We start from the raw sequence: 288358 nt of genomic DNA, 5'->3' as shown, positions 1-288358 counted from the left end.
CCAGTAGAGGCCACGCCCCTCACCCCCTCTGTGATGAGAATAATCTCCAGCTGGGATCTGGGGCAAGTTGGAGGAAGGTCAATCCTGTGAATGGTTTGTCAGCGAAGCTGCTGCTGCCAAGTCGCTTCAGCCGTGTCCGACTCTGTGTGACCCCATAGACGGCAGCCCACCAGGCTCCTCCGTCCCTGGGATTTTCCAGGCAGGAACACTGGAGTGGGTTGCCATCGCCTGCTCGGTGTCAGCGAAGCAGGCTCTGGCTACAGAGAGTAAGAGAATAGCTCTCTTGAATGGCCAGGTCTTACAGCCCCAGGGTTCAGAGCAGCACTGTTTATAATAGCCTAGAAATGGAAGCAACCTAAATGTCCATCTACAGATGAATGGATAAAGAAAATGTGGTACATACACAATAGAATATTACTCAACCATAAAAAAGAGTAAAATATTTTCATCTGCAGCAGCATGGATGGACCTAGAGATTATCACACTAAGTGAAGTAAGTCAGGCAGGGAAAGACAAATATTATATAATATCACTTATATGTGGAATCTAAAAAATAATAAATATCAGTTTATTTACAAAACAGAAACATACTCACACACATAGAAAAATGTGATTGCCACAGGGGAAACCAGAAGGAGAGAAGAGATAGATTAGAAATATGGGACTAAGAAATACATACTTCATATAAAATAGGTAGACACAAGGATTTACAGTATAAAGCATGGAAATATATTCACTATCTTGTAATAGCCTATAATGGAAAAGAATCTGAAGCTATATGCCTAAAACTAATACTACACTGTAAATCAACTATAGTTAAATAAGAAATTTTTAATAATACTCATGTTCAAGAAAATACAAGGGAGGGAAGTAAATAAAAGTGATGCTTTTTACCTTAACTTTTCTTCTTTTTAAATTTCACAACCCTAGGATTTTAGCTTTTATTAACAGCAAATTTGTTATGATCTACCTCATGTCTGTAGAAGAACTAAAAGACACGAAGAAGAACTAAAGAGACTCTTGATGAAAGTGAAAGAGGAAAGTGAAAAAGTTGGCTTAAAACTCAACATTCAGAAAACTAAGATCATGGCATCCTATCTCATCTCTTCATGGCAAATAGATGGGGAAACAATAGGAACAGTGACAGACTTTATTTTGGGGGGCTCCAAAATCACTCAAATGGTGACTATAGCCATGAAATTAAAAGATGCTTGCTCCTTGGAAGAAAAGCTATGACCAACCTAGACAGCATATTAAAAAGCAGACATTACTTTACTGACAAAGGTCCGTCTAGTCAAAGCTATGATTTTTCCAGTAGTCATGTATGGATGTGAGAGTTGGGCTATAAAGAAAGCTGAACGCCAAAGAATTGATGCATTTGAACTGTGGTGCTGGAGAAGACTCTTGAGAGTCCCTTGGACAGCAAGGAAACCAAACCAGTCTATCCTAAAGGAAATCAATCCTGAATATCCATTGGAAGGACTGAGGCTGAAGCTGAAACTCCAATACTTTAGCCACCTGGTGCGAAGAACAGACTCATTGGAAAAGACCCTGATGCTGGGAAAGATTGAGGGTGGGAGGAGAAGAGGATGACAGAGGATGAGATGGTTGGATGGCATCATTGACTCAATGGACATGGGTTTGAGCAAGCTCCAGGAGTTGGTGATGGACAGTGAGGCCTGGCATGCTGCAGTCCATGTGGTCACAAAGAGTTGGACACGACTGAGCAACTGAACTGAACTGACTCTCTTGTCTGATATTTTACTGTAGTTGTTAACTCTCCCCTCTTTATCTTTCACTAGTTCATTCATTTCAAACACTGTTTTTTGACCACACATTTATTGAATGCCTGCTGGGCATCAGGCTTTGTGATGGGCACTGGAGATGAGTAGGAGATAGATGGGCTCCAGGTTAGACATTTGTATCTGGCCTCCTATTTGCATTTCATAGGGCACAAAGAAGGGGACTTCAGGCTGGATACTTACAACTACTAGCATTTCCTGAGACAAGAGATAGATGGGCTCCAGTTAAGGCATTTACAGCCAGCTTCCTGTTTGCCCTCCGAAATGGAAGTAACAACAGAAACAGGCTAAACAGCCAGTGTTTGTCTCTTGTAAACACCTTAAGGTAATAGTCATGAAAAGGACAAAGAGAGCCAAAAACCTGTTTGAAAGGATTAAAGGATCGCCACTCCCCTCTTTCTTGGGACAAAGGAGACACTGCACTTGCACAGAAAGGCTCCTTGTGAGTCAAAAGTCAGGGGATAATGCCAGGCCATAATGAGTCTTGCTCCTTCCAGAAGACTTCACTTTGAGACCTATCTTGGCTGAGGGGTGAGTGTGCACCCCAGGGGAGGGTCCCAGGGTAGGTCAGGTATGGAAAAAGAAACCAGATGATTGGCCTGAAGGAAGACAAGGACTCGAAAGAACTGACCTATATGAATGACTTAACTGCCTCTTTACCGTGCTCCTCCTCCTAGGGGGACACCTAACACCCTGTCTTTCCGGGTGTGCATCCCTGCCCTGCTTCTGTCTCCTAAACTGTTTCTCTATGTGCTCTCCCTCTTGTTGTTGTGCTTTGTCTCTGATAATAAACTTTGTACCTGAATTTTCATTTCTGCTTCCGTGATAAATAAACTTTTCGTTGGGGGTGAAGATCCAGGCCTCTAGCCCTTGCTGCTCTGGTGGCTAGGATTCCTGGTTTTCATCCAGGCTACCCAGGTTCAATTCCTGGGCAGGGAGTTAAGATCTTGCTTCATGCCACTGCTCACTGCAGCCTCACCGAGATCAGAGAGACAAATGAGGAGTCCCTGAAGTCAGTTTTGTCTTTTAATGATCAATATATTGAATGCGTGTGAATGTTGGATTGCTGTTTTATGTTGGACTCCTATAACTGAGAAATTATCAAATGTTCCTTAGCTCAAAATTCACTGCAATTTTAGAATGACTGGACACCTTCCCTAGTTTTCCTCATTTGCATTGACTGATGACTATCTATTTGACAGAGAGAGTGAATGAGACACTTTAGGTTTTAAGAGGACCAATCATGGATGGAGACACGCATTTTGGTAAAAATGGGTGGTTTGCATGCATGGGATGCTCCTCCCCTCCTTGAAACCTACTGAAACTAAGGGAAGTCAGGATATGTTCTATGTACAACTAAAACATTCCAACTTAGCATCCCAACCAAGAAAAATTAAAAATGAACCCTGAAGCTCCTCAGTGAGATGAATTAGGACAAACACTGAACCATCAAGGAAAATAAATAAAAGCTTTGCTTAATTTCCTGGAATATGGAAATCAGAGAGCTCCAAATCATTTTGCCTCAAACCCTCTTAAAATCTTTTGAAAGGGAAAATATTTTTAAATATGCTTCAAAATTAATGAAAAATGTTACACAAAATTAAGACAAATCATGTGAAAGTGGGAACTCCAGTCTAGGATGTAAACTTGGAGCCTGCTGGCCTGGAGCAGTGTCGTCATTCTCAAAGTGTTGTCCCTGGACACCAGCATCACCTAGCAAGGTGTTGAAATGCAAATTCCTAAACCCATTAAATCATTAATTCTGGGAGTTGTGCCCAGCAATCAGTGATTTAACAGAGCAATAGTAATTCTGAAATTGTAGCAAATATCAGAATCCTATAGAAGGCTTGTTCATTTCCTCAGCATACTGTCTGGGAATCAGCAGCATGGTTAGAAATGTAGACACTCAAGTCCCATGCCAGAGACTGAATCAGAATCTGCAGTTTAGCAAGGTACACAGGTGACTCATGCACATTTAAGTTTGGGAACCACTGTTCTACAGTAATGCCTTGCAAACTTTTGTGACCCACAGGAATTTTTTTTGTGACACAGTGTACACACATTGCAGTAAGGTCAGGACTAGATGAGATGAGATACCCAGGATGCAAAATTTAAGGAGATACTAATTCTCAAGTTCATGCAAGTGTACTTCAAATATATGTGTGGTTAGGACTATGTAATATGTATGTATATTTGCTTGTCTGTATTATTAATGACTCTGCAGTGAACCTGAATTAATACTATAATTTAAAAAGAAAACTCTTATTCTTCAAAAATAAGACAAGTAAGAAGTGAAACAGATACTAAGACTCTTCTTAAGATTTGTGTTAACAGGAACCTGAATCACAGTGAGGTGGATATAATGTTCTAAACCAATAGTGGAGAATATTTCCCAGGTTCAATTCTTCTCATGCTTCAAATTCCCTCAAACTTATCCTTCTCTCCAGAAAGAGCCTCATTCCTTTTGTATTCATTCCTTTTAATGGCTCATCTGAATGGGTCAGGTCCAAAATAATCTTCAGCTGTGCCATGTGGTGGAAACCAATCAAGAGCATAATAACCTACCATGTTTCCAGGTCGTTCCCACACCAAGGGTTGGAGATCATCTTGCACTGAATCCACAGCTGGGCAGTCTGCATAACCCTGGCCCAGCTGTGAGCTCCCCTGAGCTGAACAGAAGGTGCACCAGGATTCAGCACATTTCTTAGGGCAATGCTACTGAGACTGGGCATAGAGATTAACAAGCTAAAATTCTTGCTCACTCGCCAGATTTTAAAAAACAATTTTCGAGGCTTACAGCCTTATGTAAAGAGAGGAACTTGATGTAAATAATGTAAGATTATTGAGGGAAACAGGAACACTTTAAGTGTCTTGTTTGAGATTATATATATATATATATCAGCTACTCAAAATTATGCTCTTTCTGAAAAAGAGCCATGTTCTGATTCTCCCCTTCATTGTGAAAATAAAAGTACTGACAAGTGATGGCTTGGCATATTGTAAGACAATGCTCCATCTACAATGATCTTCAGACTCTTGAATTAACTCAGTAAAAAGATGCATTCATTACACAGACCAAAATATATTGCACACTGCTGGCAGCTATCCCATCTGTCCATTGCCATGGCTACTGCTCTATTTCAGATCTTCTCTGTCTCTCTCCTGGACCCTGCATGAGCCCATCACCCATGCTCCAAGGCCCACTTGGTATGCCTTGTAATTTTTTTCATGATAACCAGACATGATATACTAGGGAAAAGGAAACTCTGGAAATAGGTTGTTAGTAAGGTGAGGGTAAGGTATGGGGACAGGATAGTTTTTCTATAGTCTTATGATTAGGTCTCAGCCTTGAGTGACCCTGGCCCCTGGACTGTGAACTTCTCGAGAGTTTCTCAGTGGTTGTCTCCTTACTTAGGACAGAATGTCTATAGTAGGCTGGAGCTGGGTACTTACCTCCCGCCAGGTCAGTTAGGTTCTGATAATACTGCAGTAAATCAGGCTGTGGATCTGGTGGTTCGGACGGTAAAGAATCTGCCAGCAGTGCAGGAGACCTGGGTTTGATCCCTGAGTCAGGAAGGTCCCCTGGAGAAGGGACTGGCAACCCACTCCAGTATTCTTGCCTGGGAAATCCCAAGGACAGAGGAGCCTGGCAGGCTACAGTTCATGGGGTCACAAAGAGTCGGACATGACTGAAGTGACTAACACTTCACTTCACTTCATGGAGATTCCCAGGTGGCATTAGTGGTAAAGAACCTGCCTGCCAATGCAGGAGACGTAAAAGATGCGAGTTCAATCCCTGGGTCCATGGACAGGGGAGCCTGACGGGATACAGTCCATAGGGTTGCCAAGAGTCAGACATGACTGAAGTGACATAGCATGCATATAACTAATTTCACCTGAAAGAAAGTACTGTTCAAAAATGGTTCCTTTCCCCCTCCTTCTTCTGGAAGCAGGATTTTTTTTTTTTCCAATATTTACTGCGAGACCTTGACTGAGCTCCTAGAGGTAATTCTAACAATATTTTTGAGCCCCTGCCCCCATCTCCTGCCTGCCTTCTCAAGACTGGGTGCCCCTGGAGATTTTAACTCTGAATTGTCTACACTAAACCTCTGGCAATTCGTCAATTACAATTCTGGTTTTCCTTTTCCAACCCTGGTTCCCACTGCAGTTTCCGCTCCTGGGTCTCTGCCCAGGTTAAGTTGTGACCCCCCAGTATTTGCCTCTCTCTCCTTGGAGGTGGAAATCTGCTCTCTGTCCTCCCTTCTCTTACAGATCCAAGAAGAGTGGTTGATTTTTTAGCCTGTTCAGCTTTTATCTGTTAGGAGAGACTTGCAACACCCAAGCTCCTTATATGTGAACCTGAGAGGATGCTTTTAACTCCTATACTTCTCCAAATCTTAACACATAGGATGTCATTAATGTCCAAGTTTAACTTCCCTCTGCAGAAAATGTAGTATTATTTCCTTTTATCCCTGTGGCCAAATCATTGCTACCATTGATACTGAGAGTTTTCTCTCAAATAACCTCAAAAAATATCTGTTCACAACACGCAGGTAAATTGCACTTGATCCAACAAGTGGATTTTGTCTGAAACATGTATTCTAGGACTGGCTTTCCGTAAGTTTTCAAAGAGTAGCTCTTTTGTTTTTTGTCTACCACAGAAGGTTCATTTTATTTTAAAATTTCTCAGTATTTAGCCAGTGTTAAAGGAACATTCGGTACTAACTCTGCCTTTAATATAACTGACACCAAACCATTTGCCAGTTATCATGTACTAACTATGGAAAGGGACAGTGTTAGTCCCTCAGTCATGCTGGCTCTTTGTGACCCCATGGACGGTAGCCCGCCAGGCTCCTCTGTCCATGGAATTCTCCAGGCAAGAATACTAGAGTGGGTAGCCATTCCCTTCTCCAGGGGATCTTCTGGACCCAGGGGTTGAACCTGGGCCTCCCTCAAAGGAAGCAGGTTCTTTACTGCCTGAGCCATCAGAGAAGCCTTCTACTAACAACGTGCACATGTACTAAGTCACTTCAGTCGTGTCTGACTCTTTGCAGCCCCATGGACAGCAGCCCACCAGGCTCCTCTGTCCATGGCATTCTCCAGGCAAGACTACTGGAGTGCGTAGCCAGTCCCTTCTTCAGAAGATGGTCAGGAACATGGTCAGGAACATCCCTGACCCAGGGATCAAACCCCAGTCTCCTGCATTGCAGGCAGATTCTTTACATTCTGAGTCACCAAGGAAGCCCATGGTTATAGCAATATTGGGATAGCCAACACTGAGCTTCTGAGGAAGTAACAGTAGTTGTCTGTTGATTTCTACCTCTACCTCATGGCACAGGAATGCAGGAGGGGATTTGTGTTCTGTGTCTTTCAAAGGGCATCTACTAAACGCCTTTTTGTTGCTCAGTCACCAAGTCATGTCCAACTCTTTGTGACCCCATGGACTACAGCACTCCAGGCTTCCCTGTCCCTCACCATCTCCAAGAGTTTCCCCAAGTTCATGTCTGTTGCATTGGTGCACCTTTTTATAAATGTTTAAACGTGGTATCCAGCATGATTCTCAAGATTACAGTGTTACAAAGAACTCACTAGCAAAAGGCAAATAGGCACAGAGTCCATGTCTTTTCTAAATATGTTAGGTATGATACATTTCACATAAATGCACAAGTATACTAAAATTCTACTTATGATATTGACACATTAGAAGTAACTGTCATTTGAGTTTTACTAAGAAATCATGATATATATATACTGTTTAGTTTGGATTTTTAGTGCTTACTATGATCCATCCTACCTTCTCTTCTCTTGTCCATCTACCAAAACCTGCTCTAACCAAGGATCTGGTATCAGTAACAGAGGCTTTAGTTTGAATTTAAATCAGTGTGTTATATTCTCCCAGAGCAACTTCACTTTAAATCTGAAATTCAGTGGATTGTCCACTGTCATAGACATTTACAGTCTCAACCAATGGATGGGAAAAGGTTTTGGGAAGCATGAGAATAATCCTGAAACCACAAAACGCAGGCAATGTATGAGACCAGTCCTTCAAAAACTTGTCATCTTGAACCCAAACTTGTTCATAAAAACTCATGTTTTATTTAGGTTAAGATTATCAGTGGCTCAAGTTTCCAAGCATGTTGTTTTACCTACAGCTTGTCACTTCTTTGAGTCTAAAATGCATGACTTTGCCAACATCTTTATTTTCCCTCAAAAATCAGAAACATTGCATGATATAATTAAATTACATTATGCTCAAATTCTTTCTCTAAGGCTGACTCCTATTCCCTGTTTACACATTTCTGTCCAAAGGGGCAGGTAGGCAGGTTATTGAAACAGAGAAGGGATGTAGTACACAAACACTTAACAACTTCTAGCAACAAAGTAAAGGGTATCTATTTAAGATGACACCTTGTATTTGAAATACACTCTAAAGCTGTTCTCTTGAATTATATGATACAGGTGCTGCTGTGTGCTATACTGTGCTCAACCTTGTCCTACACTCTGGACCCCATAGACTGTAGCCTGCCAGGCTCCTCCGCCCACGGAATTTCCTAGGCAAGCATGCTGGAGTGGGCTGCCATTCCCTACTCCACAGTATGTAGGTGGGATGCTATAAAAAGAATGTTTTCGTTTTGTAAGTACATTGTACAGTGTAAAGTATTACATTATTCTGAATTTTTTAGAAGGAGTTTTAAGGAAGAAACAAGTCAACTATTAAGGATTTGTCATTTTTCCTACATGCTATTAAATTTATCTTTAGTTTACAAATTCGAAACTCAGAGTCGAACACAAACGTAAAGAATGGACTTGTGAACACAACAGGGGAAGGAAAGGGTGGCCAAATTGAGAGAGTATATATTGAGAAGTATATACATTACCATGTGCAAAATAATTAGCTAGTGGGAAGCTACTGAGGACAGGAAGCTCAGCGCAATGTTCTGTGATAACCTAGAGGTGTGGATGGGGGGGCGGGCGGTGGTAGGGAGGCTCAAGAGGAAGAGGATACACACATACTTCTAGCTAGTTCACGTTGTACAGCGGAAATCAAGACAACATCATAAAGCAATTATCCTCCAATTAAAAATAAATCTAAAAAATAAAAAGAATCTGAGACTGCTTCATTTATAAGAATTACAAGCTACTCCTCTTAGAAATATAAACCATCAAGGTCAATTTGGTTCACTGTGAGTAGTTATACCTAAATAGTACTAAATATTAGGTTCAATCCAGTTGTTGAAACCATGTTAGATAAATCAGTTAATAAATGCTTATATGGGTTATGTGCTACATCACTCCAGCTGCTGGACTCTTCATGACCCCATGGACTGCAGTTTGCCAGGCTTCTCTGACCATAGGATTTTCCAGGCATGAATACTTGAGTGGGTTGCAATTTCTTCTTCAGGGGATCTTCCTGAACCAAGGATCGAACCAGTTATCTCTTACATTTCCTGCGTTGGCAGGTGGGTTCTTTACCACCTGGGAAGCCCTAAATGTTTATTTAGCCATACCATATGCAAAATTACCTGTTAACGTCCATGTGGGATAGAAATGCAAGTTCTCTCTCTTTTAGAGTCTTAATACCCAATCTGAAAAGACCAAGTAAAAACATATTGAAGAGGACAAAGTTGGGGGATGGGGAGAGTGACAGTTCATGGCTAATGCAAAATAAATAGGGAATAAAACACCACCACGGAAGCCTGTAAGAGAAAAATCTCATTGCATGGGTTTATTAAGCACTAGTCTTTCCCATTCTATTTATTAACAGTTCCTCTATGCAGTGTTAAAGTATCTGCTTTATTTTTAACGTTTCTTTCATGCCGTCATTGTTCAGTTACTCAGCCATGTCTAACTCTTTGCGACCCCATGGACTGCAGCACACCAGGATTCCCTGTCCTTCACTATCTCCCAGAATTTGCTCAAACTCATCCTTTAAGTCAATGATACCATCCAACCATCTCATTCTCTGTCACCCTCTTCTCCGTCTGCCCTCAACCTTTCCCAGCACCAGGGTCTTTTCCAGTAAGTTTGCTAAGTATCAAGTGGCCAAAATATTAGAGCTTCAACTTCAGCATCAGTCCTTCCGGTGAATATTCAGGGTTGCCTTCATTTAGGAGTCACTGGTTTTATCTCATGTATGGACTTTAAGTCCAAAGAGAGCAAATCTAGTAGACAGCTGCCACCTCTTCCCCTGCAGCAGACATAGATATCCTCCCCCAAATAGCCCTGCCACAGCAACCATCACCAGGTGACCAGTCCTGGCAACCCAGAGGACACCTGCCTGCCAGGCTGAAATAGGCTGCGGGTCCCCTGCTGGGATAAGGGCTTTATCCCCAAAACTTAGCAGCCAGCTTGGCACACAGTCTCCAGTTAACATAAGCTTAGGTAATTCATTAATGTATTAAGTTCCATAATTTGGTTCTTGCCTAGGTGTGAACCATTTCTCTTCTGTATTTTACTGCTCTCCAGACCCAGGAGGGACAATGCTGAGATAGGCTTACAGGTCAGTGGCCTGTAATCAGACTACTAAAGAGTAAGGGAGACAGAAGAATATTGAAGGTGACAGAAGGAAATTGAAAAGGCATAAATAAGCAGCTGCCCACTGAGTGGAAGAGAAAGGTCCAAATTAAAAGAACAAAATTAATAGTATCAAGGTCAAGTTAAGCTGACCATGGGTCTGAGGGAAGTTACTGCCCCACATCTATGTGCCTTTTGTTAAAATGATAAAATATAAATTTTGTTATAATGAGAAAATATACCTTATATGCAAGTTTATATAGAAATCTTCTGTACATTTTAAATAAACTAAACACTCATATACCTACTACCCATATCGAGGAATAGAATAACCCTGCCCCCACAAGCCACCCCATGCTCTCAGTGACTGAACCCCTTCTTGCTCTTCTCCGTCAGTGGTAACCACTCTCCTGAAATTGCGATCAATCACCAGTCCATCTCCGAATCTTTACAACCTGTGTGTCCCCATGTTTGAACATCTGTAGTGAGATCATACTGTGTCTCTTCTTCTCTAACTTTATTCCTTTGTTCAAGTTTATACCTTTAAGATCATTCATGTCATGTATGTACTGAAGTGCATTCGTTTTCACTGCAGTGTAGTAATTTGCTGTATAATTATTCCATATTTATTTATCCATTTTGATGAAGACTTCACCCTTCATCACAGGGAAGTGATGATCTTCAAGGATCCCATCATGATCTTCGAGGATCATCAAGGATCACACCCTTGTTGTGGTGAAGGGACTTTTGTAACTCAATAAAGTTACAGCAGTGCTGTGCAGGGCCACCCAGGGGAGAGGGTTCTGAAAGAACATGATCCGCTGGAGGAGGAAATGGCAACCCACGCTAGTATTCTTGCCTGGAGAACCCCATGAACAGTATGAAAATGGAAAAATAAATAATACTGGAAGTTGAGCCCCCCAGGTCGAAAGGTCCAATATGTTGTCCAATATGCTATTGGGGAAGAGCAGAGGGCAATTACTCTCATAGCTCCAGAAAGGATTAAGTGGCTGGGTCAAAGCAGAAATGATGCTCAGTTTTGGATGTATTTGGCGGTAAAAGTAAAGCCTGATGCTGTAAAGACAATATTGCATAGGAACCTGGAATGTTAGGTCCATGAATCAAGGTAAATTGGATGTGGTGAAACAGGAGATGGCAAGATTGAACATCATCAGTGAACTAAAATGGACAGGAATGGAAGAATTTAATTCAGGTGACTATTATATCTACTACTGTGGACAAGAATCCCTTAGAAGAAATGGAGCAGTCATCAGAGTCAACAAAAGAGTCTGAAATGCAGTACTTGGGTGCAGTCTTGAAAACAGCAGAATGATCTCAGTTCATTTCCAAGGCAAACCATTCAATATCACAGTAATCCCAGTCTATGCCCCAAACACTAATGCCAAAGAGGTTGAAGTTGCATGGTTCTATGAAGACCTGCAAGACCTTCTAGAACTAACAGAAAAAAAAATGTCCTTTTCATCATAGGGAACTGGAATTCAGAAGTAGGAAGTCAAGAGAGATATCTGGAGTAATAGGCAAGTTCTACCTTGGAGTACAAAACGAAGTGGGGCTAAAGCTAACAGAGTTTTGTCAAGAGAACATGCTGGTCATAGCAGACGTCCTTTTCCAGCAACTCAAAAGACAACCCTACACATGGACATCACTATATAGTCACTGCTGAAATCAGATTGATTATGTTCTTTGCAGCCAAAGATGGAGAAGCCCTATACAGTCAGCAAAAACAAGACCAGGAGCTGACTGTGGCTCAGATCAAGAGTTCCTTATTGTGAAGTCAAGGCTTAAATTGAAGAAAGTAGGGAAAACCCTAGGCCATTCAGGTATGACCTAAATCAAATCCTTTATGATTGTACAGTGGAGGCGGCAGACAGATTCAAGGGATTAGATCTGCTGGACAGACTGACTGAAGATTATGGACAGAGGTTCATGGCATTGTACAGGAGGCAGTGACTAAAACCATCCCAAAGGAAAAGAAATGCAAAAAGGCAAAGTGATTGTCTGAAGAGGCTTTTCAAAGAGCTGCAGAAAGAAGAGAAGCAAAAAGTAAGGGACAAAGGGAGAAATATACACAACTGAATGCAGAGTTCCAGAGAATAACAAGGAGAGATAAGAAAGTCTTCTTAAATGAACAGTGCAAAGCAATAGAAGAAAACAACAGAATGGGAAAGACTAGAGATATCATCAAGAAAATTGGAGATATCAAGGGAATATCTCATGCAAGGATGGGTACAATAAAGGACAGAAACAACAAGGACCTAACAGAAGCAGAAGAGATTAATAAGAGGTGGCAAGAATACATAGAAGAACTATACAAGGAAGCTTTTAATGATCCAGATAACCACAATGATATGGTCACTCCCCTAATGAGCCAGACATCCTGGAGTATGAAGTCAAGTGGGCCTTAGGAAGTATTACTGCAAACAAAGCTAGTGGAGGAGATGAAATTCCAGCTGAGCTATTTCAAATCCTAAAAGATGATGCTGTTAAAGTGCTCCACTCCATATGTCAGCAAATTTGGAAAACTCAGCAGTGGCCACAGGACTGGAAAAGATGAGTTCTCATTCCAGTACCAAAGAAGGGCAGTGCCAAAGAATGTCCAAACTGCCATAAAATTGCCCTCATTTCACATGCCAGCAAAGTTATGCTCAAAATAATTCAAATTAGGCTTCAGAAGCACATGAATTGAGAACTTCCAAATGTACAAGCTGAGTTTACAAAAGGTGCAGGAACCAGAGATTGCCAACATTCATTGGATCATAGAGAAAGCAAGGGAATTCCAGAAAAACATCTTCATTGACTACACTAAAGCCTTTGACTGTATGGATCACCACAAGCTGTGGAAAATTCTCAGAGATGGGAATACCAGACCACCTTACCTGTCTCCTAAGAAACCTGTACGCAGGTCAAAAAGTAACAGAACTGGACATGGAACAAAACTGGGAAAGGAGTTCATCAAGGATGTATATCGTCACCCTGCTTCTTTAACTTTTATGCGCAGAGTAATACATCATTCAAAATGCCTGGCTGGATGAAGCACAAGCTGGAATCAAGATTACCAGTGGAAATATCAACAACCTCCAATATGGAAATGATACCACCCAAATGACAGAAAGTGAAGAGGAACTAAAGAGACTCTTGATGAGGATGAAAGAGGAGAGTGAAAAAGCTGGCTTGAAAGCTTGAAACTCAAAATTCAAAAAACTAAGATTATGGCATCCTGTCCAATCACTTCATGGCAAATAGATGGGGAAAAAGTGGAAACAGTGACAGATTTTATTTTCTTGGGCTCCAAAATCACTGAAGACAGTGACTGCAGCCATGAAAACAAAAGACATTTGCTCCTTGGAAGTGAAGCTATGACAAACCTAGACAACATATTCAAAAGCAGAGATATCACTTTGCCAACAAAGGTCCATATAGTCAAAGCTATCGTATTTTTCAGTAGCCATGTATGGATATGAGAGTGGGACCATGAAGAAGGATGAGCACCAAAGAATTGATGGTGCTGGAGAAGACTCCTGAGAGTCCCTTGGACAGCAAGGAGATCAAACCAGTCAATCCTAAAGGAAATCAACCCTGAATATTCACTGGAAGGACTGATGCTGAAGTTGAAGCTCCAATACTTTGGCCACCTAAGGCAAAGAACTGACTCATTAGAAATGACCCTGGTGCTGGGAAAGATTGAAGGCGGGAGGAGAAGGGGACGACAGAGGATGAGATGGTTGGATGGCATCACTGACTCAATGGACATGAGTTTGAGTAAACTCTGGGAGATAGAGAAAGACTGGAAAGCCTGGAGGGCTGCAATCCACGGGGTAGCTAAGATTCAGAAACAACTTAGCTGACTGAAAAAAAAAGAACATTTTGGTATTTCCAGTGTTTTTCCTGTTACAAATATTACTGCTGTAAACATTCAGGTATCTGCCTTCTAATACACAGGTATCAAAGCTTCCCAAGAGCATGTGCTTGATAGGAGAGTGGCTGGGTCATATGGTATAGTCATGTTCCACTTTTCTAGGTAATACAAGTTGTTATTCAAAGGAGTTCAGAAGGGATTGTGCCAAAACACATTCTCTGCAGCAACAGATGGGCGTTCCCACAGCTTAAGATCTCGGTGTTATCAGTTTTACGAGGTTCTGCCAATTTGATGGAAAGTCTCTGCAGTGTTAAATAGCATTTCCATTCTTTTTTTCCCACTTTTTTTATACTGGATTATCTACCTTTTTCTTAGTTATTCACAGAAGGCCTTTCTATACCTTAATAGTAAACCCTTGTTAGTTATCTGGGCTCTGACGCTATTTTTTCCCATTAGTGGTTTATCTTGTCCCTCTCTTGTGGCATCCTCTGATATCTTTAAGTGAGAGATAATCCTGGTTAGTTAGTGGCAGGGGGTAGGGGAGGAAGGGGGTTCACTGGAGAATACCAAAGGGAAAAATTAAAAAAGAAATCAAGAGAGGCTAGAACAGGAAGCCACTGTGGAAAATAGTGAATTTCTAAGGGCAGAGAAAACTGGCTGGGCAGCATTTAAATACAGTATAAATGGAGAAGGAAGAAAAGTATACCTAAGTGTTTTCCTCTAAAGCCTAATCACCATTATTTTCCTTTAAATGCAATGCTTACTAACATTTCTCAAGTTAGCTATTTTAGGGGTATTTTTTAAGGAAGAATAGCTTTTTTGCCTCTACCTAAGATACTTTCTAGAAGGCAATTTGCAGTACATTCAAATTGCAAATTTATTTTTCTGTAAGTGAACACTATGAAAGTAAAATCCTTATGTCTAAACATAAAATGTGATCATAGCAGATATACTATGGTTTAAAATTTGGGTTTTATTGTTTCATTTTTATTTCATTTCTTCATGGAAATGAGCATTGGGAGTTTTTTTCTTTAAACTTCTCCCATCTTCTCTTTAGATTCTTATTACATTGTATCATTAGCACAACACATTCTCAAATGTTTTGAACACCACAAAAGAGTCAAGTTTTCTGCTACCACTTACAATAAAACAAAAAATAAAACTGAGCACTCCCGTTAAGAAGCTTACACCCAAACAGAAGGCAGCAAGTATTGCAATACAATAACATAAATCTCACTTCCTGGGTGAGAATAAGATGTTATGAAAGCAAATGACAGGGACACCCATCTCAATCTAGTTCAATCTCATTGTCTCATTCTGGAAACTCTTCAATAACACTTTTAAAAAATTCATTTCTCCCACAGAACCTCTTGCAACCACTGTTCTTTTTACTGTCCCCACAGTTTTACCTTTTCTAGAAGGTCATATACTTAGAGCCACATGTTATACAGCCTTTGCAGATTGGCTTCTTTTGCTTAACAATATGCATTTAAAGTTCCTCCAAATACCTTTTGTGGCTTGATAGCCTCTTTCTTTTATTGCTAAATAATATTCCATTGTCAGGATGTACCCAGCTTTTCTCCATTCACCCACCAAAGGACACTTAAGTTTTCTTCTAAGATTTGGCAATTATGAATAAAGCCACAATAAGTACTTGTGTGCAGGCTTTTGTATGGAATAAATTTTTAACTCATTTGAGTAAATTCCAAGGAGCACTGTTGCTGGACTGAGTGGTAGGAATATACTTAATTTTGTAAGAAACTGCTGTCTTCCAAAGTAGCTATGCTATTTTGTATGACCATCAAAAATGAATGAAAGTTTCTATTGCTCCACATCCCCATTTGGTGTTGTCAGTGTTCTGAATTTTCACCATTCCAATAGGCATGTAGTAGGATGGTGCTAGTGGTAAAGAACCCGCCTGCTAGTGCAGGAGACATGAGAGATGTGGGTTCGATCTCTGGGTCGGGAAGGAAGGTCCTCTGGAGGAGGGCATAGGAACCCACTCCAGTGCTCTTGCCTGAAGAATCCCATGGATAGAGGAGCCTGGAGGGCTACAGTCCATAGGGTTTCAAAGAGTCAGACACAACTGAAGAGACTTAACACGCACACACTGTATCTCATTTCTGTCTTAAGCCCCAAGACATTTTTCTTCAGAAAAGGTAATTTCATTCTCTGACTCCAAGTTTCGCCAAACTGTTCATCCTACAGTTCTTGAAACAATTTCTAAAATTCCAATGGAAAAACAAAGGCAAATAATAAGAATAATTTAGTAAAGAAAGAATAAACTTTGGGAGGAAAGTGCCTTTGTATAATGAGGTGTGTTCTTTACTTACATTTAAATGCTGTCCTATTCAGCTTAGTCTAAACTTTTGTTAAAAAAAAATTCCCCCAGTATCAAGATTTATTATAAAATGGTAGTATATGACTATTATAATACTGGCATTGGGATAGACAAGAAAACAAATAGCACAGAATCTGGATGCTGGAAGCATATCTACTCTTGTAGAAATAAGCCATCACAATGTTGACCCCTGTGGCATAGAGCCATGCTTCCTCACCCTCCAAGTGCCCTATGCCGCTATTCAGCCATCCTCAGCCCCCAGCATCTTCTCATCTGGCCTGGCCTCTGCCTGAAGAGGCTCCAGACAACACTCTTTGGTTAGTCCCACTTTCCCCTTGTACATCTTGGTTTCAGGGATGCTTCAAGAGCCATTTTTAAAAGCATTTCTAAAACAACCAGTAACATGGCATTAATAAAACATTTCTCCCAGCACAGGCATTTACTGAAGGTTCTCATTATTGAAACTCAGATGGTGTCTGCAGAATGGTTTTCTTGAATACTCCTTGTTCATGGACACAGCTGGTTTTCCCCCTTAATACTCTGCTTAAATATCTACAACTCTTTAGTTAATAGTTAAGTGCAAAAATGCACCAAGCTTTATTAACCACCACGGGAACTCTTTTCCCATAGTCTGTGTGTACAATGCCTGAAGCTGAAATACCATTTGGTAAAGTGATGCCACACTATATCATCTTTAAATGTTTTTTGCTGCAAAACACTCCACTATTACTGCCAAAGGACATTTTGGCTTTTGAAAAAAGTATAAGTTTTCCTGAATATTGGCAAGGACATTTTATAGAGAAATTTTGGATCTTAGTCCAAACTAGGTGATGCTGATACAACCCAATGAGCCCGGAGAAAGACAAGGTAATGCAAAACTACACACACATACACAAAAATTAAATATTAAGAAAAAAAATGAGTGGAGAAAAATAATTCAAAATGAAGTTTAATAACTGAGAGTAAGCGCCCAAAGTGTTGGGGCCCTGGGGAGTTGAGTTAATGAACAAACCAAGCTTTAATGTCAGCAGCCCTCCACTCTGACCTCACACTCACTTCCATTTTCTCATCCCCACTAACTCCCCATCTCTCTGCATCCCTGTGTCCTCCTTCTGCCTGCTACTGAAATCAGTAAGCACAGTTGTACCCTCCTGGGCTATCACTTACTGAATAGACCTTAATACCCAGGATCGGTCCTTCCTTCTGCACAACCACCAAAACCCAGCGAGTTCTGTATCTCAGCCACAAGGGCTCATTCCGCTTTCATGATGAAAACTTACTCATCACTAATGGAAAGTGATGGCTCCCTATTGTCCCTCCTATGGACACATACATAGTTCTAATCCAAATAAATGAATCTTTGCTGGTGAAACTTTACATGCCATAGATGGCAACTAGGAGAGACAGCTGTGGGGCTAAAGGTGATTTTTCAGTTTCCCTAAATCACAGCCCCAGAGTAACTCCATTTGCCCAAAGCTATGCAGTGGCTTGCCCTTCCAGGAGCAGACAAAGCCTCGCTTCTATGTCTCTTTCTGTGGTTGTCACCCCAAGAAAACCCAGATTATGCCATGGTTCCACAGGACAACATGGGACCTGCAGATGGAGTTTCATATGGAGATGCGGATGGAGATCCATCTCCATAGATGGAGTGATCTTAAGATTATTAATTAGCCCCTTCCCCACTCTTGCCCTTGGGAATTCACAGAAAACTGAAGTTCTACACTCATTTCACCTATGTCTTGAGTTGCAGGGAATCCCCTAGCTCAGATTTGAGTTATATCTCTGTCTATTTTAAAAGTAAATTTTACTTCAGAAAAATATATCCACAGATAGCACCTTATCAGTTAGAAAAAGCAAAAAGTAACATTCCTTTTTCCTAAAGCCTATGTAGACATAATCTTGGAATGTGTCTGCTTTCAGTCTCTGTCTCCTAACTTCCCTGAAACTTGCCATTAGTCAAGACATTATCCTTCCACCCTTCCGAGCACTGGACTAGACCCCCAGCCCCTTCAGGGAGAGCCTCATCTTTCCTACCTTTTTATTCTCTGTACCTAAACACTGGTACAAAATGAGCATGCAGTCAATTCAGTCATGTATAATGACTGAATGTGTGAACATACTAATGAATATAATCTGGAATTTTGTTCCCAATTTACTTTGCTGCTTTTCTCTTAAGAATTACTAAGCATCTTCACCATTTTTTATCCATCCCTTAGTATGAAACGTGACTCTAAACTATCCATTTCATTTTGTTTCACCTATCTCCTCATGTTTCTATCTTACATCATAATCTTCTCAGCCTCATGAAATTCACAAACGCCCCTGCCAGTGTTTCCTTCATCTTTGTCCCAAAGCCTTAGTCTCCACCCCAGCCAGAGCCTGGGCTGCTCCACACCATCCCAGGAAGAAGAGCTTCTCCCAGAGCTGGCCCCTGCCCCACGCAGAGCCTTTGCCTCTGACGACTCCAGACATGCCTTCCTGTCCCTGCTGGGCTGCACACTGACTTCCCATCCACAGTCATCACTGGGCTTGATCCCCCCCCCCCCACCCAATTCCAGCAATACTTCTCTCTCTAGTTTTCTTCTTGGATGATTTCCTCCATCTTGCCTAGAAACCCTCCACCCTCTCTAGCAGAAGGAGGAAAAAAAGATGTTCTCTGCCCATGCTATTTTCCCTTTTGTGGGTTGTCTTGCAAACTTGCAGAAGATAATGGTGCCCTGTGTCCTCTCTGCTTTCTGCCTGTTAATGTCACCTTCTATCTTCTCAGATATTCCAAGTATTGATTGGGACCAGATTCACTGCTTGACCTAAATCTGACAGCTCATTTTAAAACTGTTTAATCAGATTTGGGCTAATAAACACGTATTTTAACTGTACTTGAACATACTCAGTGCTTAAAAAAAAAAAAAAATTAAGCATCAAAAAACATGTAAGTAGGGACTTCCCTGACAGTCCAGTGGTTAAGACTCTGCACTCCCAATGCATGAGGGTGGGTTCAATCCCTGGACAGAGAACTAAGATCCCATATGCTGCATAGCATGCCAAAATAATAATAAAAAGAAATAAAATTTAAAAAGCAATACATTGAAAGATATGTAAGTTAAGTGCTAAATTTAGAGAAAGTTTAGTACAATGCCTGATGTTGGACTGTCCCTGGTGGCTCCATGGTGAAGAATCTGCTTGCCAAGGCAGGAGACATGGATCCAATCCTACCCCTGATCCCAGAAAATCCTACATGCCATGGAGCAACTAAGCCCACGCGCCGCAGCTACTGAAGCCCATGCACCCTAGAACCTGTGCCCCCCAAGAGGAGCCACCGCAACAAGAAGCCCGCACACTGCAACTAGAGAGTAGCCCGCACTTGCCACAACTAGGATAAAAGCCTGAGCAGCAGTGAAGACCCAGCACAGCCGAAAAAAAAAAAAAAAAAAAAAACCTGATGTTACAAATAAATAGAGAAGATGAGTCCAAGGTAAAGAATTCATAATTTGATGCACTTTGTATATCAGGTGGGGATGGATTTTTAAGTGTAGGTGTCTTTGTAAAAACAGAGATTTGTTCCTTATTCTGTCTTGTAAAGGAGGGTGGGGGTCATTGCTCTGATAGAAGCAGAGGATACACACAGTATAAGAGAATTGATTTCATTTTTTTTAATGTTTGCTGACAAATTTTCGGGCTTCCCAGATGGCACTAGTGGTAAAGAACCCCCCTGCTGATGCAGGAGAAGCAGGGGACCTGGACTGGATCCCTGGGTTGTGAAAATCCCCTGGAGTAGGGCTCGGCAACCCATCCGGTATTCTTGCCTGGAGAACCCCATGGAGAGGGGAGCCTGAAAGGCTACAGTCCATGGGGTCACGCAGAGTCATGTGCCCCACACCCGGTCCAGCTGGTAAGAAACTGGGTGCTTTTTCCTTTGGCTCTACTGAAAAATTAAACTACATAAGCTCATTGCTGCATGTGGGACCCTCACCCCAGCCCCAGCCCCTAACTTGAATAAACACCCCAAGTCAGTCTCCTTCCTTTGCTTCTCAAGCCCTGCTCTGCCCAGAAAGCTGCATCACATAAGCAATAAACCTTCCACATCTGTGTGTGTACAGCATCACAAATCTTGATGCCAATACTAAATTTTCTATGTGACTTCACTCTGCTTCTGTAGAGTAGTAACAACACAAAGTGTATTGGAATAAAATAGCTGTAGTCTCAAGGGATGGATCCCTTCTGCAGCAACAGGGCAAACAAGAAGTAACTGTGGACAGCAGAGATTCTCCAAAAGTATTCCAGTAAGACTGCTGCTGCTGCTGCTAAGTCACTTCAGTCGTGTCCGACTCTGTGCGACCCCGTAGACGGCAGCCCACCAGGCTCCCCCATCCCTTGGATTCTCCAGGCAAGTACACTGGAGTGGGTTGCCATTTCCTTCTCCAGTGCGTGAAAGTGAAAAGTGAAAGTGAAGTCGCTCAGTCATGTCCGACTATTAGCGACCCATGGACAGCAGCCTACCAGGCTCCTCCATCCATGGGATTTTCCGGGCAAGAGTACTGGAGTGGGGTGCCATTGCCTTCTCCCTAGTAAGACTAGAGGTGAAAAAAAAGTCTCTTTCCTTCTCATTGCTGCTGCACAAAGCCAGAGACATCCATCCAGAGGTGCACAGTTGGAACACATATACTACAAGCAATAATCATTTTATCGAAGCAGAAACATATTTCATGTTGCCAATAGTCTGAGGTTATTTTCACCCAAAATTCACACAAAAGTATTCATCTCTAAATAGAAGTAGGACATAGATTGCCTGCAATATTTCCATCCAATAAACAGGTTCAATGAGATCAATACTGCAAGTCCTGAAATCAAGATTATGAGATTAAAATCCAATTTACCAACCAAGAAAGAAGTATTCACAACTTTGGTGAATATCTTGAATAGAAAAATCAGTTTGTCATCTTGAAATATATATAGGACACTGCATTTGATAAATGGGACACAGATGTTGTCAACATCCTTCTCTGATTTAAAAAAAAATCTTTAAAAAACACATCATTTTCTTCTGAAAAGATTTAGGAGCAATGCATTAGATACTATACTAAAAGTACTGAAGAAATGTTTTTCCCTTCTTTCTTTATCAGGTTTTATTCTTATTTCCTCTGCATCTTAGAAGCCAAGAATGGAACTGCTCTGAAAGATGGAACTTCAGGAAATTATTTCTGTCTGTGCTTTGTAATTCCGCAAGCCATTTTGGATCTGATATTCATTTCCTACTAGTGACTAAATGGATGTCTTTAATGTCTTTTAACAGATGAAAGCCCAGGATATAGGTAAGCAAAAACTTTGTCACTGATCCCCATCAGCCAGTGATTACTGAGTATTATCCATCTATGATCACAAGAGAAAGACAACAGGAAACAGAGGTGGATTCATTTAGAAAGTGTTACATTCCCTGCAGAGTCACAACTTGCCTCTGGACAGTAACATTTATAAGAGCAGGGATAAGAGTATTTGAGTAATTTTTCAACTTACATTAATAACTAGTAGCTACAGTGTCTCATTCATCTCATTTACCACAGCATTAATATACCATGTAGCACGTGGTAGGCACATGATAAATGCAAAGGAAGTGAATGAGTGCATTAGAACCACTGGGTATTTTTGCCAAGCATCTGTCTATTTTATATTAATATAAATTATATTAATTAAGTAATCCATATAGCTAAATCATTTGGATTTAAAGTTTTGTAATGACATGCATGATCTATATTACAATAACTGAACAATGCTCAGTGAAAAAGACCATTAGTAACACTGACATACATCTCCCTGGATACATGGATAAGAGAATCTTCAGGATACACTGTCAGCATTGGAGGTTCTTGGTCAGGGGATTTTCTTTTAACTTTACTAGATGTTGCCAGTTTGCTCTCCAAAATGGCATACCAATTCAAACTTCCTTAAGCTGCAAACAAAAAGTTTTCATCAATCCACATCTCTGCTAGCACTTGGACTCTTCATCATCATATTTTTTTCATGATGGAGTAGTGATTGTGATTTTTATGTTTTCTGATTTGTAATGAAATGAAACATCTTTTAACATTTTATTGATTACTCAGGTTTACTTTTCTGATCTTCTGTAAATTATCCCATACCTTTTTTTCCCCCATCTTTCAACTGACTTTACCTTCTTCCTATTGATGTGAAGGAGTTCTTATGCATGCTAGTACTAACCCTCTGTTGGGAATATGCACTGAAAATATACTCAGTGATTGCCCTTTCCATTTCTTCAAGATGTTTTTGATGCAGGGTTTATTTTGATAAGATGGAGTCCATTGAGTTTCTCTTTTTTAATTGTATTCATTTATTTTTAGCTGTGCTAGGTCTTGGTGGCTGCGGGGGCTTTTCTCTGGTTGCGGTGCACGGACTTCTCACTGCAGTGGCTTCTGTTGCAGAGCATGGGCTGCAGCGCGTGTGGGCTTCCGCAGTTGTGGCCCGTGGTTTCAGGAGTTGCGGGTCCCAGGCTTTAGGGCACAGGCTCAGTAGTTGTGGCACGTGGGCTTACTTACTCCATGGCGTGTGTGATCTTCCCAGAACAGGGATCAAACCTGCATCTCCTACACTGGCGGGCAGATTCTTTACCAATGAGCCTCCAGGGAAGCCCAGCTTTTATATTTTTATACTTTGAAATAATAAGATTATTGAATGTGGTGGCTCTTGTGTCTGTCTTCCTCTAATGAGCCAGATCAATCTTCCCCAGAAACCATGTTGAAGAGACATGAAATTAAATTGGCCCTTATCCCATGTCACAGATTCCAAAGATTCAGGAGGGTCTCTCCCAGGATAAGAAGGCTGAGATCATTGCCAATGCTCAGGGAAAGAGGATCATCCAAGATATTTCACTTTTACAGACACATGATTGACCACAGATAATAATCAAGTTACCCCATGATTTTTGGTTTCAAATGTACAACTGAGCTAAATTTGATTTCAATTCTCCAGTAAGACAAGCAGACCAAAAATCTAGGTGAAGTATAAGGAGATCATCTGTTAAAAATTTGGTTTGAAGAAGATGAACAAAATTGCAGGGGATTACTTTGGCCAGTTGGCAGATCACCACAGGAGAGCTTTCATGATTCCCAATGCTGGGGCACAAACACTTCTGGAAATATCACTGGCCTCAGTATTGTCAATGAGTCAAGTGCCATTGCCACAGCTTAGAGCTTTAACAGGAGTAGTTGTTGTCAAATGAAATTTACTGGTCTTATTTGACACAAGAAGCAGTGTTGTATTATGTATTAATCCTCCCTTTTGAAGAAGAAATACTTGTTTCAATGCTATTCTCTCAGAAACATTGAAACAAGTATGCTATCAAGGGAACTTGATGTCTAGGGACTAGAGACATCTTTTTATGTGCAGAAAGCTTCATTAACCAAGGGTCAATCATTTCAATGTTAAGTTCAAGGGAAACATAAGATTAGTGAGAAGAAGAAGGGTAACTGATGCTTCTCACATTTGTGAACAATTGAAACACATAAGTTTTCAGCATCTTGGACAAGATTTAGATTAATTCCATCTACATCTTCTTCACCCATATTCATTGTGATAACTGAATGATGGCATGTTTTGTGGCATGCTGGACCACGTGGTGAAAGCCCTTCATGAAGTCAGTGAAGACACATCACAGGTCCACGACCATGATGGTGGTGGCATCCCACATCCTCAAGATTCAGAAGTTCAGTGCTCAGAATTTCAACTGGGCCATAAATGCTGATGACACCATTGCTTATGGTGCTGTGCTGTGCTGTGCTAAGTCGCTTCAATCATGTCCCACTCTCTGCGACCTTATGGACTGTAGCCCGCCAGGCTCCTCTGTTCCTGGAGTTCTCCAGGCAAATATACTAGAGTGGGCTACCATCCCCTCCTCCAGGGGATCTTTCCCACTCAGGGATCAAACCCGCAGCTCTTACCTCTCTTGCACTGGCAGGTGCATTCTTTACCACTATCACCACCTGGGAAGCCCTTGCTTATAACACAACTGTTCAGAAAACCATCTTGGTTAGAGAAACATCTGACCATGTCTAGAATGTGCTGTTCATTGGGGCTCTTGCTGTTTCTTGCTATTATAAATACTGATACCAGCATTCTGCCAAGTAGACATGAACTGTAATTACCTACTTAAACGATCAGACTTTTGCTCTCATTCAGCTCTATGAAGTTGAATGTGTAGTAACCAAGAATATTAATATGTCAAGCAAGTTTGAGCTCACAGATGTTTTGCAAATTAAAGAAACATTTAATAGATATAAAATAAAAGTGGAGTCACAGATACAGAAAACAAATTTATGGCTACCAGGGGACAAGGGATAAATTGAGAGATTGGGATTGACATATATACCCTAATATATGTAAAATAGATAATTAATAAGAACCTACTTATAGCACAGAGAACTCTATTCAATACTCTGTATTGAAAAAAATTCAGAAAAAAATGGGAAAAAAATCTTTTAAAAAAGAGTGAATATATGTATATGTTTAACTGGTTCACTTTGCTGTACACCTATAACTAACGTAACACTGTAAATCAACTATACTCCAATAAAAACTCTTTAAAAAGAAATATTTAATAGAGATGTCTCCAGCATCTTCAATGTGTCTGCTGTACACAGAATGTATAGAAACAGGACAAAATTATGACAAAGGCCATTTGCACAAGTAATATGTTGAGCAGACAGTCTAGGGAGTGGGAAAACAAAGAAGATAAGCAAAAAGATCAGTCATTCTCAAAAGAACTTCTTCAAACCCTTGGATTCACCATGAAAACCAAACTGGAAGTTGAAGAACATCAAGGAAAGATCAATAATCATAGCAAATAGGTAGTTCTTAACTAGTACAATAAAAACATCAATTAGTTAGACAAGAATCAGACTGCTGAGAAGAAAGAATATATGCAACAAACAAAAAAAAAAGGCAGAGAAGGTCTAAAACCCCGTCATCCTCAACTGTACCAGGATGTAGGCAGCCTACCAGGAGGAATGTCTGGAAGAATCCTCAGGATGGAGCTCATCTATAACATGATCATAGATTCGAGTTTTTCCTGGAGTCTCTTGGTTTATGCCTCATATCCTGAGATAAATATTAATAGGGCCACCTTCATTTCAAAAGAATCCCAGTTTGGAGGACAGTTGTCACCACTCATCTTGACCCACTATTGAAGAGGCTAGCCAAACCAGAGAGCAGACAGCACAGTCCACATAATCACAGAATTTGTAGGACTTAAGTTTGTAATAAGAAACCCTACGTCAGTTTCCAAAAAATAATGTATGTACTTCAGTATAAATGCATGCGTGGGCATTCTGAATACTTGTATGTGGGCGCACAAGAAACATAAATGTACTGCCATTGATGGCTCTGAAAACAAGTGGAAGATGCAATTCATGTCCTGAATAATAATGTTTTTTTTTAAATAGGCTACATATAAAATAGACATATTGTACCAGAAATGTTTTACAAAGAAGAGAAAAACAGGTAAATGAAGTACAAAGCAGCTGTACAATTGAAGTACAATTGAAGTACAATAGCAGTTGTCCTTGGAGTGGAGGGTTAGAAGTGTTTTTTTTTTTCTTCTTTATACTTTCTATAGTTACCATTTGTTTCACAGAAAGCACATTTACTTTTATAATCAGAAAAGGTGTTTTTAATTGTTCAGAGTGACTCCAAAAAAAGTCAATATAACTGCAGAATACAAGATATAAAGTAACTCCAAAAGGCTGAAAATAAAAGGATGAACAAGAGTATACTATGAATACAAATCAAAACCTGGGATCTAGATGTGTGGCAATACTTCAACCCAAAAGGCATTGAGGAAGACAAAGAAAGACAAGTTTTAATGCTAAAGGTCGCAATTTACAAAAAGCCATAATAAATCTATGTACCCAAATAACATAACAACAACCTTCAAAATTCAGAAACTACAAGAAGGAGAAGCAAGAATTAACAAAAACTTAGATAACATCATGTTATTTTCCAAGTGAATATGGAACACTCTTTAAAACTGTTCATATAAAATGTCTCATTAAATAAAGATAATCAAAAATATCTATTAACAATGCAATAAACCATAAATTCATAATAAAAACTTGAAAAATTCTTCTACTTGGAAATTTTAAAACTCACTATTATACAAATGTTGGGTCAAAATAGAAGTACAAACTGCAGAATTTCTTCAAAAATATTGATGAAAATACATATTGGAATCTATGGGGTACAAGTAAAACAATGATCACAGGGAAATTGATAACATTAAATATCGATAAAATGAAAATAATAAAAATTAGTCATCCAACTCAAAAATTAGAAAAAGAACAAGAAAGTACCTACCACAAAAAATCAGAAGAAATAAATTATTAAAAGCATAAATTAATGTTAGTAAAAAGAACAATTTAAAATGAAAAAATAAGGTTACTTCAAAAGATTTAAAAAATAGGCAAACAATTAGCTAAACTTAACAAGAATTTTAAGAACATACAACCAAAATAAGAAACCACAAGTCAGAAGTAACAACCAAAACAGAGGAAATTTAAAATCTTAGAGATTACCTCACAGTTGTATGCCAGATAGAGAACAAATATATTGAAAACCTCAATGGAATGTGTAATTTTCCAGGAAAATATAATTTACAAAAAGTGACACCAGCAAAGGTTTTTTTGAAAGTATATTTAACCATGTCACTTTTCTAGAAGAAATAGTGAAATAATAGAAGAATTACCCTGCTCCCATGTAAGCACTAGATCTATAAGCCATCACATGTGATAATCTTCCAACTATTAAAGAATGGATAATGTCAATCTATTCAAAGTGCTCTAAATTACAGACTAAAAAAAAACAAACAAACTGCAAAACCCCTAGATTCCTTTATTGAAGTGAGCACAACATTGAAACCAAAGCCTGATGAAGATTACATACACAGAAAATCATGGACCACTCCAAATCTTAAATAGGATACGAGCAAACAACATTCCACAACAAGCTTTTAAAAATACATATGACTAAGATAAGTTTATTCAAGAGTTAGAGAAAAGATTAATATAGAAAAGTCCATTAATATAAAATATAATATACCTAAATGGGTTTGTATGCCAGAGAACAAATAGAGAACAAATTTTAATATAAAACATAATATATATAAAAATCCATTAATATATGAAAGTGAAAGTCACTCAATCGTGTCCAACTCGTTGCTACCCCATGGACTGTCCATGGAATTCTCTAGGCCATAATGCTGGAGTGGGTAGCCTTTCCCTTCTCCAGGGAATCTTCTCAACCCAGGGATCAAACCCAGGTCTCCTGAATTGCAGGCAGATTCTTTATCAGTTGAGCCACAAGGGAAGCCCATATTTATATATAATATATAATAGAATATATAATTATTATAATATAGAGTAATATTAATTTATAATATGATATTAATGCATATTAGTGTTTATGTTATATTTATATTGTTTTATTATAATCATGTTAATATATTAATTATATGTAATAATATAAATAGAATTATATGATGATATAATATTATTATTAAAATTATATTAATATTATAAACACATTAGACAATGATATATTAATATTTATTGCAAGTGATTAATTTTATATTATATATATATAGCTTATTACATTAAGAAATTAAGGGGGAAATTATAATTCTTAAGGCTCCAAATAAACTCTACTCTTATATGCAGTTCTTGCATTTTTCTTTTTTTGGTTAACAGTATACATAAGGGGTACATGCTTATAATTTGTTTTCCTTTTATTACAAAGGACCTCAACCAAGAACTTAGAAATATAGAGGAAAAATTATTTTTCCTCCCTTCAGTTCAGTTCAGTTCAGTTCAGTCGCTCAGTCGTGTCCAACGCTTTGCGTTTCCTCCCTTACATTATATTAATTCAGTTAAAATGTAAACAAAACTTCATATGTTAAAGATGCATCAGTTCAGTTCAGTCACTCAGTCCTGTCCAACTCTTTGCGACCCCATGGGCTGCACACCAGTCTTCCCTGTCCATCCCCAACTCCCTGAGCTTGCTCAAACTCATGCCCATCAAGTTGGAGATGCCATAATGATGATGCATAATGAAGTATTTAAAGATTGTTAAATGGAAGCATATTATATTTTGAGATTGTATTTGAGCAAAAATTGATGGGCATCAGTTAAAGCCAAACCAAAAGTTGTTAGGGGCACTCAACAAACAGGCCATCAGGGGGACTTCTATAGAGAAAAGGTGGAAGCAAAGTAAGAAAATTATTGATTGGCTACAGCCTAAAGCCTCATTGGGTGCCTGTGATCGGTTGCCCTTCAGTTTCAATATTGTAACTTGAGGCACTGACAGACTTAGACTTTGGTTTGCTTATGTAGACCTCCACAGCTTTAGAGTCACCTCAGTCTACTGGTCTCATTTAATTAATTTAACACGGTGAAACAATATGATGTCACGGACTTGTTTTAAAAGCATAAAAGAGGGAAGGGGAGATTAATGGAATAAAATGAGCAAAATGTTGATGAAAGTGCACTTCAATTTTTCCAGGGTTTTTTTATTTTGTTTCATTTTTATTTGATTTTTTGCATTCTTCAGTTACCATTAACTGGCCTGGCCAGTCCCCTGGGTGTTACTGGGTATTACTGAAGAGTAAGCATAACTGACTCAGCCAAGCTGTAGGCCACTGACTTAGGTACAAAGTTTAGCTCTCCTTGGGTTTACTCTCCACTTGCCTTGAATGCAAGGGGCTGGGAGGAGTGATTTATAAGGCAGACAACCTGAACACTGGGGCCTGCCCCTTGGGGATGGGGGCAGGTTTTGAAGACTAAGGCACTTTCAGAGAGGAGATGCAGCTGAGGGGAAGCTAACACACTGATGGGCAACTTTGGTGCCACCTGCATAAGTGTGGGAGGAGACAATCTTTGAAGGATCAGCTTTGCAAGCACTATTCCAATTTCAAACATAACATCTTTTTGACACATAAACCTGTACTACATTCCACATCTATTTGGCTACCATCTCCTTTGCCAGCTCATTGTGACAAGGAGTGAATGGGGATCAGGAGTTACTATCATTTCTTTATAGCTGAGGCAAGTGGCAGTGATATGCACAAGGCACAGAGCAGTTGGTTCTGGAAGAAATAAGTAAATTGCTGCTGATTTCTGTAAATGAACTAGACTGCATCTTTGGGGAATTGTGTTACATTCAAGGCAATTTTCAAGATAACTAATAATGATCTCTTAAGACAATCACCCCATTTAAGAAAATTTCTTTTACTACTCTCCTATGGAAAATCTGGGCTTCTCTGGTGACTCAGCAGTAAAGAATCTGCCTGCCAATGCAGGAGACACAGATCTGATCTCTGGGATGGGCACATCCCATGGAGAAGGAAATGGTAACCTATTCTAGTATTCTTGCATGGGAAATACCATGGACAGAGGAGCCTGGCAGGCGATAATCTATAGGGTAGGACATGACTTAGCAACTGAACAACAACATGGAAAATCTACACCATCAGCATCTGCGGGCATTGGAATAGTACGAAATAGGTTGGAAAGTCAGAGACTATCTTCCTTACATAGGCCCTAAGAGGCAGGCTGAGGAGTTGGTGACTTTGCTGAAATGGTGGACCAAGAAGGCAAAGTTCATAAAAGAGCGAGGTGAATTGAGAAAGATTGATGAAAGTCGGGACATCACCCAGAAGGTTCAGCAATAAAGACCTGATCTTCAAAAGCAGCAGTGAAAACATGGAGGAGGCAAAATATCTGCCAGATATGCCAAAGTGAGAAATTATTATTTTTGATGACCCTGGAGTTAAGCAGTGAAGGAGAATAAAAAAATCAAAGATGGCTTGGCAGTTTCTGATTTGGAAAAACTAAAATGTAAGGATACTCCATACAGAAGGGGAACCACCGTAGAGGAAAGGCAATCACTCATTCTCTGATCAGCAAGAGTTGAAAGTAGAGTAAGAAAGACACCCTGAAGGAAAAACGCTGAACATGTCATATCTATGTGCACAGTTCTCTAATTCCTTTATACACATGTACTGAATTTTGGAAAAAGTAGAATTCTAGAAGTTCAGACAATTTTCACTCTTTTAAGAGGATGATTCTCAGCCCAGAAAACGAATATTGAAGCGAATTTATTAATAGAGGGTTAGACACTGGGTGGGCTGAGAGCTTAAAATCTCTTGAAAGAGTGAAAATGTTACTTGTTTAGTTGTGCTGCAACCCCATGGGCTGTAGCCTGCCAGCTTCCTTTGTCCATGAAATTCTCCAGGAGAGAACACCGGAGTGGGTTGCCATGCCCTTCTCCAGGAGATCTTCCAGACCCAGGGATCAAACCCAGGCCTGCATTGCTGGCAGATTCTTTACCATCTCAGCCACTAGAAAAGTCCTTAAGATCTCTTTAAGGCTATTGAATCATTCTTGCATTTATTTCACATCACTGACTATGAAAGCTTTACCAGCAGTCTAATAGTCTGAGCCATAGGAAATTTAATAAAGTTTATTTTGCTTTAAATTATAGTCATTGTGAAGTGTTTTAATTACCCGTGGATAAAATTCAGCCAGTAATGAGAGGTTTGGAATATACAAATTTGACAGTCAAGTGATTACCATAGTTGGTGCTATTGCCTTCCGAGAAAATAGCAATCTCATTTCATTTGGAAGCCAGTGCATCATATTCCATTGTGTCAGTATCTTCAATCAGTGGCCATCCAAGACAATTGTAGGCTATTTCCCAAGAGAAATAGCTCTAAATGTATACCTAGCTCTCTAATTTTGTAAACACGTATATCTTGTTGCAATTTGACCATCATGTAAAAGTTAACTCCTTAAAATTGAGGCTGGAGCTCTCCTTAACCTAGTAGTTTTTAATCTTGCTGTACAGTGGAATGACTTGAAGAACATTTTTAAAAATCCTATTGATTTATAGCTCCTACCGCCTCCTTTCATGCTAACTGGTCCGGAGTGTGGTCTGAAGAACAAGTTTTAGATTCTCTCCAGGTAATTCTAATGTGCAGTTACATTTGAAAACATCTGCCATTTTCCTAAATATCCTTGAAAGTTAAGTTTTCTTTATACTTTTTAAACAATTTCTAAGAATTATGAAAGCATCATTAAAATATATACTGATGGGAGGAGGAAAAATGCCAGAGATAATAAAAAACCATTGCAAAGACCCAAAAAGGTAGTTTTCTAGGAAGCAGGAGGGCACTTTAGGGAGAAAATTATTATTTGGGGAAATTGCTTAAAGACTTTTAGATGGACAAGGTGAGAACCAATGACTTTCTGTAGGAAATGAGACATTCCAAAAAATGGAATCTTTTGGTTTATAATATGGTGGATAAAAAAAAAAAAAGATGTTTCCCTTTGACAGATTGTCCATTTCCTATTGTTCTGTCATTTGATTGACCAGCAAATAGGTTTGATTTTCTTAAAATTATCATTTTGTTGATTCTTCTGGCAACTGAAAAATAGTTGGCTGGTTGGTTGGTTTGGGGAGGAGAAAAGAAGAAACTGGGAGACAGTTTTAGAATGCCCTTCATGTGATGCCATCAGGCTAGCTCCTAGGATCCGGAGAGAAATAACCAAGGAGCAGCCTCTTCGGTGGGGTTTGCTTACTAGAGCTTTCAAACAGCAACGTCAAGTAACTTTCTTTTCCATGTTGGGATTTCCCTCTTGATTCTCCACCTAAGTCTTCTGTAATGCTTTGCTAATAATCACAACTAGTAGCTCTCTATTTTGTGTTGGTATGGTCTTAAAGAATGAAGAAAGAAAGCTGTGTTAATATTTATCATGAACTGGAACAACCTGTACTAGCAGAAATGTCAGGAAAAAAGCTGTTGGATATTAGGTGACAAGCAGGAATCCTATAGGGACTTCATTGTAATTTTCTGCAATTACACAGGAAGAAATACTGAGATGTTTTATTTAGAGATGAAAGGAGTAAACAACTTCAGAGAGCTTAAGAAACTGAGAGATGCATGCCTTTATCTAAGGTGACCTAGTTCCAGATAATTCTAAATGTATTGCAGTAGAGAATTCTGGCACTGTTCAATATCCATGTTTTTTCTCCTCTTCTTGAGAACATCTCTAACCAATATTTCTTGCCCTCCTTACTATTAGGTTGGGTCATGTGATAGAGTTCCAGCTGATGGAAAGTGAGTAGAAATAATTTAAAGCACTTACAGGCTTGACTTCTTGAACTTCTCATAGGATCTTCCATTTTCTTTCTCTTTACTTACTAAGTAGCTGAAAGCAAAACTTTTGGTATAGAAATTTGAGAATACCCTGGAGGATGACAGAACCACCAAATAAAAGAGTCTAGGTACCTGAATCATCACAGGAAAAGCTGCCCATCAAACACTCTATGGTCTGTGAAAAAGATCAAAACCTTTATTTTGTTAACCCACAGAAATCTGAGTGCTTGTTAAAACAGCTAGCAACTAGCTTCACTTAACTTGACAACATACTGAGTGACTATCCAAGGCCAAAGAACAACATTCTGGGACTTCTCTAGTGGTTCAGTGGTTGGGAGCCTGCCTTCCAAGGCAGAGGACAGATCTAATCCTGTATTAGTTCCTGGACACTTATTGGTCCCTGGTCAGGAAACTAAGATTCCACATGCCACGGAGCAAGTGTGCCCACGCTGCAACTAAAGTCTGTGCCTGCGCACTCTACAGCCCATGCACCGCAGAAAGAAACCCTTGCACCTCAACTAGAGAAAGCCCATGTGCTCCAATGAAGACCTAGCACAGTTAAAATTTTAAAATAATAATAATAAAACCTACATTAAAAAGGGAAAAAGAATTCCATTCTGTATAGTCATCCACCAAAACAACACACTCTTAATATGTTTAAACGAATTCAAATCATAAGAAGTATTATTTTTGAAAGTTGGAAAAACAAAAGTATGTTTTCTGACCACAATGGAATTAAATTAGGAAGTCAACAACAGAAAGAAATCTGGAAAATTACTAAATATTTGAAAGCTAAATAACACCCATCTAAGAAACCCATGGGTCAAAGAAGAAATCAAAAGGAAAATTCAAAAGTATTTTGAACAGACTGAAAATGAAGACACAAGATTTCCAAATTTATGTGTTAGTATTAAAGCAAAACTTTGGGAAATTTGTGGTCTGTTATGATTACTTCTTTAGTAGATCTATATCCCATCCCTTCAGTTCTGTTCCTTTTTTCCTCATTTTCTTTCTGTCCATATGAAGGTGGAAACTATGATTTCATCTTGATATGCATACTCCTTGACTATACATAACTGAAACAAGCCCTTCTCTTTAAATTCCCTATATTACCCTTTCAAAAGTCAAGTGATACCCCCTGGCCATGAAAAAATAATTCTGATCATGTTCCCACCCCTCCTTTATCGTTATGATGAAGACCTGCCTTTTGAGTCGGCCTGCATATGACTCCTACTCATTTTCCTTGACCATTTTAGTCGACTTTTTCAGACTTCTGCAGCTCCACTGTATCTTCCTTATGACCTTAGAATTGCATATATTATCCAAAAGATTATGTAAGAGGAAGATTATGTTTTCAGGTTTTTTTCCATTGCCTTTCAGTAATTCCTTCCATTTGGACAGTATTGCTGTCTGCATTCCAGAATGTAACTTGCCAATATCGTCAAGGTACCATCAACTGTTACTGCTATATCTTCTTGTTCTGGAGATAAAACTTAGAGTGCAAAGTTTATCAAGTTTTACATATTTTTGGAATCAAATTTTCCAAGATACATTACTGGAGTTTGGCCACAATAATCAAATCCTGCTCTTACACTCTTTTGTCACTATTCAATGTTTTGCATAATCCAGTGAAGTATGTTAATTTAATGTCTTTTGTGTTCCATGTCTAGTCACCTAATATTTTAAATGACATCATGTTAAATATATAAATCAACTCTCTTCTTCAAAAGCAGTAAGAAAATCTTACTAATTTTTATTAGAACACAATAAACTGCTATTAATATAGCATTTTAGAACTGCTAAGTAAAACCAACACCTTTTATTTAGAATGACAAGTTAATAATCACTGCCATCTGCAGGCAACCAAAAAAATCTGGTTTATACCAACCTGTTTGATCAAAGGCAATTTTAAATGAACAAAATAATTATATTTTCAGGGAGTAATATGCTTACAGATAAAAACAGACTTGGTTATTTTCTGCCCTCCACATTTGCATTGGAACAAACAGCACCCAGAGCAAACAGAAGACTAACCTTGAGCAAAATGCAATTGCATTGGCCACTCTGAGGTCACAATCCTTGCTGGTAAACATAAGGATGAAAGGCAAGATGAGATATGAAGGGGAATAGATGTGTTCCCTAATAGAATTCTTTTGGAGCATCACTACTCTCAGTTGACAAATTCAGTTCATTTGTCTCAGCTTTCTCTGCAACTCTTTCTGAGCAAATCAGTAGTATAACCTTCTTGATAAGCCCAAATGATAAGCAGTCTTATGCAGAATAGCTGCATGTTACCCATATTTAACACAAACCTATGTTACCTTTTATTAGAGCATGAAATTGATGTGCTCCAATTCATTAAGCTTGCACATATAAACACAGTGTGGAGAAAATACATCAACTGAAAACATGTTTTTGTATAGTGTTTTCTTCAAGTATTTTTATGAAGTATGTTAATTAGTATTTTTGTTTAAGACAGTTGGATGATAGGTAGTCTAACTCTGTGTTTCTCAATGGCAGCTGCTATTGGCATTCAGGAAGAACAAGTCTTCATTATGCTGTGCATTGCAGGATGTTTAGTACTTCTGGGCCCAATCTACTAAGTGTCAGTAGAATCTTCCCATCATACAAGAATCAAAAATGCTCCCACATATTTCAAAACGGGCCCTAGGGCAGCAACAACTTTGCCTTCTTTCCCAATAAAGAACATTTTGGTAATGTTTCTCACGAGAGCTGATGGATTTAGTAAGTACTTTCCCTATTGTATTGTCAATGATTCTTTAGAGAAATTTTAAACTATAAATAAAAAGGAAAGTTAAATCTGGAGGCTAATTTGTTCAGGACCCTAAAAATACTCATCTCTGCTTCTACCTTTTGCTAAATAATGCCTAATAGAGGGTCTAAAATTAGAAATCTTAAAATGTTAAATTCTATATGACCTAAAAAGAAGAAGAAGAAAACAAATGACAATCCAGAAACATATATTGAGGACATAATAACTGTAATATATAAAGATCTCCCTTCATGGATGAAAGCCTTGTCATGGAGAAGGGGCTTGCATAACTCAATGAAGCTATGAGCCATGCCGTGCAGGGCCACCCAAGATGGATGGGTCACTGTGAAGAGTTCTCACAAAACGTGGTCTACTGGAAAAGGAAAATGGCAATTCACTCCAGTATTCTTGCCTGCAGAACTTCATTAATAGTATAAAAAGGCAAAAATATATGAAACTGGAAGATGAACCCCATGCTGGAATGTATGCTACTGGGGAAGTGCAGAGGGCAATTACTAGTAGCTCCAGAAAGAATGAAGGAGCAGGGCAAAATGGAAACAACAATCAGTTTTGGATGTGTCTGGTGGTGAAAATGAAGTCCGATGCTGTAAAGAATATTACATAGGAACTTGGAATGTCAGGTCCATGAATCAAGGTAAATTGGATGTGAACAAGCAGGAGATGGCAAGAGTAAACTTCAACATCTTAGGAATCAGTGAACTAAAATGGACAGGGATGGGCAAATTTAATTCCGGTAACCATTATATCTACTACTGTGAGCCAGGAACCCTTAGAAGAAATGGCATAGCCCTCATAGTCAACAAAAGAGTCCAAAATGCAGTCCGTGGATGCAACCTCAAAAACAACAGAACAATCTCAGTTTGTTTCCAAGGCAAACCATTCAACATCACAGTAATCCTAGTCTCTACCTCAACCACTGATGCTAAAGAAGCTGAAGTTGACTGGTTCTATGAAGACCTACAACACCTTCTAGAACTAACACCAAAAAAAAAAAAAAAATGATGTCCTTTTCATCATAGGGAATTGGAATGCAAAAATAGACAGTCAAGAGATAACCAGAATAACTGGAAAGTTTGACCCTGGAGTACAATATGAAGCAGGACAAAGGCTAAGAGAGTTTTGTCAAAATAACATACTGATCATGGTAAATACCCTTTCCAACAACCCAAGAGATGACCCTAAACATGGACATTACTGGATGGTCAACACTGAAATCAAATTGAAGTTCTTTGCAGCTGAAAATGGAACATCTCTATACTGTCAGCAAAAACAAGATCTGGAACTGACTGTGGCTCAGATCATGAGCCCCTTATTGCAAAATTAAGGCTTGAATTGAAGAAAGCAGAGAAAACCACTAGGTCATTCAGGTATGATCTGAATCATAAGAGACCTTTATGATTAGACAGTGGAAGTGACAAATACAGTCAAGGGATTAGATCTGGTAGGCAGAGTACCTGAAGAACTATGAACAGAGGTTCATAACATTGTACAGAAGGCAGTGACAAAAATCATCCCAAAGCAAAAGAAATGCAAGAAGGCAAAGTGGTTGTCTGAGGGAGGCTTTACAAATAGCTGAGAAAAGAAGAGAAGAGAAAGGCAAGGAAGAAAAGGAAAGATATACCCAACAGAATGCAGAGTTCCAGAGAATAGTAAGGAGTGATGAGAAGGCTTTTTTAAATGAAAAATGCAAAGAAATAGAGGAAGACAATAGAATGTGAAAGACTACAGATCTATTCAATAAAATTAGAGGTATCAAGGGAACATTTCATGTGAGGAAGGGCATAATAAAGGACAGAAACTGTAAGAAGCAGTTTCTAACAGAAGCAGAAAAGATTAAGAAGGCTTGACATGAATACACAGAAGAACTATACAAGAAAGGTCTTAGTGCCCTGGATAACCACGATAGTGTGGTCACCTGGAGTGTGAAGTCAAGCAGGCCTTAGGAAGCATTACCATGAACAAAGCTAGTGGGTTGCCATGCCCTCCTCCAGTATGTGCAGAGTGCATCATGCGAAATGCCAGGCTGGATGAATCATAAGCTGGAATAAAGACTGCTGGGGGAAATATCAACAACCCCAGATATGCAGATGACATCACTCTAATGACAGAAAGTGAAGAACTAAAGAGCCTCTTGATGAGGGTGAAAGAGGAGAGTGACAAAGCTGGCTTGAAACTCATCCTTCAAAAAAATTATGATCATGGCATCTAGTTGCATCACTTCATGGCAAATAGAAGGGGGAAATGTGGAAGCAGTGGCAGACTTTATTTTCTTGGGCTCCAAAACCACTGCAGACAGTGACTGCAGCCATAAAATTAAAATGCCCTTGCTCTTTGGAAGGAAAGCTATGACAAACTTAGTGTATTAAAAAGTAGAGACATCACTTTGCCAACAAAGGTCCGTATAAGTCAAAGCTATGGTTTTTCCAGTAGTCATCTAGGGATGTGAGAGTTGGACCATAAAGAAGGCTGAGTGCCAAAGAATTGATGCTTTCAAATTGTGGTGCTGAGAAAGATTCTTGAGAGTCCCTTGGACTGCATGGAGATCAAACCAGTCAATCCTAAAAGAAATTAACCCTGAATATTCATTGGAAGGACTGATGCTGAAGCTGAAGGTCCAATACTTTGGCTACCTGATGTGAAGAGCTGACTCATTGAAAAAGACTCTGATGTTGTGAAAGATTGAAGGCAAAAAGAGAAGGAGGCGGCACAGGATAAGATGGTTAGATAGAATCATGGACTCAATGGACATGAATCTGAGCAAACTCCAGGGGACAGTGGAGGACAGAGGAGCCGCAAAGAGTCCGACATGACTTAATGACTGAAAAACAACATAAAGAATCCCTACTTATCAATAAGAAAAAACTAATGCCCAATGGAAAACTGAACAGGAAAAATCAGCAAGCAATTCAAACATTAAAAATGGTTAATAATATAAAAAAAAATTCAGTTTGTTAATAATCCAGTTGGCATACACCATATAGATTAAAACAAAAAGAAGTGTCATTTTAAAGTATTATTATTATAATGTTGAAAACTTTATTTAAATGAAATACTCAGTATTGGAGGATTCAAAGGCATGAGCAAATAGAGACCAAAATTGATGTAGTTCTTATGGAAGAAATTTGTGATAGCTATGAAAACTTGAAAAATTTGCATTTCATTTAATCTATCAATCCAACCTTTGGTGATTTAAATGAGGAATGCAACTGTGGTTATGAGTAAAGATTTGGCTACAGAGTTGCTTCTTGAATCATTATTTTTATAGTAACAAAGTAAATACAATTTACATTCTCAAAAGGAGGAAAATTTGATTAAAAGCTATTGAATAGTTAAAAATATGAATTAAAACTAACGCCTTTGAAAAATATTTAAAGTATGGAAAATAATCTTGGTATATTGTTAAGTAGAAAAATTAGGATACAAAAAACATGTATAATATAATATCTTTTGGAAACATATAAGTGTGTGCATATACAAAATATAGAGACATATATATTTATAAGGAAACATACTTAAAAAGGCAGAGAAAGAGAGAGAGGTGCTACATCTCCTTTGTAGAGAGAGATTTTCTTTTTATATGGTTTTCTTTTGCAAACTCAAAACCTAGCATGGTGCTTGGAACATAGAGTATTTATTAAGTGTAGACGAAGTCAATCATATACATAAATGCATGATTAATAAGATTATGAAAACATTCACTAAAATGTTTATTAGTTGTTGGGGCTGAGTGTAATAATTTTTTTTCTTGTTTCTCTTTGCCTCTCCTTTTGTTCTTGGTTTTAGTCAATGAATACATGTTTCTTTTAAGCTTAAAAAAAAGTTTAAAAAGTCACAGGGAAAGCCTTTCTCAGGAATAAATTTTTAGATTTGAAAAGGAAAGATGTCCACATATACTGTAGCAACTTAGCTCCTATTTATCATGATCAGCTGTTTCTTAGCCATAATTTGAATTAATTCAGTAGGGATCCCCTGATAGCTCAGTTGGTAAAGAATCAGCCTGCAATTCAGGAGACCTCAGTTCAATTCCTGGCAGAGAAGGGATAGGCTACCCACTCCAGTATTCTTGGGCTTGCCTTGTGACTCAGCTGGTATAGAATCCACCTGCAATGTGGGAGACCTGGGTTCAATCTCTGGGTTGGGAAGATGCCCTGGAGAAGGGAAAGGCTACCCACTCCAGTACTCTGGCCTGGAGAATTCCAAGGACTGTATAGTCCTTGGGGTCGAAAAGAGTTAATTCAAGTGTATACACACTTGCTGGCGGGGGGCGGGGGGATTGTTTCCCCACCCTTTCCACCCCTGCTGTTCCTCAGACTTTGAAAGTAAGATAGTAAACCTGAATCATCCCACCCAGCATGGGAAGCAGGGACAGGGTAACTAGGGGCACTTAAGGAACAAGATTCTACTGCCAGCTGCATCCTAATTCTGAAGTGGTGAAAACGTTACAGATAAGGATGTTAGTTAGGCTCTTTGATTTTTATGAAAGTTGGATGAGTTGCAAGCTGGAATCAAGATAGGTGGGAGAAACATCAACAACCTCAGATATGTGGATGATACCACTCTAATGGCAGAAAGCAAAGAGGAGCTAAAGAGCCTCTTGATGAGAGTGAAGGAAGAGAGTGAAAGAGCCGGCTTAAAACTAAATAACTAAAAAAAAAACTAAGCTCATGGCATCCGGGCCATCACTTCATGGGAAAATGTGGAAGTAGAGACAGATTTCCTCTTCTTAGGCTCTAAAATCACTGCGGATGGTGACTGCAGCCATGAAATCAGAAGATGTCTGCATCTGGGCAGGAAAGCTATGACAAACCTAGACAGCATGCTGAAAAGCAAAGACATTACTCTGCCGACAAAGGTCCCTGTAGTCAAGGCTACCATCTTCCCAGTGGTCACCTACGGTTGTGAGAGCAGAACTATAAAGAAGGTGGAGCACCGAAGAACTGATGCCTTCGAACTATGGTACTGGAGAAGGCTCCACAAGATCAAACCAGTCAATCTTAAGGGAAATCAGCCAGTCGTAGGAAGGACTGGTGCTGAAGTTGAAACTCCAGTATATTGGTCATCTGATGCAAACAGCTGACTCACTGGACAAGTCCCTGATGCTGGGAAAGACTGAGGGCAGAAGCAGAAGAAGACGTCAAAGGATGAGATGGTTGGATGGCATCACCGATGCGATGGACATGAACCTGTCAAACTTTGGCAGACGACAAGAGGGACAGAGAGGCCTTGCCTGTTGCAGTCCATGGGGTCGCAAAGAATCGGGCACGGCTGGGCGGCTGAACAACAACGTCAATTTTGTAGTTATAATGTGAGGGACAGTTTCATTGCTTTTTAAAAGTTGAAACACTCAATTCCGGTGTAATTTCTCTGTTACACTCAATTCCCTTGCCTAGAAAAGGCAATGACCTACTACCACAAAGAGGCAAGAGTGCCACCTAGTGGCACTTTATTAAACAAGCGCATGGCTTTCAGGTACTGGAAGGAACTTGAGAAAAGCCGAGAGGTAATAAGGTGGAGGATGGCTCTGTGACCTAACATCCCTTACCAGCTTCAGTGCACTGGACTGCAAAGCCTCCTTCCTACTGAGAAATGGAATATTTCCTGCCATATCAGTAAACAAGGGTGTCACAGTCATCAGCGATTGCAGCCCTCCTATTTGAGCTGGTGACCCCTAAGGAACTCAGGCAGGAAAAGAATACCTGCTGTCTAGCACCATCAATAAAGACTGCAGCCACTTCCTACAGTGAGCCCTGCAGAACGGAAGCTCAGGATGTGCAAACACAGGATACTGACCCCAGAAAACACAGGATACTGACTCCATGAAAAGAATGATTTCAGTGACCCCAGACTCTTGTATCTTCTTATACATAGGAAAGGCTATATTCCTTAACTTGGGATATCTAACTTTCTTTAATTAACAATAATCTATTGATGTTCATACCACCAGCCCTTTGTTACAAAACTTGTATATAACTTGCCTCCTCAGAGCAGTTCTTTCACAGTTACTTGAGATGCTGTATCCAGGGTTTAGAGTCTTAAATTTTTCCAGCAAATAATACATAGATCTGAACTTTTAGGTTGCATGTATTTTTTCTGTTGACATTACCTAAGATTTTAGATTTCATAAATTTGACAATTCTGGTCAGCATGGGAAAGATGTCATTCTGAATTGCCAATTATCACTGCCATGTAGTGATATAAGGTTCAAATATAACGTTCTTCTGGAGAGTGACCATTGATCTCTCACCAGTCAAGCCTAAAGGAAATCAACCCTGAATCTTCATTGGAAGGACTGATGCTGAAGCTGAAGCTCCAATACTTTGGCCACCTGATGCAAAGAGACAACCCACTGGAAAAGACCCAGATGCTGGGGAAGATTGAAAGCAAAAGGAGAAGAGGGTGGAAGAGGATGAGATGGTTAGATAGCATCATGACTCAATGGACATGAGTTTGAGCAAACTCTGGGAGATAGTGAAGGACAGGGAAGCTTGGTGTGCTGCAGTCCATGGGGTCACAGAGTCACACACAATTTAGTGACTGAACAACAACAAAGCATGTTTTAGAAGACAGCCAAAATCATCTGGTTTCAGGGAACTATTCTCCTCTCTGCATTCACTTATTCAATCATGTAATGAACATTTATTGGGTACCTCTAATTTCCAGGAACTTCCAGCCACTAAGAAGATAAAGATGAATAAGGTACATTTTCCAGCTGGCGAGAAGCTCAAAATCTATCATGGGTTCCTATGCTGGATGATGTTGCTAACTCAGGAGTACCACACCCTCCCCTTCAAGGTCTACTCTCAGAATCCCCTACCCTGGGATGAGGAGCTGCCTATAAGAGGAGAGTTGCAGGAGATTCGGAAGGTGAAAAAGGGCAAGAAGCTGTGTTCTGTACTGGCAGCTGCAGCAGGACTCATAGGTCCGCAGTAGCTCCCTGGGGTACTCTTGGGGACCGCCTTGTGGCTGCTGCACCCTGAGTTTGTGCGAGTGCCTCTGTAGCAGCTCCCTGGTGAGGTTCTGAGAACCATCTACACGGATGCTTCATGTGCAGCCCAATCATGCCGGGACTTCTAAGTGCCATGGGGAGGGAATTTGGACTTTACCTACTAGGACAATGGTTTTCAAATTTTTGAATGTCCATACCATCCACACACAAAAATTTAGAACATGCTACCTGGATATATTTAATGTACTGACATGTTGCACATTTTGTAACGGTGTACAAAAACAGAAATTTTAGAGGGAAAATTTTGACTCGAAATCCTATTTTTCTTGTATCCCAATAGGTCACCTTGGGCTCCCATGGTGGCTCAGATGGTAAAGAATCAGCCTGCAATGCTGGAGACCTGACTTCAATCCCTGAGTCGGAAAGATCCCCTTGCAGAAGGTAATGGCAACCCACTCCAGTATTCTTGCCTGGAAAATTCCATGGACAGAGGAGCCTGGCAGGCTCACAAAGGGGTCACAAAGACTGGGATACAACTGAGTGACTAACATTAACTATAGGTCACCTTGCATCCTCCCTTAGGTGACATGTGCCACTTTGGGGCCATGGAGGCAGACAGGAAGGTTGGTCAGCTGTGCACATCAGATTGCGATCCCCTTAGACTTCTCCTCTCTTGGCCAATGATGTGCAGCAGTCTCTCTTTGCTAGTGTGGCTCTTCAATGCCTGCCCTTGAAAAAGGAGGGAGCAGAGACTGCAGATCCATTCTGTTCCCTCTTTTGAGGGGCATCTCACCTATGAGGATGCACATGCATGCGCGCGCACACACACACACACACACACACACACACACGAGTCACGCAGCTCTTTTCCAGGATTTCTAGTGATAAAGCCTAAACAGTACAGTTGTACGAGATAGGGATGGAAAAATTGATCTTTCAACCCACGCCCCCACCAAAAACACACGTAACACTCTGACACCTTAAGAAAGCACTGACATCACCACCTAAAACCTTCCAGATTGACTGCTCGGACATCCCCTAGGCCACTGAAAACACCCTGTAACCATTTGATTTCTGTGCTTCACTCTTCTCCCTGCCCACTATCCCCAGGTCTCACCTCCCAGTGCCTCCGTTTTGCTAGACTGGTACTCTTTTCTCAAAAGTAAGCAAGTCCCAAATCTTGCTCATCTAGTTTCACAGTCTCCACTCCATGTGTGAGTGGAGACTCCACATGAGACTCCTACCTCACTCTTCTGCTCAATTTTGCCAGTAAGCAGAGGGATGTAGGAAGCCCTTGAACCTAAGAAAGAGTAAAAGATAATTGGGTGATTTAACTCCCATCTGTTTTTTGTTTTCTCTGGTTATCCCCTCAAGGCCGAAAAAGAAAGTCTCAGACATCTCTCACGATAAGCATGAATCTCTTGTCCATAGAGCCACAGGTTTCAAGTTGGAAATTGTCAGCTCCACAGCTAACATCACCTTGGCCTTACTAAAATGTGTGGGGACTGGGCAAGCATACAAATACCATACAGAGATGCAGGGACTAAACACAGAACATGTGGTTGCGGAGATGCCCAATAGTTAGATAGGGCTTTGAGATGTAACCTAGTATCATCACTTTAAGAGTCACACCATCCAATGAGGCGTCAATTCCAGTAGCAAACAGGGAGGGCTGGAAAAGGACCTCCCTGGAGGTCCAGTGGTTAAGACTCCATGCTCCCAGCGCAGCTGTCCAGGTTCGATCCCTGGCAGAGAACTAGATCCTGTAACTCTAAGAACCAGAGCAGCCAAAGAAAACAAACAAACAGACAAAACAAATGGGAGAATGAGACTGACCCTACCTCTTTTGCTCTGGTCCTTTATCCCACAGAATAAAGTTTTCACGTTTCTGCAAAAGAGAGACACAGCAACTGTCTTTCAAATGAACACACAATGATAGGTAAATCAACCAATATCTGTACTGTTACCGAGTCCAAACTCACTCTGCTCACTGCAAGATAACAATGAATCTGAGACGAAGTGTCGGGATCAGGAAGGAACTTTATTCAGGAGTTGGCTGACTGTGAAGATGGCAGGCTAGCGCCTCAAAATAACCATCTTGTTGGGGCCTGGTTGCTAGGTTCTTTTATGGATCAGAGATGGTGGGGGAGGTGAGGAAACAAAGTAAAAAGACTATTCAATCCTCACAAATGTCCCCTAGAATGGCAAGTCTCAGGAAGGGGAATGTGTTGGCTTCACTTCCTTACAGTCCTTCATAGTTGGTAGGCTCAGGCCATCTCCCTGAGGCAGACCATCCTGTATGCTTATAATAATGAAAAGCAGCAGCAAAAAGGTTAAAGTCACAGAGGCTAGTCCAGTGTAAGTTCAAAATTAACCCTTCCTGGTTACACTAAGAGCCTACCATTTCCACGATCCAAAATTCGGCTCCATACTGTGTTTAAAGCTAAATAGCTATGGTGGCTGTCCACTGGGAATTTAAAATATCCAGATAGAGACAACAGAAGCAAGACACCTTATGTTGCAGGGTCATATGATCATACAACTTTTATTCTCTACTGAGTAGAGTGGGGGAGGGAAAACTTCCTTCTACCTAGAACTTCTAGGTTCTGTGGCTGGTCTAGGAACTAAACTGTTGTAAGGCATGCATGCGTGCTAAGTTGCTTCAGTCATGTCTGACTCTGTGAAACACTATGGACTGTAGCCTGCCAGGTGCCTCTGTCCATGGGATTCTCCAGGCAAGAATACTGGAGTGGGTTGCCATGCCCTTCTCCAGGGGATCTTCCTGACATAGGGATCGAACCCACATCTCTTATGATGTAAGGCAGATTAACAGAAAAAAACATACAAATTTTATTTTACATGTATAGGAGAGTCTCCACAAGAAAACGAAGACCCAAAAAGCAAATAGGTTCAAGTACCTTTTTAAAAATTTTTACTGAAATATAGTTGACTTACAATGATGCATTAGTTTCTCTGTACAGCAAAATGACTCAGTTATACATATATGAACACTTTTTTTTTTTCAAATTTTTTTCCATTCTGGTTTATCATAGGCTATTAATATAGTTCCCTGTGCTATACATTAGGACCTTGCTTATCTATCCTGTGTATGCTAGTTTGCATCTGCTAATCCCAAGCTCCCAAGTGTTTATATATTAGGTTGAGGAGAGTAGTAATTGTGATTAAAAAAAAAGAAGAAGTAATATGTATGGGGAGAGTAAAGAAGATGAGTTATTTTAACAGAGTGTGGTTCTACAGTCAACCCCCACCTCCCATATTTCTGGGGTCTGCCCACAGATTCAGCCAACCATGGATCAAAATTCAGAACCCACAGATATGGAGGGATAACTGTACCACACCATTGTATATAAGGGACTTGAGCATCTGCAGATTTTGTTATCAGTGGGCTTTCTGGAACCAGTCTGCCAGGTGAGGGCAGATACCAAGGTTTGACTGACAGACTTCTCTTGGCCTCACTCTGTCTCTGGTGATAGGACTGTTTCCTTCCTCTTGCTATGGGGAGGCCATCATCACAGGGGAGTTTTAGCTCCTGTTTTCAGGAAGAAAAGGGGAGGTCAGAATGTCCTTGCTCTCGCTGTTTCTCAAGTGTACTGAATGCAAAATCATCCTCATACCAAAGTGACACATTTGGGGATGGCGTGTTCTGCCACCCATCACTCCCTCCCATTGAAATTTCCCCAACAAGTCTCATAGTCCAGAAGCTGAGTGGGTGCCGGGGCCCAGCCCCAGCAGGAACCAGGGGTACCCTCAGGATGAACGGCATCGGCGAGGGAGACAGAGAGAGAGAGAGAGAGAGAGAGAGAGAGAGAGGACCAGAAGAGAGAGAGAGAGAGAGAGAGAGAGAGAGAGAGACCAGACTGGGGGTGTGCAGCAGAGTCTGGCAATGCTTTATTTTTTACCTAGCTTTTATACCCTAAGCTAGTACATTTCTGAGGGGAAGATAGTTTAACATTACATCAGCTTGTCCTTTAGGAAGAACAGGATGTTTTCTGCATTCTATTTCTATAATAAATCTTTGCACATTATCTTCTGGCCTTGGGGCCTAGTAACATTTTATGCAAGTCAGGTGAATGTAAACCTATTTTCCGTTTTTGTGGTGATCTTAACAGAAAAGTTACAGTCTCATAGGGCAACAGCACAGCATGTCACAACATAGTAGAAATATAACCTTGTTAACTTAAAAGTCAATTCTTCTGCAGAAGTTGTCAGTTGAATTTATCTAAGAGGTTTACCCCACACAGACTCTGCGGCTTCAGTGAGGCAGCCTCTGCCTAGCACTCCTGGCTAATAATTAACAACCATCTCATTATTACTACACTAGGGCTAAGCTCTTATTTTTCTAGATCTTTAACTATATTAACAATGGTTTCCATAACACAACCTTAGCACATTAAAAGCAAAAACACAGCAAGCAAACATTAATCCAATAACCACTTTTAGAATAATTTTTCTTGTTTTCTAATAAGGCTTCCTCATCCCCCGAAGGGATCTGTGTCTATTAGGGTCTTTATATAATCAGGTTCTTTATGCTGTTTTATGCTTAGGGTATTAAAAGCAGTCATGCATATTAGTATTAAGGGCATAGACGCATTTGCCAAACAAACTAAAATACCAGCAAAGGAGTTTAAATTAAAACACTCCTTTCACCCTGGGTAATCTCATAAAATACCACCACCTGGGAAACTTATTGATTAAAGTTCTAAATTGATTCTTGTTTGGGAAGAGATCGGGGAAGGCCTTCTGCCTGTGTCACAGAAATTAGGGAGTAGTCTATTGAAGCAGGCTTCAGAAAGACAGATATCATCTTTAAGGTGAGCGCCGGGGGCAGCTTTTCAGAATCCCTGAAAACCTGACCCGCCTTGCCTGTCAAGTTTTCTTCTCATGACCTTGTCATGGGTAGGATCTCCTGTGTTGGCTCCTGGCAAGTGGGTAGGTTGTTTCGCATCTCACTGAACTAGTCTCTTAGGCCTGCAGACAAGTCAGTTCGGTTAAGCAGTTATGTGTCACTTCAGGAGGTGGTGGTTTGAGTGGAAGTAGGGGAGGTCCATCTAAATTAGGCCTTTCTCTAAACATAGAGTTCCAACAAGGGGGACAGACTTCTCACCTGCTCCCTGTTGCTCAGGTCACTTCCGGTGCTGCCTTCAGGGCTTCAGCCCCCAGATTGAGGGGATGGGAACGGCAACCCACTCCAGTATTCCTGCCTGGAGAATTCCATGGACAGAGGCGCCTGGCGGGCTACAGTCCGTGGAGTTGCAAGGAGTCGGACACGACTGAGCGATTTTCACATTGAGTTCAGAGGAGAGAGAGCTGGTGCTCTGGAGCTGGCCAAGCACAGGGAATGATGCTTTAGTCCCAGGAGAGGGTGGCCAGGCTGCATTAATGGGCACTACCCCAGAGATCTGAAGAGCTCAAGTGGAAGAACACTCTGACCAGCTGCACGCTGTTTCAGGAAGACAGGGTTACACTCAGAATGCCCTGGGGTGGGGAGGCGGTGTCCCCCAACTTGATACCTCATGGAGCAATAGTTGCTGGAGGGAGTGTGTCTTTTCCACTGGGGATGCAATGGGTTAAAAAGAAAATAAAAATTCTAAGAAGAAAACAGAAATAAATCAGGGCTTTCTCTGGTGTGGGTAATCAGGTGTTTAATGAGGGACAATTCTATGGGGGAAAAAAAGTCGCTTTGTCCTGTATGATTCTTGGTCTCCACAAGGACTAGCCTGCCATGAACAGGCTCCTCTGTCCATGAAATTTCCCAGGCAAGAAGATGGGAGTGAGTTGCCATTTCCTTCTCCAGGGGATCTTCCTGACCCAGGGATCAAACCTGGACCTCCTACATTGCAGGCAGATTCTTTACCATGCGAGCCACCAGGGAAGCCCATTTCAATGGAAACAAAAAAAAAGCAAAGTTTTCATGATTAGAAGAAATTATAAACTCTGTTTTGAGTTCAGAGCATAGCCGGTTGAGAAGATTCTTAGGTATGGGGCTTGAAGCTTCTTCAGATGTAGAGTAAGGACAGAGGACAGGCAGCGTCAACCTGAAGAATTTTCTTGTTTCAGTTTGAATGTTCCCAGTGATAGGATCAGGTGTTCTGGTGAACTTTCTGAGAGGCCTACACAGCAGGAAGCATGAAGGTTGTCCATGCATCATCAGCTTTAGTGATTTCTTTAAAGTTTATATCAAGCCATCCAGCATCACCTTGCTGGACTTCAGGAAAAAGGAAGTTTGTTTTTTTTTTTTTTTTTGGTCTTCAGTGATATCAAGTCTAGAAAGTACGAGGAAAATTGGGAACATTAACCACTGGCAAAACGGCAAAAGCCAGTTTACCAAAAGGAAGAAAAGTTCTGCAAGGATATGCTATAGTTTCCATTGAAACATGGAATTTTGCCCTATAATTACTCCCATTTTTTTCAAAGATCTTCAATGAGATTAATTTGTTTGCAAAGTAAGTCTAGTCTCATTAAAGCTGGCCTGATTATTTACAAAGTGCAGCAAGAATAGTGATTTATCACATAAGCTTTTTAAAAGTCTGCTTTGTGAAAACTTTAATAAGGAACCTCAGATTCACCTTTTACAAGGTTCTTAAGACTAAGAAGCTACATCAGCACCAAGCCACCAGACTTTCCCTTCAGCACCTACAGATTCATATGAATTTCTCTCTCTTCAAAGCTCACATGATATCCTAAACTTGCTGGGTCTGCCAGGAAGAGACGTTCTTTACAAACCCATTAGGTTGGCACCCTGTAAGCCAAGTACCAGGCCAATATTCCAAGAGGGTTTTGTTAGCATTGGCTCCATGAAATCAATCTTAGTTTCTTATATCTGTCTGGTCATATCTGATTCTGTGCACATCATTCTTAAATATGGCATTCCAGTCAAAGCCTTTGTAATATAACTGATGTTTCCAATTGTAACTTGTGATAAGGAAAACATTCTTATTGAACTTATGCAAATCACTATATTTCCATGAAAATGAGAATATTCAATAAGATTTTCTGAATTCCAAAGAAATCCCTAGGGAGAAAAATACTTTATTTTGTTTACAAAGATATAACCCACCAAATTGTTGTGAGTTATAGATTGCTTAAGAGAAAAGAGAGAAAAGATTTCTGTAAACAAAAAATTAAAGAAATGACAATGTTCAAATAAAATACCATTAAAAATTATAATCATCCTTATCAGTTCACTTTGTCCCATGTAATTAACTTGTTCTGCTTTACCTTAGATTAGATCCATTAGTTCATCAGTGTTCTGAAAAACTTAATTCAGTCTCAGTGGTATGATTTTAGGGTTATCAGAAACCTATACTTTAAAGGGCTTGTTAGAGTCCTTTCCATTCATCTCTCTGAAGATGGAACACTTTTGCCTATAGTTGATTGCAAAAGCTTTTGGATAAACCTTAGAGTAACCCGGTAGCTCAGCGGTAAAGAATCCACCTGCAATGCAGAAGACGCAGTTTCGATCCCTGGGTGGGGAAGATTCCCTGGAGGAGAAAGTGGCAACCCACTCCAATATTCTTGCCTGGAGAATCCCATGGACAGAGGCACCTAGCAGGCTATAGTCCATAGGGTCACAAAGAGTCAGACACAACTGAGCAACTGAACACACACAGCACACAGAGTAACACAATAGCTGTGAATGACAAAAGACACAAAAATAGGGAGAGTTAAAGATCTATTGTGGAAAATTCTAAAAGAGATGGGCATACCAGACCACCTGACCCCCCTCTTGAGAAACCTGTATGCAGGTCAGGAAGCAACAGTTAGAACTGGACATGGAACAACTGACTGGTTCCAAATAGGAAAAGGAGTACATCAAGGCTGTATATTGTCACCCTGCTTATTTAACTTATATGCAGAATACATCATGAGAAACACTGGGCTGGAAGAAGCATAAGCTGGAATCAAGATTGCCGGGAGAAATATCAATAACCTCAGATATACAGATGACACCAACCTTATGGCAGAAAGCGAAGAAGAACTAAAAAGCCTCTTGATGCAAGTGAAAGAGGAGAGTGAAAAAGTTGGCTTAAAGCTCAACATTCAGAAAACTAAGATCATGGTATCTGGTCCCATCTCTTCATGGCAAATAGATGGGGAAACAGTGGAAACAGTGGCAGACTTTATTTTGGGGGGCTCCAAAATCACTGCAGATGGTGATTGCAGCCATTAAATTAAAAGATGCTTACTCCTTGGAAGGAAAGTTATGACCAACCTAGATAGCCTATTAAAAAGCAGAGACATTACTTTGCCAACAAAGGTCCATCTAGTCAAGGCTATGGTTTTTCCAGTGGTCATGTATGGATGTGAGAGCTGGACTGTGAAGAAAGCTGAGAGCCGAAGAATTGATGCTTTTGAACTGTGGTGTTGGAGAAGACTCTTGAGAGTCCCTTGGACTGCAAGGAGATCCAACCAGTCCATCCTAAAGGAGATCAGTCCTGGGTGTTCATTGGAAGGACTGATGCTGAAGCTGAAACTCCAGTACTTTGACGAAGAGTTGACTCTTCATGCGAAGAGTTGACTCATTGGAAAAGACCTTGATGCTGGGAGGGACTCTGGGCAGGAGGAGAAGGGGATGACAGAGGATGAGATGGCTGGATGGCATCACCGACTTGATGGACATGAGTTTGAGTAAACTCCAGGAGTTGGTGATGGACAGGGAGGCCTGGTGTGCTGTGATTCATGGGGTCGCAAAGAGTCGGACATGATTGAGTGACTGAACTGAACTGAAACTGAAAGATCTAGTGAGAGTTTGATATAATGCAATTGACAAAGCAGTTTGATTATTTCTTTGGCATACAACATAATAAGTGGAATTATGACTGATTAAAAAGAGAGTAAGGACATTGACAAAATTCTAGGAATTTACATATAGTTCAATTTGTATAATTTATGAAACATATTAGTAACATATACCCATTCAAATAGAAATATGTAATATTACTTCTTATTTGACAATATTTCTCACATATACCACTTCTTTAGCCAGTCATTTGCTAATGGACACTTGGGTTGCTCTCATACCATGGCAATTACAAAAAATGCTGCTATGAACATTGGGGTGCATGAATCTTTTTGGATTTTTACTTTGGTTTTTTAACACATACCCAGAAGTGAAATTTCTCGGTCCTATGGTAGTTCTATTTTGGAAACCGCCATACTGCTTTCTACAGTGGCTACTCCAATTTACATGCATCCCCACCAATGATGTGTGAGGGTACCCTTTTCTCCAAACCCTCTCCAGCATATTATTGCTTACAGCCTTTTTATGATGGCTATTCTGGTTTGTCTGAGGTGATACTCTATTGTAGTTTTGATTAGCATTTCTCTAATAATTAGCGATGTGGAGCATCTTGTGCTTTTCTGCCATCTGTATGTCTTCTTTGGAGAAGTGGCTATTTAGCTCTTCTACTTTACTTTTTTTTTTTATATATTGAGCTGCATGAGCTGTTTATATATTTTGGAGATTAATCCTTGCTTGGTTGCTTCATTTACTCAGCTCCCTCACTCCCCAGGAAGGATCTCTGCCCATGTCTGCCTGTGTAATCACCCTCACCTTCTGAGTCCCCTCCCAGGGGAACAAGTCCTGACCTAATCACTTCTGTTCCATTCCTACCCAGTTCCATCTGCATCTTTCTTACACAGCCTTGGTTTTATAGAAATCTTTCTGCCTGTCTCCAGTTAGTTTTCAGTGATCATTACTCCACATATAGATTTTTTTTTTAATTTTTCTTAAAATTTATTTGGCTGTCCCTGGTCTTAGTTGCAGCATTCCAACTCTTAGTTGCAGCATGCGGAATCCAGGTCCCCTGCATTGGGAGGACAGAGTCTTAGTCACTGGACCACAGAGGGAAGTCCCACCACATGTAGACATATTTTTAATGTGTTCATGGGGAAAGTGAGCTCCATGTCCTCCTACTCCACCCTCTTGATCTCCCCTCAAGAAAACTTAATTAATATAAGCATTTATTATTTTTAAACCAATTAACACAGAGCTGTTTTATGAACTAATGTTAGCAAAACATCCAGAGGTAATATACATACATACATACCTACACATACATGTGTTAGTAAATTCTGTTTCTGTATTTTTACCTAACTAGTATAGTTCAGTTCAGTTCAGTCGCTCAGTCATTCCGACTCTTTGAGATCTGATGAATCGCAGCACGCCAGGCCTCCCTGTCCATCACCATCTCCCGGAGTTTACTCAAACTCATGTCCATCAAGTCAGTGATGCCATCTAGCCATCTTATCCTCTGTCATCCCCTTCTCGTCCTTCCCCCAATCCCTCCCAGCACCAGGGTCTTTTCCAATGAGTCAACTGTTCGCATGAGGTGGCCAAAGTATTGGAGTTTCAGCTTCAGCATCAGTCCTTCCAATGAACACCCAGGACTGATCTCCATTAGGATGGACTGGTTGGATCTCCTTGCAGTCCAAGGGACTTTCAAGAGTCTTCTCCAACACCACAGTTCAAAAGCATCAATTCTTCGGTGCTCAGCTTTCTTCACAGTCCAACTCTCACACTCATACATGACCCCTGGAAAAACCATAGCCTTGACTAGACGGACCTTTGTTGGCAAAGTAATGACTCTGCTTTTTAATATGACCTCATGTTTGCATTATTATCATATAATCTGAATTTCAGTTTTTGGCAGATGTAACAAAGTAAAGTCTACCTACTCAATGATAAGAAGTTAAAACTTCTTACCAGTGTTCATGGAGAAGACTTTTAGAATATTTATTTGCCTTTGACAGGTAATTTTATGGAGGCTGTGGACTAAGATTTCAGCAGGGGATCCTGTGAAATACTATGTACTAGTTTGTTGTTGTTTTTTTTTTAATAACTTTTCGCTCTCTTTCTTCTTTTTTTTAAGTATTGAATGTTTACATTCAAAGATGAGGTAATATTTATATCTCCAAAGGACTAAGGAGATACACAGTTTTTCTCTAAGAAGGAATTCAAAGGCATACCTGCCTATAATGAGAATTTTAGGGTAATTACTATTTAATTTTTTCTTTTTTTTAAGTTTTAGTCCTGTGAATTTTTTGTGTGGTAGGTGCCCAGAATATGGAAAGGCCTAGAGTTGGTGGAGATGTTTAGAGAAAGGGCATATTAATTAATGTTGTAGTTTTTGATTCTTGTTCTAAAGTCTGTTCTCTGCCTCCCAGTCTTATCAAGGGAGTCTTAAATCAGTCAAGGCATTCTCTTGTACCTTTTTCTCTTTTCAGTCCTTTTTTTGTTTATCTTTTTCCTCTTCCCATAGGTACCAATAGTTATTTGTCTAGGATGAAAAGTCTCTAAGAATCCTTTTAGATACAAAGTCCAAATCTTCAAAGGCATATCTTTATCAGTGTGACTCCAAACCAATAAGCCTTTTTTTATGGCTTAAATATGGATTCACAAGACATCCCCAAAGTTGCAAAAGATGCAGCCCTACCCAAGATCCAGAGTTACTCCCAAAGATAGTCTCAGGAAGCGAATGTCTTCATTGTTTCAGGCAGTAAGAATAGTAGCTGTGAAAACGTCTCTCTGGTTCTCCCATGATCATGAAACGCCTCCATTTACAGACCTGTTAGTCTCTGATATCAGGTAGGCAATACCAAGATGAGGCTTTCTAAGAACTAACAAGGCAACTCAGATGGTAAAGAATCTGCCTGCAATGCAGGGGACCCAGGTTCAATCTCTGGTCAGGAAGATCCTGTGGAGAAGGGAATGGCAACCACTCCAATGTTCTTGCCTGGTGAATCATGTGGACAGAGGAGCTTAGCAGGTTACAGTCAAAGAGTCAAAGAATCAGACATTACCGAACAACTTTCACTTCACCTTTTTCAAACAACTAACAAGGCAGCTAAGGTAGTGCAGGGAGCCGGCCTGCTCAAGGCCCAAAAAGGCCCTGGGAAAGCCTTGAAAGAGGCTGTTCCCTGTCCCGCCACCCCATGATAAAGTAGTAAAACATTTGCTGGGCCTCCTTTGTTCTTCCTTGAGAAAAACGTAGTAGTGACCTTCACTTAGTAGTTTATCTTGGAATGCCAAAAACAAGATGTAAGCTTCTGCAATCACTTAAGAGAAAAAATTGTATTGATGTAACAAACACCAGATCGCATTTTTTATGAACTATGTTTTCTGCTTGTACTAGTATAAAGGTAGCTGCTTTACTCAATAAAATTGCTGGCTTGCCTAAAAGAGCATTTCAGTCCTCTCGACCCCATTCTTTACTTTCAGCTCCTTTTTCTCAGGCTTCCGTGTTGCTGCGGTCTAGACCTGTTCATATTGCCCGCTGGTACCGGCAAGGTAGAGATGACAAAGGCCCTTTATGCACTAGGACTCCTTATTAAGACAAACTACCCTAAGAGCCGACATGGCGAGACAAAGAATTTTTTTGGTTATTTCGTGTCCAGGGCTCCTAGCCAGCTGTCTAATGACCTGACACAAGAATGACACAAGAATGCCACCAGAAATCAGAAAGAAAGAATATTCTCACTGGTCACAAAACCAACCAACTTTTAGTTCATTCCAATCTTGACACCAATTTCCAGTGTTGGGGTTTTATCCCCACACCTCCAACAAATTTTCCAGTTCTCTTCAGACATCAACTGGGTGGACCACAAATTTAACTCAATTCTGACACTAGCTACGTGTAGTCAGTACATCAGATCCTACAGATCAAGAACTCAGTCCCACAAGACTGCACTCCTAATCCAGTTGCCAATTGTAAATCCAGGTTGTTATCTGTGCTTCTGACTGATCTCCTATAATTCAGAAGTTCCAATAACTGGTCTCCTACTTCACAGAACTAAGGAAATCAGTTTACTTAATAGATTACCAGTTTATTACTAAGGATATTAAAGAGTATGAATCAACAGTAAGATGAAGAGATACTCAAAGTGAGGTCTTCAATGCAAGAGCTCTCTCCCTGTGGAGTTTGGGGCCTGACATGTGGATGCATTCTGGCTCACCAATGCAAAAGCTCTCTGAACCTCATCATCTGTGGGGGTTTTATGAAGGCTTCATTTCATAGGCATGACTGATTAATCATTGGCCATTGATAGCTGATTCAACCACTGGCCCCTCGGGTGGGACTGAAACTTCCAACCCTCAAATCACATGGTTGGTTCCCCCTGGAAGCCAGATCCCTCCCTTATGTGTTTTTTTAAAGTCACCTCATTAATGCAAACTCAGACATAGTTGAAAGGGGTTTGTTATAAACATTGACACATTTATTACCCTTATTCATTGGGAAATTCCAAGGGTTTTAGTAGATCTGTACCAGAAACAGGGAAAAGACCAGATACATATATTTGATTTATATATCATAAATCACATTATCACGGGCATTTAAACAAGAGAAAGGGAGACTGTCATGATTTTTCCGTTTATGACAAAGATACAAAAGACAAAGACAAAGGAAAACAATGACTATTTCTGGGAGTCTAAGAATCAATAATCAATGGGTAGGTGCCTAAAACCAAATTCAAATGAGTCACAGTCCAAAGAACCAACTATCAGAAATATTTTCTCCTGCCAATATGAATTTGGGAAGGATGAAACAAAGAGAAATTTTTTACCACCAAAGTGGAAAGGTTCAGTGCTTATATACTTGGATTGAGCAAAGTATGAAAGTGAAAGTGTTAGTCACTTGGTCATGTCTGACTCTTTGAGACCCCATGGACTGTAGCCTGCCAGGCTCCTGTGTCCATGGAATTCTCCAGGCAAGAAAACTGGAGTGGGGAGCCTATCCCTTCTCATCTTCCCAATCCAGGAATCGAACTGGGGTCTCCTGTATTGTACGTGGATTCTTTACCAGATGAGCTACCAGAGGAGCCCAAAAAGGGGATGCTATGTCTGCATGGACTGGGAAATGAACCTGGGCCTTCCACGTGGCAGGCAAGAATTCTACCACTGAACCACCCATGCACCAAAAGGTAGTAATTATGAAAAAAATAACAAAGATACAATGAGACTAAAAGAAGATGAATCATTTTAACAAAATCTGTACAGATTTCTCTTGACCTGGACTCTCTGTCACTGGTGATAAGACTTTTTTCTCTCTCTCTTTTTTTTCCTCTTGATGTGTTACTGAGAGGATTCCCTGGTGGCTCAATGATAAAGAATCCACCTACTATTGCAGCAGACACAGGTTTGATCCCTGGGTCAGGAAGATTACCTGGAGGTGGAAATGGCTACCCACTCCAGTATTCTTGCCCGGTGAATCCCATAGACAGGGAGCCTGGTAGGCTGCAACCCATGGGGTTACAACCAGTCAGACACATCAGACATGACTTAGTGACTAAACAACAAAGTGTTACCAAAATGCAAATCCATGTGCCCGACACACAGTGAGGCCAAACAATACCAGAGCAATACCATTAATACTATTGTTGGACTTGCGGTAAGCATTGCCTGGTTAAAAGCATAGGGAATAATGGCCTGCAGCAGTGGCCACGTGAAACAGAGAAATGTGTACTGAGGGCCCTGCAAGCAGATGGGTTGCCTCATGCCTTAGAAACCCCAAATTCCCAGAAAGCTCTCAGCGAAGCCCTTTTCTAGGAAAGGTGAGGGTGGGCATGGTGAGTTGCTGGAAATGTCTGGTCAGATCCTGTGTTCCTCAGGTCAGGTCATGGTCAGCTAACATGTTCCTGTCAATCTCCACCAAACAAATGTTATTCTCTGTTCTGACAAGAAAGGGCCAGGTCCTCAGTCACAGCTGTCACCCTCCACGGTCCAGTCCTGGCTGAGAGGAGACAGACCTCTGCTCCATCAGGGCCAAGTGCCTGGACCCCGCCCAGCCATCATAACTGAGGGAGCCAGGCACCCAGGACCCAGCTGCCCCTTGGCCTCCTCAGGCCACCGGAGTGCCAGGGCTGGGCCCGCAGACTGTGTGCTGGCAGGTGGCCACTGCCATCAGATCACAGGTGGAGCCGGGGGAGAGGTTCACCACCACCTCAAGGCCTGGGCCCGCCCAGTGGGCAGCTTTGGTGAGGGTTCTTGAGCCCAGCAGGACACAGCCCCAGCCTGTTCCCCTGGGCCCCCCAGGTCAGCTGCCAGCCCGAGGCCATGTGAGCAGGAGGGTCCCGGGGAAAAGGAGGAGATCCGCCTCTTAACCTCACTCTCTGTCTGCCACCCACTACTCCGCCGACTGTTGGCTGAAATAGACCACTAACAGCAGCTAACTGAGAGTTGCTCGCCTGGGGGAGGGGCCCATTGCAGTGCAGACCAATCGCTGAGCGACCATTAGTGGTTTCTAGGTAACTGTTGCCTGGTAACCAGGGCACAGTGGTAAGGGCACTGGCCAAGGGCTGTGTGCTAACGGATGCGCAGGCTGTGCTCTATTACAACCAACATAAGAAAGCAGCTTTTAATGCGAAATATTATCTCATAGGGGCTTCCCTGGTGGTTCAGGCAGTAAAGAATCTGCCTGCAATGCTGCAGACCTGGGTTCAATCCCTGGGTGGGGAAGATCCCCTAGAGAAGGAAATGGCAACCCACTCCAGTATTCTTGCCTGGAGAATTCCATGGACAGAGGAGCCTGGTGGGCTCAGTCCAGGGGGTCACAAAAAGTCGGACACAACTTAATGACTAAAACAAGAACAGTTATCTCTCATTGGAAAAGACCTTCATGCGGGGAAAGATTGAAGGCAAAAGGAGAAGGGGCGGCAGAGGAGGAGATGGTTAGATAGCACCACCAACTCAACGGACATAAATTCGAGCGAACTCCTGCAGATAGTGGAGGACTGAGGAGCCTGACGGGCTATTGTCCATGGGGTCACGAAGAGTCAGACACAACTTAGTGACTGAACAACAACAACTCGGGAAGAATAAAGGAGTGTCAGAGTGTTCTTGTTCCTGATGTTTTTTCAAGTACCTTTAGCTCAAAATAATCCTTATGTCTAAGTGACATGTTTTAAAGTTGCATGCTCTTCCGTCCTTAAGTAGCATGATGCTTAGCACAAGGACGCCCTTAATACAGATTGTTGAAGAATGACTGAATGAATGAGTAAAATAAAGCTGAAAAAAATTCCTTCTTGTAATCAACAATGTGCTGCCCTTTATATTAAGGAAAGAAGTTGGGGGGCCACTGATTTGTTTTGTGTTATTTTATATACACTAATGTACAGATTAATTTTTACAGATTCATATAATGTATCCCATAGGATATGCTTTGTTTGGGATGAAATTATTAAACATTTTTATCAGCACTTAAAGATGAAATTTCCTCCAGTTTATTGAGATACAATTTATATTGTCTTAGTTCATAGTATACAACATAATGACTTGATATGCAGATATTCCTTGACTTACAATGGGGTTACATCCTGATAAATCTATTGTAAATTGAAAATATTCAAAGTGAAAAATACATTTAATACACCTAACCTACCAAACATCACAGCTTATCCTGCATGTGTGCATGCTAAGTTGCTTCAACTCTTTTTGACCCTACAGACTGAGGCCCACTGAGGTTCCTCTGTCCATGGGGATTCTACAGTCAAGACTACTGGAGTGGGTTGCCATGCCCTCCTCCAAAGGATCTTCCCGATTCAGGAATTGAACTCAGGTTTCTTACATCTCTTGCACTGGCAGGCGGATTCTTTACCAGTAATGCCACCTGGGAAGCCCCACAGGTTAGCCTAGCCTACATTAAACACTTACAGGGCATTTACATTAGCCTCAGTTGGGCAAAATCATCTAATACAAAGCCTATGTTATGAATGTTGAATATCTCATGCAATTAACTGAATACTGTGCTGAAAGTGAAAAGCAGTTGTCTGGGTTCAGAATCATTGCACCCTCATGGTTGTGTAGCTAACTGCCAGCTACTCACTGTATGACAGAGTACCACACTGCATGTTGTTAGCTTATGAAAAGAGCAAACTCCAAAGTTTAAAGTGTGGTTTCTACTGGACGATATGGCTTTTACATCTTCATAAAGTTGAAAAATCATAAGTTGGGGCCATCTGTGTATATATTGCAAAATAATTACCACAATAAATTTGGGCAACATCAATAACTTCACATAGTAACAAAAGTTTTTCTTATTGCTGTGTTGAGGATTTTTAAGATCTACTCTTAGCAACTTTCAAATAAATGGTACACTATTGTTAATTATAGTCATCATGCTGTGCATTACACCCCTGGAATTTATTCCTCTTATAACTGGAAATTTGTAGCTTTTGACTACCTTCACTCATTGTCCCCACTCCCAAACCCTGCCTCTGGCAACCACCAACCTGTTTTCTATGAGTTCAGTTTATATTAAATTCCACATATAAGTGACAACATAGTATTTGATTTCCCTGACTTGTTCCAGTTTACAAAATGCTCTCAAGTTCCATCTATTTTGTCACAAATGACAGGATTTCCCTTCCTTGTTATGAATGAATAACAGTCCATTGTATGTGTGTGTGTCCATGTACGAATATGAATGAATGTATTAAAAAATGTGAAATATACAGCTGTTTCTGTGCTTGACTATTATAAATAATGCTACAATGAACAGAGGTGTGGCTGCTTCTTCCAGACAGTGATTTTATTTCCACTGGATGTCCAATTAGAAGTGGAATTGCTGGATCATATGGTAGTTCTTTTTAAAATTTTTTAAATGATTTTATTTATTTTTGGCTGTGTTGGGTCTTCATTGCTACACTGGCTTTGCTCTAGTAGCAGTGCATGGGTTTCTCATTGCAGTGGCTTCTCTTGTTGCAGAGCACAGGCTCTAGGGTGCTTGGACTTCAGTAGTTGTGGCACATGGGCCCCATAGTTGCAACTCGCCAGCTCTAGAGCACAGGCTTAACAGTTGTGGCACACAGGCTTAGCTGCTCCGTGCATGTGGGATCTTCCTGGACCAGGGATCAAACCCATGTCTCCTGCACTGGCAGGCAGGTTCTTTACCACTGAGCCATCAGGGAAGCCCTTCTTAAATAAACTTTTACAGTTTTCTATAATTGCACCAATTACAGTCTGCCAACAGTACAGAAGCATTTCCTTTTCTCCACATCTTTTCCAACACTTATCTTTTGTCTTTTGATGACAGTCATTCTAACAGGTGTGGGGTTAGAGTCCATTGTGATTCTGACTTGCACTTTGCTGGCGATTAGTGACATTAAACGCCTTCTTGTGTGCCTGTTGGCCATCTGTATATCTTCTTCGGAAAAATATCTATTCAGATTCTCACCCATTTTTAATTGGATTGCTTATTTGTTAATAAGTTGTATGAGTTCCTTACATATTTTGGATATTAACTTCTTATCAGATATATGATTTATATATCTGATATCTCCCATTACATAGATAATACTTTGTTGATTTTTTTTTAACCCAGTAGAAGATTTTTAGTTTAATGTAATCCTATGTATCTATTTATTCAAGAAATCACTGCCAAGATCAATGTCAAAGATCTTTTTCCCTATGCTTTTTTCTAGTTTTACTGTTTCAACAGGTCTAACATTTAAGGCTTCAATTCATTTTAAGATCTTCATTCTCAAAGCTTTGTGATTATCTAAGCAGACTCCTTTGTTCTTAGGCTCCCAATAGTTGATAGTGAGCCAAGACCTGTCAGTGTCCCAAAGGGGGAGGAGCTCAGTCAGCACCTCAATTCAGGCAGATTGGAAGTCAGACTTTCCTGCAGCATATTTTAAAGTATGCAAATATATCTCTTTCAGCGGGGAAGACTGGGTCTGTCTGGTGCCTTTGTGTTGAGCCGTGGGGGTATAGCTGGGTTAAGAACTATTTCTGTATTTGCTACAGTCCCACTAAACCCACAAATGCAGGACCCACTGGCCAGCAGAGCCAGGCAATCAAGGAGAGCTCCCTGGATCGCAGGTGCAGAAGCCTGGACAGCAGACACGTGCACAAGTTCTTTTCAAGGAAACACCAGCTGCCTCGAGTGGGCAGAGGTGGCCTTCCACATTGTAGGATCCTAAATATGTGCTAAGTTAGGAGCCTGACCTACAGGCTGCAGCTTTAAAAAAAAACAAACACAAATATAGCGCTTTTCAGGGAAAGACTGGAAGATGAGTGCTGTGTGTACTCTGTGCTGGGCCCTGGTAGGGGTACCCTTGATGAGTCCTGGTGTTGTTTAGTCATCAAGTCACTCTGACTGTTTGCAACCCCGTGGACTGTAGCCTCTGTCCATGGGATTTTTCAGGCACGAATACTGGAGTGGGTTGCCATTTCCTTCTCCAGGGGATCTTCCTGACCCAGGGATTGAATCCGGGGATCACATCTCTCCTGCATTGGCAGGCAGTTTCTTTACCACTAGCACCACCTAGAAGCCTACCATCTTGGACTGGGACTGTCCAAAACAAGAGATATTTAAACTGATCATTAAAAATAAAAAATTTCTGGATTCTCTTACAATGTGAATGCCAATGTTGCCCATGGTGTTAGCGGGGGGTGAGCGGATCTGAGGAGACAAGCCTGGGCTTTCTTTGCCATCAATCACAGCAACCCACCCCTTGCCCAGGCTGGCTCCACCATTTACACCTGCCTGGTTTCTATTTTTTCCAGTTGTACTGTGATATAATTGACAAACAACATTGTGTATGTTTAATGTTTATAGCACAATGACTTGACATACATAATATTGTGAAATGACTACCATAAAAAGTGTAGTTAACATCCATCACCTTACATAGTTAGAAAGAAAAAAATCTGTTTTCCTTATGATGAAAATTTCCAGGTTTTACTCTCTTAGCAACTTTTCCTCTCAGCTATTGATGCGCAATTTCTGGTTGGGTGATGGTATATGACATATATCACGTGTACAATATAACAAAGATGTTTACAAGGTTATCACCTGAGGGTTGTGGCCACGGAAGGTGCCTGCTGCATGTGTGAACATGCGCGCACACATACATACAATTCAGCAGTTAAAACTGAAGGAAAATCCACCCCATCCCCCAAATCTTGTGGAACATTTTAGCTGAATATCATCTTGCCCCATCTTGTGGCCATTTGAGAACCAAACAACCCAGACCACTCCTGTACCTAATACAGTAGAATGTAGCTCTATCTGGGGATAACAATTAGCACTCCTGTACCAAATACAGTAGAACATGACTTTGTCTGGGGATAACAATTGGACTGATATAATGTGTGTTCAATGTGTTTCAGCAAAAATCCCAAATCAGTAGCCCATAAAATTTTATCTGATCAACTGACACATAGCTTCAAAAAGCCTGCCACTTTACCCAGTAATGAGTCATTCTTTTAAACTGTGTTTTCTTCTCACTTCTAGAAACAGACCAATCTCCGGCTCCAGAACTTCTAACATCCTCACTAAAACCTCTGCTGATGAGCTTAACCCCATAAATTATAAAGGATGATGATCATTGTATTGGGGGGCTCATCAAGTTTCTATGGGTCATGTATCCCCAAATAAAAATCACCTTGTTAGTATACAAGTCTGTTCTTTGGCATTGATTATAATTGACAGACAACTTCACTGGCCACGTGTTAACCACCTTCCCTTTCAATGTCTGGGCTGTTCGTACATTCCATTTCTTCATCCATAAAATCCAGCAACAATAGTGGGTACCTCTCAGTCAGGGTTGTTATAGAGACCTACCACGGTTTTAGATCAGGGCTAGGTTCACAGTGAGTCACCAGTACAAGTTAGGTGGTGTTATGGGTAAAGAGTGTTCAGTACAAGGTTTTGTCCTTTAGCTGAATTAGAATAAACTGAGATGAGGCAGAGCCTGCTAGTGTGGATGATCACACAAATGATGGTTTGTGTACGTCTGACTGCTCAAAAGGCAGATAAAAGCAGAGAGGGGTTGTCCACATTCTTTCTTACCTTTGGATATGAGAGATCTTACCTTTTAAGAACCACTTTGTACAGGGGTGTTTAGGATGGTGGATCAAAGAGGAGGGAGATAGAAGTTTTAGGGGAAAAAATACATATATAGCTTATAATGGCCTGAAACTGCTCACTTAATACCTATAACAAACTATGGAGCTTCTGTGCTGCGGTTTATCTCATGAAAAGTATATGTCATTTGTCAAATTTGGTATAAAAGTTTGTCCACATTACGTTTGAGAAATTCATGAAACTGTGTGGAGAGAAAACTATGTGTCTTGGCTGCCACCTTGTGGTTTCTGTGCTATACTGGCCTTCAGAATGGAGCAGGAAACAGCAACCCACGCCAGTGTTCTTGCCTGGAGAATCCCAGGGACGGGGGAGCCTGGTGGGCTGCCATCTATGGGGTCGCACAGAGTCGGACATGACTGATGTGACTTAGCAGCAGCAGCGGCAGCCTTCAAAAATGAAATATTTCATATGACAACAACCAATTTCTAAGATTAACAATTGGAGTATAAATTTTTCCTTAGCATTGCTAAAAATTCTCCAAGTTGCAAAGAGGACTATAAATTAATTTCTGACCTCCGTTTACTGGCTAGCTAGGGCCTGAGATTAGGTAAGAGTTCACATAAGATCTAAATCACATAAAATCTACATTGAACTAAGCAGTGTGTGTTTGTGTTCATTACAGTTTCTTCACAATTTTTAAAAAGAAATTCTCTCATGCTTAAATTAGTAGATATGTTAAATAACTTACAAGCTATCCATTAAATGGAATATATAATCCCATTTAAAATACAGAATTAGAGAAAAATTATGGAAGTTTTCCATGCACATAATTATATTCTATACCCTAAGTTTTTAAAGGATAACACAGAGAAGGGGTTAAGCTCAAAGGCCCTAAAATTCTGGAACCCAGGATCAAATACCTCACTCTGACTAGCAGTCAGCTACACTAACTGGGGCATATGACATAACACCTTGGCAGCACTCTCATCTAGAGAATGTGGACGCGCTGCATAGCATATACGTCACAGGGCCTTAGTCAAGATTTATATAGCTTTAAAAGCAGCCTCTGGCATCTAGAAAAGGTGACCTTTGGTCCTGGGTAAGCAAACTTAGGACAGCATGAGTTAATTTTATTGCCAGAAGTCAGCTTCCCCTCCTAAAAGCACTCCCCACTTCCACCTACGCTCAGGCAGCAATTCCTCAGCTCTCTCACCGCTGCCTCCCTCTGCCAGCACACTGTTGTCTTGGCTGATGATGATACTCGAGGGGCAATTTTCTGCTGGAGTCTCTGGCTGAGAGCACTCAAACTGACGAGCAGAGGGTCAGAACTGCCGCCCACTGGGCTTTGCGGTATGGCTCCCATTCTACCCTTTCCAAAGAGTATATATGTTTTGTTATTGTTACTGACCTTCTGTTATATATTAAACAGGTGGGGAATAGGTAACTTCTTGTAAGTTCATGAGGCGCCGCCACCTGGCACTTCAGTCTGTCACCCAGTAATCCTCAATTCTGGGCATGTGGCCAGGATAAGATGGAATTGTCACTCTTGAAAATGAGTATATTTTGTGTGTGGGAATGAGAGTGACCTGAGAGTATTTGGTGACTGAAGGGTGGGTTTGGGGAGTTGTTAGTACTGTTCAAAGATATCTGACTTCCCTTTCTGGCAGGTGCAACCTTGAAGTTAGGAGTAGTCGCATGACTTGCTTTGACCTGTGAAAAGTGATGTGTCCCTGCGGGCTGGAAGATCTAAGTTGCGGCACATGATTCACCAGTCTTTATTCCCTGCTTTGCTGGTCATACAAGTGTTAGCCAAACTGTGTTTCCATCAACTGGATCCCAGGGTGAAATGACCCTTCAACACTGAGCAGAACCCACCAGAGGCCCAGTTTGAGCAAGAAATAACATTTGCTATTGAAATGCACTGAAATTTTGGATTGTTTTCTCATCATCTAACCCTTTATAGAAAATGATTGTCATCACTGTGCTGCCCTGGGAAGTAACCCAGCTCTCCCTGCTCTTGCTCCCAACTCAAGCCCAAGGAGGCCCTTCCCCCTAGTTCCTAATTCACAACTGAGACCCAGGCTGTAGTTTCATGCTGGCAATGGGAGGATCGTCAGGAAAGAACACTACAAAGCCTCTGGAGCCAATCTGTCTGGCTAACTTGGGACTTCACCACTTAGTAATTATCTGAATGATTTTGGCAAGTGATATGTGTGTGTGTGTGTGTGTGTGTGTGTGCGCGCGCGCGCGCGCACACGCACATACTCAGCCGGTTAGTTATGCAAGACTCTTTGTGGTCCCATGGATTGTAGTTCACCAGGCTCCTCTGTCCATGGGATTTTCCAGGCAAGAAAACTGGAGTGGGTTTCCATTTCCTGCTCCAGGGGATATTCCCTACCCAGGGATCGAACCCTCCTCTCATGTCTCCTGCATTGACAGGTGGATTCTTTACCACTAGTGCCACCTGGGAAGCCCCGGGGAAGTGACTTAAACTTTGTCAAATAGAGATAACAGGGCTTACCTGTTCAGCTACTGTCTGTGTAAGGAAACCTTATCAAAATGTAATGGTGTCCAATCACCATTTACTAGGTTCACGGACTGATCAGTCAGGAATTTGGACAGAGCACAGCATGGATGGCTTATTTCTGCTCCCACAGCTGAGGTCTCAGCTGGCAGACTCAGACTAGGAGCTGAAATCATCTGGAGGTTCACTGACCCCACACCTAGTGATGGACTCTGAGACGGTGTCTGGGACTGACAGCCCTAACTCTTACACACGGCCTCTCCATGTGGCTGGGATTGCTTACAACACATATCTAGAGAAAAAGCAGAGGCAAAATGCCTTGTGTGACCTAGCCTCAGAAGTCACTTACTAATTGATTCTACTAGTCAAGGTACTCATAAAATTCCGCCCAGGCTCAGGACGGTGGGAAAAAGACTGCCTCTTGAGAGGCACAGCAAGGCTCTGGCAGTCTGTGGGACTAGAGAATACCGATGTGGCCACTTTTAGAAAATAAAATCTTCCCCACTTCCTCAGAGTGAGGGTTAACTCACTGAATGAGTTAATGCAATAAAGTATTAATACTAGACCAGTTGGTAGGTATGTGCTTGATGTTGTGGTTTAGAGCGATATGGAACTGCCTCCCTGTGGCTGCCTTTTTCTCCTGTGAGGACCCCCCTCCAAGGACCTATCAGACTTCAGACCAAACTAAGGCAACCTCTCACATATGTATGTATGAGAATGTATATATGTATATTCTCATATATGCATACATATATACATGTATGTATATATGTGTGTATGTGTTATACACACACACACACACACACACACACACACACACAAATCTGTGTGCAAGTCAGGAAGCAACAGTTAGAAATGGACATGGAACAAGACTGGTTCCAAATCGGGAAAGGAGTATGTCAAGGCTTAAATTGTCACCCTGCTTATTTAACTTATACGCAGAGTACATCATGAGAAATGCTGTACTGGATGAAGCACAAGTTGGAATCAAGATTGCCAGGAGAAAAATCAATAACTTCAGATACGCAGATGACACCACCCTTATGGCAGAAAGTGAAGAATAACTAAGAAGCCTCTTGATGAAAGTGAAAGAGGAGAGTGAAAAATCTTGCTTAAAACTCAACATCCAGAAAACTAAGATCATGGCATCTGGTCCCATCACTTCATGACAAAAAGATGGGGAAACAATGGAAACAGTGACTGACTTTATTTTGGGGGGCTCCAAAACCACTGCAGATGGTGACTGCAGCCATGAAATTAAAAGAGGCTTGCTCCTTGGAAGAAAAGTTATGACCAACCTAGACAGCATATTAAAAAGCAGAGACATTACCTTGCTAACAAAGGTCCATCTAGTCAAAGCTTTGGTTTTTCCAATAGTCATGTATGGATGTGAAAGTTGTACTATAAAGAAAGCTGAGCACTGAAGAATCGATGCTTTTGAATTGTGGTGCTAGAGAACACTCGAGTCCCTTGGACTCCAAGGAAATCCAACCAGTCCATACTAGAGGAAAGCAGCCCTGAATATTCATTGGAAGGACTGATGCTAAAGCTGAAACTCCAATACTTTGGCCACCTGATGCAAATAACTGACTCTTTTGAAAATACCCTGATGCTGGGAATGATTGAAGGCAGAAGGGGATGACAGAGGACGAGATGGTTGGATGGCATCACTGACTGGATGAACATGAGTTTGAGTAAGCTCTGGGAGTTGGTGATGGACAAGGAAGCATGGTGTACTGCAGTCCATGGGGTCACAAAGAGTTTGACACAACTGAGCGACTGAACTGAATATTCCAGTGTGTGTGTGGGTGTTTAGGTTGTTCTCACATTTTGGCTATTGTAAATAGTGCTGATTTGAACATCAGGATGCATGTATACTTTTGAGTTAAGAGTTTTCTTCAAATATATGCCCAGGAGTGGGATCGCTGGATCATATGGCAACTATTTTTCATTGAAGAACCTTCATACTGTTCTCCATAGTGGCTATAACAACTGACATTCCCACCAACCCACCAAGAGGGTTTCCTTTCTTTCACACTCTCTCTAGCACCTGTTATTTATAGACTTTTTAATACTGGCCATTCTGACCAGTGTGAGGTGATATCTCATTGCAGTTTTTATTTGCATTTCTCTAATAATTAACGGTGTTGCCCATTAGCCATCTGAATGTCCTCTTTGGAGAAATATCTATTTAGATCTTCTGCCCATTTTTCAATTGGGTTGTTATTTTGGAAATTAGGCCCTTGTCCATTGCAACATTTGCAAACATTTTCTCCCATTCCATAGGTCATATTTTCACTTTATGGTTTTCTTTGCTGTACAAAAAGCTTGTGTGTTTGATTAGGTCCCACTTGTTTCTTTTTGCTTTTACTTCTATTACTTTGGGAGACTGATCTAAGATGACATGGGTACGATTTATGTCAAAATATATTTAGAGACTCTGTAAAAATAAGCAAAGGCCTATAGCTCACCTTAATCAGTGTCTAGTTTCCAACTTACTGGCTAAATTCCTGGCCTACTCACTCTCCCCATCAATCATTCTTGTATATACCTGTGCACCAGGAGCTTCCCCTTCAAAAATTTCTGATAAATAAACTCACCTTTAAAATAGACTTCACAATCCAGTCCCTAAACAACCAATGAGCATTCAAATGAAAACTGACTTGTTCATTGTTACATTTTCTCTTCCTCCAACTGGGTTCAGAATGCTTTTCCCTTTTATGAGAAATACGTGGCTCTAGAACACGGCTTGAGAAACTGGCCTATGGGCTGAATCCAGCCCACTGCTTGTTTTTCTAAGTTTTAATAGAACACAGCCATGCCCATGTGTGTGCCTATCATGGCCTTGCCCACGAGTTTCCATACCACCTGTGGCTGCTTTTACACCAAAATGGCAGAGCCGAACAGCTCCAACAGAGGTCTGTAAGCCCTAAAACATTTACTGTCTAGCCCTGAAAAATCCTGCTGACTCCCAATTTACAACAACAGTTCCAGAAGAGATGTCAGATCAACAGAATAAGATGTAGATTACTGTCCATAGATGAAAACTGTTGCCTGATGTGTCAGTAAACGAAGGGCATCGCAGCCACTAAGCTATCAGCCACCCGCCACCCAACTGTACAGCTCAGGATTAGAGAAAAGCAGGGTGCTGGCCCTTGATAGCTGAGGTGCATATCAAGGGAATCATTTCAGTGAGGCCAGACTCTTGCATCTCCCCACACCTAGAAAAGTGCTAAATTCATTAACTTGAGATACCTGGATCTCTCTGCTAGTCATCTGCTGACATGTCAGGCTGCTTGGCTTTGTGGCAAAAACTCCTGTATATCCTACCTCTCCCCTTACCTCTTTGGAGTGGTCCCTCAGAGCCATCTGAGAGGCTGTCTTCAGGGCTTAAGTCAGAGACTCCACCTAATAAAACACAATTCTCAACTTTTAGGCTGTGCAGTTTCCAGTCAACCTATTTTACAAAACAGAGCTGTCCAAGTCTTACAAGTTACTCACCTCTCCAGAGTGTAACTAGCCAGCCATTGGGAATGCAGAGAGAACTAAGGGAGGAAGCCAGAGGAGGACCGCACTCAGATGAGGGGAGGACCATAAGGATGCCCTACTGGCATGAGACCCAGAAGTCTTCTACAGGAGAGGGTGTGTGAGGTCTCCCAGCCGTCAGATGGTTTCCCCTCCCTATCTCACTCTCTACCTTCCTGTGATACAGTAAAAGCTGTTCAGTTTCTAGCTACCTCTGGTCACGGGGCTGTATGAATATAAATGACTACAGCAATGTCTCGGATTTAAGACTTTTATTTTTTCACACCCAAGCAAGCCTGGGCAGTTGGCACTTCCTGCCCTCAAGACTCCTACCCTTCACAAGGAGAAGAAATTATTACTTTGACTCCAAGCCTGAGCAAGTGCCTAAGCTTTGGCAGAGGCCTTGTAATGGGTCAGAGTGCGGGCAGAAGGGTCTGTGGCGCTGGTCCACCTGGGCATCCAGTAATGGGGCAGCCAGTCGGCACGGCCCGGGTAGTGGTGTTCAAAGATCTGACGGTAGTAATAGCCTTCTTTTGTTTTGGGGGTATTGATGGGAAATTTCTGGGCTGCGCTTGCCATCGCTGCATCATCAACCTGTAAGAGTAACAGGATAGAAGTGAAATGGCCTTTTAAATGGCACAGAAATATATGTATTTAATCTGGTTTCACAAAAACTAAAATCAAACAAACAAAAAAAAAGAAAAGACTTCTCTGAACACTGAGAGACTCTTTTAATCCCTTAGCAAATGCTAAAATAACCTAACGTACATAGCTGCAGCGATCTTTAAGGAACATTCACATGCATAGTTCTCCAAAGTGGTGGCTCTAAGTGTTTGATTCTTTTGGGCGTAAAGCCTAGCATCCAATAGGTGCCCCAAAATGTGTAAGATAAAAGTCAGAGAGGACCAGTAAGTCTCCTCTCTATTCTAGATGCTACTTATAATCCTTCATGCTACTTAATTTTCACAGAATTCTTGAAATTTAAAAGAAGTAATATTTATAGGGAATCCCTCCTACAGTCACAAAACATTTAAATTAAATACAAAATGAACAGTGATTACAACTTTGCATCCAATTGTCTTATTCCAGAAAATATACTTTTAAAAGATATGATACCTGATGTTCAATATAGTCTTGTAAAATCTGAAACCAGGAATTTTTAACTGAAGTTATTCCATCACTGAAGGCTTCTTTTGGTCGCCAGAGAATCTCTTTAGGTATCAGGTTGGAGTCCTCAAACGTCTCTCTCAGGAGATGTTTCTCTATCCCATTCTGACATGAAAATGAAAGCAGTGTCAGGAAAAGCTCTAACGATCAGCAGCATCAGTGGGCAGTCCACCCCCAGCGATTCACCCACCTTGGGAACTCTCATATCTGGCGGCAGAGACAAGTAGTAGGAAGAGAAGCGATGGTCCAGGAAAGGGACTCTCAGTTCAAGGCTTAAAAAGGAAGAGGAAACCTAAATCCAAACGGGTCCGTAGTGCCCATCGTTTAGATCCTGATTTAGTTTCCTAGGAGTTCACCCAGCCTCTAAATGATGTTAAGATCGTAAAGTCCTTTTTACAGTCCTACATAACTGCCCTACACTACATGCATGAGTACAAAAACCTTCATTCAAAATATGTACTATGTCATCTAGGGAGTGAAACAAACTACTGGAGAATAATTGCTTTTACTTTCCCTTCTGTAATCCATTAAATATCTCAAAAAGCAGAAGAAGAATTATGAGTGATCTGAACATTAAGAATGGACTTTGCCTAGACTTTTCTAAGTCATAGTTTTTTCTAGGTGAGACTATTACCCTATTAAAACCTGTAATGCCAATCTCTGACTATTATCCTATCTACCTGTCCTAACCAGGGTTCAAAAAACAGATGATGTGACCTCTGATGAAACACCATGGAACACTGATTTATACTGAATATAAGTTATTAATCAATTAGTAATAAAAATGTCTGAATTCAGTTCATTCTCCAACCCATTATTGTCTAACCTAAGTGTGATTTAGTAGAAGCAACCGAAAAAGATTGTTTATCACATACAGTTGTTATTGTTTAGTCACTAAGTTGTGCCTGACTCTCTTGCGACCTCATGGACTGTACCCAGCCAAGCTCCTCTGTTCATGGGATTTCCCAGGCAAGAATGCTTGAGTAGTGGGTTGCCATTTCCTTCTCCAGGGGATCTTTCTGACCCAGGGATTGAACCTGCCATTCCAGCACTGGCAGGGGGATTCTTTACCACCGAGTCATCAGGGAATCACATACGGTTAAGTCTTTAAATGACCAGCTTTAAAAAGTGACAACTTTCAATAATCAGAAATGATACCAAAGAAACCTACTCTAAAAGCTAATCACATCTCTTGCATCTTCACTTCCCTCTCCCCTACATGGTCCCCACAGCATCAAACAGACATGGCAAGCCCTCAAGGCTCACTAAACTACATGAAGCTGTATAAGCTTCATTTCTCTTAAAAGGACCCAAAAGAGCTGCAAGTGCCTTCCCTCTCAGCTGCCCAGAAGTATGGACAATGTTATGTTTTCAAGACAGAAACTCTACCTGAAGCCACCTACCCACGTACTCTCACCCTGACAACAGCACTCTGATTTCACTTACTCCCTCTGCACTATGTGACAAGCTTCTTCTTTTCTATAAAAGGCATACTTCACAGCATATACTAAATGAAAAGAAAGCCTTTTGTTTTCTGAGGTTATTTTTATAATCACTTTCTGAAATATCAAGATACCCATGGGCTGCAGTAGTTCGATCTGCTCGGAGAACATCAAACAAGTAGAGTTCCCTCAGAAGCCGCTCACTCTCCTCCTCGGCCTTCTCCGGGGAAGGAGCCTGTGTACAAACAGAGCTGAAGTTAAAAATACACCCTTCAAGCTTTGCTTTTGGTACATGAAATTTCTTATTTCTTATTCTTGCACACAACTCCAACTCTAAAGGTGGGTAAGACAAGAGACCACCCAAGCTTAGAGAAGAAAGTAAATGCTTTATAAAGCATGCCTTCCCTCGTTCCAAGACTGCTAGAACCGACAGATAAAATGACGGGTTCACGTTGTCCAAAGCCCGTAAGACAGCAGGGGACCAAGAAATACCAGAAATGTGATTCTTATGTTAACTAGTTTTTAAAAAGCGGGTATTATCTGACACAATTGAGACTTCTTTCTCACCCAAACAAATACAGACACTATTAGATTTTCTCAAATACCTCACAAAATATTCCAAGTGTCACTGTTATATCAAAAAAGACAATAGAAAATGGTCAAATAATTCATACTTTTCTTCCCCAGGACCAATATCCTTCCATTTGAGAATGCGTACCTTGTGAAAATATATATAACCCTGCGTAAGTTCATCTGAACCTTCTCCAGAGAAGATCACCACGCTATCTGTGTTCTTTCGAATGTACTTAGAAACTAAGTACATACCTTAAACGAGACAGAAATTATTGTTAATGTCCACATAACCCTCTACCAAAAATGCCTCTTATTTTGTTTCAAATGGTGGCAAGCTTTGCTATTAGACTCTGTTATTGTGAAGTAGTTTGCAAAATAATGACCTTTTATCTATAGTGCAAACCACTTATATGTACTTAATCTAAAAGTTGTACTGCTGTGAAGACATAGCTCTTTCATAATTTTATATGTAGGTTTTTACATATTCCTGCTTTCAGACCAAGAATGTCTATCTGAAAATTTTGCTAAACAATGTTAAAAATGCTAGAAAAATTCTGCTGAACAATGACTCAAATGTCTTAAATTTGATAACTCTCACACTAGTATCACTACATGAAAATAATAAATTGGGGTTTTGGTAGCTTAATTTTAATTTGGGGCTTCTTCCCTCATACGTACTCCCCATTCAGCGTATTTCAAATACAGCAAAGCATGTTATATCATTAAAAGATGTTGGTTGGTTCCTGCTCCACAGCCCTGTAAACTAGTATTTGTTCTTAAAAGGTTTTTTCATTATTATCTCCCTAGTGATACTTTTTAGATCTTTTCCCCTAATCTCCTTCACCAATGAAATATTAGTACCAGAAATACTGTATATCTAAGTACTTTGGAAAGCCAGAAACCACTGTAATACCTAAGATTTTTGCCCTTCAAGAACTCATTTTTGCCCCTTTTGGGAGAGAGAGCACCCCAGTGATGTTACTGCAAAGTTTAAAGCATGAGAATGCAGACTCTAAACTTTGCAATGGAATCCTACTGGATTCTGAGTTCCTTAAAAGAGAGGTGTGTCTAAGCCAGTAGTGTTCAGAAGCTCAGCAATATTTGACCAGTCTGATTTGGAGTACAGTTATGATCTCAGTATGTATCCACAGGGTAAATCAAGTGTTTATTCCTAGACAGTAATAGTTACTGATGGACTATTTACCAAAATATATCTAAAACAAGGATTCCTTACAGAAACTAGTTAGAACATATAGTCCAACAAACTTTTATACAGAGAAACAGGGGGAAAGAGGCTATAGAAACTATGTATCTACTCTTTAAAATATAGTGATACCAAAACGTGGAAGTTTAACTATGTATTCTTAATTCTTAAGGAATTAAGGAATTCTTAAATCGTTTAGTCTTCAACAACGGCTGACACAGGAATTTTACCTGAGTTCATTCGTAAGTACTGTTCTTTAAAACAACTGCTTGAAATAGTAGTTTTTAAACCTTACACTCTTTTCAGTATTAAAATCTTTGGGGGATCATAAAATACCTTACCTACTGAAGCACGGACCGTTGTAATATCATAAGTTTCCAAGGAAAATATGACTTCATCCAGGACCTGAATGCCTTCCTCAGAGTTAAAGAGGACTTCATGGTGTTCGCTCCCAATATGATTTGCCACCTGATTACATGAGGAAATATGCATATGCTTGTTCTTTAAAGAAAAGGACTACTCTTTCAAGAAAAAGCTGTGGCTTTTTCGGCCCTTTCATAGAGTATGTGGGATCTTAGGGCCCTGACTAGGGGCCAAGCTCATACCCCTTGCGTTGGAAGCTCAGTCTTAACTGCTAGACCACAGTAGTTCATAACACATCATGAATTAACAACGGTGGGAAACAAGTAAGACAAACTAAGAGGAAATGATTTCACAGGCCGCCACAGTAAGGGGAAATGATTCTCCAGGACACTGCATACAAGCCCCATTAGTCTGGCTCCCCGGTGTCCCCCAGTGTCTGCCCTCCACTGACCACAAGAGGCAGGCCTCCTGTTTGCCCTTCTCACTCCAAGCCTTCACCCTAACAAGCATGCCCTCCACTCCCCTTGTGCTGATTTTATCTCCCTTTGGCCCTCCTGCAATGCCTCATTGTACATCTAGAATGCCATTCCTAAATTAAATGGCCCCTCCCCTCATTCAGTTTTTTCTGGCTCTTTCAGATTCATTCAGTATCAGTGATTCAGTGGCTTTTGGACCACTCTTGATTTTTCTCGTCCACTCTATGGAAGCTCTATCAGAGTGGGAACAAGGTCTGCCACACACTGAATGTGTACAACGTTCTCTCTGCCCACAGTCCTAAATACAGTATCTCATAAAGGAAATGAAAAGCAACAAGAACAGCTAACATTCCAAGTACTTACTGCATACTAGGTTCTATCCCACACTTTATATGAACTATGTAATTTTCACCTCAAACCTGTGCCACAGTGGATACGAGCACTCCCACTACAGGAGTGGGGGACTGTGTGCTAAAGTGAAGATTTGAAACCAACAATCAGGCTCCAAAGCCTTCAGCCTTACCACTCTACCATGCCCTTATTCTTCAATCTTACCCAGGATTACCATCATTGGGTTTTATGAGGATTGCATGGCCCATAAAAGATAAAAGTACCCAAAATACAGTGTACAGCACAAGTGATTTTCAATAGGCGTTTCATTCCATTTTAATATATTTAATTCAAAACAATTACCTAAGTCAATACAGCAGCAAAGTATAGAACCATCAATTATTAACAAGTCTGTCTCAACTACCTAATAGGAAAAGGCAGTGTCTTACCTTTCTAGCAGCTAGTAAATCAGGACTGTCTTCCATGCCAATCGCAAATGTCTGGAGAGGGTACTGTACTTGGGCCTCTTTTAGCTGCTTCAACAGAGTGGCAGCAACCAAACTGGAATCCAAGCCACCTATGAGCAAGACAGAAAGTGTGGTGGTTATGGGCCTTACCTAAGAGAGGAGCAGATACGATTTACATTCCTCCTAAGCACCAAGATTAGAGTTTTGCCTTTAAACTCCTCAAGTCTTATAAACTGAAAATCAACTTGAGTAAGAAAAATCTAACAGTTAACCTGTCATAATGGTAACAGTACTTGAATTGGTTAAAAGCCACTATGACAAAGAATTGATGCTTTTGAACTGTGGTGTTGGAGAAGACTCTTGAGAGTCCCTTGCACATCAAGGAAATCAAACTAGTCAATCCTAAAGGAAATCAACCCTGAATATTCATTGGACGGACTGATGCTGAAGCTGAAGCTCTACTACTTCGGCCACCTGATGTGAAGAGCTGACTCATTTGAAAAGACCCTGATGCTGGGAAAGATTGAAGGTGGGAGGAGAAGGGGATGACAGAGGATGAGATGGCTGGATGGCATCACCGACTCAATGAACATGGGTTTGAGCAAACTCCAGGAGATAGTGAAGGACAGGGAAGCCTGGCATGCTGCAGTCCATGGGGTTGCAAAGAGTTGGACACTACTTAGTGAGTAACTGAATGACAAAAAACACTACACATTCTAGGGCTTACATCAAGACTGTGGAGTAGGAGGACATGAACATTCTAAAACATGTTTACTAGCTCATTCATGCCAATATAATTATAGTATAACTTTAAGTTGCTGTATTATTTTGAATATTGAAAACAACTTACAGAAAACTTTTTCATCCTATAATGGAGGAAAGACTGAATCAATAGTAAGTATTTTATAGTCTAAGCCTCCAGGATAGTTATAAATCATTTAAACTACATATGCATGAAATGTAATTAGATTTTTTAAGCTGACTTCACCTGATAAAAGGCAGCCAATCCTTCTGTCCGTCATCAAACGTTTCTTAACAGCATTGTCAAAAAGAATCCGGAGGTTGCTCTTCACAGTTTCTATCTCAAAACCTATTAACACATAAAGCAAATGAAACAGCTGCAGAAAGGTCTGGGTGAATCGTTTATTGAAACAGGTATGCAGTCATCCACCTCTATCATGGTGGCATTTGCTCAACAGTGAAGCAGGCCAAATTTCAGCGTGCCATCGCCTCCAAGTTAAAAAGGAAACAGATTTGCAAACTGATGTCATTTCAATGATGGGAGAGTACAGTTTTCCTCTGGGGGCAAGAGGTGGGAACAGGTGGATGGGCATCTGCTCTCACCTGGGAAGAGTTTCTCCACGCTGTCATACAGGGCATGCAGGGGCTCATCTCTACAGTGATGGTATTTCACCATTTCCACCGATGCTACTTTGCCATTTGGCTTTAAGTCCAAAACTTCATAATGTCCTGGGAAAAAAGGCTCCACTTTTAAAAACGGAGTCATGGAGTGCTTCAGGTTAACCAGTCCTACAAAATCAAAAAGATAAATTTATTCAAACGAGGATAACACTTCAGAGTAACTTTGGAGTGCTTCAGGTTAACCAGTCCTACAAAATCAAAAAGATAAATTTATTCAAACGAGGATAACACTTCATAGTAACTTTCATGTCTAAATTCCTCTTTATCTTCTCTTTTTAATACAAATACAACATCCACTGCATAAGCAAAATAGGAAAAATATAATTACCTCAGACCCTACTAGAAAGGTAATAGTGTACAGAGATATACAGAAAAATTACACTGATTTCTAATAATTTAAGGCAATAGGAAAACCTCCAATATTCGATTTCTTCTCCCTAGCTGGAATTTCTAATTTTAAAAAATCTATTTTCTTTACTAAGCAAACATATGATATATTTATTAAACAAAAAGATGGACTTGAAATTTAATTTTATGATATCCTGGCAGTCATTTGTCATCACTGGGGTATTTTTAAAAAAAAACAGCTATGGTTCTCAGTCCTTTAATAAGCAAAATGATCCACTGATACTTTAAACTCAGATATCCCTTATGTAGTTATTATATACTGTGTGTGAGTTAAACGTTATAATTTAAATTTTCTAAGTTCTCACAGGAAGTAACCAACTTGACATCACCATGATTTTGATTAAAAAAAAAAGTTTTATTGTAAATAGTAACAGCCTATCTACACAGAATACTTACGATGTACAATTTGAGTTTGTTAACCCAGGAATCTACTGTGTAGTATGGAATTCAAACAGCAAATGAGACCCAGATCCTACTACCCACTAGCAGACCTCAAGTGGGCACACAGCCCCCGAGGAAGTTGAGGAGCAATTATAATTTAAAGCACCACGACCAAATGAGTTTTAGATAGTCTACTCTGGAAGCACTGAGAAAGGAACACTGCTATAGTACCCTAGATGAGATCCTGTTGTTTAGAAAAGGGCAGTTAAAGATGTAAAAAAATTACAAGTCAAGAAATTTCAGAGGGCAAACTGGATGTGAGATTATAAGTCCGTATCAAGGTTATCAGAGACAGAGTGGAAGGAAGGAGTCTACTTTCCCCTTGTGTTTTCTTTGTTGGGCTTCCCTAATAGCACTTTGGGTAAATAATGTATATACTCGCTTTTCCTCGTATAATCACATCAAGTGAGAAAGGATTTAAACAATGAAGCAAAAAGGCAGACAAGGAGGTAGATCACATTTTAGCATGTCATTGCTGTCTAGCTAAGACATAAATGATGTCTTCCTCAATTTTATTGTCAAAAAATGATAAATATGATGCTCAAGCATTTTCTTCCACTCTGTGGGTTGAGTTTTCATGTTCCTGATGGTGTCCTTTGAAGTACAAGAATGTTTAATTTTGATAAAATCCAATATATCTATTTTCCCTCATTGTTTGTGCTTTTGGTGTCATATCAAAGAAATCTTTGCAAAATCAAAGGTCATGAAGATTTACCACTATGCTTTCTTCTATGAGTTTTATAGTTTTAGTGCTTACTAAAGTTTTAGTTTTACTGAAGTTTTAGTGCTTAGAGATCAAATTTTAGAATTTGATCCACTTTGATTTTTATAAATGGTGTGAGGTAATGAGGTAATGGTTTAACTTTTTTTTTCCATATGTCAAGTTGTCCCAGCATCATTTGTTGGACTATTATTTGTCCATTGAATGGTCCTGATACCCTAACTGACAATCAGTTGACTACAGGTATATGAATTCACTTCTGGACTCTTAGTTCTAAGGTCGGTATGTCTATCTTTCTGCCAGTACCATACTGTCCTGATTACCCCTGCTTTGTAGTACATTTTGAAGTCAAGAAGGGAGAGTCCTCCTACTTTATTCTTTTTCAAGATTGCTTTGGCTATTCTGAATCCTTTGCAATTCCCTATGGATTTCAAAGTGAGCTTGTCAATTTCTACAAAATCACCTAGGATACTGGCAGAGATCATGCTGAATCTGTAGATCCATTAGGGGAATCTGTGCCAACTTAACAATGGTTAAGTTTTCAATCCATGATCATGGGATGCTTTCCAATTTCTTTAGATCTTCTTTCAACAATGTTTTATAGTTTTCAGCACACCATTTTGTACTTTTGTTACATTTATTCCAAATATTTTATTCTTTTTAATGCTATTTATAAACACAGAGTAAATCATGCAGTCACTCCTAGGTATATACCCAAGAAAAATGAAACCACACAAAAACTTGTACCCATATATGTAGAGAAGCATTATTCATAAAAGCCAATTGTCCATCAACTGACAAAAGGATAAACAGTGGATGAACAGAATGTGGTATATCCAGGTAACGAAATATCTTCAGGTCATAAAAAGTAAATTAAAAAAGTAAATACTGATAACATGTTACAACATAGATACACCTTGGAAACGTTATGCCAAGTGAAAGAAGCCAGTAATCAAAAACCAGACCACATAGGATATGACTCCACTGGTATGTAATGGCCAGAATAGGGAAATCCACATAGACTGAAAATAGACTGGTGTTTGGCTGGGACTAGGGGTGGGGAAGGAGGAAGAAGGTAGACGGGACAGGAAGTTTAATGCTTAATGAATATAAAGGGGTGGGGAGTGACAGCTTAAGAGTACAAGGTTTAGTTTTGAGATGACAAAAAAATAATTCTAAATTGACTAGTGTTGGATGCAGATATCTATGAATATACTAAAAACCACTGAATTGTACCTTCAAATGGATGAACCATATGGCATGAAAATTATACCCCAATAAAGCTGTTTAAAAAGTGCTAAATAAAAATGACTTTGTGGGACAGCCTGGCACAGTACCACAGTGCGGTAACTGCAGGGCTGGCCAACCTTACCGTCACCATGTGACACAGGAAAACTTGAAAACACACATGGGATCAAACCAGATGCAGAACCTATTGGCACAACAATAATTATATGACTTTACCACAGATCTATCCTTTAAGGATTACAGAATTTTAAGTGCTAAAAAGGAGACTCCAACTCCGTGGTTTAAAAAAAAAAAAGGAGGCCTAGAAACTCCATGACTAACATAGTCACTTGTAAAAAATTGGGTTGCCCCATTTGTATATATGGATTGCATTAGATTTGTAAATATGGTCAAGAAGAAAACACACAATCGGGACAATAATGAAAAACCACAGAAAAATTCTATCATTACCTTTAGCTTCTGAACACACAGCCAAAAATCCATCTTCTGTCATGGCTTTAAACAAAGGTCTCACTCCATAGGTATCTCTGCCCAAGAACACTTTCTTATTGGCAGTATCCAGTAAAATAAATGCAAATACCCCATCCAACATACAAACTGTTTGTTCAATTCCTCCTTTGTCATAAAGATGAAGGATTATTTCACCATCCACTTTGGTCTGGTATTCAAATTCAAAATGGTGTTGCAGCTTAAGGAAACAATAGCAAAATGAAAATGTTAGAATCCTGTGCTTTCATTAATTTTTTTTTATTGCAAAGTTGCTTCAGCATTTTTGTGCTCTATAATTTTGTGTACCTTAGTGATGTGATTTAAAAGAATCATGGCATTATCAAAATATAACTTGTTTGAACTCAGAAACAAATTGTAACATAAAGTTAAGCCCATGAAAACTTTAGGTGCATTCTGAAAAATAGAAGAGAAAGGTAATGTACCTCTGTACTATATGGAGGATGGGAATGGATATTATATACATACTACATGTGTGATATACATGTAGTACATGTGTAGTTGTTGCTGCTTAGTCTCTAAGTCCCGTCCAACTCTTCCGTGACCCCATGGACTATAGCCCGCTAGACTCATCTGTCCATGGGATTTCCAAGGCAAGAATACTGGAGTGGGTTGCCATTCCCTTCTCCAGGGGATCTTCCTGACCCAGGGATTGAACCTACGTCACCTGCATTAGCAGGCAGATTCTATACCACCTAGGTACACTCTAAAGTGATTAAGCCCAGAGTTGATTGTGTAGTACAGACAGAGAGGTAAAGCCAAAAGGGCAAAACATTAGCAGTTATTCAATCCAGGTGCTCTATATTCTGTTATTTTCTATAAAAGTGAAATTTTCAAAATTAAGAGTTGGGGAGGCAAGCGACAAAAAATAACTTGCCAATTTTAGATTCAAAATTTTCTTATGAAACACTAGCCCCAAAGAATTCCACACTGCAAAGCTCTTAGCAAATGTGGCTTCCTCGGGTCATAATTTTCACACCCTCACCACTCTAATTCTAAGAGTACGCTTTCACCAGACTAAAAGTTGTTCCAATTTTAGTGCTTCCCTCTTGCACTCCACTGCATCTGGCTACCTGTCTGTCCCTTGGCTCTGATTAAAACAATTACCAGCAGCATTTTAAGGGCGGACTGAAATGAAATGTTTTGTTTTATGCTCTACAGTAAACAAGCCTTTTCCACATGCAAATTTCCGAGCCCAGGTGAAACAAAGCCAGCTATTTGGGAGCCATCATCTACTTCCTCTCCAGGAAGCCCAGAGGAGCTGGGAGGATGTGTGAGTGGGCCATTGGCCACTTCTGCCATCTCTGATGGTAAACAAGGATTGGCCCCAGATAGCTAGATGCATGCTGAAGAAATGATTTCCGCAAGCCTGGATGCTTCCATCTTCCCATACATAGGAGATCCCTAAAACGCTTCATGTGAGAGATTTTGTTTTCTCTTAACAGTAATCTTTTAATATTCAGATTATATAGCCTGGCTCCTCCCCACCTCCTCAGGATTGGCCCTCTAGGAGTCACCAGAGATACTGTCCTAACATTCCCACAGAATAAAACCTAACTCTCAACTTTTAGGTTCCGCGTCATTTTTTTAGTCAACAGCAGGATCATCCACAAGCTATTACATTCTATCCCTGCCTTAAAATCTTCAAATCTCATTGCTATTAGAATTACATTCTACTGTCTTACCAAGTCCTGCTTGCTCTGGTCCTGCCCGACCTCCCCAAGTCCACCTGGCCCAGCTGCCCCTTGCTCACTTATGAACATCCCAGGGCTCTACACATGCTGTTCCCTCTGCACAAAATGCTCTCCCCAGCCCTGCTAGTTCATCCTTGTCCATTAGGTCTGAGTTTAAACGACAGTTCCTCAAGAGGCCTTCTCTGACAAACCTGTACTGAAACTGGATCTCCCATACCCATTAACTCCAAATTCATTTTTTCATAAAGCTTAGTATATGTATGGGGCTTTTCTGGTGGCTCAGCTGGTAAAGAACCCGCCAACCAATGCAGGAGATGTGAGATTTGGGTTTAATCCCTGGGTCAGGACAATCCTCTGGAGAAGGAAATGGCAACCTGCTCCAGTATTCCTGCCTGGAAAACTCCATGGATAGAGGAACCTGGTGGGCTACAGTCCATGGGGTCGCGAAGAGTCGGACCTGACTGAGTGCACAAAAACACAAGTATATGCACAATGATTTTTTTTGTCTGCTCCTTAATAGAATAAACTCCAGTAGTATGCAGATCTACCTCTCATATTTATACTGCACCCGGGTGCCTAACACAGGTTATAATTAATATTCAAATTAATAATAGGGAAAAAAAGATTCTTAAAGTTAAAAACCTGAAATGGAATCCTCATTTTATTTATTTTTTGGTGACCAAGTCATTCTACCTCTTTGTGCATCTGTGCCCTGTCTATCTATATATGATTGGAGCAAGTGAGAATGAACATGGGAAGTGGTTGAAAAGTAAAAAACATTAAACAATAATAAAATTATTATAACCAACTAGCTCTGAGGCTTAATCACATCCAGATAGCTTCTGGTTTTATTCTGTTTACCTTCTTGTGGTTGTAGATTTCACCGTTGTAACAGAGCCACAAGTACGGATATTTCTTCACTCGAATTGGCTGCATTCCAAACAGCTGGTCAACGACCGCCAACCGGTGAAATCCAAAGCAGCAATTGGTGTATCCATTAACATTTTCAAAACGGAATGCATCCGGACCCCTGTGTGCAATCTTCATAGCACTCAGACACTGAACAGAAAGGCAGTCATCGCTGCCAAAGAGCGCCCAAATGCCACACATGGTGCGATGAAGCTCCGGGCTCTCTATGGAGACAAAAGCAGGCCAGTTAAATAGTCAATATACAACCCAAGTCTTCATTCAATCTCAATGCCCAAAACTTGCATAAGCCACTTCAAAGAGTGAAATATGTTATCTTATCCACAGCAATTTACCAGTAGGTTGGCAGGCACAGAGGGTAAGAGAATGATTTAATTTACTTACAAGTATTCAGGAAAGATGAAATGACCTTTACATCCAGCCGGCTATTAATAATATACAGCAGTTTAGCCCCTAGTCAAAGCCTGCTTCCCTCTGACATTATGATTTGGTCAGCTAAAGCTAGCAGTGTTCAGGCAATATTCTGTTTTCTATCCTAGGTTTACACCCAAGACACAGATACACATGCAGACTGGCTCCAGCCCACCCAGAGATCCTAGTCTACTCTCTTCATCCCAGAATCCCAAAAGCTCTGAAAAATCCAAGAGATGCTCCAGCATACTACAATCACCTCTTAGGTCTTGAGAATAAATGTATCTCTCTTTCTTTTACTTTTTTATTCAGAATTTTTGGCTGTGCCATGGGCATGCAGGATCTTGGTTCCCCCACTGCAGACTGCAGCCATGAAATTAAGAGACACTTGTTCCTTCAAAGAATATCTCACAAACCTAGAAAGCATATTAAAAAGCAGAAACATCAGTTTGCTGACAAAGGTCGGTATAATCAAAGCTATGGTTTTTCCAGTAGTCATGTATAGAAGTGAGAGCTGGACCATAAAGAAGGCTGAATGTCCAAGAATTGATGCTTTTGAATTGTGGTGCTGGAGAGGACTCCTGAGAGTCCCTTGGACTGCAAGGAGATCCAACCAGTCAATCCTAAAGGAAATCAGTGCTGAATATTCATTGGAAGGACTGATGCTGAAGCTGAAGCTCTAATACTTTGACCATCTGATGCAAAGAGCCAACTCACTGGAAAAGACCCTGATGCTGGGAAAGTTTGAGGGCAGGAGAAGAGGGCAACAGAGGATGAGATGGCTGGATGGCATCATCAACTCAATGGACATGAGTTTGTGCAAACTCTAGGAGATAGTGAAGGACCAGGAAGCCTGGTGTGCTGTAGTCCAAGGGGTCACCAAGAGTCGACAGGACTGAACAACTGAACAACAACTAAAACCAGAGATCAAACTCACACCCTGTGCAGTCGATCTGGGAGTCTTAACTGCCAGGGACTGCCAGGCAAGTCCCCTAAATGCATCTCTTTACCTGTTCAGCTCAGTTCAGTTGCTGACCTGTTCAGTTTCTGGAACTCTTGGAAACTATTTTCGTATTTTTTAAATGCAAATTTGTAGCAAATGCCTAGATAAATGGCATCAAAAAGTATATAAATATTCAAGTTACATTAATCACTTGGAACAATCCTCTGAAGACATTTCATTCACATTTAAATGAACCAAAGTAGGTGGGACAGACAGAGCAGTATCTCGGAAGAACAATGTGGTTCATCCTCACAGGCCAAAGAACCACAGCCTTGTTAGGCCTTTCCAGGAGACCGGACCAAATTAATGGAAAACTGTATTAAAACAACTTGGAAATGAAGTATCACATGTTCTATGTGGACCCTTCCAGGCATTTGACCAAATACCTATAACCAGATACAGGAACACCTTTGAGACACTGTCAGTTTGGTTCTAGTAATAAAGCAAGTCACATAAACTTTTTGGTTTCCCAGTGCATATAAAAGTTTTATTTACACTATACTGTAGTCTATTTATTAAATGTGCAACAGCATGATGTCTAGCAATGTACATACTATAATTTAAAAATATTGCTTAAAAAAATGCTAACCATAATCTGAATCTTCAGCAAGTAGCAAGCTTTGTGTAATAGAAACTTCAAAGATCATTTATCACAGATTTGGGTAATAAATTTGAAGTTACCAAAATGTGACAGACAAGAAGAGCAAATGCTGTTGGGAAACATGGTGCCCATGCAGACTTGGCATGCACCTTCAATTTGAAGAAAAAAAAAGCAGTACCTGCAAAGCACAACTAAATAGGTTTGCTTAGATTTACTTTGAGATTTACTAGGAAAATTCAGTGCGATTTAAGTGAGTTGACTGTCAATAAGCCATCTACCTCTGACTCTATACAATGAAAAATAGGCTCTGAAAGGGCTTTGAAAATCACATGAGGTCATTAGTGACTCATTTCCCTAGGTCTTCCTAATGCTAGTGAATCCCATTAATCGTGCTATAGCAATACACTTAAGCACTCAATTGGAGGGAAAGAGGGAAGACAGATGATTGCAAAGCACACATTTCTGCAGTAGGAAAAGCAAATTAAAACTATCACCAATTATTTTCATTGGAATCAGTCTTACTTGCAAACATTCTACTTGGCAAGGCTTTTTCCCACTGCTGTTACCTGTTCCCAGTAATTTTCCATATTTTCTCATAAAAGTCTAAAGCAGTGCTATCCAATGGAAATGTGAGCCACATATGTAATACTGAATAAACTAGTAGCCCCGTTAAAAGAGAAAAAAATGAAATTTTAAATAGATTTTAACACAATGTACTGAAAATAGTATTACTATTACTGCAACATGTAAAATCAGTACAAAAATATCGATAAGATATTTTACATTGCTTCTCTCTATTAAATCGTCAACACTTAAAGCAAATTTCAATCCGGATTAACCAGCATTTCCCGTTTTCAACAGTCACCTGTGGCTAACTGTTACCGAATTGGACTGCTGTTTCAGCGCATTTAATTACTTAAAAACTTAAACATTTAATTACATCAAGTGTTATGGTGAAGTTCAAGATCTCAGCAACTAACACCTGCACAGCTTCAAGACCTAAGTTACCTCTAGTGAATCTTACAAGAATGCGATCAATCAATGAAAAAGCTGAGTTTATTTGTCAAGCACCACGGGCTACAGATGGTGAAGAAATAATGTAGGCCACAGGCTGGGGGCGGAAAGTGTTCCTTCACTCAAAATAGCAACATTAATTTGAAGCCATTCCCCTGCCAGTTTTTCGGGTTTTTTTTTTTTTTTTTTTTCCCTGTTCCCAGACCGCGCCGCCTGTCATCCTAAAGTGATCTCTTCTGGGCAGGATTTGCTCAGCAAGTCACTTGTTGAGTCTTGCAACAAGAGATGGGGGGAGGGGTAGCTCGGAAAAACCGGGTGGGAAGCCGGAGGTAAGGAGTATCCGAGGCCGTGACAGCCAGCCCAGGAGACACTCTCCCCAGGATCGGAGCCTAGGGAACGCGTGGCCCCGCGACTTCCAGCTGCACCCGGACCACGTGCGCCCTCCAGCCCATCCAGGGCAGGACCCTCGAAATGCAAAAATTTCCGCAGTCTTCGACGCAATATAATAATAACAACAATAACAAAATAATGAAATTTACAGGCGCCAACTTAAACCGCCGCCACCGTCTCTCCGGAGCGGCAGGGCCGCCTCTCTGGGGGCCACGCGATCCCTCTCTCCCGGACCACAGCGGAGGTCTTCCCGCCCCAGCTGGCTCCCAGGTGCGCAACAATCGGCCCCGCCTCCCCGGCCTGGCTAAAGCTGCAGCATCCCGGGGTGCAGGGATCCGCGTCTGCCCACCCTTCGGGCGGGCCAGGCTGCCGCGCATCTTCCTACCTCTCTGGGGTCAGCCCTGCGGCACGCTCGCTGCAAGGGCGCCGCGACCCGCGGCTGCCGGGCCTACCTGGGCTCCTGTGGGGCGGGTGGGCCGGAAGGGCCCAGCGGCAGCTTGCAGGGTGGGGGCTTTCTCTCACCCCTCACTTTATACCCTCCCGGCTCCTGTAATGCTTGCGGGAAGTTTCATCACTTCTGGAAAGACCAACCAACGCGCAGGGGCGTGGCCCGCGGGGCGTGAAGGCGCTGTAGCCTGGCCAGGACAGGATGCGGAGCGAGGGAGGCGGAGGAACGGCTGTTTCCAGCGTCTTAAAGTGTTAGTGTCTCTGCGGAAGGATAACCTCCGATGTCTGGCCAGGTACCCCACTGACACGTAGGATGGCCTTACCTGCTGTTCTGAAAATTCATTAAACTTTCGTACCTGGTTTGTTCTTAGAGAAATTATCAGTAATTGATTGCAGTATGCCTTCTGCAGCTTATCTTCCTCATGTCCTTAACTGCCAAATCTTTAGCACTTTATTTCTTCCTTACTATAAGAGAGCATCTGATACATAGCTGTGGATACGCATATATTTGCTAAATTAATAAATACTGAGGCAGATGGCTGGAAGGGTCTCCACCTTTTATTAAATGCAGGTTAGATTTCATTAGGTTCTTCTACCTCAGAGTTACATTTCCCCTTCCTCTGAGCATATGGCTCAGTGTATTTGTCCTGTGACGGATCGTCAGACGTATTCTGTGGTTGTATTGGGGCACAACCACATCGTCACCTTGTGTAGACTTCTTCACCTTTTGAGTCCCAGGACCGGCTCAGTGGATACATGGACTCAATTCGATTCAATTACTCATTACATTTGGTCGTTGACAAGTTACGCTTTCTGGAAAAGGACTGAGTTCCATTCCAGCCTGAATTTTATGACTTATATAGTAATATGATCATTAGATACATCCTATAACGTCTTTACATGTCCATCTTTAAAATAAGCAAGTGAGAGACTACTAGGGGTCCTTCCAAATCCTGAAATTTTTAAGTACTAAAGTGATGAGAGTTCTGAAGAGTTATAGCACCCAAGGAGGGAACTCAATTCTTTCATCCCCACATTATCAACTATCTCATCAAAAAACCCCACAGCACTGCAATCTGGTTATTTTTACTTTAGACCCAGCTAGAAGAATATTATCCGAATTTACGCACCTAATAGTTGTGGATCCAGGATGTGAAGCCATGTTTGTCTGGATCCCCAGGCCTTTTTCTTTTCATCACATCTGCCTGTGGAACAGAATGACAAGAAGACCTGGGTTATACTGGAAATGCTGACAGAGGAGAAAAGGGCTAATATAGCCTCTCTTATTTTTGCTAAACATGAATGGTTTCTGTTCAGGACAAAATATATTTTCTAGATTTCATCCCCATTCTTATATTGGAGAATTACCCTAAAATTAGACTTTTTCCTATTTATTATCTGCATGGAGACTCACCATTTTAAAGGCATTGTTGAACTTCTACCAGTACTGCCCTCAAATTTATTATGCAGAACCAGGAAAGACCTGCCCTCAGAAAAATACATTTAAGGCCTAATATTTCTTTGTAAGATTCAAGTCATGTTGATACGTAAATCCAAAATAGATGAGTGGCCCCTAAACCTTTTAAGTACAAAGATTCCTTATAGAATTTTGCTTAAAAACGTCTTCTTGACCTGCCCCCACAAGAAGGTATTGTACTTTTAGAGTCTCTTTGATAGAGAAAACATGCTATGATAAAAATAAACAAGGCCCCATGACTTAATTACACTCCATGATAAATTTCTATTTTACTGGTCACATCAGCACCAAAATAAATTAAGAAATAGTAAAATTACATGTGCAGAGACATACTGAGATCAGACTACAGTCAATGCTTGTCAAGGATACAGGTTTGATATCCTCATGTAATACATTCCCAACTAGTTCAGTAATTGCCAAGGATATAAATTCCCTAAGAACAGTGGACACTAGTTGATGACAAAGATGATAGAGGACTGAGTTCTAAGGTTCTTTATTTCCCTAAATTTTCAGCATCAAATAGACTTTGCTACATCCTATTCTGTATACTACAGGCTTCCCAGATGGCTCAGTGGTAAAGAATCCTCCTGCCAATGCAGGAGACTTAGGAGACTTAGGGTCAATACCTGGGTCAGGAAGATCCCTTGGAGTAGGAAAAGGCAACCCACTCCAGTATTCTTGTCTAAAAAATCCCATGGACAGAGGAGCCTGGCGGGTTACAGTCCATGTGGTTGCAAAGAGTCAGACACGACTGAGCACACACACATATTCTATATATTAGTACTATCTCAAGAATAAGGACAATTTGGAAAGTAGATTTTCTACCCACATTTTATAATGTAAAAATAAGAGAAACTGAGAGATTTAGCCAAACACACACTGTTTGCATTAAATCATAAAGAATTGAATCATAATAGTATAAATCCCATTTCCCTTTCCACCTCATCTAGGTAGCAGAAGACAGATATCATTTGATATATTACCTGGTGTGGTTGTTGGTACTGTACTGGATGTCTTTTGCTTGTCCCTTCAGAGCCACTTTCAATCTTATGCCCTGGCTTCCCTGCCCTCCTCTTTCACTGGGAGTGGCTAAATGGCTCCACTTCAAGGAGCTGCAGAGGGTGGGAGGGAGAAGGACATCTCTTTTCCTGGCTCACCCACCCCAAAGCTCCTCTCCTGCAGCTCCTGTCTACTGACCCCCTTTTCCTCCTTATCTGCAGATTCCAGGCACTGCTTCCTCCTCACCTCCTCAGGCCTAGCGCTGAGGTGCCGAGCCATCCTGCTCTCCTAAGCCCTGTCCACACTTCTCTGATCAGTTCTAACTGGAGTGTGACATCTGCTTCCTATCACAACCTGACCCCATGCATCTGTCTTAAGTTATAACACTGAGTTTGTGGTGGATTAAGCTACAGTAGAAGCTTCCCAGGTGGCTCAGCTGTAAGAAAACTGCCTGCCAATGCAAGGGATGTGGGTTCTATCCCTGGGTGGGGAAGATCCTCTGGAGAAGGAAATGGCAATCCACTCCAATATTCTGAGAAATCCCACGGACAGGGATCCTGGTGGGTTACAGTCCATAGGGTCACAAAGAATTGGACGTGACTTAGCAACTAAACATCAACAACAAACTAGCATGGAAAATGATTCATGTTCTCTCAATTATCCAACAGAGAAGGCAATGGCACCCCACTCTAGTACTCTTGCCTGGAAAATCCCATGGATGGAGGTGCCTGATAGGCTGCAGTCCATGGGGTCTCGAAAAGTTGGACACGACTGAGCGACTTCACTTTCACTTTTCACTTTCATGCATTGGAGAAGGAAATGGCAACCCACTCCAGTGTTTTTGCCTGGACAATCCCAGGGACAGCAGAGCCTGGTGGGCTGCTGTCTATGGGGTCGCACAGAGTCGGACACGACTGAAGTGACTTAGCAGCAGCAGCAATTATCCAATGCAAATGAAAACTAAATTATGTTAGCCTATTTTCCCATGTCTTATCTCATTCTGAGATAATGATCTTATTTCATTATTGAATACTGAAATCTCATGCTAAAAGCTGCCAGGGAGCATTTAAAATTATTTGACCTTCAGTCCCTGGTTCTTTAGAACCAGAATAAAAGCCTCCTCTGTCAAGTAAAACCTGTAGGCCTGTTCCCCATCCCCCAAATGTAATTGATAACACAAGACTGTATTTGTTAAGCCTTGAGAGCATTAATTAAAATAAAGTCTTTAAATTTCTTCGAAATATCTACTGAATTGTTTTTTTCTCAATTGTTTTTTGTAGGTAGATCCATTTTCTAGAATTTAAAAACTATATAGTTGTTAGACAGTTACATGATAGTAGCTGTCCTTGGATATTTATTGACTAAGAAAAAGTGCATGATAATTAAAAAGTTTCATTGATGTTAATAACACCTTAAATACCTGTTGAATTTAGTAATGGTGAGTTGCAGTGTAATAAGTGAGAAGAACAGAATGTTGTCCACTCTCTATAATTCACTGGATGAAACTTTCCTTGTGGTCCTCAGAAAAATGAATCCTTCCTTCCTATGGCTCACACGTGACTTACAGCTGATGTTCCAGCCTTATAATGTTGGTAGCTGGGTCTGAGTCTGAGTCTCCTAGCTAGCTGTGAGCTCCGAACAGTTCCATCAAAGCGTGTTAATGATGCTAGGTTAGAAAACTAGAATACTGAAGTCTATTCACAAGTATACAAATAGTTTATGTCTCTTGATCTTCTTGGGTTTCCACATCTGTAAAATAATGAGGCAGAAATGAACAAACTTTGGTGTTTCTTCTAGTCTTACAATTCTGTTAAAACTAAACAGACATGAGCTATTTACAGCATTCCAGTGTAGGAGTTCAGATCAGTAAGTGTTAATTTCTCATCTAAGAAACCCTTACATTTACCTTTCAATAAGATTTCCCCTTATTTAAAGATAATTGAGAATCAGAGATAGGACAGGACTTGGGATCACATAGTTATCAGGATTTGAACTCAAAGCTATCTGAACCCAGAATCCCTTGTCCACAACCCCACATGGCCTCTTGTCTGGGAGACTGATCTATACAAGAAGATTATCCTTTTTATTTCAGGGTACAAGTGAGATCCAGGTTGTGCTGTGTTAAAATACAGCATATTATCAAGTAAAATCTCTTTTCTGGTCTTGCATTTTTTATTGGAAGCTAACAAAGATGCAGAGGCACTTTTAAAATTGTTTTAGTTCAGTTATTAAGGATGTAGATATAGTTCCTTCTATTCCTGTTTTGAAAAGACTCTGGTATAGGTGTCCTCATCCTTCTCCATTCCCACTTACCCATCCCCACTCTGTCACTCCCATTTTACCCAATTCTATTATGTAAAATTAATATGCCCTATATGCAGGATCCACAGCCAGAGAACAGCTCTAGCTGAGAATATTAATTAAAACAAGAGTTTCACATGAGAATAATCTTGTTGGTATGTAGTTCTAAACAAGAATGTCTTTTTTAATGTCAAAATATTGAGCGGTTTATACATATAACAGTAGTTGTATATCAGCCTCCCGTTGATTGAGAAATATGTGATAAGCCACTTAAAATTCAGTGAAGACTCTGAAACTCATTTTGTGTTCTTCAGCATGTAAGAGTGTCCACGTATATCATATGTTAATAATTCATCACGTGCATTCTTGATGCCTCCGATAGGCAAGAGTGGCAAGGGCAAGTAGAGGGTGATGCTGTAAATAGAACGGAAATGACAATGGAGGTGACAAGGGTCAGGAGAGGTTCGTAAGTGCAATGAAATGATCAGATTGACTTTTTCAAGAGCTAACCTCAACAACTGTGGGGAGAACCAACTGCAATGGGGAGTAGCTTCCTACCAGCAGGAAGTCAATGAGAAAGCAGAGGAGAATGTCAGTGACGCTGGGATGCAGAACCTGATGGATGTGGAGACAGTGGGTATTAGGGAGAGGGAGAGGGAAAATCCAGAACAGTCTAAACTTGGGGACTGGATTGAAGGAGAAACCATAATAGGAAATGAGGAATGTCAGAGGAGGAAATATTACAACAGGGGCATCTGCAGGGTAGGGAAGGGGTTGGGTAATGTTTAGGTTAGTGCCTACTAAGACAGAAATGCCTGCATGCGTGCTAAGTTACTTCAGTCGTGTCCAGCTCTTTGTGACCCCATGGACTGGAGCCCGCCAGGCTCCTCTGCCCATGGGATTCTTCAGGCAAGAACACTGGAGTGCTGGCCTGAGCTATGTCCATTAAGCAGTTGGATGGATACGCCAGCCTAAAACTAGGGCGATCTGAGTTAGACTTTTAGATGACAATACAGCATAGTAACTGTAACAGCTTTAGAGTCAAGACAGACAGACAGTTCAATCCAAGTTCTGCCATTTGCTAACTCCCTGGGATTGGGGCAAGATTCAGAGCCTTACTGAGCAAAAACGTCCCCATTTGAAAATGAGGATAGTAATACTCAGAGGAGGTTTTAGTGTGGGTAGAAGGCAGACAAGGCAGATAAAGAAATTAGCAAAGTGCCTGACACATAATAGTAAACTCTCAGTAAATGTTAGATGCCATTATTATTACACAGGTTATTGAACCACGAATAGAGGTAAAAACTGAAACCAAAGGATTGGAAGTGATAATTGTGGGAGGGAGTACGTGAGAGAGAACGATCAAAGGCAAAGCCTTGGAGATGCCTGAAGAGGCAGGCAGGGCATGAGCAGGCGAAACGGACTGAGAAGGTGTAGAGGTAAGGGAAAGAAGAGTCAGGAGAGAGTACTGGCCTGAAAGCTGATGGAAGAGTTGGAACAAGTAGGAGGATGGATCAAAATCACCGCATTAAGGAGTTATGGAGCAGAAAATTAACCATTAGCTCTCTTAATGAGGACGTTGCTGTTGACCTGAACAAGCAGTGCTTTGAAGAAAGGGTAGAGGCAGTTCACTGAAATAGCATTCAGCATTCCTAGGAGTCTAAAGCTTAATTACTAAAAATAGACATATAATTATAAGAATATGTAATCCAGCATAAAACCAGGAAGGGGCTAATTAGTAGTATTAACACAGCTGAAATGGTTCTCTCCAGGAACTTTTCCTTCAGTGTGTGATCATGGTATTATTTCTCTCATCTTAAAAACAACAACAAATTCTTGACTCTGTAATTCTATTTCTTCCTCTGTCTACTGCTCCATCTCTCTTTTTAACCTCACAGCAAAATTCTTCCAATGGCTGAAATCCCCCATCTCCAAGTTTCTTCTACACTCACTCCAAAAGGACTTCTCTCCCACAATCCACAAAAATTACTATTGTCAGAGTCACCGGGACCCTCACATTTCAAAGTCCAATGGTCATTTCTTAGTCCTCACCTTGGCTGACCTTTTAGCAACATTTGATAGTCAGTCATTGTCCTTTAAATGCTCAGCTTTCAGGATTCATGTTCTCTTCATTTTCCTCTCTTTTTCCTAGGCACTCTGTCTCCTTTGCTGGTTCTTTATCATCATCTTGATGCCTTAATACCAGAGAGCCCTACAGTTTAGTCCTTGGACACCCTTATTATTATTTTCTTAATCCATGGTCATTATTCACTCAGCAATCTAATCTAAAATCATGACCTTAAAAATATTTGCATGCTGATTCCCAAATTTATATTGCAAACTTAGATCTTTCCAGAAATTCCAGAATACTATATCCATCTTCATTTCAGCATTTTCACTTGAAATATTTTTAAAACTGTAAATTTTTGAGCTGTGTATCAACTAAATCAATGCTTGTTAACCCTTTCAAGCATGTGAAACACTTTCTAACTTAAATTTTAAACAATTCACATGAGAGTAGTTGTAATTGGCTATCCATTGACAGCAAAATGTATAATGAAACAACCTACTATGACTTTAGTCACACATTAAGTTTCTATTTCATTCACCATTATAGTCACTTGAAAAACATTTTATAGATGTATCAATTACATTACTTGTAGACAATGAAACAGCGGCATCCATATTCACTAATTCCTTGCTATAAAATTGCCAAACTCCCCAGATCTATGCCCCACAAGTTGAAAAACACAACTGGATTACCAACTAATTCATAAACATATCCAAACATTGATACCTTCAAGGCAGAGCTTACTATTTAAATCGTATCAATAAAAAGGTTGACACTTGGTCCCAGGTGGTACAGTGGTAAAGAATCTGCCTGCTAAGGCATGAGGTGCAGATGTGCATTAGATCCCTTGGTTGGGAAGAGCCCCTGGTGAAGGAAATGACAACCCATTCCAGTATTCTTGCCTTGGAAATTCCAGGGAATAAAGGAGTCTGGCGGGCTATAGTTCATGGGTTCCAAAGAGTCAGACACAATTGAGCGACTGAGCACGTAGCCTAGATGTCTGATTCCTTGTTGCTCTTCATTTCAATGAAACTACTTTTAGAGATTTTCTTTACAAGCACTGGGGCTTCCCTGGTAGCTCAGTTGGTAAAGAATCTGCCTGCAACATAGGTGATCCCAGTTTGATTCCTGGGTCAGGAATATCTGCTGGAGAAGAGATAGGCTACTCACTCCAGTATTCCTGGCCTTCCCTTGTGGCTCAGCTGGTAAAGAATCCACCCACAGTGCGGGATACCTGGGTTAGATCTCTGGGTTGGGAAGATCCCCTAGAGAAGGAGAAGGCTACCCACTCCAGTATTCTGGCCTGGAGAATTCCATGGACTGTATAGTCCATGGAGTCACAAAGAGTTGGACACAACTGAGCAACTTTCACTTAAAAGCATTACAATTCAGAATGGGAAAAACAGAAATCCTTGTGTTTAACCCTCTCATCTTCAATCTTCTCTCATGATTTCCTAAAAGTACCACCAGCATCTGCTCACATCCTAAATACAGTTCAAAGGTCAAATAGCAGAAGATAAAATTTGAAAATAGCCAACACACCATTAAATTGCCATGGTTTTGCTTTGTGATATTTTGACTGGAATTTAAAGCTCACTTCCCTTTTTGTAAGACAATAAAAGAATGATTGAAATGATTAACATTTTTCTAACATTCTTAGAAAAATTAAGAAGGCAGTAAGATGTAGGATGGAACTGTAGTGTGGAGAGACTAAAAGCAAGGAGGCTAGTTTGGAGGTGACAGGACATGTAAGTAGCAGCACAGATATCTCCCAGCTAAATTCCATAGGATTTGGAGCTAAGAGGATAAGGAAAATGAAGGAGCAGAAGGATTCCAGGATGACTCCCAACTGTCTATCTTTGTGTGAATGGTGACATAGTAACAATATCTGAAATACAAGAAGGGGAGATTTGAGAGAATGTAGGTTCAGTTTTGTTCATGTCAAAGTCAAAGTTTCTGGTAGGCATCTAGGTGATGACCCAATAGAAAGTTGAACGTTAAGTATCAAGTTCATCATTGTATTAACGGCATGCAATCAAAACCATCTACCAAGATTTTTTATTCAGTGACAGTGAAAATGGACAAAGAGCATCTCTATTTAAAACAATTTTTACTGATGTCTCTGTAGTGCCCCAAAGGTGAAAAGTCCTGGTCTCAGGTTTAAGACCAAAATCGGGGTTGCTATTATATTGGGTGGCGTATGGTAAGTTTAAAACAATGGTTTGTAGTCGTATCTAAGACCAAATCCCAGATCTTTTAAGCTGTGATTTGAACAAAGAATGTAACATTTTTGAGTAAAACAGGAATACTATTAAGAGTCTTTCAAGGTTGTTATAAGATTTAAGTGATATTAAAAAATATGAAGAAATAAAAACAGTTCTCAACACATAATTGCTCAAAAAATGGTACATTTTATAAGTCGTAAGAGTGCTTTAAGAACAGAATTAAGCATCCTGGAAGGACAAAAGGTGGGAATTAAAGGGCAGGCCTTAGAAATGCCAACATTTTAGGAGTAAGAAGAATGATCAAGCAAGAGGCTGGAGGAAATCCATGGAGAGTAGTGAACTAGAAGCAATGGGGTAAACTGTTTCAATAGTCATGGGACAGGCCAATAGCATCAATTTCAGGAATAAGGAAGACTAAAATAAAAAGTATATCGTTGGACTAGAAGATGAGGAATTCACTGGGGACTGAACAACAATTTTGGTAGAACTGTGAATCTAGGGAGTCCTCTCGACTGTACCCTTAGGGGTGGCACCTGAGGTTGATCCCTAAACAGGCTTGTGATCAGACATTAGTTTTAGTTTCTGGTTGATGAATGTCTTCCCCAAGGGCCACCATGTCCTATCTCTAAAATACATTGCTGCTTTTGAGTGGATTTTTCATGCAAGGTGGTTGTCAGAGCACCTAAGGGACAGAGAGCTTGAACTTTATCAAGCTAATAGAAAAGAGTGAATACATGATTTTATGTCTCCTGGTACACATGGTAGAATGTGACCTAAGGACAACTTTCATTAAAACCCAGCTCAAGGTTTATCAGAAACTATAATTTTCTACCAAAACCATTCATTAGGGTAACCTTTGGGGCTTCCCTGGTGGCTCAGATGGTAAAGAATCTGCCTGCAATGCAGGGTACCTGGGTTTGATCCCTAGGTTGAGCAGATCCCCTGGAGAAGGGGATCACTACCCACTCCACTGTTCTTGCCTGGAGAATCCCAAGGACAGAGGAGCCTCGCAGGCTACAGTCCATGGGGTTAGAAAGAGTTGGAGACAGCTGAACAACTAACACTTTCAGACTCTCAGGGTAATCTTCAGCTTTTGCCTGCTGTGTATTCCCTCCTTTTCTGTGGTGCAGTTTTGAGATGCAGCAAAAAGAAGAGAAGCAAAACGCAAAGGAGAAAAGGAAAGATATACCCATCTGAATGCAGAGTTCCAAAGAATAGCAAGGAGACATAAGAAAGCCTTCCTTAGTGATCAATGCAAAGAAATAGAGGAAAACAATAGAATAGGAAAGACTAGATATCTCTTCAAGAAAATTAGAGACACCAAGGGAACATTTCATGCAAAGATGGACACAATAAAGGACAGAAATGGTATGGACCTAAGAGAAGCAGAAGATATTAAAAAGAGGTGGCAAGAATACACAGAAGAACTGTACAAAAAAGATCTTCATGACCCTGATAACCACGATGGTGTGAGCACTCACCTAGAGCCAGACATCCTGGAATGTGAAGTCAAGTGGGCCTTAGGAAGCATCACTATGAACAAAGCTAGTGGAGGTGATGGAATTCCAGTTGAGCTATTTCAAATCCTCAAAGATGATGCTGTGAAAGTGCTGCATTCAATATGCCAGCACATCTGGAAAACTCAACAGTGGCCACAGGACTGGAAAAGGTCAGTTTTTATTCCAATCCCAAACAAAGGCAATGCCAAGAATGTTCGAACTACCACACAATTGCACTCATCTCACATGCTACCAAAGTGAAAGTGAAAGTGACTCAGCTATGTCTGACTCTTTGTGACCCCAGTCCATGGAATTCTCCAGGCCAGAATATTGGAGTGGCTAGCCTTTCCCTTCTCCAGCAGATCTTCCTCACCCAGGGATGAAACCCAGGTCTCGCACATTGCAGGCACATTCTTTACAAGCTGAGCCACAAAGGAAGGCCAGGAATACTGGAGTGGGTAGCTTATCCTTTCTTCAGCAGATTTTCCTGACCCAGGAATTGAACTGGGGTCTCCTGCATTGCAGACAGTTTCTTTACCAACTGAGCTATCAGGGAAGCACCATGCTAGCAAAGTAATGCTCAAAGTTCTCCAAGCCAGGCTTCAACAGTATGTGAACTGAGAACTTAAAGATGTTCAAGCTGGATTTACAAAAGGCAGAGGAACCAGAGATCAAATTGCCAACATCCGCTGGATCATCAAAAAAGCAAAAGAATTCCAGAAAAACATCTACTTCTGCTTTACTGACTATACCAAAGCCTTTGACTGTGTGGATCAAAAAAAAACTATGGAAATTCTTAAAGAGATGGAAATACCAGACTACCTTACCTGCCTCTTGAGATATCTATATGCAGGTTAAGAAGCAACAGTTAGAACCAGACATGGAACAATGGACTGGTTGAAAATTGGGAAAGGAGTACATCAAGGCTGTATATTGTCACCCTGCTTATTTAACTTATATGCAGAGTACATCATGAGAAATACCAGGCTGGATGAAGCACAAGCTGGAATCAAGATTGCTGGGAGAAATATCAATAACCTCAGATATGCAGATGACACCACCTTTATAGCAGAAAGCGAAGAAGAGCTAAAGAGCCTCTTGATGAAAGTTAAAGAAGAGAATGAAAAAGTTGGCTTAAAACTCAACATTCAGAAAACTAAGATCATGGCATCTGGTCCCATCACTTCATGGCAAATAGATGGGGAAACAATGGAAACCATGACAGACTTTATTTTTTGGGCTCCAAAATCACTGCAGAAGGTGACTGCAGCCATGAAATTAAAAGATGCTTGCTCCTTGGAAGAAAAGTTATCACCAACCTAGACAGCACATTAAAAAGCAGAGACATTATTTTGCCAACAAAGTAATGTCCATCTAGTCAAAGCTATGGTTTTTCCAGTAGTCATGTATGGATGTGAGAGTTTGACCATAAAGAAAGCTGGGTGCCGAAGAATTAATGCTTTTGAACTGTGGTGTTGGAGAAGACTCTTGAGAGTCCCTTGGACTGCAAGGAGATCCAACCAGCCCATCCTAGAGGAAATCAGTCCTGAATATTTATTGGGAGGACTGATGTTGAAGCTGAAACTCCAATACTTTGGCCAACTGATGCAAAGAACTGACCCATTGGAAAAGACCCTGATGCTGGGGAAGACTGAGGGCAGGAGGAGAAGGGGACAATAGAGCAAAAGATGGTTGGATTGCATCACCAACTGGATGGACATGAGTTTGAGCAAGCTCTGTGAGTTGGTGATGAACAGGAAGCCTGGTGTGCTGCAGTTTGTGGAGTCTCAAAGAGTCGGACACGACTGAGCAACTGAACTAGACTAAAAGTCTGATTATAAATTCTGAGTATGTGTTTTATTTTGCATAATGTGTTAGGTCGCTTTAGTCATGCCTGACTTTTTGCAACCCCATGGGACTGTAGCCCGCCAAGCTCCTCTGTCTATGGGATTCTCCACTGTAGTGGGTTGCCATTTCCTTCTCCAGGGTATCTTCCCAACTTAAGTATTGAACTCGCATCTCTTACATCTCCTGCATTGGCAAGTGGGTTCTTTTCCACTAGGGCCACCTGGAAAGCCACAACAGTTTGGTGTAATTTGGGAGGTGATGTGAAACAAAGACCTTGAAAATGGCAAAGGTGAAGTGCAGGGCACAGACGTGTGAGTTCAGACTTTTGGGTGCTTTACTTTAGGTTCTTCCCTAAGTCCCCTCTGCATGCCCCCTTGGCAATACTCTGAGTAAACTCTATCCTTGAAGAGTTTTCTGTTCAAAAAGACTTTGTTTATAAAGCTGGGGTGGGGGGGGGGGGCGAGCGGCGGGGGGGGGGGTTTGTGTGTGGGAGGATTATAAACTGAATCTATTTATTCTTCCTGCTTCTTAGCATTGGAATATGATCCCTTCAGAATGGGTGTCTTGTTTCTTGATGTTTATCTAGCTCAATTTTCTTCAGTTTTCCTCAATCCAAGGTTTAAGAAGTGTGTCTCACCCCTCCCAGGTGCATGTAAAATCATCATTGTCTTTGGGTTATAGCAGCAACTCTCAAAATACAGTCTTCAATGAGATAAAAACTATTTTCTTAGTAATACTAAGACACAATCTGACTCATTCTCTCATGAATATACACAGTATGAACTATTTATTGATATGGTTTCAGATTCCACACTATAACCAACCTTTAGAAACTATATTTGTCAAGTCTAGTGTATTATCAAAGAATAATATCCACAATTATCTCAAAAGGCTGCTAAAATACTCCTCCCTTTCCAACTACATATTTGCATGATTCTCTTCATATACTTATGCCAAACAACATATCACAATAGACTGAAAAAAGAAGCAGATATGAGAATTCAACTGTCTTCTAAGCCAGATACAAAAGAGATTTGTAAAAATATATAAACAATGCTGCTTTTATCACTATTTTTTTGGAGGTGAAATTAAAATTATCTCTCACAAAATTATTATTTATGTTAATATATAAAGTTTTATTATTCTAAAATGAATCAAGAATACATTTTAAAAAAATTCTCAGTTCTAATTTTGTATACCATAAATATTGATAAATATATTCCACCTAAAAAAATCACCTAAATAGATACACCTATATCTGTATCCTTGAGCCAAACTGTTAGAACACAGTTGCAAGTCAGAATTAATAAAAATACAGGGCTAGTCTGGATTTTTTTTCCCAGAGATCTGCCACACTTGTTACTTGGAGTTTGCCTGGCTTGTTGCTCTTATAAAACAGGGAGCGTCTACCTTGTTTGCACCTCTTTTAGGAGGAGTTATAAATGCTTGTTGTTGTTTGATTTCCAACCTTCTGCCTCCCATGCCTCACCTGTATACTGTTTTTCTCTTACTTCTCCCAGACGATGTCAAATACAATACCTGAAAAAGACATTTTACTCCAGATAGATCTGTTAAATTAATGATGGGTAGGATAACTTTTAATCACTCTTCAGCAGGTTCCCTAAAGCCTTCTTTTTGATTCTCAGGCAAATCCCTGCTCCCTCTCTGTACCCTAGACCAAAAGAATGTTTAAATCCTGAATTAAGAAACTCTGGGTAAAGTCCAGGTATGGATAAGCTTGAAGCCTTCCTCTAGATGACTGGTATGCAGCCTGTGCTATGAATTTCTGGGAGCCACTTCAGATAAAGAAAATATTTTTATTCATCATGGTACCCAGCAGTACCAGCCCAAAGACCAGAATTAAGAAGATTCTCACTTGTATGTTCCATTCAATCCCTTCAACATTTTATTACCATGTGATTGAAGATCAATTTTCCATTACTAGGGATAGACAATACTAGGCTAGGAGAAGACTCCTCAGGGTCATCCCAATTATATAACAATTGTATGATGTGGCCAGTAGACCTAGCATGGCCTCTTGGTATTTTCATGTTTGTGAAATAATGGGCTAGGCTAAATAAGAGTTGGGGCTCTTCCTGGTGGCTCAGCGGTAAAGAATCTGCCTGCCAATGCCTGCCAATGCAAGGAAGATCACCTGGAGAAGGAAATGGCAACTCACTCCAGTATTCTGGCCTGGAAATCCCATGGAGAGAGGAGCCTGGCGGGCTATAGTCTATGGCATCACAAGAAGTCAGACACAACTCAGTGACTAAACAACAACAACAACAAATACGGGTTAAGTTTCCTCCAGCTTTAGCATTTTGAGCACTAAATGGAAGTGCACTATTTGGGACATGGTACCATAGAAAAAGAAATAACTGTTTGTTAATTTTTTCAAGTTCAATGCTATCTTATTTAAGCTCCCAATAACCTTACAAAATAGGCTTTGTTCCTTTACTGAAGGTAAGGAAACTGAGGTGCACTATTCGGTGATTTTGTATACAATTTTTAATCCAAGTAAGTCCAAGTCCAGAGCCCAGTCTCCTCTCTCACCACCCTTTACCAACATAGGTGATTAATACTTGTTAATTTTAGGTAATGGACCTGAGAATTGAAGGTCAAAGAAAAAAGTTTTATGTTCTTTTTGTGGTTCACAGTCTTGGCTATGGATGAATATTATAAGGAAACCATAAAAGAGTAGATGCTGGGATCTTAACCCCAAAACAATGAATCCACAGTTCTAGAGAGGAGCCCAGACATGGGTAATTTCAAATTTTCTCTCCTGATACATATGGGTATTGAAGTGAGAATAACCAATCTGTGTTCAGAACATTTAGGAATAAGAACTTGCAAAGCACTACAAAAATGACGGCAGTTGCTCAATATGGTGGAATTCTGCACATTTTTTCCCTTTCTGTTTTCATATGTTTTATTACAACATTCTTTGTATATTAAACTTGGAAAATATTAGCTATGCATGCATGGGTGCTCAGTCACTTCAGTCATGTCTGACTCTTTGAGAACCCATGGACTGCAGCCCGCCAGATTCCTCTGTCCATGTGATTATCCTGGCAAGAATACTGGAGTGAGTTGCCATTTCCCCCTCCAGAAATATTATCTATAATTGCTTATAAGAAAAACAAATGCCTTCTGAATGGAGATCAAGTAGCAAGAGAGAGTGTGCCTGGACAGGCAGATGGAGAGGGAGCTGTGATGAATGTGGACAGAGAAATGTCATCACAGGGAAGCCCTTTGTCCTGCCCCCCTCCTCCCAATTCTGTCCAATTCCAGCCCACAACCAAGCATTCAGCTTGGTACCTATGTGAGGAAGAGCGGTGGGCTATGAACTCTGCAAGGCCAAGTGTGCCCTTGACAGACAGAGGCACTCTGTGTGGTGAGAGGGAGAGAGAGGGATGGCTGCTCCCTGCTTTCCCTTTTGAAACTTCCATCTCCTTTAAGACACTCAACAACCTTACAAAGTCAATATTTATATTAAGGCAAGGATCCAGAAAAATTGGAACCCTCAGACATTTGGTGGAAATGTAAAATGGCTCAGCCACAATGGAAAATATTTTGGTAGTTCGTCAAAAAGTTAATTATAGAGTTACCGTCTGACCCGGCTATGTACTCCCCCAAACTGATAACAGGTACTCAAAGAAGTACATATACAAGAATGTTCATAGCAACATTATTCACGAAAGCCAAAATGTGAAAACAGATCAAATGTCCTTCAATGGGTGAATGAATAAACAAACTGTGGTATATACATACAACAGAATATAGGTGCAAATTTAGGTATAAAGTGGAATGAAATACTGATACATATTACAACATGAATGAACCTCAGAAGCACTATCATAAGTGAAAGAAGCCAAAAGTCACATACTATATCATTCCTATTATATAAAATATTCTAGATAGACAAATTCACTTAGACAGAATGCAGATCAGTGATGGCCAGATATTCAGGAGAGGAGTGGGAAGAAACTGCTTAAAGGGTAAGGGGTCTAACTTCGGAGTGATGGGAATATTTTAGAATCAGATATGTGTGGTGGTTGCAAAACACTATAAAGAAAAATAATAAAAATAATTTAAATAAAAAAATAATGACTGTTGGAAAGAAAATACAAAATATTATAGCAGTATGAAGTATAGGATATTTGATCGACTAATTTGGCTATTATGAATGTAATATAATGATTTTTTTAAAGAATCAATATTTATTTTACAAATAAAATGAGTACATTTTTATAGAGTTGAAACTGAAAATGTCATGCTCAGAGCTTCCCTGGTGGCTCAGTGGTAAAGACGCCACCAGGCACTGCAGAGGACACGGGTTCAATCTCTGACTCAGGAGGATCCTGCATCCTGAGGAGCAACTGCGCCCAAGCACCACAACTACTGAGCTTATGCTCTAAGACTGGGAATCGCAACTGCTGAGCCCATGTGCCACAGCTACTGAATCTCAAGCACCCTAGAGCCTGTCCTCTGCAACAAGAGAAGCCACCGCAATGAGAAGCCCATGCACCACAAGGAGAGTAGCCTTCACTCGCCGCAACTAGAGAAAAGCCCCTGAAGCAATAAAGACCCAGCACGGCCAAAAATAAATCAATGAATAAAATCAATGTCAAAAAAATGTTATGCTCTACAGATTAAAGGAACAGAATAGAGAGCCCAGAAGCAAACAGACACATATAGACAATTAATCTTTGATAAAAGAGGGAAGAATATACAATGGGAAAAAGACAGTCTGTTCAGTACGTGGTGCTGGGAAAGTAGACAGCAGCATGTAAATCAGTGAAGTTAGAACACTCCCTCAGACCATACAAAAAATAAACTCAAAATGGCCTAAAGCCTTAAATATAAACATGACACCATAAAACTCCTAGAAGAAAATATAGGCAAAACATTCTCTGACATAAATTGTACCAATGTTTTCTTAGATCAGTCGCCCAAGGCAATAGAAATAAAAATAAACAAATGAAACCTAAGCAAACTTACAAGTCTTTGTACAGCAAATGAAATCATAAAACAAAAAGCAGCCTACAGACTGAGATAATTTATTTGCAAATGATGTGATTGACAAGGGCTTAATTTCCAAAATATACAAACAGCTCCTACAATTCAAAAACAATAAGAAAAAACAACCCAATATAAAAATTGGCAGAAGACCTAAATATACATTTCTCCAAAGAAGACATACAGATGACCAACAGGCCTGAAAAAATGCTCAGCATTGCTAATTATTCAGTTCAGTTCAGTTGCTCAGTCGTGTCCGACTCTTTGCCACCCCGTGAATCACAGCACGCCCGGCCTCCCTGTCCATCACCAACTCCCAGAGTTTACTCAAACTCATGTCCATAGAGTCGGTGATGCCATCCAACCATCTCATCTTCCATTGTCCCCTTCTCCTCCTGCCCCCAACCCCTCCCAGCATCATGGTCTTTTCCAATGATTCAACTCTTTGCATGAGGTGGCCAAAGTACTGGAGTTTCAGCTTGAGCATCAGTCCTTCCAATGAACACCCAGGACTGATCTCCTTTAGGATGGACTGGTTGGATCTCCTTGCAGTCCAAGGGACTCTCAAGAGTCTTCTTCAATGCCACAGTTCAAAAGCATCAATTTTTTGGTGCTCAGCTTTCTTCATAGTCCAACTCTCACATCCATACATGATCACTGGAAAAACCATAGCCTTGACTAGATGGGCCTTTGTTGGCAAAGTAATGTCTCTGCTTTTAAATATGCTATCCAGGTTGGTCATAACTTTCCTTCCAAGGAGTAAGCGTCTTTTAATTTCATGGCTGCAATCACCATCTGCAGTGATTTTGGATCCCAAAAAAATAAAGTCTGACACTGTTTCCACTGTTTCCCCATCTATTTGCCATGAAGTGATAGGACCAGATGCCATGATCTTAGTTTTCTGAATGTTAAGCTTTAAGCCAACTTTTTCACTCTCCTCTTTCACTTTCATTAAGAGGTTTTTTAGTTCCTCTTCACTTTCTGCCATAAGGGTGGTGTCATCTGCATATCTGAGGTTATTGATATTTCTCCTGGCAATCTTGATTCCAGTTTGTGCTTCTTCCAGCCCAGTGTTTCTCACCATGTACTCTGCATATAAGTTAAATAAACAGGGTGACAATATACAGCCTTGACATGCTCCTTTTCCTAGTTGGAACCAGACTGCTGTTCCATGTCCAGTTCTAACTGTTGCTTCCTGACCTGCATACAGGTTTCTCAAGAGGCAGGTCAGGTGGTCTGGTATTCCCATCTCTTTCAGAATTTTCCACAGTTTATTGTGATCCACACAGTCAAAGGCTTTGGCATAGTCAATAAAGCAGAAATAGATGTTTTTCTGGAACTCTCTTGGTTTTTTGGTGATCCAGCAGATATTGGCAATTTGATCTCTGGCTCCTCTGTCTTTTCTAAAACCAGCTTGAACATCTGGAAGTTCACGGTTCACATATTACTGAAGCCTGGCTTGGAGAATTTTGAGCATTACTTTACTAGCATGTGAGATAAGTGCAATTGTGCAGTAGTTTGAGCATTCTTTGGGATTGCCTTTCTTTGGGATTGGAGTGAAAACTGACCTTTTCCAGTCCTGTGGCCACTGCTGAGCTTTCCAAATTTGCTGGCATATTGAGTGCAGCACTTTCACAGCATCATCTTTCAGGATTTGAAATAGCTCAACTGGAATTCCATCACCTCCACTGGCTTTGTTCATACTGATGCTTTCTAAGGCCCACTTGACTTCACATTCCAGGATGTCTGGCTGGTGATGGATTGATCACACCATCATGATTATCTGGGTCATGAAGATCTTTTTTGTACAGCTCTTCTGTGTGTTCTTGCCACCTCTTCTTAATATCTTCTGCTTCTGTTAGGTCCATACCATTTCTGTCCTTTATTGAACCCATCTTTGTGAAATGTTCCCTTGGTATCTCTAATTTTCTTGAAGAGATCTCTAGTCTTTCCCATTCTGTTCTTTTCCTCTATTTCTTTGCATTGATCTCTGAGGATGACTTTCTTATCTCTCCTTGCTATTCTTTGGAACTCTGCATTCAAATGGGAATATGTTTCCTTTTCTCCTTTGCTTTTCGCTTCTCTTCTTTTCACAGCTATTTGTAAGGCCTCCTCAGACAACCATTTTGCCTTTTTGCATTTCTTTTCCATGGGGATGGTCTTGATCCCTGTCTCCTGTACAATGTCATGAACCTCCATCCATAATTCATCAGGCACTCTATCAGATCTAGTCCCTTAAATCTATTTCTCACTTCCACCGTATAGTCATAAGGGATTTGATTTAGGTCATACCTGAATGGTCTAGTGTTTTTCCCTACTTTCTTCAATTTAAGTCTGAATTTGGCAATAAGGAGTTCATGATCTGAACCACAGTCAGCTCCCAGTCTTGTTTTTGCTGACTGTGTAGAGCTTCTCCATCTTTGACTGCAAAGAATATAATCAATCTGATTTCTCTAATTATTAGAGAAATGCAAATCAAAATGAGATACCACTTTACATCAGTTATAATGGGCATCTTAAAAAGTCTAAAAATAATAAATGCTGGAGAGGGTCTGGACAAAAGGGAACCCTCCTATAGTATTGGTGGGAGTGCAAATTGGTGCAACCACTATGAACACAGTATGTAGGTTCCTCAAAAAATTAAAAGTAGAGCTGTCATATGATCTAACAATCTACTCCTGGGTATATATCCAGACAAAACTATAATTTAAAAAGATCTATGTACCCCTATGCTCATAGCAGCACTATTTACAATAGCCAAGACTTTAAGCAACCTAAAATGTCCCATTCTTCCAGCTGGGTCACCAAATTGTAAATGGAGTTGAGTTTGGAAAAGATAGGCATGTATATACATACAGTGGAATACCACTCAGCCTTAAAAAAAGAATGAAATAATGCCATTTGAAGAAACATGGATAGACTTCAGGATCATACTAAGTAAAGTAAGTCAGAGAAATATAAACATCATGATATCACTTATATGTAGAATCTAAAATATTATACAAATGAACATGTAAATCCATGGCTGATTCATGTCAATGTATGGCAAAAACTACTACAATATTGTAAAGTATTTAGCCTCCAACTAATAAAAATAATTGGGAAAAAAATAATAAAATAAAATAAATTCAGGGGAATTAAGAAAACTATTGGGTTCATGTTGAGGTTTGACAGAAAACAACAAAATTCTGTAATTTTCCTTCAATTAAAAATAAATAAATTTTTAAAAAAGAAAAAATAAAATAAAATATTATACAAATGAACTTATTTACAAAACAGAAACAGACTGACAGACATAAGACAACCTCCAATACTTTGTTTGGTCACCTGATGTGAAGAACTGACTCATTTGAAAAGACCCTGACGCTGGGAAAGACTGAAGGCAGGAGCACTATTTTCAACAGCCAAGATATAGAAACAACTTCAATATCCATCAATAGATGAATGGGACAAAGTTACGGTTACCAAAGGGGAAGGGTGCGGGAGGTATAAATTAGGAGCTTGGGATTAGCAGACACAAACTGAACTGAAGCACTTTTGCCTTCATGGATCCTTACCTTTATAAAAATATTGACATTTATATTTTCCAAATGTGTTGGTATACAGACAAGTCTATTAATACTACATGTTAAAATATTTTCTTTGGTACACCTGAACCTAACACAACATTGTAAATCAATTACCAAAAAGAAAAGAACATCTCTCCAGAAGACCTAGGATGCCTCAGTTAAGAAGTTGAACTGAAAATCAGAAAAGAATTTTTAAAAAAATATTTTCTTTGAACTCAGTGTTCACTTTTTCCTGACTTTAAAAGAAATGAACACATTTCAATTATGGGTTCTTAGCACAGTGCCTCAAGGAGAAGGCAGACCTGCCCAGGTATGAGCACATTCATGGCAAGAACTCACAGATGATAATCATTTTTTTTTTCTCACCTTTTCAATCTAAGGTCTAACAGAATTTCTTTTTTTAGTATGTGAAATGCAGGTTTGAGAATGTAAACTTCTGATCCTTAATTCTCCATTCTGTCAGTTGCCTCTCAATTCCTCAATGTACTCATTGCTTTCAACCCATTTGACAGGTTTAAAAAAAAAAAAAACAACAGGATGCAATATTCAAGAAGATACTTTCTAATTTTCAGAAACAGTAGTATATTGTCATATTTATTTTCTGTCATTTTAGACAAGTTAGGGCCAGGCCTCTTGGTCTCATGTGCATCCTATACAGGTTCATAGCAGAATTATTAACACAGTCCTTCATAGATGCATTGCGTTTTACTTTAAGACAAATATCTCCGGAAGCAGTAGGAAGGAGAGCTAGAGTATGAACTGTTGGGAAGCAGGGAAGAGTGAGAAGGTGGAGATGATGCTGCATCTGAGGGGATGCCCAGATGTTTGCAGGGTCAGCTCTGCAGGAAGTGGTACCAACTACATGAGAAGATGAGGGAGGGGGAGCAGGTGGGATGGTTCCCCTCGTGTGGAACAAGCCTCACTCATGGACTCACCCTCTAACACAGCTTCCAACTTTAGAAATACTCTCAGCCATGCCCTCTGGGCTTCCCAGATGGTGCTAGTGGTAAAGAAAGAATCTGCCTGCCAATGCGGGAGACATAAGAGACACAGGTTCGATCCCTGGGTGGGGAAGATCCCCTGGAGGAGGGCACAGTGACCCACTTCAGTATCTTTGCCTGAAAAATCCCATGGACAGAGTAGCCTGGTGAGCTACAGTCCATGAGGTCGCAGAGTCAGACACAACTGAGCAATTTAGCATGCACGCAGGCACATGCCCTCTTTGGCATAAGCCACACAAACCTGGTCCCGAAGTCCTCTGGTGCCCAGGCCACCGTACCTGTGCATCACTGTGGCTCCTGCTGTATTCTGTCTCCTAACCAACCTTCTGCTACTAGTTTTCCCATATGCCACTTGGCTCTCTGCACTGCTTCCAAAATTATCTTCCAGAAAAAAACAACCAATTGAACTCTGCCACTTTGTTTTGAAACCTCTTTGACTCCATTTTGCCTGGAGAACAAATTCTAAATCTTCTTGTTATATCTCCAAGACCCTTAACAATTGGTCCTACCTCTCTGGAAGTTAGCTATTTCTCACACATATATGAGTGATTATTTTTCAGATGGATATAGATACTGTTGAGGTGAAGAAAATAAAATCTCATTTCAAAGCTTTACTGAACTCATATTGGTTTTATTCATTATTTTTCAATCAATGGAATACAAAATCATGCAACTGTTATCATGTGGAGTTGCAATTTTCTGATGTTAAAAAATATTATACTTGAAAAGTTGACAGTCAACATTATCTTATGTTTTTTTAAGTCATTTTCCAACTTTCATCATTTATTCAACTTTTAAAGGCAGGGGCATTCCAAGGATGTAAGTCTTTGAGAACAATGATATATACGGGCTAAAAAATAAATTCGGTTTTTTATTAGTGTGAGCATATGTATACATAGTGTAGGTGACAATGGCTGGTGGAAAGGAGATTAGTCTACAGCTTATATAAATATATCAGATATTATACTTTATTTTCAATAATTCAATTAAAACAAGCCTGGCTTCCTTGGTAGGCTTCGATAAGGGAACTGGAGCAAAGGCATTTCAATCATAGTATAGTACAATTTAAGCTTCCATAATGTCCTGTCATCAAAAGTAAACATGAAAACTGTTATCCTCCCCACAAAGTCACTAGCTCTTCAGCATCATCAGGATGCCATCTTGTATTGGAGGATCTCTCATTGAGCTCAGTCACTCAGTCGTGAACGACTCTTTGTGACCCCATGGACTGCAGCACACCAGGCCTCCCTGTCCATCACCAACTCCCAGAGTTTACTCAAACTCATGTACATTGAGTCAGTGATACCATCCAACCATCTCATCCTCTGTTGTCCCCTTCTCCCTCCCTCAATCTTTCCCAGCATCAGGGTCTTTTCCAATGAGTCAGTTCTTTGCATCAGGTGGCCAAAGTATTGGAGTTTCAGCTTCAACATCAGTCCTTCCAGTGAATATTCAGGACTGATCTCCTTTAGGATGGACTGGTTGGATCTTCTTGTAGCCCAGGGGACTCTCAAGAGTCTTCTCCAACACCACAGTTCAAAAGCATCAATTCTTCGGTGCTCAGCTTTCTTTATGGCCCAGCTCTCACATCCATACATGACTACTGGTAAAACCATAGCTTTGACTAGATGGACCTTTGTTGGCAAGGTAATGTCTCTGCTTTTTAATATGCTGTCTAGGTTGGTCATAGCTTTTCTTCCAAGGAGCAAGCATCTTTTAATTTCATGGCTGCAGTCACCTTCTGCAGTGATTTTGGAGCCCAAAAAATAAAGTCTGTCATGGTTTCCATTGTTTCCTCATCTATTTGCCATGAAGTGATGGGGCTGGATGCCATGATCTTAGTTTTCTGAATGTTGAGTTTTAAGCTTTTTCACTCTCCTCTTTCATGTTAATCAAGAGGCTCTTTAGTTCCTCTCCACTTTCTGCCATAAGGGTGGTATTATCTGCATGTCTGAGGTTATTGATATTTCTCCCAGCAATCTTGAATCCAGTTTGTGCTTCATCCAGCCCGGCATTTCACATGATGTACTCTGCATATAAGTTAAATAAACAGGGGAACGTACTACTTGACGTACTCCTTTTCCTATTTGGAACAAGACTGCTGTTCCATGTCCAGTTCTAACTGTTGCTTCCTGACCTGCATACAGATTTCTCAGGAGGCAGGTCAGGTGGTCTGGTATTCCCATCTCTTTCAGAATTTTCCATAGTTTGCTGTGATCCACACAGTCAAAGACTTTGGTATAGTCAGTAAAGCAGAAGTAGATGTATTCCTGGACCTCTCTTGCTTTTTTGATGATCCAATGGATGTTGGCAATTTGATCTCTGGTTCCTCTGCCTTTTCTAAAACCAGCTTGAACATCTGAAAGTTCATGGTTCACATACTGTTGAAGCCTGGCTTGGAGAATTTTGAGCATTACTTTGCTAGCATGTGAGATGAGTGCAATTGTGCGGTAGTTTGACCATTCTTTGGCATTGTCTTTCTTTGGGATTGGAATGAAAACTGACCTTTTCCAGTCCTGTGGCCACTGCTGAGCTTTCCAAATTTGCTGGCATATTGAGTGCAGCACTTTCACAGCATCATCTTTTGGATTTGAAATAGCTCAAATGGAATTCCATTACCTCCACTAGCTTTGTTCGTAGTGATGCTTCCTAAGGCCCACTTGACTTTGCATTCCAATGTCTGGCTCTAGAATCAGAAAAGTGGTGACTAGTAGACTCTGGATTTAAATGGATTTAGCTTCAAATCCTGACAATGCTGTTGGTAGCTCCATGACCCTGAACAAGTGACTTAGAGCTCTAAGTCTAATTTCTTCCTCTATGACACAAATAATAAATCCATTGTACAACATTATGACTTTAAATGAAATTAAGTTGTTCTTGTAGATATTAATGTCTTCTTTTCTTTCCCTGCTGCTAAAATTACCATACTTCCAAATATCTCATATATGTTTGAGTCATCACCCTGTGTCTGGAAAGATCCTTAGAGCCTATTTAGACAACCTTACTTAGTTCTCAGATATGGAACCCAGGTCAAGAGGTCAAGTAAGTTTGCTGTCATAGTATCGTAAAGTGATAATATTTGGAATAATCACAAAGGTAAATAAGGATAAAGTAAATAAAAAGCTTTTGAGAAATGCTAAAGTTATCAAGGCCATCAGAAGTAAAATAAACAAAAACCCCACACATGTGTATCAGGGAAAGGATTTCCTCCCAAAATACATGTCAGAACCAGGAAGGAAGAAAGCAGACACCAAACATCCCCCTACCCTTGTGCCTGCTGTTGTTGGAAACGGTTATCTCAGTGTCTCTCTCTTTCTGCAAGTCTTGCAAACAGAGTCACTGACTGCCTTTGCATTAGCTATCTTTTCAAAAATGCTTGTGTAGTGAACAGTCTTGGGAAAGAAAGATCGTTCCTCCCTCTAGAGCAAAGGGAGATTTTGCTTGCTAACTTCCTTCCCACTATAAAAGACTAAGGTTCTCTAAGCTTGTGGCTCCTCTCTGTAACACAACTTACTCTATGCATGCATAGCTGTCACGTGGCCCTCTTCACTACTCAGTGGGAATTGGGTTTAGGGCACTGCTGCAAGAAAATGCTGATAGTTGGCTACAGCTAGTACCATAATTAAATCCTTTGTCTCTTATCCAGAGGCATTATATCTTCTGCCAGCATCCATGAAATTATCTGGCAAACTTGTTAGTTTGCAAGTAGGGGGCAAATCACAGACCTTTCATGGGTCTGGACATTTGCTAAGTATAAACAACAATCAATGCTGTCTTTGAGTCCTTGAAGCAGAAACTTTATAATAGGCATCCCTGACTGCCTCATGCAGACCCCTAGCAACAAAGGCAGACCCAGAAATAGTAATAATAACCACTCTTCTGATTCCTGCTTGTGCTTCTTCCAGCCCAGCGTTTCTCATGATGTACTCTGCATATAAGTTAAATAAGCAGGGTGACAATAGACAGCCTTGACATACTCCTTTTCCTATTTGGAACCAGTCTGTTGTTCCATGTCCGCTTCTAACTGTTGCTTCCTGACCTGCATGCAGGTTTCTCAAGAGGCAGGTCAGGTGGTCTGGCATTCCCATCTCTTTCAGAATTTTCCAGAGTTTATTGTGATCCACACAGTCAAAGGCTTTGGCGTAGTCAATAAAGCAGAAATAGATGTTTTTCTGGAATTCTCTTGCTTTTTCTGTGATCCAGCGGATGTTGGCAATTTGATCTCTGGTTCCTCTGCCTTTTCTAAAACCAGCTTGAACATCTGGAAGCTCACAGTTCACGTATTGTTGAAACCTGGCTTGGAGACAAGACTGCCAGGAGAAATATCAATAACCTCAGATATGCAGACGACACCACCCTTATGGCAGAAAGTGAAGAGGAACTAAAAAACCTCTTGATCAAAGTGAAGGAGGAGAGTGAAAAAGTTGGCTTAAAGCTCAACATTCAGAAAACTAAGATCATGGCATCTGGTCCCATCACTTCATGGCAAATAGATGGGGAAACAGTGGAAACAGTGGCAGACTTTATTTTCTGGACTCCAAAATCACTGCAGATGGTGATTGCAGCCATGAAATTAAAAGATGCTTACTCCTTGGAAGGAAAGTTATGACCAACCTAGATAGCATATTTAAAAGCAGAGACATTACTTTGCCAACAAAGGTCCATCTAGTCAAGGCTATGGTTTTTCCAATAGTCATGTATGATGTGAGAGTTTGACTGTGAAGAAAGCTGAGCCCCGAAGAATTGATGATTTTGAACTGTGGTGTTGGAGAAGACTCTTGAGAGTCCCTTGGACTGTAAGGAGATCCAACCAGTCCATCCTAAAGGAGATCAGTCCTGGGTGTTCATTGGAAGGACTGATGCTCAAGCTGAAACTCCAATACTTTGGCCACCTCATGTGAAGAGTTGACTCACTGGAAAAGACCCTGATGTTGGGAGGGATTGGGCGCAGAAGGAGGAGGGGACGACAGAGGATGAGATGGTTGGATGGCATTACTGACTCTATGGACATGAGTTTGAGTAAACTCTGGGAGTTGGTGATGGACAGGGAGGCCTAGCGTGCTGTGATTCAAGGGGCTGCAAAGATTCGGACACAACTGAGTGACTGAACTGAACTGAACTGAACTGAACCACTCTTTTAGTGTCTGAAAACTCCTAGTGCTCGCATTAAAATCCCCTTGGGATCTCTTCTAGCAGCTCTGTATTCTAATCCCCCAATTTCTGAGGGTCTTGCTGCTAACAGCAGGTACCTATGACCTTCTCCAGAGGCTTGATTTGGGCACCAGAGCCACCTCGCCTGTGTAGAGCATAGTAAGTAGCTGGGCAGCATGGGGGGATTATATTTCTTCCTGGAAAACCTGAAGATAACAATTGACTGAAGAAGAAGTATGGAAATCCTGATCATTTTCCTCACTGGTGGACAAACTCTGTGGGTATAATTTATGTCCCAAAACTTTCTGTGGGATCAGGAGGAGACTGATACTTGTCCTGAAATAGCATCTTTGCCTGGCTCCTTTTCCCTCCCTGTCCTGCCTCCCCACTGCGTTCCTGGTTTCTCTTTCAAACACATCCTTTATAAATAAATGGCAAATGCTTGGTCTGAGGTCTGCTTCTAGGATAACCATTCTAAGATAGCCAGGATTCTCAATTCTGGCTGTATATTAGAATCAATGGGGGTAATTTTTAAACCATCAATACCCTGCCCTAGACAAAGCTCCCCAAATGATTCTAAAGTTCAGCACTGATTTAGGCCAGTTGATGGCCTTTGGGTAGTTTGATTTCACCCTTTGTTATATTCTCAGCATTCAAATAGGCCTAGCAGAAATCCCATCTAGGAAACTGCCCAGCCCAGGAAATCCTCCAATCTGAAAACTTGGCAGCAATAGGCCTAGTTTAGGCAGAAGAATGATGTTGCTCCTTGGCAGCCCCACTGGCATCTGGGGGAGTTCTGAGATGGGAAGGGCCTAGAGGGCTTCTTGAGGAAAAGTTTATACAGCTGGCAAGCAAAAGCAGGCCACTAGTTCCTGCTACCTTGAAAAGCCCACTGCTGCCCATGTATGGCTGCAAATCCATTTTATAGGGCTACCATGACACCACAGCCATAAAGAGTCTCTTCTCAACAATACCCCTTGACTCCTACCAGCAGGCAGCCTAAGGGTGCTGTGGTGGTTAAATTTTATTTCTCAACTTGGCTAAACCATAACACCAAGTCATTTGATCAAACAGTCCAGAGATTGATGTGAAGCAATTTTGTAGATGTAATTAATTTCTACAATCAGTTGACTAAGTAAAGCACATTACTTTTGACAATGTATTAATAGGTGGGCCTTGTCCAATTAGTTGAAGGCCTTAGAAGCAAAAACAGATATCTGGAGACTTCTGCCTCAAGATTCAAGATAGAAATCTTGCCTGAGTTTCTAGCATATTAGCCTGCCCCATCAATTTTAGACTTCTCATTCTCCCACATAATTGCATGAGCCAATACTTTAAGATAAATCTCTTTACAATAAATACACAAATCTCCTATTGGTTCTGTTTCTGTAGAGAACCCCGACTGATACAAGTATGTTCCACCATGCGCAGTATCAAAGGCCCCAGGAAAACATGACTGTGGCCTTGATTGTAGCCAATTCTTCAGTCACATTCAACCAAGTTGAACCTGACGTAACCAAATCAAGGATTCTACTTCCAGCTGCCAAGGATACCCCTACCATCATCTATCTCCCCAGTGCCAAGGACATCCCTACCATCATCTATCTCCCCAGTGCCAAGGATATCCCTACCATCATCTATCTCCCCAGTGCCCAACTGCAGCCAGGCGCCCTTCTACATTCTCTTTACATAGGTAGCTGATTACACAGCTTGGCTACCTATCCAGCCCCCTGGAACATGCCTAGAGCCAATCTCCGCCTTCCCTCACACAGAACAGCCTCTAACCCCAAACTATATTTTCCCTCTGCCATCTCCTATCACCCCTTTCCTACTGGAACCACTGACACAATCCAGTGCTTAGCAAACTTCCAGCCACACGGAGGTGCTAAAAAAAAAAAAAAAAAAAAAATCTAATTCAGGAAAGGTGGTCATTTAGCAAGCTCAGGAGCTCCAAGAGGACTTTTGAGAACTCTACTGGTGGACCAAAGAAAGTCAGAAAGTCCATCTGCTTCCTCCCACAAGTGGTGGCTCACTGGCATCTCAGTGCAATGCTGTCCTGTTGGGTTCAACTCCTCCACACCTGGGTGTGCTCACTGGAGCACAGGTCAAGATTCACCTCCAGGCAAACTGTTTCTGCCAAGGGGAGAGGTGTCTAGGGCTTCCCTGACGGCTCAGTGGTAAAGAGCCAATGTAGGAGACACAGGTTCGATCCCTGGTCCAGGAAGATTCCACATGCTGAAGAGCAAATAAGCCTGGGTGCCACAACTACTGAGCCTGTGCTCTAGAGCTCAGGAGCCTCCACTACTGAAGCCAGAGTATCCTAGAATCCGTGTTCTGCAATGAGAGAAGCCACTGCAATGAGAAGCCCATGCACCACAATGACAGAGTAGCCCCCTCTCACCACAACTAGAAAAAAGCCCATGCAACATTGAAGACCCAGGGAAGCCAAAGACAAATAAATAAATAATTAATTTTTTTTTTTTTAAAGAGGGGGAGAGGAGTCTTAATCTAGAACAGGTAAGTGGGCAAGAACAATCATATCTTATCTTGGCCATCATCCCATCCACCTCCTGTCCTTGTTCTGGTCTCCTTAGTACCAGACATCTTTGGTCTACATACATTAGGATTCTCATTTTTGTCTCCTGTTTGGACAGCCTTCTCTACCCAGCTTTGTTCTCTTACAAGCTTTCGCTTTGAGATTCCTGACTCTGGAATCAGAGACACATATTTTGGAATCCTGACTTTATCACTTACAAACTAGGTGACAGTAAGCCTTGGTTCCTTCACCTGTCAGGTGGAAGCCACCTAACAACCTTCCAGGACTCCTGTAGGTTTAGAGGTGATCAAAGAACTAGTGAGATTGAGCAGAACATCTGACACGGTAAGAGCTTTTAAAATGTCAGCCATTATTATTACCACTGGGGCTTCCCATGTGGCACTAGTGGTAAAGAACTCGCCTGCCAATGCAGAAGACATCAGATATGGGTTCAATCCCTGGGTCTGGAAGATCTCCTAGAGGAGGGCATGGCAACCCACTTCAGTAATCTTGCCTGGAGAATCCCACGGAGAGAGGAACCTGGCAAGCTGCAGTCCATAGGGTCACAAAGAGTGGGATACGACTGAAGTGACTTAGCATGCATTATTATCATTATTGGGCAAAAGTTAATATTCAACATCCAGGCACCACCACAATTATTTTCACAACTATTTTTTTTAAAGATATTTTACTCCAGGCTAGAGAACATAAGCAAAAGACTTTCCAACTATTCCTATAAGTTTGCACAAACTTAAGAGGGGAAATATTAAAAAAAACAAAAAAACAAAAAAATCACCACTTAAGTTCACTATATTTTGAAATTTCAATTTTCTTAGCCATTTACAATCTGTAAGCTTCACTCCATATGCGAAAGGAGCTGGTTTTTCAGCTTCCCCTTTCGGTAGCTCACAAAAATAACATTTCATGAGAACTCTTTTTTCATAGAAAACTAAATTAATTTCTGTGACCTCAGCTCTAAATCCACATTATAAGTAATTTGTGTACAGCTTTATAAAATGTTCTCCCACTTGATCTCCAACCAAAGAGTTCCACTTTTATGGATCTCTGTGTGGCCCAGATAATTACATCTTTTAAAAGCCCTGATGAAGATTCTTGATGACTGACTGACCTTGAGCACCACTGACCTACTCTCTGATTACTGTACAGATCACTGGCTACTGTACAGAGGATGTGATGCATAAAGAGATGCGGGCTTGTACCAAGGGGGCTGAGGGCAGCCCTCAGCTGTTCTCAGACTGCTCTCTGCCCGCCCCTCCTGCTCCAGGTTCTGCTTGTCTGGATACCTTAGTGCTGACTGCAAGCTACCCCATTGCTGCAGGATCCTGGCAGACCTTAAAGAGGCAGAGCACCTGCCGCTAGGTAGATGCTGCCTCAGAGCAGCAGTCCAGAGAAAAACGGGGCTGGGGAGGAGGGAGCTGTGCAGAAAAGAAGAAAGGAGCAGAAGAAAAGGGGGAGGGTGAGGGGTAAAGCTGCATCTATGCAACTGGCTGGAGGAAAAGAAACGTGACCAAACAAGACCCGTTTCCACAGACAACAAGCAGCCCCTCCCAGCCATTCAGAGGCTGCCTGGTTCTCTGCACCGTACAAAATGCTGCTTTTGCTTTTGTTACATCTATTTTAGAGGAAATACTGCCTAGCATTGTCATTTCCCCTGCATCTTATACATGTCCTCACTCCGTGACTGGACATTATTAGTAGGTTCTCTCTCCTCCTGTTCTCAGATGTGGCAGCAGGACGCAGTAGCTCGCTGGAGCAGATGTGTGGCTCTGCAGATCTGTGTCGCCCCAATGATTGGTGCACTGGTGGACTGCCCTCCCCATATACCACACCCACACTCTACTTCGTCTCCAGGCAGAAATGCAGCTCTCCTTCCTCTGGGTCCGCCGCACTTGGTACTTCCCTTATGGTTATTCTAGTCTAATCTGTTCTACAGATGTTGGATTATGTCTGTGTCACCGCTGCCAGGCCATGAGCACCTCAGGAAGGCTGGCTGCTTTGTCCACCAGCTCTCAGCACAGCACTGGCATTAAGCACACTTTTGAATACCGGCTACATTCAGCCCAATTTTCTACCTCCATCTTATTTCATTGGCATCTGGTTTCTTCATCACTTGGAATAAAATCAGTGAATGGGTAAAAATACAGATATTTCCATATCTGTTCATCAACTGGACACAGGCAGCTCCAAGGACACTTCCAGAGGCTGAAGCACTAAACATAGGAGATAGCTAGAAGCATGGCACTGAAGAAAGCAAATAGACCTGTATAAACTCCCTGCAGATCAATCCTACTTCATAGAAATCTCGCCATTGTGTATTTTATTCCCATTTGAAGAACAAAAAAGGGCATCTCAGAGCTTTGAATTGTTCAAGGTCAGAGAGCACGCTTAGGACTAGAACCCAAACACGTTTGAACCCCCAGGCCACTCTCTCCACATGCTTTCATCAGTGGGAGACTGACCACACAAGACAGTGTCTTAGGTGTATTGCTAAAGAACTATGACTTCATTAGGATGGAGGATACTTTTTATCCTCACTTTTATCACAGGTGGTAATAGAAGACAGAGTTTCACAGTGTGACATTTCTCACTAAATCATGCCCTTTTACAACTCTGCCTTTATTCCCCTATTGGACTAGCGTCATTTAAAATTTTTTATTTGAATTATTGAGAAAAAAAAATCATTCCCTGCTTTTTATAGGCTTTAGGGCATGTATTCTTCTATCATCCTAACTTACAATCTTTCCCAGTTACTCCCTCTCAATACACAGAAAAATAAATTTTTCAGTCCAAGTACACCCTTGAAATTTAGAGTCCATATCTTTCTAATAACTTAGCCTAAGAAAGTTTCTTGAAATAAACTATGAATCCTGGAAGACATATTTCATGAGAATCTTATCTAGTTGGTTGCCCAATATTTATAATATGAGAATATCTTACCTACCAAATATAAAAATACATCTCTGCCTGATAATAGTTGTGTTTAAAGTATCCATTGATTGAGAAAACAGTCAAAATGATAAAAATTCAAAATGAATTCCGTCAAGTTGGGAAATGTTTGTATTTTCTGCATCTCTATGGCATCTATAATCCATCTGAAAAGTAATCACTTGTAGATGCGTGAAAAATAGCTGACTGTAAGATAGGCCAGGCCAATCATCAAGGGCCTTGTGTGGCATACCAAGGAGATTAAAATATTAAAATTTATTTTGCAGGCAAAATGGAATCAAAAGAAGTTTTAAGGCAAACTGACAGGACCAGATTGATTTTTTCCAGAAGATAATTTTGGCAGCAGTGCATGAACATGTGTGCTTAGCCGCTTCAGTTGTGACCAACTCTTTGCAACTTTATGGACTGTAGCCCACCAGGCTCCTCTGTCCAAGGGATTTTCCAGGCAAGAATGCTGACTGGGTTGCCATTCCCTCCTCCAGGGGCTCTTCCCAACCCAGGGATTGAACTCACGTCAACTGCTTTACAGGTGGATTCTTTACCACTGAGCCACCAGGGAAACCCTCTTGGCAGCAGTACAGACAGCCAATTATGAAATGGCAAGAACAGTGCCAGGAGTTCAGGAAGGAAGTGGAAAATGACTTTGGAGCCACAGTGATGGGAGATGCCTCTGACCTCAACATTGGAGGACTTGGTAAGCCAGCCGTGCAGGAGATGGAGGTCTTTAGAATCAGAAACTTTGAGATTTTTTTTTTAACCTGGAAAATAATAAGGAATACCAGAGGAGGTGTGTACTTTTTGAATGGGATTGGTGTTGGAATTGGTGGAATGGCACATGAGATTGAATGGAGTTATATGTATTAAGCTTCAAATATTAGGGTACATTCAAGTAATGTCTCTCCTGCATGCCACTGGATATTAAAGTCTTATAACTGAGCTGGATCTTTAGGAAGCTATAAATGGCAGTTGTTATGACAATAACTTATAAGTCAGATAGCCCTTGGTTCAAATCCACTTATTAACTGGCTTGAGCAAAATCTTGAACTTATGAGCCTTAGCTTCTCACTGGAAAACTGGGATAATGCCCATATCAAGGGTTTCTTACCAGAGACTGTAGGATCATAATTTTTAAAATTAAAGAGTGTATATATTAGCAACTCTTGTAGGCTTCCCTGGAGGCTCAGACAGTAGAGAATCCACCTACAATGCAGGAGACCCGGGTTCCATCCCTGGGTTGGGAAGATCCCCTGGAAAAGGAAACGGCTATCCACTCCAGTATTCTTGGCTGGAGAATTCCATGGACAGAGCAGGCTACAGTCCATAGAGGTCACAAAGAATTGGACACGACTGAATGACTAACACACACACATATTAGTAACTTGAATGTCATATGGTAGCAGCTCAACATGTAGCAAGTACTGTTATGTAGATTGCAAGTCACCAGAGGAGTGGTACTATCTCCTGAAAGAGTGGCATTTTTCTTGCAGAGCAAAAGAGAGAAAAAGAAAAGGCAGGGCCTTAGGGATGTCATGCTAGAGAAAAAACCAAAGGAAGGGCATTGACAAAAAGGCTGAGAAAGCAAGAAGGAAATCAGGAAAAGAGGGTGACTGAGCAATCATTGGAGGAAAGAGCTTCAACAAGAAGGAGGTGGTCTGATTCCTGAAGATTGGGACCAAATATTCATCTTGAATTAACAAGGAAACCATAATGCCCTGAAGAGTGATGTGAAGAATGGCAACTGACTGGGACAGTATTCAAGTGCTTCTAGAACTATGAGAGGTGAATTATCAATGCCATTACATAATTGCAAGACAGAGAGCATAATCTGAATTAAAAATGAGAGCATAACTAACAGAATAGACATTGCCTATAAAATGACGCATCTATTTGACACACTGGGAGAAATTAATGTCTGCTGCTGAAGTTTTAACTATGGATGCAAGAGAAAAAGTAATTCTTGTGAATTATTATACTGTATACCTGTAATTTATATAATGTTGTATGTCAACTACACTTCAATAAAAATAAACAACTGAAAGAAGTTTCAGAAAAGAATCTTGTAAAGAGTAAAGAGCCTGTTTTACTCCAAAAAAGGAATCAAAATTTTGAGTTAAAGAAAATCGTTCCAACAAAAAATGTGCAAATAATCCCCTCACTCATCTAACAGATACAATCCTTCAATAAATGCTATTAGCTCTATTTCCAAAATCAACTACGAATTCAGCCCCTTCTGTGGTGGCTAACTCCTTTGCTAATTTAGCTAAATCGGAGCTGCATTTCCCAGAATTCTCGTCCCTGTGTGGTTGTGGGTTACATTTTGATCTAAGAGAAAACTGCATGAGATTTCACCGTTCAAAGCAAAACAGCATCATTGAGGTCTAAGGTCACTATAGGGTACCCTTCAGCAGTTCACTTTGTTGCTACTGACTTGTCAGTGTACCTTGTTGGAGCCTGAAGCTCCAGCTCCCTTCATTATTCCTCTTCTGTCTTCTCCATGCCCTGGACCTAGTCCTGGAGTAAGGTCACCTGCATCATAAAGTTGGAAGCACTGACAGACAGATGTGATCCCAGTCTGTTCCCAGTCTCCCCTGCTTCACAGTCAGCTTTTGTTTCCAACTCCTGGACCTACTGACTTCAGTGGCCTTGGGCCTCCACCAGACACAAAAGCACAAGTTTCCAGAAAGTGCTCCATCTCTTATCACAACTGCACAAGGTCTAAGTCCGGCTTCCCAGGTGGCACTAGTAGTAAAGAATCACCTCCCAAAGCAGGAGACATAAGAGACGTGGGTTTGATCCCTGGCTCAGAAGATTCCCCTGGAGAAGGGAATGGTTATCCACTCCAGTATTCTTGCATGGAGAATCCCATGGACAGAGTCCATGGCTACAGTCCATGGGGTTGCAAAGAGTCAGACACAACTGAGTGGCTAACACTTTCACTTCTTCACTTTCAAATCTTATAATAGATCCAATATTTCATACTAGGCACAGTGGTTGTTTTCCTGATTGAACCCTCATTGATACAGAAATTGATACTAAAAGTGATCCCAGGGAACAGAAACTTAAGGATGGTTCTCTAAGTTAGCTTTGGGTTATCTGGAACTGATTTCCTAATGCAGTTAGGCAGGCAACAGTAGAGGAGACAGTGGTAGCTTATGATATGCAAAAGAATTACTTGAAGTATCACCTAGAGACATCAAGGTGATAATATGTAATCAACTGTTAATAGAAGGCAAGGATTTGAGTGAATTCATTGCTACCAAGCAAGATTTTTAGTGAAAGTAAAAATGTTTGTGAGTCAATGAGTGCTTCTAAGTGCACTGAAGAATGTGTGGGAAAAAAACTGATGCACTTAAGGATTTATAACTGTCCTGAAAGATAAGCATATCCTGGACCATAAGACCAAGGTTTCCAAAACCAAACATGAAATTTCATCCTGTGGGTGGCTGAATTACAACACAAGTTGAATTCTCAACTTTGCAGGGTTTCTTATGTTAAAGTTAGGGTATCAATTGAGAAGAAATATGACTTAAAATTTGGGACAGGAATGTGGGAGCAGACTTCAATGAATCTGGGAGCAGACTTCAATGAATCTGGGGACCTTGGAACCCCTAAATTCCTACTCATCCTCCTTTGCCAGGAGAAGCAGCCCTTCCTTCTACCACAGTCTAAGAACATCAATCATCCCCCATTAGAAGAACCTATGTCTTCCCCTGAGGTGGTCACCTAGCATCAAACAGTTGATCTTCTTCGAAGATCATGCCTCTCATTACTTCTAGACCAGTATCCCAACTCCAGTCCCAGCAGGGCCCAGGAGGTAAGCCATGAAGTGTGATTCACAAGAAGGTCAATGCACACCTTAAGAACTGCAATATTTTGTCAGTATGCACAGAAAGAACCTCAGTAATGTGCAAGAGAATGGATTTTAAATTGTACTGGATCTTGGAGGAAGAAAGGCAGTGTTGGACCCACTGAAATTAGTTAAGTGCACTAAGCAGAGATTCTGAAATTAGTGTGTTAGCTTGAGCAATTACAAATGATCCTAAACCTGGAGTAAAAGGGACTTTACAGTAAATGAACTTGAAGTTTCATAAGCTTCTTGGTATAATGATCAAGGGATCCAAAGGCTTTGGAAAAAATGACATGCTTCAGTGGATTTATTATGCACTACTTGTTCAGGTATCTCTAACTATGTCCCCCAGAATGGTTCAAAGGATACTCCTTCCACTACGGCTTTGAGAAATGCACTGGGGAAGGAATTACAGCTTCCATAAAGAGTGCTATGGTGGCTATTCTGTAAAGGTTAGAAATGAGATGGGGAAGTGCTACTATCAAACTGGAGTCTCTGAATCCAACAGGGATAATAAGATTCTGGGGTGGTATGAGCAAACTGATAGGATTTAATCACATCATTTATTTCAATTCCTAAAAGATAATGCTGTTAAAGTGCTGCATTCAACATGTCAGCAAATTTGGAAAACTCAGCAGTGGCCACAGGACTGGAAAAGGTCAGTTTTCTTCCCAATCCCAAAGAAAGACAATGCCAAAGAATGTTCAAACTACCACACAATTGCACTCATCTCACATGCTAGCAAAGTAAGGCTCAAAATTCTCCAAGCTAGGCTTCAACAGTATGTGAACTGAGAACTTCCAGATGTTCAAGCTGGATTTAGAAAAGGCACAGGAACCAGAGATGAAATTGCTAACATCTGTTGGATCACAGAAAAAGCAAGAGAATTTCAGGAAAACATCTACTTCTGCTTCATTGACTATGCTAAAGCCTTTGACATTAGTCAAAAGTAGTGATGTATGGATGACCTTTTTTTTTCCAGTAGTCATGTATGGATGTGAGAGTTGGACTATAGAAAAAGCTGAGCACTGAAGAATTAATGCTTTTGAACTCTGATGTTGGAGAAGACTCCTGAGAGTCTCTTGGACTGCAAGGAGATTCAACCAGTCACTCCTAAAGGAAATCAACCCTGAATATTCATTGGAAGGACTGATGCTGAAGCTGAAGTTCCAATACTTCGGCCACCTGATGTGAAAAACTGACTCACTAGAAAAGACCCTTATGCTGGGAAAGATTGAAGGCAGGAGGAGAAGGGGAGGACAGAGGATAAAATGGTTGGATGGCATCCCTGACTCAATGAACACGAGTTTGAGCAAGCTCTGGGAGCTGGTGGGTGATGGACAGGGAAAACTGGCATGCTGCAGTCCATGGGGTCACAAAGAGTCAGACATTACTGAGCAACTGAACTGAACTTAAAGCCTTTGACTGTGTGAAACACGACAAACTATGGAAAGTTCTTAAAGAGATGGGAATACCAGATGACTTTACTTGCCTCCTAAGAAAGCTGTATGCAGGTCAAGAAGTAACAGTTAGAACTGGACATGGAACAACAAAATTGGTTCCAAATTTGGAAAGGAGTATATCAAGGCTGTATGTTGTCACCCTGCTTATTTAACCTATATGCAGAGGACATCATTCGAAATGCCAGGCTGGATGAAGCACAAGCTGGAATCAAGATTGCCAGGAGAAATATCAATAACCTCAAATATGCAGATGACACCACCCTTATGGCAGAAAGCAAAGAAGAACTAAAGAGTCTCTTGATGAAAGTGAAAGAGGAAAGTGAAAAAGTTGGCTTAAAATTCAACATTAAAAAAGCTAAGATCATGGTATCCAGTCCCATCACTTCATGGCAAATAGATGTGGAAACAGTGGAAACAGTGAGAGACTTTATTTTCTTGGCCTCCAAAATCATTGCAGATGGTGACTGCAGCCAGGAAATTAAAAGACACTATTTCCTTGGAAGAAAAGCTATGACCAACCTAGACAGCATATTAAAAAGCATATACATTACTTTACCAACAAAGGTCTATCTAGTCAAAGCTATGGTTTTTCTAGTAGTCATGTATGGATGTGAGAGTTGAACCATAAAGAAGTCTGAGTGTTGAAGAATTGATGCTTTTGAACTGTGGTGTTGGAGGAGACTCCTTGAACAGCAAGGAGATCGAACCAGTCAATATCTAAAGGAAATCAGTTCTGAATATTCATTGGCATATAATATTCTGAATATTCATTGAATATTCAATTCAATATTCAATGAATATTCATTCAAAAATTCATTGTTGAATTTTAAGCCAGCTTTTTCACTTTCCTCTCTCACTCATTGGAAGGACTGACACTGAAGCTAAAGCTCCAATACTTCAGCCACCTCTAGCGAAGAGCCAACTCATTAGAAAAGACCCTGATGGTGGGAAAGATTGAGACAGGAGGAGAAGGGGATGACAGAGGATGAGATGGTTGGATGACACCACCAGCTCAATGGACATGAGTTTGAGCAAACTCCAGGAGATGGTGAAGCACTGGGAAGCCTGGTGTGCTGCAGTCCATGGGGTCACAAAGAGTTGGACATGACTGAGCAACTGAACAACAACAAAATCACAGAAGACAAGCAAGATGTAGGCAGAGAACTGAAAGGAATCCAAAGAGTCTGAGCCATGGGGACCTTTGACTTTTGATAGTTGATCGTAATGTCCCTAGGACTGAAATAGGTAATGGCTCTTCTAATGTCCAACTTGATTAGAGTAAGTAGTGGTAGCAAAAAGAAGTCATATCTGAGTCAGCAATAAAGAATTGTGGACGCTTCATGGGTCCAATTCATGGGCCCAAAGCCCCTTGGAAGAAAGGAAGACAGGGGTCTCCTTGAGGAACACTTACTAGGCAATCAAAAATGTCTTTTGGTTGTCTAGTAAGTGTCCTCTGTCCTCCTCCAAGGCCTAGCTGGTCTTCAACCTGGGGCAGTTTCACCCTCCAGAGGATAGTTATCAATGTCTGGAGACATTTTGGGTTGTCACAACATGGTAGAAGCCAGGGATGCTGCTAAACGTCCTACAATGTACAGGACACCCCTCCGGTGACAAAGAATTATGTCATCCAAAATGTCAGGGGTGCTAACGTTGAGAAATCCTACTTTTCTCAAGAGACCTGTGACCACTGAGTTCTAACAAGCAGAAAGTGGGTCAAAATCATAATTCCAGGTGATTCAAGAGAACCAGGGCTGAACATAAAACTCAGATTTGGCATATATGATAAATCAGCCACAGCACAGGCTGAAGAGTGGTGTGAGGTCAGTGATCAGGCACTCCTAGAGCCTTGAAAGTTTAATTACCCAAAATGTCACATAATTGTAACAGGGAGAAAGTAACATGGATTAAAAATAGAATGTAATTAACCATATTAACAAACTAAAGTTTGTGTTTAAACTCAAAATGTCAAGTCATCCTCTTTCATTTACCCAATCCAATTCATCAGCAACTACAAACCAAAATCAATCCCAAACCCAACTCTTCTTGTCTCCTCCACTTCTGCTACCTGCTTGTTGAGGTCACCAGCATGTCTCTCTCAGAAAGACACTTTACTTCCTCCCTTGCTCCTGGAGAATTTATTCTAGATAAGTTGCTGCCAAGTGATCCTCTTAAAAGATAGATTACTCACAATGCTCCTGAGCTTCACAGAGTGCAGCTGAGGATGTGAGATCATAGTGTGGGGAATGAAAGTGGGAGCTTCTTCCCACCTTGAAAGCAAGCCCAGAGGTAGGAGGAAAGAAACGGCTTCCCAGGTGGTTCAGTGGTAAAGAATGCCTGCCAATTCAGGAGACGTAGGAGACATGAGTTCGATCCCTGGGTAGGGAAGATCCCCTAAAGGAGGAAATGGCAACCCACTCTACTGTTCTTGTCTGGGAAACCCCATGGATAGAGGAGTCTGGCAGGGTACACAGCCCATAGGGTCACAAAGAGTTGGACACATGACTGAGGGACTCCCTACGCCACCCCCAAGGAGCATTGTTAGACCTTTTTTTCTCCCTCCCCTATGAAATGTTAATAATCACACCTACTCCGGCCCTTGGTTAGGACCACAAAACACTGTAATATCTGTGTTTTGCCACCTCCTTGTGGACAATATCACCCTCGAGGGGTGCAGGATCTGAGATCTTCTATTCCCTCATTTCAACCAAAGAGCTCCCAGGCCTGGTGTGTAGACCACATGTTCAGACCCTTTTCTCCAGCCTGACCCTGACAGCCCAAGTGTCAGGCAGAGAGGACACCATCTTTACAATCACACGAACGTTAAACCCAGCCTCTGCTATTTACAGGTTTTGGGACCTCAAGCAAATTTTCCCCTTGCTTATCCTAAGCATCCCAACTGTTAAATGAAATTAAAATATTCACACTGAATAATTGTTGTGAGGTATAGAGGTGAAGAGAAATGACTGAAAAGCATAAATTATAATGCATAGCACAGGGCATGTGTTTGATAAATGGTCCTAACATGATTTGGCAGTTGCCCTTCGTAGCTTCCTTGTTGCTGTTCAGTCACTAAGTCATGTCTGACTCTTTGCAACCCCATGGACTGCAGAACATCAGGTTTCCCTGTCCTTCACTATCTCCCAGAGCTTGCTCAAACTCATGCCCATTGAGTTGGTGATGCCATCCAACCATCTCATCCCCTGTCATCCCTTCTCCTCCTGCCCTCAACCTTTCCTAGCATGAGGGTCTTTTCACATGAGTTGGGTCTTTGTATCAGGTGGCCAAAGTACTGGAACTTCAGCATCAGTCCTTCCAATGAATATTCAGGGTTGATTTCTTTTAGAGATTGACTGGTTTGATCTCCTAGGTGTCCAAGGGACTCTCAAGAGTCTTCTCCAACACCACAGTTCAAATTCATCAACTCTTTTACGCTCAGCTTTCTTTAGAGTCCAATTCCCACATCCATACATGACTACTGGAAAAACCATAGCCTTCACTAGACAGACCTTTGTAGACAAAGTAATGTCTCTGCTTTCTAATATGCTATCTAGGTTGGTCATAAATTTCTTTCCAACGAGTAAGCATCTTTTAATTTCATGGCTGCAATCACCATCTGCAGTGATTTTGGAACCCAAAAAAATAAAGTCTGACACTGTTTCCACTGTTTCCCCATCTATTTGCCATGAAGTGATAGGACTGGATGCCATGATCTTAGTTTTCTAAATGTTGAGCTTTAAACCAACTTTTTCACTCTCCTCTTTCACTTTCATCAAGAGGATCTTTAGTTCTTCTTCACTTTCTGCCATAAGGGTGGTGTTATCTGCAGATCTGAGGTTGTTGATATTTCTCCCAACAATCTTGATTCCAGCTTATGCTTCATCCAGCCCAGCGTTTCTCATGATGTACTCTACATATAAGTTAAATAAACAGGGTGACAATATACAGCCTTGATGTACTCCTTTTCTTATTTGGAACCAGTCTGTTGTTCCATGTCCAGTTCTAACTGTTGCTTCCTGACCTGCATACAGGTTTCTCAAGAGGCAGGTCAGGTGGTCTGGTATTCCCATCTCTTTCAGAATTTTCCACAGTTTATTGTGATCCACACAGTCAAAGGCTTTGGCATACTCAATAAAGCAGAAGTAGATGTTTTTCTGGCACTCTCTTGGTTTTTCAATGACCCAGTGGATGTTGGCAATTTGATCTCTGGTTCCTCTGTCTTTTCTAAAACCAGCTTGAACATCTGGAAGTTCATGGTTCACATATTACTGAAGCCTGGCTTGGAGAATTTTGAGCATTACTTTACTAGTGTGTGAAATGAGTGCAACTGTGTGGTAGTTGGAACATTCTTTGGCTTTGCCTTTCTTTGGGATTGGAATGAAAACTGACCTCTTCCAGTCCTGTGGCCACTACTGAGTCTTCCAAATTTGCTGGCATATTGAGTACAGCACTTTTTTAGTACAACATTTTTTAGGATTTGAAATAGCTCAACTGGAATTCCATCATCTCCACTAGCTTTGTTCATAGTAATGCTTCCTAAGGCCCACTTGACTTCACAGTCCAGGATGTCTGGCTCTAGGTGAGTGATCACACCATCATGATTAACTGGGTCATGAAGATCTTTTCTGTACAGTTCTTCTGTGTGTTCTTGCCACTTCTTCTTTTTTTTTTTTTCCATTTATTTTTATTAGTTGGAGGCTAATTACTTTACATCATTGCAGTAGTTTTTGTCATACATTGAAATGAATTAGCCATGGATTTACATGTATTCCCCATCCCGGTCCCCCCTCCCACCTCCCTCTCCACCCCATCCCTCTGGGTCTTTCCAATGCACCAGGCCCGAGCACTTGTCTCATGCACCCAACCTGGGCTGGTGATCTGTTTCACCCTAGATAATATACATGTTTCAATGCTGTTCTCTTGAAACATCCCACCCTTGCCTTCTCCCAGAGTCCACAAATCTGTTCTATATGTCTGAGTCTCTTTTTCTGTTTTGCATATAGGGTTATCGTTACCATCTTTCTAAATTCCATATATATGTGTTAGTATACTGTAATGGTCTTTATCTTTCTGGCTTACTTCACTCTGTATAATGGGCTCCAGTTTAATCCATCTCATTAGAACTGATTCAAATGAATTCTTTTTAATGGCTGAGTAATATTCCATGGTGTATATGTACCACAGCTTCCTCATCCATTCGTCTGCTGATGGGCATCTAGGTTGCTTCCATGTCCTGGCTATTATAAAGAGTGCTGCGATGAACATTGGGGTGCACGTGTCTCTTTCAGATCTGGTTTCCTCGGTGTGTATGCCCAGAAGTGGGATTGCTGGGTCATATGGCCGTTCTATTTCCAGCTTTTTAAGAAATCTCCACACTGTTTTCCATAGTGGCTGTACTAATTTGCATTCCCACCAACAGTGTAAGAGAGTTCCCTTTTCTCCACACCCTCTCCAGCATTTATTGCTTGTAGACTTTTGGATAGCAGCCATCCTGACTGGCGTATAATGGTACCTCATTGTGGTTTTGATTTGCATTTCTCTGATAATGAGTGATGTTGAGCATCTTTTCATGTGTTTGTTAGCCATCTGTATGTCTTCCTTGGAGAAATGTCTGTTTAGTTCTTTGGCCCATTTTTTGATTGGGTCATTTATTTTTCTGGAGTTGAGCTGGAGGAGTTGCTTGTATATTTTTGAGATTAATCCTTTGTCTGTTGCTTCGTTTGCTATTATTTTCTCCCAATCTGAGGGCTGTCTTTTCACCTTGCTTATAGTTTCCTTTGTTGTGCAAAAGCTTTTAAGTTTCATTAGGTCCCATTTGTTTATTTTTGCTTTTGTTTCTAAAATTCTGGGATGTGGGTCATAGAGGATCCTGCTGTGATTTATGTCGGAGAGTGTTTTGCCTATGTTCTCCTGTAGGAGTTTTATAGTTTCTGGTCTTACATTTAGATCTTTAATCCATTTTGAGTTTATTTTTGTGTATGGTGTTAGAAAGTGTTCTAGTTTCATTCTTTTACAGGTGGTTGACCAGTTTTCCCAGCACTACTTGTTAAAGATATTGTCTTTTTCCCATTGTATATCCTTGCCTCCTTTGTCGAAGATAAGGTGACCATAGGTTCGTGGATTTATCTCTGGGCTTTCTATTCTGTTCCATTGATCTATATTTCTGTCTTTGTGCCAGTACCATACTGTCTTGATGACTGTTGCCACCTCTTCTTAATATCTTCTGCTTCTGTTAAGTCCATACCATTTCTGTCCTTTATTGAGTCCATTGGTCCTTTATTGTTTAACCATTCCAGTGATTGTTTTATTTTTTTTTAATTTTTTTTCCATTTATTTTTATTAGTTGGAGGCTAATTACTTTACATCATTGCAGTGGTTTTTGTCATACATTGAAATGAATTAGCCATGGATTTACATGTATTCCCCATCCCCGTCCCCCCTCCCACCTCCCTCTCCACCCGATCCCTCTGGGTCTTCCCAGTGCTCCAGGCCCGAGCATCCAGTGATTGTTTTAATTTCCATATCCTGAACCACTCATGAAGTTTAGCAAGTATTTATTGGTTACTTGTGTATTTTCTTTTGAGATGTGTCAAGTATTTTTTAGAGTTGGTTTTCTACTAATTCATATATAATATGCAAGTATATATATTATATTCAGGGTACATATTTGTTGTGTGTGTGTGTGTGTGTGTGTGTGTGTATGGAGAATATTTTTCTTTACATCTCATTCTCTTAATGGTGACTTTTGTTGAATAGAAGTTCTTCATTTTAATAGATCTCAATTGTTGCTGTTTTGTTGCTCAGTCATGTTTGACCCTTCGTGACCCCATGGACTACAGCATGCCTGTCCTTCACCATCTCCTGGAGCTTGCTCAAACTGTTGTGTCAAATATAAGAGATATCAAATACCAGTTGTTAACTGGTATGGATAAATGGATAAATAAACTGAGGTTTATTCACAGAATGAAATACTATACAAGAGTGAGAATAAATGAATCAGTACTATCTGCAGCAATATGGGTGACTCTCACACAACACTGAGGAAGAGAAGCTAAACCCAAGAGTATGTATTTAGTTTAGTTTTTTTTTTTAATTCAAAAAGCAAAATAATTCCATATGTTAGTCAGGATATTGACAACTTTGGCTGGACTGTAATAACTTTGGCTGGGGTACAAATGGCTCCCTTGAGCTGCTGGTGATAATCTGCTTCTTGATCTGAGTGCTGGTTACCCAAGTTTGGTCAGTTCATAAAAATTCACATTTATGACATGATATGTTCACTTCAATAAAAAGTTAATAAAAATAGAGGTTCATATGCCTGAGCCCTCGGCCTAGACAGCCCAGATGTCCATGTTTCCTAGTGATTCAGGTGGCAGACAGGGCCAAGGACCTTTAATCAATACTCTGACCATAAATGGGCTTCCCAGGTAGCTCAGTGGTAAAGAATCTGCCTGCCAATGTGGGAGCTGCAGGAGACAGTGGTTCAATCCCTGGGTCAGGAAAATCCCCTGGAGTAGGAAATGGTAACCCACTTCAGTATTCTTGCCTGGAAAATCCCATGGACAGAGGAGCCTGGCGAGCTACAGTTCATGAACTCACAAAGAGTCAGACACGACTGAGCACACACACACACTGATGATAAATCTCTGCAGATACAAGAACTAGAAGCCCCATTTCTTGAAAAATGTGTTTATTTTACACATTTAAATGGTAGGATTATAAAGAGCATTTGAAATGCCAGTAATAGGAAAAAAATTCTTTAATATTTTGTTAATAATTTTTGCATATATTTGTATCCATCCCTGGTGGCTCAGACAGGAATGCAGGAGACCTGGGTTCAATCCCTGGGTCAGGAAGAGGCCCTGGAGAAGGGAATGATAAACCATTCCAGTATTCTCGCCTGGAGAATTCCATGGGCAGAGGAGCCTGGCGGGCCACAGTCTATGGGGTCAAAAAGAGTCAAAGATGACGGAGCAACTAACACTCACTACATTCATGGAACCACGTGTGACTAGTGTGACTGAAAAGCTGAATTTTAGGTTTGATGTAATCTGTATTATCTTAAATTTAGTAGCCACAGGCGGCTAGTGGTTCCTACAGCACAGATGTAGAACATTTCTTTCATCACAGTAAGCTCCACTGAACTGCCTGGTCTGGTCTGATCTCCTGCTATCTTCCCCCTTACTTCCTGGATTTCAGTGTCACTGGCTGACCTGTTCCTCACCCACTTTCCGGTCCTTTTCCCCCAAGGGTGTCTGCACAGGTTGGTCTTTCTGTCTAGGTCTTGTTGCTGGTTGACCTTCACATGGCAGCCTTGTCTCAGCTTCAATGTCACCTCTGCAGAAAGGCTTCCCCTTTCACACCCAAATGAAAGATTCCCTGTATGTTGTTGTCAAACAAAGCATTTCTAGTTAGATAAAAACATTTTCCATATGGTTCGTTTATGTCTTTATTGCCTGCACCCCTTTTAGCATGTTATTTCCCCAAGTGCAAGAACCTTGAACTTCCAGTGTAGGTGGAGGACTTAAGCTTTAAATAATAAGAGGCAGAAATCAACACAACAATGTAAAGAATCATCCTCCAATAAAAATAAATACATAAATAAGAGGCAAGGCTGGTAAATGTGAACCTGCTGGGGATAAAGGGATTTGAGAACCTAGGAAACCTAGGAAGAAACTGCTGAAGAGGGTTTAACTATAACTAAGGGGGCCTCTGAGCCTCACTGAGGATCCATGAGGGAGTGGAAATTATCAACATTTGCCATACAATCTGTAGTGTGACTTCTCTCCAGTAAGAGGAACAGCCCAGATAGATATGCTTATCACATGTAACCCTCACAACAACCTCTGAGGTGTGCTGAAGTGTCCCCACGTTACAAGTGATAAAACTAAAAGGCAGAGAGATTTAGTAACCTACCTAAGACTCTGAAGCTAATAAGTGAAGAAGCTAGGATTTGAACGCTGGTATTCAGAACCCAGAGCCAGCACTCAGCCACATCATCAAACTGCCTCCTTCCTTATTAGAGTAGCATATAGTGGGTATTTCATTAAAAATGTGATAAATGTCCATTGCAGGGCTCCAGGATTTCCCATTCCTTCCAAAATGGCAATCCAGGCATACGAAACAAGATAAGACAGATAACAGTAACATTTGAATAAACTTACATAAGTCAAACTTCTGCCCACAAGCAATACATGTCATGTAAAGAAAGAAAGTGAAATTGCTCAGTCGTGTCCAACTCTTTGTGACCTCATGGACTGCAGCCTACCAGGCTCCTCCATCCATGGGATTTTCCAGGCAAGAGTACTGGAGTGGGTTGCCATTTCCTTCTCCAAGGGATCTTCTGGACCCAGGGATGGAACCCAGGCCTCCCGCGTTGCAGGGAGATGCTTTACCGTTTGAGCCACCAGGGAAGCCACCATATCATGTCAGAATGCAGACAAAAAATCAGACATTAAATGCTTTAGAATGTTTAGATTTTAAAAATTACAGAAAAACAGGGAGTAAAGAAATAAAACAAGAGAAGAGCCTTGCATGGACATATAGAACTGGGCATTCGGCCTGAGGCCGGGGAGACCAGGGGCTGCCAGGGTCATCTCTCCAGATGAGAGGACCCAGATCAGAAGCTTCCCCCTCCCCTCAGAGGTTTCCCACAGTTCTGATTTCAGAGGGCTTAGAGTGACATGGGGAAGATTTCAATACATACCGAACTGCTTATAAATATATATTTTTAAATTTTTTTACAATTACTAGCAGTTGTCACTCAAAAATATGAATGCATATCAGTTTTAGGTGAGGCAAAAAATGGGCCTTCAAATCAAAAGATTATAAATAAAGATACTATATTCTTGATGGTTCTCAACTTTAGAAAAACTCAAATACTCTTTCATATTTTAGGAATCCATAGCTCTGAAGCATGGCCCAGCGTTCCCAAGTGTGAGTGTGTATTAATATTAAAAGCAATCCTGAGATGATCTGCGTGACCAGCCACACTTGGGAAGCATTGCACTGTGGCTGAGTAACTACGCATTTCTCAGTCAGAGGCAGAAGGAAGAGACAGCCCAAGCATGAACAATGACAGTGCAGCATGGACAGGCCTGGAAGCTTCTGGAAAAAGTCATCTACTAGAGCTCCAGTTTGTGGACATAAGCGTTGGAAGCACAGGCGATGGGGTCAGACAGCCATCAGAGGCTCTAGGAGGCAAGGCTGAGAGTGCTACAGTCACCCTGGAGATGACAGGGGAGCACAGGTTTTGAAGCAGGAGGTGGCAGGACCAAGTGTGCTGGCTGGAAGCGGGACTCTGGCAGCCACTCCAGTGGACCGCAGGGTGGAGGGACTGGTGAACATGCTGAGTAGAAGAGAGAAGGCAGGGGTTTCCCTAGTGGTCCAGTGGTTAAGAATCCACTCTGCAATGCATGGGACACTTGTTTGATCCCTGGTGGGGGAAGATCCCACATGCCACGGAGCAACTAAGCCTGGCGCGGTAACTACTGAGCCTGCACTCTAGAGCCTGCGAGTTGTAACTCCTGAAGCCCGAGTGCCTAGAGCCTGTGCTTTGCCACAAGAGAAGCCACTGCAATGAGCATTCCCTGCACCACAATGAAGAGCGGTCCCCGATCTCCACAGCTAGAGAAAAGCCCGTGCAAGAATGAAGAACCCAGCACCACCAAAAATAAATAAACTTTTTTTAGAAAAGGGAAGGCAGTCACGCAGACTTGCTGTCTGGCACATCGGGGAGGTGCGGGATAAGGCTAGTGTTTCTGCCACTAGAGATGGGCAGGAGGTGGTCTCAGTGTACAAACTCTGCGTGGATGAGACCAGGAGGGGTAGGCCACTGAGCCACCCCGGAAATAAGTCAAACTCTTCCTGTTCTGAATCATGTGAGCCAGAACGTGGACATTTAAACCGCTGTGTTCATTGCATCCCAACTCCACTCCTAGGCTGGAAGCCTGGGAGGAAGGAATAGCAGTTGCAGCTTATTTATTCCAAACACAAACACTGTGTACAAGCAGCTGGGCTTGCTCAGTGTCTTGTGTTGGATAATCTAACTTCACCTTCGGGCTCCCTGGGTCTGTCTGGTTTCTGTGTAATGGTTTAGCAAATCTGCCACCCTCTTTAAGCCCTGAATCAGCTTGGTAAATATCACTGACCCACCTTACTACATCACTGGTCATGCTGGTTTTGAGCATCTATATCCCTTTATGTCTTAGTACTTTCTCCCTTCTGCCTAGATCATTCCCTTCTCATCAGTGTTTTTTGCTACCCTTTTATTTTTCTTTGCCTCAGTCTTGCTGGATATTATAAACACAACAGTTATGCTTTCTTGTATAAAGTACTGTTCTAATAAGCACATTACAGTTCAGCTCAGCACCCTCTACAGTGGTGCCTGAGGGACCCCGCTGGGAAAATGTGTAATAAAGCAGCAAAGAGATGATGAGACATTGGTAAGGAGGGGTCAGGAAATGAGAAAAAGGGAAGAGGCCCAAGAATTCACATGGAGACTGCAAATAAATGCATTGAGGGGACAGGCCAAAGATATTTAAAAGACTGGAGATCACTATTCAGTGATTCGGATTCCCTGGTGGCTCAGGAGTAAAAATTCTGCCTGTCAATGCAGGATATGCTGGTTCAATCCCTGGGTCTGGAAGATCCCCTGGAGGTGGAAATGGTAACCCACTCCAGTATTCTTGCCTGAGAAATCCCACGGACAGAGGAGCCTGGCAGGCTACAGTCCACAGGGTTGTAAGAGTCAGACACAACTTAGCAACTGAACAACAAATTTAGGAAAGAAGATGTGACAGAAGATTGAATAATTATCACTGGGAGCAGAGATGTGGGTCACGCAAATATTTTCACTCAATTTTAGTATGGTAGAAACAGTCAACATGGCTGAAAACCTGAAAAGATTTCAAAAGAAACAGTTACTGTAGCAATTCTGCCTACCTTAATCACTGTACAGAATTCTCTCTGGTTCAGTAACACACCAGACTTCAGAGAAGTTGCTCCTCGCTCTTAAGTTTAGGATCCCAAACTGTCTGGCCTCCCCTGCTAAGAATCCTACTTTCTTCTGACAATAGCAGGAAAATAGAGTATTTAATTTACATTATATGCAAAAAATACAGAGTCCAGGATATAGCAATGGAAGAAGGAAAACAAAACCAATGAGGGTTAATGCCATTAGGGTTAACATCAGACTCACAAAACTGTGTCCAAATCTAGCATAATTTTTTTGCTACCCTTTTATTTAAAAAGGTTTGATTTATGCACCCTTTTCCCCATCTAGGATATTGATTCACACAGGCATATACTATGTTCTATTTAATCTTTGTATCTCTAGTAACAAATGGTGTGCCTAGCACAGAAAAGGCACTGAATACATATTTGATAAAGGAATGTGGTTATTTTCTTGACAAAATAATAATCATCGAAACTCTCAACTGGAAAAAAAAAATCATTCTCAGAATCATCACCTTAGAGACTCAAAGACTTTGAGAGTCTGTACACTGTGTTCCTGATTCTTTAAACAGAGCAAGTCCACCCTAGTATCCTACTACACCTGGCTTATAAATTGGCTTATAAGCTTTCTCTCCAGTTGCAGAGAGAAATTATTCCAGAAGATCTCTCTGGTATACTCCCCACTTACCCCAGATCTACTGCTTCCGCTGCCTCGTTTGGCTGTCCAGACTCAGAGCTCAGCACCTCTGACCTGGATAGATGCTCTGCACACCTTCGGGTTTCATGACTGAGGACATTTCCCCTGTGGTTCACGAGACCTCTTCTTTCCACCTGGCTCTTATCCCGGCTGCTGCCCAGTGATTATGCCTTTATTAGGATCCAGAGATATCCTCAGGATAATCAAAGAAACTCTCAGAGTGCCAAGTCAAAATGGCAGCAAATACAAGATGAACTGAATTAACAGAGACACTTGTGGTCACTTGGGTTTCCCTGGTGGCTCAGACAGTAAAGAATCTGCCTGCAATGCAGGAAACTCTGGTTCAATCCCTGGGCCAGGAAGATCCCTGGAGAAGGGAATGGCTACCCACTCAAGTATTCTTGCCTAGAAAATCCCATAGACAGAGGATGGTCACATGGGTAAATGTGATTCTTCAGGGGGTGGGTGGTCTCTGACATGGCTGTTCATGGCAATCCCCTGGGAAATCTATGATTCCTGGTTCCCACCTCCATGGATTCTGATGTGATTTCTCTGCAGTGAGGCCTGGGAGTCAGAATTTTTTTAAAAATTCCAGGTGATTTCTGTGTACGATTTTTAAATCACTGCTTTGGGTTGAAAACCAAACCAGTGCCATTTTCCCACCACATTGCAAAGAACAGGCATTACTAAATGAAAATCAAACAAATTCTTAGCAGTGTGTCCTAGTCTCTTGACCCAGTATATCACCGCATCTATATAAGGGTTACTAAATGACTGTGCACTGGCTTAGATGACATGTTAAAAACCACCTTGCAGGACTTCCCTAACGGCCTGGTGGTTGAGAATACACCTTCCAACATGGGGAATGCCAGTTTGATCCCTGGTCAGGGAGCTAGAATACTGTGTGCCACAACTAGGACCCGATGCAGCCAAAAATAAATTAATTAATTAATATAATATAAATAAGAATTTTTTAAAAAAAGACTTTGCCGGTAAAATGAGCTATGTTGGCTGGATAGGTTTCAGACTTGTTAAACCAAAAATTGCAAGATGTTATTGCCATAAGGATTGATTCTTCTCTCTAGTGTGAGGACCAGGGGTGAATTTTTTTTTCTTTTTATCTTATCTGAAGGCTGAACGCTGTCTCCTCAGGGTGTGGGCCAGGATGCCCCACTCCCCAGAATTAAGGCTTGGCATTCTCTGATCCTTACATCTGTCGGCACTGGCTGCTTTCAGAGATGCTTATCTGGAGAGATACGGGCTGCAGCTCAGTTAAATGCTAGTCTCTGGGTCTGACTCATGCTTGAAACATGCAGAGGGAGCCCAGAGGCATGCAGGCCTCCTTCCTCAGCTGTTCTTTAAACAGCTGACAGGGAAGATCACAGACACAACAGCTGAGGAAGCATGTGGACTCAGCTTCCATTCCTAAGACTCCAGAGATGAGGGCATGGCCCAGCCCTGGGTCCGGCATCTTCTGACGTAATTCTTGTGTGATCTGTCCCTTTCTCTAAACTTGAAAGGCCAGCTCATACTTGGTGCCAAAAGCAAAAATTCAATTTCTGGGAGAAAATGGGGGGAGAGGGGATAAGGGCGGGTTATTAAACAGAGTGGTTAACAATGTGGAACAAACTATACTGTGTGCAGTTTAAATAAGCTGTATGTGTATGGTTTTCTTTCATTAAGTCCATTATTCTAGTTCTTCAGAGGCTCCTCAGAATCTTCCACCTGGGGAGTCCTGGTCTGAGGCCTGTCTCAGGGTGGAACTTGCAGAAGAGTTCTCACTAACTGTCCACAACTTGAACCCTCCCTGACCTGTGATTCCAAATGGATTCTGCCACAGTGCCAGTCATACAGCCCCTATGGGGGTAGGGGTGGGGGCCTGTCATTTAAGAAGACTCCTGGCTCCTCTCCCTGGAACATTTGCAGAGATATTCTGACCACCTGTCCACCTGTTGGTGAAAGAGGAGCTGCAGCTTGAATAGAATCAGAGACAGGCCAAAAGAAGCAGGCTGGCTGGGAAAGCTGACATATTCTCTAACTTTTACAAATATTTATTTCCTTGTTTATTTGGCTGGGTTGGGTCTTGGGATCTTTCTTTACCACCATACTGACTCTCTTAGTTGTGACTCGTAGGCTTAGCTGATCCGAGGAATGCGGGATCTTAGTTCCCCAACCAGGGACTGAACTCACGCCCCCTGCATTGCAAGGTGTATTCTTAACCACTGGACCACCAGGGAAGTTCCACACATTCTCTATTGACAGGACCACATCACAGAAGTTTGAGAGAAAGCTCACAGTGGGGCTTGTAGGGACTTGCAAGGAGAGGATATGCACAGGAGCAACACACTCCTCCTCCACATGTTGAACAGGCCCCCACCGGCCTGTCTGTAGAGACAGTGATGAACTGGCAATGGAACTTGGCAATGGAAAGTGCTGACTCCGCAGGGCTAAAACAGGCGCCTGCCAGCCTAGAAGGAGTTTATTGCTCCCATCTCTTGTGAATGCCCATGCTAGACAGACACACGTCCTCACACTCCTCCTCATTGCTGCCATCTGCTGCCTCAGGTCACTCTCCATCACTGAGTGAGTGAAAGCCCCTTCACTGGAAATCCTAAGGGATTTCAGCCTCTGTGAGGATAGCTAGTCAGCAACTTTACTTCCTGATACTGACTGTCCTTTGCTGCCTTGCATGTCAGTCCCCTAATAAACGAGCCTGACCTGGATCTTAATATCCTGGAAATGCCCCAACATAGAAATTCTAAACCCCAACCATTTGTTCTCAAATCACTTCCTATATCTTTTCGGCTCTCCATCTTTACACTTATCTTTTCTTTTGGAAGAAAAGTTATGACAAAAAGTTATGAAAAGTTAAGACAGCATGTTAAACAACAGAGATATCACTTTGCTGACAAAGATCTGTCTAGTCAAAGTTATGTTTTTTCCAGTAGTCATCTATGGATGTGAGAGTTGGACCATAAAGAAGGCTGAGTGGTGAAGAATTGATGCTTTCAAACTGTGGTATTGGAGAAGACTCTTGAGAGTCCCTTGGACAGCAAGAAGATCAAACCAGTCAATCCTAAAGGGAATCATTCCTGAATATTCATTGGAAGGACTGATGCTAAAACTTAAGCACTGATACTCTGGCCACCTAATGTGAAGAGCTGACTCATTGGAAAACACCCTGATGCTGGGAAAGATTGACGGCAGGAGAAGTGGGTGACAGAGGATGAGATGATTGGATGGCATCATTGACTCAATGGACATGAATTTGAGCAAACTCCAGGAGATAGTGAAGGACAGGGAAGCCTGGCATGCTACAGTCCATGGGGTCACAAAGAGTCGGACACGACTTGCTGGCTGAACAATCTTCACACCCCCTGGATCTGTTCACAAAACCCCTCTAATTCCTTGACCTGTTCTCTCCTTCCCATCTTGCAGGACCCTCTTGGCCTCATCTACAACCACTCAATGGAGACCCATGTGTTCTGAATTATGATCTCAAAACTCACCATCTACATTCTCTGATTCTAAACTCTGGTGTTGCTGCTGCCATGCAGAATGGCAACAACATGACAACACATTTATTTGTGGCTTCCAAGCTCAGCTGAGCCCTCAGCATGGTTTGTCAACTTTCCGTTGTTTTTGACCAGCTTCTTCATCCCATCTTCTCAATGACTCTCGGGTGATTGCTTCATTCCTGCTTTATCCACAAAACTGGCACCAGCAGCAACAGGATCAATATCCGACTTCCTCTTACTCACACACTACAAACTCACTCTCCAGCCCTGCTCGGCTCTTGCCTTGGCTGGCATGGTCTTCCGCCCCTCACCCCCACTGAGGGCCTTGCCCTGTCTCCCTCCTGTTTCCTCTGGAAGGGGCCTCATCAGTCATTCTCCTGGTTTTCTTTACCTTCGACGTCTCCTCTCTACCAACCCCTCCCCTTGTCTACAGGCCTATCGGCTTTCCTCTCAGCCTTGCCATCTGGGCAAGCTGTGGGCCACAGAAAGCCTATCTTTGTGAATAAAATCTGACTGGAATATAGCCATGCTTATTTGTTTATATATTATCTATAGCTGCTTTTGTGCTGAACAACAGAGTAGTTGAAAAGTTGTGACAGAGATCATCTGGCCAGCAAAGCCTAAAAGATCTGCTCTGTGGCCCTTTAAGGAAAAGATCCCTTGCCCCTCTGTCCTCACCACGTTCCCTCCTGGCCACTCCTCAGTCCATGGTAATTTCGTCTGCTTCTGTGGTTTACTTAATCTTCCCTTCCTCGGGTCACTCCGGTGACTCACAATCTACTAACTGAAAGGCAGGGGAGATCCTCTCATTCCTTAGTCATTCCTCTGCTGCAGTGGACATTTGGAGATCACACTGTTCTTGAAATTCTAGGGAAAGATCCCAGATGTAAATGCCCAGAGGAGCCAGGCAGGTCACCTCAATGAACGAAACGGCCACCTCAAGATATGAGCCTGTGGGGTCCTGGAGAGCCCGTCACCCCAGCAAAAGGGCTGCTGCTGTGCGGCTGTGAGGAATCTAGGCCCTACATGGCCAGATATTCCAGTGCTTCATGGGCAGCTAAAAATGCAGATTTTATGAGGCATCACTCAACCCAAGTTGCGAACTATTTTAAAAATATTACAAACCCTGAGGAGTCAAACAAAGTGAAACTTTTGGCCAATTTGGCCTCAAGGCTGTGGATGAGTCCCCCTGGTTCCACAACTGAACTTTCTTGTTCTCTTGGGGAATCTTGATTCTTTGCTTCTGGAGGTCCTCTGAGAGCCAGCATGCCTCTGCCTTCTCAGATATTCATCCCCAGCCATGCATCTTTTCTTGCTACAGAGTTTCTTGGGTGAAATTCCAAATCTCTCTCTCACTCTCTATGCTATGCACCTGCTTCTGACTCCCATCTCCAAATGGGAAGTGGACCACTCCACCTGGAAATCCCACAGACACTTCAAACTCCACTTTAGCCCTGCACCACCCTCAACCCCTGCCCTCTGCCAAGCCAACACATATTTGGAAATAGACTCAGGTTTCGCCCAACAAAGTTGTCCTCCCCTCCATCTGTCCATCAGGATTGAGGTGTCTCTCACTGTGTCTTCAGAATATTTTGGTAACTATACTTTCTACAAAGTATTAAAAGTATTACAATTAATATTGTCTCTGTGTCTGTCTTACCTGCCTACAGTACAGCCTCTCAGTGGGCACCAGCTGCCACATTAATCTTTGTATTCCCAGCTTCTAGCTAAGTGCTGACATATAGTAACTTCCTAATAAATGTTTATGAGATTATGTTAAAAATCCTTCAAGCTAGGTTTCAATAGTACATGACCTGAGAACTTCCAAATGTACAAGTGGGATTTAGAAAAGGCAGAGGAAACAGACATCAAATTGCCAACATTTGTCAGATCACAGTGAAGGCAAGGGAATTCCAGAAAAACATCTACTTCTGCTTCCCTGACTACATGAAAGCCTTTGATTGTGTGAATCACAACAAACTTTGGAACATTCTTAAAGAGATGGGAATACCAAACCACCTTACCTGTCCCCCGAGAAACCTGTATGCAGATCAAAAAGCAATAGTTAGAACCTTACATGGAACAACCGACTGGTTCCAAATTGGGAAAGGAGTCCAACAAGGCTGTATATTGTCACCCTGTTTATTTAACTTATATGCAGAGTGTGTGCATGCTCAGTCACTTTAGTAGTGTCCAACTCTTTGCAACCCCATGGACTGTAGCCTGCCAGGCTCCTCTGTCCACGTCATTCTCCAGACAAGAATACTGGAGTGGGTTGCCATGCCCTCCTCCAGTATACGCAGAGTACATCATGCAAAATGCCAGGTTGGATGATTCACAAGCTGGGATCAAGATTGCTGGGAGAAATATCAACAAGTGGTATGCAGATGATACCACTCTAATGGCAGAAAGCAAAGAGGAACTAAAGAGTCTCTTGATGAAGTTGAAAGAAAAGAGTGAAAAAGCTGGCTTAAAACTCAACATTCAAAAAACTAAGATCATGGCATCCTGACCCATCACTTTATGCCAAATAGATGGAGAAAAAGTGGAAACACTGGCAGATTTTATTTTCTTGGGCTCCAAAATCACTTCAGATGATGACTGTAGCCACAAAATTAAGATTCTTGCTCCCTGGGAAAAAAGCTATGACAAACCCAGACAGTGTATTAAAAAGCAAAGACATCACTTTACCAACAAAGGTCCGTCTAGTCAAAGGTATGTTTTTTCCAGTAATCTTGTACAGATATGACAGTTGCACCATAAAGAAGGCTGAACCCCAAAGAATTGATGCTTTTGAACTGTGGTGCTGGAGAAGACTTGAGAGTCCCTTGGACTGCCAGGAGGTCAAACCAGCCAATCCTAAAGGAAATCAACCCTGAATATTCATTGGAAAGACTGATGCTGAAGCTCCAATACTTTGGCTATCCGATGTGAAGAGTCGACTCCCTGGAAAAGACCCTGATGCTGGGAGGGATTGAAGGCAAAAGGAGAAGGGAGAAGCAGAGGATGAGATGGTCATATAGCATCACCGACTCGATGGACATGAATCTGAGAAAACTCTGGGACACTGTGAAGGACAGGGAAGCCTGGCGCGCTCAGTCCATGAGGTCACAGAGAGTCTGACACGATTTAGTGACCGAACAACAACAACCATAAATGTTTGGCAAATTAATACACAAACAAACAAAACACAAGAAAAAGATGCACTAAAAATTTAAATTGCCAAGTTTTCTCTGTCTTCAGAACATTTTTACACTAGTGCAATTTTTCTTTTATGGTGTCTTTGATACGCAACTAGTATTACTGTTGACATGTTAGTATTTTATCAGAGAAGAATGCAATTTTCCCCTAATTATGATTTTTAAAAGCATTCGTTTTCATGCTAAGGGAAAACTTTGTTATATCCAGCAATTAAAAAACATAGTAAAATATAATAAATTGAAGTTAATAAAGTAGACTTTGCCAAATGTCTGTTAGGGAAATTAAATAAACAGTCTTGTTTAGGCTTCAGAGACAAAGCAGAACAGGCCTCTGACCTTGCTTCTAACCTGCCTGGACACTGCCCTGTCTATAGCCTTACAGCACCATAGATAAGATGGTGGAACATTCTTGAAATTGTTGAGCCCCTGGAGGGGAGCTGGCCAACCAAGCCCCAGGCTTAACAACACTTCAAGCTTTAAGACAAAATAAACAGCATTAACATGAAACCATCACAACAAACTATGGAAAATTCTGAAAGAGATGGGAATATCAGACCACCTGACCTGCCTCTTGAGAAATCTGTATGCAGGTCAACATGAGAACTGGACATGGAACAACAGAGTGGTTCCAAATAGGAAAAGGAGTATGTCAAGGCTGTATATTGTCACCCTGCTTATTTAACTTATATGCAGAGTACATCATGAGAAAAGCTGGGCTGGAAGAAGCACAAGCTGGAATCAATATTGCCAGAAGAAATATCAATAACCTCAGATATGCAGATGACACCATCCTTATGGCAGAAGGCAAAGAAGAACTAAAGAGCCTCTTGATGAAAGTGAAAGAAGAGAGTAGAAAAAGTTGGCTTAAAGCTCAACATTCAGAAAACTAAGACCATGGCATCCGGTCCCATCACTTCGTGGCAAATAGATGGGGAAGCAATGGAAAGAGTGACAGACTATTTTTGGGGGCTCCAAAATCACTGCAGATGGTGACTGCAGCCATAAAATTAAAAGATGCTTGCTCCTTGCAAGGAAAGTTATGACCAACCTAGACACCATAATAAAAAGCAGAGACATTACTTTGCCATCAAAGGTGCGTCTAGTCAAAGCTATGGTTTTTCCAGTAGTCATGTATGGATGTGAGAATTAGACTATAAAGAAAGCTGAGAGCTAAAGAACTGATGCTTTAGAACTGTGATGTTGGAGAAGACTCTTGAGAGTCCCTTGGACTGCAAGGAGATCCAACCAGTCCATCCTAAAGGAGATCAGTCCTAGGTGTTCATTAGAGGTCCTGATGTTGAAACTGAAACTCCAATACTTTGGCCACCTGATGGGAAGCACTGACTCGTTTGAAAAGATCCTGATGCTGGGAAAGATTGAAGGCAGGAGGAGAAGGGGACGACAGAGAATGAGATGGTTGAATGGCATCACCGACGCGATAGACATGAGTCTGAGTAGGCTCCGGGAGTTGGTGGCAGACAGAGAAGCCTGGCGTGCTGCAGTTCATGGGGTTGCAAAGAGTTGGACATGACTGAGCAACTGAAGTGAACTGAACATTAAACCAGAGCTGCAATTTGCTCACAGATTGATAATGATATCAGTTTACATCCTAGGATTATAAGCAGGAACTCAATCTCTGAAGTCCCAGCCACAGAGCTGATGCACTACCTAGAACCTATTCCCAGTTAGGACTCCAGATGTGCTGTGTCACAGACTTCCCAGCGCTGTTTGAGTCTGGATGTTGGTCAAAACCCAATTTGGTGATGTATCCTCTGCTGTTTCTATTTCTTTTTTCTTTTAGTATTAGTATACTGAAAGTAAGCCAGAGAATCGTCTAATAAATACTGGTATTATTTATTTGTATATAATAAGTGGATCATTTTGTTAACAAATCCTTTGAATCTGAGACAAAAGTGAAAACTTTCAACAAAACCATATTATAAACAGAACAGTGTAAGGACACATCTCTGCTAATAAGTGTGAGATTTACTGGGAAAATTTACTAACACACATGACAGAAAAAGTAGTTTCTTGATCTTAAAATATTGTTATATGGAATGATAGCTAACAATGGAACAACAAAAATTTCTCTCAAGCAAAAATAGAAGGCAATGATGCCAGCTTTCTGGAGGGATTCGTAATGCCCTACCAAGTATTTGATTTTGTGACATTTAAGAATCTTATTAGCTATATCTCATGTGAAAGGTGGTGGGAGCAGGTCAGGATGAAAATGTTGAATTAATACAGCTTATTTTCATCCATGGTTATATCATTACTGCTTGCAGTTAAAACATTGAGATAAAGTTCTCCTTTTCTACCAATAGGTGGCAATATTGTTTTGGGACAAAAATGAAAATAAAAAACACACCTTACAGTTCTTTGTTTTTTTAAAGATTTCTAGATCTATGCTTGATCTTTATCTTATTCCAGAACTCTAGGCTTCGGGGTACCCAATACAAATAGCAGTGGAGTAAACAAGGCACAAACATGACATTTGAAGGAAACAAGTTCACCAGTATCACCCCCTCATTTAGAACCAACTTGTCTTTGGAAGAAATGCACAGATTCCTCTCCCCTTTTCCATCAAGTAAACTTAGAGTGACTATTGAGGCAGAAAAATAGGCACCATGTTGCAAGTGGTCAATTTGCTTCTCTGAGAACCTCCAGACTGGGTTACATTCAAATTACTAATCTACTCCCCAGCCTGGCAAGAACCTACTCTGAATATGTATTTACAGAAGTCTCTTCTTACACTGATTGTTGGGATGGGCCTGGAGACAGGTATATGAATTTGTTGATACTCTATTAATTTTTTAATTCATTCATGTTTATGAGGTTATGTAACCATCATACTGTGTAAGCTTTAGAACATTTCCAGCACATCAGAAGGTTTCCTATGCTCTCTTAGTTTTTAAAATAAGGAAGAAATTTTATTTCTCAAATACTTGAAACAAAACACACACACACACACAAAACAACACTTCACAAGGCAGAAGAGTTGAAGGGAGGGAGGGGTTGTTCCACTTCATACATTGATCTGGGTCTCTTTGTAGCCTTGAATAGAAACTCTGTAGTAGATGCTCTTCGGAAGGTGTATTCAGTGCATGGATAAGATGGAGATAGCAAGTCACAGTAAGGATGTGGAGCAACTAGAACTCTCATGCATCAGTGGTGTGTGTGTACAGTGAGGCAGTCACTTGGGAAATCTGTCTGGCAGTATCTACATATGTGCACCTATGACCCCACAACTCTACTCCTATGTTCACAGGCAACAAACATGCACACACACTTGTACCAAAAGGTGTATACTAGAATGTTCAAGGTAGCAAATAGGCTATCAACAGTAGAATGCATGACTCACTTGTTGTATATTCTTACAATGAAATACTATACAGCCACAAGAATGAATCATCCACAAATACTATAACAACATGAATGAATCTCAAACATAATATTAGGGGAAAGATATGAAAGATATGGATATGAAAGAGTATATACTCTTAAAAAGCAGTTGTGATTCTGCTTTTATGAAGTTCAAAATCAATCTGTGCCCTGACTTGTCAACCACTGTTACCCTTGGATGGGAGTGGGGATAGGAGAAAGGGTTTCCTAGGTGCTGGTGACATTCTGGTTCTTGGCGTCACAAGTGTGTTCAGCTTATGAAACTTCATCAATCTGTACACTTACTTTTAGGAAACATTGGGTTGACTAAAAATTTCGTTCAGGTTTTTTGTACCATCTTACTGAAAATCCGAACAAACTTTTTGGCCAATACATGTGAATTATACTCTAATTAAAGTTTTAAAATATTAAACTCTAATCAAGTACAGATAAAAGGCACTTCCACCTGGAATGACAATGCAACTGGATGAAGGAAATCACATTTCAGTTAGGTCCTCAAACATGATAAGATTTCCAAGGTAGAGATGGAGAACAGGCATTCTGGGGGCGGGGGGAGGAATCCTTTAATCAAAAACATGGAGGTTTAAAAGAGTAAGGAATAAAAAAAAAAGAGAAAAGAGTAAGGAATATTTGCAAAATGACAAAATAGGCCAAAGAATAAGGTTGGTATGAGAAAAAAGCAGATCTTGCTTCTTTCTTGTAATAACTTGCTGTATCAGCATTTCTTCTCTCTCTCTTTTTTTTTTTTTCTCTTTCTTAGTTTTTAAATTATAAAACTATGGTAACACATTTACAGGAGACTTGAAAAATACAGAACAAGATTACATATAGTTTGACTATATATTACAATTATTTTTTAAGTAGATAAATTAAGATTTTTAGTTGGAGTCTCAATATCAAACTCTCAAAAGTTAATAGAATGAATACACAGAGAAATAGAAGGATATAGTAGATCTGAAAAGCACTATGAACCAATTCAACATGATTAAGAGTTATACAATTTTCACACAACAGTAGGATACAAATTCTATTTAAATTCCCATAGACTATAAACTAGGAGATGCTGGAACATATCCAGGGATATAAAACAAGGTGCAAAAATTTCATGGTCTAAAGATACTGAAATATAGAGTCTGTTCTTTTACCACTGTGGAATTACATTAGAAGTCAATATCAGAAGATATTTGAAGATAATCCACATGTTCTCAAGTGCAAGCATTGCTTGACTCTTTAAGGGACTTAAACACTGATGGATTTTTCAGGGATTCTCCCAAAGGCAAAATTCTTTGCAGGGAATTTGACCTGTTCAAGTCAAAGAGGCCATGCAATCCTGTGTGTGCAAAATAAATGGCCTTGGTTAGGTCACCCTGTGGAATGTCTCCTGGAACTCCAGTGCCTTCCTGCATTGTCCTTGATTTTTTTTGTTTGTTTTTTTTTCTGTATTCTATACTTTGCCTTTAAATAAAGAAGCAGGGAAAAAAACTCTCACAACTAGACTGAGGGAGTCTAAAGAATTTGGTCTTATTGGAAAACATAGTGAAGTTTTTGTTTTGTTTTTTAAGGGAAAAGCACAATGACCAGATCTGTACTTATCAGTTTCCCTAATGACTCAGATGGTAAAGAATCTGCCTGCAATGCAGGAAACCCAGGTTCAATCCCTGGGTTGGGAAGATCCCCTGGAGAATGGAATGGCTACCCACTCCAGTATTCTTGCCTGGAAAACCCCACGAACAGAGGAGCCTGTTGGGCTATAGCCCATGGCGTTGAAAAGATTTGGACACTGAGTGACTGAGTGACTAACACTTCACTCTTTGGGAAGCCGGATGTGCAGGATGCAGAGGGGGAAGGCATAATTTCAGGCTGTAGGGATGTCACTTGACTGCATGAGACCCCTGTGCTCACCCACCTCTTCATTCTAGCCTTTCACCTAAACTTAACCTGTTACAAGACAGTCATCCCATCACTTGGCAGCTCCTCCAACCAAATCCAGCCTCCCAGCTTTGCACCTGGGGCTCCAGGCACATGCTAGAGCCTTCCTCTGCCCCGACTAGGCTCACCTTGAAAATGAGCCATCTCTCCTCCCAGCAGCACTTCCAGAAGCTTTGTGCATGAAAGTTGCTCAATAGTGTGTGACTCTTTGTGATCCCATGGACTGTAGCCTGCCAGGTTCCTCTGTCCATGGAATTCTCCAGGCCAGAATACTGGAGTGGGGAGCTGTTCCTTTCTCCAGGGGATCTTCCCAACCCAATGATTGAACCCAGGTTTCCTGCACTGCAGGCAGATTCTTTACCATCTGAGCCACCAGGGAAACCCAAAAATCATTTCCGACCAGGCAGTGCCAAACCAAGCACTGGGGAGAGACTGCTCAGTCGTGTCTGACTCTTTGTGATTGCATGGACTGTAGCCCACCAGGTTCCTCTGTCCATGGAATTTTCCAGGCAAGAATACTGGAGGAGGTTGCCATATCCTTCTCCAGAGGATCTTCCTGACCCAGGAATCAAACCCAGGTCTCCTGCACTGCAGGCAGATTCTTTTATATCTGAGCCACTAGGAAAGAGCCTCCAGAAGCTCTGCCATAGAACAAGTCAAAGTCTGCAAATACAAAATTTGTCTTCAGGATCAAAGAATGTGTGTAGAAACCAAATATGGAAAATAAGATGCAAACACTTTCAACTGTCAAATCATGTACAGATTCTGAAGGAAAAAAACCCTATTACTTTTTAAAATTAATTTTCAAACAATGAAGTTTCATTCCTGGACCTCATCACTTTCAGTAGTTCATCTGGGGTCCTGAAAAACCACAGACACTTGTAGTCATGTCCATAATGAAAAACCACCAGAGGTTACCCCAGAAGATAACCACAGCCCAATTTTGCGCTGGTACACAATGTTACACAACATGCTATCCCTCTTCCTTGCCACACCACCAACCCACAAGATGCTTCCTGGTTATTGGCAAGAAATTAGAAATTGGGTATTGCATCATTGGGTCTACTTTTACTAGCCCCAGTTGTGAAATGTTTGACGAAAATGAATAAGGGCTAAAGAGAACCATCTGGATGTTTTCCAAGGTTCAAAAGGAAACAGGAAAACTCAAGTAATTCACATCCTTTATACCTTTTAAGCCAAACACACCATTAAGCATTAAGTGTAGTCATCTACAAGTGTAAATATTGGCCGAGGTGACATATATGCCAGGCAGTGGCAAATAAAAAACACAAATATTTATAGAAGGGTTTCAGTGCCAGGACCCAACCCTGGTGAAGAGGAATGGAAGCCAGCTGATGGATCAGCCATGAGCCAGCAGAATGAGATGACTGATAAGCCTGGGGTTTCCAGAGAAAGGGCAGGAAGGGGACTGCTCATCTGGAAACTCATGAGCAATGAGTGCCCACTGGAATATCGGTATTTTAAAAGTTTAAAAATACGGAGGCTCTAGCCCTATCTTCATTGGTAGATAGATTTCACTGATGTAAGGAAAGTCCCCCATGTCAGGTTTTTACATTCTAAGCTGCAGCAAAGTTTAAGAATCACTCAAAGAGCAGGAAGGCAGGGGAGTTAAACCTGTGGGGTGAGTTCAGGGTTGCAAGTGCTCTCAAGTTCTCACCCCAACCCACAGTTTTCCACCCCACCCACACTCACCCAACCACCACCAGCTGAGTTTCATGTCACCTGAGTCAGGCCCTGGAAGGCTCATCTTTATGCTCTCCAACCCCAACCCTCATCCCGGCACAAGTCTCTAAATCAATCAGTCACCAGGTTCTCTCTAGTCTGTATCTTAACTCTCAAATCTGCCTTCTCCTTTCCATCTTCATCGCTGCTGCCTTTTTCTGGGCAATTGTTGAGTGCCCACAACTCTTTGGGGGCAAGTTATATGCACTGTATTGGTGGATAAAACAGACAGTCTTTGCCTTGTGGGGCTTACAGCCTAATGGGGGAGAAAGACTATAACCAGGTAAGAGGTCAAAATAGTTTAAGAAGAGAAATCTAAGAACTGAGAAGGAAACAGGAGGCAGGGTGCAATGACAGGGCAGAGGAGGCAGAGGAATCTGACTAGACAGGTTGGATTGGGAGGGACTTCCACGAGGGTCACATATAGTCTTTCTAAACCCTCACATCATAAATAACCTTGATCCCACTCCCTTTCACTCCATCTCATGGGCAACCACCAGAGTAAACGCTGTAAAAGCCCAGACACTTTAGGAGGTTTTGTAGCCTCTTCACAACCCATCTCCTACCAACCATGCCAGGATCACACGCCCCTGAGGCTCTAACCCCCTCAACCCCACTAGCAGCCACAGGATCACCGTGGTCTTTCCTTTTTTAAACAATAATTTTATTTCTTTATTTTTGACTGTGCTGGGTCCTCAGTGATGCTCAGGCTTTTCTCTAGTTGCAGTGCATGGGCTTCTCACCGTGGTGGCTTCTCTTGCTGTGGAGCACAGGCTCTAGGGCATGTGGGCTCAGTAGTTGCAGCTCCTGGGCTCTAGACTATAAGCTCAATAGTTGTGGCACGTGGGCTGAGTTGCTCTGCAGCATGTGGGATCTTCCTGGGTCAGGGAATCGAACCCGTGTCTCCTGCATCGGCAGGCGGATTCTTTACCACTGAGCCACCAGGGAAGCCCACCATGGTCTTTCCAACCCACCGTGTACACCACTGCCCTGCCAAGAATGCCCTTTCCATCTGGCTTGTTCCTATTTGCTTTTGAGAACATGTCTTAGGTCATCTCCTATAAGAAGCCTCACAGGACCCTCCCTGGTTTGAGGGGGACTTCCATTTTTCTGGGGTTCCAGGGCACTCCATGTTTACATGAAGCACAGCGCTCTTCACTCTGTGGCATGACTGAAGTTTTCCTGGTCTGCTCCTTCTCTGACTTGGAGTATTTTCAGGACAGAGACTATATCTCGTTCCTGTTTCCTGTGCCTGGCACAGTACTTGGCAATTTAAGACACAGTCAGTTTGAATGTACACATGGAACGCCCTTTGTATGCTTTTGTCCTCTTTGCTGGTCCTGCTAGATCTCAATGGGATAGAGGGTGACCAGTTGTCCCAGTTTGCTTATTAGCACTGAATCCATAAGTCGGAATGTGTTTTCTATCTCCATTATGTTTTTTTCCACATAATAATGGCATAATATTCTCTACATTTTTTTTAAATCATTGATACCATCTAAATCAAACAGCTGACAGAGGATCATGTTAGAAAACTTTGAAAAACACAGATAAACAAAAAGAAATCACTCAAATCCTGTCTTGAACTACAATCGTTATTAACATCATAGCAGGCATCCTTCCAGACATGTTCTCACACAGTCATCACATACAAATATGTCCAGGTGTGATGTGTACACAGGCATTGTACTCTTCTCTACAGTTCCACTGCCCTGACTACAGTATTTCACACAAAAGGGACTACTTGTTTGCTGCTCATGAGTGATTTAAAACACAGTTGGTAAAAAACTGGTTTAAACACAGTTGAGGTTTTTTACACTTCATCAGTTACTTAAATCAGAACACGTGACTTTCATTTTGGACCGTGTGTTCTCTGCCTCGGCTTCCCCGGTGGCTTGGTGGTAAAGAATCCACCTGCCAATGAAGGAGACACGGGTTCAGTCCCTGGGTCAGGAAGATCCCCGGGAGAAGGAAATGGTAACCCACTTCAGTATTCTTGCCTGGGAAATCCCACAGACAGAGGAGCCTGGCCTGGCAGGCTACAGTCCACGGGGTCACAAAAAGAGTCAGACATGACTGAGTGACCAAAGCACGCATGCACTCTGCACCTTTATTACACCCTCAGTATTTCCAAGCCCTCTGTGAGCTAGTCCTATCCACCCTGAAGTCTTTCGAAACCATTTCTACCTGGAGTCCTCAATCTTCCCGCTCCAATGTGGGCTGGGCTCTCTGTGGGCTGCTGCCCAGCAACAATCCTGGGACTTTATTTCTCTGCTTCCTGTGTCCCGCATCTTCCTTTTCCTTAGATTACTCTCTCTTATTGCTGAAATCCACCTCAAGTAACTTTTTAAGGAAAGGTGTGTTAGAGGAAAAATTACAATTATTGAATATTTGAAAATGCCCTTCCCCCTTTCCTCCAAATTCAATCGAAAGTTTGGTTAAGCATAGCAATAATCTGGATTTAAAAATTTCCCCAGACAACTTTGAAAGCCTTTCTCCATATTTTCCTTAGTATCTCATGCTGCTGATAAGTTTGAAGGAGTTAATGATAATTATTCTTTGTAAGTCTTACATTTTCTCTGTCTTCCCACCCACCTCACCTCAGGTTTTAAAGTGTCTGTTGCAGTTCTCTGTGTAATTTCTAGGTACAACACAGTGTATACTTTATGGAGGTTGAAAGAGTAATGCTTCCCACCCCCTCCCAAAGATGTCCATGTTCTAATCCTAGAATCTGAGAATTCATTCTTTCAAATAGCAAAAGGGATTTGGCAGACATGATTAAGGTTATCTACCTAGAGATGGGGAGATTATCCTGGATTATCTGGCTGGGCCCAATTTAATTACATGTGTCCTTAAAAGTAAAGAGACTTTTCTGACTGGGTCAGAGCTGGGACAGAAGAAGTAAGAGATACAAAGCGTGGGAGGGACTTGAGCCATCACAGCTGGTTTGAGGACAGAGGATGAAGACCCTGAGCCAAAGACCACAAGTGGACTCTGGATCTGCCCTGGGCTGACAGTCCGCAAGAAAATGAAGCCTGCAGACATATCTGCAAGGAGTGTGCCAGCAGTGGAGATAAACAGGAAGCAGATTCTCCCTTAGAGCCTCTAGAAAGAGACACAGACCAGGGGACACCTTGATTTTAATCCAGTGAGAGCCATGCTAAACTATGACCTATAGAGTTTAAAGTAATACATCTGTGTGTGCTTTAAATATGTATAAAGTCTCTAAAGTTTATGGTAATTTGTTATAGCAGCAACAGAAAACCAATACATTCATATTTTGGTAAGTGCTGCCAAATTTTCCTTCCAAAAGACTGACTTCATTTATACTTATGCCAATAGTTGAAGAGAAAACTCTTGTTCAAAATCTTCACCAACATAAGATATTTTCAATATCTTAATTTTTCCAAGCTGATTCTGAAAAAATTTCATTTTTATTTGTCATCCTCTAATTTCGTAAACAAGGTTAAACATGTTTTATGTATTCGTTAAACATGTTTTGTTTTGCTTGGAATTACACTGTTCTTTTTTTAGTTACTAGATTTCTGAAATTTCAAACTGTTATGACTATGTGTACAAAAACATATTCTGTTAGGTATGTACTAGTGGAGACAGAAATGGCAACCCATTCCAATATTCTTGCCTGGATAACCCCATGGATAAAGGAGCTTGGTGGGCTACAGTCCATGGGGTCACAAAGAGTCTGACATGACTGAGCATGCATATAACAGGTATGTAATAGATACTTAATGATTTGCATCTCCTTTCTGCTGTGGAAATTATGCTGCATATTAAACTAGGTGCCAGAATCAGCTAGCTGCCTAAGTCAATACCAATATCCTCTTCGTTAGTGGGAGTATCGTAATTATTATGTGATCACATTGCTGCCCAGAATAAAGAACTACCTTTCTTAGCTTTCCTTGCAGGTAGGTTTGGCAAAAGAGGTGTAAGCAAGAATATGGGAAAGCTGCTTAAAGATAGCTGACACTCTAACAACCCCCACTCCTTAAAAAAAAAAAAATGGTTCTTGTTTGACCTTGATTCAGACACAATGGCTAAGGATCCAGCAGCATCTTGAACTGTGAGGTGACCTTGAGAACAGAGAGCGTCTACTAGATGGTAGAACAGGAAAGTAACACGCTAACGTTCCTGGTGACACATTGAAGTCACCAACCACCTCAGAGCTATCTACTTCTTTTATATGAGTGAGAATCTTCTATGTTGTCAATCTCTGATTTTTTAAGTGATTTTCTGTTGTATGATACAGCAAATCTGACCCTAATACATGATCCCAACACTGATCTGCTATGTCTTTTATATTTTACCTCTTATACCTTTTACCTTTTATACCTTTTATATTTATCTTTTATATTTTACCTTTTGTTTTTGACATCTCAGAAGCTACCAACTGGAAAATCTCTCCTATTCTAAAGTATACTTCTGTTCCCTGAATTTTTTTTTTTCTTCATGTTAGTGTATCTCGGGTTTTTCTTTTCATGTTAGAGACTTTCATCTGATATCTATTGATCCTTGGTTGCTGTTCACATTAAGATTTAGGCAATAATGGGACAAACTAACAACAGATGGCTCTTGATAAGATGCACTGAGAAAAGTCTTTTCCTTCTGTGATTTGCTGCCAGTAGTATAGAGCTGGAATTTAATCATAAGGAAACATTAGACAAACCAGAACTGAGTGACATTTTACAAAATAACTGAAGAGTCACCTTAAATGTCAATACCATGAAACACAAAGGCTATGAAGTTGGTCATCCCTGAAAAAGATAAAAAGAGACACGGCAACTGAATGCAATGTGATGGAAATTTCTATTGCTAACAGGGACATCTTTTTAATTGGCAAAATCTGAATAAGACCAACAACTAGATAATAGTATTATGTCAATGTTAACTTTCTGATTTTTAATCAATTTACTGTACTTGTGTAAGAATATTTTAAGAAAATACACATTGGAGTATTTAATATTTTAAGGAAATATACATTAATGGAAATACACCTTAAAAATGATGACTTATTTTTAAAAATGAGGCATCATGTCTGACTAATTGAACAATTCAGGGAAAAAACAAAATGTTTTTATGTCTACCTACCTACTTATCAAGAAAAGAGAAAGTAAAAAGTAAACATATTAACATATTAATACCACAGGAACCTACGGGTATAATGTATATGAAAATTCTTTCCTCTAACTTTTCTATAAATCTAAAATTATGCCAAAATAAAAACTTAAAAAAAATTACAGTAGAAAGACTCTAGGAATTATAGATGGGCTAGTTAACGTGAGGTAAAATTTGTGTAGGCACAAAGCCAGCTGTAACTGTGCCCGTGCTGATTCACTTCAGTCTGTTCGACTCTTTGAGACCCCATGAACTGTAGCCTGCCAGGCTTCTCTGTCCATGGAATTCTCCAAGCAAGAATCCTGGAGTGGGTTGCTATACCCTCCTCCAGAAGGTCTTCCCAACCGACGGATAGAACCCATGTCTCCTGCACTGCAGGCATACTCTTTACCTGCTCAGTCCTGTAACTCTAGGAACATTTAAATGCCAGAATAAGGAGGCATTTACCCTGGGAATGTTTTCTAGTCATCTGCCCTAGTTTTTCCTAGGCAGCTTTATTAGATTATTTGAACCCTCCAATTTTGGGCCTGGGGTTAATGGCTGTCTATAGACCATTTCATTCCAATTTTTCAGTCCTATCCCCTATTGTATTTGCTATGTCAAAGTCTGAGCCTGTCTGGGCTTCTTCCAGATGGTCAGCACCCTAATGTGTTCTAGGCTTTGGCCTCCTCTACTCAGCCTCATCAATCAACACTCATTAAACTATTTTACATTTTTCAGAAATTTCTTGAAATCTCTTGTCTACCAACAACTCCCTCCTGCCCATTTCTTTCATTGTGCTATTTTTGTTTTCATTTTTTAATATATTTTTCTTCCTAGGCATGTGCTTCTTCAGCCATCTTGAACCAGAATTCTTTGGACAATTTAATGTTAATTTTAATCTAAAACTTATTACTCAAGGAACATACTGGGGATGAGGGATGGAGAGGAATATCTGGCAATTTCCTTTAGTTTTTCCACATCTGACATTGTTATAAGCTTTCTCTGATCACTCCAGATCGTGCTGAACTCTCAGCCCTTGGCATTTGCCATACTATTTACTTGGTAATTTAGTCAAGCTACATTATTTGATTATTTCATGTGAATTGTCTTCTATAACGTCATCTTATGGATTTAGGTTTGCTAAGGCCAAATACAGTTTATTCCTTTCTATATACTTTGAGTGAAATAAGGATATGCCCGGAAGAACAGGGAAACCACCACATCACATGCAATCTCTCCACCTCCCAGCTGTGGCTGACTGGACCAAGTTATCAGCTCACACAATAGGCAGCCAATCCAATGGTTGATCAGAGACTTGAACAAATGACCTGGACCAATCAGATTCCCTCCATCATGAATTCAAACCATAAAACACAGAAGTTGTTGCTAGTCTATGGTGAGTACTGGACTGACAAAGCCATGCCAGCTCAGTGACTGAGGCAGCCATTTCCAAAATGATGAGGAAGAAAATGAGAGATGAAAATGAGAGATATGGAGAAGAAGCTGAGACAAAGTGAGAGAGAATTTACCTGTTTTAAACAACTTTCTAGTTTATGTGAAGCCCATTTGTACAGAATTCTGTAACATTGTATGTTATATTTCTATAACTTACAGAAATATCTGTAACATTGACTTACATCTTTCTAATAACGAAGTTTGTTTGAGTGGGAATCTCTTGTAACTAAAAAAAAAGGGTGCTACTTTCCTGCTTTTGTTTTTTAAAACACGCTGTTCAGTCACTCAGTCAAGTCTGATTGTTACCCCATGGACTGCAGCACACCAGGCTTACCTGTCCATCACTGACTCCCAGAGTTTGCTCAAATTCATGTCCGTTGAGTCAGTGATGCCATCCAACCATGTCATCCTCTGTCACCCACTTCCCCTGCCATCAATCTTTCTCAGCATCAGGGTCTTTTCCAATGAGTCAGCTCTTTGCATCAGGTGGCCAAACTCTTTTTAAAGAACTGGGAAGGAAGGCAGTCTTAGGTATGAGCTTCAGCATCAGTCCTTCCAATGAATATTCAGGGCTGATTTCCTTCAGGATTAACTGGTGTGATCTCCTTGCAGTCCAAGGGACTCTCAAGAGTCTTCTCTAGCACCACAGTTTGAAAGCATCAATTCTTCAGTGCTCAGCCTTCTTTATGGTCCAACTCTCACATCCATACATGACTACTGGAGAAATTATCTTTGACTAGATGGACTTTTGTTGGAAAAGTGAAGTCTCTGCTTTTTAATATACTGTCTAGGTTTGCTATAGTTTTTCTTAGAAGGAGAAAGCACCTTTTAATTTCATGGCTGCAGTCACCACCCACAGTGATTTGGAGCCCAGGAAAATAATATCTGACACTGCTTCCCCATCTATTTGCCATAAAGTGATGGGATTGGATGCCATGATATTAGTTTTTTGAATGCTGAGCTTTAAGCCAGCTTTTTCACTCTCCTCTTTCATCAAGAGGCTCTATAGTTCCTCTTCTCTTTCCGCCGTTAGCGTGAGGGTTAAAATGTAAAGAACAAGGCTATTGTTGGCCGAAAATAAATGCACAACCTAAAAGTTGGGAGCTATATTTTATCTGGCCAACAATAATCAGAACTTAAGACCATAAGTAGCCTCTCAGATGGCTCTGACAGACTGCTCCCAAAGGGTAAGGGAGAAGCCATGATATATAGGAGTTTTGCAATAGTTCAAACATCAAAAGATTACTGTTAATTAAAGAAAACCAGAGACTTCCCTGGTGGTCTAGTGGTTAAGACTCCACACTTCCACTGCCGGCGGTATGGGTTAGATCCCCGATCAGGGAATTAAGATCCTGCACACTGCAAGGCAAGGTCAAAAAAATAAAGAAAACCAGGTATCTCAAGTTAATGAATTTAGTGTTTTTCAGTGTATAGGAAGATGAGAGAGTATAGGCTCATTGAAGTCATTCCTTTGATGTGCACCTTAACTGTCTAGGGCGAGTATCTTGCTTTTCTCTATTCTGAATCCCTCAGGGCACATGCCTCTTGAGAAACCTGTACGCAGGTCAGGAAGCAACAGTTAGAACTGGTCATGGAACAGCAGTCTGGTTCCAAATAGGAAAAGGAGTACATCAAGGCTGTATATTGTCACCCTGCTTATTTAACTTATATGCAGAGTATATCATGAGAAACGCTGGGCTGGATGAAGCACAAGCTGGAATCAAGATTGCTGGGAGAAATATCAATAACCTCAGACATGAAGATGACACCACCCTTATGGCAGAAGGCGAAGAAGAACTAAAAAGCCTCTTGATGAAAGTGAAAGAGGAGAGTGAAAAAGTTGACTTAAAGCTCAACATTCAGAAAACTAAGATCATGGCATCCAGTCCCATCACTTCATGGCAAATAGATGGTGAAACAATGGAAACAGTGGCTGACTTTATTTTTCTGGGCTCCAAAATCACTGCAGATGGTGACTGCAGCCATGAAATTAAAAGACACAAAGTCCTTGGAAGGAAAGTTATGACCAACCTAGACAGCATATTAAAAAGCAGAGACATTACTTTGTCAACAACGGTCCACCTAGTCAAGGCTATGGCTTTTCCAGTAGTCATGTATGGATGTGAGAGTTGGACTATAAAGAAAGCTAAGCACTAAAGAATTGATGCCTTTGAAAAAAAAAAACAAAACAAAACTGATGCTTTTGAACTGCGGTGTTGGAGAAGACTCTTAAGAGTCCCTTGGACTGCAAGGAGATCCAATCAGTCCATCCTAAAGGAGATCAGTTCTGGGTGTTCATTGGAAGGACTGATGTTAAAGCTGAAACTCCAATACTTTGGCCACCTGATGTGAAGAGCTGACTCATTTGAAAAGACCCTGATGCTGGGAAAGATTGACGGCAGGAGGAGAAGGGGATGACAGGATGAGATGATTGGATGGCATCACTGACTCACTGGACATGGGTTAGGGTGGATTCCAGGAGTTGGTGATGGACAGGGAGGCCTGGCGTGCTGCAGTTCATGGGGTCGCAAAGAGTCGGACATGACTGAGCGACTGAACTGAACTGAACTGACAGTGATAGCTAGTTTGTTGGTTGCAACATCCTTTATTTACTGATATGGCAGGCAATATTTTTTTAATCATATTATACATAAAAATTTACATCTCAATCAGTACACAAATTAAAATGTCAGAGAATTAGAAGCTTTATTTTTAAAAATCCTGATAGAATGTAGCATCTTCCTCATTAATCTTTGACTGTTTTTAGTCAATTTAATCTAATTCCACCACTGTAGTAAAAATTTCTTCTGGGAAAACTCAGTTTAACTGTTTCAAGAGTCAAGAGAACAGGCATGAAGTTTCCGTAAGCTCTCCTGTAAGAGATCTTGCCAAGAACTTATTAAGGAAACCCAGTGCTTTCTCTGCTCCCTTCATCTGCCCCTCTTCATCTTTCTTCAGAGGTAGCAGGAGAAAGACCCAGTACCTTCAATATGTTCCCATATTTGCTACTGTGAAATTATTACCTTACTTCAGTACTACTCTCTATATGCATCTGACCTTTAAAGCTAGAGTTTACTCTTGTTTTTATATCACATGGATCAGATATATCATGGGCTTTTGAAAAAAAAATGTATATAGTTACAGGAATACCCATTCAGAATGAAATTACTTCACACACTTAACTCCTAATTTCATGATAGTTCTGCAAAATGAGTTCCCAAATGCAGGGACCATGTCTTTTGATTCCTTTCTACATTCCCTCCAAAAAGAAAAAAAAAAAAAAAAAAGATTTAGAGCTGTGTAACCTTCAGCTATCCAATAAACATTAGTCGAATTGAATCATTTCAATCACAAAAAGAAAATTTTATTAAACATCTGTGCCAAGTTTCAAGATGAAAATACATTTAAAGCAAAGTTAGGAAATGACACTAAAATTTTGAGCTGCAGAAGTCAGCAATTAAGAGTAATGTTCCAAAATAAGCACTGCCCATCTCCTGTGAATAAGCAGTTTGTTTTGGCAATGGCAGAAGTCTGCCTCGGGTGGATACATAATGATCCCATGCCACTGCTGCTCCCTTCCAGACCAGTTAGAGATTTATTTCTCAGGCAGCTATATAACTGATTGCTAAAGATAAAACAAATGTGTTTCATATCGTTCTCAAACACCATTTTTTTCTACTTTAAAATAGTTTACGCTATTAAAAAAATTTTGACAAGTATGACAAAGTTGGAAAAATAATTATCCAGAGCTCCATCATCTATACAGATCCACACTTTTTTTCATGTGTAATAAGAATTTTATTACATCTCTTCTTATTTTCTCCCAGTTTTACTGAGATATAATTGACATAGAGCACTGTATAAGTTTAAGGTGTACAGCATAATGATTTGACTTATATACATCATGAAATAATGACTACAAAAAGTTTAGTGAACCGCCATCATCTCATATAGATGCAAAAAAAGAAAACAAAAATTTTTACTTTTCCTTGTGATGAGAACTCAGGATTTACTCTCTTAACAACTTCTGGATATATCAGGGGCTTTCCTGGTGGCCTGGACGGTAAAGAATTTGCCTGCAATGCAGGAGACAAGGGTTCAGTCCCTGGGTTGGGAAGATCCCCTGGAGAAGGGAATGGCAACCCACTCCAGTATTCTTGCCTGGAGAATCCCATGAATAGAGGAGCCTGGCAGGCTACAGTCCATGGGGTCACAAAGAGTTAGACATGACTGAATCTGGGATTTACTCCCTTAACAACTTCTGTGTATAACACACAGTAATATTAATTAAATTTATCATGTTATATATTACCAAACAGATCCACTCCTAACACGTTCTTCTTGCTACTTTCTTCTGATAGGCCAAAAAACCATGTATGTTAATTGCTTTTTGCATAGAATAATAAGCTAATCTGTATAAAATATCGAGTTAATTATGATCTAAGTGATAATACACCAGTTGTCTATGAGTTCTCCCAGACTTTCTTTTGTGCTCTACGTAGTTCTGCTGAAGGAAACACATTACCCCCAATCACTGTGTGTCTGGGTACATCTATGTTGGAGAAGGAGGAGGAAACATTTGAATTTCACTGTGCCTAGGAAACATCTGTAGGTCTTTTTAAAATGGAGAGTCAGAATTTTATTTTTTTTTAATTGAAGTATAGTTGATTTACAATGTTGTACCCAACTATGCTGTACAGAAAAGTGTACAGTCAGCATTGTAAACAAGCTTCCAGGTGACTAGCAGAAGACGCTAATTCATGGACACATTTTTAGCAGCATAACCTGGGACATGAGAGAACTGATGGAAGAAGAAATTTTTGCCTTCACACATCTATCCACCATTAAGCCATTGCCACAGCCCCGATCCATTTCTGGGAAAACATGGGACTATTTCTCATACCTGGCAAGTTTCCCGTAGGCTGAGGGTGGAGTAAAGACTTTCATTGCCATGCAAGTTAAAATATTGAGCAACCATAGTGAGTGCTTGGCACTGGAAGCCTTGCAAAGTTCACAAAGTATCTACTCATCTCTTTTCCTTTGGTAGTAACATATACGATATCTGGACACAGGGCCTCCTAGAAAAAGGCTATACTTCTCAGCCTCCCTTACAGCTGAATGTGACCACATTACCAACTTCCAGCCAATGGAATCTAAACAGAAGGGTGTGTAATCCATGGTTGAGAATGGCAACAAATCAAATGAAATTAAAAGATTTTACTGGTTCTAGTTATGATAAACTATAGCCCAGTTACAGTCAACTAAAATTTTAAAGAAAAGTGCATACTCCAGAGGTTGTTGCTTATGTTCCAACTGAAAAACCCATATCCTGGAAGTGACTACTCCAAGTGTTTCTGCCATCTAAATCTGGATCAACACCAGATTCTCTGGTAATGTTCCCCATGAATTTCAGAAATGGGGTTTTCACTTCAGTTCAGTTGCTCAGCCATGTCCAACTCTTTGCGACCCCATAGACTGCAGCACACCAGGCTTCCCTGTCCATCATCAACTCCTGGAACTTGCTCAAACTCATCTCCATCCAGTCAGTGATACCATCCCATCATCTCATCCTCTGTCATCCCCTTCTCCTCCTGCCTTCAATCTTTCTCAGAATCAGGGCCTTTTCCAATGAGTCAGTTCTTCTCATCAGGTGACCAAAGTATTGGAACATCAGCTTCCAATGAACATTCAGGACCGATTTCCTTTAGGATTGACTGGTTTGATCGCCTTTCAGTCCAAGGGACTCTCAAGAGTCTTCTCCAACACCACAGTTCAAAAGCAATTCTTCAATTCTTCAGTGCTCAGCTTTCTTTATGGTCCAACTGTCACATCCATATTTAACCACTGGAAAAACCATACTTTGACTAGATGGACCTTTGCGGGCAAAGGAACATTTCTGCTTTTTAGTATGCTGTCTAGGTTTGCTACAGCTTTTCTTCCAAGGAGCAAGCATCTTTTAATTTCATGGCTGCAGTCACCATCTGCAGTGATTTTGTAGGCCAAGAAGATAAAGTCTATAACCGTTTCCATTGTTTCTCCATCTATTTGCCATGAAGTGATGGACCCGGATGCCATGATCCTCATTTTCTGAATGTTGAATTTTAAGCCAGCTTTTTCACTCTCCTCTTTCACCTTCATCAAGAGGCCCTTTAGTTCCTCTTTGCTTTCTGCCATAGGGTGGTGTCAACTGCATATCTGAGGTTATTGCTCTTTCTCCTGACAATGTTGATTCCAGCTTGTGCTTCATCCAGTCCAGCATTTCACATGATGTTCTCTGCATACAAATTAAATAAGCAGGGTGACAATATACAGCCTTGACATACTCCTTTCCCAATATGGAACCAGTCTGTTGTTCCATGTCCATTTCTAACTATTGTTTCTTGACCTGCATACAGGTTTCTCTGGAAGCAGGTAGGTGATCTGATATTCCTACCTCTTGAAGAATTTTCTGCAGTTTGTTGTGATCCACACAGTAAAAGGCTTTGGTATAGTCAATAAAAGCAGAAGTAGATGTTTTTCTGGAACTCTCTTGCTTTTTCTATGATCCAACAGATGTCAGTAATTTAAAAGTTTACTAACTAGTACACTGAATGCCAGAAAGGAATTCTCATTGGTTAACTTAAAGATACTTAAAATATCAGTGTGGTCTCTAAAATCTTTTAGAGACCCTCCCCACCCTTGTAATAATACAGTAAAAGAATGCAATGTTTGAACCTTTAGAAATGATGCCTAAGGCTTGATTTCTAAACAAGGTCAGGTTTTTGGTTTTAAAACTGCCTGATATCAGCTATCTAGATAATAATCCTGCTTCTGGAATGTTGTCATGCTTGCCTTGTCTGGAGAAGGAAACGGCAACCCACTCTTGCCTGGAAAATTCCATGGACTGAGGAGCCTGGTGGGCTACAGTCAATGGGGTCTCAAAGAGTTGGACATGACCGAGCAACTTCACTTTCACTTTGCCTTGACTGAATTTTTCACTATTGATGAGACTGGAGATTAGAGGAGATTTGAGTCCAGATTTAGTTTTATTGACTGTGCTATGTTTAGTTGCTCATTTGTGTCCAACTCTTTGCAACCCCATGGACTGTAGCCTGCCTGTCCATGGGATTCTCCAGGCAGAATACTGGAGTGGGTGGCCATGCCCTCCTCCAAGGGATCTTCCCAATGCAGGGCTTGAACTCAGGTCTCCCACATTGCAGGTAGATTCTTTACCATCTGAGTCAACAGGGAAGCCTAGACAACAGAAACTATTATGCTTGTTTAAAAGTAAATGTTGTTAATAGATGTCTCCATTTGTGGCAGAATTTGTTTTGAGACTTGCTTTCATATCATCTGGTAGCAAAGTTGACAAAGCGACCATTTGTACTGTTCTCTACCAAGTTACTCTTTACCAAAAAGCCCATTAAGTATCATGTGGAATTCAACTAGCTTGTGTCAGTTCATGGTAAAGAGCAAGAAGGAGAGAAAGAGCTGTGTTTCCTTAAGTCCATGGAGCCACCATAGAACTCTGGACCTCTCTCCTCCAGCAGTGTTTTTATGCCAGAGAAATATATTTCCAATTTGTGTCAGATGCTAGCTATCCGCTTATATTTTCTGCTAGTCATGGCAGAACCTGTCCTGATAAACCTGTACATTCCAGTCACCATCCCAGGAAGACACTTCCCAGGACACCTTTTGATTTCACTCCCCCTCCCCCTGCCTGTTTCTTCAGTATTTAGGATTAGCTCCACCATCACCCTCCACCCTCTACTTTCAAATACTTTGTACTCCTCTTCAAGCTCTTCTGAGAGTAACCAAGAAGGGTGCTTTGTGACATTGTTGCTTTGGTGGGGGCCTAACCCCACACTATTACTATTTCAAGAAAAAAGTTTCTAATCTTAACTATTTCCTGATGGCAGATATATCAGAGGTCAGGCATTTTGCCCTTAGACTTCACATCTGAGCACATATGACTTTAACACATTATTGTTCAGGGGATTTTTGGAGAAACTAATACCTGTGGCCATCAATTTGTTATGCAAGTGAATATTGAAACGTCTCTGGTCAACAGTGTTTGGGTAACAAAAGATATGGGCTTCCCTGATGGCACAGTGGTAAAGAATTTGCCTGCCAATGCTGGAGACATTGGTTCAATCCCTGGGTAGGGAAGATCCCCCAGAGAAGGAAACGGCAACCCACTCCAATATTCTTGCCTGGGAAATCCCATGGACAAAGGAGCCTGGAGGGTCACAGCTCATGTGGTCACAAAAGAATCAGACACGATTGAGCGACTAAACAACAACAAAAGATATATTAATACATTCCTGGTCAATAATGTGTTAAAAGTAAAAATGATCAATTGTTGATTGATTGAATTTAACCCAAAGCTTGTGTAACACAGTATGGAATGTATTTCCTTCTTTTTACTTATTTTTTTAATCTCATGCTTTGTGTTTACACCGCCTTTTTTTTTTTTTTAAGAGAGTAGTTTTTTTAAGATTACAAATGCCTCAAGACTAAATAATATTCGAGATTATAGAACATGATTCAGACAGTCAGAATGCCTTTTGGTCCTATTATTATTATTTATCCTTCTCTTCATGCTTTTCTCCCCACTTCTCCAATAAAATCAGAAAAGGAGCTAAATAAAAGGCTTCATACTCCTAAGACCTCTTTAACTTCCTACATAGCAGAATACCATAATTTGGATTCTTTGGAGATCTCCTCATCATGCAAAGTCCAGTCTATGATGAAACCAGTACAACATGATGATTTAGCCCACGTTCTAGAGTCAGAGTGAGTTTAAATTCTGGCACTCATTATGTGCCCTTAGGCAGACAACTTAACATTCTATACCTCAGTTTCCTCATCTAAAAAATGGAAATAAAAATAATGCCTCTCAAGAGTAACATAAAGATTAAACAAAACAATAAAGAACTTAGCATAGTGCTTGGCAAGTAGTAAACATTTAATAGCATTTATTTATTCAACAATTAATGTGTGCTATTTAAAATACTATTTAACATTGTATCAAATTGGAAACTGAGGCAGAGTGAGTCCCTAACATTAAGGAATTTGTAGGCTGGTGGGAGAAATAAAACATGCAGAGTACCTAACTGTAACAGGAATGGATATTAAGATAATCAGATAAATTACTTATTGTAAGCATTCATTAAAGATGGTTGCATATCCTTTGTTATCCTGCTATTGGATCTAATTCAATTCACCTTCAAGTCTGCACTGGTCTTAGTAATTTGCTTAAATAACAGTATAACCAAAGCAATGCTGTAGGATCCTGCTCTGCTCTTTTAGAATGCTTGCTCCAAGGGAAGCCAGCCATCATGCAAGAAGCCCAAGTGTCTGGAATCATCAAGCTGTAAGGAAGTCCAAGATAGTGATCTGAGCATGCACACAGACAGAACACTAGGTCTGGCTGTTCCAGCCATCTATCAATGAAAACTGTGCCTGCCATATAGTAAACAAAGGATGGTGCAGCCATCAAGCCATCACATTACAGCCACTCCTGACAGTGTACTCTGAGGAAACTCAAGCTGAGTAAACACAGGATACCAACCCCAGATAGCTGAGGTGTGTGTCAAAGGAAAGATTTCAGTGAGCCCAGGCTTACATCTTCCCATACACAGAAAAACAGTGAATTCATTAACTTGAGATATCTGTGTGCATGCATGTTAATCGCTCAGTCATGTCTGACTCTGCAACCCCATGGACAGTAACCCACCAGGCTCCTCTGTCCATGGGATTTTCTAGGCAAGAATACTGGAGTGGGCTGCTATTTCCTTCTCCATTAGACATTTGGTTTTCTTTAATTAACAGTAACTTTTTAATGTTCCAACTACCTGGTCTTTGCTGCAAAAATTCCTATATATCCTGATTCCACACCCCCTTGCCTCTTCAGAGTAGTCTCTCAGAGTGATCTGAGAGTTCTCTCAGGCTTGAAATACTCAGAGTAAAAGATAATTCTCACCTCTTCAGTTCAGTTCAGTTCAGTCGCTCAGTCATGTCCGACTCTTTGCAACCCCATGAACTACAGCACGCCAGGCCTCCCTGTCCATCACCAACTCCTGGAGTCCAGCCAAACCCATGTCCAGTGATTGGATGATGCCATTCAACCATCTCATCCTCTGTCGTCCCCTTCTCCTCCTGCCGTCAATCTTTCCCAGCATCAGGGTCTTTTCAAATGAGTCAGTTCTTATCAGGTGGCCAAAGTATTGAAATTTCAGCTTCAATATCAGTCCCTCCAATGAACACCCAGGACTGATCTCCTTTAGGATGGACTGGTTGGATCTCCTTGGAGTCCAAGGGACTCTTAAGAGTCTTCTCCAACACCACAATTCAAAAGCATCGATTCTTTTGTGCTTAGCCTTCTTTATAGTCCAACTCTCACATCCATACATGACTACTGGAAAAACCATAGCTTTGACTAGATGAACCTTTGTTGGCAAGGTAATGTCTCTGCTTTTTAATATGCTGTCTAGGTTGGTCATAGCTTTTCTTCCAAGGAGCAAGACTCTTTTAATTTCATGGCTGCAGTCACCTTCTGCAGTGATTTTGCAGCCCCCAAAATAAAGTCTGTCACTGTTTCCATTGTTTCCCCATCTATTTGCCATGAAGTGATGGAACTGGATGCCATGATCTTAGTTTTCTGAATGTTGAGCTTTAAGCCAACTTTTTCACTCTCCTCTTTCACTTTCATCAAGAGGTTCTTTAGTTCTTCACTTTCTGCCATAAGAGTTGTGTCATCTGCATATCTGAGATTATTGACATTTCTCAGCTCTTAGGTTGTGCTTTTCTTTTTTCAGTCAACACATCCCAGTCCAGGAATCAGACATGAGCACAAAAAAACCTGTCCTGGCAGCATCTTGGTAGCCCCAGGAAGGTCAATAAGCAGAAGAACCCAGTACCCAGATACCACCAGCCAGATTTGAGTCCTCAGTCCTGTTGCCCCAGTAAAGCCATCCAAGCCAACTAACCAGATACAAACGCTAGATAAGCCATGTAAACTCTCTTTGCTACAGATGACTTAGTTTTTATTTTTTTGAAGTGAATATTTTCTTTTTTTCTTTTTGATTGCTCTGGGTCTTGCTGTGTGCAAGCTTTCTTCACTTGTCGGGAGCAGGGACAACTCCTCACTGCAGCGCACGGGCTTCTCATCACGGGGGCTCCTCTTGTTGTGGAGCGCAGTCTCTAGGGTGCGTGGGCTTCAGTAGCTGCAGTACATGGGCTCAGTACAGCTCCTGGGCCCTAGTTGTTGTTCAGTTGCTAAGTCGTGTTCAACTCTGTGACCCCAGGGACTGCAGCACACCAGGCTTCCCTGTCCTTCACCATCTCCTGCAGTTTGCTCAAACTTTTGTCCATTGAGTCAGTGATACCCTCCAACCATCCAATCCTCTGTCACCCCCTTCTCCTCCTGCCCACAGTCTTTCCCAGCATCAGGGTCTTATCCAATGAGTCAGCTCTTTGCATCAGGTGGCCAAAGTACTGGAGCCCTAGAGCTCGGGCTCAGTAGTCGGGATGCACAGGCTTAGTTGCCCTGTAACTTGTGGAAGCTTCCCAGACCAGGGATTGAACCCATGTCTGCATTGGTAGGCAGATTCTTATCCACTGTATCACCAAGGAAGTTCAGATGACTTATTTCTAATGGGATTATAAGAGTCATCTTTTTTATGCCTCTGTACATGTTTGAATGAGGAAAATAGTGTGTGCAGAGAAGAGTTAGCATAGCAGGCCTGAGACTCTTATCCTTAGAAAGGTCTGCTTGAAAGATTGGCCCTTTGCTGGCATCTGGGAACTAACTAGTAAACAGTTCCCTATGCTGGTAGAAAACTTTCCCTAAATGACAAAGGCAGCTGAGTAGGTCTAGACTATGCACATTGATATTCTTTATACTAAATACCTGCCTTTATTCTGGGATCTGGAATTTGGATATGCAGTGGGCAGAGAGTGCCTATTGATCAGCCCCCAGTAAAAACCTTGAGCACCAAGTTACTAAAGAGCTGCCCCAGAAGACAACACTTTGCATTTGTGGTCACAATTCACCATTGAAGGAAGGAAGCCACTGCACTGGGAGAGGCCTAAGAAACTAACACCTGGTTTCCTCCCAACTTTATCCCAAGAACTTTTTCCTTTTAGTGATTTTACTTGTATCTTTAAAAAAAATTTTTTTTTTAAATTTTTAATTGGAGGAAAATTGCTTTACAATATTGTGTTGGTCTCTGCCAGACATCAACATGTATCTTTTTATGGTAATGAATCTTAGTTATGAGTACACATAGATGTTAAGTTCTGTGAGGCCAGCTGTCAAATTGCTGTGCCTGTGGGGTGATCTTGGGGTCCCCCAATACATGGCATTTTAGAAATTATGAAACACATATTGAAGAGTCATTCAACTTTTTCATAAAAGGCTAGTCATCCCTCCTAACTAGCTCATGCTCTCCTCCTCTTCTCCCTCCTTCCAAGGATACAGGTATTGGATTTTCTTCCCACCCAAGTCCATCGCAGCATGTGGGCAGAAACACACTGCTGGAGGGGATGGCTTCAGTTCTTCAGCCCTAAGGAAGGTGTTTAGCTGCTATCTTGCACACAAATGTAACAGTGGTCCACCTGACTTCCCTGCTGGCTCAGACAGTTAAGTGTCTGCCTACAATGCAGGAGACCCGGGTTCGATCCCTGGATCAGGAAGATCTCCTGGAGAAGGAAATAGCAACCTACTCCAGTACTCTTTCCTGGAAAATCCCATGGACAGAGAAGCCTGGTAGGCTGTAGTCCACAGGATCACAAAGAGTTGGACATGACTGAGCGACTTCATTTCTTCTTCTTCTTCACCTGCCTTTTACTTGTTATCCAATTGTGTTACCTTGTGTTGGTGGAGTATAAGAACTTTTATCTTATTTATCTTATTGGGCTGAAGATATCATGGAAATTTCTTTTAAAATATTTACCCAAAGGCTGAACTGGTGATAAAAAGCATTTTCTTTGCAATTAGAGAGCAAGACTTCATAAAGAATGCCACTGAAGAACTGGCATTACAGTGTCAGCAAGATTTTTATCTGCCACACAAAATCTATACAGCGTATCCTGCAATGCAGCATATCCATCTCACGTTGTTATAATATGGGTGGCTTATCTTCAGATGATCTTTCTGGTAAACTTTCTGATTATATTTTGACAAGGCTGAGCACCATTTTTTTAATCACAGAGAGGGACAAGAGCTTAGCCACCATGACAACCAAAGTCATTGGATTTGGCTCTAGAAATCGACTGAGCATGGGAGAGTTGAAGAATTCAAATAAAAAGCCAGCAAATGACTGAATATTATATGATAAGCCCTTTAAATCTCGTTGTAGACACAGGACTGAGAATTAGGAGCCCAAGTTCTAATCTGCTTTCTGTTCTAAAGCTGACCTTGATAAATAATTCATCTTTATTGGACCTCTATTATACCAGCTGTAAAATGAGAGGGTTCAGGTGAAACGTTTTTTCAATCCCAAACATTCTACAGTTCAATGATAATATAAAACCTGGGATATGTGCCAGATAGAGGGTACAAATGTATTTTGTAGGAAGGAGAGGTTCCTGGAGGCTAATATAGGACATTTTAATTAGTCCTAAAAAGAGAGTCACTTCTCTTGGAGGACAGAACTGGAGTAAAGGTATAGGGAGAGAATCTACTCTGAGGGATCTTAGGGAAATTTCAATGTGAAATAACAATGTTATTAGTAATAGTTAACCACTTTGAGTATTTACTAAAATGAAAAATATCATCTCATTTAATTCCCATAACAGTTCTAGATATGGTCATTATTCCCATTTTACAGAAAAGAAAAACCAAGGCACAGGAAGATTCAGAGTTTTCATGAGGTCACACAGCAAGTGGCAGAATCCAGAATGTGAAGCAACCTGGTATTTCAAGGAATAGCTTTTAATTGCTCTTACGGCAGTCACAGGTAGCAGTTGGTGACAAAACTCCCCACAGAGGCACTACAGTTTAAGTGCAATTGACTGGAAAACCAGCATAAAAAGAAAATAATAAGCCATCATCAAGAAGAATGATAATTACCTTTCCTGGAGTGCCATTTGTGTGTTGTTCATTTATTAACTCTAACCTTTCCAGGGGACTTTCCTGGTGGCTCAGTGGTAAAGAATCCACCTGCAATGAAGGAGATGTGGGTTTAATCCCCGGGTTGGGAAGATCCTCTGGAGAAGGAAATGGCAACCCACTCCAGTTTGCTTGCCTGGAGAATCCTATGGACAGAGGAGCCTGGCAGGCTACAGTCCACGGGGTCACAGAAGAGTTGGAGATGACAACAACTAAACAACAAAAACGACGACGGCCCCAATACGTGCCTTTTGTTTTTATTTCTGTTTTAAATGTCCATTTTACAATTAAGAAATACGGGTTCATTTCAACTTGCAATAGTTAGGTAGGTGGGTTGGGATACAACACTGAGTTTGTCTAACTTCAAGAATCCTACTTATTCCACTATGCCAGGTTGTATTACTGGCAAAAAAAAAAAAAAAATTTACAAATATTAAAAACAGTTGCATCCTACTGTATGCTTTTATTTATATGAAATTCTAGAACCCAGAAAACCAGTCTACAGAGACAGAAAGCAGATCACTGGTTGCTTGGCAAGGGAAAGCAGGGGTTAACTGCAGAGACCAAAAAGAAATTTTTGGAATGCTAGCAAAATTTTACATCATGATTGTGGTACTGATTACATATATACTATGTTTGTTAAAACTCATTGAACGTACACTTAAAATAAGTGCATTTTATTATATGCAGATTGTACCTCAATAAAGTTGATTTTGTAAAAAAAACCCAAGTGAATCTAGTATTTGGTACTCCAGACAGAAGCTGGGGCCGCTGGCATAGCCTGTCTTTTCACATGCGTGGGATCACTATGCTGCATATGAAACCCGAGCTCCTTTTTCTGGCTGTGCTGTGTCCTGCTGCTTTGTGTGGGCTCTTCAGTTGCAGCAAGCGGGGGCTACTCTCTAGCTGCGGTGCACAGGCTTCTCACTGTGGTGGTGTCTCTCATGAAGTATGGGCTCAAAGGGATAAGGCTCAGTAGTTGCAGTGCCCAGGCTCTAGAGCCCAGGCTCAACAGTTGTGGCACATGGGCTTAGTTGATTCTCAGCATGTGGGATCGTCCTGATTAGGGGTCAAACTGGGGTCTTATGAATTGGCTGGCAGAGTCTTCACCACTGAGCCACCAGGGAAGCCTGAAACATGAGCTCTTAACATCCATTCCAACCACCTTCTGTGATACCTTCTGGTACTGCAAAGGCTGAAAAGCTCAAAATTACATTTCTATGACTCCTTCACAGCTAATGTTCAGAGTGTGAGTTAAATATACTCAAAAGAGACTAGGAAGGCAGGAGTGAGTCCAGGGCCACCTGCCTACTCTGTTTGTTTCTGCTACCGAGTAGGGTCATGCAGGCATTGGTTTTTCTGCAACAGCATCTCAATGTCCAGAGTTCAGCTTCAGGAGTGTTACAAGTTAACAGCTAGAAGGATGACAGTGTCTTCACAATCCTCAGACTGCAGCTATAGCAATGTGACCAAGAATTCAATAGTTTCCTTGAGAAACTCTTGATTTCACACATTTATAGCTCTCCTGGCAAATCATTTTGATGTTTATCTCCTGGTAGTAATTTCTGGTGGTTCAGTTTAGAGGCTATTCCTCATGTTCTCCAACAATTTTGCAAGCACCTAATTACCTATATTAAGTCCCTTTCTACTTATAATTGTGGGAATCATTTCTGTTTTCCTCAAACTATACATACACTGACACTACCATGAAAGATGGTGTGGGTTTATTCAGGCAACCCAATAACTTATGTAATTACCAGCATCATCAGATTGATAGCAAGTTTTACTGAGTACTGCCTTTCTGCCAGAATGAATTCAATAAAGCACAGGCTGAGGACAGCTTTATTCTTCTCCCCATGCGACTCAAAGCTCCACGGATTGATTTATCTGCTCCTCCATGAAAGAAATGAGGCAGATCTCGTCACTTTTTAAGTCATTCTTAGATCTTAAAAAATCCTCCAATTCATTTCAGCCCCCCAAATCACCTCATTTCACTCATTAAAACGTCCAATTCAAGGTTGTTAACATGTAACCCAATGCTTTCATCCAATTTAAAACTTGTTTATGCCCCCAGCTTGAGCTTCCTTTGGCCTGTCATTTTGAGGAAGAGAACGTGGTTGACTTCTGCTCCAAGTCGCTCTAAAACGTTTCTTCATCTCCCTTCTCCTTTCCGTGTCCCCTCCTTTACTAGACTACACAGGTAATTCCTAGGAGTTGAAATGTCACTATGTCACATATGAGTGTGACATTATGAGTATGTCATTACTTGCTCAGTCATGTCTGACTCTTTGACTCCACGGACTGTAGCCCACCAGGCTCCTCTGTCCATGGAATTCTCCAGGCCAGAATACTGGAGTGGGTAGCCACTTCCTTCTCCAGGGGATCTTCCTGATCCAGGGATCAAACCTGGGTCTCCTGCACTGTAGGCAGATTCTTTACTGCCTGAGCCACCAGGGAAGCTCCTGGAATGTCACTGGGAAGAGGTGCAATTAGTCTCTATAAGTCTAGATACGACCTGGCATAGGAGCCCTCTGGACATGGCAGATTCTCAATGCTAATTCTTTGTACTGACACAGCTCCCTCAGAGAGCCCCCAGTGCCACCTTCCAATATCCAACCAGCTTCTTTCTAGGCTGCCCAGTGAGGAATCCTCCTCAGTTTCTACATCCATAAACTTCTTTTTGCTGAGGTGCAGCTTAGCAGAAAGCCTTCTTGGACAGTCTTTCCAAATGATTCCCACATAGCTCCATCTTGCCAGCCCATGGAACACATGAGAAAATTTCCCTCTTCATTGTTCTGTCAGTGGTGGAGCATCTGGGTGCCTGCAACCATAGCCTTTCACATTTAATTCCCAAAAGTGAAGTGAGTGAAGTCGTTCAGTCGTGTCCAACTCTTTGCGACATCATGGACTGTAGCCTATCAGGCTCCTCCATCCATAGAATTTTACAGGAAAGAATACTGGAGTGGGTTGCCATTTCCTTCTCCAGGAGATCTTCCCAACCTAGGGATGGAACCTGGGTCTCCCGCATTGTGGGCAGAAGCTTCACCGTCCGAGCCGCCAGGGAAGTCCAATTCCCAGAGCATCAGTCAAACATTAGTTCCTACTTCACTCAAGCTCTCTGAAGGCTTCCTATCTCCCTCCTTGAGGTGAAAGGAAAATACTCTCCTCCCCTTCTACACGAGAAGCAGAATAGCTCTTTAAAAAATGATTTCTCTTTTTCTGACTTTATCAACTATGACTTCTTTGTCAGTAGAGATGGGTGACTGCCCACGTCAGCTCTCATAGTCTCAAACTCTCTCAGACTTTCTCTAGCCTTGCATAGGTGGCTCAGCAAGTCAGTTTAGAATGTGGAGGTATTCTGCAATTTTTTTATTTTGGTTTTGCAAGTCATGAAATTTTGGGCTTTATGGCCAAAACTGAAGCAGGATATTCTTTAATTATCATAGAAACTCTCTTATAAGGTAATGATTAAGGCTTCTGTTTTAGAAACAAAATAACAGAGGTTCAAATAGCAGAAAATGGAATTCCGACACAAATAGGTATGACTGTAAGGGCTTTGTGGTTAACCATTATCATTATATGTTTGACACTGTAAACACTGAATTATGTCCCCCCAAGGACCATGGTTGGATGGCATCACCAATGCGATGGACATGAGTTTGAGTAGGCTCTGGGAGTTGGTGATGTACAGGGAAGCCTGGAGAGTGGCAGTCCATGGGGTCGCAAGGAATTGGCACGACTGAGCATTGAACTGAACTGAACTGAACTGAGGAGCATATATTGATGTTCTAATCCCCAGATCTCCAGTACTTAGAATGTGACCTTACCTGGAAATGAGAGGGTAACAGGCATAAAGGCCAGGGGTCTCCAAACAGAGGAAACAGGCTGCAAGTGTCAGATATTTTTTAATCTCTCTCTTAAGTGGCAGGAGGAAACAAACTACAAGTATTAGATTTTTTTCCCCTTCTCTAAACAAATATAAAAAGAGGTTTCTTTAAAAATTCTGTGTTGCCCTGATGACACCTGGTCCCACCTGAACTTAACTTTTCTCAAACCTAGAGCTAACCAATGCGGTTTTTCTTCTGGAAATGTTTGTCTTAAGCTATGTTAATGAACCATGTATTTACCCTAGACTCTGTCTTCAAGGAGTTCTGCCTAAGGCTCAAAACCAACTTGACAAGCCAGTAAGTTTTACACATGCAAATGTTCTCTTAAGATATGTTAATGAGACTGTATTTGCTTGGAAATCTGCCTTTCAACGAGATTTCTGTCAATCGTTTCAGGGCCTGGGACAACTCACCTCAGGGCCAGTGTAATCTCAAAATGCTTGTTGTTGTTGGTTCCTTTCTCCAATTTGCAGACTGCTAGTAGCTATATAAAACCCATGGGATTTTCCAGGCAAGAGTACTGGAGTGGGTTGCCATTTCCGTCTCCAGGGGATCTTCCTGACCCAGGGATGGAACTCAGGCCTCCCGCATTGCGGGCAAACGCTTTACTGTCTGAGCCACCAGGGGATCCCTAGTAGCTAAAGACTAGCAGGGGGCACTCTTTCCGCCCCCTTCTGGTGCCTACGTCAGAAGCTTTATCTATCTCTTTTATACTTCAGTAAAACTTTATTACACAAAAGCTCTGAGTGATCAAGCCTCATCACTGATTGAATTCCGCTCCTCTGTGAGGCCAAGAATCCCGGTGTCTTTCACGGCTCAGCAACAACCTTTCAGAAGGAAGGTTAAACTATTAAACTGTTAGTCTCTCAGTCATGTCTGACTCTTTGTGACCCTGTGGACTATAGCCAGCCTGCCGGGCTCCTCTGTCCTTGGGATTAACCAGGTAAGAATACTGGAGTGGGTTGCAATCCCTTTCCCCAGGGGATCTTCCTGACCCAGGGATGGAACTTGTCCGAGCCACCAGGGAAGGAAGCTGTTGCAGCGCAATTTGTCAAGATAGTCATACTGGACTAGGGCAGGCCTCTATTCCAATATGATGGCTGTCCCTATAAAAAGCGGGAAATCTGAACACAGAAAGGCACATGGGGAGAAAGTCATGTAAAGACAGGTTAAGCTGTCACAGCAAAGGAACCACCAGAAGCTAGGAGAGAGGTGTAGCACAGATTCTTCCCTAGCACCCTCAGAGGGAGCACGGCCTTGATGCCACTTTGATATTGGGCTGTGAGTCTCCAGGCTAGGGGACAATAAATCTATTTTTCAAGCCATTCAGTTTGTGGCACTTTGTTATGCCAGTCCTAGAAAACTAATAATAGAAAACTATTTCCGTGGCTATGTGACTGCCATGGAAATATGACTGAAATTCCAGTTGAAATAAGTCCTGGGAGAAAACACCTGAGCAGCTAAGAGAAGGAAAGGCATTGGAACAGCAGAGTGCGGCCTGCTAACTTTCCATGCTAGATGACAGAAAATTGTGTTGGTCATTAGGAACCTTTGGATGGGCTGCTAAGTAGGAAGCTCCGAAATTAATCTCACTTTCCTAACAACAGAGAAGGACCACTTAATTTACCTTAAAATTTTTTTTAACCAAACAAATCTCCAACCAGAATTTTATATAACTGTTTCTAGAAAAGTTTAAGGAAATTTGGAAGGGGCCCAAGTAGGACGTAATACCTGTACCTGAATGTACAGAACTAGGAATGAATGAATAGGCAGTGCATTATAAGCTTACATTGAATAGTTAATGTTCTTGCTGGCTTTGAGACGTATTGAGATACTAGGACACTTTACCAAAATTCACTTATATATACATGAGGCCTTCAGATAAACAATTATAAAGATTTTCAAATTGTAACTCATGCAGAAAGTGGAGACATATTTATATGTTCCAGACAAGACACACACAAACACACTATCATTTTAGAGATTTTAGGTATTGAGCTTTGATTTCAAAAAAATATTGGCTCAGGTAGCATAGATATGCAATTAGATATTAATAAAAATACCTTAAAAATCTCAGTTGCTTATCACAATAAATGTTTGTTTTTCTTTCATATCACAGTCCAATGTGGATCAGATGGCCGTCCTGCAGCTTGTAGCTATGCCATCTGGAATGCTTGGCCTCCACTGAGGGGAGGTGGAGGATAGACAGGGTACCCTGGCTCTTAATTGCCTCAGTCCAGAAGACACACACACCAACTCTGCTCATGGGTCACTGGCCAGAACAAACCACACGGCCCAGAGGCTGGCTAATGTAGGAGAACACCTGGAATATTGGGGGAATACTCTTTGTCTCTGCCATAAAACTACACAGGGAATGAGTGTGTAAACACTAACTCCCAAGCTGCGATGTTTGTTAGATGATAAATCCAATGAGAATCTGATCTCATTAATATTAACAAGCAGGCACTCCAATGCCTTCCTATCTATATGCAAATCATTACAGCTTGGCTTGATTGCTAAAATTAGTGCTGCTCAAAGGCTCCCCATTAATCTGGTAGCTCCCAGAGGAGTACCTCATGTGTGACCCGTCTCCACCGAACTAAATCGCTCCACATATAAAACCAAAAAGGAAGTAAGAGCTCTCAGGGGCAGCCTAGTGAGAGAAGAAAGCAGTGAGCAGTCCAGAACTTGGAAAAAAAATAAAAAGATTGAGGAGAGGGTCTCAACAGAGAGGGAGGCCCAGCCAGGTGGCAGCTGACAGGAGAAAATGGTGGCTAGTGATTTATCCCCCGGCTCAGGACAAAGATCGCTAGTATCCAAGCTTCAGTCACTCTCAATTCTTTCCTGAGCTGCGGTCCTGGCTACACACTGCCTTGCCGCTGCTCAGTCACTCAGTCCTATCTGACTCTCTGCAACCCCTGGACTGGAGCACGCCAGGCTCCTGTCCTCCACTATCTTCTGGAGTTTGCTCAAATTCATGTCTGTTGAGTCAGTGATGTTATTTAACCGTCTCATCCTCTGCCACTACAACCTAAATGATACTACAAATCTGCTGCCCTAGAGAAAGGGACAGGCCTTGGGAATTAACGAGGGCTGGAATAACTATGGAGACCCTGATCCCACATTTTCTACAGCAAACATATTTTACAAAAACTCACATCTCAGATTATATGTCCCAATTATTTTATTTTAAAAAAACTGTATTTCGTAAAGCAATTATCCTTCAATAAAAATAAATAAATTTTTAAAAATAAAATTACAAAAAAAATACTGTCACTGTGGAAAATCAGTCCCATAGGAAAATGGAAAAGAAAGAACTTTTCTGGGGGAAAGCCCCATGGAGAGCAGCTGACAGCACAGATTTGAAAGTAGGTACAAGCAGCATGCTTTCACAGCTTTTTGCCAACATTGCTTAATAGAGGAAAAAAAAATCTTTCTATATTTTCACTATATTGTATTTGCATCAGTAAATCCTAGAGGAACACCAAAGAAGCTGGGGGGAAAAAAAAAAGCTACCGGGGTCAGAAAAGAGGGGAAACAGGCAGACAAACTCAGGGTAGGAGAGAGAATTTTCACTATGTACCTTCTATACTGTTTGATTTTTAAACCATCTGAATATGTTATCTATTGAAGACTGTAAAAGCAATTAGGAGAAAAAGAAAAGTCTTCCAACTGCCACAGCCTTGTGCACAACTGCTTTGGGAAAACAAAAGAACTGAAGCAGAATTCTTGAGTGAGGTAGTGTAGAAAGTGGGCAGTAGCCACAGAAGAATGTGGACAGTAGCCACTGTCAGCACAAGCAGGAAATGGGAACAAGGAGATCTGGAAGCTTCTGACTCAACTCCCTTCTTTCTAAAGCTCCAGAGTTATTTGTAGAGAGAAGATGTTGGGCTTTCATATAATGTGAAATGGGAGCTGGACACTTGGGAAAACTTGGACCCAAGAGGAAATGGTGGCTCTAGAAGAATGGGAGGACTTGGGGACATCCAGGTGGCAGACACTTGGATTATACCAGCATGACATTCAAGGAAGGCCCTTGACAATGTAACCTGGTTCTTTCTGGGTCTCACTTCTCTCCTTTACTGGGGTTCTCCTCTCCTTAAGAACCAGTCCTCACTAAATGTTGAGGACACTAGATGAATAAAAAATTAAGATGCTCACATTCCCTTGTGGCTTAGCTGGTAAACAATCTGCCTGCAATGCAGGAGATCTGTGTTCAATCCCTGGGTTGGAAAGATCCTCTGGAGAAGGGAAAGGCTACCCACTCCAGTATTCTGGCCTGGATAATTCCATGGACTGTATAGTCCATGGGGTCGCAAAGAGTCGGACACGAATGAGCAACTTTCACTTTCATTTTCAGTCTGGTTGATAAAAACTGACTTACAAACAGCAAGATGTTACTAATACTCTACTAGGAAAGTGTACAGTTTCTGTGAAGACACAAGTGAGGAGTGATCAGTGGTGCCCAGGGAAGACCAGGGAATGAGGCTTCATGGTCAAGGTAGAGCTTGAGTCAAGTACTGGAAGCGAATGGACGAGCCAGGAGGTGGGGAGGCGAGGAGGGCACTCCTGGTAAAGTGATCTGTGCGCAGGCTCAGAGGGATGACACAAGGTGGGATTTAAACTCTGCCCTGTGCAAGTGACTCCACACGGTTAAAAAGTAAAGAAAGGAGGTGTTGAGAATTGCAGCCAGAGAAGTAAAAGAGGCAAAAGAAGCAAAAGACTGTGCCACAGTCTTTATCCTAGACACCAGGGCATTAATAAGGGTGAACCAGAGACCCTGCAGATATTTGCTAACAGTAATGAGGACTGATTTGGTCTGCTGGAGGGATGTGATTCTGGAAGTTGGTGAGATGAGTTAGACCACTGCCAAAGAGAGAAGAAAGCCGGAGAACACCTGAAATGAGGCATTCACATTATACCTTACCATTCTGCTATGACAGCGTTACCTGTGAGGCCCTGAGCAAGTTTCTTCACATCTCTGAAATTCCATCAGCCAAATTACCTGCTTTATCATTACCATGATTACTTGATTAAAGGTAAGAAGTGTTATCCCCCAAACCCACTGTAGACTGGAACCTCAGTGCCCATCCTTCTGGGGAGTCAAGGTGCATTGTGGATGCTTTAGTTACCTATTGCTGCATGGTGATAAACTATCCCAAAATGCAATGGCTTAAAACAGCAATCATGAATCTGTGAGTTGTCTGGGTGGTTCTCCTGGTGGTCTCACTGGGGCCCCTGTGTACGGCTGCATCAGCTGGTGGCGAGGCTGTCCTAGGAGGTGGAAGGTGGTAGCTTTATCCTCCCATCTGGGGTCTTGGCAGGGCTGATCGGAATGCTGGGACCTAAATTTCTCCACATGGACTCACTATTCCATTATCTAATCCAAGCTCTTGAGTGTGGTGGCTGACTTCCAAGGCAGTGAAAATGGAAGCTCAGGACCTCATAAGTTCCAAGGATTTATTGCTATGAAACAAACCATCCCAAAACAACTCAACCATTTATTTGAATGATTTGCCTATGATTTTGCAATCTGGGCCATTCAGCTCTGCTCCACATGGTACTAGTTGGTGCAGCTCAACAACAGCTACAGGACTCAGGGTGGAGGTTTGGCTCACGGGACTGACACCCCAGCTGGGGTGACTGAATCACAGGAGACTCCCTGGGTTTCTTTCTCTCCACTCCCTCTCTCATCATTAGTAATCTAGTCTTGGTTTCTTTACATGGAAGCCAGATCCCAAGAGGGCAGAAAAGGCTCTGCAAAGTCTTTTAAGGTTTAAGCCTGTAAGTCATGTCACAACATTGTCAGCACATTCTACTGGTCAAAGCATGTCATGAGGCTAGTCTAAACTCAGGTAAAAGAAGGAGACACAGCCTCTGGAGGGAAGGATTGGAAAAGGTGAACTATAAAATGGCATGTGAAAGGGGAAGAGTTAGCTGGCTATCTGGAAGTGATCTACCTCAGCAGGAAAGCACTAGTTTGGGAGATCTACATTCGGGGCTATAGATCCTAATTCCACCACTCCTTAACTAATGCCTTGCAAATTTAGTGAACTGATATTTAGCCCAATATCTGGACTGTCTTTCCAAGTATGGAGTACCCACCCCCCCTTGCCCCCACTTTTTTTTTTAGGATTCACCACTAGATCTGAACACCCTAATAGAAAGATTCTGTGGTAACCATGGCTCTATAAAGAATTTAGCATGATGCCAGGCATTAGTAGCAGAGGAAAGGACTCAGTAAGTATGTATGTGTGTTGAATTAGTAATAATAAATAAATAAATAATAAGCAACATTAGCTATTTACCGTATACCAGGGACTGTTCTAAACACTCTAGATGTATTGACGGTTCATTTAGGTCTTTCAGCCCTATGAAGCAGGCACTATTATTCCCCACTTTCAGATTAGGAATCTGGGGCACAAAAGGCTAAAGAGTTTGTCCAAGATTATGGAGCTAGTATGAGCTGGCCCTAGGCTTGGAGTCACTTTATCTGGATCCAGAGCCTTGCTCTGAAACACCAGGTTTTGCTGCCTTTGTGAGAGTGCAAAATGCAGTGAAGACAGGCCTGAAAACTGAATAAAACAATGAACTTGAAAAGGGATAATATCCCAGACAATAATCATACAGAAGCATCATAGTATACTGGGAGAGCTTCTATGCTTCTACGTGATTGACAGATTTTATTTTCTTGGGCTAGAAAATCACCATGGATGGTGACTGCAGCCATAAAATTAAGACGCTTGCTCCTTGAAAGAAAGGCTATAACAAACCCAGACAAGTGTATTAAAAAGCAGAGACATCACTTTGCCAACAAAGGCCTGTACAGTCAAAGCTATGGTTTTTCCAGTAGTCATGCACAGATGGGACAGCTGAACCATAGAGAACGCTGAGGGCCAAAGAATTGATGCTTTTGAACTGTGGTGCTGGAGAAGACTCTTGAGAGTCCCTTGGACTGCAAGGAGTTCAAACCAGTCAACCCTAAAGGAAATCAACCCTGAATATTCATTGGAAGGACTGATGCTAAAGCTGAAGCTCCAACACTTTGGCTACCTGATGCGAAGAGCTGACTCACTGGAAAAGACCCTGATGCTGGAAAAGATTGAGGGCAGGAGGAGAAGGGAGTAACAGAGGATGAGATAGTTGGATGGTTTTGTTGCAGAAACCAGTACTCAAGAAACCAAGCACCACACTTGGAGAGCTGGAGAACTCAGGTTTATTACACCGGTGGGCCTGGAGGAGTTAACACTCTAAGCTCTGAACCCCGAACAAAGGGATTACAGAGTTTTTATAGACAGACTATAGTAGGCAACACTAGCTGTTAATAGGCTGGTTTAAACTAAGGGGTTTTGCAAACTCAGGAACAGCAGTCAAATGGGGAGGGAGATGCCTGACCTTTACACAGACAGGCATGATTAAGCAGGTTTGCAGGGGCTGGGAAGTTGCAAAGAGCAGGACAAGGGTAAATGAGATAAGCTCCAGTTCCTAGTATTGTAAGTCCCCACTTTCTGGGACTACATGACCTACGTGATCCAGACTTTGCAAGGAGCAAGCTGAGTTACAGAGGCAGAAGGAGCAGGAGGTTATATAAAATTTTAACTTTTCCTCTTCTTTCCTTCTTTCCTTCTTTCCTCTTCTTAACTTTCCTTCTTGAGTATCACCAACTCAATGGACATGAAATTGAGCAAACTCCAGGAGACAGTGAAGGACAGGGAAGGCTGGTGTGCTGCAGTCCATGGGGTCACAAAGAGTTGGACACAACTGAGTGACTCAACAACAACAACAAAGAGTGTAGAGTCTTGAGTCAGATAGACATTGATTTAAAGTTCAGCTCCTCCAAGTAATACTCTACCACTTTCAGTGGGATACTCTCCAAGTCTCAGTTTTCTTATCTGAAAAATAAATCTAAGAATATTACCTATCTTACAGGACTGTGGTGAGGCTTGAAAAGAGATAGGGCAAGTATAGTCCTCATCTCAGTGTTTGTATATCATGAAGTGAAAGTCACTCAGTCATATTTGACTCTTTGCGACCCCATGGACTATACAGTCCATGGAATTCTCCAGACCAGAATACTGGAATGGGTAGCCGTTCCCTTCTCCAGGGGATCTTCCCAACCCAGGGATTGAACCCAGGTCTCACAAATTGCAGGAGGATCATGAAGGCCCAGTGAATATTCAGCATCAAGCAAAAAGATAAGGAAGAGGGAAATGGAACAGTAAGGCAATACTTAAAAAAATTAGGGAGGCTACAGGTACACTTTGATAAAATTCCACCCACCCCCCAAAGTATTTTTTCTTTGTTTGTTTAACTTTTTATTGACACAAAAATCCTAGGAAGTCAAAAGAGGAAAAGTAATTAAAATTCATCATTAGAAAGTCAGGAGACTTCCAGGGTTCAGTGGCTGACTCCAGACTCCCAATGCAGGGGGCCCAGGTCTGATTCCTGGTCAGAGAACTACATCCCACATGCTGCAACTAAGAGTTTGCATATCGCAACTAAAGATCCTCTATGCCACAATGAAGATCAAGATCCCGCATGGCTCAACTAAGACGCGGCACAGCCAAATAAATTTTCTTTTCAAAAAGTCAAAAGAAATTTAAACATTAAAAATATTATTTGAGCTTAAAGACGTCATTCTTTCATCAAGAACGCTGTACTGATCTTCTGAAAGAGGTGTGTGCTAAGTCGCTTTAGTCATGTCCGATTCCTTATGACCCTATGGACCACAGCCTGTTGGGTCTGTCCATGGAACTCGCTGGGCAAGAATACTGGAATGGGTCGCCATGCCCTTCTCCTCCAGGGGACCTTCCCTAGCCAAGGATCGAAGCTGCATCTCTTATGTCTCCTGCACTGGCAGGCGTGTTCTTGACCACTAGCACCACCCAGGAAGCCCCTGGAAGAGGTAGATGATATCAAAAAAGTTTTCAAAGAGCAACTACAGGGGAAAAAAAAGGTTAGGCAAAATAGTAAAGCATTCTACATCTCAAGAGTCAAGAGGGCTATTCAAAAAGCAAAACACCGAAAATGACTGGTCTATAAGAAAGGAAAAGAAAGAAAACCGCAGCATACTAAAAAGGTTAACATCCATTTTTAAATTGAGATTTAGGGACACCGTAAAGAAAATCAATACATAAACACCAAGTGATGAAATGTTTGAAACCTGTTAACTCAGGTTTTATTAAAAGTTCATGCTAGCTAAGTTGAATAAACCTGTGATTGATATCTGATGAAAGAAGACACCGACTTGCTCCCTGGGGTTTTCTACATAATTTTGTTTTGCTGGGGGTTGAGGTGGGGGGCACATCAATGAAGTCTTTACTAGAAAATTAGCAAACAACTTCTGTAAAAACGGAAAATGATGCATTTTAAATTTTATTGGCAAAGATGACAGTGGAGAGAACACTCCTAGAATTCTGCTTCGTCTTTCCTTCCTCCTCTCCCTCAGGCCAGGGCAGGGGGAAGAATGAGTGACAGCAGTGCTGGTGGGCAGGAGGTGACTGGAAGCTTCAGAGGGTACTGTTTCCTTGTTTCCATTGCACAGAGACGCAGTCAAAAGAGGGTTTGTTTTTCATGCAGAAATCAGAGTTTTTCCCCTTCATACTATAAATACAAATTTAAGTAGAGTATAAAACTGCACAAATCTTTCACGAAAGGACTTTCACAAAAGAACTGGCTCTACAAGGTTCTACAAGACTAGCGATGCCACAAGGTAGGCAGTGCTCCTCTTTTACTTCACATGTTCACTATGCAGCTCTGCAGGTTATAAATGATGCAGCATTATAAGCACTTTTTGCAAAAGCAGCAGAAAAACACAATATTTTAGGTATAAAAGCCCAAGAAAGTTTAGGAAGAGGAGAAAAAAATAATATACAAAGCTACTTGACTTTCATTGACTAAAACAGTGGGGTTGATTCATTTAATCACTCTTTCAGCAAATATTTGTGAAATACGTAGTATGTGCCAGGTGCTGCTCTAGACACTGGGGAGAGAGAAATAAACAAGATAAAGTTCCTTTTCTCTTAGGCTCTTCATTCTAATGCAGCAAAACAAACAATAAACAGAAGATACATAAAAAGTGTTTGAGTTCTATGAAGTAAGAAAATTCAGGATAAAGATAGGGAGAAAGAGAATATGAATCTCTTTAGGTTTTATCCTCCCCCTTTAAAGGTCTACCCCCAGACCAAGAACCTGGCTTATAGTAAGTACTCAATAAATCTTTTTTAAAAAAGATTTATTTATTATTTTTGGCTGTGCTGGGTTTTCATTACTGCACGTGGGCTTCCTCTCGTGGTGGTGTGCGGGCTTCTCATTAGGAAGGCTTCTCCTGTTGTGGCATGTGAGCTCTAGGGCACGTGGACTGCGACAGATGCAGCTCGCAGGCTCAGTGGTTATGGCACTTGGGCTGGACGGCATGAGGAATTCTCCTGAACCGGGGATCAAACACGTGTGCCCTGCCCTGGCTGGCGGACTCCCAACCACTGGCCCACCAGGGAAGCCCTCCACGCATCTTTGCTGAGGGGCTGCCAGAGCTGTCGGTGGGTCCTGGTGAGCACTGGTCCCCAGGGTGTTTGCTGGTGAGCACTCTAGAGTGCGACAGGTCACAGGGATCAAAGCAACTGAAGAAATTTCAAAGGAAGCATAAAACTTCTAGGGCCCTTCTCGTGTGGTTCCTGCCTGGTGAAGACACCCCTCTGCCCCCAGGAGTGACCCCAGGAACACAGGGAAGGGCAGGCCTCCTCATCTGGCCACCACATGGGGTGTGAAACAATACTCTCTCACAAAAGGTGCTCTCAATGTGCACTTCCTGGGCCTCAACTAATCCCCAGAACTCCCTACCCACACCGCTTTAGGCACTTGGGCACAAAAGATCTACTTCTCTGAAAGCAGAATTACATTACCTTTGAGTGGGAGCCCAGAACTTAGAAAAACCAGTTTATCCTCCCTGGAGGGTAAAAGGGCCCGGAACTTAGAAACCCTGAAGGACAAAGACTTTCTTGATTCGCCCTCAACACTGAGTGTGTTGTGTGTATAAATACCTACCATGCTACCATTCCTCACCTGGTCACCTGGCCTCCTTTTTTCAGTGGGCCATCACCTTGCTAATCCTGTTGTTTGAACACTGGCAGAAATTGAAATGGTGCTGGAAGTCAAAGTGATATAACTGAATCAGGGTTTTTACACAAACAAAAACGAAACAAGGCCAAGGCCCTAAGGAAGTGTTTAATCAATTATAAATTATATAGCTATGCCATTTGGAGAAAAGAAACGTGAAAATGAAGTCGCTCAGTTATGTCCGACTCTTTGTGACCCCATGGACTGTAGCCTACCAGGCTCCTCCATCCATGAAATTTTCCAGGCAAGTGTACTGGAGTGGGTTGCCATTTCCTTCTCTAGGGGATCTTTCCGACCCAGGGATTGAACCCAGGTCTCCTGCATTGCAGCCAGACACTTTACCATCTGAGTCACCAGGGAGAAGGGAATGGCTACCCACTTCAGTATTCTTGGCTGGAGAGGAGCCTGGCGGGCTATGGGGTTGCAGAGACGGACATGACTAAGCAGCACACATGTATGCATACTAAATACCATAGGAGTGTATATACCTAGATGGAGGCTTATAGCCACAAATCTATACACTGATTTTTTTTTAATTTTCATGTCAGTTGAAGGCTACAACATCAATGGAATTTTTACTAATTAAAGAATCAATAATTTCTATTTTAAAAAATAGATACTATTATTAAAATGCTCATTGCACTAAAACATATTTTTAGTGATGGTTCTGAGATAACTTTACAGACAGAAGTACCACATTTATAATAAAGAACAAAATGAGCTGACTGAATTGTTAAAATCTGCAAACGTGAGCCTTGGCTGACCAAGAAATAAGGGCATTTCCATGTTCAAGAACCAGTATAACTTGATTAAACGTAATCAAATGAGCTAATGGTTATGTTAAATAATAAGTCAGAAAATGACTCAAGGTCAAGTGCATAGAAAAACATGGTTCCAAGAAAAGTAACTGCCTAAGGAGAAATTTAAAAATGGGATAACAGGGGCTTATCTACATAATAGGGATATATTATTAGTTAGAAAACTATCATCTCTGCTATTCAAATACAGAAGTAAAACAAATTTGATACTAATGTTATGCATATCTCTGGAAGGAAAGATGTAAATCTAAACTCATGCAAATTTAAATATACATAATATAGATGGAAACTAACATTTGAGGGTTTTTTAATACCAGGCATATTCATTATCCTATTTCACCCCCCTCAAAACACACTGAGATGGACATTAATTAATCCATTTTACATGTACTGGAATTACCTCACTGAGAGGTTTTGTAATGGACCCAAATTATAAAACTAGCAAATATTGGTAATGGAACTCAAATCCAGGTCTGCCCAATTTCAAAACCCTTATTTATTACACTTCATGTCCCAGTTGTTTTATGAGCCCAATTAAACAGGCCCTGGAATATGAGAACTCAAGCAAGGACTCGGGGAGTCTGGGGTGGAGTGGAAGAGCACTGCACTTCGGGCTGTGGAGTCAAGAGCCCAAGATATCAAATAACAACAACAATAATAGTGATAACTATACACTAGACTCCGAGACAGAATGAAGAGTCAACAAGAAAGTGCAAAAATTTATCAAAAAGATGCCAACCAGTGTTACCAAGAGATACTGGCCTCTTTGGACACTCTTCCTTTCAAAAACCCCCAGAGGAGTGATATGGGATAGAAGGAAAATGTATACCATACTCAATGAGTGTGTGTTGGTGTGTGTGTGTATAGGACTTCCTCTCCAGTATAAAAACACTCCTTTTGGTATGGCAATATTAAAAACTAGTCAGATGTTCTGTGATGGTCCTCATCACTTTTTTTGACCCCTAGAAGTTATACCAACAATAATACAGCTAAGATTTACAAAGGGACTGACAGATGCCAATATCTGCACTACAGTGATGTTTATTTATTATCTCATGATGTTCTCACAACCATCCTACGACTTAGGTACTCTTTTTTTTTTTTTATCATAGGATAATTGCTTTAAACATTGTGTTGGATTCTACCATATATCAACATGAATCAGCAACAGGTTTACATATGTCCCCTCCTTCTTGAACCTCCCTCAAAGCCACGCCCTTAGGTCGTCACACAGCACCAGGCTGAGCTCCGGAGCGACACAGCAGCTTCCCACTGGCCACTTATTTTACATATGGTAAAGTATATGTTTCAGTGATACTCTCAATTTGGCCCACCCTCTCCATCCCCCATCTGTGTCCACAAGTTTGTGCTCTATTTCTGAATTTCTACGGCAGCCCTGCAAATAGGTTCATCAGTACCATTTTTCTAGATTCCATACACATGCATTATATATGATATTTGTGTTTCCCTTTTTGACTTTGACTTAGGTACCCTTAGTTTTTCACATTTCATGAGAAAACTGAGATTTAGAGAGGTGAAATAACTTTCTTAAATGACTCAGTGGCTACTGACAGAGCTGGGAATTCAATCCAAGCAGTCTACTATTCAGACACATTGCTATTGGTAAAATTTTAAGTTATTAGCATCAACTATCTAAAACTAATCCATTTTTACTTGTTCAATAACTGGATACATAATACACATTAATATTCACAATAGGAACTTCCCTGGCAGTCCAGAGGTTAAGACTCTGCACTTCCAATGCAAGGGGTTCAGGTTCAATCCCTAGTTGAGGAACTAAGATCCCACATGCCACGAGGCCAAAAAAGAAAAAAAAAGAAAGAAAATAATTGCTGGATATTTAAAATATATTAAAAAATATTCAAACTAAACATTTTTGGCCTCTATCTCTCTATCACAAAATCAAGAAAGTTATTTCCTCCTCAAGGGGTTTGCTTAGGATTGGGGATATATTTAATATAACAAAACAGGAAGACCTGCTCTGTCAGCAGAAGCTCCTCTAGTCGAGATCTTACCTGCTTTTGCGTCACATATGCAACACCTGGCTCCAGCTCTCTGCTACCTGGTGGCCCCTGTCACCATATCTCTTAGGCGTGGCTCTGGATGTGGCCCCCTAGCTCCGTTGGAGAGAGATGCCAAATATACAATACAGAGATGCCAAAATTAGATTTGTCTCCACAGAAGAAAGAGGCCAAACACATTTACCTCCAATTTACTTACCATGGCCACTTTTTCCTCAGCACTCAGTAATTCTCTCCTACGCTCATTTCCTCTCTTTTTCCCCACCCAATGAAAACCCCATCTGATGATACCGCCTTCAGGTTTCAGGAAGTACCAAGGAGTTATCACTGATCAGTTTGGCAAGTTTAAGATTTATACCAACCAAATATAAAGGGAGAATAAATTAGAGACAGACAAAAGTTAAACTATTTATTGTATGTGCTCAGTTGTGTCTGACTTTTGTGAACCCATGGACTACAGCCCACCATGAAATGTTCCAGGCAAGGATGCTGGAGTTGGTTGCTATTTCCTTCTCCAGGGAATCTTTCTGACCCAGGGATTGTCTCCTGCATTGCAGGCGAATTCTTTACCACTGCACTACCTGGGAAGCTCTGTTTATGTTAAATGACTTGAAATTATCCAATGCTCAAGAAAGTAAAATAGAAGGTAAAGATGAGGTTTTGAGTGAATTTTCCCCATTTTTCTATAATAAATTGTTGTAAATTTTTTAAGTTAATGAAAAACAATTGTGGCCCAGTTTTCAGTAAACATTTTACTATGGGATACAGAAAACAGGACTTGTTTATTTGGGGGGGTAAAATGACTAATGTTATTTAAACGTTATACTTTGTCAGTGAATAAGTTTTTAAAGAGCACTTCACTAAGTATGAGAAAACTCTGGATCTATTTCGCTCATCCACAGTCTATTTGGGCATCCTGGGCAAATCTGTGACACAGTTTGTTCATCTTGATCTAAAAAAAATTTCTCAGAAATAAGAATGATTTTGTATTCTTAGCTCTCTGGTAACTAGTAATACGGATGATCCTCTCCTTTTCCCTACCTGGTACATGCTAAAATTTGTAAGTTTATTCTTTAACCCATGTATCCATATATCTATCCATATGTTCAACTAAAATTTATTAGCAAGTTATTATGTGCCTGACACTTAACTAAAGGATCTCCTACCATGTGCTGATTGTCTGTACCTTGTTTTCTAGATAGACTTCTCAAGGAGCAATATTCCGTGAGTTGTTGCATGTTCAAAGCTGTTTTTCCTGTAATTTTTATAATTAAAGGCAACTTTGGGTACATATAAAAATCACTGATATTTTCTTTTCTTAATTATCTTCAATATGTTTCCCTAACTGTACTAAGCTGTATGTATGAATATTTGATTTTATCTTTTCTTTAAAAGAGACTTTGACCTTTGTGCCTGAATGTCCAAAGGATTTTTCTTTACTGTCCAATCTTAACAGAATATGTATTGGTATTAACAATTCTGGGTTCATTTTCCAAGGTTAATGGTTTGCTCTTTCAATGTAGATGTTCATTTTTTATAATTTTAAGAAAATCTTGCACTATGGAATTTTGTATGTTTTGTTACATTGCTTTTATTTTCCTCTTGCAATATAAATGGGACTTATGTTAGATCTTCTTTTCTTGTCTTCTGTATTCTTTTTTCTCTTGACTCTCTTTTCTTTCTTTTTAATTTCTGAGTTTCCTAATTTTATTATAATACATGCTGTTCTTTTGTAGTTTTTTTGTTTTCTTGAGTTCTTTTAGATAATTTTTATATTATTTTTTAGCTGTTTTTTGATTGTATATTTTCTGGAATGCATTATTTAGTCCATTTAAAAAAATTAGTATATTTGTTGTTCAACAATATTCTTTTCTGTTGTTCAAGTATAAATAATTTGGGTGTGCTGGGCTTTTAGAAAATGGTCCCTCATAGGGGATTGAGAGGTACCAAAGTACTTTTCCTATTTTTACTGTTTGAGAGGTCTCTCTTCTATTATTATCACAAAGAAATAGAAAGATAAAGAGATAGAAATACAAATATATATTCAAATAGCCTCTCTGTGTAGTTATTCCCATTTTCTGAGATCTGCCTTCTGTGGAGTCCTACGTCTCCCCACTATATTTGATCCTTTTTTTTTCCTTTGCCCTCAGACTTCCTGTCCTGATCCATCTGAATTCTTCTCACAGGAGCATTTTCCTTAGGAAAGGAGTTTTATTAGATATTTTTGTCTTCTTTCAGCATTTCAATAACTTCAGTATCTCCTGATCTCTTCACAGTCCCTCAGTGTAGAGCTGTGGTCCTTTTATTCCACTCATCCGTAAATGGAGTCTGGAACCTTCTCCTTTTCACTGCTATTCTCACAAAATTCACTTGCAGAAAATCCCATTCATGGAGGGGCTCTCTCTTTTTGAGGACTTGCTGGCAATAGCTGTATTGCAGTGCTTCCAGAACCATTGAAACTCTTCCTCCTGTACTAGCTCTGCACAGCTACTAAACCTAGGCGTGTTCTGTACTGGCCCTGCTTCATTTGTGGTTTGGGTGAGACAACACTTGCAGGTGTTCTGAGCTTAGTGTGGATGTTTTTGGTTGGTCTTCTGGAGGATACTGTGAATAGAATTTTTCTTTTGCTATTCTAATTATTTAGTATGTTTTTAGGAAAAGATTGCAAAAATTAAAAAATTTACATCATGATTTTGCCCTGACCTAAAGTCAAGATTGGGTTATTTTTAAATCAAGGAAACAGTTACTGATCCTGCATCACTCTGTTATCTTGACTGGCTTCTAAGAATATAGTTACTTCCAATGCAGTTTCTGTTCAACTTAGCTGAATATTTATTAGCTTCACTAAAGATATTCCTTTGAAGTATAATCAGCCTCTATCTCAGAGTTGCCCGACTCTAATATTGCTTTCCTTTTCCTCACCAACTCTCTTCAAACTATAGCTTCCTTCATTAGCTAGCTTCAGTTAGAGTATGTACATATATGTTCTGAACAATTTCTTCAATCAAGGAGATTCTCTTTCCTTTAAAATTAGACAATTGAGAACTTCCTTATGCTAAAATTGCCGTATTTTCCTCCCAGGCATGTTTCAAATTGTTCTTTATACTGCAGTAGCTTCAGTCAATGCTTCCTTTAATGTTCAGAGGACTCACCAAATTGAAAATGGTTTCCTCAAGTTAATATTGCATTAACTTTGCAGTACATTCCTTCCAAATGAAAACTGGCACATTCAAGCCTGTTACCCTCACACTGCTGGAAATGACATATTTCTCTGATGAATAGAGGAAAATTACTACATTTCTCAGAGATTTTGTAGATTCTTCTCTGTTTTTAAGAACTTATTAGAATGCCACCTTCCTTTTCTCTAAAGAAATGAAATTAAATGGGTGGGGGGGTGGCAGTGCAGAGAGTGGTCTCTAGTCTCTAGGAATCGACGGCAGGGCTCTGTACTTGACCTCCTTCAGTTTAATCCAATCAACATCCAACCTTTCATGAGTACCTCCTGTGTGCTACGTTTTAGGTTAAGTAGAAAAAGATAAGAAATTATCCTCCAAGGGGGCACTGGAGTCAGATGCGGGTTAGAATCCTCACCTATTGTTCACTAGCAGGTGACCTGAATTAGCTATTTGATCCCACTGAGTTCAATTTCCATATCTGAGTATAATGAGCCCTACATGATATAGCTGTCGTAAAAATTTACACATACATAAATACATACACAAATTGTATACATATGTATATATTTGTATGCTTATAGACATATACATGTAAATATATAATTTTTAAAGCTGCTATAATAATGTTGGAAATAGGTATGTACGTAGTAGGCAATACTAAAGAAGCGTTTCTCCCTTTTGGACAATGTGACAATGTACGTGTAATGTGAAAACATTTCCTCTCCCTTTACCTCTGCAAACACAAAACAGCTGCCATATATATAGCTTATTGATTTTCTTAGCAAAATGAATTAAAATGGACTATGTTTTAAGATACTCCTCCTATCTCAAATTGTGTGATATTTGTAAACTGTATTGAGACAACCAGCAGGGTTCTTGGTATGAGGTCATAAACTCCTAAAGGGTTCAGAGAATTTTTGCACCTTCTGAAATTGCATGCAAACTGGGTATATTTGTAACTTACACATTTTTGGTATCACCAGATTTTTATTGCTATCACCAGATTTTTAATGGGATTGAGAAACAAAAGTCAAGAATCATGAAGGTGGTTATAAAATAATAGCTGGGATTCACAACAGACTGTATATTTTTGGAAGTCACACACAGTCTACAGTTTTGTATTAAAAAATTTCCTTTTTTATAATGCTTGGCACAGAGCCAGAAAGAGTTCAGAATGTAAACTTAAAAAAAAAAAGATCGTAATAGTGACAATGTTTTCTTTACTAGGAGTGGGAGGTATAAAAATTGGGCCTGAAAAATAAGAGGTAGGCCAAGTACTGAGAGCAGTAAAAGACCAGAAAGCAAAGAAAAAGGAGAAGAGAAAAACAAAAATCCATCCGCCCATCCAAAACAGAGAAGGAGGTGGGGAAGAGGAAAGATTTATAGATTGGAAGAGAAATAGCAATACAAAGAAGAGAGAGAAAGGAAGTGGTCTGTTCATTGGACTTTGGTAGTATGTTCTGTCCCCTCATGCTTCCTTCCCCAATAATCTCTTCAAGGTGAATGCTCCTTAGAGATCCAGCAGAAAAAGACGTTTCACAGACTGAAGGAGCATGAAGTTCTCATTTTAACTTGATTTGATCACGATGCCTTTGCCAAGTCACTGTTCTACCACCTGCATTTTGTTTATCTGCAACATCTAGATGGTTAATGTTATTAATAGTAAGCCAGAAGAAGTCCCCTATCTCTGTGTGAGTTATATTTCAAGAATTCATTTTGAGGTGATCCAACTCAAATATGGATGCATTTTCCTAAAGAAACAGTGTTTAAGCAGTATCACAACTATTCATATAAACACATGGCATATAATGGATGAAGAAGGGAACAAGCCTTTCAGTCAGCTGGGAGCTTGGTAGGCTGCAGCACAGCTCTTTTTCATTTCCTTTCTCATACTCCAGGGAGGTCTGCACTCACTCGTGTTAATAAACTGGGGGATGTGCCTGCGCTTCAAAGATAAAACCCAGCAACACCATAAATGACCATTTGTATATGAGAGGCAAAACGAGTTAAATTTCTTCATCTTTATTCCACCCTTCAGCTCTTTCCTGCCTGACATTTTTGTGCTTCTTGCCACTAGGCCCACTCCACGTTTTACAGTGGTGGTGCCTAATCACTAAGTTGTGTCTGACACTTTTAAGACCCCATGGACTTTAGTCCACCCTGCTCCTCTGTCCACAGGATTTCCCAGACAAGAATACTGGAGTGGGTTACCATTTCCTTCTCCAGGGGATCTTCCCAACACAGGGATCAAACCCCCGTGTCCTGCGTTGGCAAGTGGACTCTTTACCACTGAGCCACTCTATAGTTTCTACTGGGTACAAATTTCAGTCTCTTCACAGAATGGAGTTCTGGTTCTTCTGAACTCTACAAGTTTCTTTCTATTCTGTGCTTGTATACCATCCTCAAGTTTCCATCGAGATCTTTCAGGCTTCAACTATAAAGTGCTATCTTCCTGCTCACCAGCCTCCACTTTCCATCCTCAACCCCTTCCCCCACCATTTCCTCCCATCATTTATGTCCCTGACCAAAGTCTAATATATTAAGGGAACAGGGAATGCAACCTTGACTGATAATGTTCTAATGCATATATTAAGTGGCTGAAATAGAGCAGAAAGAAAGAGACAAAATACTGTGCTATTTCTTTTGAGAAATGAGGAAAGAAAGACTCCTATTCTTAGTCAGGAAGTAGAAAGATGGATATAGAGACAGAAGGGGAGGAAAACAAAGATGGTCTTGTGTGTCTGCTAGCCTGGATCCACTCAGTAAGAGAGACTGTAAATCCAGCTCAAAATTGAGGTAAGCTTGACTCTAAATTGGCTCTAAAGGATGGACTTATACATGCAACTCATTCTAGAGATGAAAAAGATGAAAAAGAGAGCATGTGTCCAAGGACACATCCAAAGATGTACAGTAGATGCAGGGATTGTATCAGAGAAATCAGTTCCTGAGAACAAGGTTAACAGATGACAGAAGGAAGGCAGAATCCTTTCCTTCTGTTTGGGCAGAATTGCCTCCATATACATACATGGCACTAATCAGAAGTAATTAATATTGAGAGAAAAATAATGAGCCATAATATATAATCAATTTAAATAGAATTTAAGTTATCATAAGGTAAGGACAAAATAATGGACAGTAACTTCCATTTTTATAATAATTTAATCATTACTATTTCTGTACTGTCAGGTGTACAAACAATGTTATAATAGATTGAGTCTGAATTACTTACAAGTAGACTATTAGCCAAGAGGACTAATAGAACAAGTGTTCTGTTGACATGCACCCATTCTCAATAGAGAAAAACTCAAATTCCAAGAAATAGTTGCTCTTATTTTTGGAGGCTCATCCTAATCCATAGACTCATAAGGCTTTAAACACTGCGGGGTGCGCTGCAGGGAGGAATCCTTTAGAAATCACTTCATTCAACTCCTCTACTTTCAAAACATTGCCTCTTGGATGAAAATCACTTATGTATATTTCAGTGTAGAAATCTTTATAGTGACTATCTTTGTTTGCTACTAAAACACGTAGCAATAAATTACAGTATTTGTTGAAAAGATATTTCCTTTCAAAAACCTTTGGTCAGTCCACTTATCATCATTATTATACTTGTTTATAAAAATAGCTAGCATTTATTGAGTACTTGAATATTGCAGGCCCTTTGCAAATATCCTCTCATTTAACCAATACAACAACAATAAAAAATGGGCATCATTGTTTCCCTTTTACAGTGGAGGATCATGAAGCTCAGAAAGCAGCTGTGAAGTCTCAGAGCCAGCATTAAAACACCTTTTATCTAATCTCCAGTATCTATCATGGGGCTTCCCAGGTAGCACCAGTGGTAAAGAACCCACTTGTCAATGCAGTAGGCATAAGAGATGTGGGTTCAAGCCCTGGGTCAGGAAGATCCCCTGGAAAAGAGCATGGCAACCCACTCTAGTATTCTTGCCTGGAGAATCCCACGGACAAGGAGCCTGGTGGGCTACAGTCCATAGGGTCTCAGGGTCTGACACAACTGAGCAAACTGAGCACTCAGTATCTATCAGGTTGTATCACCATGGATACATTTTTAAAAAGATACCAGAAAGGTAGGAAAACATGAATAGTTTCCATACTTACTCTAATATGTGATTTTTCAAGTTTCCTTAAAAGATGTGCACAATCTCTATTCTCACTGCAGCACTATTCACAACAGTCAGGGAACGGAAGCAACCTAAATGTCTACTGACAGAGGAATGGATAGAGAAGATGTGGTACCAATATACAACAGAATAGTACTCATCCATAAAAAACGAAATAATTCCATTTTCAGCAACATGGATGAACCTAGAGACTGTCATACCATCATACTGAGTGAAGTAAGTCAGAGAAAGACAAATACCATATGATATCCCTTATATGGAGAATTTAAAAAGAGGCTACAAATGAACTTATCTACAAGACAGAAACAGAGTTACAGATGAAGAAAATGAACTTATGGTTACTGGGGGGTATGGGGAGCTTAAATTGGAAGATTGGGATTGACACATACTACTATTAATATCTATGAAAAAGATAATAAGGACCTATTGCATAGCACAGGGAATTCAGTACTCTATAATGGTCTCTATGGGAAGAGTGGATATATGTATTAAACATACGTGTGTGTGTGTGTGTGTGTGTGTGTGGTGGTGGTTTAGTTGCTAAGTCATGTCTGACTCTTGTGATCCCATGGACGGCAGACTACCAAGTTCCTCTTCCCATGGGATTTCCCAGACCAGAATACTGGAGTGTGTTATGTAGGTGTAGACCAGATTCATTTTTCTGTACACCTGAATTAACACAACATTGAAAATCAACTATATCCCAATTAAAAAAAAAAAAAGATGTATGCAAATACCTTGATGTTTACCCTAAGGCAAAGATAGTTATGAAGAAGCCTGGCCCACTGAAAGTATTTCAGAATTCTACCTCTAATTAAATATAAAAAATCCAAAAGCTTCAGTAATTGTCCAAATCACCACTGAACAGCATGGTGAAATGATTATGGGTTCATTTGTGGTAACTGACAGCACTGGTTCATTGGATCTGTTTCTCTTTATTTCTCATGTGGAGCACCGATATTAATGTTGAGGAGGTAAATCTAGGTAAACAGAAGTCACTCACAATTGCATTATCTATGGACCAGAGACATTTAAAAAGAAGCTTGGATTTCTAGAGGGTTGAGAAATAGCTCTCCTCTTGCTTTAGGTTTTGTCACAGGCTGAGTTCCCCAGTGATGAGAACGTATATAGCTTATTAGGGAGTGCTTTTGAGGTCAATGCCTGTGAAATGGAAGAAAAAGAAGTAAGACTGAACAGAAGGAGAAACTATATGCTGAAGCTGTCTAACAGAGGCCTTAGTCAATCTGGTGGGGAACTCTTGATGACAGAATGGCTCTAGAGAATATTATATGTTGAGGTTGGGAGGCTGGGTTTTTATACCCCTATGCTAATCAGTCACTGGATGTGGGTGCCCTGAAAGAAGGCATGATCTTGACTTGAGGCAGGTACCTGCATCTGAGGCAGTTTTCTGAGAGGGCTGACACCTGATGGCTGTCTGTTGGCAGCACCCCAATACCTGGGGGAACAACCCTTTCAGTCATGAATGAAGACCAGAGCAATGCGCATTATGTCCACCTCAGGTTTGCTGTCTTTGATCACATGCACAGTATTGCTTTTATTACTTAAGATGTCTAGAGTGAGTCACGGTAAAATGCCCCAGGAATGCCCCAGCTTGGTAAGGATTAACCTTGCCTGTCACCTTTATTGGGCACTGAGGTATTTCCTTTAGATCAGAGACATTCACTAGAAGGACCAAACAGTGTCTTAAGAAGTTAGAACGTAGTCAGGCTGCTGTTTTTCTGTGCGCAGGACAAGAAGTCACAGTAATCAGTTAGAGAAAATGACCAGATATCTGAAAGACAGCAGCCGGGTTAGGATAGAGAGACAAGGTTGTGCCCACTCATCTGTGTAAGAGGATGGCAATCCTTGTACCAGCAGAACTGGGACTAAATAAAGATCTTTTATGCGCTGGATTTAGTCAAAAGGTTGTAGTTTGCTGACACCTCATTTAAAAGATCAGCATTAAAAACATAGGTAGGGTTTGGAGGCAGAAAAATAAGAAAACAGTTCACGTGAGTTGTTAAAATTTTAAAATAATAATCAGGGGAAAAGTAATACGAGGATTCTTTGTACTATTCTTGCAAACTTGTAAAATCTGAAATCAGACCAAAATAAAAATTGGAAAGACTTTGACCTACTTTGCTGGGATTATTTGGGATAGAAGTAGGCATCTAGGAGATTTGATTATTTTTATGCTGTTTAGTTTTATGTAATTCCACTCTTAATTCATCCCTTTAGTTCTTCGTCTATGTTTTCTATTAGTTCTTTGAGCATGTTTCAGGACAGTGGTTTTAAAATCTCTGTCCAGTAATTCCAATGTCTGGACTTCCTCAGAGATCAGTTCAATTCAGTCACTCAGTCATGTCCAATTCTTTGCGACCCCATGGACTGCAGAACACCAGGCTTACCTGTCCATCACAAACTCCTGGAGCTTGCTCAAACTCATGTCCATCGAGTGGGTGATGCCATCCAACCATCTCATTTTCTGTCACCCCGTTCTCCTCCTGCCTTCAGTCTTTCTACCAATTTATTTCATTCCTTAGAAATAGCCATACTTCAAGGATATACAATGGAAAAAAGACAACCTCTTTAACAAGTGGTGCTGGGAAAACTGGTCAACCACCTGTAAAAGAATGAAACTAGAACACTTTCTAACACCATACACAAAAATAAACTCAAAATGGATTAAAGATCTAAATGTAAGACCAGAAACTATAAAACTCCTAGAGGAGAACATAGGCAAAACACTCTCCGACATAAATCACAGCAGGATCCTCTATGACCCACATCCCAGAATTTTAGAAATAAAAGCAAAAATCAACAAATGGGACCTAATGAAACTTAAAAGCTTTTGCACAACAAAGAAAACTATAAGCAAGGTGAAAAGACAGTCCTCAGATTGGGAGAAAATAATAGCAAACGAAGCAACAGACAAAGGATTAATCTCAAAAATATACAAGCAACTCCTCCAGCTCAACTCCAGAAAAATAAATGACCCAATCAAAAAATGGGCCAAAGAACTCAACAGACATTTCTCCAAGGAACATACCGATGGCTAACAAACACATGAAAAGATGCTCAACATCACTCATTATCAGAGAAATGCAAATCAAAACCACAATGAGGTACCATTATACGCCAGTCAGGATGGCTGCTATCCAAAAGTCTACAAGCAATAAATGCTGGAGAGGGTGTGGAGAAAAGGGAACTCTCTTACACTGTTGGTGGGAATGCAAATTAGTACAGCCACTATGGAAAACAGTGTGGAGATTTCTTAAAAAGCTGGAAATAGAACTGCCATATGACCCAGCAATCCCACTTCTGGGCATACACACCGAGGAAGCCAGATCTGAAAGAGACACGTGCACCCCAATGTTCATCGCAGCACTCTTTATAATAGCCAGGACATGGAAGCAACCTAGATGCCCATCAGCAGACGAATGGATGAGGAAGCTGTGGTACATATACACCATGGAATATTACTCAGCCATTAAAAAGAAATTCATTTGAATCAGTTCTACTGAGACGGATGATACTGGAGCCCATTATACAGAGCGAAGTAAGCCAGAAAGATAAAGACCATTACAGTATACTAACACATATACATGGAATTTAGAAAGATGGTAACGATAACCCTATATGCAAAACAGAAAAAGAGACTCAGATGTATAGAACAGACTTGTGGACTCTGGGAGAAGGCGAGGGTGGGATGTTTCAAGAGAATAGCATCAAAACATGTATATTATCTAGGGTGAAACAGATCACCAGCCCAGGTTGGGTGCATGAGACAAGTGCTCGGGCCTGGTGCACTGGGAAGACCCAGAGGGATCGGGTGGAGAGGGAGGTGGGAGGGGCGACCGGGATGGGGAATACATGTAAATCCATGGCTAATTCATTTCAGTGTATGACAAAAACCACTGCAATGATGTAAAGTAATTAGCCTCCAACTAATAAAAATAAATGGAAAAATTAAAAAAAAAAAAAGAAAGAAAATTTTCAAAAAAAAAAAAAAGAAATAGCCATACTTTCCTGTTTCTTTGTATGCTTTTTTATTTTTTTTAATGAAAACAGGAAATTTTACTATTGTAGTATGTACTTGGGACTTCCCTGGTGGCTAGAAGGTAAGGAATCCGCCTGCAACGCAGGAGACCTGGGTTCAATCCCTGGATTGGGAAGATGCTCCGAAGAAGGCAACGGCTACCCACTCCAGTATTCTTGCCTGGAGAATTCCATGGACAGAGGAGCCTAGCAGGCTACAGTTCATGGGTCACAAAGAGTTAGATACAACTGAGCAAATTTCACTCACTCACAGTATGTACTTGGAAGTAAGATTCTCTCCTTTTCACAAGACTTGCTACTTTTTGGTTGCTGAAAGGCTGAAGCAGTCAGGTTATTCAATGCTGATCCCAAACTATTACTGCAAAGACTATATTCTTTGTCAATGTGGTCATTGAAGTCTGTTTCTTAGCTTGTGTTCAGCTAGTGTTTTGATAGAAATTTCTTTGAATGCTGGGAACCTCCAAGTCTCGGCAAACTGGCACTGATCTTCAACTTGCCAGGCTTGCACTGTGCCAAAGGATCAGCCCAAGAAAAAGCTGAGGGTCTTCTCAGGTGTTTTTTGAGCATGTGTCTTATCCTGGGCACATACATGGTTTTCTAAATTACCCCATTTACAAAGTTGCTTTTATTTTTTAAAATGTTTAAAAAATATTTATTTTTATTTATTTGGCTGTGCTGGGTCTTAGTTATGGCATGTAGGATCTTTAATCTTGGTTGCAGTATGTGGGATTTAGTTCCCTGACCAGAGATCCAACCCAAGGCCCCTGCATTATGAATGAGGAGCCTTAGTCCCTGGATCACCAGGGAAGTCCCCTTAATTGCTTTTAAATGTCCTAATTTCCCAAAGAAACTCTCCCCAGTTTTTCCCTTAGCCAATCTGCTATAAGTTTCAACCGTAACTTATGCCCCAAGTGTCTGAAGATTTTTCATTTAGCTTGCAGTATTTTCAAGCTGTCTCCTGAGTTCTGAGTGGAACAGTGAGCATCGTCCTTTAGGCTGCCCCCTCTATGACTCTGCTTGGGCTGCTACAACAAAATAGCACAGCCTGGATGGCTTAGATAACAGAAATTTCTCATAGTTCTGGAGGCTGGAAAGTCCAAAATCAAGGTTCCTGCCAATTCCATTTGCCTCCTCACTGTGTCCTCACATGATGAGGAGACAGACAGAGAGCTTTGGAGTCCCTGCTGACAAAGGCACTAACTAGCGCTCCTGGATGACAGTCTCACCATATTACTTCACTAACCTCTAGCGCAGGATTCCCAGGTGGTGCAATGGCAAAGAATTCACCTGACACTGCAGGAGACGCAAGAGATGCTGGTTAGATCCCTGAGTCAGGAAGGTCCCCTGGAGAAGGAAATGGCAACCCACTCCAGTATTCTTGCCTGGAAAACCTCGTGGACAGGGGAGCCTGGCGGTCTACAGTCCATGGGGTTGAGAAGAGTTGGACAGGACTGCACGCGTACACATACACACAGGGGCAGTGGTAGTGGAAGGACAAATAAATCACTACAAAACCTTCCTATTATTTTGAAGTGCCTCTTTGATTCAGTGCTCATTTGGTTACTGTAAACGTTCAACTGTTTTCTAGAGTTGTCACAAAATTGATTGTTTCTGCTTGTTTTTCAATGTTTCTGTAGAAGAATGGGAGCGGGAAGCTTCCTACTCTGCCATTTTGCTCTTTTCATTCAAAAGACTGAAATTTTGCATGCTTTTCAAAGATTTATGTTTTCCTAAGGCCAAAGCTTTCAAAAGGCTTTTTACTTATAAATGAAAAGAACGATTCAGATCACTCTTAAATGAAGTGATAAAATATGTTTTAAAGAATGGAAAAATTATCCACTCAAACTAACTTAACCAAAAAAGTGTAACTTAATATAAGAATACAATGTAGGGATTCATGGATCTCAAGAGTAATGGGCCATTAGTGGGATGGAGGTCATGGGAAATCTGTGAGAAGCTAGAAAGTGACTCTCCTCCCTTTCTCTCTCTGTCTCTGTGACAGCACCAAAGCTCAGAGTCGTTTCTCAGATAGACTGCTTCATTTCTCCGTCTATAATGGGTTTCCCTTACCTAGCGTTCACATGTTTGGGTTACAAGCCCCTGTTTGTGTTAGAGCTTCAGTGTTCAATAGAGAGCAACTAAAACTGCTCTTCCAATTCCAAATCCTCAGAGGAGAGGATCTGATTGAGTCAGATTCCTTCAAGGATCAAACTCTATCCAAACAAGATAGTATATACACATACATGGTTAGAGAGACCAAACCTCTAGATGGGAATTGGAGGGAAAAAGGGAAAGCAAGAGAGCTCTTCTTAATGGATGATGGACAGAAAGCCAACAAAGTATCTATCCAACCCATTCCTAGATCTAAAAACCTTTAAATAAAACTTAAGAGAAAAAAGAAAAAAATTGTGCCACTTTACATAGCTAAAATTTGTCCGTTTTTTACACTAACAGAGGTAATGAACACATTTATAAATAATTTACTGCTTAGGGATTCTAAAGCATCACCTACTTCATTTACAACAAATGTTTTCTGCTTTTGTTGAGCCACCAGGGAAAATAATTAAGGTATATTCTGATGCTTATTCCAGGGAACTAGAGCAACACAGGATAACCCCAGGGAGTCCAACCTTCTAAGCTGAGTCTATTTCTCTGGTTCCTCAGTGCACACGTGGCAGACTCTGCTTTCAAGCTAATAACTTGTGACTCATGCTGAGTCCTCTTTCCTTGAGGTTAAAAGTATTTCCTAGACTTTCCTTTTTTCTTTATCTCCTCCTCTGTTCTCCACCTTTATTCCCTTTACATGTCAGTCTATTCAGACAATAACACTAGCCTTTCCGACTATCTCAAAATCTTGGTTGATTTTGTGCACATGTAGCTGCAAGGAAAAAAAAACTGTTTGGAAAATGCTCTCTCAGGTTCCACAGAATGAAAATACTGTATCCTAGCAGGAATTTTTAACGAAATGAGAAGCGCCATTGAAAAGCATGCTGTCTCCAGAGAAGGAAGCTCTGTCTCTTTTTTCTAGGGTTCTTCTTCCTATTCAAGTTAATAAAGATGGTAGCTAGTTGGGGTCATCTACAACCACAAATACTCTGATATCTAGTTTAGTCTGTAGTTTCATCTAGTTTAGAGTTACAGCTGAGGAGCAGAAAACACAACAAAACCTGGAAGTATGGACAATTCATCCATTACATTATCAAGACTTAAATCTTACACTTAAGTCTTGTCTTACTCATCCTCATATATTTACCTCTGGACCTAGCCACAGCACCAAATTGTACATTGCCTGTAATTGCATAATCTCTACTTCTGATGTTCCATTATATAGTGCTTTCCCTTTTGTGCCCAAGTCCTCCTCTCTGAAAGAGAAATACATGTTTTCTACTATTTATTTTCTTGCTGTTGGGTGCAATTTTGCTCTAGAATAAAAGCTTAGACTTAAATTATTGGTTAAATGTATGTTTATTACTAAGTATGTTTAACTACTGTTACCATAAAGAGGGACACACACCCAACCACAATTACAAATTAATTTTTGAAAAGAGAAAGGAGGCAGTCATAGTTATTTATTCTTTTAAACAGGCAATAAAATTTCAACAGGGTAATAAAGTGAGATCTGACGTATAATAACTAACCATCCTGCTATACTCTTAAATCCTAACTTCTTACTATGAACAATACTAATATTTTACAAAGTGTTAGTCGTGTCCAACACTTTGTGACCCCATGTCAGGCTCCTCTGTCCATGGAGTTCTCCAGGCAAGAATACCAGAGTGGGTAGCCATTCCCTTCTCCAGGGGATCTTCCTGACCCAGGGATTGAAACACCATCTCTTGCATTGCAGGTGGATTCTTTACCATTTGAGCCATCAGCAAAATTAGTTATTTGTTATCACTTCTCAAAAGAAAAGTTTCCATGGTACACACTCCTAAAATATTTAACTTATGAATCTAATGTAATTAAAAGAATGATATAATCCCTGTCACATATAATCCCACTGACTACCTTTTGAGGCCAGTCAGGACTGCTTTCTCCAATTTATCAATAGGAAAATTGAGGTTTAGAGGGCTTTGATAACTTGATACTCAGCTAATTATTGATAAAACTGAGATCCTTACTGAAAAAGAACAGACTGTTCCTAAACCAGAAGAGAAGGTGGCACAGAAGAAAAAGATGTCCCAGAAGAAGTTGAAGAAACAAAAACGTATGGCCCAGGAATAAATGCTGCAAAAAAAAAAAATGCAAATAAAAGTAAAAAACAAACAAACAAACAAAAAACTGGGAGCATCATTCACATCTCAAGGGTTCCACTGCACTATTCATTATATGTTTCTTATAGGACTGTCATTTTTCAGATTTCAGTAAGATTCACAACTCATCTCCCTATGATCATGTTAGAAAAACCTTACACTACAGGTGTCAGGGGTCAAAAATAATACAAGCATGGTAATGTTCCCCTTTAAATGAAAAAGATACTATATTGCACTTCATTCAGTTGTTCACTCATTCAAAACAACAAATAATCAAATACCTAGATTCTGCTAGGTAGGCTCCACTATATCCAGCTGTTTACTAGTTACTTTTGCTGTACAACAAATTATCCCAAAATTTAATGGCTTATAACAACAAATATTCATTATTTTACAGTTCCTGCAGACTTGAATTTGGGAGTGGCTAAGCTGACTGATTTTGGTTCATGAACTCTCTTCGGGTACAATAAAGATACTGACAAGGGATGTAGTCATCTGAAGGCTTGGCTAGGCTGAAGGATCTGCTTCCAAATTCACTCACATGGCTGTTTTCAGGCGTTCTCAGTTCCTCACTGAATGTTGGCTGGAAGCCTTAGTTATTCATAACATGGGCCTCTCTCTAAGTTGCTGAGTGTCCTTATGACATGACAATTACCTTTCCCCAGTGAGCAATCCCAGAGAGAACAAGAAGAGAGCTGGCATATGTTTTATAAGTTTCCGCTTAGAAGTCACATTACAGTATTTCTACATCCTTTATGAGAACAAGTCACTAAGTACAGTCCAAACTCCAGGTGAGGGGAATTAAGCTCAATTTTTGAAAGAAGTATCAAAGAACTTGTGAACATATTTTAAAACTACTATTCCAGTAGTTTTAATTTAATTTATAATTAAATTCATTTTATATTAAATTCTAAATAGTTTATAGTTTTAGAAGTTTAGTTGCTCAGTCATGTCCAACTCTGTGACCCCACGGACTATAGCCTACTAGGATCCTCTGTCCATGGAACTTTCCAGGCAAAAGTACTGGAGTGGGTTGCCATTTCCTTCTTCAGAGGATCTTCCCAACCCAGGGATCGAAATCAGGTCTCCCACACTGTAGGCAGACGCTTTACATCTGAGCCACAAGGGAAGTCCATTTAATCTATACATTATTATATAATTTACAGAATTTAATCTATATTAAATTTATTACTAAAGAGTTGTTAATCTAATTGTAATATTTGGATATTTAAAGGAAAACTAAGTTTATTAGAGAGTGGTTTTTGCTTGTTTCCATTCTGTGTTCCCATTTTCATCTTACCCTGTTTATTAAAAAATTCTACCTATAGTGCTAAATAAATAATGACTTTTTCCATCTTTTTATACCAATTAGGAATTTTATTCAGTGCTTGTAACAAAAACAACAAAAACCTTAAAGAGAATGGATTTATTTTCCTTCATACAACAACAAACCCCTTCATATAACAACAAACCCAGAAGTGAGGAGACCAGGGCTGATAAGCTGACCCTTCAAAGCAATCACAAACCAGTCCCTCTGGCTATGCTATTATTTTGCTGCTGCTGCTGCAGCTGCTAAATCATGTCAGTCGTGTCCAACTCTGTGTGACCCCATACACCGCAGCCCACCAGGCTCCCGTCCCTGGGATTCTCCAGGCAAGAATACTGGAGCGGGCTGCCATTTCCTTCTCTAGTGCATGAAATTTTGCTACTGTGGTTGAAATAGGGCTGCTCCACATCTAACATCATATCACTGTTCCAGGTAAGATAAAGGACAGGTATAGGTCCAATGGCTAACAGGAAATTTCTTCCATAAAACTTTGAGCCTCTCCTAGCAACATCTACTTTCATTCTGCTGACAGGTCACATGGGAAACCATGGCTTATAAGAGCCTGAGTAAACAAGTATTTTTAATTGGACACAGTCACCCTGAAAAAAAGTCAGAGTTCTGCAAGCAATAGAGAAAGGATTTTGGTTGAATCAACTTTCAGTCTCTATCACCTTGCTCCAAGGAGCTGTGACACACATTATTCTGCTTCAAGGAGCTTTGACACACGTTACTGAAACACACTCCAGATAGATAAACATACTGTTCAAGGTTAATCTGTGTTTCAAATGGGAGAATCTGGTCATTTTGCGTCTCACGTGTAAATTATATTTTTCAAAGTAACCACAGTTTTCTTTTTTTCTAGTTGATAACGAAGAAAAATTGGCTGACATTAATGTCATTTCAAGGAATTTATTCAAGAAGACAGCTGTACAGTTGTGCAAAGGTACATGCATTAAGAAACTCATCACAGAGTTGTTTAAAATAGTAAACATTTGGGGGGAAAACCAGAAATGAATCAATAGAATACTGGTTAGATAAATGATGGTACATCCACTTCACACTATGCGACTTTTAAAAATGATGTTATTCATGATATATTTTTCATGAAAAAAGAACTGTGTATATAATAAAATCCAGTTTATATACACTGTATTACTATACCTTTATATATTTTTATTTTTAGAGATGTCTGGAGTATAACATGAATTTTTAAAAATTGTTATCTCTGAATTATGGCATTTGGAAATTTTTTTTTTTATATTTGTTTGAATAAGTGTACATTGCTTTCATGAAAATAATAACTATTTTCAATAATACCCAGAAGGGTAGGAGGGGCCTGATTTGATCTGGTAGTTCTATCAACATACCTTCTTGCCACTAAGAAAATTATCTTAGACATGCTGTAGCTGAGCTTACCCTTGGAAGGGTTTCCTATGTTTGCTCACTGGAAAAAAGATTATTCCTTATTCCTTACAAATTTTAATAAAATTAAAATAAGAATCCTGAGGCATTTTGTTCTATTTTGCTTTCTATTTGGTACACTTTGACCTCGAAGGGTCTCTTATTCCTGTCTCACAGTGGCTGTGGAAGGCATAGGGCGTGAAGGTGGGCAATAATTACATACACGCTGGAGAAGAGAGAAGAGATGGAGGTGAGGATCCAACAGAGAAGTCTGGAGGCATCGCCCAGAGAAAGAGCACTAACCTGGATATCACATACTTGCACTTCTCTTCCAAAACAGGCCTCTCAGTTTACCTTTCTGACCACAGTTTTCTCATCTGAAAAAATGAGAGGTTTAATAAGAATCTAGACGTTTTAAAGTTCTTCCCGAAGATTCTTTCGGACCTATTAATGATATATCCTGGTAAACTACACTAAAGCTGAATCTAAACAAATAAAAGGGAACAACAATACTTTATTTACATTGTTTACTATTCCTCTCCAGCGCGTTCAAAGTAACTTGCCAAGGTTACACAGCTAATAGCTGGCGGGAATCAAGATTCCAGCCCAGAGGCCAAGGCACTAAAGAACTGCCTAGGAAGCCGGGTAGTTTTCTCACCTTCAAACTAGACTTTGTAGATAACACCAATAAAGTCAAGACTTGATCCCACCTCCTGACTGCTGTGCGGCTGTCTCAATCGCTGGAGGGCTCCTCGCTTTCTAATCCAAAAACAGTTTTCTGACACAAAGTCCCTTTGCCGACCAAAGGTGAGGCGGTGAGGTTTTGGAGAGCTCCGAAGAAACTTCCGGCCACTGCCTGACAGCGGTGAAGTAATGACAGAACCAAAGCCCATGTGTGCCTTCAGCAGGCTCTGTGGTATCATTAATTGGGTTCTCAGCCCCTGCTCATTCACATACCTGGTTATCCCACACTCGTTTGCGTACCTCATCTTGCGTATTTCCTCTCATTAAGGCCAGAGAGGTACTGAGTTAAGAGAGTCGGGAGGAGGGGATAACAGGGGTAAAAAGAACGGTTTAAAAGCAGGCTAGAGGCCATAAGACTCCTGAGAGGGAAGAGCCTGTTTCTTGGACAAAGGTTCCAAGGGTATTCGCAGCCCTGTTCCCTGATGTTTCACTGCTTTGGACCCTCTCAAGGTTCGGAAGCTAGCGCAAGACCCTACAGCACCGTGAGGAAGGTGGAGGGCTCCACTGAGGTGCCGCAAGTGGGCTGTGACTACCCCTCATAGAAGATGCGACTTCCCAGACCCCTTCGCACAAGGGCGGGGCGTGCGCTCGGCCGCCAATCCCCGCGCCCGCACGTCGCTGTAGCCCCGCCCCACCCTGCCCCCTCTCGCTCCGCCCTTCCCTGGGGCTGGTGCGGCGGCGATGACGTCAGCGCTAGGAGACCCCTGGGTGGCGGCTGCGCCGTCGGCGGCCCGTGGCCGGAACGCGCTGCGGGGAGGGGCGGAGCGAGCGAGCGGGAGCGCGCGCTGGGCCCGCCTCGGCCGCCGCCGCCGCCGCTGCCGGGGAATAATCTGGGCGGCAGCGGGCGGCCCCGGCCAGCAGCCACGAGCCACTTCTGCGGCTGCCCAGCAGAGCGGAGGTCGCCGGTCTCGTGTCGTCCCCCTCTCCGCCCCCCAGGAGGGGCGAGAGGGAGCCGAGGCTGATGTCAGGTACGGCCGGCGGAGGCGCCCTCAGGCTGTGGGTCCAAGGTCTCGGGTCCCCTTGCCCTTCCCTCTGGGAGAGTGAATGTGGGGGGAGCGTGGAGGGTGGAACCCCACCCCTGGCGCCGCCAAACAGGTGTCTCGGAGTCGCTGCCGGGTCTGGGGACGTGCGGGCTCCTGAGGGAGGCGCGGGGCACTTCCTGCTCCCGGCGTCTCCGCGAACTGCCTTTGGGGCCGCCTGCCCGCCGGGCCGCTATTTTGTTGACTTGTAACCTCCTGTTAGTCGCAGGTCCTTCCCTTTCGCCCTCGGGTGCCCCTCGCCTCTTCGCGCGCCGCCTGCCGTCGGGTGGCGACGGTGAGGCGCGGGCTGCGCTCCGGACCGCGCGGCTGGACCACTTAGCGGTCCTGCCCCGCCGGGCCCTCCCCCCGCGGAGCTGCGGGCGCTCAGGTGTGGGCACCTTCCAGGAGAGCCGCCGGGCTGCCGCGTCGCACCAGCGCCCAGCGAGCCGGAGCCTTGCGCAAGTGCTGGGGGACTGCCTCTGAGCTCTCTGGATCATCAGGTTTGTCTGGCTGATTTGTTCTTTTTAAATTCCCCTGCCTCTGGCAGAATAAGCTAGGCAGGTGTGTTGGGGCACTGCTCCGTGAAGGACGCAGGACGAGTTTTCTCCTTCCCGCCTTCCTCTCCCACCAGGTGTGATGGGATTAGTAGGTGCTGACAAACTGACTTTACGGCTTTGAATTTGGATACATTGTCTGCTCAGAAATTGAGCGAAATGTAGGGGTGGGGATTTATTCTTGCCCAGCACTTACCCTCTCTCTTTATTTTCAAAAGACTGGAACTTAAACATCACACGCCTTGGAAAAGTTGACTGGAGATTTAGAATCTAGTTCTCTCAGTGCCTTGTAGTTATTGTGCTATATCGTTTTAGAGCATTTCAGATTGAACACTGTTTATCCTAACCATGAATTGGTTTCATCGTGATTTTAAAACTTAGTTAAAAAGTTAGAATTTAATGCAATAGAGTGAGTGAGTAATTAGGCCAATGTGAAACGGACAGAAATGTGTTCATTTACCAGAAATTGGGCACTGAATATAGATAGCTCTGCCTGGGTAACTTCAAGTTATTTAATTCTGGAGTTAGTTTAGAGGGTGGGAATCTGAGTATTTAGGAGGTAAAACTAACTTTTTACACTTTTATCAAATAAATGTCAAATGAGCCTTGTGCACATGATATGTGTTCTAAGTATTGTGTATAGTAATTGTATTTATTTCATTTTCTGCCAGCGTTAGTGTATATTAATGTACAGTTTAATTGAATGTAAAGTTTAAAGCTACCAAACAGTTAATGCTTTATACCATATGTTAAGTAAGACAGTGATTTAGTAAGGAAAGTATGACTCACTTAAAATTCTTCACAGGAAAAGTGTGTGGTTTTTTAGTTATGGTGAAGAACTATTAGATGTTTCTCTTAAATTTCCCTCAAATTTGTGTTTTTCTGTATCTTTTTACTTTGGGTTCAGCATTTTAAAAATATTTTGTGGGTACTACCCATTTAAAGATAGATATTCCCTTACATATGCTTTCTGGGGGGTACTGATTGTACTAGTTTGTATTTCTGAGTAAATTCAGTATCCAGAAATTATTAGAATATCACAAAGTCATTTAGGAGTACATATCAATTATGATGGCAACCCACTACAGTATTCTTGCCTGGAGAATCCCATGGATGGAGGAGCCTGGTGAGCTACATTAGTTCATGGGGTCGCAAAGAGTCAGACACGACTGAGCGACTTCACTTCACTTAGTCATAGAAATAGAAAAGTGTGTCATTTAGATATATGCAGTACTACTATTTGTGTATTGTGCTCACTAACATAAAAATTGTATTATACAACTTATACACTTTATGGACCATGGTGATTTTAGAGTCTCAGTGTGGAGAAATTATTAATTGGAATTCTTGTGACAGTGCACCTATAAACAAACATTAAATGGAAAATGGACAACGTGATGCTGAAATTTAATTCTGATTCACTTAAAATTTTAAGCTTCCCAATACAGCCATGTTAGTTTTACAATATTTGTTGAGATTTTAGTAAAGAGGCTAGTATAAAACTATAGCAAAGTGGAAGAAATATGGCAAAATTCTTTTTAAAATAAGGGGGTTGGGAGCGGGGGGAGATGCAGAATTCTTCCATGAAAGAGAAGTTAGCATTTTATCTTGAAATCTAAATGAGTATCGAATATGTACTTAAATTTTCATTTTCCAGCTAATTCAGATGTCCTACAGGAAAATGCAGGCCAAAATCTATAATGTGTGAAAATAAGAAGCGTCCCTTGAAGAAAAAAATACAAAGCTGTTATATGTGAAATGGGGTAGCCTAGAGGAAGGTAGAAGAAACCAAAAAGAAAATCCAAGTTAAGTGTGATCTAGACTCTAGTGTGAGCTACCTGGCACATTGAAGGGACACGTTGAGGGCAGAGAGAGGTGGTATTAAATTAGGGAGATTCTGAAACAGGAAATCTGATCAGTTTACAATGAAAGCTACATGTTAAAATATTTAAACTGGTACAGGTTGGATAATTGGCAGATTTGAAACTATGTACAGCTTAATAGACTCATTTGCATTTTTGGTCATTGTGTTAGCTTCCTAGGGCTGCTATAACAAAGAGTACAACACACTGAGTTATTTAAAACAACAGAAATTTATCATTTCACAGTTTTCGAGGTTGTAAGTCTGAATGAAGGTGTTGACAGGGCCGCGCCCTACCTTCTGGGGAGTTATCTGTTCTGTGCCTCTTAGCTGTGTGTGTCACTGGCATTCCTTAGCTTGAAGTTGTGTTACACGAGCCTCTGCCCCTGTTGTCACATGGCGTTCTCGCTGTAGGTCTGTCTTAGTGTGGTGTTCTCCCCTTTTTGTAAGGACTTCAGCCATACTGAATTAGAGCCCACCGTGCTACATGCCTATTAAGTTACTTCGGTCTCGTCCAACTCTTTGCGACCCTTTGGACTGTAGCCCACTAGGCTTCTCTGTCCATGAGATTCTCCAGTCAGGATGACTGAAGTGGGTTGCCTCCAGGGGATCTTCCCAACCCAGGGACTGAACTGACATCTCTTAACATCTCCTGCGTTGGCAGGCAAGTTCTTTTACCACTAGCACCACCTGGGAAATCTTTGGCACCATGTAGCAGACGAAATCAGAGGGGGCATTGAGAACAGAGTAAATTCATTTATCTGCCTCAGTACCTACTGTGTGCCAGGTCATAGAAGTAAAACAGTGAATAGGTGGACAAAAATCTCTGTCCTCATGGAACTAACGTTCCAAAACCTTGGTTCTCAAACTGTGGTCCCTGTAACCTCTGCATCACCTGGGAACTTGTCAGAAATGCACAATTTTTAGGCTCTATTCTGCAGACTTGTTGATTCAGAAATTATTTTAACAAGCTTTTCAGGTGACTGATGTAGACTCAGGTTTGAGAACCACTGATCAAGATGGAGAAAAGAGGCAATACTCAAGATGAGTAAGTAAAATATGTAATATGTTAGATGTTAACAGGCGCTGTCAGTAAGAGTAGGGTGGCTCAGGAAGACCCCCACCCCCACCCCCAGCCCCAGAAGTAAAGGCCCGAAGGAGTTGAGGAGTAAGCCATGTGAGTATCTGGGTGAGTTGTGTTCCCAACAGAGAACAGCACGTATAAGGACCCTCAGGTATTTGAGGAACAGCAGAGAGTCCAAAGTTAGAACACAGCAAGGAGCAGATAGTAATAGGTTGGTTTGTGAAATTTCTGTTTGTTCCTTTTTAACCTGCAAAAACCAAATACTAGGAGAACAAGAGAAAAGTGTGAGGGTAGGATGCCAGGTTAAACCTAGTTGCCTATGTAAGAATAGACTAGTATATAATCTAGATATATTTTATGCATTCATTTGGCAATATGTGAACACATTTGAATCACAACTAGGGGGAGTGCTACTGATGTCTAGTGAGTATGGGCCTAGGATGCTGTTGAACATCTTACAGTGAACAGGGCACCCACCACAACAGAGAATTACCCAGCTCAGAATGTAAATTATGTCAGGGTTAAGAAACATTGGCTTAATGGGATTTACAGAGGTTGGGGCATGGATAGCAGAGGAAGGGTGTGTTGTATAGATAGAAAAGACAGTGGGAATAGAGGAGCGCACTGCACTGAGGTGTTTATTGAACTGTAAATAGTTCAGAATTGCCGAAACAGAAGTAGGGGAGAGATGGGGTGCATACTGTACCTATATGGTAATGCAGTTCTTTGAAAGCAAAGTTATGAAACAGTAGGAAAGCTAATACAGTATTGATTTTTTATTAAGCATCATTCACCTTAAGGGTAGACTAGTATTTATATTTTATGTATTCATTATATAACTTTGTATTAATTTTTTCCAATATTTATAGCCTACACCGTTCATCTGCAAGTTTTTTCAAATTGTCATTAATCTCCAAAGAAGTTTTCCAGTATTTTTATTGAAAAATATCTGCATAAAAGTGAACCCAGCCAGTTCAAACCCATGTTGTTCAAGGGTCAACTGTAGTTACCTTTGATGAGAACCTGGGGTAGAGATGGGAATGAAAACATACTCTTTTCTGTGTTTATGTGTATGTATGTATATATGCACATGTGTGTATATGTATGTTTAATCTATGTTTTCAGTTTGGGTTTGTTTTGTTTGTTTTGTTTCCTGTACATTAGCAATACCTTACTAACAAAACATTGTAATTGCCAAATGTGCCAAGATTTTCCTAATTAGTGTAAATCAACCATTGTTCTTAACATCTACAGTGTATTCTCTGGTAGAGATGTACCATATATATTTTTTAAACTAGCTCCTCATCAGCAAACATCTGTGGCTGTGGCTGCCATGAATATCTTTGCACAGTTCTGTGTTTGTGTCCATAAGAAAAATTTCTGATCACGAAATGATGTGTCAAGGCACACTTGAAAAAGTTTACAGATGCTGTCAAACTGCTCTTCTCAAAAGACAGTATGTGTATTCTGAGAAACAATATAGGAGCGTCAGTTTTCTCTCATGTCAGTGTCAATACTGGCTGTTACTAAGCTTAACATTTTTTGCCATTCTGATAGGTTAAGAATAGTATCTCTTCATTTGAGGTTTACATTTCTGTAATATGAGTGAAATGTGAACATCCTTGACCATTGTATTTTTTTCATTCAAATCCTTTACTTTTTTAAACTTGTTATGTTGTTGATTGTCTTTTTTATGATAGTTTTTATTATTTTTTGCTGTACAGATTTTGTTAAACATTTTATACAAAACATACATTTTAACTAGCAGTTTCACTGCCAGTTAATTAAATGAATATCCTCATACAGTTTTACTATATTTATACGTTTTGGGATTTGAAAAAAATCTCGGTTCATGATATAAAAATGTAAAAAGATGTTTTCTTCTAGTTTTACTTTAATTTCATTTTTTTAAAGTATTGAAATCTTAGAAAAAGTCAGAATTTGAAAGAAATAGGTGGAGATCCAGATGGTTGCTTTTTTATCTTTTCCCCAAAAGATTATTATTTCAATATCCTTTCTTGAATAAGCCATCTTTTTCTTGATTTGAAATGCTATGTGTACTATGCATTAAATTTCCCTACGTACTTGGTTTTTTTTTTTTAACAGACTCTATTTCAGTCTGATAAGGACCACCAGGGATATATATCTTTAGGCTAACAAAGTGAGGTTAATTAACTTGCTGCTGAGAGGGAGATCACACACCAGAGGAACTGCCAGAAGGGATAGTGTTATTATAGGATTCTGGGGAGGGGTGGAGTTTAGACAAAATTTAAATGAAGCAATATCTGATAAGACACAGCAAGACTGTGTACCGGGTTAATTAACATCAGGCCTGAGCTGAGAAACAGACTTAAGAGTCCCGTTTCCTTGGAGACTACAAAGTTAAGATAAATGTGTGGAATGTTGTGTCTGGGAAACCCTTATCTGAAGCTCCGGGTTAGAAATTGAGGCTGCTTCTGATTAATGATTCATCATCCATGCAAGAGTGGGGTGTTCCAGTCTCACTGATACACTTTCAAATAATTCTGACAGTCTGTAGAGAAAAAAGGTTTCACAGCAGTATATCTTTAGTATGAATTAATAGAAGCATTAAAAACATTTTTTCCAATCCACAGGTACACTGATGTGCCTGTTCAGCCAGAATATAAAATTGTTTTAATTACTCTACCACATGTTATACTCACATGATTATTTTTCCAAATAACATATAAAATATTTTTTACCATGTTATTTAATTTTTAAAAATCTTGTGTCTTAAGTAGATCTGCCTAGATTGAGTCCACCCTCACAGCCCTTTCCCAGGTATACGCCTCAAATTTTTTAACGTGGACCATTTGTAAAGTCTTTATTGAAATTGTTGCAATATTGCTTCTGCTTTATGTTTTTTGGGTTTTTGGCCACAAGGCATATGGAATCTTAGCTCCTCAACCAGGGATTGAACTTACACTCCCTGCATTGGGAAGCAAAGTCTTAACCACTGGACCACCAGGGAAGTCCTTACTCACATGTATATTTTTCCAAACTTTTCAGTTACATTATTTAACTTTTAAATATCTTATATTTTAGTTGGGATGACATTATGTAGATATAATTTACCATCTTAATCATTCTTAAGTGTACAATTCAATGATGTCAAGTACATTTAACTTGTGCCAACAATGACTACCATTTTCCAGAGTTCTCTATAAAATGGAAACTTCCTACCCATTAAAGAGTAGCTCCACTTTCTCCTCTCCTACCATTCCCTGGAAATCACCATTCTACTTTCTGTCTTTATGATTTAGCTAAGTTTCTCATATAAGTGAGATTATTATATAGTATTTGTCTTTTTGTGACTGGCTTCTTTCATTTAGCACAATATGCTGAAGGCTTATCCATGTTGTAGCATATGTCAAAATTTCCTTACTTTAAAAGGCTGAATAATATTCCATCATGTATATATAACACATTTGGCATATCCATTCAACCATTTGGGTTGCTTCCACATATTATGACAATGCTGCTATAAAAACGGGTATACAGATATCTTTTTGAGACCCTGCTTTGAATTCTTTCGAGCATATACCCAGAAGTGGAATTGTTGGATCATGTGGTAATTCTATTTTAATTTTTTCCACATGCTTTTTCCTGAAGTTGCTATATTATTCTATATTCCCACTATTAGCACACAAACATTTTCATTTCTCCACATCCTCACCGACACTTGTTATTTTCTGGGTTTTTTTTTTCTTTTGATAGTAGCTGTCATTAATGGATGTGAAGCCGTATCTAATTGTGGTTTTGGTTAGCATTTCCATAATGATAAGTGATGTTGAGCATTTTATTTCATGCTCAGTGTGTTCACGCCTATTGGCACTTGTGTATCTTCTTTGGAGAAGTTATCTATTTAAGACCTTTGCCTGTTTTTGAATTGTGTTTTTGTTGTTATTGTTAAGTTTTAGGAGTCCTGTATATATTCTGGATATTAATCCCTTACCAGATACATTTGCAAATGTGTTCTCCCATTCTTTGGATTTTCTTCTTACTCTATTGATAATACCTTTTGATGCACAAATTGTTTTTATAAAGCCAAGTTTGACTGCCTTTTGATGCATGCGCTTTTGCTGTCATATCCAAAAAATAATTGCCAACTCCATTGTTGGGAAGCTTTTGTCTTATGTTTTCTTCTAAGAGTTTTATACATTTAGGTCTTAGTTTAGATCTTTGATCCATTTCAATTTTTGTATATGGTGTAAAGTAGGGGTCCTGCTTCATTCTTCAATGTGTGGATATCCAATTTTCTCAGTACCTTTTGTTTAACAGACTGTCCTTTGTCCAGTGAATGGACTTGGTCCTCTTGTCAAAAATCTTTTGACCATGAATGTGAGGGTTTATTTCTGGGCTGTCTGTTTTCTTCCACTGGGCTGTGTATCAGTGTCACCCTCTTTTGATCACTGAAGCTTTTTGGTAAGTTTTGCAATTAGAAAGTATGTGTCTTCCAGTTTTATTCTTCAAGATTGTTTTGGCTCTTTGGGGTACTTTGACATCCCATATAAATTCTATGATGGGTAATTCTGTTTCTTAAAAAAGCAACATTGGATTTTGATACAAATTGTGTTGAACTTATAGATCACTTTAAATATTATTGATATCTTAACAATATTAAATCTTCCAACCCATGAACATGGGATGTCTTTCTGTTTGTCTCTTTAATTTCTGCTGAAGATGCAAAAAATATTAATGTTCTCATTGAAAAGTAACAAAAAGGGTATTTTCACTTTCGATCTTCTGAATCTGAAATTGGAATGGTTTTTAAAATAGAGGTGAAGGCTATTTGTTAATATTTTCTATTTCTGTAGTTTTAATAAATTACTAATAGAAAATATTTTATTCTCTTTCAGATAATATTTAATTCTATTATAATTTGTATAAGCTGAATACACATCAAAGAAAATAATACATAGTTCATGCTATATGTCTAGTTCATAAACTTTGGATTATATAAGTGTATAAAAGTGTCAAGTGATGGGACTATATGATTTTTTTATTAGATTGGTGCAAAAGTAATTGCAATTTTTGCATTGTTGAAGTTTGCCATTTGATATTGGAATACATCCTGAATAAATGTGGTTATGTTACACATCATTTTAATGTGCATTTCTCACTTTATGTTTTTTTGCTAACTTATTACTTACTGTTTATTTTATATTTATTTTGGACTATAGAAATGTTCAACAAAATGCAAATTTGAAAATTTTTCTTATTTGAGTTCAAAATGGGTTGTAAAGCAACAGAGACTACTCACAACATCAGCAACACATTTGGCCTGGGAACTGCTAACAAACGTACAGTGCAGTGGTGGCTCAGAGGTTTTGCAAAGGAGACGAGAGCCTTGAAGATGAGGAGCATAGTGACTGGCCATCGGAAGTTGACAATGACCAACTGAGATCATCATTGAAACTGATCCTCTTTCAGCTACACGAGAAGCCACTGAAGAACTCAATGTCAGCTATACTCTGGTTCTTTTGCATCTGAAGCAAATTGGAAAGGTGAAAAAGCTTAGTAAGTGGGTGTCTCATGAACTGACCAAAAATAAAAAAAAATTGTTGTTTTGAAGTGTTGTCTTCTCTTACTCTATGCAACAACAAACCATTTCTCGATTGGATTGTGATGTGTGATGAAAAATGGCTTTTATATGACAACCCGTAACAACCAACTAGTGGTTTTAACCAAGAAGAAGCTCCAAAGCATTTCCCAAAGTCAGACTTACACCAAAAAAAAGGTCATGGTCACTGTTTGGTGCTGCTGCTGGTCTGATCCACTACAGATTTCTGAATCCTAGAGAAACCATTGCATATGAGAAGTATGCTCAGCAAATCGATGAGAAGTACCAAAAATTGCAGTGCCTGCAGCAGGCATGGGTCAACAGAAAGTGCTCAGTCTTCTCCACAATACCCAACTGTTCATCGCACAACCATTACTTCAAAAGTTGAACTAATTGGGCTACAAAGTTTTGCCTTATCTGCCACATTCACCTGACATCTTGCCAACCAGCTACCACTTCTTCAAGCATCTTGAGAACTTTTTGCAGGAAAAATGCTTCCACAAGCAGCAGGATGCAGAAAATGTGTTCCAAGAGTTCCTCGAATTCCAAGGCATGGATTTTTACACTATAGGAGTGAACAAACTTACTTCTTGTTGGCAAAAATGTGTTGACTGTAATGGTTCCTATTTTGATTAATAAATAATGTGTTTAAGCCTAGTTATAATGATTTAAAATTCACAGTCTGAAACTGTAATTTCATTTGCACCAACCTAGTATTTAGTAAATTATGTAGTATAGATGAAGAATACCTATTTGGAAAAGATAATTTCAACTGCACAGGCTTCCCTGGTGACTCAGTGGTAAATAATATGCCTGCCAACGCCAGAGATGTGGGTTCAATCCCTGGGTCAGGAGGATCCTCTGGAGAAGGAAATGACAACCCACTCCAGTATTCTTGCCTAGAAAAATCCCATGGACAGAGGAGCCTGGTGGGCTACAATCCATGGAGTAACAGAATCAGACATGACTTAGCAACTAAACAACAGTTTCAACTGTGCGTCCCACATACACACACTTAGAACAGACATTTGTATGCATTTTATAAGCCAAGCAATGTGTTAGATACTGAGGAGATAGGGATAAAAGAGTCATAGCTGTTGTTCTTGAAGAATGTAGGGGAAAGAGATGCACATACATACTATGTATGCACATACATACTATGATGCAGTGTTGAGTATATAGTAGGAAATGTGAATGAAGGAACAAGGAAACATCTGATGGAAGAGCAGTTAATTTGATCATGGGCGATGGATAAGACTGGTCATGACAAGTACTGAAACCAGGGTAACCATGAAAGATAATCTTGCATTTATCTGGTAGACATAACTGAGGCAGGCACTCCAGACAGAAAGAATAGAATGGCCAAAGTCATCCATATGAAAGACCATGGCATCTTGGAGAATGTCTGAATAGAGGCTTCAGGTAAACTAGAGCTAGATTTTGTTCTCCAAGTAAGCAGGATGGGCATGATCCTGTGGCACTGGGAAGCATTTTTAAAAAATAAGACTGCTATGTGAAGCCTTTATTTAGTTGTTGGGAAAGAGCAATAAAAGAGCTGAGCCCAGGGGAAAATTATCAAGGAATGGAGGGAGAAAAGTGTCCACAGAGTGTAAAATAGATGTGGAAATATAATCAGGTTTGTGGACTTGGGGCATGAATAAGGACATGCCCTCTCATTTCAAATCAGCTGACATTTTTTGTACCACTGTCTTGTGAAAAGCATCATAGTCAGCAACTCTGAGAGGTAAGAAACTATTTCTTGTCTTCTGGGAGTTTACATCCTGTAAACATGAGAAAATATACTAATGACTGAATCCTTAGTTCCTAAGATAGTATTTGATACATTGAAAGGTACTCAGTCAGTAGTGCCTCCCAAAGATTTTGTAAAACCTCACAGTCATGTTAAAAATCTCAAAAAAGTTGTGTAAATCTCAAAGTGTAATTCTACTTTTAAAAAAATATTCCTACTAGTTCTAGGTTAAAAGATCAAAATGTGAGAATGCCTTTTGCTGTTCTATGAGTTTCACAAATATTTTTTGCATCCTCAGTGATTTCTGTAATATCCAAAGTTAGTGCTATATTATACTGCTTTATATCAAATTAAAGAAAGAGAGAAGGGGAAAGAGTGCCATACAGATTTCTTTTCACCTCTGCTCTACTTAGTGACTAACGCTCAGACTGGGATTTCCAAACATGAGTATACCTACCAGTAATTCAAAGAGAATTAAATCTAAACCCAATGAAAAGAGCACTGAACTAAGGAAAAAGGCTTACTTTAAACATTACTGTTTGAGTCAAGAAGGAAAGTCGGATACATCATGTTCCTTTTTGAGTTTTATTCACCGAGAAATCAGAACTCTTAAGTCTCTATTTATTTCATGATATAGCAAGCTATCAGCCACCATTCAGTATTTTTGGAGAGAAAAAATTTGTTTCAAAATAATGCAGTAATTAATTCTCAAAGTGTGATCCAAGAAAAGTGAAGTCCTTTATATTGTTTTAGGAGGTTGATAAAGTCAGTCTGTTTATACTAATATCAATACATTATTTGCTTCTCTTTACTCATTCTCATATAAGTTTGCAGTCAGGTTTTTTAAGTAGCTACATAATATATGATATTGCAGCAAATTGAATGCAGAAGGAGATATGGAGTTCCAGATCCAGGTGGCTTCTATTAAACCAGATGCTGAGATTTGCAAAATTTTAAGCAATGCTACTCTTCTCAATAAGTTTTTTAGAAAATGTAATTTTTTTTCATAAAATAAGTTGTAAACAGGTAGTTGTAAACATAACTTATAAAACAGGTAGTGGATTTGTCACTACTATTTATGAATTAATATATATTTTCATTTTAATTTTTAATACAAATCTAATCAATAGATGTAACCCACATAAAAGCTGTTAGATCTTCCATGATGCAAGAGTTTAAAGGGATCTTGAGACTAAATTTTTTGAGAACCACGCAAGTAATGTATGAGCTTGCTTGGTGGCTCAGACGGTAATGAATCTGCCCCCTGGTTTGGGAAGGTCCCCTGGAGAAGGGAATGGCTACCCCTCTGGTGTTCATATTCATCGCACTCAATTTGGAAAAATTTTGGAAAGAAAAATAGTTGCCACTGATTCCACCACTGAAATTAGAAATTAGAGTTGAAATTAGAAATGAGAAATTTTTAACATTTTGGTATATATATATATATATATTTATATATATATTTAGTTGCTTTTTTTAGGATAGATTTTATTTAAAGCACAGAACTATAATAATATTATATATAAAACTTTGCATCCTTTTTTCACTTGCATGCTAACCGTATTTCCACATTATGTAATTTGAAAAGTTTAGTGATTCTAAAATATTCTACTTAGTGAATGTGATAGTTAATATATATTATTGATTCTAATTTTTCACTATGAATCTTCCATTTAGTAGAGAATTGAGGGCTTTTATACAGGCATTGTTTAAATGCTTTTTTATATTTTATTAAAATGATTTCCTTCAGAGTTCAGCCACTAAGCTACAGTTTGAAGACGTAGAGGGGAATACACTATAGAAAATTTTAAATTGTCTTGAGTTTTTAATGATACCAGATCAGGTCACTTAGCAAAATATCAAAAGTATCAGCAATTTATGTAACTCTTTTAGCCTGTATCATACTAGGGAAAGATTAAATGAATGAATTTAAATCACTTAGCACAGTATTCTTTGCATTGAATCATCATTCACTGTTACCTATTTTTATTTGCTAGATCATATTTTATTATAGATTTGGCTGTGATTTTTAATGTTGTATTTCAGATATACAGATGACCAAATTTTCTCCATTGCATTCAGCTTTCAACATTACTGTTTGAAAGTTCAAAACCATTGAATTCCTGATCTCTTATATGTGACCTTTTGCCCCTTTCTATGAAAGTTTACAGAATGGTTTTGTTGACTCAATTGTTGTGAAATTTTATTATAATGTATCTTTATGGGTCTGTTCTTATTCACTGTGCTGGGTATTACTGGATCTTTTCAGTCTGGAAATTTCCTTGAAATGTTTGATTGTTGGTATTGTCCTCTCTCTTATCTACATTTCTAATCTTTAGTTATCAGTTTTCTTGTTTTTCTATTACCTTGCCATTTTGTTCACTTTTAGGGTAATTTTCTTAACTTTTTCTATAGCTGTTGTATTGAGATTTTTTATTTTCTTATATCTTAATTTCTTGAAGTACTTTTCTTTTTTTTTTTGGAACAGACCATGTTGAATCTTTGTATTGTTTCTGTTTTATGTTTCAGTTGTTTGGCTGAGAGGCATGTGAGATCTTAGCTTCCTGACCAGGGATCAAACCTGCATCCCCTGTACTGGAAGGCAAAGTCTCAACTGCTAGACTGCCAAGAAAGTCCGTTGGACTTCTTATTGTCAGGAAGAAAATTTTTAAGGTGCTGTCTTGTTCTTATTTCAAGAATTTGATGGCATGACTTTTTTTATCTTCCAGGATATTGATGTTTGCTTTGGGTTTTTTAAAGTTTTCATGTCATTACATAGTCCATTTCAAGTTACTTTAAATTTGACTATGTTAATTTTTTTCTTTCATATTACAGGTTTTCTTTAAAATATCTGGTGACTCTTAATTGGCCATTTATATTTTAGAGTAGATACTTAAAAGATAACTGAAATATCTATACATGTCATTTTGCAATAAGGAATTCATGCTCTGAGCCACAGTCAGCTCCCGGTTTTGTTTTTGCTGACAGTATAGAGCTTCTCCATCTTTGGCTGCAAAAAAATATAATCAGTCTGATTTCAGTATTGACCATCTAGTGATGTCCATGTGTAGAGACTTCTCTTGTGTTGGTGGAAGAGGTGGTTTTCTATGACCCAGTGTGTTCTCTTGGCAAGACTCTGTTAGCCTTTCCACTGCTTCATTTTGTACTCCAAGGCCAAATTTGCCCTTACTCCCGGTATCTTTAGATTTCCTGCTTTTGCATTCCAGCCCCCTATAATGAAAAGGACATCTTTTTTGGGTGTTAGTTCTAGACGGTCTTGTAGGTCTTCTTAGAACCGTTCAGCTTCTTCAGCTTTACTGGTTGGGGCACAGGCTTGGATTACTATGATGTTGAATGGTTGTCTTGGAAACAAACAGAGATCATTCTGTCATTTTTGAGATTGCACCCAAGTACTGCATTTTGGATTTTTTTCTTGACTATCAGAGCTACTCCATTTCTTCCAAGGGATTCTTGCAAACAATAGTAGATACAATGGTCTAAATTCGCCCATTCCTCCTTACTGTAAAATTCAGACTTAAATGGAAGAAAGTAGGGAAAACCGCTAGACATACCATTCAGGTATGACCTAAATTAAATCCCTTACAATTGATTATACAGTGGAAGTGACAAATAGATTCAAGGGATTAGATCTGGCAAAGTGCCTGAAGAACTATGGATAGAGGGAGGTTCCTGACATTGTACAGGAAGCAGTGACCAAGACCATCCCCAAGAAAAAGAAATGTGAAAAGGCAAAATGGTTGTCTGAGGAGGGCTTACAGAAAGCTGAGAAAGGAAGAGAAGCTAAAGGCAAAGGAAAAAAGGAAAGATATACCCACTTGAATGCAGATTTCCAAAGAAAACTAAGGAGAGGTAAGAAAGGCTTCCTCAGTGATCAATGCAAAGAAATAGAGGAAAACAATAGAATGGGGAAGACTAGAGATCTCTTCAAGAAAATTACAGATACCAAGGGAACATTTCAAAGATGGGCACAACAAAGGATATAATAAAATGTTAGGTCTGTATACACCTGACAGAAGCAGAAGATGTTAAGAAAAGGTGCAAGAATACACAGAACTGTACAACAAAGATCTTCATGACAAAGGAGGCAAGAATATACAATGGGGCAAAGACAGTCTCTTCAATAAAGGGTGCTGGGAAGACTGGACAGCTACACGTAAAAGAATGAAATTAGAACACTTCCTAACACCATACACAAAGATAAACTCAAAATGAATTAAAGACCTAAATGTAAGACCAGAAACTATAAAACTCTTAGAGGAAAACAGAGGCAGAACACTCAATGACATAAATCAAAGCAAGATCCTCTATGACCCACCTCCTAGAGTAATGGAAATAAAAACAAAAATAAACAAGTGGGACCTGATTAAACTTAAAAGCTTTTGCACAGCAAAGCAAACTATATACAAGGTGAAAAGACATCCCTCAGAATGTGAGAAAATAATAACAAATGGAACAACTGACAAAGGATTAATTTCCAAAATATACAAGCAGCTCATACAACTCAATACCAGGAAAACAAACAATGCAATCAAATTGGGAAAAAGACCTAAACAGACATTTCTCCGAAGAAGACATACAGATGGCTAACAAACACATGAAAAGATGCTCAACATTGCTCATTATTAGAGAAATGCAAGTCCATTTAATACTTGTTGTAAAGCTGGTTTGGTGGTACTGAATTCTCTTAATTTTGCTTGTCTGAAAAGCTTTTGATTTCTCCATCAATTTTGAAAGAGATCCTTGCTGGGTATAGTAATCTTGGTTGTAGATTTTTCCCTTTCAATACTTTAAATATATCCTGCCATTCCCTTCTGGCCTGCAGAGTTTCTGCTGAAAGACCAGCTGTTAAGCATGTGGGGTTTCCCTTGTGTGTTACTTGTTGCTTCTCCCTTGCTGCTTTTAATATTCTTTCGTTGTGTTTAGCCTTTGTTAGTTTGATTAGTATGTGTCTTGGTGTGTTTCTCCTTGGTTTTATTCTGCATGGGCCTCTTTGTGCCTCTTGGACTTGATTGACTATTTCCTTTTCCATGTTGGGGAAATTTTCAACTGTAATCTCTTCAAAAATTTTCTCATACCCTTTCTTCTTCTCTTCTTCTTCTAGGACCCATATTATTTGAATGTTGGTGCATTTGATATTGTCCCAGAGGTCTCTGAGACTATCCTCAGTTCTTTTCATTCTTTTTACTTTATTCTGCTCTTCAGAAGTTATTTCCACCATTTTATCTTCCAGCTCACTGATTTGTTCTTCTGCTTCAGATATTCTGCTATTGATTCCTTCTAGTATATTTTTAATTTCAGTAATTGTGCTGTTTGTCTCTGAATATATATTCTTTAATTCTTCTAGATCTTTTTAAATTGATTCCTGCATTTTATCCATTTTGCTTTGCAGTTTTTTGACCATCTTTACTATCATTCTGAATTCTTTTTCAGGTAGTTTGCCTATTTCCTCTTCATTTATTTGGACTTCTGTGTTTCTGGTTTGTTCCTTCATTTGTGTAGTATTTCTCTGCCTTTTCATTTTTTTTTAACTTACTGTGTTTGAGATCTCTTTTTCCCAGGCTTCAAGGTTGAATTCTTTCTTCCTTTTGGTTTCTGACCTCTAAGATTGGTCCAGTGGTTTGTGTAAGCATCTCACAGGATGAGATTTGTGCTGAGTTTTGTTTGTTTGTTTTTCCTCTGATGGGCAAGGCTGAGTGAGGTGGTAATCCCATCTGATGATGACTGGGTTTGTATTTTTGTTTTGTTTGTTGTTTTGATGAGGCATCCTGCACGGGGTGCTACTGGTGGTTGGGTGATGCCGGGTCTTGTATTACCATGGTTTCCTTTGTGTGGGTTCTCACTGTTTGATCCCCCCAGGGTTAGTTCTCTGATAATCTAGGGTCTTGGAGTCAGTGCTCCCTCTCCAAAGATTCAGGGCTTGATCTTTGGTCAGGAACGAAGATTCCACAAGTGGTTTGTTAAGCGAAGTGAAGTTGCTCAGTCGTGTCCGATTCTTTGCAACCCCATGGACTGTAACCTACCAGGCTTCTCCATCCATGGGATTTTCTAGGCAAGAATACTGCAGTGGGTTGCCATTTCCTTCTCCAGGAGATGTTCCCGACCCAGGGATTGAACCCAGGTCTCCCGCATTATAGGCAGATGCTGTAAGTGAGATTAAAACAAATATCCAAAAACAGGAAACCAAAGATGAACCCCAGACAAATGGCAGTTACAAAATCAGGCAAATAATATTTAAAATAATGAAATATGCACATATATATAAATACCCATGAACAAAGTCAAAACAGTTCAACAAAAATAAAGTAAAATAGATTGACCCAGTTAACAAAGGAAATAAAAAATTATATTTACCAGTTAAGAACAAAACTAACTAAAACACAAACTGGAAAACAAAACTAAAGCAAGGTGCCAAGTGAGGAATAAAGCAATGAAAACAAAACTAACAAATATGTTGAGAGGAACGGAAAGAAAGAAAGAATAGATATGCAAAGTTAAATAGAAGTAGATAAAGAAGATTTACATATATTAAAAATTAACTGCAAGGGGAAAAGAACAGTAGGAAAAGCAAACAAAGGAATAAATGTAGAAAAATAATAATTTTTAAAATTTTTAAAATTAAAAAGAGGGAGGAAAAAAATAATCTACCCCAAACTGCAAATGCCTGATATAGAGGCAGAGGTTTATAACAACAATAAAAAATGTAACTGAGAAAAAAAGGAAAAAACGTAGTTAGATTTCGTAGTGCCAATAAAATTGACAACTACAACTGGGGCGGGGAAAAGAAAAAATCCAAAAGAATCTACAGAACGTGTCAAAACATAAGAGTAATAAATGCTTTTCTTGAGTCGCTGCTGTCAGAGTCCTTTCCCAGCGGGGAGTCACAGTCCACCTCACCTCCTGAGGATGCCCTCCAACCCTGCTGATCTCTGGACCTGCTGTGGGGGCAGCTCAGGTTCTGATCTGCTGCTACTCTGTGTTCTTGCCTCCAGTGTTCACAGCTATCAGAACTAGTGCTTTTTCTTTTGTGGGAGCTCTCAATGATCTTTTGTATATTCCACAGACACAGAGTCTGCCTGGTTGATCATGTGGATTTAATCTGAATGTGTATAGCTGGTGAGAGGGTGTTGGGTCTTCTTCCTTAGTCACACTGCCCCTGGGTTTCAATTGTGGTTTTATTTCCACCTCTGCATGTGGGTCATCCACTGGGGTTTGCTCCTGAGGCTGCCCTGGAGGGTTTGGGTTTACCCCTGTGAGGTCCAGGTGTGGAGGTGGTGCAGCTGCTTGGGTCGCAGGGGTTCTGGCAGCACCAGGCCCTCGGGGGTTGGTGGCTAGGGCAGCAGGAAATATAGTGCTCTAGAAGGGCATGGCAACCAGTATTGGCCAATATGCTCCAGCATTCTTGCCTGGAGAGCTCCCCTCCCTGACAGAGAAGCCTGGTAGGTCACAGTCCACAGGGTCGCAACGAGTCAGACACTTCAAAGCCACCCTGTGAGCATAGGCACAAGGCTTTTTTGCCTGTGGCATCTCTGCCCCAGGAGTGTTGAGCGTGAAGGTGGCGCAGCTGCTTGACTTGAGGGGGCCCTGGTGGCACCAAGTGTGCAGGGACACGAGTGCCTCCGTCACAGGAATTAGAGCCCTTTCTCAAGCCTCGTGTAGCTGGCGATGAGAAGCCCTCTCTGGCCAGTCTTTCCCCGTAGCTCCACCTGTTGAGGCACTTGGAGGGCTCCCTTGCCCGGGGTGCTCCTCTGTTGTCCAGTGCATCAGGCACATAGAGGGGCCCCCGCCTGGGGTGCTTCTCTGTAGATCAGTGTCAGGCGTTTGATGGGCCAGCCTCTCTATGGTCCAGCTGCCAGTGTTGGTGTGTTGGGGGGATAGAGGCTATGGCGATGGCTCCACCCCCTGTGCATGACTCAGCAGTGTCGCTTAGCTCCCATGGCTGCCCAGCTTTCCTCCACAGCCGTTTCCCACCACAATCTCCTCCCTCACATCCCACTCTCCACAGTCAACAGCAGCCCTCCTCCTGGGATTGCTCCACAATCCCTAAACTCCAGCTCCCAGCCTCTGCACTATCTAGGGTGTGTATGGCTGCAGCAAGGACTGACCGATTCTCATTCTATTTAGGCTGCCACAGATCAGCTGTTTCCCTCTCAGCCTTATGAGTTTCTCCTCTGACTCAGACAGTTGTCCCAGTGTGGGGATCAGACCCCTGCTTCAGTTCCCCTACCTGCCAAGGGCAGCTCCAGTCCTACTAACACTCCTGTTTTCCCCCTAGTTCCTTCGTCCTACCGAGTTTTGTGTGGGTCTATATATTCTTTAATGCTGGTCACCTACTCCTGTCCATTCTCAGCTGGTATTCAGCATGCACTTCTGTGTCTGAAGGTATAGTCCTGATGATCCATGGAGAGAGATGTACTCCACATCCACCTACCCCTCTGCCATCTTCTTCCTCCCCCTGGATTATATCTTTAAGTAGATAATGTACCAAGGATGTGTGGATACTAAGTCCTTTGCATATTTGAGAATATCTTCCTGTTACGTGGATTTTTGAATGACTTGCTGAATCTTTAGGTCTATGGGCATGTTTTTCCCCTCAAAAGTTTGGGAGTTTTGCACCATTTCTTTTGACATACGAGGATACAGAGGAGAAAGTTGCCTAATCCTTGTATGTATGCCAATTTTTTTGCCTTTGACATGCTTTGTTTGTCCTGGATACTTAGAGTTTTGTTTTGTTTTGTTTTTTTGTAAGTGAAGTTCAAAATCTCTCAACACTGCCCCATCTATTTATATGACATTTTTTTTGGTTGTATGTAAGACCTTTAAATATTTTGATGCATGTCCTTCATTTCAGTGCATTTTCCTTTATATTTTTAACTTTTTTTCAATTTCATTTATTACATTCTCTTTTGAGAAATAAGTTATTTCTCTGTTGGCTCTTCCTTGCCCATCTTTCATAGCTATCAGTCTCTCCATAATTGCTTCAATCCCTTCAGTCTCTAAAAAACTATAAAATAGTCCTAGTTAGTTAAAGATTTTCTTTTTTATAAAGTATTCAGGTCTGCGCTTTTCCCTTGTCTTTTGCATCCTGTGTTTATAAATTTTTTCCCACTACAAGATTTTTATGTAGGTTCCTTGTATTTTTGCTTTTTCATTTTTAAATAGAATCAATTCCAGGTAGCTTTGCTTAAAAATTATGTAGATGAAAATCTCTTATTACTTTTTGTGTGTACGTGTGTGCTCAGTTGCATCTGACTCTTTGTGACCCCGTGGACTGTAGCCCGCCAGGCTCCTCTGTCCTTGTGTTTCTCCAGGCAAGAATACTGGAGTGGGTTGCCATTTCCTACTCCAGGGGATCTTCCTGACCCAGGACTTGAACCTGCATCTCCTGGATCTCCTGCACTGGCAGGTAGATTCTTTACTACTGCGCCACTTGGGAAGCCCTTTAATACTTTTTACATATAGATAGTTGTTTTATTGCACCATTTGGATCTTTCCTTTAAATTCTGAGCTAGAGATCTGTGCTGCTGCTGGCTGACAGCTTCTGATTCTAGTCATTTAGTTACCTGAGAGACATAAATTGGGGAACAGGGACTTTGGACAGCTGCAACTAGGAACTTTGTCTCTGACTTTTTAATTTTTTGTTTTTTTTAAGACTCTAGGCCATAGAGGGGCTTCACCAGGTGGAAGGCATGTCATTCAAATTTGTTGTTGCTTTCTGTTCTGTCAGGATTAATAGTTCACCTTAAGAAGAGGCTGGGTTTATTTTATGGGTCAGAATATTTTTCTCTGCATAGTTACCTTTGATCTGTAGTGACTGGACATCATTTTACATTCTCATCAGCAATATATAGTGATCTAGCTTTTCCACATCACCAGCGTTTGATGGTATCACTGCTTTTTATTTTAGGCATCCTTATGGGTAAGTAGAGATATCTCATTGAGGTTTTAATTTGTATTTTTCCTCCTGCTAAATGAAGTTGAACATTTTCTCATGTGCTTACTTATCATCTACACATCCTCTTCAGTGAAATATCTGTTCATGTCCTTTGCCTATTTTCTGATTGGATTGTTTATTTTGCTGTTTTAGGATTTTTTAATATATTCTAAATGCTAGTTCTTTGTTAGTTATGTGATTTGTAAGTATTTTCTTCCAGTTTGTAGCTTATCTTTTCATTCTTTCAGTAGGGTCTTTTACAGAGCAGAAGTTTATCAATTTTTCCCTTCTGTGAATTGTGCCTTTGGAGTCAAGTCTAAGAACTCTTTGCCTAGCTCTCAATCTCAAAGATTTTTCTTCTGCAACTATAAAAATTGTTCTCATGCAATTATAAAAATTTTATAGTTGCATGTTTTACATTTAAGTCCATGTTTTACATTTGTGGTTTATTGGTGGTTTAGTTGCTCTGTCGCGTGCGACTCTTGTGACCCCATGGACTGTAGCCCACCAGTCTCTTCTGTCCGTGGAATTCACAGGTAAGAATACTGGAGTAGGTTGCCATTTCCTTCTCTTGGGGATCTTCCCGACCCAGAGATTGAACTCGGGTCTCCTGCACTGCAGGCAGATTATTTACCAACTGAGCTACCAGGGAAAGTTGCATATTTTACATTTAAGTCCATAATCCATTTTTATTTAATTTTTATGTGAGATGTGAGACTTGGGTCAGTGTTTAATTTTTGCCTAGAAATATCCAGCACCATTTATCAAGAAGTTTATCTTTTCTCCATTTAGTTGCTTTTTGTATCTTTGTCAAATGGGAGTTGAGCATATTTAGGTGTCTGTCTCTGGTTCTCTCTATTCTATTCCATTGATAGATCCATGAGTCTGCCCCTCCACCAGTACTGTAGAATTGATTTCATTTCTTCAGTACTTGTTTTCAGTAGCTTTATGATGTCTTGAATTCAGGTTGACTGATTCCTCCTACTGTGAGAATCAGAGAAAACATGAAAGTTTCAAATATAGCGCCTCACATATAGTGTATTCATAAGTACTTATAAGTGTATCACTATATAAGATTCATCCCAACTTTACAAGGAAAGTGGGGAAAAAAGCTTTTGAAAATCATTTTAATGTGGTTTGAAGGGAGAAATATATTTTGAATATGTAAATGACACAAGTGAACATGATAATCCAGAATAGATTTATAAATACTAGACTGACAACCCTAGCAAGATAAGATATTAAGTACTAAAATTTAAAAAACAAAAAACACTGAAAGTCTAGAATTTTAGGGACTTCATTGTGAATTTCACTGACTTTCTTAAAGCCTGAAGAACTGGAGGAAGGATTTGCTCATGTAATAAAGGGCATTGAAGTCTCGGTGAGAAGGATGTAAGTGATCGATGGAGTGACTGAAAAGCAAGCATAGGAAAAGAGGAGCATTTATCTACTAGGATAAAAGATCAGTCTTCCCTCAGTTTCAGCACCAATGGGAAGACCATGAATAACTTTTATAGAGTTTTAAGAAGAGAGACTGTACTCCTTCACGTTGTACTTCATGTATAAAGGCAATAATAAACATTCTCCAGCCTTCAGGAGTTTAGAATATAGCACCAGTGAGCGCCGTTGCAAAAATTACTTGCTGAAACCCAGCCAACAAAAATGTGACATTAATGAAGAACTCACCTTTAGAGCAGCTGTGATAAAAAGAACTATTAATGAGCATAGAATCCAATTTAAACTATATTTAAGATCAAGCAGTCATGGGGATTCCAATGTAATTTATAGAATGTAAGCTATGTAAATTTTACAAAATAAAAGTAGTTCACAGAAATTAATTGCATTGGAAGTGTGTGCGTGTGTATGCTGATTTCCACATTCCCAAAGCAAGAAATTAATCAATCTAAATTAGAAATTTGTAATAAAAATAAGCCTCAGATTGCTTTGTTTTTCATAATCTTTCTCTTTAGTGGGATTGTTTAGAGGAAGGAGGTCACATGTTTAGCTGATGTTCAAAGTTAATTTAGATTCATTTAATTTTCCTTTTATTTGATAAATTCAAATCTAATTTAACATGTTAAATCTTTAAAGTAACATGACTAATATAATCCCAGTTCTGTAAAATGATAGTACAGTGGTTAAGAGTCTGAATTCTTGTTTCCAATTGCTAGTATGACCCAGGAAGTTTACTAATCTCTCTGTGTCTGAGTTCATCTGTAAAATGGGGTTAGTAGTCCCTAGTTTATGGTTTGTAGGTAATCTGTGTAAAGCTGTTGTCAGTACAGGGCTCAAATGTTAGGTATAATTACCTGTCCTTTCATCTCTGTTATTCATAAAGATGTTATTCATGTGTGTAAGGGTACTCACCAAGTGTTAATGATAATTGTTTCTAAATGATGGGATTTGAGGCAGTTTCTTTTTTCCTCAGGTAGTGTAAAGCTGTTGTCAGTACAGGGCTCAAATGTTAGGTATAATTAACCTGTCCTTTCATCTCTGTTATTCATAAAGATGTTATTCATGTGTGTAAGGGTACGCACCAAGTGTTAATGATAATTGTTTCTAAGTGATGGGATTTGAGGCAGTTTCTTTTTTCCTCAGGTAGTTCTGTGTTTGCTTGATTTTTTTTTTTTTTTTAACCAGTGAAGAGCACAAAACTGTTCCTTAAAAAATGAAACTATGAATTTTAGTTGTTCCAGCACTTTTGTATCTGAAATCTGTATTTTTAAAATCTCCTCAAATGATTCTGATTATGCATCAGTATTGGAAAGCAGTTGGCATTGATAATTTCCCTGCACTCTGTTCTACTTAATATGTATTGAAGCCCCAAGAAAGTGCGGTGTGGGTAAGCTATGTCTTCTTCCAGTGTGGTCTGCTTCAGCACTGTTGTCAAGAATCTGAAGAGACGGAGGTGATGATTTTTGCCAAAAATCTGAGTGAGGCTTGGGGTATAGTCCACTGACATGAAATAGCTCTTTTATGCCAGGAACAGGAAAGAAAAGTGAAAGTATTTGGTCATAAGACAGGAGCTCTTGAAATTGAAAAGAGATGGGCTAAAAGCAGTAGGGATAAGCCAACCCATGCTGGCTGAAAATTCTCTAGACAGGAAAGGGTAAGAACATGTCAGGCATCAACCAGCATCACAAAATATTTTAAAGTTAAAAACAAATTTCACAAAATCAGGAAGTTAACTTTCCCTCCATTCAACCCAGAACAGGTGTCTTTCTAAAAAAGTGCCACCTCAACTAAGAAAACCCTGTCCATAACATGTCACTAGCTTTCTACAAATAATAAAACCTCCATGCTGCCAAAGTAGGCTTGTTTTGAAGCACAGAATCTTGGGAAATGGCTGGGTAACAGGTTAGTATTCATGCTTACTGGCGCTCGATCAGCACTTAAGATAGTTGCTGTGATGATAGAAATAAGAGTTTTCTCTAGCCCTGCAGTCTTACTTCCTCTTCTCAGTCACAGTGGTTTCTGAGTGTTACTATTATTGAATACCTTTATAACTGTTGCTTTCCTGTACCTGGAGTGGTAGACTCTGCAGCCGTGGAAATGTCAATTGGATTTGTTCCCTTCTGAGACTGTGATGTAATTATATTTGGTGTCACAGCCAGTACAAAAAGAAGAAAAAGTGAAAAGTACTGTGTTAGAAGACAGAGTGTCAGCGGGAGAATCAGAAGACGTGGGGACTTGCTTGCAGTGTGACTCCTAGCTGATGTCTCGGTTTCTTAAATGTCTGCTAACATTTCCTTGGTAGCTTTCCTCCTGGTTCACCTCTTCTGTCTTACCCTGCCAGTCTTTCTGTATTTACCATAAGAAATTTGGAGTTATGATACCTTTCGCTTACTTCTCTTGGTTTCATGTTTTCAATTCGTGGTGCTTTCAAATCACTGACCTCAATTGTAGGTCAGGTGTTAATGCACACTCCACATAATAGCAAACAGAATTGAACAGACGTTCTACAATGTAATCTCAGACCAAGATTCTAGCTAGAGCAAAGTCTAAAGAACAGGGCTTCAAATAATCTAGAGAATTTTAGAGCTTCGAAAATAAGCCCTTAAAGCAGGAAAGGTATTTTTCCTGAAATAGTAGATTATACCTCTTGAAATCTGAATGGAGATAAGGACAGCAGGGGAGAATTTGAGGACCCTGGCCCTCAGGGAAAACAGCAGGAAGACGAGATAAACTTGGTGGGGTTTTTTTGTTTTCTTTTTGTTTTTTTTTTCCATTTTACAAATTCTTTTTTTTTTTTTTACATTTATTTTTATTAGTTGGAGGCTAATTACTTTACAGTATTGTAGTGATTTTTGCCATACATTGACATGAATCAGCCATGGATTTACATGTGTTCCCCATCCCAATCCCCACTCCCACTTCCCTCCCCATCCCATCTCTCTGGGTCATCCCAGTGCACCAGCCCTGAGCACTTGTCTCACTCATCCAACCTGGGCTGGTGATCTGTTTCACCTTTGATAGTATACTTGTTTCAGTGCTGTTCTCTCAGAACATCCCACCCTCGCCTTCTCCCACAGAGTCTAAAAGTCTGTTCTGTACATCTGTGTCTCTTTTTCTGTTTTGCATATAGGGTTATCACTACCATCTTTTTAAATTCCATATATATGCATTAGTATGCTGTATTGGTCTTTATCTTTCTGGCTTACTTCACTCTGTATAATGGGCTCCAGTTTCATCCATCTCATTAGAACTGATTCAAATGAATTCTTTTTAATGGCTGAGTAATATTCCATGGTGTATATGTACCACAGCTTCCTCATCCATTCATCTGCTGATGGGCATCTAGGTTGCTTCCATGTCCTAGCTATTATAAACAGTGCTGCGATGAACACTGGGGTGCACGTGTTTCTTTCAGATCTGGTTTCCTCGGTGTGTATGCCCAGAAGTGGGATTGCTGGGTCATATGGCAGTTCTAATTCCAGTTTTTTAAGAAATCTCTACACTGTTCTCCATAGCGGCTGTACTAGTTTGCATTCCCACCAACAGTGTAAGAGGGTTCCCTTTTCTCCACACCCTCTCCAGCATTTATTGCTTGTAGACTTTTGGATAGCAACCATCCTGACGGATGTGTTATGGTACCTCATTGAGGTTTTGATTTGCATTTCTCTGATAATGAGTGATGTTGAGCATCTTTTCATGTGTTTGTTAGCCATCTGTATGTCTTTGGAGAAATGTCTGTTGAGTTCTTTGGCCCATTTTTTGATTGGGTCATTTATTTTTCTGGAATTGAGCTGCAGGAGTTGCTTGTTTATTTTTGAGATTAATTCTTTGTCTGTTGCTTCGTTTGCTATTATTTTCTCCCATTCTGAGGGCTGTCTTTTCACCTTGCTTATAGTTTCCTTTGTTGTGCAAAAGCTTTTACTTTTAATTAGGTCCCATTTGTTTATTTTTGCTTTTATTTCCAATATTCTGGGAGGTGGGTCATAGAGGATCTTGCTGTGATTTATGTCAGAGAGTGTTTTGCCTATGTTCTCCTGTAGGAGTTTTATAGTTTCTGGTCTTACATTTAGATCTTTAATCCATTTTGAGTTTATTTTTGTGTATGGTATTAGAAAGTGTTCTAGTTTCATTCTTTTACAAGTGGTTGACCAGTTTTCCCAGCATCACTTGTTAAAGAGGTTGTCTTTTTTCCATTGTACATTCTTGCCTCCTTTGTCAAAGATAAGGTGTCTATAGGTACATGGATTTATCTCTGGGCTTTCTATTCTGTTCCATTGATCTATGTTTCTGTCTTTGTGCCTATACCATACTGTCTTGATGACTGTGGCTTTGTAGTAGAGCCTGAAGTCAGGCAGGTTGATTCCTCTAGTGCATTCTTCTTTCTCAAGATTGCTTTGGCTATTCCAGGTTTTTTGTATTTCCATATAAATTGTGAAATTATTTGTTTTAGTTCTGTGAAAAATACCGTTGGTAGCTTGATAGGGATTGCATTGAATCTATAGATTGCTTTGGGTAGTATAGTCATTTTCACAGTATTGATTCTTCCAATCCATGTACGTGGTGTATTTCTCCATCTATTTGTGTCCTCTTTGATTTCTTTCATCAGTGTCTTATAGTTTTCTATATATAGGTCTTTCATTTCTTTAGGTAGATATACTCCTAAGTATTTTATTCTTTTTGTTGCAATGGTGAATGGTCTGTTTTCTCATTGTTAGTGTATAGGGATGCAAGGGATTTCTGTGTGTTAATTTTATATCCTGCATCATTACTGTATTCATTGATTAGCTCTAGTAAGTTTCTGGTAGAGTCTTTGGGGTTTTCTATGTAGAGGATCATGTCGTCTGCAAACAGTGAGAGTTTTACTTCTTCTTTTCCTATCTGGATTCCTTTTACTTCTTTTTCTGCTCTGATTGCTGTGGCCAGCACTTCCAAAACTATGTTGAATAGTAGTGGTGAGAGTGGGCACCCTTGTCTTGTTCCTGACTTTAAGGGAAAAACTTGTTTATGCTTTCCTCCGGGAAATTAAATGGAGGAGTTGAGCAGGACGTCTGTACTTATCTATACTTTATCACCCATGAAGGCCCCCCTTTCTGAGCTTAAAGTTACAGTTAAGATAAAGCAGAAGTAAACAAGCGCCTGCTAGTTTCATATTGGTAATTTCCATCTCTGATATCGAGCAGCTGTGTTCTCCACTTCCCCTTAGTGTCGTTCTTCTCAAATTGGAATTACTATTCAAGGGAGGGCCTGAGATACAAGATACAGAATAAGCGTAGTATAGACCCAGAATCAAACCAGGGTCTCCTGCATTACAGGCAGATTCTTTACCAAGTGAGCTATCAGAGAAGCCCCATTGGAATAAATATTTCCATATCAAACATACATATAGTAAATATGTGTTAAATGGGGTAAAGCGAAAGGTCATATGAAAGTATTTTTATGTAAAGCTTTTCCTAATAAATAATACAGAAAGGTGTGTAAATCATAAATGCAGAATTTAATATCTGAAGACAACATCATGTAGCCACTACTCATTTGTTTTATCTGATTATAAAATACTTTCTTTTTGTAAGTGTTTGAATAACATCTTTCCCCACCCTTTTCCTCTTAACTTTCTGTATATATTTATTCTGTCTCTTATAAGCAGTGTATACTTGGGTTTATTTTTCTTCTAGACTGGTAGGTAATCTTTATCTTTGAATTTGAATTTTAGTCTTTTTACAGTTAATGCCATTACTGAAAAATGTGTTTAAGTCAGTCATATTACTGTTTGGTTTCTTTCTGTCTCATTTATTTTTATCCATTTCTTCCTTTGTTCTTGCCTTGAAAATACCTTTGATTAAAGTATTAATCATTAAGTGTTATTTTAGTTTTTTCTGTTTGAGTTTTACTTACATATTTTTACTTTTTTTTAATGATTACAGCAGTCATTCTGTTATATTCTCCTAGTCTTTTAAAGTCTGATATTAGTATTTTTACACAACAAAATTATTTTAGAACACTTAAACTCTTTGTAGTCTCACAGTTTTTTTGCCAGTTTTGTCATTTATTTAAATATATAGTAACAATGCCTTGTGGGGACATTTTAATGTTTTATCTCACCGATGTTCATTTGGATTTACTTCTCAGTATATATGTGGAATCCCAAGTGGCCCTAGTGGTAAAAAAAAAAAAAAAAAAACCTACCTGCTAAAACAGGAAATGCGTAAGAGACATAGGTTCGATCCCTGAGTTGGGAAGATCCCCTGGAAAAAGGCATGGCAAGCCACTTCAGTATTCTTGCCTGAAGAATCCCACAGAGAGAGGAACCTAGTTGGCTACAGGGCGTAGGATTGCCAAGAGTCACATGCACATCAGTACATATAGTAACTTTATATGGTTCGGCCTTCCTGCTTACATTTCTGAATTTTCATCTAAAATTCTTTTCTTTCTGCCTGAAGAACACCTTTTAGTATTTCTTTTCCAGGTTTATTTTTGAAGGCTATTTTTGCTAGATAGAGAATGCTTTCTTTGTCTTTGATTTTTGGCAGTTTTGCTGTCGTTTATCTTGGTATCATTTTCTTTGTGGGTATGGGTGTGTGTGTTTTATGGAGCCCCCTGAATCTGAGAGTTGGTAGTCTTTTGTCAGTTTTGGGAAATGTTCAGTCATTTGTTCCTCACATGCTTTCTCATTAATCAGTTATCTTCTTTCCTTCAAAGATCCCAGTTAACACATATGTGAGACCTTTTTACTCTGCTTCCTATGTTTCTTTTGCTCAGTTCTTTACTTTCCATCTTTGTTTCTTTTTGTACTTGTCTGTGTAATTTCTTCCGACCTGGCTTTCTGGCTTATTAGTTTTTTTCTTTATCTGTGTTTTTTCTATATCTTATATCTTTGTCTTGTCATTTAACTTATTGACTAACTAAAAGTCATTAGTAGGAAAATCTCTTACCTAAGTCTCCTGTGGGTCTGTTTCTATTTCCTACTGTTTTCTGTCTTCATTCAAGCTTTTAATTTTGATATCTGATCTTTTTATTGGGTTGGACATTATCATTATAAAAAATTATAATGATAATTTGATGTTCTTCATAAATTTATACTTCTCCAGAAGACTTTATGTTTTGCAGTTAAGCTAGGGGCAGATCACCCTAATCCATCAGTGGTTAAGATGATTCCAACTTGAGCTTCAGTCCTGGTGAAGGTTGGCCTAATTTCTGCTCTGTCCTTGTTCCTAGATTGTGGCTTTTCAGGGTCCAAATAAAAGCCTGGGTGTTTTCCAGAACCTCTTCTCTTGGGCAGATGTTGGACTCTGTTTTTTTCTTACCTTCTTTGCCTTAGCTCTTCTTTTCTCTATTAGAGACAGTGGTTGTCTTGAGGAATGAAGCCATGCTAGATGTCCAGCCCTCCTTTCTGTGCTTCTTTTCTATTTCCAGATCTTGCCTCCCCCAGCCCCCTGCAATTCTCACGGCCTTGCTACATCTTAGTACTGTCACCAGACTTATATATTTTTTACATTTTGTTCACTTTTGCTGGTTGTACTTAGGTTTAGTTTTTAAAAACCTAGCTGTTCTGGAAATATAATCACATGAAGTTGTTTGTTGTTCCAGTCGTGATCATTGGTTTGTTTGTTTTACAAAATATTTCAAAACAATTTTTATTTTGATGGTCATATTTCCCAGACCCCTGCCTTCACTACACATGTCCATTGTTCTGTGGTGTTTGTGGTGAATGGGCAAAGAGTCTGAGAAACACATTGGGAAGAGCACTGACTTTTTAAGCAGACAGACTTGGGTTCAAGTCATAGCTTTTATCGATTGTGTCAGCCTGTGTAAGTTATGTTTTTAAATTTTCTGCCTTCTTTTTTAAAGTTATTTATTCATTTTACGGCTGCTCTGGGTCTTTGTTGCTGCGTGAGGGCTTTCTCCAGTTGTGTTGAGTAGGGTCTCCTATCTAGTTGCGGTGCACGGACTTCCCGTGGTGGTGGCTTCTCTTGGTGCAGAGCACAGACTCTGGGGTGTGCGGCTTCAGTGATTGCAGCACATAGGCTCAGTAGCTGTGGCATGCGGGCTTCACGAGCTTAGTTGCCCTGAGGCATGTGGAATCTTCCCAGAGCAGGGATGGAACTTGTGTCCTCTGCATTGGCAAGCAGATTCTTAACCACTGGACAACCAGGGAAGTCCCAAATTTTCATAGTGAGAATGAAGAGTGAAGTTAAAACTTTCTTCAAGTGAAATGAAGTATGGACTGCATCTGGCATGTAGTCGATGCTTAGCGAACATTTAAAAAAATTTCTCAGGGAGTTGGAAACTATAGATTTAGGACTGTTCTCATAGGAATTGAACATGTAGTAATTATTAGCAAACCTTTAAAATGGACCCGTTTGGTTGTCAGGCAGCTCAGCAGGTGTCGATCCAGCAGCCACTGCTCCAGGCACCCTGCCTAATCCTAGTGGTACGTAGAAGCTGTTCAGGGTCTTGCAGTCCGGTGGGGAACAGTGAGAAGCAGTGAGCAGGGGGTGGCCGCAGCCAGCATTGCAGTGGACTCTGCGTATTAGGGCACAGGGGCTGGCAAACTTTTTTTTGAAAGGGCTAGATGAGGCTTTGTGGGACGTACTGCCGCCGCCGCTGCTGCTTAGCTTTGCTGTTGGGGAGCAGAAGCAGCCGCTCCCCCGATCAGCCCGGTGTGCTCCAGTTAGACTTCATTCACAAAATCAGGTGGCAGATAGGTTTGGCCCAAAGGTCCCAAACAGTGCCGGCTCTAGCCTTCACAAGCTAAGACTGTTTCTTACATTTTTAAAGGTTGTTTAATAAAAAGGAAGAAAGATAATACACAAAAGACCATCTGTGGTCCACAAATCCTTAAGTATTTTATTTCTAATTCTTTATAGAAAAAAATTGCTGACCCCTTATTAGAGTATGTAGAGAAAAAAAGTATATAAAAGTACTTTGATAGCAAAGAAAGAAAAAGAATGTGGCAATCTGGCTTGGCTCCATGGAGGATCTTGGTGAGAAGAATAGGTAATTCTGTGTGCAAATACAGACATATTTACCTGTGTCCCACCCCAACAATGATCCTCCTAGTTGCTACTCATTTATTTTATCGAACTGTCCATAATGTGTGTTTCAGCAGCAAATAGTGGGATGAAAGCCAAATACTCTTAGAAATGTTCTCCTTATAAAGGAATTATCATTCCAAGATCAGGAAGATCTCCTGGAGAAGGAAGTGGGCAACCCACTGTAGTATCCTTGCCTGGGAAATCCTATGAACAGAGGAGCCTGGTGGGTTACAGTCCTGCTGCTGCTGCTGCTGAGTCACTTCAGTCGTGTCCAACTCTTTGCAACCCCGTGGACTGTAGCCCGCCAGCCTCCTCTGTCCATGGGATTCTCCAGGCAAGAATACTGAAGTGGATTGTCATGCCCTTCTCCAGGGGATCTTCCCGACCCAGGATCAACCATGCATCTCTTGTGTCTCCTGCATTGGCAGGTGGGTTCTTTACCACCAGCACTACCACAGTCCATAGGGTTGCAAAGCGTTAGAGTTGACTTAGCAGCTAAGACAACAACAGCATCAGTGATACAGCTAACAGTTACCAGTCCTCTTGGCATGTGTGTTACTTTATAACACCGTGGTCATTTTTTCTTACAGAAATACATTTTCGGGAAATGGCCTCTAAATCTTGGCTGAATATTTTAACCTTCCTTTGTGGATCAGCAGTCGGATTCGTTTTATGTTCTCAGCTACTTAGTATTTTGTTGGAAGAACAGAAGGACATCCAGCCTAGTGTTCTTCATAATGATCCTCACGCTAGGCATTCAGATGACAGTGAACAGAATCATCTAGAAGGACAGATGAACTTCGATGCAGATGCCAGCCAACATAAAGGTATGGTTTACTGTATTAAGGAGTAAATAGAAACTGTATTTTTCAATATGTTTAAGCGTTGAGAGAATTAGAAAAAGTTGCTTATATGAATCTTGTTATATCACTGTATCTTTTGATGGAAATGAGCTTAATTCCAGATATTAAATGACAATTCTTGGTTTGCCTCAGGAGAAAGAAATTACTAAAACCCAGATTTATTTAGGATGTAAGATATTAATTTTTATTTTTTAATAGAAATAGTTCAGGAAACATAACTTGGAGAAAGGAAAAACTTTCAGATTAGATTTATTTAATTTTGTTTTCATTGTTCATATTTATGTCTTTGGTTTTTGCTGTTATCTTGTTTTAGTCTTAGTTTTTGCTTAGTCTTGTTTTCCTAGAGAAACTCAAGAGGTATATGTGAATTTCAGTTTACTTTTTATCAGTGTCTGACATAACTAATCTAATCTTTTCTCCTTTTGAGAGGCATAAAACTGTTAGGGAAGTAGAGAACTAGGAATGTGTTACACTGATGTGAAACGACTTCATCTCCCGGTCTTGTACCTCTAACCAGGTGCTCTCAACCATGTCCTCTCTGTGGCCCTTAAATGCTGCTTTTCTCTCGGTTTCTGTTCTTTGGCTCTTTCTCTGCCTGTGTGATGTCATCAGTCCTCATAATTTTAGTTTCCATCTGTTCTTTGCTGTCTTTACCTTAACCTAGTTCCACACAGTATGAGAAGACATTCACAATTCAAAGATCTCTGCAAATGGTGATTTATTTGACAGAAAATACAGCAGCTTGGAAAAAAAATTGGAATTCTGGGATGCAGCAGGTCCCACATTAAGGGTGTTTCTCTTATCTTTTTGGCAGTAAATTGCTTCTTTCCTACCTCTCAATCTGAGATTGAGGGTGAGGTACACATCCTGGTTATTTTATGAACTAGCAAGTACATGCATACTGTGACAAAGTGTCATGTGTGTGAGTGTTTATGTGACAGTGGTTCATCTCTGAGCAGCTGTGTTCTTACCATAGAGCAATTTGGTCACTGTGCACCGGCTCTGTACCATTGCTCTAGGCTTTAGTTGTTCAGTGGGAGCCAGGCTTCTCTCCTGGTAGGCTGTTCTAGATCAGCCTCACTGCAGGCACATAAATTAGGGCCTACTTTTTGGTCTACAGAAGTATGCTGAAGGTCTGTTTCTCGCAGACTTAGTGTGTAAATCATACTCCTTCCTCTCCTTTCCAGTCCTAAAATGTTTTCTTCCTCCTATTTTTATGTAACTCACTACTTTCTGCCTAAGTCAGAAACTGTGACGTCATGGTAGGTGCTTTCCTCTGCTTCCCAATCAATCCTGTTTCTCGTAAATGTTAACAGTCTGCTTCTTTACTGTCTGTTAGGTTACTTTTCCCACCCTGTAGTATACTTCCCCTAAATCAGACCTTCGGTTATATCCACGTACTTGCACTCAACCAAACTTCACCGTGTCTTTTGTCCTTTCTCCTGGTGAATTTCATTTAAAGACCTAATTTCTGCATCGTCTCTTATTTTTCCCGATATTGCCTTATATCCCCTTCTTCTCTGTTCTAGCCAACTTCCCATTTCACTATTCTGTAGTGTTTATCAGCCATTACTTTACCCCTCAGTTCATTGAAACCTTTTCACATACCTCTGTTACAACATCTCTTAATATACAGCAAGTATTGGTTTGCATGCCAAGTTCCCATGCTAGAATGAATTCTTCTGTGGCAAAACATGTGTTTTATTCATCTTTTTATCTCTTGTACCAGCGCATGCTCATCACAGAGGAATGAATGAATGAGTAATTGAAAGAACGAGAAAGGCTGTCTACCAGATTCCAACTGTAGGGAGAAGGGTGTCTTGCTCTATGTGAAACATATTAAGGATTTCTGCTCCCACCACAGTCCTTCCTGCCCAGAATTTGGCATATATGTACAACTAGGAGATTGAACCCCTCCACTGTATGAAATTTAAATGCTCTCTGCCTGAAAAGAGGACAGTTTCGTCTGGGTTTGGATTGCAAATTCTTGATATTCAGAGGGACAGTTAGACTATTTTCATGCCCTTCCCAGCATTTGTCTTTACTCGCTCTCAGTCAGTTAACCAGAAATGTATGCCTCCAGCTGTTAATTTTTCACAGGACTGAGCTTTTGTAACTGATTGACCTTAACTTCAAGGATATTTCCTCAGGATGCTGCCTAGAGCGTTGCTACACAAAGTGCAATTTTGTAGAGTCATGCTGGTCTACAACTAAAACAGTATTGACGTCAGAATTAAACAGTTAGAAATTTTTATGGTAATTGGACAATAATTTTGGGTAAATCTAAACATAAAAACTTAGGGCTTGTGTTTTTTTATCTATTTTTGAAATTTTATTTTATTATTCATTTTTGGCATGTTGCAAAAATGCCAACTACTAACTCTTAACTACTGGAAATAAAAATTGATCATTCACCAAGCACTGATCTGGAATCTCATAGTTGGAGTCTCTCTCTGGAGCAGTGTTACTCAAAATGTTGTCCTGGCCCAACAGCCTGTGAATTGTTTGTTAACCTGTCTGCATCCTGATTAGAAGCTTGCACCAGAATGTAACTCAGTAAATCTTACTGCTTAGAAAAATGGACTTTTTGGTAGATTGTAGCAAGACTTCCTTGATGAAAGAAGTAAGATGTTGCTTTATTATTTTTTAAAAATTGTTTATTTTTGGCTGCGCTGGGTCTTCATTGCTGCGCATGGGCTTTCTCTGGTTGTGGCGCATGGGCTTAGTTGCCCTGAGGTATGTGGCATCTTCCTGGAGCACGGATTGAACTCATGTCCCCTGCATTGGCAGGCAGATTCTTGTCCTCTGCACCACCAGGGAAGCCCAATGTATTGCTTTATATTTTGGCATAAGCTCCCTGTTTCTTTGCAAACCAATACTATGAAAAACGCTGCTCTTGACAATCTTGGAAATACTACCTCTGCTTATTCTTCTGTTTCTGGTGGATTTGCACTTTGGAATGAGGTATGTTACTATAAGAAATGATATTAGCTTTGCATTAACTCATCTTTTTCAAACTGGGGTAGTCATGAAAATCTTTTTAAAACCACCTCAGGGTACTTGTAGAAATTCATAACACAACATGTGGACTCCAGGATGAACTGCTGCTTCATTAGTCTGTGTTTCCTGCCCTTCAGAAGCTTATTCATAGCAGTGAAAAACTCCTGTCAATGTTGTGTTTCTTTCAGCTGAATCACTAACGGTAGAGAGGTATATAGAAGGGGGAGGGGAGTCTTGAAATTGTTCAAGAAAGTGTCTTCTTTGGTATAATTTATTTTGAATTTACAACTATGTAAATTAACTTTAAGCAATTTTTGTTTAATAGATGAGAACACTGACATCGCTGAAAAGCTCTATCAGAAGGTTAAAATTCTTTGCTGGGTAATGACAGGGCCTCAAAATCTAGAGAAAAAGGCTAAACATGTTAAAGCTACATGGGCCCAGCGTTGCAATAAAGTGCTGTTTATGAGCTCAGAAGAAAACAAGGACTTCCCTGCTGTCGGCTTAAAAACCAGAGAAGGCAGAGACCAACTGTACTGGAAAACGATTAAAGCCTTCCAGTATGTTCATGATCATTATTTAGACGATGCTGATTGGTTTATGAAAGCAGATGATGATACTTACGTCATACTGGATAACTTGAGATGGCTTCTCTCAAAATACAACCCTGAAGATCCCATTTACTTTGGGAGAAGATTTAAGCCCTATGTAAAGCAGGGCTACATGAGTGGAGGAGCAGGATATGTACTGAGCAAAGAAGCTTTGAAGAGATTTGTTGAGGCATTTAAAACAGACAAATGTACGCACAGTTCCTCCATCGAAGATTTAGCACTGGGGAGATGCATGGAAATTATAAATGTAGAAGCAGGAGATTCCAGAGATACCACTGGAAAAGAAACTTTTCATCCTTTTGTACCAGAACACCACTTAATCAAGGGTTATCTGCCAAGAACCTTTTGGTACTGGAATTATAACTATTATCCTCCTGTAGAGGTAAGTTTAGAAATTTTATTACTGTATAGGTACTTTGACTTTTGTTTATTTAAAAAAAAAAACTAATAATGTGATGTTCTTTAGTATCTCCCTTAGTCTTTTTATATCGAATGGCAATAAAAAACAGAGCAGATGAGAACGAAGGTGTCAGCAATAGTAATTCCAATAAATATTTGTATTGCTGCATGCCTGGCACTAAGAATATAGCAGTAAATATTGTCAAGTTCCAATTCTTATAAACCTTACATTCTTGATGAGGAGACATACAATAAACAGGCTGACAAGTTTAGTTATGAAGCAATTTTAGGTAGTGCAAGTGCTCCAGAGAACAACGGAGCCAGGTAAGAGGATGGAGAGTGACCCAGAGTTGGAAGGGATGCTTCAGTTTGGGCAAATAAAGAAGGCTTCCCTAAAAGGGTAACTTTTGAACAGAAACCTGAGTGAGGTTAGAAAGCAGGCTATGGGAAGATCTTGGTAAGGAGCCTTCTCATCTTCAGGAGCAATGCCTGAAAAGATTTTGAGGTTCAGAAAGACCTAGGTTCAAATCCTGCTCTCCCACTTAGTACTTGAGTGACCTTGGATGGGCAGAATTTGCCTAACCCCTGAGCCTGAGTTTCCTCGTTTGTAAGACGGGCCTGATCTACCTGTCTGATCCAGTGGTCGTCACGATACAGGACAGTGTCTCTCATACAGGGAGTACCTGTAAGTCCTGGACCTCACTTGACACCTTAGCTTACATTCCTGAGAATTTTATCTGAAATAATTATTAAATATTTCAAATATACAACTAAATATTTGAGGATATACTGTTTTGTACCCACCAACGACTGGGTACGCACACATAACACAACCAGCTTTACCAAATATTAGTCTTTTGCCACATTTGCTTTAGATTTTTTTTTTTAAAAACAAAAAGGTATAGAGATAGGTTAGGCCAGTGTCCTCTCCTCAACCCATTTCACTTAGCTCCTTCCTGAGAATTAGCCACTGTAATGAGTTTAGTATTTATCATTACCATGTGTGTTTTTATGTTTTTCCTACATGTTTCTGTATTTGTAAATAATACGTAGTATGTTGTTTTGCAGGTTTTTAAATAAGTATAACTGTACCATAGGCATACTTGGACATATGCCTTTTTCATGCAACATTAAAATTTATCAACATTAACATGTGTATCTGCTTCATTAATTTTAGACTGCTGTATAATAATCTAATATATGAATATACAGTAACTTACCCATCCTCCTGCCTGTATATATTTAGTAAGCTGTTGCCAGTTTTTCACTATATGATCATTGCATCAGTAATTGACTGGAGACCAGGAATCACAGTCTAGCTTTTAGACTCAGTTCTGTTATTGATTAATGTCTTGAGGCAAGTCACTGGTTCTGTTTACCTTTTCTCTGGCCCTAAGATAACCAATAATACACTTTATGGTACTACTCTCTTCGTTACAAGCCATTGTTTTCAAATCACCATCTAAAACAGCTGTTCTCAGCCAGGGGCTCTTTTTTGCCTCCCAGAGGACACTTGGGAAAATCTAGAGGCCTTTTTGGTTGTTTACTTAATGGTTGCGACTGGCATCTAATGGGTAGAAATCCACAAGGTTGTAAACTTACTAGATGCCAAATATTCCACAGTACACAGGACAGCCCCTCACAGCGGAGCATTATCCAGCCCAGAATGTCAATAGCACTGTAGTTTCAAACCTTGACCTGGAACATCTGACCCGAGCTTTTAAGTTTTCAGCTTTAAAAGGAAATTTTAAAGCAAATTACTACTTTTTCAGCTCTCAACCACCAGTGTGTTCCTGGTACTTACATAGAAGTGATAGCTAATCCTTAACAGTAAACCTACATTTAACAAGTGACAAAACAGACTCAAGAGAGTCACGTAACTTGACTGTCCTGATGAGTAGCCTTGGCAGTATTTGCAATCCCTCTCTGATTTTAAAAGCTCTTATTATTTCTATCATGGCCACTGCTGTCTGATTAACGTTATATGTGTTCCCCAAAGGAGGGTAGAGTATGTTAGAATAAATATTCTTTTGTTGGGTGGGATAAATTCCACTTGAATAAACAAGCATTTTAAAGTTCAGTTTTATGTAATGAGGTTCTTTGAATCCATATGCTAGCATCTTACTGCTATTATAGACGCAAGAATTTCCTAAACTGTAAAACACATGTATTTCCAAGTCTGCCTTTTGATAGTCTGTTTTGGTTTTGGTTTAGTTTTGGGATGCTTTTTCGGTGCAGTTTTCTTAAGCCATCCAGGATTGCTTGACCTCTTCCCTTCTCAATTCTGCACCCCTCCTGTACAAAAATATACCTAAACTCAAGAACATTACAAATGCATAATAATGAAAACACCTAAATGCATGTAAGATTTCACCAAGAGTTTTTGATGTTGGATACACAGAGCAGTAATAGCAGAGGAACATAATAATTATTATTTTTAACCAGTAAAATATCCTACTTTGCCTTTAAAAGTACTGCCAACAGTTCCTACCTGCAAATAAGGTATCCCTAACAATGTAGTTTATATTAACAAATATTTACAGAGCACATATTTTATTTATTTTTAGTTGTGTCATAGATTTTTCTTTTGCACTTTCTGTTTTGCATTAGGATATAGCTGATTAACAGTGTTGTGATCATTTCAGGTGAACAGCAAAGGGACTCACCCGTACATATACATATATCCATTCTCCCCCAAACCCTTCTCCCATCCAGGCACGTATCTTATTTGAATTTTACTAGCCTTTTAAATGCATGGGAAATTTTACATTTATTCTCCAAAAATTTATGAGTTATTTTAAAAACTGTAAAACAGACTTGTAAGTTCCAAAATTGACCCAGCCTAATTTTGCCTCTTCTCTCTCAGAAGGTTCTATATAAACCCAAGTGAAACCACACTTCTGTTATTATTCATCATTTAATGAATTGTCTTCTCTTTAAGGGAGTTGCTGTTTTCAAAGCTGTCCTGAATCTCTTACATACTTGCTTTCTTTCCTTAGTAGTCACTAAAAATACAGTGCAGAAAAATTTCGTCTACAATTCAACATTATAAAGCAGTTATACTCTAATTTTTTTAAAAAAAGAAGCTCCGAAAAAGCAAATTTTATCTAGCAGGTTAGGGTGTGAAATAGTGTAGTTAATCAAAAAGTTATGTTCTTCTGTTAGTCGTTCAGAACTTTTCATGCAGTTTCCTTTCACACTCCCTTCTCACTTCCTTAAAAGTGAATCTGTTCCTAGGAATGAAATCTTTTCCCTAGGGCTACAGTCTATTCCCTAGCAGTAGATTTTTTCTCACAAGAAAATTTGAAGTCAGTCTTAATACAGTGAATTTAAAATATAGTGGATTTTCAAATACTAAAAAACATTCCTCTATGTGTGAAATTGCCTTTTTTTATAGGTCAGAAATGATCAAATATGGTTTTAGCATATTAATTCTTCATTTTATTTATATTAACTCTAATCCATTTAAGCTTACTAGTGTATATGGTTGATGTAGAGAACTCCTGATTTTTCCAAATTGTTAACTAATTATTCCAGTACCATTTATTAATAGTCCTTTTTTCACTGCTGATTTAAAAATACCTCCATTATTATCATTCACTATAGCATTACTTGGACTTCCCTCATAGCTCAGTTGGTGAAAGAATCTGCCTGCAGTGCAGGAGACTCGGGTTCGATTCCTGGGTCGGGCAGATCCCCTGGAGAAGGAAATGGCAATCCACTCCAGTATTCTTGCCTGGAAAATCCCACGAACAGAGAAGCCTGGCGGGCTACAGCCCATGGGGTCGCAAGAGTCGGACACGACTGAGCGTCTACACCACCACCACCTCCACAGCGTTCCTTACAGTCGGGTCAGCATCCGAGATTTCAGTTCTGTCCACTGTTCTGTTTGGTTTTGGCTTAGCACCACATTGTTTTGAACCTTGTAGCTTTACAGAGTCTTCAAATTGTTAATCTAAGACTGTGTCTTTTCTCCTTCATTGCTCCCTCTCTTTTTCTTTTAGATTGTTTTGGCAACTCTCAAATTCTATACTTGTGCATAAACTAGTGACTTTAGAAATAATGAATATCTTTGCCCATTATTTTTAAAATTTCCTTTTAGGTCCCTTAGTAAATTTTTGTAGTTTTCTTCAAGTAAACCTTTATTTCTTAAGTATCTCCTTAGGTTTTTAGTATTTTTGTTACTCTTCTAATTGGTTTCTTTGCTTAACACTTTTAAACTAGTGTGTATATGTGTATATATATATGAAAGCTTTTTTCTTCCCTAAGCATCTTTAAAATCTGGCTCTGTTCCTGGATTTTTTTATTTCTGATTATTTTTCACTTGACTCTGTTGAGTTTTGGGAGTATCCATAATCATATGCAAAGAACTAGGTACTTTGTTTCTAAGGATTATAGCTATTTTATTATATTGCCTTTTATTGCTTATAAATATTAACTAAATAAATAATAAATTAAAAACTGATATCATTAAGCAGTTATCCTGGCCATCCAGTAAAAAAAAAACAGCACAATGGAGTGTAACATAATTACTGCAGTAAATCTAAGCAAAATATTATTATAATATTTCAGAGTTATATAAAAGTGCTTCCAGAGAGGATCCGGTAATTTAATATTAACCACGCTTGTTCTGGTCTTCAGTGGCCACTATGCACTGGCCACTATAGTAGCCACTAACCACATGTGACTATTGAGTGTTTGAAGTATGACTACTGAAATTTAGATGTGCCCAGTAATAGAAATCATACTTGATTTCAAGGACTTAGCACAAATAAAAAGAATGATTTCATCAATAATTTAGAAAATATTAATCACCTGTCTAAATGTTAAAATAATATAGATTTATTCAGTTAAAACATACTCAAATTAATGTCACCTATTTCTTTCTACTTTTTAAGTATGTCTGCTGCATTTTGTGGTCACATATGTCTACTGGATAGAGCTGGTTTGATAATCACAAGTTGACTTATCTGTTTACTTCTCATATTTATTTCTATTTTTAAATTCCCTAAAAATGTAAAAAGTAGACACCAGATAATTTTTCAGTGTCTACATGTTGGTCCAAGAAACCCATCTATTCAGTTTTTGTTTCAAAGGAGAGTTTAGAGAAAAGGTCAGAGAAAATACAATGGACAATTTCTTAATGATTTTTACTGCATTGTAAGCTGCATACTTCCAAACATGAATTATTATATGTTTGATTTAGTGGATCACTGTGAATCTTCTCTGGGAACTTGCCTGACTGTTTTTCTCCATGAGTCATTGCAAAGACAGTAGATAGTCTTAAGTTTTCTTGCAGTTATCTGAGTGAAACAGTCTCCAGAATGCCAGTTTTGACCCCAGAATGACCTTGTGACTAACTACTTAATTCTGGGACCGGTTTTTAAAATTCTGTCTTTTATTCTTATTTATTCCTTTTTTATTCTTTTCTGTTTTTGTATTTTTGTTGTTATTTTGTTTCTGTCTTCTTTAACTGCCCTCATGCCAGCTCAGAAATCTGTGAGAATTATATAACTGAACAAAAGTTTAACTGAGGGCCGCCTGAATATGATTGTTTTGTCAGTGTAAGCTAACATTTATTGAGCATTTACTACAGGGAAAGCATGGTACCAGCCATTTTATACACATTGTCTCCTTTAAGTAACCATCTTTTTTGCACATGGGGTAATTGGCACTTACAGATATTAAGTAACTTACCCCAGATTATACATTAGTAGGCAAAATATGGGCTCAAACCTAGGTATGACTTAGCACTTCCTCTCTTAAATACCAGATTGTTTGGGTTGATGTATTGATGAAGTTTTAGCTTGCAGATACCCTTCTGGGCAAGGCTTTGTAACCACTGAATGTTCTAAAGGTGTCTTTCTGAGGCTGAGCCAAGCAAAAATTTATAATGAGAAAATTATGAAGAGAAAGCGAAACTTGGAGAAATAGAACTTGGTCCTTTGTATAGCTGACTCTTTCATTTAAAGAAGTCTCAAGGTTTTCTGCGTTTGGTTTTTTTGGAGGGGCACTAATCGATAGGGTATGAGAGAATTTTATTTCAGTTAGATATACTTCAGCAATTTCATGTTAGAAAACACTTGATTTCCCTCACGGGTCTAATAAAGCTTGTGGTTCTGCTTAGTTTGCCAGCTTTAACGCTTTGATTCTGTTAAAACTAGTGTTTCCTTTTTTATCAGTATGTTAATATTGTATGTAACAATATGCCATTTATTAATAATGCCCATTTCTGCTACTTTTTTAGGGTCCTGGTTGCTGTTCCGATCTTGCAGTTTCTTTTCACTATGTTGATCCTACAACTATGTATGAGTTAGAATACCTTGTTTATCATCTTCGTCCGTATGGTTATTTATACAGATATCAACCTGCCTTACCTGAGAAGATGCTAAAGGAAGTAAGTCAGATATACAAAAATGAAGATAAAAAAGTAAATCAGGAGCCCTTGAAAGAAAAACATAAATGAACAGAGGTAAAATGTCTAGCATTGCACTGAAGAAGAACTTCTCCATTTCTGATATAGAACACTGGAACCCCAGTGAGGAATTCTTTCCAAGTGAACATTCCATACTAGAAACCTTTCGTATGAATGACTGTAAACTGAAGCTTTAAGTGCGCTGTGAAGTCTGTTAAAATGTGTTTTGATACAGTAATATATATATATGTATAAGAAAAACTTGTGTTTTTAAAATGGTGGCCAGGCAGAGGGACTAGAAAAGAGATTCGTTGCCTGTTCCTGACCACATGTATTATTTTCACTGGGAAATTAAAAGTTAAACTTGCCAAAACTACACTGCACCATGTTAGTAACTCACACACGATGCTAAACAGATCTGCCTTAAAGAAAATTTAGAAGGAAATATTGTTGCTTAGTGTTGTCTGTAGACTCAGAACATGAGTTTATATTTGCAGTATGATATAAATGAACCAACCACCCCCTGACACACACACGAACAGTTTTTGTCTAATGAAAATTTGCTGTGACTATTTATAATTGGTAGTATTTCTTCCAGAAGAAGGTAGAATAAGAATGGCACTTGTCCTTAAGTGCATTAATAAAACCACATTTTGAAATTATCATGGGCCTTGACTGTATTATATACTTCATTCTAATTAATAGTTAATCTTCTGTGAAGTCCCCGTTGTCTCTTTTCTAAATGTGCTTAACCATTCTCAAATGCCATTCTGAACTATTAATATTTATTTACTGAAAGTATTAATAGCATTCAATAAACATGCATTTTTAAGTATTTTATTCCTAGTTTTACCCATTGTTAATTATGGGTGACTAATGAGAGTATATTTAATGCTATTTGGAGATGCATTTCTTATAATAGTGCTATTCTCAGGAATCACTAAGTTACATTTTTAACTGATTATTTAAAACTCTGTCCAACTACATAATTATAGTTCCTTTCTTTCTCATTCTGTTGAGAGATGAGAACTTGTTTGTGCCTTTCATAACTTGTTTAAAGCAGAGATTTGAGATTCATTTTTAGGTTCTGAGGTGGCTGTTAGTTACACTGGCTAAATAATTTGTAAGATTTTGACCAGAGTTAATTAAAAACAGTAAAAAATGCAGAATGCTTAAACAAACTGAAATGTGTCAAATGTTAAAAGACCAAATACTTAATTTATGAATAACACTGAATTTTGATGCTGACTTCCTTGAGGATGATTGTTTTTGTCAATGGACAGTTGGAACAGAGCAGAATACCCATTCAAGACTGTCATCAAAAACACGTAAATGTTTCATTCTAATTTTGGTGACCCTCTATTTAAAGAATTTCTGGAAGGAAAGAAAATGTTAAATTTTAGTTGTTTTTAGCAATTATCATCTGAGTGTATCATAACAGAATACACCTTCTATATGATTATCTTAAATGTTACAAATAATTTACATTTCTCTTACGTTTTATCATAATGCTAATTTTATGTGGCTGTCATGCCATTGATTCTGCTGCTTAGCTAAATAGTTTATTGTGCCAAAATATGTCAAAACCAAGACCTCTTTGCATTGTATATTTGAGAGAATGTTCATTCTAGTGGCTAATGATGGATTACTCTGTCAATATAGTGAAAACTTACACTAGTTTTTACCTATTAAATTTTTTTTTGTTATTTTCTTGGTGATATCAGCTGCCAAACTTTCAAGGCATTCTATTCTTTGAGCAACTCTTTACCTTGCTATGAATGTGAATTTACTTGCTGTCCATATATGCTACTTTTCTGTACTAGAATTATAAATTGTTTACCATAAACATCCAAAAACCTTAAAATTGACTCATACGAAATCAGCATTGTGATGAATCCTGGGGTCTGGAGTCGGACCACCTAGGTTTAAATTCTTGTTCCGTCACTAGTTTTGTAGCTTTGAGCAATTTACTTAATCCTAACTCTGTGCCTCAATTTCCTCATCTGTAGACTAGGGACAGGAATACTACCTACCTCACAGGATTTTTATGAGGATTAAATGAGTGAATATGTGTATGGCTTTTAAGAACATTGTTTGTCCCAGAGTATGGAGTGCTAAGTATAAAGTTTTCTTATTATTCTTTACCTTGGAGTATAAATATTTATTTTAAATGAATGAGAAATCTGCTTTAATCAAATCAGATATTAAAGGAAATATTTCATACATTTCTTATAATAAGTAATAGCTAGTTTTTATTTGATGCCTACTATACACCAGGTAATGTGCTTAGATACTCTGTGTTAATCCTCACAAATTAGGGGTTACTCCCATATTATAGATGAGAAAACTGAGGCTCAGAGAACTACAGTCATTTTTCCACTGTCAGAAAGTTAGTAAGTAACAGGGCTAAGATTTATACTCAGAGCCTGTGTGTTCTTTGCACCACGTCAGCCTTGAGGTTAATCATGTAACATTATTTCCATTTTTACTTAATGACATGTGACATCTGATACACTGGCCAGTAGTTGTCAAATTAACCAGCCAAAATTGTCATAATGATTCATAAATTGTGGTTCATATACTCTTGCCTGGGAACTTGTTAAAATGGAGGTTTCAAGACCCCAATTCCAGAAATTTTGATTCTTTCTTGGGACCCAGAAGTATGCATTCTTCCCAGATACCCTTGGGCACCAGTTCTCAAAGTGTGGTCCCAATTCACAATGTCATCATCACCTGGGAATTTGTCAGTAATGAGTCCTGGGTCTCACCCCAGACCTACTGAATCCCGAAACTCTAGTGGTAGAAGCAAATAATTATGTTTAAACAAGCCCTCCAATTCCCCACTAAACCTGGTGATCATATGCAAATCATCCTTATAACACACTGAGGATTACTTCCCCATAAGTGTGGTTATCTTTCAAAATTTAGATACAGCATAGTATAATGTAGTTCTATACTATGAATCTAATATAGAATCACACTATATTAGTAAAAGACTAAAGATAATATAAATATATTTAGTAAGAGACTAAAGATAATATAAAAAGGTCAGTGAATCATTCATTTGACAGAATCCTTTAGCTTCTTCAGGGTGACTAATATCAGGGCCCACAGTAAAATATGAAGTTTAGTAGTTTCATATTAGGGCAGAAAATGTTCAGTAATTACTAGTAAGTACACATTAATTCATTAAAAGCATACCGAAATGAATGTCATCAAAAATGTCCACAATTGGTGGTAAAAAAAAATTTTCAATAGAGACAGTCAAGTACTATTATATAATATGCAGAATGTTTTTCTGCTAATTTTATCAAAATTTCACCACTTTCAAGGATCGGTTGACTGTCCTATAGGACGTAGTAAAGCAAAAAACTCTCCAAGTATTTAATAGAGCACATAAAACCAGATTTGATGCGGATAATGACTTACTGTCTTTTACATGAAGATTTTTGTCATCTGGGTAAATGACTTTAGTATGGTCTTAAACAGGCTTCGCTGTCTTTTGTTCTCCAATAACAGTATACTTGTATTTCAAGTGGGAGGCTTGTAGATGATACAAAGCAGATTTTTTCCCAGAGTTCAGTTGTTTTCAAATACCTTAAACTTCAGAGGAGTTTCTGTTACATGTAAGAAGATTTGGAAAGAAATGACTGACCAGGTTTTAATATTTTTAAAAGTATGGTGATTGAATTTGAGCATTAAATTTGCTACTTGGTTATTTTCATAATTGTTTGAGTATTAATTTTTCACTTCCTTGAGCCTGTTATACTGTGTTATTACCAGATTGAGGCTTGAAAAATCCCTCATTTGCTAGATTAGATGAAGTCTACCCTTTTATTCATTTAAATTTTCATTTCTTTAGAATATTTCACTTCTTTAGAATTTTGACAATTTCTGTTTCTTTGTATTTATTGCCCATCTTTATTTCCTTGATAACTAACTTCCACTTTCTAACTACTCCTAATGCTGCCCTCACAAGATTAATTCAGCTATTCTTTGTGATTAGAGTTTGTATATATCACTTATATAATTTTATACCTATTGATATTGTTTCCCTATGAGATTGTAAGTAAAAGTTTGTCTAAGAATAATGCCTGCTGGCTCTCAGGATACTTGACCTGCTTAAAAGTCTACAATTTTAAACTAATTTTAGATATTCAATTAAATGAAGTAAAACTATTTAAAATTATTTGGATTCTTCCACTCCCCAACTTCACTTTTTCTCAAGAAAAAACACCCTCATTTTCCTCATTTCACTGCTTATTTATAGTAGGCTTGACAGAAGCGTACTTAAGAAATCTGGGGGACAACCTTTGGTTTATGTTGTACTAAATATAACCTCTATTGATTAAAAAGATGGCTTATATTTATATATTGGAGTTGAAATATAAATTTTAGTTCAGATTAGAATGAGATATTTTATAAATTCTCTTTAGAGAAACCAACTCTAAAACTAGTCTCAACTCCTTTACCTCTCTAGTTTTTAGTTTATATCAGCGAAGTTTAAATAACTTTACAGGGCCCTGCAGTGATCCATATATAAAGTATACTATTAGAGGGGAACTAATCTTACTGCTAAGCAGTGTGTTATATTGCCCAGAGGATGTTTGTGTTTTGGAATTTAAAAATTATGTAACGTAATAGTATCATGAATGATTTTAAAATGTCTGGTGACTTGCTTATTTTAAGTGATCACCAAAAAGTCAGAAAAAATGTATTTTTAAATGTTTTTTAAAGTGCCTTTTGAACATTTTTAAACAATGGATTTAAACAACTGCATAAAATAAATTACCATTTTAAAGCTGCTTTATCTGATTATTTTTAACTGATGTAAAAGTTGTGGGAGATACATTCTTTAATGGGTAGTTTTGGGGTTATTTTACCAAAAATATTAAACAGTTTTCCCATCAAAGTTATGCAATTTAAATAGGCTTAAATAATTTTTACTGCAACATGTTATTTTTCTTTAAAGCAACAAAATATTCCACCTCTGATTTTGAATAATCTACATTGAAAAAACAGAAACACCTAAGCTTTTGTCCAGGTAAGTGTGTATCTGTGTATCTCTGTTTATAGGTATACATATATGTTATAGAAAGAACACATGAAAAGATTGCTTTCCTATTTCTTGGTATACTTCTATCTGTCATGTACACTTGAGAAATTTATTTATTCAGCTAATTATTTATTTGAATAATTGTGCCCAGAATCTACTAGAAATGCAGAGGTGAACCACATATATAAGGTTTCTCTTCTCCTAGGGCCTTAATTCTATAGCTAGGCAATAAACAAGGTAGTAGATGAAGGAACACCATGTTTCAGAGTGGTGTTAGGGAAAAAAAAGTGTGATATGGTAGAAGAATTTTCTGGGTGGGGTGTCAGGGAACACCTCTGAGGAGGTAATATTTGAGCTGACCTGAACTACAGACATTTTATATACTTCAAAGATATTTATATCTATGAAGTTCTTTGCTCCTACTAAGTAAAAGAAAAGTAATAATATTGTTTCCCACCTCTGCTTAATCATGCTTTGGGCGTATGTGAAGGTTCACTGCCTTGTCTTTCCTCCTCCTATTCCTATAGCACTGGAATCATACTCCTGGTAACATTTAGGTTGAATTTCACTTTCCATTGTTGTTGTCAGATTGTAGAGCAATGGTAAAATCTAGACAGGAGTTTGAAAGAGAACTGATGATTCCGTTTTTTTCTTTAGTTTTATGCAAGGATATCATCCTTATAACTGTACTGTTCAGTGGACATGTGTGAGAGAGATAAGACTAGAAAGTTCTGATTATTTTAATAGTTGAATTTTTTCTTTAAAGTATTTGTTACTTTTTCATGCTGGTAAGATTTATGTAGTAATTTTATTTGAGGAGATGAAGGTATATGCTTAGAGTAATTAGGCATAGAAATGATTTGTTGTTCATAAAAATTACTTTTTACAACCTACTCACCTGGCTGAATTTTCCCTCACTTCCTGCCTTTGAATTTCTGGCTCTTTGAACCTTCCCCTATTCTTTGCTTCTCTCATCCCATGTCTTTGCTTTTTTCTCTTCTTCCCATTGGCAGCAGTACTTTCGTTTCTTTAGGCTTTTTGTTTGTTTTTGCCCCCATTTCCTATCAGCAGATGTGTTTTAAAGGTTTTTTTTTAGATCACGTGTTTTTGGTGAATTTCAGTTCCCTCCCACCAGCTGAAGAAACTTCCCTAGAATCAACAGAAAGGAGAAGGAAGAGAAAATTTCCTAGAACTAATAGAAAGGACTCAGAGAATACATGTCATCGGAATCCTAGAATTTTCTCTTGTATAGAAATGTTTCTTGCTAGAACCTACCCCTCCAAAAATATGGGTGCTTTTTTTTTTTTTTCGGTACTTGAAAACCAGTGAGAATCTGCCTTACTGTTTTTAACCCCGAATTGGTATCATCTTGTCTGGCAAAAGTGGTGTGTGAGGCTTTGAGTGGTCTTTGTGGCACCCTTGTGGCACCGAGGGCGTCCCTTGTGGCTCAACTGATAAAGAATCCGCCTGCAGTGTGGGAGACCTGGGTTGGCAAGATCCCCTGGAGAAGGGAAAGGCTACCCACTCCAGTATTCTGACCTGGAGACGAGTATAGTCCATGGGGTCGCAAAGAGTCGGACACGACTGGCGACTTTCACTTTCATCATGGCAGAGGTATCTCTCCGGAGCAGAATCACAAGTATTTTTCTATTTTACTTGAAACAGTGAGGTGCAGAATTCTCCTCTGGTTGGCTGTTCCCGGCTTCTCTGAGTGCTGTCGTCTTGTGCTGTGACTTCCACCTACCGCTGTGTTTGGTCCTGAGGAAGGAACTTGTCCTCTCCCTTATGCAGCAGAGCAGAGACCAGATGTTCCTGGATGTTCCAGAATATCAGAAGAAAAAGTGCAGAGAATAATTATGAGAGCTGCCTAGAAGGATTGGGATCCTCTTGCCGCTCACCAGACTGTCTTTCCCTTGCCTTTTTTCCAAAGCACCAGCAGTAGCTGAACCACCCCCACTAGAAGCATTCCAGATACCACTACATTTTTATATAGAGTGTCCACTAAATTGACATCTACCCTGTGTTAAATAAAGAAGCTCTTCCTTCACCCCAGGTTATAGCTCTCACACTTCACTTCCTGCTGGAGAACTGACTCCTCCCCTGGGAAACTGACAGGGAAAACATTCACTGTCTTCAGAGGAAATCCCATCTTTACCCAGAGGAGTGTGGTCTGGATTTGTGGTCCCCATGTGGAAATACCAAGTCATCTGTGAAAGTGAAAGTTGCTCAGTCGTGTCCAACTCTTTGCGACCCCATGGGATTCTCCAGGTCAGAATACTGGAGTGGGTAGCTTTTCCCTTCTCCAGGGGAACTTCCCAACCCAGGGATTGAACCCAGGTCTCCTGCATTGCGGGCAGATTCTTTACCAGCTGAGCCACCAGGGAAGCCCAAGTCTTCAGAGGAAATCCCATCTTTACCCAGAGGACTGTGTCTGGATTTGTGATCCCCAGGTGGAAACACCCAGTAATCCGACTTCAGTGTATCTGGTGAAGTCCGTATTCATTCTTAAATAAATCCCGTGTGGAGCAGCAGCAGCCAACGCCAGGTGAAGGCTGCTGAAACCAGGTGAAGGTGCAGGCTCAGACCTGTAACTGTTCTGTCTCACCGCATTAAGGGTTTTAAACTGGTCTTAGGATCCAATTCCAGCTATATGCTCACTTCACTATAACAGTCATCAACCTTGAAATGTAACAGAAGTTACTTGATAACTTCATTTACATCATTTTCCTCTTTAAAAATTAGCCACTTTCAAATCTTCATCTTCTTTAAAGTGTCAAAATTTTAGAAGTGGAAGCAGAACAAAAGAATTGGGAAATAATGAGTGAATCACCTGTGTTTTCTTAGTGATCCTAAATTAGACATGTGCCCTGCTATTTCTGCAATCTGTAAGTAATAATGACATTTAGTGTTATTTTCCATCTGAGAGTCTCATTATTTTACTGTTAAGACTTTCTTTTCATGTTTTATTGTCCTTACACTCTTCGGCTACTGAATCCTCAGATTTACCAAATGGAAAGATGTTCAGAAGTCAAGTGACTCAACAAGTGAAGCAGAACTGAGTGGTAAAATTTAACCTGAGTCTGAAGTTTCAAAAAACACCAAGACCCACTTTGCTTTACTGACTTAAAAGTGGGACGAAATGAAAAATTACTTGGTGCTCACAAATTTTAAGGTCACAAATGACCTCATTTAGGGCTAATTGATTATCTCATAATAATGTAAATAAATTTGCTGTCTGTTAACTCTAGATCACTGCATAGATTATTTGAAACTCACTCATCAGAGTATCTTTTCAAGGGTTTTCTTTTTTAATTGTTTGCATCTAGAACTTTTGATGCAGAATTACCCAGACTTCTTGCCATTACTGAAATTCAAATAAGCAAAGCAAGGAAAATAGAAGGTGTGAAAATATAAGGCAGTGATTGTACCCAAAAGCACGATTATCATCATCAGTGAGTTTGTTTTTTTTAATAAAATTAAAGTAGATTGGTCTACTTTGACACTGTTCTCTCCGTATTCCACCTTATGTGATAGAATGGAAGGATGTTAGTGATTTCCTCTCTAAAAGTGACTATACTTCTCACACCTAAGAATTAAAAATCAACCTCACCCCATAGCATATCATGTTAAAATTAGGAGCTGTCATGGTTACCTTTTTCATCTCTCCACAGGTAATTCTTCCCAAGGTTCATCCTAAGCTATTCTGTGTACAGAAGGTCAGCAAACATTTGATTTATTTTGTTAGATTAATATAAGTCAAAATCACACCCAGGAAGCTGGGGTGTGGTAATAGAGACTTCAGATCTCCTAATACCCTAATTCTAAGCCCGTCAGTCAGTATTCTCTTCCACGTGAGAAAGAATGACAACTTGACAAGAAACAATCTGGCTTCTAGAGTCAAGGCACACTAGGCTATAAGAAAAACTGGCATGACAGGATGGCTTGCTTTAGGACTGGAGGAGTGTCTGGGGGTAAACCTAGCCCAAACCCCTTGGATTATAACCACAGCAGACAGGGGTGTGACAGTTATAAGGTGTATGTCATGAAGTCACACTCTTAGATCCTTTTAGTTGAGCAAATATTTATAGATGACCTACTCTCTGCAAACCTCTGTGGGAGATAAAAAGATAAATGAGACATAATTCTTGCTTTCTCAATCTTCAATGTCTTTCTAATTTTCAACTAAATATGTAATTCAATTTTCCCCCAATACTCTTTTTATTCTTACAGTTCTTGGTGTACGATTGTCTCCTGGACATCATTTAATGCTCATACAATTCCAACTAGTAATTTTATTTTCTGCTCTCAATTCATCTCCCCACTCTAAGATGAAGACCAGGGTAGTGAATGGGAGTGTTGGTGAATAATTCCAGTCAACTGTGCTGTCAAGCTGAAATCACATCAGGCATGTGACTTGAACATACAAAGTCAAAATATATTCACAATTTCTGCACCTCTGGATTTTTCACCTTTTCATTGTTAGCTTTCAGTACCATTTTTGGTAGGTGAAATTGAGGCTTTAAAAAAGCAAAAGCAAAGCTCATAATGCAATTTTTAAATACAACAAATTTATTTTCCAGTTATATGTTAAACTGCCAGATCATTTGCCCATTCTTTCTTGAATTAAGCACAGCACCCATTTGCATGCATGTACACACACACACACACACACACACACACACACACACACACACACACACTCTTTGGAGACCTCTGGTGAACAGTCTATTGTCAGGGTTAATGGGACTTGTGAGGATCTGCTGCTGACCTGAGTGGAGCATGCAGAAAGTTAGGTGGTAAGTGGCCTTGAGAGTCACACCTAGGGAGAGGGAACAGGGAAACTCTCCAGGAAGATCCCCTGGAGGAGGGCGGGCCCTTCAGTCTTTCTTATTCTGTATACTTGGGGCAAGGCTGCCTCCCCTTAGACACTAATATGGGTAGCCCCCGCTTTAAAAGTTGCTCTCCTCCACTTTGCTTTTACAAAACACCTATATTAGTACCTGTTTCCTGACAGCTCAGTTGGTAAAGAATCCAACTGCAATGCAGAAGACCCCGGTTCAATGCCTGGGTCAGGAAGATCTGCTGGAGAAGGGATAGGCTACCCACTCTAGTATTCTTGGGCTTCCCTTGTGGCTTAGCTGGTAAAGAATCTGCCTGCAATGTGGGAGACCTGGGTTTGATCCCTGGGTTGGGAAGACCCCCTGGAGAAGGGAAAGGCTACCCACTGCAGTATTCTGGCCTGGAGAATTCCATGGACTGTACAGCCCATGGGGACTCAAAGAGTTGGACACGACTGAGCGACTTTCACTTTCACTTGTTAACCCAAAAAAATCCAAAGAAGACTTTTGCTTTTATGGAGAAGGTAGGAAAAGTGAAAATACCATTCCACAGCATTGATTTTGCTGCGACGGAGCCATTACAGAGACAGAGCACACCCTCCTGAGAGGGGGGAGAGTGGCACCACCAAGCCCTTCCCCAGGGACTACACTCAGCATCTCAGCATCACACCACCCTCGTTTTGAACTGTGTCTGTGAGCATCTGTGCTCCATCTCAGTTTATTCTGTGCATCTGTTAGCAAGATGTGTCCTAAGGTAACTGCTTCTTTGCTTTATGCCGTTTCAGCTTATGAAAGCTTTCATAGGAATGCTCCACTTTCAGAGAGCCAGGAAACCTGTATTTAGCTGATCACTGGATAAGGACTGCCCAAGGAGATGGCATGATTTTGGACAAGGTGGCTCTCTTCAGTTGAGAGTAATTCTTGGAACTTGATTGAGAACCATCAGCTGCCCACACTCCCAGCAGCTGGGGAATAACAGGTGCCTCAGACATGCAGGGGAGACTGGACCCCACCTCACTACAAATCCACTGTAGTGGTATCCACTACAGAATCTCAGTAAAAATCTGGCCATGAAAGCTCACCTGTGGCTTCTGTCTTCAGTCCTTTATCGTTTTGTTTTCTTTTAGCTCTTCAAGAGTATCCAGACCTTCCCACTCTCTCACCCTTTGTGCTTTGACTTTTCAATGCTTTAAAACATTCCCAGTTTAAAGATTGAGAGTGAAGCTAAAGCAGTACTTGCCCGAGAACTCCGTAGATTGCTCTGAACAACTCCCAGGTATGCTTTGCCCAAAAGAATACTGTTCTGAACCAATCTGGGCTTCTGAGAAAAGTCAAATTGAGTTGAGTAGGCAGGAAAGTTGGGAGCTGCCTGTGCAATGTGGCTAGGATGTCATGGAGGTTGCCCGGGGCCGCTCAGCTCTGAAATTGTCTTCTTTCATAACCACCTCTGAAACCCTGGTGTTGCTCACCCGTCAGTGTCCTTCGCTTTGCCCTTGGGGTGAACTGTTGCGTTTCATTTTGTTTATCACATTATGTCTGATTGGAATTTCAAGGCTTGACTGCCTGGTACCTCTGACACCTCGAGGTCAGGTCAGCCTGCTGTTCCTCTGTGTCCATAAAAGGGCATACATGTGAAGCTGAGATCACTCCTGCCCTGGTTTTTACCTAATACGCGAGCTAGATTATACCTGTTGGAGCTGTAGTAAAAGACATGAGAGGTGCTAGCACATACCTGAGGATTGCCGAATACCCGCTGATAAGATGACTGAAGAATGGAGGAGGGCCTCTGAGGTAAAGGAGTCCTCAACTGGGAAGTAGGTGGGCAGTTACAGTAGGTAGAGTTTGTAAAATGCTAGCACATACCTGAGGATTGCCGAATACCCGCTGATAAGACGACTGAAGAATGGAGGAGGGCCTCTGAGGTAAAGGAGTCCTCAACTGGGAAGTAGGTGGGCAGTTACAGTAGGTAGAGTTTGTAAAACAGCCTCGCCTCTCCAAAGATGTCCCAGCCTAACCCCCAGAACCTGTGAATCTGAGGAAATAGCACTTCCGTGATTCTGTTGTGCTAAAGTACAGTTTGCCGTGCTGTGCTGTCTGACCCTTTACAACCCCGTGGACTGTACCCCACCAGGCTCCTCTGTCCATGGGATTCTCCAGGCAAGAAGACTGGAGTGGGTTGCCATGGCCTCCTCCAGGAGATCTTCCCAACCCACGTCGCCTGCATTGGCAGGCAGAGTCTTTATCACTGAGCCGCCTGGGAAGCCCAAATCATAGTTTACTTTCTTAAAGCAAGGAGATTATCTGGCATTATCCAGATGAACACAGTGTCATCGCAAGAGCCTTTAGGAATGGAGAGCTTTTTCCAACCAGAGTAGAAAAGGACGTCAGATCTGAAGCATGGATGAAACTTGACACCCTGTTGTTGCTTTGAAGCTAAGGGGGACCACGTGAAAATAAATGTGCACATCCTCTAGCAGAAGAGCGAACCCCAGCTGACATCCAGCAAGAAAACGGGGTCTCAGTCCTCAGCTGCGAGGGCCTGAGTTGTGCTATCAACCTCAGTGAGCCTGAAGTGTATTTTTTACCCAAGCCGCCGGATAGGAGACCCCGAGCATGGAGCCTGTCTGGACTTCTGACTTATAGAACTGTGAGATTATAGATCAGTGATGTTTTAAGCTGACAAATGTGCGGTAATTTGTTACTGCAGCAATAGAGAGCTAGCATAGTACAGTAGCCAAAATCAGCAAGTTTACTCCTCACTATTTTGTAAAGCCCTGTTTCTTTGGAGAAAATTAGCATCTGCCTCTAAAACCAGTCTGTCAGAAGGGGAGGGTAGCCTGAGACCCAAAACATATGCATCATTATGTGCTGACTTGAGCTGGAGCTTTATGTACCTGCGCTCCAAACACCTATCCTGTGTGGCAAATGCTGTTAGCATGCTGACACCATCATAGACTGTGACTGGTGTCACAGAGACTAAGAGATGAGTCCAGGGAGCTCTTAATCCTGGTGCACACCAGAATCACCTCATGAGCTTTTCAAATTCCTGTGGCACAGTCCTGAGTCACTGCAGTCCAGGCCTCTGGCACTTTTAATTTTCTTTTTTTTTTTAACTTAGTTTTAGTCACAGGGCTTATTTATTTACTGTTTGTTTTTCTTCCAATTTTATTGAGATGTAATTTAAATATAGCCCTGTATAAGTTTAAGGTATACAGTATAATACTTTGACTTATATACATCATGAAACGATGACCAAAGTAAATTTAGTGAACATCCATCATCTCACGTAGACTCAACATTAAAGAAACAGAAAAAAAAAATGTTCTTCTTGTATGAAAACTCTTAGGGCTTTAAATTTCAGTTATACCTTATAGCAATAGTATCTTTATCATGTTGTACCTACTATCTGCATATCTTATAACTGGAGGTTTGTGCCTTTGGACTGCCTTCCTCCAATTCCCCCTCCCCAACACCTACTACCTCTGGTATCAGCTATTTGTTCTCTTTTTCTATGAGTTTACATGTTTATGAAATATTGCTGATCTATTGTGCTCTCTTCGTTCTTGGTATACAACATAATGATTCAGTATTTCTCTGCATTGCAAAATGGTCACCGTGACAGTTACCATCTGTCACCATACAAATATACTACATGGTTATTGACTCTACTCACCACATTATTACACGTTTCATACACAGAACTCATATTTTTGTAACTGGATATTTGTTACCTCTTAATCTCCTGCACCTATTTCTCTCATCCCCCACCTTCTGCTCTGGCAAACATCTGTTCATTCTCTTTTATCTGTGACTGTTTCTGTTTGTTCATTTGCTTTGGTTTTTTAGATTCCCAATGTAAGTGAATCATATGATATTTGTCTTTGTCTGACTTATTTCACAATACCCTCTAGGTCAATCTATGTTGCCACAAATGGCAAGATTTCTTTTTTTTTTTTTTTTTTTGGATGAGTAGTAGTCCATTGTGTATATATATATACTGCATCTTCTTTATTCATCTATTAATGAGCACTTAGGTTGCCTTCATACCTTGACTGTTGTAAATAATGTGGCAGTGAGCATAGAAATGCACCCCCAGCACTTTTTAAACCTCCTTGGATGGATTCTGATGTAACCAGGTGATGTTTGAGAACCCCTGGTTTAAATCGTGGTCCCTGCACACCTGTGTCAGAGTCCCCCTCAGGGCTGGGGCAGGCACAATTGTCTCTGTGACAACCATTCGCTACTTCTTCATTTACAACAGAATCCCAGTTCTGTTCCAGTAGCTATATGCCTTACCTTGGGGGATAAATCATAGTCATCTCAATTTTATACTCTAGCCACGCTATCCCATTACACTTCCTCAAAAACCTTCCTGTCTCCTTGCAGCTAGAGGCAACCAGTAACACAGTTCTGGCCAGACACATATAAGGAGACTCTACCATGGTGTGGAGTTTCTAGGAAAGATTTTTCTCCCAGAAAACAAAGACGAGGCACCAGGAGAGCTGCCATTAAATGTGATGGTGAGAGGATGTGCTCCAGGGAACAGCATCGGTCATGGCTATGAGCTCTAAGGTATGAAGCTGATGTGCTGAGACAGTAGGATAGAAAGAAAGCAAGCCTGGGACCTTGATGACCTCTGAACTGTGCCAGCCCTGGAACTGTTATTAGTAGATTTGTTACATGAGATAATTAGATTACTATTGTATCTTCTGTTGCTTGCACCTGAAAGCATTTCTAACTGTACACAAGGCAATATTAAGTAAAGAAATAAACTGGAGAAAACATGTCTACAACTTTCGAATTGAAAAACAACTATGTCTGTAAAATGTGTATTTGCATATAAATTGGGAAGTAATGGGTCTGTTGGAAGAAAAGCTATGACAAACCTAGACAGTGTATTAAAAAGCAGAGACATCACTTTGCTGACAAAGGTCCATTTAGTCAAGGCTATGGCTTTTCCAGCAATCATGTATGGATGTGAGAGTTGGACTATAAAGAAGGCTGAGCGCCAAAGAATTGATGCTTTTGAACCTGTGATATTGGAGAAGATTCTTGAGAGTCCCTTGGACTGCAAGGAGATCAAACCAGTCAATCCTAAAAAAAATCCTGAATATTCATTGGAAGGACTGATGCTGAAGCTGAAGTTCCAATACTTTGGCCACCTAATGCAAAGAGCTGACTCATTGGAAAAGACACTGATGCTGGGAATGATTGAGAGCAGGAGGAGAAGGGAGCACAGGATGAGATGGTTGTATGGCATCACCGACTCAATGGACGTGAGTTTGAGCAAACTCTGGGAGATAGAGAAGGACAGGGAAGCCTGGCGTGTTGCAGTCCATGAGGTACCAAACAGTTGGACATGACTGGGTGACTGAACAACAACAATGAGTCTGTGAGGAGGGATGAGGGAAGAGAGAGAGTAGTCAAAATAGCACTCACTTTTTATAAAAATTGCAGAGGATCTGATGAAGGATACAGCTCCCAGGGTCTCTGAAAATGCTTAGAATAATCAGTTCACACAACTTTTAATAAATGTGCTAACTCCACATATCAGAACACACACCCTAGTTATCTAGAGCTATGTAGAGACAAGATCTCTTTGTTTAAAAATCTTACAGACTTACCATTTGGAATGTCGTAACCTCATCCCCAGAACCCTCTCCACTTAACCAATTTAGAAGTGATTCAATACACAGAAAAGTGTATGTGAGCTCCCTGAAAAAAGCAGCCATCTCCCTTTTGTTTGTTGTCCTATCCGTAGTTTTAAGTACAGCACTTTGAACAAAGTAGAAGGCGTTCACCCAAAGTCAACTGCAAAGTCCCAAACACCCAGAGAGCAAGTACCTTCTTGGGAACCGGTGTTTTTTGAAGCACCAGGAATGTGTCATTCATTCATTCTCTCAGACAGAGCCCAAACACTGAAGAACAAAGTATTTTCTAAAGGTCACGGAGCTAAACAGTTGCAGAGCCAGTTCTGTCCATATTTATTCCCTCCCAGGTTCATTTCCCACAATGCCCAATTCACCCTTCTTTCTTTATTTTTTTGGTGGTTTAATTTTATTGAAGTATAGTTGATTTACAGTGTTGTATTAGTTTCAGGGGTACAGCACAGTGATTCAGTTGTACGGATAAACTTCAATCTATTTTGGATTCTTTTCCTTTTATAGGTTGTCACAGAACGTCAAGCAGCATCACCTGTGCTACAGTAGATCCTCACTGGTTATCTTATGCTAATATGTGGTGGTGTGTTTATGTTCATCCCAAGCTCCTGGGTTGCCCCCCACCATGTTTCCCCTTTGATCACTCAGTTTTTGCTTTCAGCATCTGTACGTCTGTGTCTGTTTTGTAAACAAGTTCATGCATATCTTGCTTTAATTAGTTTCCACATAAGAGTGAGTTCATATATTTATCTTTCTCAGCCTCTTACGTCACTTAGTATGGTAATCTCTAGGGGCATCCACATGGCTACAAAGGGCGTTATTTCATTCTTTTTTATGGCTGAGTGAACATGATTTAGTGACTACACGACATCGAAGTATTCCACTGTATATTTGAACCACATCTCCCTTATCCCTTCCTCTGCCAGTGGACATCTAGGTTGCTTCCATGTCTTGGCTATTGTAAGTAGAGCCACAGTGAACTTTGGAGTGCATGTATATTTTTGGATTATAGTTTTCTCCAGACATATGCCCAGGAGTGGGATTGCTGGATCGTATGGTAGTTTTTTAAGGTACTGTCGTACTGTTCTCCATAGTGGTTGTACCAACTGACATTCCCACCAACAGTGTAGGAGGCTTTCCTTTTATCTACACCCTCTCTAGCATTTATTATTTATAGACTTTTTTTTTTTTTGATGATGACTTTTTTGACTGGTATGAGGTGATGCCTCACTGTAATTTTGATTTATGTTCCTCTGGTAATTAGTGATGTTGAGCACTTTTTCATGTGTTTTATGGCCATCTGTATGTCTTCTTTGGAGAAATGTCTATTTAGATCTTCTTCCCACTTTTTAGAATTGGGTTGTTGTTTATTTTTAACATAGAGCTGAATGAGCTCTTTGTATATTTTGGAGATTAATCCCTTGTCCATCACTTTATTTGCAAATATTTTCTCCCATTTTGTGGATTGCTTTCCATTTTGTTTATGGTTTCCTTTGCTGTGCAGAAACTTTTAAGTTTAATTCGGTCCCACTTGTTTATTTTTTGTTTTTTATTTTCATTACTCAAGGACATTAATCCAAAAAGATACTGCTGCAATTTATGTCAAAGAGTGCTCTGCCTATGTTTTCCTCTAAGAGTTCTAGAGTGTCTGGCTTTACATTTAGGTCTTTGATCCATTTTGAGTTTATTTTTGTGTATGGTATTAGAGAATGTTCTTTTATATTCAGCTGTCCAGTTTTCCCAGGACCACTCATTGAAGAGAATGTCTTTTCTCCATTTATATCTTGCTTCTCTGGTTGTTCATGGTTGTGTGAGTTTATTTTTCTGGGCTTTCTATGCTGTTCCATTGATCTGTATTTCCATTTTTGTGCCAGTACCATACTGTTTTGATTACTATAGTTTTGTAGTGTAGTCTGAAGCCAACTCCATTCAAATCACCCTCCTTTAAAACTAAGTTCCAGCATACCTTCTCTATGAAGATTACGTGGAACAGAGAGGAAATTCTTTACCCTTAGCGAATAACATTCTGCCATTTAAAAGAAAAAGGTGTACATAGTAACAGGGATTCTGGCCCATGATGGCTAGACATCAAAAGAAAGACTTGCCTAAATATCCTTAAAATGTGGATGAAATCAGGCTTAGTCAGGAGAAACTACTGTTTTCCTAGTGCAGGCAGTTCTAGCTATCCCCTTCCAGGACATCACTTAAGAGCCGCATTGATCAGTGTGGGATTTCTGTTGTGTGAGAGCAAGAAGACCTCCTCCCCAATTCAGGCAGATAGGATCTCAAAGATAGTACTCAGACCCTACAGATCACCTTCAAGAGTTCCCAAACGAGTAAGTCCATTCCAAACCTGAGAGAACTTATTTGAGGATAGAACAAACCAACAAGGAAACAAACCTTACATAATAAATGGAAATATGTTAAAATTACTGTTTCTGGTAGATTGTATGGGTCAAAGAATAAAATGCTCTTAAAAATAAATTTAGGAAACTTTTTTTAAAGAAAAGCCTGTTTTCCCCAGATTCACCGAAGAGATGTTTCTTACCTTTTGGCAAAGTTTTTATAAACTGGAAAACAAACGACAATAAACAGAGGACTCAGAATTTAAGTTTCTTAATTGCTCCAACATCAAAAGAATTAGTGGATCATCTGAGAGGGAAGTAAACCTTTTCCAGTGAATTGAAGACATATATTCTTGGTTGTGGGTTGGTCTGCTGTCCAATAATAAAACTGACACACTTTCCCTGTTGAATTGTAATTGACAGCTCATTTTTGGAGGAATGTGTGGGGAAATAACAACATATCACCCTAGTTTCTCACCTCCCTTGTTGTTTAACCCTTACACTGTGTAGATGGAGACACTGAATCTCAAGGAACTGGGGGAGTTCCTTCACTTGATGGAGAGAACCTGTGCTTCCTGCCAACGTCCCTGACAGCCTCTTACTTCTCGGTGACCCTGCGGTGCTTGCAGAACACACCTCCCTCCTGCCTGTGCTCGCTGTCTTTGCACGTGTCTCCAACTGCCCAAGTCCTCCTTGTCTCCCTGTGCTCAGATCAGTTGCTCCCACCACGTCTTCCTGTCCCTCCCATGGTGCTTGTTAGAACCATTTAGTGTATGCCTCTTATCTTCTATTAAATTGATTGGCACTTCTTAGACTGCAGGGACTCGGTCTGTGTCTTTCCGTGTCCTACAGTGTCCAAGACAAGGCCTTGGACCTAAAGTGAAAGTGACAATGAAAGTCGCTCAGTCATGTCCGACTCTTTGCGACCCCATGGACTATATAGTCCGTGGAATTCTCCAGGCCAGAATACTGGAGTGGGTAGCCTTTCCCTTCTACAGGGGATCTTCCCAACCCAGGGATCGAACCCAGGTCTCCTGCATTGCAGGCAGATTCTTTAGCAGCTGAGCCACAAGGGAAGCCCTGGGACCTAAGATATAGTCAATAAATGTTGGTTGTCTGAATGGTTCTCCTGGGACCCCCCATGGGAAAGAGCCCCTTCACACAGGGAGAAGGCTGTTCTGACCAATTTGGACCTGTATCTTAGGTCCAATAAAAGTTGGTTGTCTGAATGGTTATCTGCTCCAAACATCAGAACAGCCTTCTCCCTGTCTGAAGGGGCTCTTTCCCATGGGGTGCCAGGGGAAGCACAGTGAAGCCGACTGAAGTGGCTCCTGCCTTTCCTGTTCCTCGGCAACTCCCCGGCACCCCAACCGCCCCAACCACCCAGGCCCTTGTTTTTAATGTTGCGGCTGGCCAAAATCTTGGTTTTCTCTCACCACCAAATAAAATATGTGGAGACAGAGTTTGGAGGAAATGGAAAGATGGCTTTAATTCTCAGCTGATGGAGAGGGGAACACAGTAGGCTCATGCCTCAAGAACTGTGAGAAGTCTAGGGGCTTATATAAGATAAGGGCTCGCAGTCGGGAGTCAGTGATGAGAACAAAGGTCTTAGGACCTTAATTTCCTCCTCTTGGATTGTTTTAAAGACAGTCATAGGCTGACGTCAGTAACCCAGTAATTGAGCCTGGCAGTTTGGTGGCTCTGTGGCCTTCTTTCTGATATGTAACTACAAAGGAAAGGGTGTTGTAATGCTAAACACCAGATGCAGGATGCATTTAGCATAGAGTCAAAGGAAAATAGTTGTGAAGTGTAGCTCCTGCAAAGTTAAGGGGGCAGAATAGCAAACTTAGTTACAGACACGCAGAGTTAGAAGCAGTTAAAGTAAAAAGCTAGGATCAGGCCTGTTCACTATCCTCTTTATCTTGTTCTCAGGAAAGGGAAAGAAAAAAAAAAAACCACTCATTCCTCTTTTTTTCCTTTTCACTGCAGCAATATTACTTACTAGTTTCCTTTTTCAAAAGATTAATACAGCGGGAATGGTTAAAGTTGGTTTTATCCACTACTTGAGTTTTAAATTATATTTACAGTGAGTGAGGGCCTACTGGCCCAAAACTATGAGATTACATCATTTGTTGAATGAATGAGTTTGATGGGGTTCAGGGGAGACCACACCAAGATGTGCCGCTCTGGCATGTGGATTATTTTGAGCTGAAAACAAGCAAGGCTCAAAAGAGTCAGGAAGAATCGTTGAACTCCCCTTTTACTGCTTAAAGAATTTAAAATAGAAGGCTTATGCCAGGAAGTGGCTATCACCATAGATGACTATAGGAAAGCATGCATGCAGTGTCACAGGGAAGAAGCCCTTTTGATCAAAGTCTTCTCTGTGTCACATTGTCTTTAGATGACTCAGCAAACATTTGTTTACAAAGCATTAATTCTTCTCGTCTTCCTCTGAATTGCCTTATCAACACGCACGGAGGGAAGCACTTAGGTATGTGTACTCCAGGATGCTTGGTGGATAACTGTGTGCTCAGTCATGTCTGACTCTGTGACCCCATGGTCTACACCTGCCAGGCTCCTCCATCCATAGGAGTTTCCCGGGCAAGAAGACTGGAGTGGGTTGCCGTTTCCTTTTCCAGGGGATTTTCCCAATCCAGGGATCAAACCCGCGTCTCTTGTGTCTTCTGTACTGGCAGGCAAGTCCTTTACCACTGAGCCACCTAGGACTTCCCCTCAAAGTCCCAAACCCCAGCCTCCCCTTCTGGAGTTCAGAATGGTATGTATTTGTATATACACACTTTATCTTGCCTTGTTATCTTTGAATTCTTTGTGCTCTTGTGGTTTCCCTGTACACAAGTAATAAATTTAATTTTCTCCTGTTAATCTGCCTTATGTCATTTCCATTGCCAGCCAGAAGAACTGAGGAGGGGAAAGGGCAAAATTCTCCTCCCCAGCAAGTTCACTGAGTACTGATTTCAGGCCAGCATTGCGTGGAGATTGAGCCATCAGGAAGTTTAGAGAAATTGAAGGGCATCCAGACAGGTAACATGAGATCTGATTCTATGTCAGATTAAAATTGTCGGTTATATGTGTATATGGTCTTTAAACCCTAACTCTCAACAGGCCTGGGTCTGCAGTTGGCCCCACCAGGAAGAAGAGACACACCCAGAGCCAGCCTACCTGGATGGCTAGAAACCTTTCTCATAGCTAAAGCCTGAGAAATGCTGAGACCCTTCAGAGACAGTGGTAGTTTTCCAAAGAAAAGAGTTCCTGAAACAATAGTGTTAGCTTTTGATGGACAGGTGTGAAAGTTTTGTTTAAACATGAATCAACTATGTCCTGATTGAGGAAAGAAGTTTATCTACGACAAATAGCAAGTCTTCCTCTCGGGTCTGGGTGTCTACTCTTTGGGACTTCTGCAGTACCTCTCCAGAGAGATTTAGGTATTGGTGATACTCTATTGCATAAACACTTTCTGGATGAAAATATATCTCCTTAAGTAAGTACTGGATATGTCAAAATATTAGCTTAACTGCTAAAGAATTTGCCAGTCCTAAAATACGTGCATTTCAAGGAAGGCATTCCCTTTAGAAATGTGGCACAGAAATCATGTAACTGATGAGGTATGGTAGGCAAGTATGTTGCAATATGCCTTAAGTGAATTTTAAAATGCTTGTTACTTTATAAGGAGTTAATACATATGCGTGGTAAAACTTTTTTTTTTTTTTAAAGAAAAGAGTGTAAGAAAAAGACACCTCTCTTTTATCTTGCTTCGATTTAAAAAATGATGTGATAGGAAAAGGTCCAGGGCAATAGGCAGTACACACTCGTTTAAAAGGAGAAGCAAACAGAATGAATTTGGATACTAAATGTGTTTTAATCCATAGTTTGGAAAAGATGAAATGGACAGACGCTGTAACTTAGTCTGCAGAGAAGACGTTTAGGAGAAGCAAAAGTTAATAGTAGATTTTCAATGTATGTCTCAATACCAGTACTAGACATCAGATAACTGCCACATATTTACTTATTTGTTGCATAATCACTCTGCATGGTAAATTATTTGTCCCAATTTACTAATGAGTCTGAGCTTAAGGAATTTTCTTGGGTGTGAATCCCAGCTGTGCATCTTACCAAGTGGCGAGTCTTAAATTTATGAAAAGTTTTGAAACTTACTTTCCTCATCTATAAAGTAGTTGTTGTTTAGGCTAAGTCGTGTCTAACTTTTTTGTGACCCCATGGACCATAGCCTGCTAGATTGCTCTGTCCATGGGGTTTCCTAAGTAAGAATACTGGAATGGGTTGCCATTTCCTTCTCCAGGGGATCTTCCTGACCCAGGGATCGAACCCACATCACATACATTGACAGGCAGACTCTACCACTGAGCCACCAGGGAAGCCCCATTTATAAGACAGAGGTAAGCAATGTCATGAGCATGTGTGTAAGTTCCTTAGCACAGTGCCTTGGGCATGCAGTGGAGTGAAAGTTGCTCAGTCATGTCTGACTCTAAGCGACCCCACAAACTATACAGTTTGTGGAATTCTCCAGGCAAGAATACTGGAGTGGGTAGCCTTTCTCTTCTCCAGGGGATCTTCCCCCGGTTCAACTCAGGGATCAATCCTGGATTCCTGCACTGTAGGCGGATTCTTGGACAGGCAAGAACTTAGCAATTCTTTTACTATTATTGCTATGTGCTTGAACCTCTCAGATCTATGCTGGAAAACAGTAAAACAGAAGGAGCCCCACTCTGGTTTCCTGTAATCTTGCTCTCAAGACCTAATTCTAAGCTAAGGCATGTCAGTCATCATCCTACATGACTGGAGTTTTATTTCTTAAGAGAGAAAATGGGTCCCAAGGATCTCATTTGCCAACAGAAGTGATTATAAGTCATTAACATTTTGCTCAGCCTCTGTGAATCGTGATCAGGTTACAAAGACATCTGATTATATTACAGAAAAAGGAAAGAAAAAAAGAAGAAAGAATGAGGTCTTCTATTTCCATTTTGTACTTGTGATTGCCTGAACCTCACATTCCCCCATTCTGTCCACAGTCCCATGGAATATCAGTTACAAGGGCTTGTAGGCTTCTGTAAGCCAGATCGCTACTTTTTTTTTTTCTTAATAAACTCAATATTAACACGTGACCACCCAGATAGAAGAGAAAACTTTCTGGGGTCTAGATGTTTTCAAAGCTAGATTAGGTAGAAGGTCAATGAGACAGCTGGCAGAGACACTAGTTGGCCAGGGGCAGCAGAACATTTCTGGAGACATAATAATATTAAGAAAACTGTGTTGGGCAGAACTCACTTCAGGGAGAGTACATGTAGGAAAGGCTTTGTTAGATGGATGAAGATGAGAGCTCAGGACGTCGGCATCATTTGGAGTCACCCAGATATTCATTGAAACACCGAGTATAGGTTCAGTTAATCGAAGTCTTACTGCTTTGCTCCTGGGGTATGAAGGATTGGAACCTGAGCTGGGTCCCACATTCTCCACCCTTTTTCCATGAGAAGCGGGACTTCACCTCTAAAAAAGTATTGAACAGATATAGGGAGATAAAATTTAATATCGTAACCAGAAAATCCTAGGTCTTGGTTTATGAAATATTTCCAAATGTCACCTGGGATGATGCTCATAGAACTTACACTGTATCTTTATGTTGTGTATTACATTTCAGTCTTTTACAACAGAGGGTGTTTGTTTTTTTTTTAACTGGAGCTCTTCCCTTTCTGGAGGAGGGAGCCATGCCTGATATCACCATCAAGAACAGAAATTAGCAGACATGTTGGGATTCCCTGATTCCACATCTTGCCAGTGCCCAATTCACCAATGTATGTAACTGAGTTTGGCACAACTCTCTGCTATTAATTAAAATGTAAAACTAAATGCTACTAATAATGGGTGCAGTGGTGAGTTAACTTATTTATATAAAACTGTTCTGTTGTGGCTTCGTCTGTCTTGCTGTGTTGTGGGATATTTCTTGATGTGAGATAATGACATGCTGGTGACAAAGAGAGATTTGCTTGAAGAGTTAACCATTAGTTAGTATGCTGATTGCAGTTTATTCCATAGCAAAATTCCATATCTTTGTTCATTTTTTGTGCCACCTTATGTAAACACAAATAGGACTGGAACTGAAAGTCTCACTCAGCTTTACTTGGACATAGAGAGGGATGGAACTCAACAATTGCATTCTATTTCAAACAGTGAAACTGTCTGGCCGTAAAAAATTTTTTAATGTGAGAAGGTACACCTGGTTATCAGCCATGTGCAAGGGAATGATTTGATCATAGCAAAATCTAGAGGACACGTGAGTTCGGGAAACTCTGGATTCAAACATCCTAGTAAGGGGCAAGTTCATATGCCAAGGAAAAGAGGCTCCTGTAATGGGTAAATTTCTGTGCATTGTATTGAGAGGGAATGGACCAGAGAAGCTGCAACATGTTCCCTTGCATAATGATGAGATTTGTTTCAAAATTTATGTAAAACGTCAGGATATCTGGGAACAAGTTATAGAGAATGCAGAACCTATCATTCTAAAAGGAGGTCTTAGTTTGACAAGCCACATGGCTGCAGTCAGCTGTTGGTATTTTTACAGTATATAAGGGAGAGAGTGTAGATGAAGACCCCTTTTTTTGTGTACTGTTTCAGTTAACTATGAGAGGAATCCATGTGTTCTATCTCATCTAAGATTTCTTTTTCAGCCATAAGCCAACACTTCACGGGTGTGGATAAATTTGTACTAATAGTAACCCCTGCTATGCTTGGTAAAATGTCAAGCTTTGCTCCCTGTATACAGAAAGGAGTAGCTATTTGTTTAATGCACAGTCATGCACTTGGTGCAAGAAATGTGTCTGCAAAAAAGAAGAATGTTCTGGCTTCTATATACAGTAACGAAAACCCCACTGAGCGGTAAAAACCAAATCTTTGAATCTTCTGTGATTTTTGTTAAGGAATTGGTAGGTGGCAGAGCATCCATCTCTATGTAGAAGTGAGCTGACTTCTCATGGCAGCATATTTATTTTGCAAGGGGGAAAATGATGAAAGTGAGTCAAGTGCTTCTTTCTTTTCCCTCTCTGAGAGGGTGGCCTTCACCAGTTGACCTGAATATCCATCTAATTGAAGGTTGTGGGGGTGCACAGTCTTGGAGACTGGAATCTATAGTAAGAAGAAATGTTAAAAAAAAAAAGCAAAAAAACCAAAAAGCAGTTCATTTTGTCTTGTTCAGATTCTAGCATAAGAAATAAGATTATGCAAGAAAAATTTTTTTAAAAGACTTCCAAGTCAGGCTGTTGAGATCTGAGAGAGGATTTTTCAGATGGTCTCTGTCCTCTTTAATGGACAGCAGTGCCAGCCTGGAGAAGCCAGCTTATGGAGTTCTCCTATGGGCTAGAGAAGAAACCTGTGCTAACCATGACAGCAAAGTTCCAGCATCTGCTGCCACATGGAAGAAGATGTATCATAAGGCCAGACAGCCCATCCATCGTTCTTCCCAGGGGATGATGGGAAGAGGCAAGCTGGGTGGAGAAGGAGGAATAAGAAAGCAAAAGCACCAGGATGATGTGTTCACACTTCCCCTCACCTGCCCCACACCCGAGCTTAGGTGAGCAAGGAAATCGCAGAAGTAGAGAAGACAAAGATGTTCTTAACAGCCTTACAGGCTGCTCTGCACCGTCCTGGGGAGAACCCACATCACTTGGCCATGCAGGAGGGCGGGAGGAGGTTATGGCCAACTGGTCTTGGTTCCCATGGGGTGTATCTGTAGGATACAGATGTCCCTATCTTTGAAAATCTTCATACAAAAACTGTAAGAGAAGAATAGATTGTTTTATATGGCCATACATTTAATGTATTCCTATTAATTCAGGCATCACCAATACCATGATCATGAACTTGGGGTGGACTTCAGGAGATGGTGAGGGACAGGGAGGTCTGGCATGCTGCAGTCCATGGGGTCGCAGAGTCAGACATGACTGGGCAACTTAACAACAATGTTAGTTCAGGATTATGGTAGACATTGAGTATATTTCATTGATAATTATAATTATCTAAAAAGTTATTCCCTTCAAGGGTTTTGTAATATATGGTGTCAGTCAGTCAGTTATGTGGTATAAGAACATAATTTAAGGACAAATATACAATCTGCCTTTCAAAGATCTGCTTCTTATGTTCCAATGGCAACATAAGTCAACACAAAGCCACTGCCCTGATCTAAAAATGACTGAAACATGATGAAGGCATGTATTTGCCTTTCATTTTAGACCAGGTCTTACAGGATTTGATAAAATATAATGTGTGTTTTGAGGAGCAATTCAAAAAGCTAGGCATTACCTAATCACTCTTGTTGCTATAAAACAAATGTGATAACTCTGTCTAAATTGTCAGAGTACATGGTGAATATAAAATCTTTTCAAATAAACATTCTTATCATGAGCTTTTGGATCTTGAAGGTTCAGCGTGTCTGTCCAGTGTCTTAGCAAAGCATCATGATTCCTTCCTGCCAGTGTTTTTCCAGCTGACACTCCCTGTCTATCCATTTGTCAAGGACGACAACTTTCCTTTCTTCAGTGGCAACTGGTCTTATTTGAAAATATTGGTGCCTGCTCTCTCAGCCTCTCTCTCTAATCCTCTCTCTCTTTACCATCCTCTTTTTTTTTTTTTTCTAGTTATTACACCTTCTCATTTTTCAAAGGGGCACAGATACATTGGCAAGGTCTTTACCGTGAGAAGATGTAGGCAGTGTGGAAAATTCTCACATTGGTTAGAGTGGTGTAATTAGAAAGATTATCTAAATTCAAGGTCAGTTTTGCTACCAAAAAAACAGCAAAAAAACAGTTTTGCTGCTTCTCCCAAGAGGGAAGTCTGTCTTGGTCACATCCTCAGGTCCCAAACTGTCCAGTTGAGATGGATGAGCTTGCTTCTTGGGAGGCAAGCTGTTTGAAATTCTCCCAGACCACCCCAGCTGCTGTCTGCAGCGATGAGGTTCTTAGCTTCCGACTTTACATTTTCTTTTCTGAACATATCTGGGTGCATCTGACGGCCCACTTCAGCATCTCAGCCAACCACCCCTGCCTACCCCCAGCACGTGCTCAAAGTAGATTCCGTATTTCATGTGTATACTCTCTTTTCACAATGTCATCAATAATTCAGCAAGGCATTGCCGCATGTCTACAAATGCTGCAAAGGCAAACATTTTCCGGTCTCCACCCTGCCGTGCTCCTGCCAGTCTGAGACTCTACACTCAGGGTCGGTTGTGACTAAGGCTCTGCCTTTGGCCCAAGGATATAACCCCAATCAATAGCCAAACACCTACTTGAGCGCTGCCCCGCCCCCGCCGCCCTTGATGGCCAGCTTATGCTCATTTTACAATTACAAAAATATCTGACTGATGCCTGATGTCTAATGAGACACTTAGAAGAGGAAACACACGAAATTATTTCTGGGTGTGTTTTGATTAACAAAAGAAATTTTGGATCCGGAGCAGCTTCTGTTAGAGGTACCTAGAAAAAAAGTGGGGGAAAAAAGTGAAGTGATGGGCATGGACCAAAGGAGGCAGAATTGGCAGGAAAAGAGGAGAGATTTTTTTTCAGTGAAATACTGGAAAGATAAAAGAAGATAATTGAAAGTAAGCCAGGGCCTATGAGCCACGGTCTGTGGGAGGGTATGAGCAGAGAGAGGTACTGAAGAGCTGAGGAGATGGGAAGCAGGAAGTAGAGATCATTAGCTCCAGAGTTCCACATTCAGAAAGAGATTTGTAGCAAATATCACTGGTGATCGATGGGGTTTCCCCCTTCTTCCAAATTAACAAAATGCTTGTTTGTTTAGAGCAGAAATACCATTGGTTAAAAACTCTAGTTTTCCTACAGAAAAAGACTCACAGACTTAGAGAATGAACTTATGGTTGCTGGGGTTGGAGTGAGGGAAAGAAAAGAGGAAAGGGATAATTAGGGAGTTTGGGATGGACATGTACACACTGCTATATTTAAAATGGGTAACCAACAAGGACCTACTGTAGAGCATATGGGACTCTGTTCAATGTTATGTGGCAGACTGGGTGAGAAAGGAGTTTGGGAGAAAGTAATTACATGTCTCTGTAGGTCTAAGTCCCTTCACTGTGCATCTGAAACTATCACATTGTTGTGATATTGGCTATACCCCAATACAAACTAAAAAGTTTAAAAAATAAAAAACAGAAAAAAAACCAACTCTAGTGTTCCTAGATTCTCTTTCAACTGTGGGTGTGATGTGACACCAATGAGACATAAGTGAAAATCCCTACAGACTTTGGTTCTCCAATAAATGACAAAGCCTCCGGAAAGAAAGAATATTGCTATTCCCCTTTGGTCTTCCTCCTTCCTGCCTTGTGAGTGGTCCCGATGCTACAAAAACAGCAGTCATCCTGCAACCACGAGGAAGAAAACCAAATGACCAAGGATGGAAGTGACTCGTGGAAAAGATGGAAGTGGAAAGACTGTGATCATTGATGAAAACCTGAAGACACTGCATTTTTGGTTCTTAGTAGCAGAGTGCATTTCTAACAGAGTAAGGCTCAACAGATAAGAATCCACCTGTCAATGCAGGAGATGCAAGTCTGATTTCTGGGTCAGGAAGATCCCCTAGAGAAGGAAATGGCAACCCACTCCAGTATTCTTGCCTGGAGAATCCCATGGACAGAGGAGCTTGGTGGGCTACAATCCTTGGAGTTCCAGACAGTCGGATACGACTGAACGACTAAGCAATGGCAGCAAGGTAAGAAGAGATCCGCCAAGAGGAGAAAAAACACTTCTCTATATTCTCTTGAATATATTATCTGTGACGAAATTAAACAATTTTGTGTTTAATATTCCTGAAATGGTGAAAATGGATCAGACAATCAAATTTCCAGATATACAATTAAATGAAGTAAAATTATTTGGATGCCTATCATTCCCCAACTTCCCCTTTTCTCATATTCTCTTTGTTGTTGTATTTTAGTACACCTAAAAATATTAGAGTTTTCCTTAATCGATGTACAGCTGGTTCTACCAAGTTTTCTTATTTTTTCTGTATAAGGGTTTAAGTTCTTCCACTTCAAGTAGTATTTCCTTTGGTATTTTTTTGTTTGTTTAGATTTTTGTTTTATTTTTGGCCACCACAAGGCATGTAGGGATCAAATCTGTGCCTCCTGCAGTGGAAGCACAGCATCTTAGCCACAGGACAGCTAGGGAAATCCCTTCCTTGGGTGTTTTTAAGGAACATTATGTCTACATGGAGAACTACTGTGTGCTAATCCCCTAGGACTTGGAGCCCAAGGATACACTCATGCCAACAGTTAAAGCCTTAGAGGCACAGGTTCTATTCTTCATGAAGCTTTTGGAGTTTGGGTGTAACGTCTCAGAAACTAAGTAATTAGCTGGCTAAGAAGTGAATACCTCCATCAATGTTAGTTACCCTGAGGGTTCCTTAAACTCTTTGCTGTCCAGACACATCCTAGAGATATACACCCTCAGTGAGTTGTGGAGAATTAATTACAGACTCCTGAGAATCTAAGAATAGGATGACATCCCAGTTGTTCTGATCCCTGAATCATATTGTTGCATAGATTCAGAGCACCTTGGATAAACCTAGTATTTATTTTTGATAATGGAACAAGTATGAACACATTTCTAAGAGACTTCCTTTAGGAAATTTGATTATGTATTTGTCACTCTATAGTGAAAAAGTCTGCCTTTAAATTTTAGACAAATTGAAAAAATGACATTTCTTTGAATAAAAAATAAATTTATTTAAAGTATGCATATAATATAAAGTGGGTAAAAGAAATTAATCAGAAGGAAAACATGTTCTATTTAAACTACCTTTTGTAGAATTATATTCATTTCTTATTTCAAAATGCATAAGTACTATTTATTTACATCAGAACAGCCAACACTGTTGTTACCCAGTTTGGAAGAAAGAACATGGATTTAAGGTCAATTCTACCTTAAATAAAGTCATTTCCTTCCATTTTAATAATTGAGATTTAAGAAAGAAAATGGGCCCAATGGAGATTTGATCCCACAAACAGGAGATGAACACACTCCAAATGGCCTTGTAGTTCCAGGGAGACCTTCAGGTTTTTTGTTCCAAGGACTGGCTCAATACTTCATTACACAGAAAGTAGTTTGATCAGGCAAGACCTTCAAATCTGAGCTCTTCTGTGGTCAGGGGAATGCTAATGACGGTCTGACAGCTCAACGCTGACTTTGGATATTTTCCCTAGAAACACTGGCTAGTTTTCCTTCTGTCTAGCAGTTGATGTGGTACAGACGGGCAGCAGGTACGATGCCCACTATCTTCAGAGGATGCTCTTTCCAGCAAGCCTTCCTTTTCCATCATCTCTATATTGCATCTCTGTTCCAGATCTCTGTAGAATGCATAGCCATTCAACTTTAATTTACATTTGTTTGCAATATTGCTTTACATAACTCTTTTTGCTACTTCACGAATCTGTTTGATCTCCCCAAGGACATCAAAGTGCCTGGAAGATCTGATTCTCTTTGACAGAAAGAAGCACCCCAGAGGCCATGCTTTTGATTTAGTTTTTGGTTCTCCAGGGCAGTATCTGCACCTCAAGACTCTCCTACAGACTAGTAAGTGACTTATATTGTTGAGTGGGAAGAAGTGAGAGCCAAGACAATTCTCAATGCTGCTGCTGCTGCTAAGTCACTTCCAGTCGTGTCCCACTCTGTGCAACCCCATAGATGGCAGCCCACCAGGCTCCTCCATCCCAATACCTGTCCCCAAAGAGGGGGAGGGTGCTAGACAAGGACCCTTTGCCTTTCAGTTGTTACCATCTCTTAGAAAGCATCACAGGGAGCTGGTCATCAACCAACATCAACCAATTACTCTTCCCTTGGGGTAATATTCTCTTGCATATCGTGTAAGATATGAAATCATTATCCATAGTGACACATCCTCAGTTGGTAATAGGCTTCCCAGATGGCTGCTAATGCAGAAGACACAGGTTTGATCCCTGGGTCAGTAAGATCCCCTGGAGTAGGAAATGGCAATTTGCTCCAGTATTCTTGCCTGGAAAATTCCATGGGAAGGGGAGCCTGGTGGGCTACAGTCCATGGGTCGCAGAGTCAGACATGACTGAGCAACAGAGAATGCACACAGATGGTAACCTGGTAATGTTCCAGCTCAAAGCACAATCCTGAGCCTGTCCAGTCAGTCCAAGCCAAGGACAGGGGCTGGGGCTTTTGCTTCCTCTCCTCTACCCTCCTTGGAGTGTCCAGGCCCAAGTCTCAGAGAGCTGGTTACTCTGATTTGTAAAGAAGACAGTGGCCCGGAAAAATAGTTCCAATAGTGCTGAGTGATGCCTTGGGGTATGGCAGTGGGCATCACCCCCACCGGGGCCTGCGAGCGGGGCACAGCCTACTGTACATGGGAAGGATGGTGGGTGTCATGCTTTCTCAGCACAAGGATGTGCGGTGGTCACCAGCATGGTGAGTCTGCCGGGAGTTATCTCTTGGTTGGTTGTGATAGTCAGCAGAGAAGAGTGTCTACACAAGGCAGCACTGGGAGGGATGCATTTAAACGCTGAGCACTTAAAAAAATAAAATAAAATAAAAGCTGAGCGCTTGTAGCTAAACAAAGGCCAAGCGGGTGGTATGTTGTACTAGGAAGTCCATCAAGGTGTAATGTGGGAAGTGGACTCAGGACTCGGGGTTTGACTAAATCCTAAAATCTGCTCATGGTGCTCCTGTTGCAGACAAGGCTTAGGAGTGAACCAGGCAGATAGTGAGACCATGAGGATGAATAAGAAGAATGAAAACAGCGTGACTGAACCCGAGTATAGGAGTCAAGAATGTGTGGCTTGTGGTTATGACAGTGGTTCCCTGTAGATAGAGCAAGTGGATGAGAGTCCAGGGACGTGCAAACAAGTGAAATGATGAAGACTTGGGTCAAGGGCACTGGGAAGATCAGTGCTACGAGGATGCTGGTTTTTTTCACTCTTTAGAATGTCTATCCCCCACCCCAACTCAGAAGGTGAGCTCCTTGACTTGTTCACCACAACTTCTGGAACAGATGATACATGGCCCGTGTGCAATAAATATTTGTTGAATGCATGATTAGTTAAACTAACTGATATTCCTTCTCACTCTCATTATTGGAGAGAGGAAGAGTCAGCCAGGCCAAAAACCCTTTCTGGATTTAGAAGCAGTAGGAAGCCATGCATGCATTCGTTCTTGGTCACTCAGTTGTGGCCAACTCTTTTGAGACTCCATGGACTAGCCTGCCAGGCTCCTCTGTCTATGGGATTTCCCAGGCAAGAATACTGAAGCTGGTTCCCATGTCCTCCTTCAGGGATAAGAAGCCATGTATTCCAGAAAGCAGAGGAACAAACTTGTACATCTTCCCTTTTCTACCTTCCCTGTCCCCAGCACTACTCCTCTCTCCCACACCCAGACCTGCAAAAGATTTGGTCATGTTGAGTCCCAACACAGACCCTCAACATGATCCCACCTCCCACCCCACCCCCCAACTCTATTGTTTCACATGGTGAGCCATCATCAGCTCCTCCTTATAGGGAGCTTTTCTCAGCTTCACTGATTCCTGGTAACTGCGAGTAATTCTTCTCAATACAGATGAAACCTAGGTGGAAAGCAGAGACACAGGGGAGATGTGGATAGGACCTTTCAGGAGGATGCTTTCTACCTTTAGTGATTTCATCTGTTATTAAACCGTGAACCAGTCTTATTGATTTAATGCCTTGGCTTGGTACACAACTCCATTCATCAAAGCTTCAGAATGGCAGAGTGACTTCCTGCGATAATAGTCAGTTTTCTCCCCTGGGTAGATGTACTGTAGGTGGGTCACCTGGTTTTGTAGGATTCCTTATTATACTTGTGCTCAGTTGTGTCCGACTCTTTGCAACCCCATGTACTGTACCCTGCCAGTCTCCTCTGTCCATGGAATTCTGCAGGCCAGAATACTGCAGTGGGTAGCCTATTGCTTCTTGAGTAGATCTTCCTGACCCAGGAGTCAAACCAGGGTCTCCCACATTGCAGGCAGATCCTTTACCAGCTGAGCTACCAGGGAAGCCCATTGTACTTGTGCAGCCCTCCTTTATTCAACTCATGCCTGGGACCTTTAACACCTGGCTCACAGTGTTTCTAAATTAAGGAGTGATAAATAACTCACTATAGATTGCTATATCCAAAAACATAGATTTAGCAAATATGGAGAATCCACAGTATATATGTCTTTGGTTTCCTGAGATCCCTTAGATAACATGGAATTCTTGAAATGTGAAGAGATTCTGATAACCTCAAAATCAAGGTTCTATTAAATTACTAGTATCCAGCAGACTATAAATTTTCCAAACTACTCTGCTCTCCCCAAGCCCCAGGCCTCACCCAAACCTGCACCCAGTCCTCACCAGATAGATAGTGGCCGGATGAATGAAAGAGTTCATCAGTCAGTGTGACAGAAAGAATTTGAATAAATAGTTCCTATTTCCCTCAGTCTAGTAAAAGGAAAGTAGCCTGATAAATATATGTGTAAGTTTGATAGAATCTGTGATCTTGAGTATTTGGAAATCTGTGATTTCATTTCCCAGATACGCAGAGTATATTATGGTTTAGCATCAAACTTTTTGCACAGATAGGAGCTTCTGCTCATTTTCTTTGTTAATCAGTTTGGCATCCTACAGTACTTCGACTGTAGTATCCATGAATCCTATTAATAAAAAACAGAAAGTGGAGGAACTAGGTCAGCCCCACAGTGAGGCAGGGACTGTGGTGAGAATGGAGGGAAGGAAGGATTAACAGATACAACGACACATGTTTTGCCTTTTCATACTGTTCATGGGGTTCTCAAGGCAAGAACGCTGAAGTGGTTTGCCATTCCCTTCTCCAGTGGACCACGTTTTGTCAGAATGCTCCACCATGACATGTCCATCTTGGGTGGCCCTACATGACATGGCTCATAGTTTCACTGAGTCAGACAAGGCTGTGGTCCACCCTTATGACAGAAAGCGAAGAAAAACTAAAGAGCCTCTTGATGAAAGTGAAAGAGGAGAGTGAAAAGTTGGCTTAAAGCACAACATTCAGAAAATTAAGATCATGGCATCCAGTCCCATCACTTCATGGCAAATAGATGGGGAAACAGTAGAAACAGTGGCTGACTTTATTTTGGGGGGGCTCCAAAATCACTGCAGATGGTGACTGCAGCCATGAAATTAAAAGACCCTTGCTCCTTGGAGGAAAGTTATGACCAACCTAGATAGCATATTAAAAAGCAGAGACATTGCTTTGCCAACAAAGGTCCATCTAGTCAACTATGGTTTTCCCAGTAGTCATGTATGGATGTAAGAGTTGGACTATAAAGAAAGCTGAGCACCGAAGAATTGATGCTTTTGAACTGTGGTGTTGGAGAAGACTCTTGAGAGTCCTTTGGACTGCAAGGAGATTCAACCAGTCCATCCAAAAGGAAATCAGTCCTAAATATTCATTGGAAGGACAGATACTGAGCCTGAAACTCCAATATTTTGGCCACCTGATGCGAAGAGCTGACTCATTTGAAAAGACCCTAATGTTGGGAAAGATTGAAGGTGGGAGAAGAAGGGGAAAACAGGATGAGATGGTTGCAAGTTTTCACTGACTCAATGGACATGAGTTTGGGTTAACACCAGAAGTTGGTGATTGACAGGAAGGCCTGGTGTGCTGCGATTCATGGGGTCACAAAGAGTTAGACACAACTGAGCGACTGAACTGAACTGATACATGTTTTAATTTGCAAGAGGGCTCCTGCATGCGAGTATCTCTCCTCTACTTGGGCCATCTTCTGTTGGTGGAAGGTGTTCCGAACAATATACCCATGGAAAGTTCAAAGATACATGCATCTTTGAACTAGAAGAAAAGATTCACTTGGTGTTGCTTTTTCACTTTCTCAGTTGAGGAGATAATCCTTTGGTGCTTTGCTTGGTCCTATCCCACTTTTTCTGGAGCTGTGGTTGAGGACTTGCTCCTAATTATAAGATACTGGCTGTTGAAGCTGCTGTTTATGCCTAAACAACTGCTCAGAATACCACTGTAATTGTATGTCTGCCTTTCTGACTTCTTAAAAAATAGGGGTATAACTTAGATGTTTGGAAAAGGTTAGAAAAGTGCTAAGTACTAAAAGGAAAAAATTAAAAGGGCTGAAAACTAGCCAGTATCTTATTATAGGTTTATATTTTAAGATTATCATTACTGTAGTAGTAATGCCTTGAATTTATCAAATTCTATAGTGGTTTTAACCCTTATCATGCACATTCTCCCTGCCCATCTCCCTTGGAAATATGATGTAGATATGATGGTTATCACTGTATCCCATTTGCAGATTAAAAAATAGAAGGGAAATGACTTGTCTTGCTCTGTCTTCTCCCTGTGTTGGCCATCTCTGTGGGAACTCTTCATCACCATGAATGCTATTGCCTCTTACTTGTGGGTAGAATACTGCAAATCATTATCTTCAGTTCAGACCTCTCTTTAGAGCTCACTCCCCATGTATCCTACCACACATTGTCCACAGATGTCTCACAAATACCTAGAAACAAGTATTTGGAATCTGAGCCCATCCTCCTCACTCCATGCTTGACCTTCATTTGTCCTGGTAAATGGCCCTACTGCTCAGCCAATTGGGCTCCCAGATGGTTCAGTGGTAAAGGGTCCACGTACCAATGCAGGAGACATAAAAGATGTGGGTCAAACCCCTGGGTCGGGAAGATTCCCTGGAGAAGGAAACAGCAACCCAGTCCAGTATTCTTGCCTGGAAGATCCCATAGACAGAGGAGCCTGGCAGGCTATAGTCCATGGGGTCGCAAAAGAGTCAGACACGACTGAGCAACTAGAAAAACTACAACTCAGCCAGTCATCCAAGCCAGAGTCCTGGACTTGATCCTCTGCATAAATACTTTCTCTTCAATGTTTTTGTCCTGTGTTTCCTCCTCCTCTTCCTGCCCGTGCTTAGTTCAGCTCTTTGGAGTCTCTTCCTTGGACTACTGACATTAGATTCTGATTGCTCTTCCTGCTTCCAGCCTAGACCAATCCAGTACGTGGTTGACAGAGTGAGCTCTTTAAATGACACATCTGAAGTTGTCACCCTCCTAATTAAAATCCTTACACAGCTTTCCATGGCCTTCAGGATAACATTCAAATTACTTCGTATGGCACATATGATCTGGCCCTTGCCTATCGCTCTGGCATTGTAA

At 40.4% G+C, this 288358-nt stretch overlaps 2 protein-coding genes across 20 annotated transcripts; one reads left to right on the top strand and one right to left on the bottom strand.

Annotated features, from left to right (window-relative positions):
- Nucleotides 1–69621: 69621 nt before the first annotated feature.
- On the bottom strand, nt 69622–209168 carry ASNS (asparagine synthetase (glutamine-hydrolyzing)). Of its 14 annotated transcripts, none has more exons than XM_020898988.2 (15): nt 208877–209168; nt 208223–208296; nt 171661–171750; nt 87751–87825; nt 82689–82960; nt 80077–80314; nt 76731–76916; nt 76375–76476; nt 75369–75496; nt 74092–74218; nt 72692–72798; nt 72108–72208; nt 70722–70803; nt 70481–70636; nt 69622–69958 (listed from the first exon to the last, which is right to left on the bottom strand). In XM_020898988.2, exons 5-15 carry the CDS (start codon nt 82935–82937, stop codon nt 69749–69751), a joined length of 1686 nt encoding a protein of 561 aa, XP_020754647.1. In that variant the 5' UTR covers nt 82938–82960; nt 87751–87825; nt 171661–171750; nt 208223–208296; nt 208877–209168; the 3' UTR covers nt 69622–69748. The 14 variants fall into 14 exon arrangements, with proteins under 14 accessions (XP_020754647.1, XP_070327248.1, XP_020754648.1 ...); XM_070471147.1 differs by lacking the exon at nt 208877–209168 and adding an exon at nt 208578–208841; XM_020898989.2 differs by lacking the exon at nt 171661–171750.
- A 240-nt stretch (nt 209169–209408) lies between these two features.
- C1GALT1 (core 1 synthase, glycoprotein-N-acetylgalactosamine 3-beta-galactosyltransferase 1) lies at nt 209409–270953 on the top strand. Of its 6 annotated transcripts, XR_002314766.2 has the most exons (7): nt 209409–209631; nt 241545–241781; nt 245143–245810; nt 252075–252224; nt 257215–257286; nt 260970–261014; nt 262922–263217. XR_002314766.2 is itself a non-coding variant. In XM_070471137.1 (6 exons), exons 1-5 carry the CDS (start codon nt 209625–209627, stop codon nt 257254–257256), a joined length of 1104 nt encoding a protein of 367 aa, XP_070327238.1. In that variant the 5' UTR covers nt 209409–209624; the 3' UTR covers nt 257257–257286; nt 266523–270953. The 6 variants fall into 6 exon arrangements, 5 of the variants coding, with proteins under 5 accessions (XP_070327238.1, XP_020754643.1, XP_020754642.1 ...); XM_070471137.1 differs by lacking the exons at nt 260970–261014; nt 262922–263217 and adding an exon at nt 266523–270953; XM_020898984.2 differs by lacking the exons at nt 260970–261014; nt 262922–263217 and adding an exon at nt 260625–260798.
- Nucleotides 270954–288358: the final 17405 nt, after the last annotated feature.

Source organism: Odocoileus virginianus, chromosome 1 (genome assembly GCF_023699985.2).
Source record: "Odocoileus virginianus isolate 20LAN1187 ecotype Illinois chromosome 1, Ovbor_1.2, whole genome shotgun sequence".
NCBI lineage: Eukaryota > Metazoa > Chordata > Mammalia > Artiodactyla > Cervidae > Odocoileus > Odocoileus virginianus.
This window is presented reverse-complemented; position numbering and strand designations above follow the sequence as displayed.

Coding starts and splice junctions, on each gene's coding strand:
- ASNS (XM_020898988.2), bottom strand. CDS start 82,937: ATGTGTGGCATTTGGGCGCTCTTTGGCAGCGATGACTGCCTTTCTGTT. Junction 74,219..75,368: donor ATTTACTAGCTGCTAGAAAG/GTAAGACACTGC, acceptor TCATGTAATCAG/GTGGCAAATCATATTGGGAG. Junction 70,804..72,107: donor CGAACTACTGCAGCCCATGG/GTATCTTGATAT, acceptor TTCCTTTTTAAG/CCTTGAACTGAGAGTCCCTT.
- C1GALT1 (XM_020898981.2), top strand. Junction 241,782..245,142: donor AGATGCCAGCCAACATAAAG/GTATGGTTTACT, acceptor TTTGTTTAATAG/ATGAGAACACTGACATCGCT. Junction 245,811..252,074: donor ACTATTATCCTCCTGTAGAG/GTAAGTTTAGAA, acceptor CTACTTTTTTAG/GGTCCTGGTTGCTGTTCCGA.